At 49.2% G+C, this 257,667-nt stretch overlaps 84 protein-coding genes across 84 annotated transcripts; 47 read left to right on the top strand and 37 right to left on the bottom strand.

Annotated features, from left to right (window-relative positions):
• The first annotated feature begins 599 nt into the window (after window positions 1-599).
• DEU56DRAFT_979587 (uncharacterized protein) lies at window positions 600-2,452 on the top strand. Its single transcript, XM_041359752.1, has 5 exons — window positions 600-977; window positions 1,042-1,064; window positions 1,135-1,455; window positions 1,510-1,713; window positions 1,765-2,452. Exons 1-5 carry the CDS (start codon window positions 904-906, stop codon window positions 2,217-2,219), a joined length of 1,077 nt encoding a protein of 358 aa, XP_041210169.1. The 5' UTR covers window positions 600-903; the 3' UTR covers window positions 2,220-2,452.
• Window positions 2,453-2,522: 70 nt separating this feature from the next.
• On the top strand, window positions 2,523-5,505 carry DEU56DRAFT_794092 (amino acid transporter). Its single transcript, XM_041352787.1, has 18 exons — window positions 2,523-2,807; window positions 2,855-3,183; window positions 3,239-3,252; window positions 3,301-3,362; window positions 3,413-3,474; window positions 3,527-3,667; window positions 3,727-3,906; window positions 3,958-4,058; window positions 4,113-4,122; window positions 4,174-4,188; window positions 4,240-4,267; window positions 4,320-4,429; window positions 4,477-4,575; window positions 4,630-4,681; window positions 4,737-4,781; window positions 4,838-4,904; window positions 4,963-5,101; window positions 5,230-5,505. The coding sequence occupies exons 1-18, from the start codon at window positions 2,651-2,653 to the stop codon at window positions 5,251-5,253; spliced, it is 1,635 nt and encodes a 544-aa protein (XP_041210168.1). The 5' UTR covers window positions 2,523-2,650; the 3' UTR covers window positions 5,254-5,505.
• A 342-nt stretch (window positions 5,506-5,847) lies between these two features.
• DEU56DRAFT_261598 (CHAT domain-containing protein) lies at window positions 5,848-9,768 on the bottom strand. The gene is made up of 5 exons (XM_041345347.1): window positions 9,560-9,768; window positions 9,352-9,502; window positions 9,159-9,298; window positions 9,014-9,111; window positions 5,848-8,958 (listed from the first exon to the last, which is right to left on the bottom strand). The coding sequence occupies exons 1-5, from the start codon at window positions 9,636-9,638 to the stop codon at window positions 5,992-5,994; spliced, it is 3,435 nt and encodes a 1,144-aa protein (XP_041210167.1). The 5' UTR covers window positions 9,639-9,768; the 3' UTR covers window positions 5,848-5,991.
• Window positions 9,760-10,250, bottom strand: DEU56DRAFT_261593 (uncharacterized protein). The gene is made up of 2 exons (XM_041345346.1): window positions 10,015-10,250; window positions 9,760-9,942 (listed from the first exon to the last, which is right to left on the bottom strand). The coding sequence occupies exons 1-2, from the start codon at window positions 10,212-10,214 to the stop codon at window positions 9,900-9,902; spliced, it is 243 nt and encodes an 80-aa protein (XP_041210166.1). The 5' UTR covers window positions 10,215-10,250; the 3' UTR covers window positions 9,760-9,899.
• Window positions 10,251-15,165: 4,915 nt separating this feature from the next.
• Window positions 15,166-15,537, bottom strand: DEU56DRAFT_733874 (uncharacterized protein; the record flags this gene model as incomplete). The annotated part of the gene is made up of 1 exon (XM_041348355.1): window positions 15,166-15,537. The coding sequence occupies one exon, from the start codon at window positions 15,535-15,537 to the stop codon at window positions 15,166-15,168; it is 372 nt and encodes a 123-aa protein (XP_041210165.1).
• A 497-nt stretch (window positions 15,538-16,034) lies between these two features.
• On the bottom strand, window positions 16,035-16,817 carry DEU56DRAFT_733681 (uncharacterized protein; the record flags this gene model as incomplete). The annotated part of the gene is made up of 1 exon (XM_041348347.1): window positions 16,035-16,817. A coding segment is annotated over one exon (783 nt), but the record flags the coding sequence as incomplete, so codon positions are not given.
• A 2,538-nt stretch (window positions 16,818-19,355) lies between these two features.
• DEU56DRAFT_261556 (CHAT domain-containing protein) lies at window positions 19,356-22,945 on the bottom strand. Its single transcript, XM_041345345.1, has 3 exons — window positions 22,722-22,945; window positions 22,578-22,675; window positions 19,356-22,523 (listed from the first exon to the last, which is right to left on the bottom strand). The coding sequence occupies exons 1-3, from the start codon at window positions 22,798-22,800 to the stop codon at window positions 19,554-19,556; spliced, it is 3,147 nt and encodes a 1,048-aa protein (XP_041210163.1). The 5' UTR covers window positions 22,801-22,945; the 3' UTR covers window positions 19,356-19,553.
• A 4,053-nt stretch (window positions 22,946-26,998) lies between these two features.
• On the top strand, window positions 26,999-28,303 carry DEU56DRAFT_733651 (WD40 repeat-like protein; the record flags this gene model as incomplete). The annotated part of the gene is made up of 6 exons (XM_041348345.1): window positions 26,999-27,118; window positions 27,172-27,302; window positions 27,354-27,436; window positions 27,491-27,745; window positions 27,813-27,969; window positions 28,036-28,303. The coding sequence occupies 6 exons, from the start codon at window positions 26,999-27,001 to the stop codon at window positions 28,301-28,303; spliced, it is 1,014 nt and encodes a 337-aa protein (XP_041210162.1).
• A 973-nt stretch (window positions 28,304-29,276) lies between these two features.
• DEU56DRAFT_754739 (uncharacterized protein) lies at window positions 29,277-31,343 on the top strand (the record flags this gene model as incomplete). Its single annotated transcript, XM_041349846.1, has 11 exons — window positions 29,277-29,363; window positions 29,463-29,596; window positions 29,833-29,851; window positions 29,944-30,004; window positions 30,145-30,299; window positions 30,403-30,620; window positions 30,685-30,728; window positions 30,852-30,878; window positions 31,020-31,033; window positions 31,060-31,175; window positions 31,247-31,343. The coding sequence occupies 11 exons, from the start codon at window positions 29,277-29,279 to the stop codon at window positions 31,341-31,343; spliced, it is 972 nt and encodes a 323-aa protein (XP_041210161.1).
• A 2,955-nt stretch (window positions 31,344-34,298) lies between these two features.
• On the top strand, window positions 34,299-36,530 carry DEU56DRAFT_261385 (uncharacterized protein). The gene is made up of 3 exons (XM_041345344.1): window positions 34,299-34,726; window positions 34,807-35,765; window positions 35,820-36,530. The coding sequence occupies exons 1-3, from the start codon at window positions 34,690-34,692 to the stop codon at window positions 36,399-36,401; spliced, it is 1,578 nt and encodes a 525-aa protein (XP_041210160.1). The 5' UTR covers window positions 34,299-34,689; the 3' UTR covers window positions 36,402-36,530.
• A 643-nt stretch (window positions 36,531-37,173) lies between these two features.
• DEU56DRAFT_793991 (UPF0220-domain-containing protein) lies at window positions 37,174-38,145 on the top strand. The gene is made up of 3 exons (XM_041352786.1): window positions 37,174-37,427; window positions 37,487-37,762; window positions 37,821-38,145. The coding sequence occupies exons 1-3, from the start codon at window positions 37,308-37,310 to the stop codon at window positions 37,980-37,982; spliced, it is 558 nt and encodes a 185-aa protein (XP_041210159.1). The 5' UTR covers window positions 37,174-37,307; the 3' UTR covers window positions 37,983-38,145.
• Window positions 38,146-40,692: 2,547 nt separating this feature from the next.
• On the top strand, window positions 40,693-42,717 carry DEU56DRAFT_754735 (uncharacterized protein; the record flags this gene model as incomplete). The annotated part of the gene is made up of 9 exons (XM_041349845.1): window positions 40,693-40,810; window positions 40,852-41,029; window positions 41,084-41,213; window positions 41,300-41,693; window positions 41,773-41,898; window positions 41,939-42,217; window positions 42,245-42,357; window positions 42,443-42,445; window positions 42,499-42,717. The coding sequence occupies 9 exons, from the start codon at window positions 40,693-40,695 to the stop codon at window positions 42,715-42,717; spliced, it is 1,560 nt and encodes a 519-aa protein (XP_041210158.1).
• Window positions 42,718-42,873: 156 nt separating this feature from the next.
• On the top strand, window positions 42,874-44,708 carry DEU56DRAFT_733676 (uncharacterized protein; the record flags this gene model as incomplete). The annotated part of the gene is made up of 11 exons (XM_041348346.1): window positions 42,874-42,929; window positions 42,987-43,058; window positions 43,158-43,286; window positions 43,515-43,649; window positions 43,914-43,948; window positions 44,002-44,113; window positions 44,165-44,224; window positions 44,277-44,304; window positions 44,358-44,415; window positions 44,470-44,494; window positions 44,549-44,708. The coding sequence occupies 11 exons, from the start codon at window positions 42,874-42,876 to the stop codon at window positions 44,706-44,708; spliced, it is 870 nt and encodes a 289-aa protein (XP_041210157.1).
• Window positions 44,709-46,113: 1,405 nt separating this feature from the next.
• DEU56DRAFT_733919 (uncharacterized protein) lies at window positions 46,114-47,655 on the top strand (the record flags this gene model as incomplete). The annotated part of the gene is made up of 1 exon (XM_041348357.1): window positions 46,114-47,655. One exon carries the CDS (start codon window positions 46,114-46,116, stop codon window positions 47,653-47,655), a length of 1,542 nt encoding a protein of 513 aa, XP_041210156.1.
• A 957-nt stretch (window positions 47,656-48,612) lies between these two features.
• DEU56DRAFT_793959 (uncharacterized protein) lies at window positions 48,613-49,280 on the bottom strand (the record flags this gene model as incomplete). The annotated part of the gene is made up of 4 exons (XM_041352785.1): window positions 48,613-48,679; window positions 48,742-48,926; window positions 48,953-49,081; window positions 49,112-49,280. The coding sequence occupies 3 exons, from the start codon at window positions 49,278-49,280 to the stop codon at window positions 48,742-48,744; spliced, it is 483 nt and encodes a 160-aa protein (XP_041210155.1). The 3' UTR covers window positions 48,613-48,679.
• Window positions 49,281-50,717: 1,437 nt separating this feature from the next.
• DEU56DRAFT_870646 (CHAT domain-containing protein) lies at window positions 50,718-53,621 on the top strand (the record flags this gene model as incomplete). Its single annotated transcript, XM_041355647.1, has 3 exons — window positions 50,718-50,955; window positions 51,139-51,964; window positions 51,989-53,621. 3 exons carry the CDS (start codon window positions 50,718-50,720, stop codon window positions 53,619-53,621), a joined length of 2,697 nt encoding a protein of 898 aa, XP_041210154.1.
• Window positions 53,622-54,458: 837 nt separating this feature from the next.
• Window positions 54,459-55,198, top strand: DEU56DRAFT_261110 (uncharacterized protein). The gene is made up of 2 exons (XM_041345343.1): window positions 54,459-54,636; window positions 54,696-55,198. The coding sequence occupies exons 1-2, from the start codon at window positions 54,634-54,636 to the stop codon at window positions 55,110-55,112; spliced, it is 420 nt and encodes a 139-aa protein (XP_041210153.1). The 5' UTR covers window positions 54,459-54,633; the 3' UTR covers window positions 55,113-55,198.
• Window positions 55,199-55,704: 506 nt separating this feature from the next.
• Window positions 55,705-57,702, top strand: DEU56DRAFT_911095 (uncharacterized protein; the record flags this gene model as incomplete). Its single annotated transcript, XM_041357252.1, has 14 exons — window positions 55,705-55,858; window positions 55,927-55,954; window positions 56,013-56,287; window positions 56,340-56,412; window positions 56,473-56,562; window positions 56,620-56,768; window positions 56,825-56,849; window positions 56,902-56,970; window positions 57,032-57,114; window positions 57,162-57,244; window positions 57,301-57,316; window positions 57,380-57,406; window positions 57,460-57,611; window positions 57,661-57,702. The coding sequence occupies 14 exons, from the start codon at window positions 55,705-55,707 to the stop codon at window positions 57,700-57,702; spliced, it is 1,266 nt and encodes a 421-aa protein (XP_041210152.1).
• Window positions 57,703-58,434: 732 nt separating this feature from the next.
• Window positions 58,435-60,596, top strand: DEU56DRAFT_939794 (uncharacterized protein; the record flags this gene model as incomplete). Its single annotated transcript, XM_041358879.1, has 6 exons — window positions 58,435-58,474; window positions 58,533-58,584; window positions 59,407-59,546; window positions 59,594-59,691; window positions 59,748-60,096; window positions 60,152-60,596. 6 exons carry the CDS (start codon window positions 58,435-58,437, stop codon window positions 60,391-60,393), a joined length of 921 nt encoding a protein of 306 aa, XP_041210151.1. The 3' UTR covers window positions 60,394-60,596.
• Window positions 60,597-60,775: 179 nt separating this feature from the next.
• On the top strand, window positions 60,776-62,566 carry DEU56DRAFT_979574 (uncharacterized protein). The gene is made up of 3 exons (XM_041359751.1): window positions 60,776-61,094; window positions 61,156-61,293; window positions 61,355-62,566. The coding sequence occupies exons 2-3, from the start codon at window positions 61,257-61,259 to the stop codon at window positions 62,395-62,397; spliced, it is 1,080 nt and encodes a 359-aa protein (XP_041210150.1). The 5' UTR covers window positions 60,776-61,094; window positions 61,156-61,256; the 3' UTR covers window positions 62,398-62,566.
• Window positions 62,567-63,816: 1,250 nt separating this feature from the next.
• Window positions 63,817-65,782, bottom strand: DEU56DRAFT_754729 (uncharacterized protein; the record flags this gene model as incomplete). Its single annotated transcript, XM_041349844.1, has 9 exons — window positions 63,817-63,968; window positions 64,019-64,367; window positions 64,436-64,504; window positions 64,559-64,658; window positions 64,719-64,971; window positions 65,040-65,311; window positions 65,361-65,537; window positions 65,588-65,702; window positions 65,758-65,782. The coding sequence occupies 9 exons, from the start codon at window positions 65,780-65,782 to the stop codon at window positions 63,817-63,819; spliced, it is 1,512 nt and encodes a 503-aa protein (XP_041210149.1).
• Window positions 65,783-65,973: 191 nt separating this feature from the next.
• On the top strand, window positions 65,974-69,048 carry DEU56DRAFT_754728 (uncharacterized protein; the record flags this gene model as incomplete). The annotated part of the gene is made up of 9 exons (XM_041349843.1): window positions 65,974-66,052; window positions 66,270-66,321; window positions 66,374-66,657; window positions 66,718-66,786; window positions 66,843-67,153; window positions 67,214-67,543; window positions 67,599-67,983; window positions 68,036-68,852; window positions 68,913-69,048. The coding sequence occupies 9 exons, from the start codon at window positions 65,974-65,976 to the stop codon at window positions 69,046-69,048; spliced, it is 2,463 nt and encodes an 820-aa protein (XP_041210148.1).
• A 978-nt stretch (window positions 69,049-70,026) lies between these two features.
• On the bottom strand, window positions 70,027-71,510 carry DEU56DRAFT_939782 (NAD(P)-binding protein; the record flags this gene model as incomplete). Its single annotated transcript, XM_041358878.1, has 5 exons — window positions 71,042-71,510; window positions 70,542-70,992; window positions 70,478-70,485; window positions 70,364-70,420; window positions 70,027-70,286 (listed from the first exon to the last, which is right to left on the bottom strand). The coding sequence occupies exons 1-5, from the start codon at window positions 71,094-71,096 to the stop codon at window positions 70,027-70,029; spliced, it is 831 nt and encodes a 276-aa protein (XP_041210147.1). The 5' UTR covers window positions 71,097-71,510.
• Window positions 71,511-72,262: 752 nt separating this feature from the next.
• Window positions 72,263-74,130, top strand: DEU56DRAFT_261013 (uncharacterized protein). Its single transcript, XM_041345342.1, has 2 exons — window positions 72,263-72,634; window positions 72,692-74,130. The coding sequence occupies exons 1-2, from the start codon at window positions 72,460-72,462 to the stop codon at window positions 73,927-73,929; spliced, it is 1,413 nt and encodes a 470-aa protein (XP_041210146.1). The 5' UTR covers window positions 72,263-72,459; the 3' UTR covers window positions 73,930-74,130.
• A 1,154-nt stretch (window positions 74,131-75,284) lies between these two features.
• On the top strand, window positions 75,285-77,299 carry DEU56DRAFT_793881 (uncharacterized protein; the record flags this gene model as incomplete). Its single annotated transcript, XM_041352784.1, has 3 exons — window positions 75,285-75,450; window positions 75,518-76,127; window positions 76,182-77,299. Coding segments are annotated over exons 2-3 (1,554 nt in total), but the record flags the coding sequence as incomplete, so codon positions are not given.
• A 491-nt stretch (window positions 77,300-77,790) lies between these two features.
• Window positions 77,791-79,857, bottom strand: DEU56DRAFT_733756 (mate-domain-containing protein; the record flags this gene model as incomplete). The annotated part of the gene is made up of 13 exons (XM_041348349.1): window positions 77,791-78,025; window positions 78,078-78,103; window positions 78,153-78,259; window positions 78,307-78,362; window positions 78,415-78,510; window positions 78,558-78,656; window positions 78,772-79,009; window positions 79,065-79,136; window positions 79,193-79,212; window positions 79,269-79,408; window positions 79,454-79,479; window positions 79,529-79,746; window positions 79,805-79,857. 13 exons carry the CDS (start codon window positions 79,855-79,857, stop codon window positions 77,791-77,793), a joined length of 1,386 nt encoding a protein of 461 aa, XP_041210144.1.
• Window positions 79,858-81,709: 1,852 nt separating this feature from the next.
• On the top strand, window positions 81,710-82,353 carry DEU56DRAFT_699584 (uncharacterized protein; the record flags this gene model as incomplete). Its single annotated transcript, XM_041347295.1, has 2 exons — window positions 81,710-82,063; window positions 82,111-82,353. Coding segments are annotated over 2 exons (597 nt in total), but the record flags the coding sequence as incomplete, so codon positions are not given.
• A 2,180-nt stretch (window positions 82,354-84,533) lies between these two features.
• On the top strand, window positions 84,534-86,593 carry DEU56DRAFT_939772 (PLC-like phosphodiesterase; the record flags this gene model as incomplete). The annotated part of the gene is made up of 11 exons (XM_041358877.1): window positions 84,534-84,653; window positions 84,700-84,755; window positions 84,809-84,860; window positions 84,910-84,978; window positions 85,028-85,133; window positions 85,185-85,393; window positions 85,443-85,481; window positions 85,532-85,572; window positions 85,628-85,874; window positions 85,927-85,990; window positions 86,044-86,593. The coding sequence occupies 11 exons, from the start codon at window positions 84,534-84,536 to the stop codon at window positions 86,148-86,150; spliced, it is 1,110 nt and encodes a 369-aa protein (XP_041210142.1). The 3' UTR covers window positions 86,151-86,593.
• A 560-nt stretch (window positions 86,594-87,153) lies between these two features.
• DEU56DRAFT_793858 (uncharacterized protein) lies at window positions 87,154-89,521 on the top strand. Its single transcript, XM_041352783.1, has 2 exons — window positions 87,154-87,804; window positions 87,858-89,521. The coding sequence occupies exons 1-2, from the start codon at window positions 87,639-87,641 to the stop codon at window positions 89,159-89,161; spliced, it is 1,470 nt and encodes a 489-aa protein (XP_041210141.1). The 5' UTR covers window positions 87,154-87,638; the 3' UTR covers window positions 89,162-89,521.
• Window positions 89,487-91,989, bottom strand: DEU56DRAFT_939758 (cytochrome P450; the record flags this gene model as incomplete). Its single annotated transcript, XM_041358876.1, has 12 exons — window positions 89,487-90,009; window positions 90,069-90,098; window positions 90,149-90,271; window positions 90,324-90,370; window positions 90,429-90,454; window positions 90,510-90,596; window positions 90,652-90,754; window positions 90,809-90,934; window positions 90,984-91,233; window positions 91,292-91,417; window positions 91,480-91,616; window positions 91,666-91,989. 12 exons carry the CDS (start codon window positions 91,987-91,989, stop codon window positions 89,811-89,813), a joined length of 1,578 nt encoding a protein of 525 aa, XP_041210140.1. The 3' UTR covers window positions 89,487-89,810.
• A 762-nt stretch (window positions 91,990-92,751) lies between these two features.
• On the bottom strand, window positions 92,752-94,081 carry DEU56DRAFT_911083 (uncharacterized protein; the record flags this gene model as incomplete). Its single annotated transcript, XM_041357251.1, has 7 exons — window positions 92,752-92,991; window positions 93,053-93,237; window positions 93,286-93,426; window positions 93,481-93,556; window positions 93,620-93,781; window positions 93,834-93,952; window positions 94,012-94,081. 7 exons carry the CDS (start codon window positions 94,079-94,081, stop codon window positions 92,752-92,754), a joined length of 993 nt encoding a protein of 330 aa, XP_041210139.1.
• Window positions 94,082-95,189: 1,108 nt separating this feature from the next.
• On the top strand, window positions 95,190-96,597 carry DEU56DRAFT_939749 (Alpha/Beta hydrolase protein; the record flags this gene model as incomplete). Its single annotated transcript, XM_041358875.1, has 6 exons — window positions 95,190-95,323; window positions 95,384-95,697; window positions 95,750-95,908; window positions 95,958-96,164; window positions 96,222-96,277; window positions 96,329-96,597. 6 exons carry the CDS (start codon window positions 95,190-95,192, stop codon window positions 96,404-96,406), a joined length of 948 nt encoding a protein of 315 aa, XP_041210138.1. The 3' UTR covers window positions 96,407-96,597.
• An 839-nt stretch (window positions 96,598-97,436) lies between these two features.
• Window positions 97,437-100,019, bottom strand: DEU56DRAFT_979564 (cytochrome P450). Its single transcript, XM_041359750.1, has 13 exons — window positions 99,514-100,019; window positions 99,328-99,464; window positions 99,140-99,265; window positions 98,832-99,081; window positions 98,657-98,782; window positions 98,500-98,602; window positions 98,358-98,444; window positions 98,268-98,302; window positions 98,172-98,218; window positions 97,997-98,119; window positions 97,916-97,945; window positions 97,647-97,856; window positions 97,437-97,585 (listed from the first exon to the last, which is right to left on the bottom strand). The coding sequence occupies exons 1-12, from the start codon at window positions 99,955-99,957 to the stop codon at window positions 97,664-97,666; spliced, it is 1,701 nt and encodes a 566-aa protein (XP_041210137.1). The 5' UTR covers window positions 99,958-100,019; the 3' UTR covers window positions 97,437-97,585; window positions 97,647-97,663.
• Window positions 100,020-102,808: 2,789 nt separating this feature from the next.
• On the top strand, window positions 102,809-103,750 carry DEU56DRAFT_793816 (uncharacterized protein). The gene has a single exon (XM_041352782.1). The coding sequence runs from the start codon at window positions 102,859-102,861 to the stop codon at window positions 103,486-103,488; it is 630 nt and encodes a 209-aa protein (XP_041210136.1). The 5' UTR covers window positions 102,809-102,858; the 3' UTR covers window positions 103,489-103,750.
• Window positions 103,751-104,658: 908 nt separating this feature from the next.
• DEU56DRAFT_855053 (uncharacterized protein) lies at window positions 104,659-107,061 on the bottom strand. Its single transcript, XM_041355241.1, has 4 exons — window positions 106,691-107,061; window positions 106,293-106,637; window positions 105,631-106,235; window positions 104,659-105,577 (listed from the first exon to the last, which is right to left on the bottom strand). The coding sequence occupies exons 1-4, from the start codon at window positions 106,737-106,739 to the stop codon at window positions 105,062-105,064; spliced, it is 1,515 nt and encodes a 504-aa protein (XP_041210135.1). The 5' UTR covers window positions 106,740-107,061; the 3' UTR covers window positions 104,659-105,061.
• A 589-nt stretch (window positions 107,062-107,650) lies between these two features.
• Window positions 107,651-108,729, bottom strand: DEU56DRAFT_733692 (uncharacterized protein; the record flags this gene model as incomplete). The annotated part of the gene is made up of 4 exons (XM_041348348.1): window positions 107,651-108,139; window positions 108,197-108,317; window positions 108,372-108,534; window positions 108,579-108,729. The coding sequence occupies 4 exons, from the start codon at window positions 108,727-108,729 to the stop codon at window positions 107,651-107,653; spliced, it is 924 nt and encodes a 307-aa protein (XP_041210134.1).
• Window positions 108,730-109,352: 623 nt separating this feature from the next.
• DEU56DRAFT_911077 (uncharacterized protein) lies at window positions 109,353-110,823 on the top strand (the record flags this gene model as incomplete). Its single annotated transcript, XM_041357250.1, has 3 exons — window positions 109,353-109,528; window positions 109,601-109,904; window positions 109,975-110,823. The coding sequence occupies 3 exons, from the start codon at window positions 109,353-109,355 to the stop codon at window positions 110,821-110,823; spliced, it is 1,329 nt and encodes a 442-aa protein (XP_041210133.1).
• Window positions 110,824-112,413: 1,590 nt separating this feature from the next.
• Window positions 112,414-116,780, bottom strand: DEU56DRAFT_754714 (uncharacterized protein; the record flags this gene model as incomplete). Its single annotated transcript, XM_041349842.1, has 4 exons — window positions 112,414-112,425; window positions 112,488-113,167; window positions 115,046-116,704; window positions 116,762-116,780. 4 exons carry the CDS (start codon window positions 116,778-116,780, stop codon window positions 112,414-112,416), a joined length of 2,370 nt encoding a protein of 789 aa, XP_041210132.1.
• Window positions 116,781-117,612: 832 nt separating this feature from the next.
• Window positions 117,613-119,150, top strand: DEU56DRAFT_911075 (uncharacterized protein; the record flags this gene model as incomplete). Its single annotated transcript, XM_041357249.1, has 4 exons — window positions 117,613-117,866; window positions 118,048-118,207; window positions 118,281-118,783; window positions 118,892-119,150. The coding sequence occupies 4 exons, from the start codon at window positions 117,613-117,615 to the stop codon at window positions 119,148-119,150; spliced, it is 1,176 nt and encodes a 391-aa protein (XP_041210131.1).
• Window positions 119,151-121,311: 2,161 nt separating this feature from the next.
• On the top strand, window positions 121,312-124,475 carry DEU56DRAFT_793779 (uncharacterized protein). Its single transcript, XM_041352781.1, has 10 exons — window positions 121,312-122,141; window positions 122,191-122,526; window positions 122,579-122,926; window positions 122,976-123,000; window positions 123,051-123,104; window positions 123,156-123,194; window positions 123,248-123,267; window positions 123,318-123,404; window positions 123,463-123,540; window positions 123,599-124,475. The coding sequence occupies exons 1-10, from the start codon at window positions 121,356-121,358 to the stop codon at window positions 124,265-124,267; spliced, it is 2,442 nt and encodes an 813-aa protein (XP_041210130.1). The 5' UTR covers window positions 121,312-121,355; the 3' UTR covers window positions 124,268-124,475.
• A 625-nt stretch (window positions 124,476-125,100) lies between these two features.
• On the top strand, window positions 125,101-126,469 carry DEU56DRAFT_260295 (uncharacterized protein). Its single transcript, XM_041345341.1, has 2 exons — window positions 125,101-125,210; window positions 125,266-126,469. The coding sequence occupies exon 2, from the start codon at window positions 125,273-125,275 to the stop codon at window positions 126,386-126,388; it is 1,116 nt and encodes a 371-aa protein (XP_041210129.1). The 5' UTR covers window positions 125,101-125,210; window positions 125,266-125,272; the 3' UTR covers window positions 126,389-126,469.
• A 1,362-nt stretch (window positions 126,470-127,831) lies between these two features.
• DEU56DRAFT_260264 (uncharacterized protein) lies at window positions 127,832-129,408 on the top strand. Its single transcript, XM_041345340.1, has 2 exons — window positions 127,832-128,127; window positions 128,181-129,408. The coding sequence occupies exon 2, from the start codon at window positions 128,280-128,282 to the stop codon at window positions 129,333-129,335; it is 1,056 nt and encodes a 351-aa protein (XP_041210128.1). The 5' UTR covers window positions 127,832-128,127; window positions 128,181-128,279; the 3' UTR covers window positions 129,336-129,408.
• A 266-nt stretch (window positions 129,409-129,674) lies between these two features.
• On the bottom strand, window positions 129,675-130,447 carry DEU56DRAFT_733642 (uncharacterized protein; the record flags this gene model as incomplete). Its single annotated transcript, XM_041348344.1, has 2 exons — window positions 129,675-130,270; window positions 130,324-130,447. The coding sequence occupies 2 exons, from the start codon at window positions 130,445-130,447 to the stop codon at window positions 129,675-129,677; spliced, it is 720 nt and encodes a 239-aa protein (XP_041210127.1).
• Window positions 130,448-131,439: 992 nt separating this feature from the next.
• Window positions 131,440-133,557, bottom strand: DEU56DRAFT_884796 (uncharacterized protein; the record flags this gene model as incomplete). Its single annotated transcript, XM_041356172.1, has 14 exons — window positions 133,282-133,557; window positions 133,186-133,213; window positions 132,855-133,129; window positions 132,730-132,802; window positions 132,580-132,669; window positions 132,374-132,522; window positions 132,293-132,317; window positions 132,172-132,240; window positions 132,028-132,110; window positions 131,898-131,980; window positions 131,826-131,841; window positions 131,736-131,762; window positions 131,531-131,682; window positions 131,440-131,481 (listed from the first exon to the last, which is right to left on the bottom strand). The coding sequence occupies exons 1-14, from the start codon at window positions 133,433-133,435 to the stop codon at window positions 131,440-131,442; spliced, it is 1,266 nt and encodes a 421-aa protein (XP_041210126.1). The 5' UTR covers window positions 133,436-133,557.
• A 461-nt stretch (window positions 133,558-134,018) lies between these two features.
• DEU56DRAFT_733896 (uncharacterized protein) lies at window positions 134,019-135,309 on the bottom strand (the record flags this gene model as incomplete). Its single annotated transcript, XM_041348356.1, has 7 exons — window positions 134,019-134,210; window positions 134,274-134,458; window positions 134,514-134,654; window positions 134,707-134,782; window positions 134,848-135,009; window positions 135,062-135,180; window positions 135,240-135,309. The coding sequence occupies 7 exons, from the start codon at window positions 135,307-135,309 to the stop codon at window positions 134,019-134,021; spliced, it is 945 nt and encodes a 314-aa protein (XP_041210125.1).
• Window positions 135,310-136,392: 1,083 nt separating this feature from the next.
• Window positions 136,393-138,111, bottom strand: DEU56DRAFT_260171 (uncharacterized protein). Its single transcript, XM_041345339.1, has 7 exons — window positions 137,836-138,111; window positions 137,658-137,776; window positions 137,444-137,605; window positions 137,300-137,375; window positions 137,107-137,247; window positions 136,867-137,051; window positions 136,393-136,803 (listed from the first exon to the last, which is right to left on the bottom strand). Exons 1-7 carry the CDS (start codon window positions 137,903-137,905, stop codon window positions 136,564-136,566), a joined length of 993 nt encoding a protein of 330 aa, XP_041210124.1. The 5' UTR covers window positions 137,906-138,111; the 3' UTR covers window positions 136,393-136,563.
• A 1,051-nt stretch (window positions 138,112-139,162) lies between these two features.
• DEU56DRAFT_884792 (major facilitator superfamily domain-containing protein) lies at window positions 139,163-141,261 on the bottom strand. The gene is made up of 7 exons (XM_041356171.1): window positions 141,125-141,261; window positions 140,673-141,048; window positions 140,454-140,617; window positions 140,309-140,397; window positions 140,034-140,258; window positions 139,618-139,984; window positions 139,163-139,561 (listed from the first exon to the last, which is right to left on the bottom strand). Exons 2-7 carry the CDS (start codon window positions 140,919-140,921, stop codon window positions 139,402-139,404), a joined length of 1,254 nt encoding a protein of 417 aa, XP_041210123.1. The 5' UTR covers window positions 140,922-141,048; window positions 141,125-141,261; the 3' UTR covers window positions 139,163-139,401.
• A 1,696-nt stretch (window positions 141,262-142,957) lies between these two features.
• On the top strand, window positions 142,958-151,048 carry DEU56DRAFT_979550 (uncharacterized protein; the record flags this gene model as incomplete). The annotated part of the gene is made up of 22 exons (XM_041359749.1): window positions 142,958-142,993; window positions 143,053-143,186; window positions 143,242-143,488; window positions 143,539-143,702; window positions 143,807-143,890; window positions 143,942-144,026; window positions 144,076-144,241; window positions 144,274-144,376; window positions 144,430-144,983; window positions 145,031-146,235; window positions 146,290-146,454; window positions 146,503-146,614; window positions 146,665-146,800; window positions 146,855-147,057; window positions 147,109-148,490; window positions 148,541-148,938; window positions 148,987-149,126; window positions 149,177-149,961; window positions 150,011-150,044; window positions 150,094-150,237; window positions 150,290-150,546; window positions 150,598-151,048. 22 exons carry the CDS (start codon window positions 142,958-142,960, stop codon window positions 151,027-151,029), a joined length of 6,966 nt encoding a protein of 2,321 aa, XP_041210122.1. The 3' UTR covers window positions 151,030-151,048.
• A 575-nt stretch (window positions 151,049-151,623) lies between these two features.
• On the bottom strand, window positions 151,624-153,043 carry DEU56DRAFT_884787 (Alpha/Beta hydrolase protein; the record flags this gene model as incomplete). Its single annotated transcript, XM_041356170.1, has 6 exons — window positions 151,624-151,905; window positions 151,957-152,012; window positions 152,069-152,275; window positions 152,325-152,483; window positions 152,536-152,849; window positions 152,910-153,043. 6 exons carry the CDS (start codon window positions 153,041-153,043, stop codon window positions 151,840-151,842), a joined length of 936 nt encoding a protein of 311 aa, XP_041210121.1. The 3' UTR covers window positions 151,624-151,839.
• Window positions 153,044-153,941: 898 nt separating this feature from the next.
• On the top strand, window positions 153,942-156,459 carry DEU56DRAFT_971983 (uncharacterized protein; the record flags this gene model as incomplete). The annotated part of the gene is made up of 10 exons (XM_041359472.1): window positions 153,942-154,280; window positions 154,340-154,458; window positions 154,511-154,672; window positions 154,738-154,813; window positions 154,866-155,006; window positions 155,055-155,239; window positions 155,297-155,329; window positions 156,008-156,034; window positions 156,226-156,242; window positions 156,294-156,459. Exons 1-10 carry the CDS (start codon window positions 154,211-154,213, stop codon window positions 156,457-156,459), a joined length of 996 nt encoding a protein of 331 aa, XP_041210120.1. The 5' UTR covers window positions 153,942-154,210.
• A 2,116-nt stretch (window positions 156,460-158,575) lies between these two features.
• Window positions 158,576-160,210, top strand: DEU56DRAFT_979546 (uncharacterized protein). The gene is made up of 7 exons (XM_041359748.1): window positions 158,576-158,826; window positions 158,886-159,004; window positions 159,057-159,218; window positions 159,287-159,362; window positions 159,415-159,555; window positions 159,604-159,788; window positions 159,849-160,210. The coding sequence occupies exons 1-7, from the start codon at window positions 158,757-158,759 to the stop codon at window positions 160,065-160,067; spliced, it is 972 nt and encodes a 323-aa protein (XP_041210119.1). The 5' UTR covers window positions 158,576-158,756; the 3' UTR covers window positions 160,068-160,210.
• Window positions 160,211-160,860: 650 nt separating this feature from the next.
• Window positions 160,861-162,888, top strand: DEU56DRAFT_754701 (uncharacterized protein; the record flags this gene model as incomplete). Its single annotated transcript, XM_041349841.1, has 9 exons — window positions 160,861-161,029; window positions 161,083-161,172; window positions 161,290-161,389; window positions 161,436-161,595; window positions 161,743-161,778; window positions 161,833-161,923; window positions 162,015-162,061; window positions 162,279-162,569; window positions 162,751-162,888. 9 exons carry the CDS (start codon window positions 160,861-160,863, stop codon window positions 162,886-162,888), a joined length of 1,122 nt encoding a protein of 373 aa, XP_041210118.1.
• Window positions 162,889-163,021: 133 nt separating this feature from the next.
• Window positions 163,022-164,827, top strand: DEU56DRAFT_793714 (uncharacterized protein). The gene is made up of 7 exons (XM_041352780.1): window positions 163,022-163,394; window positions 163,454-163,572; window positions 163,625-163,786; window positions 163,855-163,930; window positions 163,983-164,123; window positions 164,172-164,356; window positions 164,418-164,827. Exons 1-7 carry the CDS (start codon window positions 163,325-163,327, stop codon window positions 164,655-164,657), a joined length of 993 nt encoding a protein of 330 aa, XP_041210117.1. The 5' UTR covers window positions 163,022-163,324; the 3' UTR covers window positions 164,658-164,827.
• Window positions 164,828-165,383: 556 nt separating this feature from the next.
• Window positions 165,384-167,776, top strand: DEU56DRAFT_855016 (uncharacterized protein). Its single transcript, XM_041355240.1, has 6 exons — window positions 165,384-165,517; window positions 165,567-166,596; window positions 166,650-166,788; window positions 166,839-167,190; window positions 167,237-167,380; window positions 167,434-167,776. Exons 2-6 carry the CDS (start codon window positions 165,814-165,816, stop codon window positions 167,564-167,566), a joined length of 1,551 nt encoding a protein of 516 aa, XP_041210116.1. The 5' UTR covers window positions 165,384-165,517; window positions 165,567-165,813; the 3' UTR covers window positions 167,567-167,776.
• A 224-nt stretch (window positions 167,777-168,000) lies between these two features.
• DEU56DRAFT_259973 (uncharacterized protein) lies at window positions 168,001-169,176 on the bottom strand. Its single transcript, XM_041345338.1, has 3 exons — window positions 168,973-169,176; window positions 168,723-168,918; window positions 168,001-168,673 (listed from the first exon to the last, which is right to left on the bottom strand). The coding sequence occupies exons 2-3, from the start codon at window positions 168,910-168,912 to the stop codon at window positions 168,084-168,086; spliced, it is 780 nt and encodes a 259-aa protein (XP_041210115.1). The 5' UTR covers window positions 168,913-168,918; window positions 168,973-169,176; the 3' UTR covers window positions 168,001-168,083.
• A 1,270-nt stretch (window positions 169,177-170,446) lies between these two features.
• DEU56DRAFT_701564 (uncharacterized protein) lies at window positions 170,447-170,716 on the bottom strand (the record flags this gene model as incomplete). Its single annotated transcript, XM_041347319.1, has 1 exon — window positions 170,447-170,716. A coding segment is annotated over one exon (270 nt), but the record flags the coding sequence as incomplete, so codon positions are not given.
• A 3,757-nt stretch (window positions 170,717-174,473) lies between these two features.
• On the bottom strand, window positions 174,474-175,121 carry DEU56DRAFT_715624 (uncharacterized protein; the record flags this gene model as incomplete). Its single annotated transcript, XM_041347585.1, has 1 exon — window positions 174,474-175,121. A coding segment is annotated over one exon (648 nt), but the record flags the coding sequence as incomplete, so codon positions are not given.
• Window positions 175,122-178,961: 3,840 nt separating this feature from the next.
• Window positions 178,962-179,882, bottom strand: DEU56DRAFT_733934 (uncharacterized protein; the record flags this gene model as incomplete). The annotated part of the gene is made up of 1 exon (XM_041348360.1): window positions 178,962-179,882. A coding segment is annotated over one exon (921 nt), but the record flags the coding sequence as incomplete, so codon positions are not given.
• A 1,927-nt stretch (window positions 179,883-181,809) lies between these two features.
• Window positions 181,810-182,286, bottom strand: DEU56DRAFT_720492 (uncharacterized protein; the record flags this gene model as incomplete). The annotated part of the gene is made up of 2 exons (XM_041347681.1): window positions 181,810-182,078; window positions 182,127-182,286. Coding segments are annotated over 2 exons (429 nt in total), but the record flags the coding sequence as incomplete, so codon positions are not given.
• Window positions 182,287-184,412: 2,126 nt separating this feature from the next.
• On the bottom strand, window positions 184,413-185,048 carry DEU56DRAFT_754696 (ribosomal S13/S15 N-terminal domain-containing protein; the record flags this gene model as incomplete). The annotated part of the gene is made up of 3 exons (XM_041349840.1): window positions 184,413-184,633; window positions 184,756-184,956; window positions 185,015-185,048. 3 exons carry the CDS (start codon window positions 185,046-185,048, stop codon window positions 184,413-184,415), a joined length of 456 nt encoding a protein of 151 aa, XP_041210110.1.
• Window positions 185,049-185,401: 353 nt separating this feature from the next.
• Window positions 185,402-186,387, top strand: DEU56DRAFT_911054 (ribosomal protein S6e-domain-containing protein; the record flags this gene model as incomplete). Its single annotated transcript, XM_041357248.1, has 6 exons — window positions 185,402-185,420; window positions 185,474-185,525; window positions 185,579-186,034; window positions 186,090-186,200; window positions 186,256-186,324; window positions 186,378-186,387. The coding sequence occupies 6 exons, from the start codon at window positions 185,402-185,404 to the stop codon at window positions 186,385-186,387; spliced, it is 717 nt and encodes a 238-aa protein (XP_041210109.1).
• A 908-nt stretch (window positions 186,388-187,295) lies between these two features.
• Window positions 187,296-188,985, bottom strand: DEU56DRAFT_259814 (NADP-dependent oxidoreductase domain-containing protein). The gene is made up of 9 exons (XM_041345337.1): window positions 188,875-188,985; window positions 188,662-188,820; window positions 188,388-188,602; window positions 188,244-188,334; window positions 187,944-188,179; window positions 187,705-187,891; window positions 187,475-187,642; window positions 187,385-187,424; window positions 187,296-187,336 (listed from the first exon to the last, which is right to left on the bottom strand). Exons 2-9 carry the CDS (start codon window positions 188,714-188,716, stop codon window positions 187,333-187,335), a joined length of 996 nt encoding a protein of 331 aa, XP_041210108.1. The 5' UTR covers window positions 188,717-188,820; window positions 188,875-188,985; the 3' UTR covers window positions 187,296-187,332.
• Window positions 188,986-192,208: 3,223 nt separating this feature from the next.
• On the top strand, window positions 192,209-192,634 carry DEU56DRAFT_733794 (uncharacterized protein; the record flags this gene model as incomplete). Its single annotated transcript, XM_041348350.1, has 2 exons — window positions 192,209-192,380; window positions 192,450-192,634. Coding segments are annotated over 2 exons (357 nt in total), but the record flags the coding sequence as incomplete, so codon positions are not given.
• Window positions 192,635-192,905: 271 nt separating this feature from the next.
• Window positions 192,906-194,814, bottom strand: DEU56DRAFT_259654 (uncharacterized protein). The gene is made up of 5 exons (XM_041345336.1): window positions 194,518-194,814; window positions 194,100-194,468; window positions 193,739-194,053; window positions 193,359-193,690; window positions 192,906-193,300 (listed from the first exon to the last, which is right to left on the bottom strand). Coding segments are annotated over exons 1-5 (1,272 nt in total). The 5' UTR covers window positions 194,773-194,814; the 3' UTR covers window positions 192,906-193,299.
• Window positions 194,815-197,060: 2,246 nt separating this feature from the next.
• On the top strand, window positions 197,061-200,495 carry DEU56DRAFT_939653 (uncharacterized protein; the record flags this gene model as incomplete). Its single annotated transcript, XM_041358874.1, has 10 exons — window positions 197,061-197,250; window positions 197,300-197,814; window positions 197,866-198,067; window positions 198,117-198,345; window positions 198,396-198,528; window positions 198,582-198,757; window positions 198,817-198,913; window positions 198,971-199,433; window positions 199,488-199,661; window positions 199,711-200,495. 10 exons carry the CDS (start codon window positions 197,061-197,063, stop codon window positions 200,370-200,372), a joined length of 2,841 nt encoding a protein of 946 aa, XP_041210105.1. The 3' UTR covers window positions 200,373-200,495.
• An 832-nt stretch (window positions 200,496-201,327) lies between these two features.
• DEU56DRAFT_259516 (isoprenoid synthase domain-containing protein) lies at window positions 201,328-202,997 on the top strand. Its single transcript, XM_041345335.1, has 4 exons — window positions 201,328-201,632; window positions 201,688-202,173; window positions 202,227-202,378; window positions 202,436-202,997. Exons 1-4 carry the CDS (start codon window positions 201,585-201,587, stop codon window positions 202,707-202,709), a joined length of 960 nt encoding a protein of 319 aa, XP_041210104.1. The 5' UTR covers window positions 201,328-201,584; the 3' UTR covers window positions 202,710-202,997.
• Window positions 202,912-203,576, bottom strand: DEU56DRAFT_793672 (uncharacterized protein). Its single transcript, XM_041352779.1, has one exon. The coding sequence runs from the start codon at window positions 203,517-203,519 to the stop codon at window positions 203,286-203,288; it is 234 nt and encodes a 77-aa protein (XP_041210103.1). The 5' UTR covers window positions 203,520-203,576; the 3' UTR covers window positions 202,912-203,285.
• A 430-nt stretch (window positions 203,577-204,006) lies between these two features.
• On the top strand, window positions 204,007-204,849 carry DEU56DRAFT_793671 (uncharacterized protein). The gene is made up of 3 exons (XM_041352778.1): window positions 204,007-204,056; window positions 204,291-204,396; window positions 204,478-204,849. Exons 2-3 carry the CDS (start codon window positions 204,360-204,362, stop codon window positions 204,660-204,662), a joined length of 222 nt encoding a protein of 73 aa, XP_041210102.1. The 5' UTR covers window positions 204,007-204,056; window positions 204,291-204,359; the 3' UTR covers window positions 204,663-204,849.
• Window positions 204,668-206,528, bottom strand: DEU56DRAFT_259434 (PIG-U-domain-containing protein). Its single transcript, XM_041345334.1, has 9 exons — window positions 206,345-206,528; window positions 206,228-206,292; window positions 206,007-206,176; window positions 205,858-205,958; window positions 205,543-205,804; window positions 205,392-205,491; window positions 205,296-205,339; window positions 205,110-205,234; window positions 204,668-205,050 (listed from the first exon to the last, which is right to left on the bottom strand). The coding sequence occupies exons 1-9, from the start codon at window positions 206,481-206,483 to the stop codon at window positions 204,779-204,781; spliced, it is 1,278 nt and encodes a 425-aa protein (XP_041210101.1). The 5' UTR covers window positions 206,484-206,528; the 3' UTR covers window positions 204,668-204,778.
• A 612-nt stretch (window positions 206,529-207,140) lies between these two features.
• Window positions 207,141-208,442, top strand: DEU56DRAFT_259413 (uncharacterized protein). The gene is made up of 4 exons (XM_041345333.1): window positions 207,141-207,274; window positions 207,328-207,414; window positions 207,475-207,534; window positions 207,591-208,442. The coding sequence occupies exons 1-4, from the start codon at window positions 207,220-207,222 to the stop codon at window positions 208,184-208,186; spliced, it is 798 nt and encodes a 265-aa protein (XP_041210100.1). The 5' UTR covers window positions 207,141-207,219; the 3' UTR covers window positions 208,187-208,442.
• Window positions 208,443-208,838: 396 nt separating this feature from the next.
• Window positions 208,839-209,705, top strand: DEU56DRAFT_870627 (uncharacterized protein; the record flags this gene model as incomplete). Its single annotated transcript, XM_041355646.1, has 1 exon — window positions 208,839-209,705. One exon carries the CDS (start codon window positions 208,839-208,841, stop codon window positions 209,703-209,705), a length of 867 nt encoding a protein of 288 aa, XP_041210099.1.
• DEU56DRAFT_793643 (uncharacterized protein) lies at window positions 209,696-216,464 on the bottom strand. Its single transcript, XM_041352777.1, has 15 exons — window positions 215,825-216,464; window positions 215,713-215,772; window positions 215,548-215,646; window positions 215,324-215,493; window positions 215,116-215,277; window positions 213,971-215,047; window positions 213,220-213,916; window positions 213,008-213,169; window positions 212,812-212,953; window positions 212,670-212,759; window positions 212,007-212,619; window positions 211,509-211,951; window positions 211,421-211,461; window positions 211,282-211,361; window positions 209,696-211,232 (listed from the first exon to the last, which is right to left on the bottom strand). Exons 1-15 carry the CDS (start codon window positions 216,018-216,020, stop codon window positions 209,859-209,861), a joined length of 5,406 nt encoding a protein of 1,801 aa, XP_041210098.1. The 5' UTR covers window positions 216,021-216,464; the 3' UTR covers window positions 209,696-209,858.
• A 1,690-nt stretch (window positions 216,465-218,154) lies between these two features.
• DEU56DRAFT_793636 (NADP-dependent oxidoreductase domain-containing protein) lies at window positions 218,155-220,008 on the top strand. Its single transcript, XM_041352776.1, has 8 exons — window positions 218,155-218,557; window positions 218,611-218,695; window positions 218,752-218,821; window positions 218,876-218,966; window positions 219,024-219,259; window positions 219,310-219,496; window positions 219,559-219,816; window positions 219,864-220,008. Exons 1-7 carry the CDS (start codon window positions 218,500-218,502, stop codon window positions 219,738-219,740), a joined length of 909 nt encoding a protein of 302 aa, XP_041210097.1. The 5' UTR covers window positions 218,155-218,499; the 3' UTR covers window positions 219,741-219,816; window positions 219,864-220,008.
• A 1,219-nt stretch (window positions 220,009-221,227) lies between these two features.
• On the top strand, window positions 221,228-222,802 carry DEU56DRAFT_793631 (DUF706-domain-containing protein). Its single transcript, XM_041352775.1, has 8 exons — window positions 221,228-221,334; window positions 221,389-221,473; window positions 221,532-221,657; window positions 221,714-221,838; window positions 221,895-222,047; window positions 222,108-222,269; window positions 222,323-222,402; window positions 222,457-222,802. The coding sequence occupies exons 2-8, from the start codon at window positions 221,404-221,406 to the stop codon at window positions 222,641-222,643; spliced, it is 903 nt and encodes a 300-aa protein (XP_041210096.1). The 5' UTR covers window positions 221,228-221,334; window positions 221,389-221,403; the 3' UTR covers window positions 222,644-222,802.
• Window positions 222,803-222,903: 101 nt separating this feature from the next.
• On the top strand, window positions 222,904-224,331 carry DEU56DRAFT_793630 (HAD-like domain-containing protein). The gene is made up of 7 exons (XM_041352774.1): window positions 222,904-223,133; window positions 223,199-223,233; window positions 223,293-223,374; window positions 223,424-223,524; window positions 223,585-223,663; window positions 223,714-223,845; window positions 223,896-224,331. The coding sequence occupies exons 1-7, from the start codon at window positions 223,063-223,065 to the stop codon at window positions 224,200-224,202; spliced, it is 807 nt and encodes a 268-aa protein (XP_041210095.1). The 5' UTR covers window positions 222,904-223,062; the 3' UTR covers window positions 224,203-224,331.
• A 2,580-nt stretch (window positions 224,332-226,911) lies between these two features.
• Window positions 226,912-228,793, top strand: DEU56DRAFT_259207 (acid protease). The gene is made up of 8 exons (XM_041345332.1): window positions 226,912-227,313; window positions 227,364-227,458; window positions 227,512-227,766; window positions 227,816-227,853; window positions 227,902-228,049; window positions 228,097-228,404; window positions 228,461-228,501; window positions 228,559-228,793. The coding sequence occupies exons 1-8, from the start codon at window positions 227,012-227,014 to the stop codon at window positions 228,587-228,589; spliced, it is 1,218 nt and encodes a 405-aa protein (XP_041210094.1). The 5' UTR covers window positions 226,912-227,011; the 3' UTR covers window positions 228,590-228,793.
• A 282-nt stretch (window positions 228,794-229,075) lies between these two features.
• DEU56DRAFT_911040 (GH3 auxin-responsive promoter) lies at window positions 229,076-231,139 on the bottom strand (the record flags this gene model as incomplete). Its single annotated transcript, XM_041357247.1, has 7 exons — window positions 229,076-229,332; window positions 229,387-229,556; window positions 229,615-229,760; window positions 229,811-229,996; window positions 230,064-230,195; window positions 230,248-230,489; window positions 230,545-231,139. The coding sequence occupies 7 exons, from the start codon at window positions 231,137-231,139 to the stop codon at window positions 229,076-229,078; spliced, it is 1,728 nt and encodes a 575-aa protein (XP_041210093.1).
• A 1,519-nt stretch (window positions 231,140-232,658) lies between these two features.
• DEU56DRAFT_939632 (thiamine diphosphate-binding protein) lies at window positions 232,659-236,399 on the top strand (the record flags this gene model as incomplete). The annotated part of the gene is made up of 17 exons (XM_041358873.1): window positions 232,659-232,818; window positions 232,881-233,408; window positions 233,455-233,616; window positions 233,666-233,847; window positions 233,900-233,972; window positions 234,030-234,078; window positions 234,178-234,287; window positions 234,340-234,530; window positions 234,589-234,825; window positions 234,884-235,056; window positions 235,110-235,204; window positions 235,258-235,286; window positions 235,332-235,388; window positions 235,451-235,511; window positions 235,562-235,666; window positions 235,739-235,875; window positions 235,926-236,399. 17 exons carry the CDS (start codon window positions 232,659-232,661, stop codon window positions 236,397-236,399), a joined length of 2,823 nt encoding a protein of 940 aa, XP_041210092.1.
• Window positions 236,400-239,099: 2,700 nt separating this feature from the next.
• DEU56DRAFT_733930 (uncharacterized protein) lies at window positions 239,100-239,684 on the bottom strand (the record flags this gene model as incomplete). The annotated part of the gene is made up of 1 exon (XM_041348359.1): window positions 239,100-239,684. A coding segment is annotated over one exon (585 nt), but the record flags the coding sequence as incomplete, so codon positions are not given.
• Window positions 239,685-239,807: 123 nt separating this feature from the next.
• DEU56DRAFT_692899 (uncharacterized protein) lies at window positions 239,808-240,338 on the bottom strand (the record flags this gene model as incomplete). Its single annotated transcript, XM_041347169.1, has 1 exon — window positions 239,808-240,338. A coding segment is annotated over one exon (531 nt), but the record flags the coding sequence as incomplete, so codon positions are not given.
• A 347-nt stretch (window positions 240,339-240,685) lies between these two features.
• Window positions 240,686-241,599, top strand: DEU56DRAFT_754678 (uncharacterized protein; the record flags this gene model as incomplete). Its single annotated transcript, XM_041349839.1, has 5 exons — window positions 240,686-240,840; window positions 240,900-240,995; window positions 241,220-241,301; window positions 241,342-241,451; window positions 241,521-241,599. The coding sequence occupies 5 exons, from the start codon at window positions 240,686-240,688 to the stop codon at window positions 241,597-241,599; spliced, it is 522 nt and encodes a 173-aa protein (XP_041210089.1).
• Window positions 241,600-243,459: 1,860 nt separating this feature from the next.
• Window positions 243,460-244,635, bottom strand: DEU56DRAFT_979525 (uncharacterized protein; the record flags this gene model as incomplete). Its single annotated transcript, XM_041359747.1, has 2 exons — window positions 243,460-243,725; window positions 243,787-244,635. The coding sequence occupies 2 exons, from the start codon at window positions 244,633-244,635 to the stop codon at window positions 243,714-243,716; spliced, it is 861 nt and encodes a 286-aa protein (XP_041210088.1). The 3' UTR covers window positions 243,460-243,713.
• A 3,050-nt stretch (window positions 244,636-247,685) lies between these two features.
• On the bottom strand, window positions 247,686-251,266 carry DEU56DRAFT_870620 (uncharacterized protein; the record flags this gene model as incomplete). Its single annotated transcript, XM_041355645.1, has 11 exons — window positions 247,686-248,020; window positions 248,068-248,720; window positions 248,770-248,908; window positions 248,956-249,132; window positions 249,179-249,573; window positions 249,622-249,770; window positions 249,821-249,986; window positions 250,043-250,236; window positions 250,287-250,634; window positions 250,707-250,913; window positions 250,967-251,266. 11 exons carry the CDS (start codon window positions 251,264-251,266, stop codon window positions 247,686-247,688), a joined length of 3,063 nt encoding a protein of 1,020 aa, XP_041210087.1.
• Window positions 251,267-251,389: 123 nt separating this feature from the next.
• Window positions 251,390-256,645, top strand: DEU56DRAFT_754675 (uncharacterized protein; the record flags this gene model as incomplete). The annotated part of the gene is made up of 21 exons (XM_041349838.1): window positions 251,390-251,459; window positions 251,587-251,819; window positions 251,869-251,957; window positions 252,163-252,257; window positions 252,335-252,475; window positions 252,517-252,544; window positions 252,643-252,921; window positions 253,012-253,134; window positions 253,176-253,210; window positions 253,509-253,557; window positions 253,617-253,673; window positions 253,736-253,837; window positions 253,889-253,939; window positions 253,988-254,059; window positions 254,112-254,364; window positions 254,727-255,418; window positions 255,463-255,692; window positions 255,742-255,923; window positions 255,964-256,197; window positions 256,260-256,291; window positions 256,333-256,645. The coding sequence occupies 21 exons, from the start codon at window positions 251,390-251,392 to the stop codon at window positions 256,643-256,645; spliced, it is 3,360 nt and encodes a 1,119-aa protein (XP_041210086.1).
• Between the last annotated feature and the right edge of the window lie 1,022 nt (window positions 256,646-257,667).

Below are 257,667 nucleotides of genomic sequence, written 5' to 3'. Positions count from 1 at the left end.
GTAATTTTATCATATATAACAAAATCCACCTATCACCGGTTTCCTTATTGTTACACTTATATCCTATATACCATACGCCCACACTCTCTTCGGCTTCATAGTTTTCGGCTGGCTATTTGTTGTTGTAGACTTAGTGTACTCCCAGCCTCAGTTTGTTTTTTCTTGGTCGTCGCTCGTCGATATCACACTTTTCGTTGTACTGTAGAGCATCAGATTCTGTAGACCTATACATGTCATGATATTGACCAATGACGATCGTTTCCAAGTTTTTCCCAAGATGCCCTTGGGTACTTTCTTGTTTTACTTCCGGCGCGTTTCAATGGTCTTGGATAATCATGATTACGGCAATTTCTAGGGCCGGTTGGACTGACAACGTCCTCGGCGGCACCGACGTCGATGATCACCATCATATCATCATCATCATCACTCGGCTGGAATGTTCCGCCCGTCCCCACACGCACGTCGCAGCACATCGCAGCATGATGGTAAGCCAGATCAAACGCTGCGGCACATCAGTTTGGACGCAAATTTATTCACACCTATGTCGTATCCACGCAGCGATCTCCAAGGAAGATAGTCTCCATGTCTCTATGAATATACATACCTTGTAGATAGCCATCAGCGTACATCCTTCTCGAGCTTGGCCCCGATGTCCAGGAGACGATGCGAAACGCGACCTGAATAACTTTCCCATCACCAACCTATGATCGGCACGTGCTCGATCATAGATTAGTGTCCCATATCGGGATTAATCTTGACGCCATTGAAATTCGATTTTTTATGTCCGATGATCTTGCGTCCGCGACATAGCGCAGGTGACCGCATATTTGCGTCATAGATTTTGGGAGACTTGGGGGATGCGAGTGAGGGGCTTTGGATGATTATTATCCTTTTGCTCTAACTATGACTACGAAAACGAACACAAACACGAATGGAGGCGGGGGTGGCGGTGGTGGGGGGTTTGGGGATAAGATCAAGTACGTTCCCTATCAGTATTCCATTATTCGAGTCGAGTCGAGCCGCATCTGAATCAACCCACAGGGGCGCCGCCCAAATCATCCATGGTGAGCAGACAGTTCATCCGTTCCAAGTCCATCGTGTTCCAATATAAACCGATTTGATTTATTTATTTAGGGCTAGGCGAAAATATTCGAGGCACAGCACTTGGTACGGCTGATCGTGCTACGAGTTCGGAGGCTGGTATACAGAAGGATGATGAGGTGGCTGCGAAGGGCCGTGCTGAGGTCGCGGAGGGCATGGCAAGGATGAGAGGTCATCCTGCTGGAACGGTGCCTTCTGACAAGGGAACGAGTGCGGGGACTGGCACCGGTACCGGCGCTGCCACGGCTGTTGGTGCTGGTGCTGGTGCTGGGGTGACAGGTCAGGGCCAACAGCAGGGAACGGGACATGAGAAACCAACCGCAGTTCGGGAGAAGAGCGGGCCTGAGACAACAGGTAAGTGGTTTCTAAATGTTAACCCCCGGATCGACGAATCATTTTTCAATCAAGGTTCGGGCGCTGCCCTGACTAGTCGTGGGGCTACTTCAGGCGTAGGGGAGCAAACGAGTGCTGGGTCCGGAACTGGAACTGTTACCGGTACCGGCGCCACTGCTGCCCCGGCTGCTGGTGCTGGAGCCATTGGCCAGGACACGCAAGGAACGGGATATGAGAAAACGGGCGCGGCTGGGCGCAAGAGCGGACCTGCGATGACAGGTTAGTTTGAAACTTACCCCCGGAGATCAACGACTCACTCTTTCAATCAAGGTTCGAGTGCTGCCCAGGCTGGTCATGAGGCTGCAGGTACAGGCGAGCAGAAGCAGCAAGACCCGAGCGCTGGAAGTCAACAAGAAGGGAAACGCGATGATCGGGATGTACAAGAGCGTTCACAGAGTTGTGATACCGGCCAGAGTCGTGCACAAACAGAGAATCGCCCTCAACAAACAGGTGAACGATCATCCCAGCAAAGGGTAGGTGAACAATACAAAGCAGGACAGATGGGTGTTCAGCGTGAAAATGGGCAACAGGACGAATGCGTAGCTCCCAGGGGAAAACCGTGCATTCGTTTCCAGGGTATTTCGATGGATGGAGGAGGTGAGCCTTCGGAACAACAAACGGCAGAAAAAGCGCATGAAGCAGGACAAATCCACCACGAAGGTGCCCAGCAGGAAGGTGGACAAGGACAGATCCGCTTCCAGGATTTCCAGGGCGCCGGTATCTGATCTTCGTAGGATTGATCAAAATCAATGCAAGGCAAATTAGCTTGGTTATGACTGGTTCTGACGATGATTATTAGGAGAGAATCGGGGAGGGTGTGGTCTAGGTACACACATCTGGAATGTAAAATAATTCTTATCAATAGGTTGTTCGTCAAATTTCGAGGAGCAACGGAACACTCATAATATAGGTTGTTCCGATTTTAAGCCTGGCCTTGGAGATGTAAATCAGATTCAATATTATGGTGTCTTGGCCATGGAGATCATAATCCATTTGGCTTTTGTAATAGAATGGTTTGCCTTTTGTAGCTCAGCTCGCCACGTAGCGTGGTGTTGACAACATTTGGGCAACTTCTAACGCCATTATCAAGCGCCCTTTATCTTCGGAGTCGAAGCGCTGCTGGCATGTGTTCATATCTCCCACTCCATCCACAGGAATGTCTTCTACCTGGTGGTCGCGGTTGAGCAAGCAGCAGGAAGAGGACCAGGATGACCGTGCTTCCGACTCACAGCTCAGCGAAAAGGATCACAAGATCCAGAAACAACCCAACGATGATGCTGACCTGAATCCCGGAGAACTGACCTTTGAAGAAGGTGCGACTGCTCGCCATTTTTCAACTTACTCGTCTGACTTTTTCCAGATACCGCTGGAGGCATGGGCCGTTACCTTGGTGTAACTTCTTGCACTCTCCTTATCGTTGGACGGATCATCGGCACTGGTATATTCTCCACACCGTCCTCCATCCTGTCCGGCGTGGGCTCAGTCGGCGCCTCCCTCATGCTCTGGGTCCTCGGTTTCTTGCTTAGCTTCTGCGGCCTCTTCATATGGCTCGAGTTCGGCACCATGTTCCCTCGCAGTGGTGGAGAGAAGGTATACCTTGAGGCCGTCTACAGAAAGCCCAAGTATCTCGCCACCGTAGTATTTGCTGCCAACGCTATATTCCTTGGTTTCACTGCTAGCGGTTGTATCGTGAGTCATGTCTCCTTTTGGTGATCATTCAGTGTCAACTGGTGTTTTCGTCTAGGTTTTTGCTAGCAAGTACGGTATCTCGGATCTTGATATAACGACTCAGCTGATATGATGTAGTATCTTGATTGCTGCTGGTCAACCCGTAGGTCGCTGGACGGAGCGTGGAATTGCACTTGGAGGTACGATCTCACATCTGGCTGGAATGTTGCGGTCGTTTCATGAAATTTAGTCATCTCCTTCGTAACTCTTCTACATGGACTGGCTCCCAAGACCGGCGTGCTAGTCATGAACGTATGCAAATATAAATTTTCCTCTGTTATCTTATTCAACATCTTCCTTTCAGTCGCTCTCGATCTTCAAGATCGTTATTCTGTTGTTCGTCGTGGTCTCAGGCTGGGTGGTTCTCTCGGGCAAAACACGCGTCGCGGATCCGCACTATAACTTCAGAAATGCGTTTGCAGGGAGTTCTCAGAGTAGCAATGACGTGCGTTCTGTGGGATTTACGGGTGTGCTACAGCTGATCATGATAATGGGTCTTGACAGTACGCTACTGCCACCTTCAAAGTCCTGAATGCATATGCGGGATGGTCCAACGTGAACTACGTCATGAACAACGTCCGTAACCCCGTGCGGACGCTCAAGATTGCAGGCCCGCTCGGTCTTGGTATTTGCGCGGTTCTGTACTTGCTTGCAAACGTCGCCTATTTCTCAGCTGCGACCAAGGTGAAATCTTCTTTTATATGCGCAACTAAGGAAATTAAATGGTGTTGAAAGACGGAGATCGAAAAATCTGGTGTCACTGTCGCTGCATTGTTTTTCGGGAATGTCTTTGGTTCTGTCGCGGAGCGTGCGCTTTCGGTTTTCATTGCTCTCAGGTGAGTTCGACGCACTGGGTTTGAGGGTTTCCTGACTAATTTTCTTCATGACAGTGCTCTTGGAGTAAGTCCTGTGTGTTTTATATCATGATCTTTGTTTGATAATGTCCCGTAGAATGTTATTACTGTGGTAAGTTGAGGGATGCTATCGAAACGTGTCGCTCAAGAACTTTTCATCTAGACTTTTGCTGCGTCGCGAGTAAACCAGGGTTCGTTATTCCAAGCATGATAATCTCCTCTGAACTCATGCTCCCACTGCAGAGCTCGCAAAGGAAGGAATACCCCTACCATTCGGAAACAAATTCTGGGCTTCAAACTGGCCCACAGGGAAGTCACCGCTCCCTGGGTTGATCATCCACTTGATACCCTCTGTAAGTGCCGATATAGAACCATGATATCAGTCTGAGATTGGTTAAAGGTCATTGTCATCATCGCGCCTCCCCCAAACATTGTTTACCCTTTCATTTTGGACGTCGAAGGATACCCACAGCAGATTATTAATTTCTTTATTGTCATCGTGGGTCTTTCAACTCTTTTTCTTGGATATCCTATTATCTCTTGATGCGTCCAGGGTTTGTTCTATCTCAGATGGAAAAAGCCAGATATTGTTCGGCCGTTCAAAGGTAAGCGTGCATGTTGCCTTTTCTCCATGGTACACTAATATGTATTATGATGCAGTATGGTGGCCTCTCGCCGTATTCTTCTTGGCTGCTGCCTCCTTCCGTAAGTTCCCAATTCTACAGCTCAAACACTCCCCTCCTAACCAAACCTCCACATAGTCCTCATCGCTCCCTTCCTGAAACCAGCCAACGGCGTCGGCGACACTCCACCACTACCATATTACCTGTACGCTTCTTCCACCATACGAATAACGCGTGTTGCTCATTCGTCGTTTGTTTTGTAGATACTGTCTCGTCGGGATCGGCGTCATGTTCGCAGGCGTGTTCTACTGGGCTGCATGGCGGATCATGCTCCCCAAGGTATTTGGGTATGAGCTTGTGCCGAGGAAGGAGAGGTTGGATGATGGGACTGTCGTCACTGTGGTGAGTGTCTGTTTTTCGTGTCGGCTGGTTTTCTGTGTCTGCCGTTGTTCTGTGTTTGCGGGTTTTCTGTGTTGACTGGTCTTCTGTGTCTGCTGGTCTCCGGGTTGCTGACGGATCTTATTTCCCAGTTTTCAAACAAGAAGATCCAGTGATTCGAGTGTTGATTGAAGTGCTAATAAGCTGGTCTTTGAAATATAAACTTAATGGCATGTTGTTGTAGTGGTCTTGTAATGCGTATCCATTAGTATTGACTTTAGAACGGGTCCTCGGTCATTCCGCCGTGTACTGTTCTTGTGACGTTCGTTCTGACCAGTCCCTTTGATGAATTTTGCCTCTCATGGCAACTTGAGTCGATGAACGCAATCTGCACCCCATCTACACAAGTTACGTCCCTAACTATCTCGAATCTATGTATCCGTCGTCTGGAATAAAGGGAGTCATTCCCTCGATGCGGTTTTGAATTCTGCACGCGCAACAACCACGGGATGCGATAAGGGCCTCGACAATGGCAGTCACAAGTCATGTGCATTAGTACTACTATTAGATCAGAGGAGACGTCCGTTCAAGAGAGGGGAGCCGAATGTGTGAGGATGAATGGATGAAGTACCAGGAGATGATGTCGCGAAAATATTCGAATGTACACGTTGAGCAATGAATTATTTTTCTGAAGACTCTAGATTAAACAAAACACTGCGAAAGCGAAACCAAGACAACAGTAGAGCACAAGAGCATGAACGTACAGACATAACAACAATAGCACGAGAGGATACGAGAACGAGATAACAGGAGCGTAAAAGTATGGCGGTTGTGACTATAAATGACAGGATGAAAAAGAGAATGCAATATAAAGCCCAGTGAAACCGTACCAGTCGAAAGCAATACAGCAGGAACTACACACCGATGTGAACGAAAACGATTCTCTGCTCGAGCGGCACCCTCGTCTTCAAAAAGTCTCTAGCACAGTTGACTGCATGCGCCGCCTTCGTGCAGTCCATGACACCATCCTCCATATCCTCGAACATGTTCTTGTAGAAAGCTTCCACAAAGTGTTTTGCGAGAGCGTCATTGACCCCCCACAGCGTGCCTACAACGCTCTTGAAACCGGAAAACTGGAGTCCAGCTGCGAGATGAATGGCTTCATCAGGCGTCTCCTCATCGCCGACGGCGGTATGACACGCCGACAAGAACGCAAATTCGGCTTGCGGAGAATTGTTCTCCATGATGTCGAGTAGCGTAAGGGGTGTGTCTCTCATGGCGAAACTTGAATTATAAGGCTGCTCAAGGTCTTGCTTCCCGTGACAAGCGAGGTGCACCCAGGTGTTATGTCGCAAAGCATCGAGTGCACCTGCTTGAGTAGCTTCATCTTTTGAAATATTGGTGAATCTGACGTTGGGAGGAATGAGTTCATGAACGAGCTCAAGCTCGATGTTGACAGCGGGGAGCACCTCGCCTTGCCCTGCGCCAGGTTCACCTTGTCCGATCGCTGCGAAGGTCTGAGTGACGCAAGTTTCCATCTTCTGTCGAGACCTGATCAAAGCCGAAAGCGTTGGCGTGTAAGAACAGATGAATAAATCCTCCAGGCATGCTTCTGGCCCTGAGCGGTCTGCCTTGGACCGAAAGGGGTTAGCTGCATGAAGAGGAATGGACGTGAAGGCTGCCGTCGGACAAAGCCATATTCGAGACCGACGCTGCAATTTCAGGTCATCCTGGAGGACATTTACGATGGGTAGCATGATCTCGTCCCATACTACTCGCAAGCGTCTTTGTAACTTCTCCCTCGGCTTCCTTGGGTGCATACGAGCCGTGTGCCGGATTGCTGTAGAAAAATCGTCCTTGAGCTGCTCCAGATCTGCGAGAGTGATGCGTGGGAAGGAAACGTGGCGGGGTTCCCCTGACGTCGGGACAATGATGGCACTGCATAAGTATTTGCTCGCGATGAGGATGATGACTGGGCCATGGCACGCTGCCACTTGCAACTCTGCATACGATGGCGGGAGCAGGAATCGCGAGAAAGCTTGAATACCACGGATTTGAGTTACCACAGCGTCCCACTGATTCGTCAGTTTCCTGTACTGGATTGCTGCGCGATCCGCTGCAGCTCGGTCTGTGCTGCCTGCGGAACCTTGAGCGTCGGAAAGACGCTGGCTGAGCTCTGAGAACTCGTGAGCTAGGTTGGGATTCGTGGACTCGATGTCTTCGAGTGGACTCCTCAGACGAGAGGCCAGCGACCATTGCTGGCCGCGGCCCTGCTCTACGAGTTCAACTGCTCGTTGCAGATCATTGGAACGAGCAGCACATGATGCCGCATCTACTGGCAGTGACTGTACACCGTAAAAAGCGGTCCCAGCCTCCCGCCGTGAGATAATCGACGATCGCGTCATCACATGGTTGTCGAAAAGCTCCAAGCATATTTGGTACGCTTCGAGGGCAGAGTCGTGTTGATGACTCTCAGCTTTATCAACCCAGTTCAAGGCAGTTATAATGCGTTCTGGAAATCCTTGAGTAGGATGTCCTGATGCCAGTCTGAAGTTCTCCACTGCGAGTGACAAATCGGCAGGGTTGTTGTGCACTCGGTAACGAGACAAATAGGCCTCCTGCAGCCACATATAGCTGAAGTATCTTCTTGGGTGCAATGAAGGCAATGCCAACAATGATTCTTCACAGAGATCAATCGCCTCCTTGACATCTTCATTCTTCCGAGTTCGCGTGAAACGAAAGCAGAGCGCCGAGCTCAAATTTTGAAGAGTTGCATGGCGCTCGGGATGATCATGCCCCTTTAGCCGAAGGGATTCACGATACAGATCAATGGCCTCGTTGAGATCCTCGACAGATTCCTCGCTGACAGGTGAATTTTCAAATCTGGTTTGAAGCGCGAGGGCAAGGTTGCTGAGCGTAGTGTAACGACTTGAATTCCCAGATGGGCGCAACGTCAATGCCTCGCGATAGAGGCTGATAGCTCGGGTGATGTCATCAATGTCATGTCGTTCGTTGAAACGGGTGAGGAGGGCGCCCCCGAGGTTGTCCAATGACAAATCACGAGATTGGTGTCCAACAGGGCACAGGCGCAGCGCTTCTTCGTACAAAGTGATGGCCTCATCTAGGTCATGAAATTTGCCCTGGTGATCAAAGCGGGACTTGAGTGAGAATGCCAAGTTATTCAGGTAGGCATCACGGCTGGAATGTTCCTCGGGGCACAGAGAAAAAGCTTCACGACCAAGTTGTATGCTCTCTTCTAGATCATTAATACTGCCATGCTGGTCAAAGCGTGCCTCAAGTGCCCGTGCAAGCTCGTCAAGGGCGCGGAGACGGTATCGATGGCCCGGAGGACAGAGTTCGAGCACGTTTCGTCGAAGGCGGATGCCTTCATTGGATGCATCAGTTGGAAGTTTGTTGCATTGCGGGATCATATAATCGGCTGCGCTGTCAAGGCCGATGCTACGAAGGTAGCTGCCCTCTGGACACATGGGCAGTAGCTTGCAGCACAGCTGTGCGGATTCGTGAATGTAGACGGCGATGCGCTCCCTGCTGTAGCATGAGTTTAATGCTCGAATGAGACTATGAAGAGATAATGCGCAATCGGGGTGGCCCTGCGGACGCAATGCAAGGGCTTCGCGGAAGAGGGAAGTGATGTTGGCGATGTCTTGGGGGTCCTGTCGAATATAACCTTGAAGGCGGGCCCATGCAAGGTTGGTGAGAGCCGCTGCGTGGTCAGGATGGCCGACCGGACACTGGTCCAGAGCCGACTGAAACTGCTTCACAGCATTGTTCAGGTGAGAGACCCTCTTGCGTGTCATGTATTGGGCGAATCGTACATGGCCTGCATCTGTGTCTCGCGCAATCTTACAGTCTACGAGGGACTACAGTCGGTGTTCTGTAAGCAAAAGCTAACAGGATAGAGTCAGCATCACTCACATCAAACGGTGTACCGTGCTGATTGTCGAAAGCATGTACAACAACGGCCTTTAGCGTGAGGGAAGGGCGGACACCACGAACAGGTGGGAAGGACAGTTCTGCGATGTATTAGTAGATGTGCATGAATAAGAAGCGAATCACTCACCAAAAGGCTCTTCTCCATGACCGAGCAGCTCATGCCATGATGTTTTAAGTTTTCCAATAAGTTCACCATTGCCTAGCATTCGATCAAGCTCATAGGACGCTCTGATCTCCATTGATAATGCAGGTGATGCCTGTGATGAACTATAACCGTGTATCAGTCTCGAATCGTGCCAGAAAGTCTTCGTGGACTTTACACAATCATAGTATCGCCCCACGTTACAGATTCGTCTGATGACGAAACTTCAATGGCTGATTTCCAGCGCCGAGTCGAGTCGACATTGATGAACACGTAAATACCAGCGGGAATGCGCTCGGAAGGGACTTTAAGATTTTTTCCGCTGATGACTGTCAACAAGGGCGAGGGTCATGCAACGACTAGCAGCATGATGTTGAATGACCTACTTTCAAGTTTGATACATTGGCTTGAATGGCCAGTAGGCGTGATGGTGCGATGAAACAAATGACGAACAATACGGCGCATTGGAGATTGAGTGGGGTATATAATGAGTGGTAGGACAAGACAGAGGGTAGGGATATGAGGACTGTGAATGGAGTTCAGCTGAAAGGGAGAGGAGAATAGGTTGAGCGCTCAGATTGCAGGTGTATTTCCACGGTGTCGAGGGCTCTTCGGCACAATAGACGCTGGGATGATCAGGCTAGAGTTAGCGGGAGAACCTACATCAGCAAAAGTGGCACGGCAAGGTTATGTGAGACTCGGAGTATCCTGTGAAGCTTCTGGCAGCTACTCATGCTGCTGCACTGAGTCGTACCACTCATTTAGCACGCTAGGAAAACAAGTAGAATGGAGTGTATTTGGTAATTATAATGACAAAGAGTTCGCTGAAAAGAACGCGCACCAATTGAATATCATAAAGTACTTCCGATTGAACTGACAGTGCCGAGGAGACGGTTCGCGAGAGCATGACAGGTATGAGATAGCTAAACTTTGCAGTGGACGATACAACAAATGAAAGAGTGACAGCGACCAGCTCGAACAAAAGTCAGAATATATGAGCAACTTGAGAGCTAGGAAGTCTTTACGATACATGGCTGCCATTGAACGAGGACGCAAACATGAATTCCCAAGTCAAAGCTGTTATCTATGCTTTTTGACCTTCGAGACTTAGTCAGACAGGGCAGTCCAATATAAATATTTTATGATTGACCACGACCAAAAAACATCAACACGCTAACGCAAAACTAGTAAAGTACACGATTGGGCAGAAAAGCTTAACGAGGCTTTTATAGACTGAAACGGGCCTTTTTTGATCTAAGGGAAAGTGTGAGCAGTGATGGGCGGGTGGGCCTGAGCTGCTCACGATGATCACCAAGGGCATGCGTCAATCATCAACGAAATCAAAGAAATCGCAAAACGCTAGTCAAAACTGCCAAAGTTGAGACGGGCATTAGAGTTCCTCGCAACGCGAGGTTTTTCAAAAACACATACGCTAAACGGTGTCACTCTCGGTCCAGGATAAGGTGTCTCCACGGTGTATCCTTGACAACCGCCTTGAACTGGTGGCGGATTTGGGGTACCCGCTGAGAGTAAAACTCTTAGGGTAAGGTAGGAGATGTCCCCATAACCATTGAAGGAGGGACAGACGAGAAATAGACCAGGGCAGCTGGATGGTTAGAGGGTGGGTGGGGAAGATGCAGTCGAGGTCGACTCCAAACTCAATGGTGGAGGACCCCCAACCGGCAATATGCGAAAGCTTCCCAGAAAAGGCAGGAGTGGCAGCAGTTGATTCACTGGCTAAAGAGTTAGGGTGACTGTCCCTGTGTACAACGATGGAGTCCCCCACTCCAAGAAAAGTGGGGTTCTCAACTCCCAAAAAGGAATCAAAAATCCAGGTATCAGGTGACGAGGGAGTAGTCGAGGAGGTGACGATAAGGGAACCAGCCAAATGTGTTACAGGGGAAGAAGGTGCTGGAAAGGAAGGAGGGGACTCAAGATCAACAGAAAAATGAGAGACAGACGGTGGGTCAACAGATAGTACGTGCATAATTGAAAGTAGGGGGATTGTAAGACGGCTACACAGTTTCATCGTTAAAAGAGATAATCGCCTCCCTAAGATACCCGAAACCACCACCAAGAAACCAGGGTAGATGCCTAAGTTTCCCGACTCCAGGCCCTAATACCCATCCCAACAACGTACATGCAAATCAAATTTGGTCTACGCTGATCGACTAGTCAACGCCTAGACCAGTGACAGGCAACATGTGGCACCCGAAGGGGATTCTGGGCGCAAAGAAAAACCCATTAGTAGGATAAGACGAAGAGTAAACCGGCAAGGGTGGAGGCCAAGCGAGTTCGTACTGTACCTCAAATTGACGACGACGTAGTTTGCCCGCTGGTGTCCAAGATGTGGGATAGGCATTAAGACGGCCACGTGAGCAGAGAAAGAGGGAGAGGAGGGTGGGTTAGTTGTTTTGGAGAATAAAGTGTGCAAGTTATGATCACTTGAACAATTGTCGAGTTACAGGCGCTTGCGCCAAGTTGGTGGTAGCGAAAAGAATGAAGGTGTCAAGTCTTACTCGGTTCTTGCATGGACCTCATTCTACGCACGTGCTCGTGCCTCGTACTTTACGTAGAAAATAATCTATGCTTTTTGACCTTCGAGACTTAGTCAGACAGGGCAGTCCAATATAAATATTTTATGATTGACCACGACCAAAAAACATCAACACGCTAACGCAAAACTAGTAAAGTACACGATTGGGCAGAAAAGCTTAACGAGGCTTTTATAGACTGAAACGGGCCTTTTTTGATCTAAGGGAAAGTGTGAGCAGTGATTCCCTAGAGTTAGGAGCTTAACGACGCAGCTAGCGCACGCTTGACCCCAACGGTAAGGAGAAAGGTACGAAACTCACAACTCAAGTCCGAGGAATCGCATAGCGCATAAACGGATCCAACACGGGTGAGTCTTGAAGGTATGGGGCCATTATCACAGCATGCTTTCGTAAGTATAGCGTGAAGGCGTCGCTGTTCCAACGACCTATTGCCTTTACGGTGTCGAAAGGTACGCCCCGTAGTAGGTATTCCATCGTTCCTCCGATACGGATACCGTGACCCTTAAATGGCCCGTTGTCTAACCCTGCCGTTGCTAACTCGAGACGATGTAGGAATACGGACCGCGTTAGCGGTCGAAGACCTGACGGATGTTGCCAACTGAAAAGCGCTGATGAGGAGGGTGGGTGGTTCACCCTGAGGTGAGTCATGAGGGCATCCAGCGGGTCGACGAGCCCAGATTGAGCAGCGCAATAAAGGTCTTCACCTGCTGGGGACGTCTTTGTCCACGGCAGGCGAAACACGGTGACCTGAAACCCATGACGATCTTGATCAAATTTGATATCAGCGACTTTGACGTGGACTGAGGCATCGAAGGCCTTCAGGGACCGAACGGTGAATTCGCCCAAGCGTGCGAGGGTGAAGAAAGCCGTCGTGAGACAGGCGAAGAAGGCGACATCAAGTGGCAAGGTGAGGTCGAGGGCAGAGCGAATTCTCAGCAGGATATCGATGGTGAATGGGCAACGTTTTGGTCGCTTAGATGTTGGAGGTGCGAGACGCACAGCGCCATCTAACGCAGACGACACCTGGGCTTGATCAATCACCCAAGGCATACCATGGAGAAGATGCCATGCGCGCACCCCGTAGACATAATTCTCGAGCGTTTTTCCAGAGTAAAGACCAGCGCAGGTTGCAATGAACGCGAGGAGAAGGACAGAGGAAATGGGGGCACGTTGTGCGTCGGCGATCCCACGATCGTCGCAGAAGACATGGAAAACTAACAGCCCGGAACCATATGTCTCACGAGTAGCCGTTGCATGCGCATGCGATATGACGACTAAAATGCGGTCAAGGTCTGCGTCGGAGACAGAAACCTCGAAACCGTTGTCGTCCAGACGGGAACGCGGAGTGGACGGGGTCCAGAGTCGTAAACGATCTCTGGCCAGACAGTGCGGACGCAAGGAGGAGGGAAGAGGGGCGAGACCCTGGCGGTATGGGCGCGGGTGTGAAGCTTGGGAAATAGGAGGGAAATCTGCGTGTGGTACTGCAAATCTAGACGGGTTAGTTACACCAACTGTCCCGGAAGTGGAGCAGTCGATCCTCGAAGTTCCAAGTCTCTGACCCGTCATCCACAGGGTCAGGACTGTCAGCCCTTCTGTCTGTGGGTTCGAGGTGGAAGAGTTGGCCATGATTGGGGTTGGCGACGTTGTCAACGAGGAAACGATGGAGGTCACCGGGGAGATCGATGGGGGGAAGGAGGAGACGATTGGGAGGGAAGAACCCGCGGGATGGACCGTCTGCAGGATTGCCCTGGCTTGAGACATAGGAGATGTGGAAGGTGGTTGGAAGGGGCTGGGCGTCGAGCAGAGCGTGGACCCGGCGAAAGACCATGTTGGTTGCCCAGTTACGGCTCCTGCCGTTCTTCCAACCCTCGACGATCCCGAGGTTGTCGCAATGGACTCTAAAGTGATAATAGGGCGAGTCGTGCTTGAGACGTAGGAGGTAGATAACGAGGAACTCGAAGCCGACGGCCTCGGCCCAACCAATGTCCTTGGCCCCGTCGAGGGTCTTCCATCCAGGCAGGAGAGTCCATGCCCGCCAATGCCCATCGATGACAACTGCGATTCCGACACCGGAGCTCGCATCGGAGAATGCGTGGGCGTCGATGATGGAGAAACGTTTGGGGATGAGACGAAGCAAGGGCTGGGAGAGACGCGCAGACCACCAAGCCAAGTCGTCGTGAAGATGTCTGACCGAATGGTGGGGCACGAAAGGACGACTACTACAGACGCCAAGCATGGCTTCAAGGGAGGTGAGGTGAGCGCGTCCCATTGGAAGGATGAGGCAAGTGTGGAGTAACTTGCCATAAAGCTTCTGGACCTCCGCGAGAACATGCGTTTCGGTCGACGACCACGCGACGATGGCAGCCAGGTACTTCTCGCGCTTTCCTTCCCCCAGTTCGACGGTGAGAGTGTCAATGTGCCAGAGCAACCCAATGTAAAGTACGGTGGGTGCAAATGAAGAGTCTTTGGAGAGTTCCCAGGGAATCCCGAGGACAACGGACGCGTCGTCAATGTCGCGAAAGTCGTAGGCAAAGCAGTCGTCCTCACGTGTGCGTGAGGACGCGAGGTGAAAGTCGTGGAGGGGAAAGCGACAATCCTCAGCGAAGACTTCGCAGGATCCATCAGGGAAGATGTCACCCTCCCACCATAAACGCCCGCCTGTCTGACGCTTGCCCGTGGCAGATAGTTGTTGGAAGAGTGAGAGACGATAAGCATTGTACTCGTCGATGTACTTACGCTCGACGCGGAAGAAGAGGTGGTCGTCAACCCATTTGACGATGGGACCCAGCCCCGCAGCACGAAGAAGATCTGCTCCTGCGTCAGCGACGTGACCGTAAGCACCTGCGGAAGGACCCATCCCAAACGAAGTACACGTGTCCGTGTAAAGGAGGTCATTGTCCAACCGAACGACAGTGGCAGGCCACTGAGATGGATGAAGGGGGATGGTACGATAAGCCTCGGCGACGTCGCGCGTGGCTGCTTGCGAGCCTGGGGGCAGGTGGCGAAGGATGGCACAGACAGTATCAAAGGTGCCCCAGGTGCATGGGAAGTCATCGGAGTCCACCAACGAGTTGACGGAGGGTTGAGGGTGACGGGGAGAGGGTAGGTGAGGGAACGAAAAGTTTTGGATAACGCGAAACTTCCCTGGTCGTCCGGATTTCGGGATGACGGACAGAGGAGAGGATTGAAAATGACCAAGGAGAGAGAGTAGATCTGTTTGGTGGAAAGGTCCAATATAGCGGCCGAGGTCCAGTTCGTGACGTAGGATGGAGTCGAATGCGTGATGGTAAGTACGAAGAGAATGGTGATTGGGGGGTGATTGGGAAGCAGACAGTACTGGTAAATGTAGATCGAAACCGAAACGAAATCCTGCCGGAATGTTGGAATATTGGTTGAGCAGCCCATACTTGCGAAGCTGGAATTCCCACACGTCGCTATTATAAGGGCAGACTGGGTGAGACCGCCTGTGTGCGAGGGCAATACTGAGCGCCGTGGGTGACAGAGAGGCATCCAGCGCACAGGTGTCGTTCGTCGTGGGAACGTGTAGAACACCCACGTCCTCGTTGCCAATCGAGGCAGAGTGGCTTGTCGTTGCTGCGGAGGAGCAGTTGACGATTGGTGCGTTTCGCGACGGTCTTGTGGGAATTGTCCCAGATGCGATCGACAGAACAGTCGACGAATGGGTGATTGTGACGCCCGAGGCAAACGGCGCACACAGCGGATGAGCGTTGACTGTGTGCGCCGTCGGAAAAACCCGACGAGGTTGCGGAGGACTTAGCTCCCAGAGAGGACCCTTTGCCACGTGACATGGGGGAGGCTGAACGCTTCCTGGTGAAGCCAGAGGGTTTTCTGTCAGAAGGGAATGAAGCGGAAGAACGGTTGTTGTGCCTGGAGCGGGTGAGGGAAGTATCGTCGAAAGCACCACGGGTGGATGTGTTGAGGGTGTGCTAAAGACCCACAATACGCATGACGCAAACGAGATGCGCGAACGCAAAGGCGAAGAGGCCCCACAAAACGTGGAAGGGAGGACGCAAGATGGGAACGCAAAACACGGGACACATGACGCAGTACGCAGTACGCAAGACGCAAGACGCAAAACGCAAAACGCAAAACGCAGAACGTAATGAGGAAAAGGTGAGCAAAGAAATTCGTAAGCGTTGGTATTACAGGAAGATTGCCAATGACGAACCTTGTTGTCATGAGCGGAATCGCGACGATCACGATCCTCATGGTAACTACGATCGAAATTCCGTGCGAGTTGCTTTTCGTCAAGAATGGAGATGTTCCAGGCACCGTCTGGGAGGGGGATGGCTTGATGCCAGGCCCTACGTTGTTCTTCTTGGTAAGTTAAGATGGCTCTCTGCTCGAAGACGTCGTCTGATGACCAATAGGGGTGTACCATCAAGGCACCAAAGAAGTTGGCCAACATCACTACACGTGAGTTGATCCAACCCCTTTCTTGGAGTGAAGCTATGAAACGTGGCACGGCTCTGGAAAAATCGAGTGGGGAAAGGAGATGATCAGCGATGACGCCCGCAGCCGGCCTAGAAGCGCTTGCGGAAGTCCAAGTGGTCGAACCATCCGCACCTGCGGTGGGTACCAGACTGTCATCGTCCAGGGTGCGATAGTCTAGGCGTGCGGCCGCTAACCCGCGATTCGTCCAGTAGTACAGTTCGACGAACTGGGCCTTGTCGAGCTTGCGAAGGGCAAAATCGGAAACGAGAACAGACTCAGCGGCATTGCGTTGAGGGCGAGGCCGGTCTGGAATGGGAATGTGATGGATGCGGTTCTTTTTCTTCTCTTCGGCAGCAACCGCTGCGTCTTCGATTTGCTGTGCAAGTAAACGTTGTGCGTCTTCCTCGAGGAGTAAACGCCGACGCTCCGCTGCAATGAGTTCGTCAGCTGCAAGTTGTTGATGCCATTGAAGCTTAAGGGCAGCATTGGTGGCTACCCAGAACGTTTGTAGAAGAGCTGCAGCCTGTGTGTTGTCAATAGCGGGACTCAAGAGGGGGGCTCGAACCGCGAGAAATTCCACAGAGGCAAAGTCTGGACATTGGTCCAAGTGAGGATCGGCATGTAGTCTATTCATGACGTAGACAACGGAGAAAAGATTTAGTTGTTTTGGAGAATAAAGTGTGCAAGTTATGATCACTTGAACAATTGTCGAGTTACAGGCGCTTGCGCCAAGTTGGTGGTAGCGAAAAGAATGAAGGTGTCAAGTCTTACTCGGTTCTTGCATGGACCTCATTCTACGCACGTGCTCGTGCCTCGTACTTTACGTAGAAAATAACATATATATGATAGTACCAGCCGGGTGAAGCAGTGATTAGTACGAGAGTCGCACGCCCAGACATCTCCATTGCGTAGCCGCTGAAGTCGCCCACAGCAACGTGCCAACAATCCAATGAAGGAAACTAATCAGTCCACCACTTCCGAGTCCTCTTCATGTGCCCGGCTTATACCAGACAACGCAACATCCTCAGAATGGAACTTGGAATGAAATTGCGCCATGTGAAGCACATCCTCAACGAGATCGAACGTCTAAAGCCACTGTTCAAGTTCATCGCTAGCACAAGAAGATTTGGCTGTACGAGAGTCATGGTTATTCTTGCACACCTTCCTTTTTGAATCCCATACCTTCTCCATCGTGATTCATCGATATTCATCACCCATAGGGCCACAACGACGAATGCTACTGATAAGCTCCGAGTCGGGAACTCTACTTGATCAAGTTGACATAGACCCAGGATACTGATTGCAGCGGCACTATAGGCTAAGTTTTTTTTTACACCTTACGCGGTCTGATCTCAAGTTAGCTTTGCTTGTTTTCTACTTGAACGATGGCATCTGTTCCACACTCTGAGCGCTTTCCGTAAGCAAATAGGTTTAGCCTTTGAATCGATACCTGAACGTTGAGCTCCAGTAACGTGTCGCATTATTTTACTTTCGAAACTGAATACCGGTTCGAGAAACATCCTACACCCGATTTCGCGTTGCATCTCTATCCCGGACGCCGCTACCACTCGATTTGCCCTTTTCCCAGAAGAACCTCCATTTGCACGTTCGACGCCGTTGGTCAGGACTTCTCCACGGCAACTGGAGCCCTCGCTTCAGCTACCACACACAATGTAGATGTGCACACGTTCCAGTGTGTGGTGGTCACATCGATTAGATCAACACCAAGGCCCACGGAGCCGCTGCAAACCAACTAATTTAGATCCTGCAGGGTTCACCCAATGTTCGTCAGTTGTCGTCCTCGCATTCAATTGCTTCATTTCGACACACCATCCTACATAGATCCTGCTAGGTCGCTTTCTCATCATGTTGTCCAGTTCAACTTGAAGTGGCTTGCAAGCTGGTCATTTCCATCATCGGATTGACATCGATCGTTGAACGAGTCTGCAGCGTTACAGGCGGTCTCAAAAACATCCGCTGGCAGTCGATGCACGAATCAACCTGCATATGCCGAGGTGGGAGAAGGCCGTACTTCAAGATGTGTTAAGTACTGGTGTCTCGCAGGTCAGTATTTCTTCCTATTCTATCAGGCTCTGTTATGAGCCCATTCAGTAGCTGATGCATGAATCGGGTTGGAAGTATACCTTGTCGAAGCTAGATCGATCTGCTACGCACATTCCTGCTTACTATCCCTACATCCATATGGTTTGCGCTACAAAGTCAGGTCCAACATCTGCACTACACCTGGACGTCACTGATTTATTTCCAGAATCAAGAGACCTGCATGTGGCGCGTATCACACAATCGAAGCTCCATCCGAAGTTGCCCATAAGATATGCCCTCTCGCTGGTACTATCAACAATGTAATAGACTTCCAAACACTCTGGGACGTTCTTCTAATTTGGTATGTACGCCGACTTAGGCACAACCGGATCAATTAGTAACTTCCCGTAGGATCTGAAATTCCAGGGTACCGACCTCCCCTTCTATTTGGTACAACAGCTCGTATAGAGATCGTCAACTTGCGGTAAATATCACTGACATCTTTTTCTTGGGATCTGGTGGAGCATCAACTAAACAATGTGTGCTGTTCACTGTGATCAGCGCATAACAATTCATCGGTGAGAGTTCTCGCAAATGGACAGCAGACCCCCACTCTCACTCCGTCAGCTTTTCAGCAGATAGACCCTCAGACAGCCCCGAATTCGGACTTGAGACTATGCATAGACTATGTACATCATGAATCGGACTTGCACTCAACGTCATGCTTCGTGTATGTATCTTACATTTCCACAATCAAATTTCTGAAATTCAGAATGAGATCGTGCTGCGGAAGGGGGTAAGTAATCTCGTCAGTGGCTCGGAACAGGAAGAGAAACATATATCACTGCATCTTGGTAAAACTGACGTCGAGCTGGGATCATGAGGATGGGTTATAAAGAGCATCATTAAAGCTGGATGAGAAGCGAATCAAATAAAATTTCTACGCGTTACTTGAGATCCTGGTGCTGTCGTCTGAGGGATGCGTGGTGCGACTTCTATCCTGGGGGGCGGATGAAACAATTCAAACGATATTTCTTGGTCCACTTCTGCAATGACAAGGACAGTTCCAAACCAGTCACGATGTGAGTTGCCATATGGCAAGAACGAGGATGAGTTATCCCAATCAGTCTGAGGCTACGCGGGCGAGATGGATAGAGTACATGAGAGGTTTGATGGAGATACTATAGGACAATGACACAAGATGATACGAGAACGAGACAACAGGATCGCAGAACTATCATGATCGTGACTATAAATGACAAGATGAACGAGAATGCAATACAAAAAAACCGTGAAACCGTACAATATGAAGCCAATACAGCAGAACCTACACACCGATATGAATGAAAACAATTCTCTGCTCGAGCGGCACTGTCTTCATCACGGCGCGCTTAGCATAATTGAGTGCCCGCGCCGCCTTCGTACAGTCCATAACACCCCCATCCTTCAAACCCTCAAACAAAGTGTTGTAGAAAGCTTCAACAACGTGTTTTGCGACAGCATCGTCGACCTCCCATAGCGTGCCAACGACGCTCTTGAACCCTGAAAATTGGATACCAGCTGCGAGATGGATGACTTCGTCAGGCGTCTCCTTATCGCCGGCAGCAGTATGACACGCTGACAAGAACGCGAACTCGGCGTGCGGAATGTCTTTCTCCATGATGTCAAGCAACGTGAGAGGTTTGTCTCTCATGACGAAATGAGAATTGTAAGGCTGGTCCTGGTCTTGCTTGCCATGACATGCAAGGTGCACCCACGAGTTCTGTTCCAAAGCTTTGAGTGCACCTGCTCGTGTGGCTGCTTCACCGGAAATAGTGGTACGGTTGACCGTCGCAGGGACGAGCTTCCGGACGAGCTCGAGCTCGCTGTCAACAGCCAGAAGTTCCTTGCCTTTCCCTGAACCAGGTTGACCCTGTCCGATCGCCACGAAGGACGGAGTCGCATGTGTCCTCATCATCTGTCTAGATCTGATCAGAGCCGAAAGTGTCGGCGTGTACGAACAAATGTAGAGATCTTCCAGGCATGGCTCCCTCCCAGAGCGATCTGCCTTCATTTTAAAGGGGTGAGCTGCGTGGAGAGGAATAGATGTGAAAGCTGCAGTTGGACATAGCCAGATACGAGACCGGCGCTTTAATTCGAGAACGTCCTCAAGTGCGTTGACAATAGGTAGCATGATATCGTCCCATACTGCCCGCAAGAGCACTATTAGGTCCGTCCTCGATTCTGTCATGCCCATCCGAGATGTTTGGGGTATCGCCCTGGCAAAGCGATCCTTGAGATCCTCTACATCTGCAAGAGTGATAGACGGCAAGGGAACGTGATGGGGCTCCCCTGACGTTGGGACAATGATGGCGCTGCATGAGTATTGACTTGCAATGAGGATGATGACTGGTCCATGACGTGCTGCCACTTGCAACTCTGCATATGATGGCGGGAGCAGGAATCGCGAGAAAGCTTGAATTTTACGGATTTGAGTGACCACAGCGTCCCACTGATTCTTCAGTTTCCTGTACTTTATTGCTGCACGATCAGCTACAGCTCGGTCTGTGCTGACTGCGAAACCCTGAGCGTCGGAAAGATTCTTGCTCAGCTCCGAGAACTTGTGAGCTAAGTGGGGATTTGTGGACTCGAGGTCTTCGAGTGGGCTCCTCAGGCGAGAGGCAAGCGACCATTGCTGGCCTCGGCCCTGCTCTACGAGTTCAACCGCTCGTCGCAGATCATTAGAACGAACGGCACATGATGCTGCATCTACTGGCAGTGACTGCGCATCGTCAAAAGCGGTCGCAGCTTCCCGCCTTGAGATAATCGACGATCGCGTCATCACGTGGTTGTCGAACAACTCCAAGCATATTTGGTATGCTTCGAGAGCAGAGTCGTGTTGATGACTCTCAGCTGCATCAACCCAGTTCAAGGCAGTTTGAATGCGATTTGGGAAGCCATGAGTAGGGTGTCCTGACGCCAGTCTGAAGTTCTCCACTGCAAGTGACAAATCGACAGGGTTATTGTGCACTCGGTAACGAGACAAATAGGCCTCCTTCAGCCGCATATAGCTGAAGTATCTAGCCGGGTGCAATGAAGGCAATGCCAACAATGATTCTTCACAGAGATCAATCGCCTCCTTGACATCTTCATTCTTCCGAGTTCGCATGAAACGAGAGCAGAGCGCCGAGCTCAAATTGTGAAGAGTTGCATGGCGCTCGGGATGATCATGCCCCGTTAGCCGAAGGGATTCACGATACAGATCAATGGCCTCGTTAAGATCCTCGGCAGATTTCTCGCTGGCATGTGATTTTTCAAATCTGGTGTTAAGCGCGAGGGCAAGGTTGTTGAGCGTGGTGTCACGATGTGGATTCCCAGATGGGCACAACGTCAATGCCTCGCGAAGGAGGCTGATAGCTCGGGTGATGTCATCAATGTCATCTCGTTTGTTGAAACGGGTGAGGAGGGCAAGCCCTAAGTTGTTCAATGAGAAATCACGATATTCGTGCCCAACAGGGCGAAGACGCAGTGCTTCTTCATACAAAGTGATGGCCTCATCAAGGTCACGAAATTTGCCTTGGTGATCAAAGCGGGAGTTGAGTGAGAATGCCAAGTTATTCAGGTAGGTATCACGGCTGGAATGTTCCTCGGGGCACAAAGAAAGAGCTTCACGACGAAGTTGTATGCTCTCTTCTAGATCATCAATACTGCCATGCTGGTCAAAGCGTGCCTCAACTGCCTGTGCAAGCTCGAGGAGGGAGCGGGGACGGTGTTGATGGCCCGGAGGACAGAGTTCGAGCACGTTTCGTCGAAGGTGGATGCCTTCATTAGATGCATCAATTGGAAGATTGTTGCATCCCGGGATGACATAATCGACCTCGCTGTCTACGCCAATGCTACGAAGGTAGGTGCCCTCTGGACAGAGGGGCAGTAGCTTGCAGCACAACTGCGCGGATTCGTGAATGTAGACGGCGGTGCGCTCCCTGCTGTAGCACCAGTTCAATGCTAGAATGAGACAATATAGAGATAATGTGTGATCGGGGTGGCCCTGCGGACGCAATGCAAGGGCGTCACGGAAGAGGGAAGTGATGTTGTCGATGTCTTGGGGGTCCTTTCTAATATAACCTCGAAGGCGGGCCCACGCAAGGTTGGTGAGAGCCGCTGCGTGGTCGGGATGGCCGACCGGACGCTGGTCCAGAACCAGCTGAAAATGCTCTACAGCATCGTTCAGGTGAGAGACCGTCCCGCTGGACATGTATTTGGCAAGTCGTGCGTGGCCCGCATCTGTCTCTCGAGAGATCTCGCAGTCTACGAGGGACTACAGATGAAGTTCTATCAGCAAAAGCTAACAGCAGAGACCAGTGTCACTCACAACAAACAGTGCGCCGTCCTGATTCTCGCAGGCATGTAGAACAGCAGTCTTTAACGTGAGGGAAGGGTGGACACCGCGAACAGGTGGGAAGGACAGTTCTACGATGTGTTAGTAGATGTGCATGAAAAGGAGCCAATCACTCACCAAAAGGCTGATCTCCATGATCAAGCAACTCGTCCCACGATGTTGCGAGTTTTCCGATGAGTTCGCCATTGCCTAGCATTCGATCGAGCTCATAGGACGCCCTGATCTCGATTGATAATGCAGGTGACGCCTGCGATGATCTATAAACCGGACGTCAGTTCTCGAATCAGGTCCGAAAGTTTTCTTGTATTTTACAGGGTCACAGCATAACCCCACGCTACAGATTTTTCGGATGATAAGACTTTGATGGCTGATTTCCAGCGTCTCCTCGAGTTGACATCGATGGATACGTAAACGCCAGAGGGAATGCGCTCGGAAGGGATTTCAAGATTTTTTACACTGATAACTGTAGATAAAGCGTGAGGATCACAAAACGGATATCAAGGCGATACAGAGTGACCCACCTTCAAGTCTGATAGACTGGCTTTCTAAGCTGCCGGACATGATGCAGTAAGACGATGAGGATTGAGGATGGGCTGAGTGGTGGGCAGAATGAGTGGTAGGACAAGACGGGGGTAGGGATATGGAGACTGTGGATGGAGTTCAGTTGGAAGGGAGAGGAGAAGAGGTTGAGGACTCAGACTACACGTGTATTTCCATGCTGTTGAGGGCCGCTCGGCACAATAGACGCTGGTATGATTAAACTAATAAGCGCTAAGATGAAAAGATGATCTACTAGGGTGGGCAATAGTAATGTCAAAGTCAGCGAAAGTGGCACGGCAAGGTTATGTGAGACTCGGTCCTGTGATGGCTTGACCGAGGCGTACAACTGATTTAGCACATTCAAGTAGAATTCGCGAGGTGATATTGCAAACCACTGAAAACAACGCGTACGGAATTCAAAGCTAAACAATTATATATCGTAGCGTCCCACTGAACTGACAGATGCCATGACAGGTATGAGATGGACGATAACAACGAGTACTCGGTGAACGCGTGACAGCAACCAGGTAAAAAGAAGCACAGCCACCCATTATCAACTAGTACTACTCCAGTAACCACGCCTTCGCCGAATTCGATGATTATTGCCCCGACATAGAACACGCGGAGAGCGGCAAAGCGATAGCAGGCTCTGCCAGAACCTCTCTCATCACAACTCCTATTAATATACTCTTCGATCTTGCCTCCCACTCGCCTGCACTTACTCGGTGTTCGTTCATTTCCTCATCCCGATTGTCCTTGTCCTACATACTCTTTCATGCCTCACGTTTCGCATATCCTTGCGCGCGCCATCCCCGCCGTTCTCTCGCCCTCGCCACCCTTGTGTAAGTATGCACGTCGCAATTAGATGTTGTACTGTACATTTTATACAGTGAATTACATATTTCGTTCCACCAAGTCCTCATTTTTAGCCTGCTTGTGCCAGGTGCAACAGGAACCTGAACGACCACAGATTGGCCACAACAGCGATGTTATTCCGTTCATTCGGCTTCTCAATCTGCTCTGAAGAAGCACCAGAATATCAACAGAATCCACCCCACTCCCCATACACAACCGCATCTCTGATGGAATTAACATTCATTGTCCGTCGTTGCGTGCTCTCACAAACCAGCGGGAACAAGAAGTGTGTCACGCAGTCAGCTCCTTAGCAAGTCGTTCGCCCGGACAATCCTGGATTTAGACTGGATGCTGGGTATAGAATAGAATACGAAGTACATTTAATATCACATTGTATCTCGAACTTCCGTAATGGATCAGGTGTTGGAATAAGATCATCGTGATCAAGGTCTTTAAGTGCTGGTTTTAGTAAATGCGAGTGATAGGAAAGGCTATAGACTCACTCATCTCGGCAATTTTGTTAGTGCTGTCCATATGCCTATGCGACTCAGATCAAGCTCTGGACCGTCTCTAGGTATCACTAATGCAGTCCCAAGGCTATAATAAAATGCTTCTCGAGAAGCAATCGGTACCCAGACTAGCAGCCGGCAATTGGGTCCTCCCATCCATCCAATGTCATGATTCAGGAGAAAGGGGGTCGGTCTGAGGTCAGCATGGGACCCTCCCCTCATCATTTCAGCGGCGTTCAACAGAGCATGGGTAGAGTTGGAAGAGAATCGAACGAGGTGATTGATGCTTGTAGTAGTGGTAGTGGTAGTCGAAATGGGATGCATGATGCGATGTTCGTTTGAGAATGCTGGTTCGGCACATTGTTGCAAGGGCAGTCACGACGCGAGACCCGTCCGGCAAAAACAAGACTGTGGAGTACATCAGTGTAGTACCCCCACAAGGGCTTGCCGACTGGCCGCCCCGCCGTTGCATCCCACAGCCGCAGTCTCATCCCACGCACTAGTCACGACTCACGATATGAGCTTCGTCTGGCAAGAACGAGACCAATGTAACGGGACCAGCGTGCCCCAACGGCTCATTAACTGGCTGACCCATTCCTGCATCCCACAGTATGACCGTCCCGCACCAGTCGCGATGCGAGTTCCATCCGGCAAGAAAGAGACCGAGTTAATCCAATCAGTGTGCCCACTCACGGGCTCACCGACTAGCTACCCCATTTCGCACAGTCACATCTGAAGAATCCGTCGCAATGCGAATGCCATCCGGCGAGAACGAGACCGAGATAACTGGACAGGCGTGACTAAGGAAGGGCCTAGCAACTAGCTGCCCCATTGCTGCATCCCACAGTCGCAGTGTTATCCCAAGAATCAGTCACGATGCGGATGTCATCCGGCGAGAACGAGACTGATGTTTCCGGATGAGTATGCCCCAGGAGCACGGTCTAAAGAGTTGGCCAGTTCATATGACGTCCATATGCGACACAAAGAGTATTCGGAAACGGTGCAGAAATTTTTCTCGATAGCGGAGAGTCAGCAGGCAGGGGTGGCAGTGCGGATACATACAGATATGGCGTGTTATGCAAAACCATGCCGCTGATGACTTAAATAAACCTCTGCACGTCCGTTACGATCAGCAATTTGAATCTGGAATCACCCTGTGGTTGTGCATAAGCACATGATCTGAAGAATAGTAACCACGCGCTCACCTTCATGGGCAATAAGCGGAAGGGCGGAAACCGCGCCGCTGACCGCATTGATAAGGCCGAGTAACTCTATCCATAAGAGCAGCCGCTCGTGGTCGAAACCCGATTTTACTTCCTTCGCGAGCTCTGCGTCGAAGGCCGTCGCTTGTACGTGCACAATCCCAAATCGAGAGGAATAATACAGGTGTGGGGAACGCACCTTTCAACTCGTTCTCGCAGCCCAGTATCTTGACTATTGGGGAGGTACGAAGATTTCAAATCATAGATATTGAAGCAAAGACCATGTTCCATCACGGGAAGTAACGTAAATGCGAGGACGCGTTGATTCTTCGAAACGTCGGCGAAAACTCTCCACTATGATTGGTCCGTCAAGAAATCGAGGAAGGATGCGTGAAGGAGTCGGATTAGATGGGCCAGTGGTTCCGTCATGTGTCCCACTGCTATCTCCAATTTGTAATGCTCGGCTTCGTCTGGAAATCCAGAGGGAGGGGCCGTGCTGAATACGCCGAACACCCGCAAACTCAGCTTCAATGTCAATGAGCGGGCGAGAAGTAGCGATGATCAGGAAGTTTTGTGGGAGTGCCGTGATTTGGGGAATATTCGAAAGTTTATCGGAGAAGGTCGCTTCGTGTTTCGACTCCACCACTCTCGTCCAGTGCATCGATCACGATCAGAACAGCTTCCCTAGTGGTTTGACAGGAAGCTTGTCCCATTGCTGGACGACGTCCGCCGTATTCTTCAGCGAACTCGCGTTCTGAACTGCATTAGCTAATGCTCGTCTCATTCCCGGATCACGGTTAACCAGGTCGCGCGCAATGTTAGAAAAAGCCTTTTCATGGCGACGGTCGGCGTCTCGATGGTAGTCGAAACAATAACATCAACTAAGTCTTCCCACATCATAGTGGGCGATGGCCAATTTGCCCTGCCTGCAGGACCAGCACACGGAGCATACGGGGAACATCGTCTCCAGTGCTGTTGACCCAGTCCGTGATCTGGGAGAGGATCCACTTGCGCGTCCCTGGCAGGCATTGCTTCCTGCGATCCAGTCCCGCGTCTGCTGGACAATTCATACCGCTGAGGTCCAGTAGTTTGTCGGAAGAGGTGTGAATAGTTGTGAAGTCAAAGCATGTCCGAGCCGCGAGGATGGCTCTACATCCTCACGTGACTACACCTATGAAGTGGCTGTGTCTCTGCGCGCATAACTTAGTTTCTTTGCAGTCTCAGCGTCTGCTCTACTAATCTCTGTACATGGCTGGTAAGTCCATATTTTTATTGCAAATATGTATGTATGCTACTGAGGTTATATGTAGACCAAGTGGAACTTTCATCACCTCCATTCGACAGCGTATCCCAGGTACGCTTCTCCCCGACAAACCCTGACCACCTCCTTGTATCTGCCTGGGACACCGTGAGTTTCCATCTAACCTTTTCGTCCTCCGAGATTCAACCAACTATTACCAGACTGTACGGTTCTATGATGTAGCCGCGAACGAACAAAAAGCCAAGTTTGACCATCGTGCAGCCGTCCTTTCCTGTCTGTTCGGCGACTCGACCCATGCTTACAGTGGATGCTTAGATACTGGAGTCCGGGAGTACGCATTCTCATTCTATTTTCTTGACAAGGATGCTGACTTTTCTGATAGGCTTGATCTTACGACAGAAAGGGTGACATCTTTGGGTCAACATTCCAACTCGGTCTCTGCGCTCTCCTATGCACGTGAAATCAGTATATCTCTCGATCAAATGTTTCTTTAAGTCTTTTCTAACTATTACCTGCCAGACACGCTCATCTCTGGCTCATGGGACCAATCTCTTCGTTTCTGGGATCCCCGCGCACCAAAAGCAGAAGTATCGAATCATACGCTCCCTGAACGCGTGTACCACATGGACATCGTGAACAACACACTCGTAGTCTCTATGGCCTCGCGTTTGTTCCATATATATGACGTACGAAGAATGTCCGAGCCCGCGCAGACGAGAGAGAGCAGTTTGAAATTCATGACGAGGAGTTTGGCGTGCATGGCTGATGGGCAGGGTGAGTTTACGTGCATTTGGAATTCCTTTCGTGTTTGTGGTGACATGCTTTATGTTTTAACTTATAGGTTATGCGATCGGCTCTGTGGAGGGCCGTATCGGCGTGGAATATTTTGATCCGAACCCAGAGATCCAGGATAAGAAATACGCGTTCAAGTGCCACAGACAAAATATCGAAGAGGTGGATCATGTCTGGCCTGTTAACGCACTTGCATTCCACCCAGTGTATGTCTCATCTCGTTCCTTGACTGTAGTTGATCAGTTCACCGATTTACTCATATATGCGATTAGACACAACACATTCGCATCTGCGGGCTCAGACGGCACCGTCTCCATCTGGGACCATAAGGTGAAAAAACGGCTTAGGCAGTACCCGAAATATGCGTCTGCGATCCCCAGTATCGCGTTCAACTGCGACGGCACGCGTCTAGCAGTGGGAGTGAGCTATACGTGGGATGAAGGGGACGAAGGTTTAAAGAAAGAGGGCGGTACAGTCAGAGCGGTGTGGGTGCGCAAGGTTGGCGATGAAGTCAAGGTGCGTGATTTGTTACTTGTTTGATTTATTTTTGTCTTCATACTGACTGATGAACCTTTTTCTTGTACAGCCTAGGGCGACTGGCTGATCTCGGGGAACATTACTGAACGCCGTGATGTATTACAATTTTGTCCTAATGAAATTTCCCCACAAAACCTCAGCCCGCCACCATTTTACCACAACGTGAACGTGAGTGCATATAACTGTCTGCCATATACGCGGCGCAGCGCAGAGGGCCATCGATCAAATGGATGCTCATTCATCTCACTCTCTTCGTGAATTCAAGGTCGCCAACAAGCCGAGCTTCACCAATGCTCTCTAGTTTGAGGAACCGTGAACTTGACTGCTTCTAGGCGCTCAGCTGTCACCTCCATCCATCGCGTTACTTGGGCCGAGAACATCTGATCAAGTTGTGGATTCCATTGCAGCTAGACCAACTTGCACACTGTAGATCCGTTGCATTTTAGAATGCATCGTACTGGCAAAATCCATAATTCTCCCTAGCAACCAAACACCGAGCGCCGCCATCTCTCTAGAAGATCATGGCAAACTTTCCAAGTGCCTCGGTTGAATTGGGCGCCAATCAGGTGCCTTTCCGTTCCCTGTTTCGAGTTATTGTGACCCGACATGGTGGTATCCATCAATTAAGGGTTGGACTCTACACAGTTATCAAAATCAAACCTTATTGATCCTTCCCTCAAGTGGTTCCACTGATCTAGATTTCTCCAATTCGTCGCACCCCTGGCAGAAGTATCATGCATTTATGGGAAGGACGCACAATGCGACTAACCGCTCATGAACAGTGACCAGATGTTTCAAGAATTCGATACCTGTAACGCAGTCAATCTAAAATCCAAACAGCAGTAGGGAGATTTACGTTGAGCCAACTATCCCATCCTCCTATGGATATGACAGAGTACGGCCAGCCTGATTCCTGAGACGCTGTCGGCTACCTGAATACAATTAAAAAACGTCGGGCGATTAATCCGCGGCAACCATGGCGTGTATATTTTTAATATTTATGTCATCTTCCACAGATGTCCCGGCCTGTCATGCACCGAAGCCAATAGTATTCGAGATGCAGGTGAGCGCATTTTGGCTGGCGAACGCAAGTGATAATCAGTAAGATCGTCGGTGCGAGCACACCTGCACACCAATTGAACTCACCTTGATCGCGCGCCAGGATGACGGCGAGTATACCACTGCAACTGCCAAATTCAACCAGTATGATACCACAACCGACACCCACAAAGTCACTCGGCACCGTGAACAAAAGCCCGGCAGATACATAGTCGCCGCGGTCATCGGTGACCGACAGTGAGAAGAGGCCGCCATCTTCGTAGCGTAAAGAAGGCGGCGATGTTACACGTGTATTCGTGACCGGCTATAACTCCGCCAAGCTAACTCGTTATGGTGCTCCCTTTGAATGTCTATTAATGGACGTTATATGAAAAATAATTTGACTGCTCTGTCGATGGTCCATCATCGTTGGGGCTCTCGATTCGAGATAGACTCGCTCCAGACCTTGAACGTGACTCGCTTTGGTACTGCAGAAAGCCAGGAGCATTGAAGGTTGGCTCCGTTGGGAGTCTCCAAATCGGACAGCAGTGAAGTTCGCCTCAATGTCATGTTCTGATATTCTGATGAGGGTTCGTCGTGGAAAGAATCCGTCGATCACGGTCGTCAAGCTCTGGATCAAGCACAGAGAGTCAAAACACGGGGCTCGTACGTTATAGATGCAGATGCGTCTGTTCGCATCCAAGTGACGTTAAGCTTCGCATCGAGAAGACCCGTCGGCCAAGGTCCAAACTGTCCATAGTAAATTTTCGACCAATGGGCAATCATTGCAATCATTCGGCCAATAGAAAATGGAGTGATTGATTTCAGAACAGTTCTGGTCTGGAGAAGCTTTGGACACCGTAATCATTGGCCAGCTCGGCGTCTCGGACGCTTGTTTGTGGTAATGAGACCAGTCTTGGGGAGAGTCAGGGATACAGGAACATTTTTCAGAAGGTCGCAGGTAGGAGCGAGAATGCAAGAAATGGGTTCATGAATGGTTCTAGCAGACGAAAAGCATTCGATCTCAGCGTTGCGCCGTCCATAACATGGTTGCCGTGGCTTAGTCATCGACCGTTCCGTTCACCTTTACTACGGACATCAATCCCGAATCGTTTCACACCGCTCAGCCAGACAGATCGGGCACTAATGAACCTTTGAAGCAGCCGCTTTTGCAAGTATTACAGCTGCGCGGACGTCTTCCATTGGTCGGTAATGTATTTGGGACAACATTACGGAGTCACGGATCGGATCACGTCGGCCATACATGCCCTTCTGGTCCAAGGTCATGATTCTACTGAGCCTGGCCGCCTTGTTAGGATGTGGCGCCATGATCTGTTAACGTTCAGTCCCCCTTGGTCTGTGTGGCAGAATTGTGAAATGCGTAACGCTAGTGAGTGTGTTCCAGCCGGTCACAGCGCAGACCTTCTGATTCATCACGTTCACATCCATTGTCCTCCGTCAGACAGGCCTGGTAACTTCTAGCTTGTCAAATTCAACCGCTTTCGATCCCTAGGGGCACGGTATGCCTTGCTATGTCCCGGTGAGTTATATCTGCGAAACACGGACACGTCATATCATATGCGCCCAATCGATCTTTGGGAGATCTGCCATTGTTCACTGCAATGGGCAGACCTATAATGAGTGCGACACACTGCCTGCTCCACCACGAATCGGTACTTAGTGATGGCTTCCCACGTAAGTCAGCGACTCGGTGATCGCAGCTCCTTACCGGCGGGATGAATGATCGAGGAGTTTGTGCCCTTGGACTGGCAACTTTCCGTGACACAGCAGCGAAAAAAATGATTGGGTACCTATCGCAATCCCTCTTTGGATGTGGGTATGTACTGGTTCATTGTCATATCCAAAGAAGGAGTAGGCTCACCCGGGCAATCAACCATCCATGGCCAGTCTCCGTGGAATAGCAAAACGGGAAGAAAAGAAGACCCATATTCGCTATCGAGTCACAATCCGCGCCCCCGAAAAAGAAGGCGGTAATCCTCATTAATATCTACTATCTGACTCCTCCGACGGCATTCATCGAACACTATGCTCAGGATTCGATGTTACCATTCATCAGTTACTGCTATCTCTCCTGACTATCGCCGCAGATCCATGGCCTTTCTAAGACCCCGCCTATTTCCAACTTCCAGCGTGGAGTCACTCATTGTACTGCGCTTCTCTCTCACTTGACTGGGAATGTGTCAAGCTTGGGCGACGCAAGGTGTGATGAACAGACAGTACACCATTGTTCGCTGGATATGACTCGTGGGTCTTGTGTTTATCGTGGCAAAGTTGTCCATTCAGGATTGATCTCACGAGTACTTTTGCAGCAGACTCATATTCGGCATTACCCGTCCTGGCAACATGATTAAATGTCTTCAAATGGCTCATTGACTCGAGCATTGTTCACGGTCATACGTCAATTGTTCACACAATTTATGGGCTTTTGACTCGACGTCCTCGATTGGTTCCTCTCGACTGTGCAAAATGTTGTTCAGGCCTTCTGACCTCAGGTACCACGAGGTACCCCCAACTACAAACCAGGTGTTGCCACGGTCAGCCGGGCAGACCCCATTGACCGTACTCAATTTGCCCCGATATCCCCGTCACCGGGCACGAGGCGGGCGAAGGCACGCATAGTCCCTTTATATCCGCTTACATGCCTGATCTACGCTGTGATTAACTTGCTTTGTTGGCACCAACCGTCAGATTGATCAATTGCGTGCGTCTTCGTCATTGTCCTCTTTTTTCGGCCTCGATTGAGAGCTGGCAACGAGAAGAAGGCACCTGGGGCTCAACTGAAGAACAGGAAAATGAATGTCGAGCCTGGGTGCTATTAGTATCATCTGATCAGACTTGCCTCATGGCTACCTCGTGTTGATATTTACGTCGGCTACGAGTATGGCGCGTATGGGCCTTCGCTGCTGCGTCGTGGATTAATAGGTAATTAGATATGTCACGGGCCTTTGGAGTCTGAATCCTATTGATATCGGGCAAAGGCCTCACTGGTAGCCCCCTTCGTCGCGGCTCGTCTCTTCGCTTCGCGCTTGACGCAATATCACCGCGATTCAGATTACTCGATAGCCGCTTTGTGCTTGAGTCATCCTGGCCCATCTCCGAATGAATTGGCTGAATAAACCCTGACAAACCCCATATTATTTAGTGTATTGTATGGAGAGCCTATCATCACTTATCGAAGGCATCAATGATCATCCCCGGGCTCACGGCGGTGTATGCTTTGTCCATTGTCCATTCGAAGATCAATTTGGGTTATGATTCAGAGACTTGAGATGACCTGTCTTGTTTGTCTGTCGAACACAAGACATTTGCTTCCGCGATCCGCGTCAGCCTCGCTGCGCCATGTCAAAGCAAGGGAGTGCGCATCATCGCAAATATTCGTATTTTTCCGGATTTCGTCCCGACATACAACCTGCAAGAACAAGATCATTCCCGGGCCGCCTTAACCGATATCCCGAAACACTGGCATATCCGGCTATGGGATGAGCCGCACTTTTGCCGACGGTGGTTCAGCGACCCTAGACGACCCTCCATGTCCGAGGACAGCTTACATGGACGAGGAGAGTGGATATGCTCCGGGGAGACATCAACGTCAATTCTACGTTCTCAAGTCGTGATCCGCGTTTAACGTCTCCGAGCTACATCAAGTGGGCGGTGTAATCCTAGGAACAAAACAGTACGTACGGCATTCTAAATCGATCATGGTATGACGCACTCGTCTCAGACTGTGGGGAAACTGGGATGCTCCGAGTTCTCCTGGCGCGTGGTTCGGGAGGATTCAGGTCCAACTTACAATTTGACACACAAAACGCGGGTTCTCACTGTGGCATGTTTTTATCCCACCGAGTGTTGAGGGATGACTGACTGACTGACAATGAGTGTAATTTATATCCGCGGTGAAGGGTCTGCGAAGAAGCATCGGTGCACACACGTGGTCGGCTCTAAGGGGCGAAAAGCGGAATTGGTCTTCGTTGGGCGGGATGGGTTCCCTCGCACATCCACCGAGCGACCTGCAAGTTGAAAATATTCCCAGAACGTTCTATACATTGTACCGAGTTTTTGGTGTAGTGGGCTACACGTGTTACAGCGAAGGGCACATGTACTGCCTTTCTGGAGGCCGTCCTAAATGTCGTAATCATGTTCCATCTAACACAGCGCGGGCTGAAGCGAGTACTGGAATACGTACAGCAAAGTGGGGTAAATGACAGCAAGATCCTTGCTATCCGGTGGTGACGTCTGAGCTGGAGTTAAAGCCCTTGCTGTGCAACTGCGTGACCCGCAGGGGAGCGGGACAAGGGCGCGGTATGTTTGATTGGCCGACAGGAAACGGAAATATGAAGAGGAAAGGAAAAATAGCTTTCGCTAGTCTAACTCCAACGCCACCGGATTCGATGCTACGACCGAGAAGTGGGATCGTAGTGGGACGACGAATGTATAGCCACCACGCAGGTCTCCGTAGAATCTAGCCAGACCTTCCTTTCCCTCGAAATATGAAGTCGAGTCAATCTTCATACTTGCCGAATTGAGGATGGTATAACAAGTTCACGGGTCTTGGATGCCTCAAATGGAATCTTTAACGTCGAGGAAGAGAGAAATCCGAGAATAGAACTTGAGCATGTGAAAACGTGAAGGGTCAGTATCGTAGGTTGGATATTCGTGTGGTCCGTGAATATGGATAGGGACGGGGACGGAACCGTCGGCGGAGGGTGACACATGATGCCGCGGGAAGACGGCAGGTTAGTTCTGCGTGGGTACAAGCGAGTCAGTACTGAGATAAGGGGAGGGAAAAGCGGGCTCAATAATCTGTGATTAGATAGCCAGATGTACATCTGGGGGGATATCGCCGGCCGAGGAAGACAGCGAATTCGGCGAAAAGACAATAAGAAATCTGTTTATGCGGTGTTTGGCTACGAAATGGATGTGATCCTACAAAGCATGGGTGTCTATTGCATAAGCGGAGGGATGCTTCCCTCTCATTGTTTCCTCCAAATCCGGAGTACCGCGAAATGAAAGTATCCCAATACGGTCAAAGCGTCAACCTCCAAACGGATGCAGGTTTTAAGTTCAACGGAACTTTTCGATGTTCGATTTGATCATGGTATATAACGGGCGGTCCGTATTGTTTTCGCTTTGTGTGCCCCACTCGCCCAATTGTTTGCTCGATAGCGCGCTTTGTGAGACAAAGAAAAACAGTTCAGTAACACGCCTAGCGAAACCTATTATTCAACCCAATCCTCATCCATCTCCTTTCTTCTTTCTCATTATTCCCCCTTCCTTCAGAACCGTTCACTCACCTTAGCAGCCATTGTTCCAGTCCTCGAGACAGAACAATCATGCCTGCGTTCCGCACACACGATACCCTTTCTCAATGTAAGCCCCTCTATTCAACAATTAGCTCACTGTCTCCCCAGATAACGATCCCAGTCACTCACCTCTATCTCCCCCAACAGCACTTGAAGTGATTACGGACGCCATCCAGCCCCCAACCTTGGCCATCATTTCTCCGACGCCGCGCGCCTTCACTTTCCCTATTGACCAAAACGAAACCTGTCCTTACTCGTCGCCTGTAAATTCGCCTTTTGAGCCAGATCTCCGGAAGCTCACGCTCACCCCTTCACGCCCCACACTCCTTCGCACTCTTTCCCCTGTATCTCCCTCATCATCCAGTTCATCAGGATCGACCTCGGTCTTTTCCTCGACATCATCATTTACTACCTTATCTTCTGGACCTGCATCGCCATCATCGCACAAACGCCGCAAGTCGTCGATATGCAGCGACATCGAGCGTAGACCAAGAAAGGGCGACGAAGACTATATCAAGCGCCCTGAAAATGCTTTCATCCTCTTTCGCAGGAAGTGCTGTGAAGAGCGCCAACAGGCTCAGGAGGAGGCGGTATCAGCAGCATACGCTGACGCCCCAACGAAGAAGCAGCGACAGGCAGATCTGTCAAAAACGATCAGTCAACAGTGGAAGGCGCTTTCTGCCGAGGAGCGTCTGTACTGGGAAGAGCTGGCCAAGGAAAAGAAGAAGGAGCATGAGCAGATGTACCCGAATTACGTCTATCGCCCTCAGCGATCGAAGGACAAGAAGGGGAAGAAGAGTAAGCGGGGCGAGTTTGAGCACGAGACAGACTGTGAGAGTAGCATCTCCTTTATGCTTCCATTGTCGCCTCCGACTGTGATGAAGCACGGCCGTTCTGCGTCCGCTCCTACTCCCCCACCTGCTCAGCAGAGGATTCAAGTTCCGACGGTTTACATGCCTTCGTGCCCCACATCGCCGTCGCTGTTGCCAATGATCAGCCGCCGCTCGTCGCATCCAGACCATGGAATGAATTCGTCAGCATCACAGTTCGATTTCTTGCCCCAACAGCAGTTTTCGCACCCTAACGCCTACATGGCAGGCCTTGATGTGAGTACCCGAATAACGTCCGACCTCGTGTTCAGGCTGATAATCGCACCCAAGGCCAATGGATTCTATCACGGGATGTTCGAGAACCCCTCTGCACCCCATCCACTGTCGATTTCCACCGATATGTCCATGCTCCACGCCAGCCAACAGATGGTTTCGCCAGCGTCGTCAATAGAGTCCGGGTCATCCGGCCCGCATACCGGCCCTTATACGCCCGTCAATTGCATGCCTGCCGCATTCTCGTTCCACGATGCGTCCCATGATCTTGACTGCATGAATGAAGCGGAAATAGATTCGCCAATGTCTGGATCGCCTTTGGATAACGTGCACTTCGGGTACTCCCAGTCGTATTCTTGGGAAGGACAGGGTGCGTGGGAGAGTCATGGCGACCTTCTTGCTGGAGACGAGTTCGACCTGAACGCTATCCCTCCAATTCAACTTGGTATGCCAGGATGCGGGGGAGAGTTGGCGTCCATGAGCCAGCACCAGTCGGCATTCGACATAGACTACGCCCCTGGCTCCTATGACGCATCGTCAATGGAGGCAAACCAATATCCGCTCGAAGCACAAGGGCACGAGACGTTCGAGCAGATGTTCAATTTTGAAAACATGCTCGTAGCACCTGCCGGATTCTGATCGCTCAACCGATGTATGCTGGCGTCATCGGCCTTGGGGACATTTTTATACGGACACCTTGTAAAACCACCTCTCCATCACATCCGCATCCACGTCCACACGCGGGCCACTTTTTCTTCCGTGTTTGATCTTGGTTTCTGTGGATACAATGTTGTTGAATTAGCTGTAGTCATACATACGTTTGTTTTTATGTGCATACAAACTCACATCCATTCTGCGCACAATACCCTTCGTGCGCTACCCACCATCCCTCACTTATGTCCACTCCTGACGATTTTACGTATTCCCCCCACCCTCCCCATTCATACCACACCCCTCGCACGTCACGAAGATACCCTGTTGTTGTAAATTTGGAGAGTATTATGCTTTTGTACCTACCGAGTTGCGCAGCAGAATGCAGTCTTTGGAGACCCCGCCACTGTGAACGTGTGCTGAAAGGGATTTGAATTTAAATACGATTGACGGAGCAAGTGCCTTTGATTGTGGTAGGAAGAAAGAGGGGACGGGTGATTCCCGTGAACGTTTTACTCTGGCTTTTTGGAAGAGGTACGATCATTGGAGGTGTCAACTACATGATATATACATGAGGTGTCCACGGAGACGGTTTCTGAGGAAACGTGTTAACCCTAACCCCAAGATTTGTGATTTAGAAAGTACACTTGGCTTGCGCAGTGCGCACACCCAAGGCCTTGTACTAATTCTGTAGGCTTCTGGATGTCGTACCCCAAATTACCTGCAGTTCCCTGAAGGATTAAACTTTCTTGAATGAGAGCCGACGTAATACGGTTTACTGGTCGCGCTCAAGTTACCTGACTGCGGGAACAAGCGAATTCCCACGGATCCGATAACCGCCTGTGACCAGCACAGCAAATGACTTTGTAACTTCAAGACTTGTCCCCACCACCCATGTCGCTTCCTCGCTCAGACTATGACCCTCGCAGGGTGTGTTTAAACCCGTTCCCAGATCTCAACTTGAACTTGGGAAAGCATCGCCGGACAATTGGTATTTACCTCGCAGGCGCCTTGGTCTGTGCGCTTCCTCTCAACCTACTTACCCTGATGCTAACTTGCATGCCCTTGCGCAGTTCGCACTTGCAAACTGGACTTTCCTCGACGCTGCTATATTGTCTGCACATGCTCACCCGCCTTATGAGGATCCCCAAATCCCGCCTCCCGTGCATGTGCAGTTCGTCGATTGGGTGCCAGGCATCTGCTCGCTCCTTGGCATGCTCATTATCAACTTGATCGACAAGGATAGGATTAGAGGGGATGATTATGGAGACTCTTCGGCTGTGTGGAGGGCGCGGCTTTTCCTGTTCATCGGGTTTGCTTTCATGGCTGGTGGATTAGCGGGGAGCGTGGTAAGCCTCAACCTTTGCTTGAAACCACTAAATATTCATATTCAATTGTTCCTTTTAGTCCCTCCTCGTGCTGAAATACATCATGAATGACTACCCCGAGCAGTTCACATACTACGGTTATGCGAACGTATCGCAGAACGTGGCTTTGATGCTGTCGGCAGTTGTGCTTTGGATTGCTCAGAGTGTGCAGACTGAATATGATTATAGCCTTACGCTTTAGGCTATGGCAGATACGACGACTTTTATTGATGTTGTTGAATTGTTTCAGTGTAGCTTTGAATATGTATGTTTTTTTTGCGATTTATTGGTGGGTATGATGGTGGGCGGCAACTCGGGAAACAACATTTAGACGGACGGCCGGCGGGGACGTTCGAGTGTCCGAGTCTTCGCTGTTAGACCCTTCAGACTTCAAGATGAGGGGAGTCGCGAAGTTCTCTGATAGAGCTGAGTACATGGCAGACGCGCAATGACAGATCAGATAGTCGACCACTGAGGCTGAACAACTGGGTAGAACCCAGAAAATAAGATTTCGCAAGGGTATCTCGATTACTGAGGCCTGAGGTCTTGTCGTCAAGGAATGAAATTCGAGTCTCCAACGTCGTACACACATTCAATACATCAGTTCCCAGTAAAAATTACCAGTAAAAATAACAACCTTCATGAATATCAAGTGAATTTTTCCTAGCTCTCAGAATGAAAAACACGCCTGAGTTAGTCCCTCCATAGCCCCTGAGGAAAGTAGCCAACAAAGCGTCCGAGCATATATGTACTGAGCGTTATACATCACGAACGGACTCTGACAGTATCTCGTGCAACTTGTGATCACTTGGTGAGAGGTATCGACTGATTGGCATAAACCAGTGAGAGCAGAATAACTTACCGGACGTTGATCTAGCATTAGATCTCCGTAGAAGCAAACAATCTCTGTGGGACTGACTAGCTTGATAGTTAATTGTTTAGCTGCTACGATAGAGGATTATTCACAAAGAGGAGCAGTGCTACCGCCCCGCCAGTGTGACCAGCCATTTACACTGGTCGTGTCCAGGTTGTCGATACCGATGATTTTGCAGGATTGGTCGTGCGCGAGGAAGGGCTCAAAACGCGACAGACACCTGGGCTCAGATACTCGCTGTCAGATCCATCGAACCTCTGCATATAATATTGACATGTTAAGCGTAGAGCTACTGAAGACAAAATCACTTACAGATTGCACGAGTCAAAGGTGAGTTCTTTTGGCGAGCCCTAAGCACTTGATAAGAACACCGTCGACATCATAGATAAAATTCTCACCCATTGAGCTACCTCGTCATTGCATAGAGTCAGTCGATATATGTGAAAGCGGAATAGCTGACCTGAAGTCGATCTACCGTCAGATCGCCGCACTAACCAATTGCAAATCATGATGCATAGTACCATTGGTCAGAACCACATTGACTGAGCCAACGCAGCGCACGTATGCTAAATGGATACTGTAGCCGATTACAGGACAACCAAGATGGCTAACTAGAGTGGTGACCAGCTGGGCGAGCGTTCGTTCGCGCCACAGACAAGTTGGTTGCCAGTCTAAACAGTCTGTTTGCACGCCACTCCTTTGCGACGGTCACCGAACGGGTGAGATTTTCCTGTAAGAATGTTTTCAGACACTCAGTGCGGAGCGCCAGACAAAAACAAGACCTTGTTCTTGCTGGATGCTCATTTAGCCACACATGTAAATGAAGAAATTTAGCAATAATATCGAGTCTCATAGAGCAGATACAAGAATGGTCAACAGTGGCGTTGTGGGCAAGGGTGGCGACTTCGAAATCTGGTTGGCAATCTGTATGTTGGGTGGTGATGAGCCTCAGGCTGTTTCGCGAAGCAGTACGCCACCCAACGGGTGGAAATTGGCTACAAGAATTTGTTCCTCATTCAGGCACTGCAGCGGAACGCCAAAAAAATCGTCCGCGGTTTTTCGTTCTAGACATGCCGATAACGAACAATAGTAATAATGTCAGGCTCGCGGCGTTATACAATAGATACAAGAATAGGCATTTGACTCACTTGGAGTTGCGATTATCCTCGGTAGCAGCGCTGTGGGCAAGAAAGTGGCGCCATCGAAGTCTGATGCGTAATGGTAGTCTCCCGTAGTCAGACCTTGGTAGAATGAAGGTCGTTCCTGAGTATTGCGCCCACTAGCCTTCGCCAGGGTCACGGAACGGGCTGGATCTGTTCCAATAATGCTACGGCGGACCGCCAAAAAAATCATGGGTGTTCATTTAATGATACCCGAGACGAACAACAGCAATCAATAGGATAGGCTCGTAGATCAAGATAGACAAATTGATTTGACTCACTGCAGTCGCGATTCTGCTAATTGAAGAAATCACAGTGGCGCTGTGGGCGAGGATGGCAGATTTGGAATCTGATGCCATCTTGTTAGTGATACAGATCTGCAAATTTGACCCCTCTGTCAGCGGTATTGCCAACACGCTAAAACAAAAGAACAAGGTTGCGATCATGCTCGTTGGAGGAATCACGGCGGCGCGGCGGTGGCCGACATCGAGACTTAATGCATGATCGGTAGTGATGCCCATTGCAGACTCGACTTCTTTCAGGCTAGCCCCAAATCTTAGATATTTTGGCGCCTAGAACAAAAAAAATACTTGAAGTGATAATCATGCATATAGGCGTGTGTGGGCGCCATCGAAAAAAGTTGAAAATTGTGGCAGTGACTCAATACGATGTGAACCTTCTGTAAACGTTAACCGTGACTCGTCCGGCTCTCTGTGAATCTTACCTGCATTCTACCATCAACCTTCGAAGTTCCAAGTGTCGATTGTGGCCTTGAATCATGTCAGAAAATAGCGTTGTTCTGACTCAAAAGCGAACCTCAACTTGAATCTGCGATTTCTTGCCTTCAACGAATTCACTTTGTTTTCCTTCTTGTCATCATGGTCAATAGTGCTGGCGCCACTGCGCCAACGACACCTCCTCGCAGCCTTCATTCTGAATCCGTGCTCAAGTCTAGGCCACTTGCAGTTGGCTTTGCCGCTGTCGGCGAACACATCAGTACTCTATGCGTCAATTATTGAACCTCGTCATGCACTCAGGGTCACTGACGATGTCCGACCATGGATCGCTTGGGATGCCGACAACTACAAAGAATCCGATGCAGCCGGAATGCTGCAGCAGCTCCTTTGTGGCTTCGAGGCTCTTCGAGGAGTGCCCCAGCAGAGAGAAGTCGAAATTACTTCAAGATTCCCTTGAAGCCGTGCTGGACAAGATTCTGTAAAGGCGCATACGCCCGAAATTACAGTATCATTAACTTGACTGCTTTGTCAGTGGCGGTTCACACGGTGTGAAAGGAGCGCTTGATGCCTTTGTCCAATACCAATTGCACCGTAGCCACAGTCTTGCGAGCATTTTTTGCGTGCGGCGGCCGGCCAATGCTGCACCCTTCGAATTGAGCGACGTGGATTTGTCCGGACTACCTGCTTCTCCGAGCGACAACGAGACCGACATCCTCTTTCGCCATAACGACAAGAACATCATCCAAAGGCACCTGGGCCTACCGTCAACGCCAAGCTTTACATCGTTCTCGTCTCTTGGAAAGCGGCGAAGGGGGTGGCGAAGGATGGCGGGTGTAATGGTAAGGGGAAGGGCCTGGGGAATGGTAGTAATGGTACCGACGAGCAAAAGACAGAGGCTAATTTTTACGTGAACCAAGTGCCGACCGAGCCCGACCGCAACTTCAAATGGATCAATGTTCTATCAACCGTGGAGTTCAAAAGCAAGGGCGGTACCCTAGCTCCTCCAGCATTGCACTACCAAGTGACGGAATGCACTCTCCCTAAGCCAGGGTTCAAGTATTTGAACCTTCGGAAGGCAACGAAGAAATCTGCTGAGCCAATGGCTTCGGCTGTTCGAAGCTCCAACAAGCCATTGAATGAACGTAAGTCACCCAGAGGGTTCACCGACTACTTCATTGCTGACTTTCGCGCGATTTAGCACAACCCATACTTGTGCCCGAGCGACAAATAACAAACGCGGCTCTGATGATGTACCCTCTAACAAGCGCCTCGAAATCGCCAACCGAAGCAAGACTGCCGATGAGAACTACATTGGCGAGGACTGCACTGACGAGAAGGAGCCGAAAAGTTCCGTCCTAACATCTAGAATGGATTGTATGTCGCGGAGATATTCGCAGCCAACAGCGTCAGAGCGAGGCCGAAATACTCGCGAAGGTGTACGACATTGCGGGAAAGGAATTGAAGGCGGGGCACGTCCCGAACATGGTCTGGTTCCACAAGTTTGAAGAGACCTTCACGGCGAAAATCAAGAGGGCGCTAGGAATTCAAGACCCTGACGCTGAAGGACGCAGCTGTGTATTGATTATCATCGTGCTCGGGAAGCTCATCCTGATCACGTCGCTGAGCGAGAACGAATTGCTTCACGCATGGTGGAAAGTGGTGGTCTGTAAGCAGTGATATTTGTATACGATAGTGGCGCGGCAATCAACAGTGTTTTACTGTCACTCTTCTGTCCAACCCTTTCGTTACAACCCCCTGATAATTTCTATCCTCGACTGTGATCCGCTATCGCGAGCAAATCAGACGGTAAGCTATGGACTTATCGCTGTTCTCGGATACTCAACTACACGCCGTGACTGAGCGCTTTTGACTCACTTCTGACCTAATGCAGTACGTACGTGAAACATTGCGACAAATCACGACGCAGTAGCTGAACCAGTCTCATAGCCTCGGATGGACAAGATTGTCGTTTCATTGCGGGAAACAACACAACGACCATCAGTTCTCCAAGAGCTTGGCCGACTCCGGGTACTAACTGGACTCGCGGTCATAGATATCATGATGCGGCCTTCTCGTCGGTTTCAGAATCACGCGGTGTTAGAGTTACGGGCTGTTACTTTCCTGTCAGGTTCTTCCATCACGAATTATGCCCATGCAGGAAATTGACAATCGAGGTATCAAGAATAGAGCATGGCGAGAATCTGTCCTGTTTGTGTATCACAGTATGAAACAACCACCTTGAGCTACTTATAAGCTCTATCGCGGGGTTGAGCATTCCAGGCATCTTTCGGTTCTCCTACTGCCCCACTCGTTATCTTTGCGATGACTATCGCTCTGGATTATGGAGCCATGCTCGTCGGTGGCTTGCTGGCCTTCAAGTGCGTGATAAACCTTGATGCAAAAATATGATATCTGTCTGACAGAACTCCTCACAGCTTGTCGGGTTGCGTTAGCATGCAATTCATCGTGTATTGCCGGACGTATTTTCGCGAGAGTTGGCTTTATAAGTCATTGGTACGGACCTTTGTCTTTCAAGTCTGCATTTTTCAATCATCTTTCACAGGTCATTGTGATATGGTATGTTCAAGTGTCCTGTTACATATAAGACGAATGTCGATGGGATTCAGACTGCTTGATTTGTCCCATTCCGCACTTGTGGCAGTTGCCCTCTGGGATTCCATCATCGCAACCTATGGTGATCTGGACAAACTCGACATAATCCCCTGGTACGTGTAGTGTCATTATTTACGATCAGTTGGGAAATTGATGTATATCAGGTGTATTGGTGTGAGCAATCGTACTTTGGACGTCTTAGACCTTCATTAACACAGCCTCATGTAGCCTGCGATTGAACTTACCGTGCGTCTCTACACGTATAGAGCTGCCCAATGCTCACCATTTTCGCTAGGGTATAATTACCTTCATTGTCCAAAGGTTAGTTATGTCATATGAGGAAGATATAGTTCTGACCCGACAGCTTCAGCTTCTTTGCGCACCGAATTTTCATATGTTTCGTACTTTTCTTTGTTCATTGGATTTCACGCACTGATGTCGGCGGGAAGTGCAAAAGAAGCTCGCTGTAGCAATTCCGATTGTAGGTTTCGTGTTTGAGAGTTTGCTACTTAGATGATGAGATTCCCGCTTTCAGGTTGTGCTCTCTTTTGTTCGTTTAGGTGGGTACACTTTGGCAGTGTAATAATGTGAACCTACTATGACCTCTCACTTCAGTTATGGCTAGCGGTAAGTTATTAAGAATTACACAAGTGGTTCTTCTAATCACGCACGTTGTGCCAGTCACAATGAGCGAGATGTGAGCAATCTTTCAAATATGGTTGATAGCCACTGAATCATGTTTGTCGTAGGCTTAGCTTACAATCATACCACACATTCTTTCAACGTGATTTCTCATCTATGATTGTGGGTAGCTTTGTAATACTAACATACCGATAGGATTTTCGTGGATCTTCACTTTGGGCCTTTTAATTTCAGCACTTGTGGATATCATGATCACAACTTTCATGTGCTACATCCTACGCAAAAATGACCAACATTTACAGAGTAAGTTGTTATATAGCCTTAATCACTGTACAGCTAAATTTTGTTCATCTTATAGCACTATCCGTATCATCGACGCCTTGACATTCTGGACAATTCAGAATGGCTCGATGACAAGGTATGTCATCTAAATGCAGACCATTAACTATATATTGATGCCACAGACTTAGTGCTGCGACCATCTCCACATTGCTTTGCGTGAGCATCCATATTAAATGTTCTGTCAAGTTTCGATCACTCAAATATCGCAGTGGAAAATCATGCCTCAGAACCGCATATTCCTAGGTCTTCACTTCGTTGTAGCAAAACGTAAGTCATTTAATATAATCGTAAACGTATCTCATCTGGATATTGTTGGAGCAGTATATGCAAACTCCCTTTTAGCTACGTGAGTCGCATGTCTGATATGATGTTCGGGGCTGCAGTTGAAACTGGTGCGTAGTCTCAATGCCAGAAAGCAAATATGGAATGGAAAGCAATACACTACTGCGACCGATCAACCTATGCCAATCGTCTTTCTGGAGAACTTTGAGCATGCACCTGAATCTCCGATCACGCAACAAGGATTCTCGGCGAGTAACATGGCCGCGACCCGTCGATGATACCTTGTATCTGACACAACTACAGATGCGGCTTGAAACTCACCAACTGGGAGCAGGGCGCCAACGGGGAAACTTGGTGCGTAGTTTTGCCATGCACTTTGAATGAAACTTTTTGACTGTCACAGGTCAAAGGAAATGTTGAGGTGGAGACCTACCGCGGCGCAAACGATGACTCGGTTTGATGGTCTGTTAATGACACTTTCAACTTTCAAGATCATTCACGACTCATCTTGGTATTTGGTATTGAACATGCTTGATCAGTTATCCCACGTTACCTTACATGTTACGCATACTCTTACCTCCTCCGTCAATATGTACTACCGATGGGGAAGGTGCAGCTTGAAGTCTTGCTCGCCGGTGTCACGTTCTTCCGTGACTTCTAGAACCACACTTCGAGTTCCTTGTACTCCCGGCATGACATTTGCCATCTAAGCGCACATTCATGATTGCGAGTCAAAGTACAAAGGCCTCGAAACAGCATTCAACTTGGGCATTCAAATATACTCACTATTTGCTCTTAGGCTCTACTAGTTCGCGCTGATGGCATCGCTCGCTATCTCGAGACGATCTTCCTCTTTACAAAAAATGATACCAGCACCACTCTGATGCCTGTCGTATGTGATAACCATTGCGCGTCTTGACCCTTACTCAATTACACATTTCAGACCATATTCGCGTTGCATACGACTCCCAGGCATGACCCCACCCATGCTAGTCATGCTGCTTTGTGGATATGGTTCCACTTATTCAACGTTGCGAACTAGATCCAGGATCCGGAGGGGGAACGCGAGAACAAGCCCTCTCTTACGAATCCTGCTGGCCGAATTTCTATGGACAGCGCAGTTGGTATGTGCTGGGTGATGAGACAATCTGCTTGCTGCTATTGCTGTAGTACGGCACTCGGGATATGTTGGCCAGCATCGGTTTCGCAGTGTTGACAATATGGTACAACGAGCTCCACGGTGACAAAATGGGATTGTCGAAGAACATTCTCACAGCCATCTTCTATGGGTGTCTGGTGGTCAGAGGAACTGTTACTGCCGGTAAATATATTCCGTTGCAGATAATCCATCATTTTGCTCACCAAGTGTACAGGTCCTCGCAACTCGTATCTGGTCATTTGGTTTGAGCCGTATCTGTAAGATAGATTCGCTCTCTACTACCGCATTTGTAATTTATGTTGTTTTTGAGGGGACTTGATACACTATAATCTTCACGATCAGCGGCGTGTCGGACTTACATAATCCTATAACTCGACTTAAAAAATTGTTCATGGGTAAGCTCAAATTTTATTCCCGCACACCGACTACCAACTTAAATTGATGCTTGAGAGCATCGTCCAAGTCTTTCTGGTGTACCTGTAGGCATGGGAACTAACGGGCTCTACGTGATCCGCTATCGGAACATGTATTTCGAATCACACCATGGCAATTCTGGTTATCCAGAATGGCTTGGCGTACGGGTACTTCAGTTAATACGACAGCCCAATGGCATCGCGATCTATCAACAGGAGTTTGGAGAGATACTGGACGGGTTGAAGAGCCCTTCGGATTGTCCATTATGGTTAGCAACCGGTGACAAATTCGGGGCCCCCTCCCGGGAGCGGCCGGAAAGCGCTTGGCTCTACTGTTATGAGATCGATCTTGATCGCAATATCTTCCACATAGACGGGTTTCCATTTTTCTCCTTGGAATGCCTTCCAGACGATGAAGTTTTTATCCAATCCGTCACCGGATGCCTTCCAGACGAGAATTATGACGAATCCATTTCCGCAGATCATTACGGTCACACAGCTTGCGCATTACAGTGCCCCCCCGAGCACAAGTACAAGAAGCCAGCACCACCGACCGTCGACAATTCTGAGCTCGCGACGTACCAGTCTTTGAGGTGCACTGGGTCTCAGGTGGCTTTGAGCGACCTGCTCGCCATCAGTGACATCCTATGTCAAAACGAGCATGTTCGGGTCTCATTGTTAGAGGTCATGGTCGGGCAGTGCATGCGTAAATCAGACGTCGGAAGAGAACTATACGAGATTGAGCTTGTCAATGACCACAAGCAACTCACGGACAAACAATGGTCGATTGCATTCTTCATGGCCAGCATTACGTTTGTTCCCCAGATGTTTGACGATATCCGGTGCGTTTACCACCCCGTGCCGAAAAGAAAGGAGTTCACATGGGTTCGCGAAGACACTGTTGTTTTCATCGCAACATATTTGAACGACGAGAGTTGCCTACAGGCCTCTGTGTCACGCCTGATCAACGCGATCTCGGAGCAGAAGGATAATCCTGGTTCTTACTTTGGAATCGCGTTTTCCGTCTACCATTGTGTAGTCGTCAAGGTCGTCAAAGACGCACACACGATGACATTCAGCCATACGGACGCCCTCCAATTTTTACCATCATTCTACGCAGAAACGCCTTCTACGCCGGGCATCACTGCTCTCGCCCGTCTTGGCCACCGCATTGAACACGCACTCTTCAAGCGTGTTATAGAGGTCACCGATCACATGCGGCGCTTGAGTTATCGAAAAACAGAGACATTGCCCGCTCAGGGAGCTGATGGTAGCCATGATGTACCACCCAACATCATCTATCCACCGCTTCCTCTTGAGCTTTGGCTAGAGATCGCCCGTTATCTCCCCCGCTTTGATCTCATCACCTTCGGATTGGTCTCAAAACTATGCCGAGAAGCAGCGTTGGTGCTACTCCGTTACCCCCATGTCTATGGCTATCGCCTGGTCGCTGTTCCAAAGATACCCCAGTATTTGCGGGAGAGACACCGCTCTCTGCATACTGCACGTTTTTCCGCTGTACGAGGCGACATTTTTTATGATGTGGATATTGGAATGGAGTGGAAAAATAGAACATCAAAGAGGATCATCACTCCCGTCGAAGTTGGTGATCCGCTTCACTGGCTTATTGTGCACTTTTCAATCTGCGGATGAAAAGCCTTTCGGATTGAAAGTTCTCTTGTTAGTTGTCACCTACTATTGTTACACAACGACAACGCGAGTGTATGTAGATGATTGTCCATAGACATAGATGATGATGTCTGGACAAAACAACAAGAACAGGAACGAGAATGCAAGCGCAGAAGTAGCAGACCAAGTACGCCCGCGCGATAACAAACCACTTTGCCTTGACGCGGCCGTTGTGAATATCGGTGAAAAGAGGATAGGACGTGCCGTAATCGTTGAATTCCACGAAGGCGTGCCAGTTACTGGAGCGAAGTCAGGTAATGGGTGGCTGTGCTTCTTTTTACCTGGTCACTGTCACACGTCGCTTTCACCAAGGGGCCTTAGGAAATTGCCGCATCTGTGCCGCACCCTGCTGCACCCTACTCAACAATGTCTTATATGCCTCTAAAATGCGTCTACGTCGTACGCAACTGTCTGAAATATGATTTAAGAATAAGTAATACTATATTCCAGGTGTTTGTGTAAGGCTAACAGTGGTACTACAGTGATATATGTACTTGATGGGTGCGGCAGTGATGCGGTAGGGTGCGGCAATTCTGTAATCGGGTGCGGCAATTCTGTAGTTGGGTGCGGCAGTGGCTGTGCACTACCGCACCACTGCACCGACACCAAACCACGCATCTTATCAACTCCACTTGCAGCACCGTTACCAGCAGCTGCGCGAAACTTGGTGAGACAACTCAACGACCCCTCACACAGGCTCGCGCCTGTCAGGTTTGGCGCCTCGATGCCTCCGCCTATCATTCAACACCTGTCTTTGCTGGTTGCATGCCTTGCCTGACTTCCCTGTCACACATCTCCTCGACCACGTTCTGCAGCAACCTGTGCAAACGGATACCGGGGCTTTAAGGTATGTATGTCATATCTGTGTGGCCTTTTGTCCTTGCAAACTGAGTCTCGTTCATTTCAGAGTACAAACTACTACTACGAGGCCCCAGCCTATGAAGCCTTGTGTATCTTCCTTGGTCGTGGCCGCGGTTTGGTTTTTTTGGTGCGTTTCTCTTTCTTAACTATGTCAGGCTCACTTCCCTCGCTAAAGTTCGGTCCACACTATTAGTCGAACCATGTCAGACTGATCCGCGATGAAAAGCGATGATGACGCACGTCTACTTCTCCTTCAAATTCTGGTGCGTATGAATCCCGGTCGCCATGATTCCAGTGCTCAGGGAGGCCCTCATAGGGATTCCATCGGTCTTGGTGTGCACCAGCGTCTTTTTCCCATTGTTCATTTCCTGCAGCTCCTGCAGCCAACGAGAGCTCGAACATCTGCTTCTCAGTATGCCAAGACACTCCAAGTCGATGTCTATATCCATCGAGGTCAGATCATAGCTGAGTTGGAGGTCAAGCCAGGCAGCCTGGAGCATCGTGTTTTCTTGCTCTTCGGGAGTAGGAACTGAGTTCACGTCAGGTCCTGACGAGCGACGTTCAATGAGGATATTTTGGGCTGGCTCCTGGAGTAAGTTTTTCTTGCGCTTCGAAACTACGATAGTGCAAGCATGTGCATATGTAGCACAGTTCAGCCGATTGATAATTCGTTTAGCTGCACCAGGGACATGTCTGCCGCACCCAGTACCGCATCCGTGCCGCAACATGCTCAAAATTGTTCTCTGAATTCAGACTCTCAAATGCATTAGTGTGAAGTGGATAATTAAGGAGTCGGACGAGAAACACTCCTAGTTCATTTATTTGGTGCACGAGGACAGTGCAGGCCGAAAATAAGTGTAGTACTTATGATTTGGTATGGGTGCGACAGTGGTGCGGTAGGGTGCGGCAAGTTGCGGCAGTGATGCGGCAATTTACCTGAGCCCTTCACCAAGTACTCGTTGTATCATCCGCTGCAAAGTGCTATCTCATACCTGTCATGCTGTCCGTTCAATCGCACTCTAATTGTTCGGCTTTTCCGTGCGCGTCGTTTTCAGCGCTTACCTCGCGAAATATTCTCGATTCTACTGTTTACCCCAGTGCGCTAAGTGAGTTGTGCGCCTCAGTCAAGCATCACAGGACCGAGTCTCACATAACCTTGTCGTGCCACTTTTGCTGACTTTGACAATATTACTACTGCCCACCCTAGTAGGCCATCTTTTCATCTTAGCACTAGTAGTCTAATCATATCAGCGTCTATTGTGCTGATTTCCGAACGGCCCTCGACAGCATGGAAATACACGTGCAGTTTGAGATTTGAGCCCTCAACCTCTTCTCCTCTTTCTTTCTGCTGAACTCCACCCACGTCCCCATATCCCTACCCTCCGTCTTCTCCTTCCACTCATTCCGTCCGTCACTTAGTTCATCCTCAATCCTCATCGTCTTACTGCATCGCACCATCATGTCCGGTACCTTAGAAAGCCAGTCTATCAGACTTGATGGTGGGTCACTCTGTATCAACTTCGTTTCTTTGTTGATCCTCACACTCTATCTTCAGTCATCAGCGCAAAAAATATCAAAGTTCCTTCCAACCGCATTCCCGCTGGCATTTACGTATCCATCGATGTCCACTCGAGGAGACGCTGGAAATCAGCCATCGGAGTCTTATCATCCGACAAATCTGTAGCATGGGGTGATGCTGTAACCCTGTAAAATCCATGGAAACTGTCGGATGTGGTTCGAGAACTGATCTTCGGTTTACAGGTCATCACAGGTGTCATCTGCATTATCAATCCAGATCAGGGTGTCCTATGAGCTCGATCGAATGCTAGGCAATGGCGAAGTCATCGGGAAACTCGAAACATCGGGGAATGAGTTGCTTGATCATGGAGATGAGCCTTTTGGTGAGTGATTCGCTCCTCATTCATGTACATCCACTAACATCCCGTAGAACTGTCCTTTCCACCTGTTTGTGGTGTTCGCCCTTCCCTCACGCTGAAGGTTGCTGTTGTACATGCTTTCGACAACCTGGACGGTGCACTGTTTGATGTGAGTGATCCAAGACTCTATCCTGTTAGCTTTTGCTCACGGAATACCAATTGTAGGTCCTCGTAGACTGCGAGATTGCTCGAGACACGGATGCGGGCCACGCACGATTCGCCATATACATGACACGCAAGGGGGTCTCTCACCTGAACAATGCTGTAAAACACTTTCAGTTGATTCTGGCCTGCTGTCCGGTCGGCCATCCTGACCACGCAGCAGCTCTCACCAACCTTGCGTGGGCCCGCCTTGAAGGTTATATTCGACAGCACCACCAACACATCAACAACGTTTCTTCCCTCTTCCGCGAAGCCCTTGCATTGCGTCCGCAGGGCCACCCCGATCACGCATTATCTCTCTATTGTCTCATTGTAGCGTTGACCTGGTGCTATGACAGGGAGGACACCACCGTCTGCATTCACGAATCGGCGCAGCTGTGCTGCAAGCTACTGCCCCTCTGTCCAGAGGGCACCTACCTTCGTAGCATTGGCGTAGACAGCGAGGTCGATTATGTGATCCTGCAATGCAACACACTTCCGATTGAAGCGTCTAATGAAGGCATCCACCTTCGACGAAACGTGCTCGAACTCTGTCCTCCGGGCCATCAATACCGTCCCGGCGCCCTCGACAACCTTGCACGTGCCGTTTGGGTACGCTTTGACCAGCATGGCAGCATTGATGATCTAGAAGAGAGCATACAACTTCGTCGTGAAGCTGTCTCTCTGTGCCCTGAGGAACATTCCAGCCGTGGTACTTACCTGAACAACTTGGCATTCTCACTCAAGTCCCGCTTTGATCACCAAGACAAATTTCATGACCTCGATGAGGCCATCACTTTGTACGAAGAAGCACTGCGCCTGTGCCCTGTTGGGCCCGAATCTCGTGATCTCTCATTGAGCAACCTAGGGGGCGCCCTTCTCATCCGTTTCAACAAACGCGGTGACATTGATGACATCACCCGAGCTATCAGCCTCCATCGCGAGGCATTGATGTTGCGCCCATCTGGGAATTCAAGTCGTTACACCACGCTCAACAACCTTGCCGTCACGCTTAAAACCAGATTTGAAAATTCACATGTCAGCGAGGAATCTGCCGAGGATCTTAACGAAGCCATTGATCTGTATCGTGAATCCCTTCGGCTACAGGGGCATGATCATCCCGACCTCCATAAAACTCTTTTCAATTTGAGCTCGGCGCTCTGCACTCGTTTCACGCGAACTCGGAGGAATGAAGATGTCAAGGAGGCGATTGATCTCTGTGAAGAATCATTGTTGGCATTGCCTTCATTGCACCCGTATAGATACTTCAGCTATATGCGGCTGCAGGAGGCCTATTTGTCTTGTTACCGAGTGCACAACAACCCTGTCGACTTGTCACTTGCAGTGGAGAACTTCAGACTGGCGTCAGGACACCCTACTTATGGCTTCCCACATCGCATTGTGACAGCCCGGAACTGGGTCACCGCAGCAGAGGAGCACAGTCATACATCTGCGCTGGAGGCCTACAACACATGTTTTGACCTTCTTGACAGTCATCTAGCAACACGATCATCGACAATTTCACGGCGCGAAGCTGCCGCTGCCTTCCGTAACACCAGATCGCTGCCTGTTGATGCAGCATCGTGTGCCATCTGCCTTGACAATTTACGACGCGCAATCGAACTCGTGGAGCGGGGTCGTGGCCAACAGTGGTCATTGACCTCTCGCCTGAGGAGTCCACTCGAAGACCTCGAGTCCACAAATCCAATCTTAGCTCACAAGTTCTCGGAGCTGAGCAAGCGTCTGTCTGACGCTCAAGGTTCCGCAGCAAGCACAGACCGAGCTGCAGCGGATCGTGCAGCTATCAAGTACAGGAAACTGACGAAGCAGTGGGACGCTGCGGTAGCTCAAATCCGTGATCTTCCAGCTTTCTCGCGATTCCTGCTCCCGCCATCGTATGCAGAATTGCAAGTGGCAGCGTGCCATGGCCCAGTCATCATCCTCATCGCGAGCGAATGCTCATGCAGTGCCATCATTGTCCCGACGTCAGGGGAACCCCGCCACGTTCCCTTCCCACGCATCACTCTCGCAGATCTGGAGCAGCTCAAGGACGATTTTGCTATGGCAATCCGGCACACGGTTTGTATGCACCCAAGGGAGCCGAGGGAGAAGTTGCGAAGACGCTTGCGAGTACTATGGGACGATATCATGCTGCCCATTGTAAATGTCCTCCAGGATGACCTGAAATTGCAGCGTCAGTCTCGAATATGGCTTTGTCCGACGGCAGCCTTCACGTCCATTCCTCTCCATGCAGCTAACCCCTTTCGGTCCAAGGCAGACCGCTCAGGGCCAGAGGAATGCCTGGAGGATATATTCGTTTGTTCTTACACGCCAACGCTTTCGGCTCTGATCAGGTCTCGACAGAAGATGGAGACTTGCGTCACTCAGACCTTCACAGCGATCGGACAAGGTGAACCTGGCGCAGGGCAAGGCGAGGTGCTCCCTGCTGTCAACAGCGAACTTAAGCTTGTCCAAAAACTCATTCCTCCCAACGTCAAGTTCACTAATCTTTCGAAAGACGACGCCACTCAAGCAAGTGCACTCGATGCTTTGCGACATAACACCTGGGTGCACCTCGCTTGTCACGGGAAGCAAGACCTTGAGCAGCCTTATAATTCAAGTTTCGCCATGAGAGACACACCCCTTACGCTACTCGACATCATGGAGAACAATTCTCCGCAAGCCGAATTCGCGTTCTTGTCGGCGTGTCATACCGCCGTCGGCGATGAGGAGACGCCTGACGAAGCCGTCCACCTCGCAGCTGGACTCCAGTTTTCTGGTTTCAAGAGCGTTGTAGGCACGCTGTGGGGGGTCAATGATGCTCTTGCAAAACACTTTGTGAAAGCTTTCTACGAGAAGATGTTCGAGGATTTGGAGGATGGTGTCATGGACTGCACGAAGGCGGCGCATGCAGTCAACTATGCTAGAGACTCCGTGAAGACGAAGGTGCCGCTCGAGCAGAGAATCGTCTTTGTTCACATCGGTGTGTAGTTCCTGCTGTATTGCTTGCGACTGGTACGCTTTCATGGGTTTTTTTCATTACGTTCTCTTTCGCCCTGTTGTTTATAGTCACGATCGTGATACTTTTACGCCCCTGTTATCTCGTTCGCGTATCCTCTCGTGTTATTGTCCCCTAGTATCTGGAATATCACCATCCACTCAAGATATCCCGTTATCGGGAAGACCGCGGATGATGTGTACGTATTGCGGACGTGGCTCCTGGCGAACGTACAGTTGTCGCTCTAAACATAAAGCATAAGAAGTGGAGATTACTTTACTGCGCTCGCTAATCGCGAAACAACCCTTCGATATTCGGTTTCAGTTAGTATGCCACTTGGTGATCGAATAGACGCGATTCAGACGCGACTGGATCACGTGACTAGTGATTTCTCTCAGCTTGATCACGATTTATCTAATCGATGCTCGAAACTTTAAGCACGAAGGCTAAAACCGTGGTGTTCTTCATCAGATTCACCCATTCCACCCCGGACCAGGTCGTATTTGCAAACAATCGACTCCACGAACACGGTGTACTACGGGTGAATTAAACTACCTACGAAGGGAACAAGATACTATCAACCCTCGAACTCGAGCCGACATAATGCAGTGGTACTCTCACATGAAGACGATGACGAACGCCAACCATCCTGGTATGCGCGGCTCATCCGAATTTTTCACTTAGATGTTTGGTATTATGGTGACTAGAACACCACTATGTCAAAACGGCGGCGTATACACATACTTTTTGTACGCTGGTCACAGTGTCCATGATGACATAATACAGCGAGATACCACGAAGATATTCATCAACACGCTCCACTATCAGGGCCGATTGATTCCATATAACGACATGCGCGAAACTCCAGGAACAGGCCACACACCTTCACGCCATCTGCTAGGCTGTAGATAGCTTTAGTAAATATTTATTTTCGCCATGGGGTTTCAGCAAGGATGCCGTTGGATCCCGCTTGTTTAATGGCAATGGCACTGGAAGGCATTGTATATGGTGAGCATCGAAATGTGTTTGTTCGTCCTATGGCCACCAACCTAGGGACACCTCTCCAGGCTTCTCGATTCTCATGTTCATGGAATGTGTTTGTTCGTCCTATGGCCACCAACCTAGGGACACCTCTCCAGGCTTCTCGATCCTCATGTTCATGGATACGCATCTGGATTTTGGCTTACAAAAAGCGCGCGCGGGATATCATGATCAACCGCCGATTGATTGTGGTGGCCATCCTGCTGTTGATATTGAGTACTGGGGTTAGCGCGTTTTGCTTCTTAGCATCTGTTGGTCTTCTGTATTGTCTTCTGCTAACCTTCTGCAAGCACATCGTCGCGAAGATAGTTCGTATTTATGATGGGCTAGTGATGTATCGCGACACATACCCAGGCGGGCCAGTGGCATTCTTCGCAGACCCTACCCAGACAACACTTGCGATCATGCACGCGTTTTTACGGCTTACAAACTCTACTGGCTGATGGGGTAATGGTGGGTTTTTTTTTCTGTTACACTGTATGGCAATCATTCTGGGTCATTATCCTACCAAGCCTGCTGTGGTGCAGCGTCGCAGGTTAGTTTGCAGTCATGTTCATGAAATTTTGCTCTCTGACGTTACATCGAAGTGAGTGGGTGTGATCTACAGCTATTTGCAAGCCACAAGCAACTCCTTGGACCTCTTTGCCAACGTGGGTGGCGGACCTTCTCAGTGGGTTACGGCATACTTCGCCTCGACTATGGCAACGAATTTGAGTTCAGGTAAGCACATTTCCGTGAGCGCAGCGTCGAGGCCCTGATTCCTGAATGTGTCCAGTCATCAGTGAACCGATGAGTACTAGGACTATTCGCATCATGTTGGCTGGCTTGTGTGTTACGGTATTCGGCAGCGACTCGGTAACGAGTTTCCCTGCAGGTATATATCATGGGCGGCGAGTCGGGTTCGCATCGTGTCGGCTGGCTTGCGTGGTACAGTATTCGGCAGCGACTCGGTAACGAGGTTTCCTGCAGGTATATCATGGGCGGCGAGTCGGATGCTGTCTTGCCTGCAAACTACTTTATCTTTCTACTTTCACCATGTCTGACATAGTTTGGCGACCAGAAGATGATCCAAATATCAGACCACCGATTCAGGAGGGCCAGGTATACAGGCCAGACATACTGAACGTAATCGAGACGACCCTTGATGGACTGAGCAGGGAGCTGAGGGCTTTAAGTCTCGATATTCATGGTAATCAACCGTTAGAGCGGTGCTTCTCTTTTCTCTCCACGCATCTTATACTGACGCATTTTCGACAGGCCATCCAGAGCTGAAGTTCGAAGAAAAGTGCGTTGGATCTCATCGTACGCATAGTTATGCGCAAACACTGAGAGCATTGTCACAGATATGCCCACGACGCATGCACCGCATTTATGGAAAAACATGGTTTCGCAGTGACTAAGCATTATCATCTTGAGACTGCGTGGGTGGCTACCTACACCCATGGACAAGGAGGGCGCGTTTTGGGTGTCATCGCTGAGATGGATGCGCTCCCTGGGATCGGACACGGTTGTGGACACAATCTTGTTGGGATATCCGGAGTAGCGGTAGCTCTTGCAGCCAAGGCTGCCATGGAGAGGCTGAACATCAATGGGAAAGTAGTTCTATTGGGTACACCTGGTGCGTCGGTGTCTGCATTTGTGATAGTCGGCCTCGAGATAACACGGGGCAGCCGGGGATGGTGGGGATAGCAAGCATATGCTGTATGAAAAGGGGGCTTGTGATGAGATGGATGTGTGCCTCATGTCAGTTCCTCTACCGGTGATCCAGATCAGATGACCAGCGTTACTCAACCTGCTTTGAAGGTCCCATCCCGCATCTGGCCCTCGCCACTCAATTAATTTGTCTAGCACCTTGACTCTCTCTCGCATCATGGTTGAGTATGAAGGCCACACGTGAGCGTCTTTCATACTTTTTATCGAGTTGCGGTTTCTCATTCTTTGCGTTTGAAGCGCTCACGCTGCGTTAAGCCCCTGGGAGGGACAAAATGCACTTGATGCAGCCGTCCTTGCATATATTAACGTTTCGCTTTTTCGCCAGCAACTTAAACCTACTCACCGCGTGCACGGCACCTTTGGAGGAAAGAATTGGGCTCCAAGCAGTGAGAATTTCACTCACTCCGTAGAAATACTTGGAAGATAATCTTTGAAAAACCAGTTATCCCGGACCACGCTACAATGGAGTAAGTCGATCTTAGGATTTTCCCGCTTCGATCCCTCTATTCACAAGTACAGGTGGCAGGTCCGTGCTCCCACACTATCAGAGACGGAAGATACCAGGAAGCGCCTCATTTCCTGCATCGAGTCAGTCTTTCACTGTCAACATGTTCGATTGATTAAGGGACATAATCTCTATTCATCACAGAGCAGCTGCACTCGCATCTGGATGCAAAGTTCAAATTACGGTCGGACGGACACGCAACGAAATCAGGCAAAACAAAGCACTTGGTATGAAATCACGGCGTGCAGCGGCTTGGTGCTGAATATCATACCAGGTGACGAGATTGCTGATGTCGTTCTGAAGCGCTACGGTGCTATGGATTCCGAATGGGGTATGAATAATGCTTCTTCTAATTTCGTGAGTATGTTGCCCATCCAGGAAGTGCGATAGAGCTGATGTTCCGGACCCACAAGGGGTACATTTCATACAGTGTGTCTAACCTCCATGACCGGGTGGTAGGCAACCTTTGCTAATGAAGTTCTTGTTCGTCAGTGATGCCTAGTCTTCGCCCTAATTTTGGTAAGTAGCGCAAGTTCCGAACCAACGAGCAAGACGCTAACGTTTTGCTCAAGCCATCCCGACCATTCCAAACGGCGGGAATCATACCCCAGGATTCACGGAAGCTGCACGTTCCGAAGTATCCCATGACGCCTGTTTGGTGGCATCGAAGGCACTCGCGGCTGTAGGCATGCGAGTGCTGACTGACAACGTGTTCTTCCAGAAAGTAGGTGTCATGCGTCCTTCAGGTGACTTTGTTTTGACTGCGTTTGCAGGTCAAAGACACATTTGAGGAAGATAAGAGACACAGAGTGTAACTACTATCCGTCCGTGGGCGCCTTGTAGGATTAGAGGGAAGGGTTTGCACACAGGTGTTCGGTGGCTGTGCACCTGTCACCCCTTTAGGCATACTAGAATCCATGCACTGCGCGCGCGTCCTTGTGACTTAATAGCTCTTTGCTCATATGTTCTTGACCAGCTAGTCGCTTTCACGCTTTCGCTCATTGTATCCGTCTGCTGCAACATTCAGCTATCTGAATCCAACCTGTCTTGCTCCCGCAAACCGTCTCCTCAGTCCAATCAGACCCTACTATGATATACAATTGTTCGGCTTTTCCGTACGTGTCGAAACTTTTCAGTGGTTTGCAATATTGCCTCACGAAATAAACCTGCTGTTAAACTGCCCCAGTGTGCTAAATGAGTTGTACGACTCAGTCCATGGGAGTAGCAAGCATCACAGGACGCACCGAGTTTCACGCGGCCACTTTCGCTGAAGGCTGACTGACTTTGTAATTGCCTGCTTCATTAGCGCAGGTTCTCCCGCTAACCCTCAATCGCTTAGTCTAATATGCCAGCATCTATTGTGCCGAACGGCCCTCGACAGCATGGCAATACACGTGCAGTCTGAGCCACTAACCTCTTCTCCTCTTCCTCTCAGCTGAACTCCATCCACAGTCCTTATACCCCTACCCTCCGTCTTGTCCTACCACTCATTCCGCCCATCACTCAGCCCATCATCGATCCTCATCGTCTTACTGCATCGCACCATCATGTCCGGTACCTTAGAAAGCCAATGTATCAGACTCGAAGGTGAGTCGCTCCTTATCGTTTTCGTATTTGTGTTGTGATCCTCACGCTCTATCTACAGTTATCAGCGCAAAAAATCTTGAAATTTCTTCCAACCGCATTCCCGCTAGCATGTACGTATCCATCGATGTCGACTCAAGAAGACGCTGGAAATCAGCCATCGGAGTCTTATCATCCGACAAATATATAGCGTGGGGTGATGCTACTAGATAGTCCCACGAGTCCGTGTGTCCCAAGAGTCCGCGCATTGACTCTAGCACACGCAATTCTGCACGGAATCCTTATGTATGTTGGATATAGGTTCTACCCAACATAATACATAGTGCTATGTTTTTTGTTTGAAGAAAATCGAAGTGGATCTCGTGCGATGGCCAACTTATTGGTGGTAAACGCTAGTTTTGTGCATAGAAAGCTCACTCTGAAGGTCAGATCATCACATAAAATTCTGGAATGCGGCATAATGATTATACACAATGAGAGAATACAAAAACAAATTTCTCCGGGGCCACATGCTTGTTAGCATCATTTGCAATAAAAGATATATACCTCAGACGTGACAATCTATCCAAAGCGTTACATCGAGCTGTGTAAATCAAAGCTCCGCAATGCCGAAATGACTGTGGAGTGTGAAAAGGCATTGCGGCAGACGTGTGACATAGTGTGACCAAGTGCGCGAACTCTAGGGAAAATGCACTTTTCTGCGCGGTAACTCTCCGCTGGACTCAACACGTCGAGTTTCGAAGAAAAAACTAGCAGATATTATACTTTCGATGTCAGGCTATCGAACCGTCAAATAATTAATTTTTTATGTTTGTGCGATGTGGAGTAATAGACGTTTTCCCAAAAATGCGCGGACTCTAGTGGACATCTAGTATAACACTGCACTATCCATGAAAATTTTCAGACGTAATCCGAGAACTGATCTTCGGTTAAAGATCATCGCATACGTCACCTGCATTAACAATCGAGATTAGGGTGTCCTATGAGCTGGATCGAATGCTAGGTAATGGCGAAGTTATCGGAAAACTCGAAACGTCGTGGGATGAGTTGCTTGATCATGGTGATGAGACTTTTGGTGAATGATTCGTTCCTTATCCATGCATATCTACTAACACATCGTAGAACTGTCCCTCCCACCTGTTCGTGGTGCCCACCCTTCCCTCACGGTAAAGGCCGTTGTTGTACATGCTTGCGAAAATCAAGACATTACATTGTTTGATGTGAGTGACGCCAGACTCTATCCTGTCAGCTCATGCTGACAGAGCACCTACTACAGTCCCTCGTAGACTGCGAGGTTGCTCGAGGGACAGATGCAGGCCACGCACGATTTGCCGAATACATGTCCAGCGGCACGGCCTCTTACCTGGACGATGCTGTAGAGCATTTTCAACTGGTTCTGGAGCGGTGTCCGGTCGGCCATCCTGACCACGCAGCCGCTCTCACCAACCTTGCGTGGGCGCGCCTTGAAGGTTATATTCGACAGGGCCCCCAAGACATCGACAACATCACTTCCCTCTTCCGCGAAGCCCTTGCATTGCGTCCGCATGGCCACCCCGATTTCGCATTATCTCTTCATCGTCTCATTCAAGCATCGAACCGGCGCTACAAGGAGGGAGCGCACTGCCGTCTACATTCACGAATCTGTGAGGCTGTGCTGCAAGCTACTACTCTTCTGTCCAGAGGGCACCTACCTTCGTAGCATCGGCCTAGGTAGCGAGGTCGATTATGTGATCCTACAATGCAACACACTTCCGATTGAAGCATCTAATGAAGGCATCCACCATCGACGAAACGTGCTCGAACACTGTCCGGCCATCACTTTGTATGAAGAAGCACTGCGTCTGCGCCCTGTTGGACACGAAAACGTCATTTTTCATTGGGCAACCTCGCGAGAGGACAGTCATATAACTCACTTCGACTGAAATTCTTGTTCGTACTTAGCGCACCGCACAAGGTTGATAATCAGGATGTTTAAGGTGAAATAGATCAAAGGTGTCTTAGGGTGGTGTCTACAATTGGATTTGGGAACTGAAATCCGCATATCGGTTTCAGACAGCACTGTGGCCCACCTAGCAACCCTGACGACCTCAGCATGTCCGAACTTGACATAAAATACTGCCGCGGAGTTCCAACTTAAAGTTACATAAATTTGCAATGCTGTTGCAATATTTGGTATGAGAACTTGGATCGCTGATTATCGATCCATGTGCTGATATCAGGTAACCTGTAAAGTTTCAGTGTACAGTTTCTTCCATTATTTTTGAGTGAAACCCATCATTTTTGAGTGAAACCCATCATTTTTGAGTGAAACCCGCCATTTTCACTGTGGCCGCTATATATGCCATAGGTGACCCAGGTATGGTCGAATAATTAAGAGTGCGCCCCAAAATTCCCTCACTCGTTGGCAAGCTGAACTACTAAACGGCCATTCTTGACAATGGTGCGTTAAAGCCCTTCCTTTGGTGACTGTCGTGTTCGGTCATGTGGGATCAACTAGTAGAGATCACCTCATGTCCTACGGCCGACTCCAGGCCGAGTCGCACTGACGTTGGCACTGCCGGAAGATGTCGTCGTCGTGTTACATCTACTGAGGGTATGTCTCATCTTACCCAAGTATAAAAAGGTCGGTCTCGCTGAGTCCTAACGTAATTTTCGCAACACTCGCTGAGTTTCTTGGCCTGCAGTGACTCCTCCTGATATTCGCTTTAAATTCTTATTTCACAATATTTTATCACACATTTCCCGCCACTTGTTCAACCGTGCTGAGCCTCAGCGCTCTACGATAATGTTAGATCAACCACAGAATATTGGCGTGGATGGACGTAAGTACCAAATTTGTCCTTGGAAGTTGGAATACCTTCTTGAGCATATGCTTTCCATTAGTCAACCAACGACTCAAACCACCTGGAGAGCCCGAGATCAATTATGACTGCACGTCATCTGAAAGTGACCATGTCCCCAGGATGCTTGCTAGCTCAACGGCATCGTTTTCTGAAACCGAGAACTTTGCAGTTGGATCGCCACAGCATGTTACGGAAGCTCACGTTGCCCGACAGGACTCGGAAGTGATCTCTTCCGCAACTACTATTTTTGGTTTGGCGACGCTCTATAGTGTTCAGGCTACCAGCACTTCATTTACTCTATTTACAACCTCTATTATTTCATCCCCCAACTCACTCTCATCATCTGCACACAGTACCTCTCAACTGTCACTGTCTGATAGCTACGGCCCCTCTGCGTCACCAAGCTCGTGCGATGAATGTTCACCGGCTTTTGGAGCCACCACCACATCGCTTCAGCTTGTCCTGCCCACAGTTTCATCTTCCAGTGGTGTTTTGGTTTCGACCCCATTTGCTCAACCAACAGCAATATCTGACACCAGCCCAAACTCTCCAAACGTGGCTGCCACCGCAGGAGGGGCTACCGGGGCAGTCGCGCTTCTTGCTCTGCTAGTTTTTATTGTGACACGGTATCGCAGGAAAAAAAAACTTCTCGTGACACCTTTCAACCTCCCCCCAACTGCAGAAACAGTGCATCTCGATTCAGAGCCGTGTGTGAATTCCGGGAATGTCCTTCCTCCGATGAGCATTGGCCCATCGTTCGTTCGACACCCTGACGCATGTTTTGTGGAGCTTTCTATGGACAGATGCCCATCCTTTGCTACAGATCCCGTATACTCTCACCTGCCGCCCAACGATGATGACGCCTCTGCATCCACCATTGCCCGGCATCGACGGACCAACGAGCTAGAAAAGCTGTATCCGTCTCGTGCCCTCCCTTCGTATCATCGTTGCCACTGCAGTGTAGCAAACCGGATTGGGCAGGCCGTTATGGAGGATTGTTCGCGAACAACGAGCGAAACGCTACCAGCGTATCGTTCAGCAAAATCCTTGAAGAATGGGGAAGCAGATCGTGATGATCATTGACATTATGTCCTTCGTATCTCTTATCCTCCGCAGTCCCATGGAATCATAGACAATTGCATTGATCGAAATCACCAGGACCACATACATGCAAGTATTACTATTTACCTTGTATATACCCACGGTCTATTTTACGTGTTCACTGGGCGGCCGAAGTAATTTGGTAACTTAGTACAAGTTGTAAAACTTTGTAGTTCCTCTTGCTATCATGTCGCTGCCGATACCCTCGAGGCACTTCAATTTGGCGGGTAAATCTGTTTCTGTTACGTGGTATGACATGTAATCAGGTTCTGTCTTTCACCTCATTTCTCTTAAACATGTTCTACGGGCGTTTTTGGTTCGACCGACGACGGTGGCGCACGGTTGTCTACCGACTTTTTACAGGCTGGCCTGGCACCTGGGTGACTCATTCAAGTTCAAATTATCTACCACACGTAGATGTTATGGGTCACGATTAACACACCTTCAAGTTTTGTCGGGATTCCGCATCTGGCCATCTGGAAGTGCAAACTTATGTCATGCGAGTGCTGTTTCCATCTTCTCCCAACCCCGAGTCCCCTGACGAATATCGAGGGATCAACCAACCTGGCACTGCGCAGAATTCTGAGGTCAGGGCATTGCTTGCGAAGCATGGCGCAACTATGTCATCCAACAGCTTCTACATCCCGGCTCCCCCCCCCCCCCCCCCCCCCCCCCCCCACCTCCTACCCTCCCGAAACTGGGTTTCAAGAGCTACAAGCTGTGTCATTATAGCGCGACTAATGTTTAACCAGAATTCAGATAACTTCGATTTCCCCCATATTGGGAGACACAATGTGATAGTGCGTTGTTCAGAATTGAAGAACTCTACAAAAATGTGGAACATTATGCACACCGGAGAGCTCGCACAATTGACATCAACATGGGTGTTTCCCGTGGTTTATCGCACATGCACATACACGTACACACGGGAAATATCATAACATGGATAATAATGTATCATTGTCATCAAGTAGCCTACTGATATCACATGCGAAGGCATCCACCTGATCAGCCTGTCGCCAGATTGATAAGTTCTATCGCTCCTCCATTCACGGATGTTGTGCATGCGTAGGTTACATGTATCATGTATTTTCTTTCTGCTTCACACCACAGCTGCATTGAGCACAGCATTTTTACTTGTTTACGTTCTTTTTCGTCGATCAGATCGAGAACTACACTTTTCTGCCACAAAAATGGTATTTTAGTATGGAAGACAGGACTGCCGCGCTCCGTTACATAGCGTGACCACACTCATATTAGGCAGGTGTGATGCAGGGACTCCGTGCACCTCTGGCAGCTTTGTTTCTTCTAATAAATATGTGAACAAGTGCGGCCAAGTGTCATTCAACTGGACAACAAAAACAGTAACCCAAAACGACAAACTCGTAGTACAGTAAGTAGTCACCAATCAAATGTTTCATCATTGTCCTCCTCATCAGAGAATCCTGCAATAACTAATGCCTCCTCCTCTATGATTGGAGCTGTAGGCAGTAAGTGTGCGCCTGGTTCGTCCAACTCAGCCAGTTCATCCAGCCGGTGATGATCAGATGCATCTAATGTGCGGTAATTTAGCACAAACTTTATTCAAACTGAGAAAACGTACCTAGACCTTGTCCGCCATGAATGCCACCCATATAGTAAGCACCATCAGTATCCTCATGAAAAAAAAGGTCGTTTTGGTTTTCGAGGAGAGGCAAAGGCTCTTCGTCTGGGTCAGTGCCCGCTGTAAGAGACCTGACAATGGCTGGCACCTGCACAGAGCGCTGCATCGAATCATACAAATCTAAGTAGATCGTCCACACGGACTGGCGAGTGATTGGAGGACGGCCTAGGTCTTCATAACAGCCTTGAATGAAGTTGTTGAGGGGTCGGGGAACCAAATCGAAGACCGGATGATCAGGGTTCACATAGAGACGGCGGACATAGTCTATATCATCTTGTTTGACCGTTACCTAGAATGATAAGCCGGTTAGGGTGACAACACGGACCATGGTTCAAGTAGTATTTGAATGAAGCGCACCTTAAAGTCCAAGGCCCCAAAATCTTCTGGAGACTCGTATATTAGATTGGGTACACCGTGTGGAAGCACCTAGATTGTAAGCGCTAAACAAATATAAATGACTACTATCAAACAATCAAATACCTTGTTACGATCTGGCCTCTTGAGGGTGTTATTAACGCGGTCCTGATACCTATCTAGCTCACACTGCAGCCACGGAATAAAAATCCAGCGGAAGATCATGCTAAATACACCGCTGTGAGCAAAGTCGAAATGGTGGAAAGCCAGGGCCGAAGTCACTTACACCTGAAGGGTGTTATCACTATCATACCAGCCGTTCTCCACTCCTTCATCCAAGAGTGTTTCGAAACCAGGAGTAAACCGGCGCCGTAACTGAGACCAAGTGATCTCCGGTTTAACATTCTTCTTGGTCCGCATCCAGAGGTGTTGTAATGTACCTTGCAGTGCCGGATCGTACATTTGACGAAGCATAGTGTGTGCATTGGCGATTCCGTAATTTTCAGTGCCAGGATCACTCTGAGTCACCAGCGGAATATCTGTCATACCCAGGCAAGGCAACTTGAATAAGTAACAGTGCAATAGATAGTTATTAAAATGAACGTACGGCCCAGTTTCTGGATGGTGTCAAGATAGTATGTGAGAATGAGCTGGGGGTTGCGGTTAGAATGCCAGACTCGGATCCACATGATACGACCCGAGAATGGCTCCACTCCAGTATGCAATGCAAGACCGAATCGAAGCCACTTATCATGTTGATCAACAGCAAATAGGTCATTGACGCCAGCGGCCCAGAACCGCCTCCGCTTGAGACGGCGGGCTTTTCGCTGATGTACGAGGTCTGCTTCATAGACAGCACAGTATGCTATCACTAAATTTCTATTTGGTAGCTAGTCAGATACAGATCAACGGCGAACAAATTAAGTACCTTGAAACACTCATTTCTTTCTCATGAAATAGCAAAATCACCATTTCCCGTGCACCGGCATTCGGGTATGCCTTGCGAAGCTCGATCATGGCTTCATGGATAGATTCGATGGTGTGGCTCTGCTGGCGGGTACGCAGGAGACCCATGTCATTGCGGATCTCTCTGAACTTCGTGTATCTACACACAAAGATCAGGAAAATAGTATCAATTAGTGGAAATTGACTCACCCTAGTCCATAACGAGATGTGTCGAAATGATCCTGCAAGTTTTCTACGATCTTCTTGTCTGTTTGACGCGCTTTCCAGTACCGAAGGATGTGAGGAGCAATGTCCTCAAGAGGTGCTGATATTACAAGTCATGTTAGCCTTGTAATCACAATACATAGAGAGGTGCATACGTGTTGGCTTGTTTTGGTTGGGCATAGTAGTTTGAATGACGGTCACCATGATAGCTGCACTTTAAAAGCCTCAATGGCAAGTGCTGACAGCAATAAGAGGAATATGCGCACTGAAAATACTAAGAGTCAGCAGAATAGGAACACCAAGATAAGAGTGGAGTCAGTGGAATAGGCGCACTGAACACCAACTTGAACACCAAGATAAGAGTTAGCTAAATGAACACCAGGTTGAATGCGACTGCACCGATAGAGTTGCAGCCCGAGGTTGAATGCGACAAATGGCTAGACTTGAAAGGTCAGTACAATCGAATAAAGTCCGCTATGATAAGTCCGGTGCGGAGACTTTCGGATACACTGCGGCAGATAACTTTAATATGTTGAATCTGTGTGCTGTTTCGACCACATGGTGAATCTGTGTGTCGTTTTGACCATGATCATGGTGACTCACATGTTGGGCACACTGATTCAACTCACTGAAGAATTTGCTGACTCTCGACTTAGATGCAACTCAGTACTGCGGGAAATCAATGACCCTCCACGTACTAGATGCAACTCTTCAGAGCGGTGAGTTTTTCCAGACAGTCTTTATATAAAGCCTGTCTCTGAAGTGTTGTAGGGCCACTGTTCCAACAATATTCCTTCAATTCCTTCAACTCATCACACAAGCACCTACCAGTGTCATGGAACTCGTCTCTCAGTTTACCGAAGATGCTATTGCCAAGGAGGACCGTGTCTGCGGTCAACCTGCTTGCCGTGGCACGATACTCAAAGGCGCTCCATGCTATTATGTTGCCACCATTGTGCCTGGCCAACCTGGTCGCTTTGTTTGTGAAGCATGTTACTTGCGATACTCACAGAAGCTTTCAACTTCGGTCCGACCCTCTTCAGTCCGCCCTTCTTGTAAGTACACTTGAAACCCCTATATAGCTTTTGATCAATGACGCTATTAATTATATCCAGCCGCACAATCACAGTTACTTCCAGATCCTCATATCATACGCCAGACCGTGAATGCGGCACAACGCAAGTGTAAGTCAAATTTCTCTATTACATATCAAACATGTCTGAATGGCGAAATTTAATAGCAACTATCAATCCACCCCGTGTTATACCCTTCTTGTCTCAGCCCTCCAGTAGCACTGCCCACATAGGCCGCATTTCAGGCCCAGATATTGCTGTGCCTCTATCATGGCAACAATCGCAGGCTAGTTCCAAGCCGAACATGGTATCCGGTGCCTCAGGATATTCTGTGCACCATGCTCAGTATGGTCTGGAGCGTGAACGATGGGCTAAACTGGCATATGCTCCACCCCCTGCAGAGACCATCACATTAGAGATATCAGCTGTATATGAGGGAAATTCACGGAAGAAAAGTGGGCGTGGCATCAACTTTGGGGTACATTTGTTTTTCTTTCTATCTCTTAAGGTTGCTGTGTTTCTGACGCTCATAAATCAGAATATCTGTGAAGGAAAGAAGGACATCGACGCTCGCTTGGATGCCCCTGGACTCATACAAATCGCTTTAGATACTATTCTACCGAAAATCCTTGCATTTGGAAGGGGATTTCATTGGCGCACTGAAGAATTCATTGTCCGGGATGCTACCTGGGTTGACCTATCTGGACATTTACCCGCCATTCCATACTTTTTAGCTCAGTGCTTAGCGCAATCTCGACGCGGACCAAAGACGACAACTTTCAAGACCAAGCAATTCTCACTAATGGTTGTTGTGCCTGCAGCGCAGTGGAGTGAGTATGAGGCATGGCTGGAAAAAACTGAAGAAGAGGTAAGATTCCGCTCATTCAATGTATTGTCAATCTGCTAACTCGTATATTTCTCAGAATACCTTGCGTGAACAGCTCCAGCGACACAGATCTATCAATACTGTTACTGAAGAACGAGGCCCTCAAACTTCCAGCACCAACTCAGAAGACCCATGGGCCGCACAACAAGAGGATGAAGACCCTTTTGGTCTTGACTTGGAAGGACTGGATGCCTTATCTACTATGGGACGTAATTCCGCTGTTACTGACAGCTCAGCACATAATCCGACACGTCCATCAGCAAAGCGGGCTCATGTTCGTGGAGGGAGCGACTCCACAAATAGTAATGTGTCACCTCCTCGCAAGAAGCCAGCACCGGGTGTATTCCACCTTCCTGACCGTAATGATTTGAAAGAGGCCTTGAAAAGTGGAGGTAGTGTAGATGCTGTGCGTGCACCTAAAGGTGAGTTTATCCTTTGTCTTGAGGCAGGCATTCTAATGAGTATTGACTTTAGTTTATGACTTCCGCAACGAGGACATTCAATTCCATCCAATCCCTGTGCGCCCACTAGCTGATATCTTGAAGACTCCTCAGTATCGTTCATTCCAACCCAACATCTCAAATTCATCTGTCGGACAACTCACTATCGATGTCCCCATTCGCAGCATGATCGGGATCGGTGCCTTTAAGACAGCTCATCCAGGGTGGCTCACGCTATCTCCCCTGTCCTCCAGTGGCCTTGGGTCGCGTGCTCAGCAGGATGTTGTCGTCAAGCGGCCATTTCACAGACCTCCCTCTCACACCACTGGATCCAGCATCCTCAAGATTTCACGTTATGCACTACCAGATGAGCATGAAAAACTCCTCAATGAATGTAACTTGTTGTACTGGGCAAAATCTCTCCTTGACTTCACTTACGAGTACATCAATCACTGTATCAATGCCGCACCGACTCCTCCATCTTTTCCAATACCCCATGTGCGTTTCGTGGAAGCGGGCATTGCTTTGGCATTTTCTCGCCACTCGTCAAACACTCAGGGCACCTCCGAACAAGCTCCCACAGCAGATGTTAAGGCAGGGATGTTTTCAGCCGTATATCTCCTTGAGGAGCGGGTGACGTCTGGTACTCCTAATAATCAGACATTCACGAAGTTCATCCACAACAAGGACTACGGACCTTCACTCGATGAGGATGAATACGGCTATGATCTAGCCGTCTTTCTCTCATTTACTCAGCACATCCAGTATGAAAAGACAGAGGGTCTGGCATTCATTTCTGATTATCAAGGCAGCACCGAGCTTCTGACTGATCCTCAGATTTTGACCCACCGGTGTGTGCATTTTCAGCTACTATGATTGGCAACCTTTGTTAACTGGTGTTGCTTCTCTAGCTCGGTCAATGAAGGAATTCAAGTTGATCTTTTTGGTGATGGGAACATCGCAAGTGTGGTGGACGACTTTAAGGCAAAGCACCTCTGTAACCACTACTGCAAGTGGCCAGGATTTGGATTGGAAGTATATGCTTAGGAGAGTTACTTATTTTGACGAGTTACCATGGACCTTGTAATTCTAGCGTCGGAAAGAACACTTGTAAATTACCTTGCTTGAATTTCCGGACGTTCACGTGACCCGTTCCAGAACGGATCTCCTTATATGGCGTCGCCGCGCGCCCGGCAACATGTTATGGTTTTGATTCGTATATTTTTAATTTCTATACAACTAGCGTCTACTGTGTAACTCCTTGAGTTTGACTAATGTTTGGGTCAAGCAAGGTTTCTGTCGATGCAGGCGGCAATTCTCGAGCAACTTATTTATTCAAGATCGAAGTATCGAAGTGTACGGAGTCCTATTGCTTTATATGGGATTGTGACATGACTAAGTGAGCGCGGCAGTCCTGTCTTCCATATTTTAGGGCTTCTTGATCCAAACCGTATGGAAAGCCTAACAGCCGCGCTCTGTTACACGCCGTGACACGTCCCATAAATAGTAGTCACAGGTCGTGGACTCCGTACACCTCCATTTAATGATACATATGATTCACGACCTCATGCCCTGGCAACGATACCTCACTGGTAAACTGGCATTCGAACCCAGGATTCCCGTCGCCCGAAGCTCTGCATAAGTGGTCCCCACCAACCGGATCCGACTGGGTGCCAGGGCTGTTGTTGTAGGAGGCGAAGATCCTGACATCAACAGTCAACCAGATGCACTCATAGTAAATATGTATAGTAAAGGTTCGCTCTTTTCCTCATACCACATCGAACCGCAGTTGAAGTGCTCCAGCCGATGCTTCTAAGCCACAATTGGTTCTACCTACAACAAATACAAGGAATTTAATAAAATCACCTCCGACCTCTCATGCCGGCTTACAAACGCTTTTACTTTTGATCACGACTTAGTACTTAATATGTAATGCCCAGCTTGGGAATGGTCTTCATAAATTTCAATGTCTCGCCCGCAGTTCGTTGCTCAAGCGCTCAAAGTCAGTCGTTCAGCACAACGTGATCACGCTCCGGAAACTATTTTCAAAGTCTTCATCTTATGAAGCACTAGACCCTCCTGCATACCCTTGTGCAGGTCCTCATCGTCCATCCTTGTCATCGACCAAATGCGCTTTGTCACAACCTCGACAGAATTCAGCAGATCAGTATTTATCAATGCATCAAACCCAGCACGAAACTTCGTCGTCACGGCTGTCAGTTCCGATGCATACAGTGCTGAAGGCTCGAGCATTTCACTTGATATAATGGGCGTGCGCGTCCAACCTGGGTGGACATTCATAAACTGTATAACCACTCAGTACTCAACGCTCTGCGGCTGCTATCACTGTCCAGTTACTCACCCGAATATTCCAAGCGGGAAGCTTCCTGTGCCAGGACTTCGGTGAACGAATCCAAGGCTAAATAGTGGTGAGTCAAAGTCACACACTGGCACTGTGCCATAGATGCAACGTTACCTGCTTTCCTACGAACACCAAATACTTCAGCTAACGCTTTATCAAACAGCACCAACATACTCACGTAGAGCTATAGAATCCGATCATTGGGGCCCCTGTGGTTGCTGCCGCGCTCGATACTTGCACGAGTATGCCCCCAGCGCCTTTCGGGTTCACTTCTCTAAAGAATCTCATCGCCTCGAAGCTTACCGTTACCGCGCCCCAGAAATTGACATCCATTAGCACCTTGGCACGGTCCACCATCGGTGTCCCCTCCAGCTCTTGATAGAACGCCTGCCCCGCATTGTTATACACGACATCGATGTGCCCAAAGGCGTCCTTGGCCTTCACGAAGGCAGATTTGACCTGCGCCTCGTTCGTCACGTCCATTGGAAGTACTAGGAGCTGGGTGTGCGGGTATTTGGCGACGAGGTCATCAAGGACGGAAGGCTTGCGCAGAATTGCGACCGCAATCTCGCCGTTATGCAGGACCTCTTCCACCATCGCCCTGCCGAACCCAGAGGAACAACCGGTAACTGGGAGCAGTTAGTGATCTGCACGCTGAGCAGTTGCGTGCCAACTCACTCAACCAAACTCGAGGGGTGGATTGTGCCATGACAATTCTGCGTGTGTTGCTCATGCGCCAATACCATGGTGCGAGTCGCGGGCGGGGAAGTTGATTCCTGGGATCATCACCGTGACCCAGGGCATATCAGCTGCGCCATCCATAAAAATGCGACCAGCAGGAATCGGACGGGATGGCTTGTTCTTGTGGTCCCCTCCGGATCCTGGATCTGGTTTGCAATGTTGAACTGCAATAAGTGAGACCATATCTACAAAGCGGTATACCAAGTGCGGGTGGGGTCATGCTTTGGAGTCGCGCATAACGCAAACGTGGAATGTGTAATTGAGAAAAGGGGAGAGACGCGACGCGTAATGATTATCACATACGACAGGTGGTTCTAATATCATTTTAAAATACGCGGATGAGCAGAATCACTAGGGGATCAGCAGGTGTGAGAGGTCCGAGAGATGTCAGCCCTTGCACGATGCGAGGGCAAGCCTTGCGTGAGTCTTGAGAGGCCGCTTGGAGCAGATTTCAAGAGGCCGACCTGAGGGCTGGCAGAGGCTGGGGACCTGGGATGGACAGAATTCTCTGCAGTTTCTAGTGCTCACACATACCTTCTGCTCTCTATTTCTGTTCTAGACCCTTGCGTTCGTTTCTTGAACGACGTGAATTCAAAGTTTTGATATGTAGTATTTGTAGCAGAAAACCGAACTGGCCGATTCACTTGATGACTCAAAGGTGTACGAAGTCCTCTTACCTCTTGTGGACGCGTGACGCTGACTAAAGGAGCGCGGCTGTCTGGCTTTCCATAAAACCGAGTAGTAACGCCTCATGATGCATGACCTAGTACGAACTTGGACGAACTGCATTGGATGCTCTGCCTCTAAAAAAATTCATCCAAATTTCGGAAGGCCGCTCAGCGGAATTTGACCTCAGAGGCGGTGGTCAGGCCTTTGGACCAGGAAGGTCGAACTTTATATTCCCAGCTTGAACAGGTACATTGAACAGTCGTGGACTTGGATCGCTGATCTGTCAAGTTGCAGTGTTTGGCCCGATCTTCCATGAGTTTTGAGAGAACACATCGTTTTCATGATGGCTGTTAAACCAGAACCCGCGCGTGGGCGAATGATCCAGATTTCCTCAGAACTAGTGCTCATTAATGCTGAACTACCATTCTTGGCAATAATGCGTAAAATTAGTGACTGTCGTCTCCGGCCACGTTATGGATCGCTCGTCGTCGTCGCCTTAGCTCATTGTTCCACGACCATCAGTGAACGTTCTCACTGTCGGAACGTGTCGTCGTCGTCGTCGTCGTCGTTGTGGTCACACTCACGGTGCGAAAGCTGTCCAATCTTGCCACAGCAGTACAAGAAGGTTGGCCTCGCTGGCATGGTTTTCCAACACCCCACTGGGTTTCTTGGCCAAAGGGAGAATAATGGCTCCCCCTCACACTCGCTTCAAACCCTCATTTCACAATCGTTTGTCACACCTTTTTCGCCATGTGTTCAACCGTGTTGAGCCTCAGCACTCTTCAATAGAGATTTCAATTTCTGTACACGAGGATGGTCCTGATTCGATCGATCGACCACAGAACATCAGCGTGGATGGGCGTAAGTACCAAATATATTTTCTTGGGATGTCTTCTTGAGTACATTTTTTTCCATTAGTCAACCGAGGCTTCAATTCGCCTGCCAAAGAGCCCAAGATCGACCGCATGGGCTGCACTTCATCTGGCAACAGTTTCTCCAACGAGCCGGCGTGTTCAACGATATCACCTTTTGAAGCTGGGAATTTTGCGGTTGGATCACAACGACATGTTAAGGAATCTCACGTTGCCCGACAGGCTGTGGCTTTCACCAACACTGTTATTTATGAGACAATAACCTATATGAGCTACGAAGCTCCCATCACTACCTCTACATCTCCTACCCCTACATCTTCTTCCCCTACATCTTCCTCTACTACGTCATCTGCCAACAGTAGCTCTCAATGCAATGTGGTCCTGGCGTTAGTTCTAGGCTGTCCCCTGCCCACGACGACCACTCCTCAGACGTCTCCTCAGCAGTCACCTCAGCAGTCACCTGCTACATCGAGCTCGTACACTGTATACCCATCATCATCATCATCATCATCATCATCATCTCCCAGTGACGAATCAACAAATGCCCCAACTTCTGACACACCCACAATAACAGCTACCACATCGCTTCAGACTGTCCTGGCATCTGCCACAGTTTCACCGAGCGAGACTGTTATGGTTTCGAGCCAGTTGGCTCAATCAACATCAGTTCCTAATATCAATTCAAACACTGAATCACCTCCACACACGGCTGCCATCGTAGGAGGGACTATCGGAGTGATCGTACTTCTAGGTCTCCTAATTTTTATTGCGATATTGTATCGCAGGAAAAGACGACAACACTCTGTGACACCTTTCATTCTCCCCTCGACTGCAGGAACAGCGCAGATTGAGTCGGCGGCCTGGCTCAAGTCCCAGGGCATGGACGATGACGTTCGTCCAAGCAACAGTGACCAACTGTCCATAGATCATTCTGACACATGCCTTGTGGAGTATCCTTGCAACAGATGCCCGTCCTTTGCTACAGATCACGTGTCATCTCACTTGCCCAACGAGGATGACATCTTTGCATCCACCCGGATTGCCCGGCGCCAACAGGCCAATGGACTAGAAAAACTATACCCATGTCCATCTCGCACCGTCACCTCAGATCACTATTGCCGTTCTAGTGTAGAAAACTGGGTTGAGCAAGTTGTCACGGAGGATGCTTCACGAGAACCGAGCGAAGTGTTGCCGGAGTATCGTTCAACGAAATCTCTGAGGAGGGAGAAGGGAAAACATAACATTCATTTTGTCCTGCCTAGCTCTTATCCTCCCCTCCCCTAATCACTAGTCGCCCGGATCATGGTGTACTTTTGACGCTTCACGCGCCACCTTCATATCATTCTAATGTATATGTAATGGTCGGTCGTATCGTTAACGAGGCTGCCGATCCCGTCGCTGCAAGGCGATCATGTCACGTCCGCTGAGGATCCGTACCCAAGCTCAGGGAGCACTCCCTCGCACTCCAACGGCGCTTATAGTAGTGCCCATCAAACCAAGTGGCAAAGAATTTGAGTCTGGATGCACGTCGCAGCGTGATAGCGCCCACACAGGAAACACTGGACCTCGAATAAGTAATCACAGACCAAGTTTGAGCGCTGCAACGTTGAACGTTGAATGTCTCACTGCCCACCTTAACCTTGGAAGGTGTTCCCACGGTGTGCGAGACCCTATTCTTAGACATGTACACTGTGCAGTACTATGTGCACCCTAGACCGGTTAATCATACCTGCCATCACATCACCCATTGGTCTGAGAGACCCCCTCCTCCCAGATGCGTTCCCATATTTTTCTGGGGCTGCGTGGCTCTCCATCATGAGGTTACATGTAGAGAGCCTCGTAGTGGAGGGTAAGCGCTCACCACAGCCTCCTGGTATATTCCCTGACGAGCCTTAACATGCACAAAAACTGCCAACCTCCACTGCAGACTCAGGCATTGGACCAGGAATCTAAGCTTGAAGTTTCAAGTTTCAACTTCAAAAAGTACATCAATTTTGAACGTTCGAGGACTTGGATCATTGATCTGTCAAGTAGCAGTGTCACGGTTTCCCCATGTATGTTCCAGACTTCCTTCACTTGTTGATATTGAACTACCATTTTTGACAAGGGTACATAAAATTATTATTATTGATTATCGTCTCCGGCCACGTTATGATCGCTGGCCGTTGTTGTCTTGACTCATTGTCCCATGACCGACTCGAAATCATCACTTTAGCACTACTGGAACGTGTCGTCGTCGTGGTCACACTCAAGGTCAGCAGTACAAGAAGGTCGGTCTCACTGACATGGTTTTCCAACTTTGCGCGTGAACGTCCAAACATCAAATCTTCTTCTTACCGATGTGCCTGATGGTCCAACAAATGCCAATAACGTACATAGTTATCAGAAGCGTGATTCTCCATCTTCCTCGATCTGGTTTGTGTTCTTGCTCTCCATAGCCAGCCTACTTATCCAAAACTGCAGGTCGTCGGCTTGAAGCCAGCGAAACTGCCGACACCGTGGCAGCACTTGTTCGTTTCACCCAAAGGAGTCCCGCGAACCTTGATTGACTGGCGCAGTCGGGACTTCCTTCACGAGGAACAGACCGTAACCGATGCCCTTGGCAGTACTTTGAAGATATTATATTCCCACGGTAGGTGAGACCTTATTCTTATGTACACTGTCACGGTGCAGCCTGAGTGGTGGCAGTACTAATGTGCGCCACAGACTGCCGCATCACCTCCTCCCGGATGCCTTCCCCCTAGGTTTACGGGGCGGCGTGGCTCTCCATCAAGAGGTTAGACTTAGAGAGCTTTGTAGTGGAGGGTGAGTGCGGCCCCGGACTCAGGCTTTGGACCAGGAATCTAAAGCTTGGAGTTTCAACCTCAAACAGGTACATCAATATTGAACATTCGAGATCCTGGATCACTGATCTGTCAAATTGCGGTGTTTGGCCCCATCGTCCATAACTTCCGAGAGAACACATCATTCTCATGATGGCTGTTGGACCAGATCCCGCGCGTGGGCGAATATTCGAGAATCCGTTCCAGTCTTCCTTCACTTGTTGATGCTGAGCTACCGTTCTCAACAATGGTGCGTAAAATACTATCGTCTCCGGCCACATTATGATCGCTGGTGGTCGTCGTCCTCGCTCATTGTCCCACGACCGACTATCAATCACTGTCACGGCACTGCCGAAATGCGTTGTCGTCGTGGTCACACTTACGGTGCAAAAGCTGTCCAATCTTATCACAGCAGTACAAGAAGATTGGTCTCACTGGCATGGTTTTCCAACATCCCACTGGGTTTCTTGGACAACGGGAGAATCATGGCTCCCCCTCACACTCGCTTCAAACCCTCATTTCACAATCATTTGTCACACCTTTCCCGCCACGTGTTCAACCGTGATGAGTCTCAGCACTCTTCGATAAAGACTGTAATTCCTAAACACGAGGATGATCCTGATTCGTTGGATCTACCACGGAATATCAGCGTAGATGGGCGTAAGTACCAAATGTCTTCTTGAGATGTCTTCTTGAGTGTATGTTTTCCATTAGCCAATCAAGGTCTCAAGCCACCTGAAGAGCCCGAGATCGACCGCATATGCACTTTATCTGAAAACCATCTTTCCGAGGAGCCCGCTTGTTTAGCGATATCATCTTTTGAAGCTGGGAATTTTGCAGTTGGATTGCCGCGACAGGTTAAGGAGGTTCACGTTGCCCGACAGACTGTGATATTTTCCACAAGCTTTGTTATTTATGGGACAATAGACTCTATAACCTCCAATTCTGACACCACTACATTATCTACCTCTCCATCTTCTACCTCTCCATCTTATACCCCTACTACGTCATCTACCAGTTTTCGATTGTCCACGACGACCCCTCTTCAGTCGTCTCCCCAGCAGCTCTCTGCTACTCCAAGCTCGTACACAGTATACACAATATTATCATCTCCTGGTGATAACCCGATAGTCGCCCCAACTTCTGGCACACCCACAACAACCGTGACAACCACATCGCTTCAGCCTGATCTGGCATCTCCCACAATTTCATCGAACGGGACTGTTATAGTTTCGAGCCCATTGGCTCAACCAACATCAGTGCCTGCCACTAATTCAGACCCTCGATCACCACACACGCCTGCCATCGTAGGAGGAGTTATCGGAGCGATTGCGCTTCTTGTCCTCCTATTTTTTATTGTGGTATGGTATCGCAGGAAAAGACAACAGTCCGTAACACCTTTCACCCTCCCGTCAACTGTAGCAACATCGCAGATTAACCCAGCGGCCTGGATCAAGTTCCAGAGCATGGGCGATGCCACTCGTCCAAGCAGCGGGGTCCCACTGTCTCCTCAATATTCCGACGCATGCCTCGTGGAGCATCCTGGAAACAGATGCCCGTCCTTCGTCACAGATCCCGTATCATGCCACTTGCCCAACGATGATGACGTCTTTGCATCCATCCGGATTACCCAGCACCAACAGGCCAACGTACGAGAAAAACTATACCCATATCCATCTCGCGCCCGCACATCAGGTCACTATTGCCGTTCCAGTATACAAAACTGGATCGAGCAAGTTGTTATGGAGGAAGATGGTTCGCTAGAACCGAGTGAAGCGTTACCGGAGTATCGTTCGACAAAATCCCTGAGGAGTGGGGAAGTAGATAATAATGATTATGTCCTTCCTAGCTCTTATCCTCCCCTCCCCTAATCATTGGTCGCCAGGACTATGGACAATGCGGTGGACTTCTGACGCTGTACATACCAAGCCCTGCACATCACTGAACGTGTATATATATGTGTAGCACAAATATGTAATGGTTGTATTGTTGGTGAAGCCGCCGATAGGCTATCACCGCAGGGTGATCATATTACGTCGTTGCTTACCATCAGGTCAAAAATCCGTGTTTGAGGGAGTGCCGAATACGGCTGAGCACCGCCAGGCCTTCCTCGCACTCCATTGCCGCTTCTAGGACTGTGCATGAAGCCGACTGGCAAGGAGTTCGAGTCTGGATGCACCTGGATGCACTTGGCGCCCAGGAAACACAACTTTGTCACACGACCGTTCAGTAAGCATAAGCGCTGAGCGCGCGAACGTCCGAACATCAGGCATTCTTAAAAGCCAACAAAATACCGATGGGATGCCAATAACATACATAGTTATCAGAAGCGTGATTCTTCATCTTCCTCGACCCGGTGTGTGTTCTTGCTCTCTATAGCCAGCCTATCCAAAACTTTCTCCACCTCTTTCTGCCAGTCAGCTGTGATACCCAGATAGGTGCCCCAGACCGAGCAATAAACGAGGGCAAGTGTGAGTCCCACCCACAGACCTACAAGTCCCATGTCCCTCTTAAAAGCCAACCAAATTCCAAACGGGATGCCGATGACGTAGTAAGCACTGTACATATGGTGTCATCGAGGGAATTGTGGTTGGCGTGAGCAAACCTTACCTGAGATTGAGAAGTGCGCCTATGGACTACAAGGACATGAAATCAAAGAGTGCGACAAAACAATCTAGCACTTACTTGTTTACCTCGCGCTCGCAAAATACCACCGGCAACAGCGTTGGTCCCATCGAACACTTGGAATACAGCAACAATTGGCAGAATGGATGCCACCAGAGTCACGACCTCTGAGACAAACTGAGTATCGGAAAGCATACGACACGGATTGTCCTACCGGGGTCACTATTGAAGATGTATGCCCATGATTTCCTGAACGACATAAACAGAGTGCTGAAAAGTCTGTATGTCAGCACTGCTTGACTGACATGAACGCAATCTGTACCTCCACACTACCGCAATGACAACTGCAAGAACAACTGCAGTGTTTGCGGAGACACCTGCGTGCCTCGCTCGTTTTTCGCCTAGAAGATTCCCGATGCTATATAAAATTCAGTTGATGGATTGTTTAGCTTGGATGTATCATACCGCACAGACGTTGCTACGGCCAAGGCAAAAGGAGCTTGGTATGTCCAAGATGATGAGATGAGCAGAACTGATTGGGCAGCTAGGGTGGCAGGCCCGAGCCTATGAACGAATATTAGCAAGGTTGGTTACTTATGTGATTGGTAACATACAAACTGGCGGCCACTGTGAAAACGCAATTCAGCGTGCTGATATCCATAGGTTGCGAACTATATACGCACAGCCAATGAGCTCCCATGACCACCATTCAGATGCGGTCTGGCCAACGCCAGCGAGTCCCAGTTGTACCAAAAGGCCTAAACCGGTGAAGCTCCGCCTTGAGATAGGATGCCAGGCAGTCTTCTCGACATAAAAAATGCCATAGATTACTGATAATATCGAAATAAGGTTGAAGGAAATAGCAGTGGCAATTGGTGCTCCGATGAAACCGATCCTGATGGGTTCAGGGCCCCACACTAGTGACAACTTGTGAGCTTCGAATTAAGAATAACGCAAATTGAGATTAATGACCAAGAACGTAGTTTAAAAGGGCATTGATGGGCGATACTGCTAGGATGATCCTAGTTGGCACAACGAAGAGTCCTTGACGAAGCCACCATTTATCAGTATGAATCCCTTCCAGTAATGTCATTCGTTACCTTGTGATTGAAAATAGCGCCTTCCAATTCGTCAGAACGTCAGCGATGAATATGCCAATGATGGGAACTGTCGCACCGCGAAATACAGTTGAAAGTATATGCTGGGAGCCCCAAAGATGCCCATTTTAAGTACACGCCAGCTAGATGCGCAACTTTAGGATCCTGCCTAAGCAGGAGTAAAATTGATTCAGCATTGAACCAAATCATAAGAATTGGCTGGAATGACGTCAATAAGAGAATTGCAGAGAAGGTGACACATACTATAATGGTTGCAGTTGTCACAACAACTACAAAACAGGTGAGACATAGGAGCACACAGAAAAAGGCCTTACTTACACAGGCGTTGGCTCCATAAACCAACCATTTTCGGCTGACTAGATGTCCATGCCGCAGGGAGAAGTGTGTCGAGAGCAGATGAAAAACCTTGCATGATTGAGTAGCCTGACACACTAGCAGTCATGGAACCTAATGTTGCAGCAGCAAGTGCTATCGTGGAGACATGCCCGATAGACACTACAGAAGCCACAATTAAGCTATACTCCAACAAATGAGTGCTGCATGATCAGTAGAAGATTAGTAGAAGTTACGTGGGAGGTTGTGATCTGGACGAACATAAAAACGGGGAAACTGTATTTGATCAAAATAACAAATTCCTCCCGGAACATCTCCCAGGCGTTAGGACCGTCCACTTCGTTTGACAGGTCCACAATCTCTCCTACGCCAGGAGTTGGCGTAGAGAGGAGAGGAGTATTCTCCACTGGCATAATGATCATCACCGTTGGAGTTGGGGAGATGAAGGAAAACACTGCTTGTTGGCCGGCCTAAATCTGGTAAGGGTCCGGATACAACGCGTCAATACAACGTCAATATGTACAACCTTGATGAAAATGCGAGAGTCCGGCCCTGTTCCACTGACAAATTGCAGTAATTATATCAAGGAAAAGAAAGTGATAAAGACATGACTGTAAATTTTATAGTTGCAATAGCGTAGTGCAACCATCAAACAGATTGTCGTCGGTCTACTGACTCCAAAAACCAAGTGAAGGGTCGAACACTGGGAGCGCTTCTGCCGACGCAATCGGGAGTACCAATAGTCTAGGCGGCATCAGAAAATCTGCCAAATCTGGCACAGTGACGCCCAATAATCATTAACCAGACTCCGTCGGATTCTTCCGGTCCCTATGGCCAAGGCAAAAACTGCCCGACTGAGACGGTATCCGAAGGTTCGAACTCCTGGAAGATAGCCTCAAATGTTACCAAGCGAAATGGATATCAGGTTGATCATCATCTTTGTTTCTCGCAGTACCACTAGTGGTACCATTCAATATTTACATAAGTACTAGCACAGGCTTTTTCGTCGAATTGTGACGTGCTCTGTGCAAGAGGTGTGCGAAATAAGAATTCCGGATATGTAGCGTACCATTATATAAGCTTTTAAACCTTAATATACAGCCACCTGAAGTTACCCACAGACTGATCTGAGTTCCTCGATAGCGGCGTAAGAAGTTAATAGAATCGTTCGCCGAAGACTGGAAGGGGGGGGTTTTAACTACTGTAGAACACATCTAGATAGTCCTTTAAATAAAATATGGGCGTGGAAGCACGCTGCCCACCAAACGAGTGTTTTTTTGATGTCATGTGCAAAAACATGTGACTTTGATATTAAGTCGCGTCCGATATCAATGATGTGTGTCTTATTACAACTCTTATGACCTCTCTGCTCCGTCGGCCCATCACCAACTTTCATTTGCAAATACACGCTTGTATTCATTATGTATTCTAACACTCATCCATCGCATGCAGGCCGGTTCCCATTAGTTTATGACACTTCAGCACCCAGCATCAATAACGACTCATATGAAACTTCGCAACACGGATCAGATCGCACGTCTCAAAGTTCTATTTCTAATTCATCCGGACATTCTCGCAGTCCTACTCTAGATTTCCAGGTACAACTACAGCCTGAAGACTCAGAAGGCTATAATTCAGCATCTTATACCTCGCCCGATACACTATCCGATCGCTGGGAGTCTGATCAGTGTGATTCCCAAGAGTCGGAACCCCCGCATATACCATCAATCGACCTACCCGCTGACTTCGACATCAACACAGCGCTCAAATTAAATACAGCCGAGGCGCTGTATGATGTATACAGGGCAGGTGGCCTCGAGGCTGACGGCACCGGTCCGAGATGGACCCTTCGTTGTCCTGACTGCAAGCAATTGTGCCAGACAAGCATACCCTCAGGCCTTATACTCTGGAACGAAGGCCAATTCAGTTCCTTGGCCAGCCATCGAGGCAGTAAGCGATGTGTGCAGGCTGCAACCAAACGACGGAACGAACAGTCTCGTACTGATGACGTTCGATCGTTATCGCGTTCTCATACCCTTATCACCGCATTCTTGCCTTCCCAGTCCCTCGTTTCATCCGATCACAGGTACATCTTTGATTTCATTTCGGCTCTGATCCATTTACATCATACTTACTGCTACTCGATCGTTTTTAAGCTGTCCTTCTCCCTCCCCTCCCTCCGACAACTGTCCTGGAATCGCGGTTGTCTGGCCGGACGACCTACGACCTTTCCTAATGCTTTTCCCCTGGGGTCGGTATCACAGCGGACCAGACGCTTTACCTTATACCATCGACATCACGCAGCCGAGCGCTCCGCGTGCTCGTTCAAAGTATTGCACCCATACACGTTTCCAGGGCTCAGCATGCGACGAGTGTACTGACGTGCACAGACACATTCTGCACCTTTCCGAAATCGCCCGGGATCCCAAACACCACACAAATTACAAGTATCTCGGCCTTGGGCACTTGCAAGATATCGCGAAGACGTATGCCGAACAAATCAAGATGTTAAAATTGCAGGTATGTGTACATAGCTTCTAACAAGTATTTAAACTGACGGTGAATAGGAACTCAATCATTCTCGCAGGTATTTGCGCTCCCTCACCCAACTGGACGACTACAGTCGCCTCCTCATGGCGATATCTGAAAAAGATATACCACGCATCCACCAAATCATCGACGTCGCTCTTCGTCATGGTTCTAGCGTGCGGGAGATCGTAAACAAGCTCGAGGACGCGCTTGAGGGTGCATACTCCCCTCGAGGTTACGATGCTAATGACCTCGACATAGCAACCCTCATTTTCAGGCTTGGCGGGCGCCAGCTGCTGTTCGCGATGAATCAAATACTCGGCGTCCCATCTCTCCGTACCCTCCGCTCCAAATCGACCTTCACCTCAATTGTGCCAACCATCGGTCCTATACGAGACGAGCAGTTTGACCAGAATATTCGGAATGTCGTCCTTACCACACGCGCGCACACGTCACTCGATTCATTGCGGGGTGTCAGTCTGATGATTGACGAAATTGCCCTGGAGGAGATGGCAGTTCACTTTAGTAAGTATAACAAGGTGGGGGGACTTTGCTGGAAGCATTCCCATACCGTCGAACCTGTCCTCCGCACGTACGAGTCCGCCGTGCACATTGCACAAAAGATTCACGCCGGCGAACTTCACCTCGGGAAGGAACTTACAGTGATCGGTGCCTCTTGCTTTGGCGAAGACGAGATCTATCCCATTCTAGCAGCACCTACATGCAAGAATGAAGATGCTTCCGACATGGAACGTATACTCGCTCGTGCCATTGGTAGCTGGAAAAATGCTTCTATTCGTTCGTACGTAGTCTACAACATGCGTTCTAAGCTACAGTAGTTCCCATTGTCGTGTACTCGCACTGTTCCCTTGCAATCAACCGTCGTTTTTGCCTTGTCCTTGACCTTTGCCCGGATCAAAGTGATCGAAAATACTTACCATATATGGTTATATTGGCGTTACTGTCACTGTGACAGGGGGGTGGGGGGGGCCTGGGAAGTTGCGACAGGTGTATGTCGTATATTGCAAATTCACACACCTCTTGGCTCTGTGAGTCACACATGTTTTAACGTTTTTGAGTTCGGAGTCCTTCCATTTTCGGCGCAAATTATATCATGATTTCCTCCAACTCCTGCTACATCATGGTACCGAGTCGTTCTAATGTCCACGTCATTACTCTGTCTCAGTCAGGCTCATGCTGAAGAAAAGAAGATATCATTTATCAAGCACGAATGAATCGACGCCGAATGCTTCCAAGCCGCTCGCCAAGCCATGCACTGGGACCAATTGACAATTGTGCCCTGAACGGTGTACCAGAACGTTTGGCTCGAAACTAGCTATCTTTAGCTACTTCCAGGCCGGAGCCAACACGGAGCCAACACGGACCTTGGATGTGTTTCGCATCAGCCCAGACTCTATTTCATCAACATTGGTTGACATACGATTTATTTTTTCCTGCTACTCTGTAGTGGGTATAATACTGCAAATTTTGAACCTTTTGCGGGTAAATCCATCGATCTCATCCGGGCTGTATCTTTTCTTGGTGAAGGTCACAGCTGCACGGACTGTGCTGTGTTCTGTGGGCCTGTGGCTGTAAAATTACCTGCTAATAGTGGCTGATTCAAGACAAATCAGTGTTCCTTTCACGATCACATCGAACCGGTTCGCCCCACTCCCTTTATAATGGAAATGTAACTGACCAACCATAATTTTCAGGCGAGTGCAAGGAACAGATACGGTGCGACCCTGAATTGCTTGAAATCTAGTGCATCCACTTCATGCAGAGTCTCGAGCAAGGCATATCTCGACTGTCAAAAGACCCAGTACGCCTGCGTTTGTGGTATTCCAAAAGCTCATGTTTGTTGCAGAAGACTTGTGAAGCGTGAGGAATCTTGGACTAGTCAGCCTAGAAGGAGATTCCCCCAAACCAGCGAGCGCTTCATCCTGAATTCCACCGAGGTATAACACTGTCGTACATTTGAATAAACAACATGTTGACATACTACTTCTATTAGCGCCCAAGGTTATCTCCTATCCGAAAGCCTTTCCTATTATCAGAATCCACTACGGCATCAAACACTGACTTTGAATTATGATTATCATTCGCCACGTATGTTCCGCCTTACACCTAATCAGTTTCCGACTGGAATCGTTTTGTGGCTGCATTGATGCCACGGTCGTCTGCTTGCATTCGATGGCAGGTTACTACGAGTTGCAGAATGACGAGTATTTCTCCAGCGACAAAACTGCAAGAGCAGCAGGGAACAGTAGGAATTCATTTGTTGCCTTACCAGGAAGTGAACGTGTGGACTGCCATTGTGCCCGGCGCGGCTGGAAGTGCCGACTATTTGAATTGCTGGCGGGGTTCTTCGGAATGCCGTGGCAAGCAATCCGAGAGATATCATACACGAGTGATAGGCTTGACCGAGGTCGGAAAATAGACCCAACTGCCTCCCTTCATTATGTGCACACTACTTGTCTACGCTCTCATAATAACCACACAGATTGCTTTGGTTTATGCATCACCATCTCAGGGTCTATTCCGGTCTGTGTTGAACAATCATGGGTACTATGACGTACAGGTGCGCAGTGCACTCAAGATCGTGGCTTGTACTGACCGCAAATCAGGCTCATCGCGGAGGAAGAGGAGATGTTGTAGAAAATACTTTACCGAGTTTTGCATGGTATAGTGGATGAGGTCGATGCTTGCTTCACGCTAAGCGAATTCGCGCCACAGGGGCCTTATTCACGGCGCCACCACGCTCGAACTAGATAATGGCATCACTCAGGCAAGCGCTCGTTTCTCAGGGTCATGTGTTCTTCTGAAGAGGCTTACAGGATGGTGAAGTTGTTGTATGGCACGACGAGAGCATCGCAGCAGAAAAGTGCTCTGACACAGCGCCAGTGGTGAGTTGCATCGTAGCTGATTTTTGATGGTTGATTGACCGGAACATAGGTCCCAGATGATCCCGCATATCCTTATGTTGGAAAGTTTATAACCAATCTTACGTTGGCTCAGATAAAGACCCTCGATTGTGGATCAAAGCGCCAAAAGAAATATCGTACGTGCTTCCCTCTTACAATGCGGTCGCTGATGGAAGAAATTTACGTAGCCCACCAACTTGTATATCCTGGAGCGCGGATACCCACTCTACGGGAAGTCTTCAACTTCGTGGCATGCGCAGATCCTTCGCACCAGATCCTTTGGAATATCGAGTCAAAAATCAATCCTCAATACCCAAATCAAACTTCTAGCGTAGATGATTTTGTCCAGAGGCAACACGAGATTTTTGTATCTAGCCCATACTACCAATCGATCACGGTGAGTGTGGCTCTGTTGCTAATGCGTAGTATTCCAACTGCCTTGCCAGTATCAAAGTTTTGACTGGCGAACTCTAGTTGCCATGAAGGTTCGTGTCTCATGTTCGCTCACACTTTTTAATGTAATCGTCACCGGAAGAATCTGGACGATAAAATTGCGATTTCTGCCCTTATCGATGAGTGAGTATTTTTGAATTAAAGCATTGTACGCAGCACGCTCACTGTCACCATTTAGCGAGACCGCTTCTACGCCGGGTAACTCGACTTCCATGTGGTTGGCTGGCCTACGCCTCGACTCGTTTCCCGGTCCATCACTGTCAAAACAGATGGCACAAGCTGCTCACGCCATTAAATCGGATATCTTATCTTTTACTGGATCATTCCTCATGCCCTTTTCATCCCACGAGGCATCCTCTCAGTTCACAAGTCCTGAAATAATTAGCGAAGCTCACATGCTTGGCATGAAGGTTGTGCCATGGACTGTGAGCACTTGCCTATTTGTTCACAATAGGCAGCGCTTATACACTATCACAGGTAAATCGCTTGGACCGGGTTGAAGAGCTCGTCAAGGATGGTGCGGATGGTATTATTACAGATTGTAAGTTTGACGTCACGATAACTAATATTGATCGCTCACGGAAATAATATTAGACCCAAACATTGTTAGGCGGTGGGCTAAAGAACAAGGACTTCGTGTGGCACCTAAATATCCTCAGAAACGCGTCTTCTCCTGCTTATCCCAGCATATGCATCACTAGAGGCTGTCCAGCGACACCTAGATTCTAGGTATCCTTGATGGCAGTCCAGAGCACCGTACCATCGATCATTCTCCAAGTTCAACACTTGTCGCAGTCACTTTGTATCTCATTTGACACACCCTCTTCTGTCAACCACTGTCCTATCTCACCCCTACTTCTACTGGCATATTTTGTTCTCTATCGATAGACCCATATTTTCCTACATGTTCTCGTACGTGATTGCTCAAGACTTAGAATACTTAAACACAGGCGATGGTCATAGAGGAGTAGCGTTTTTGCTATGGACCCAGATTTACTGGCTTTTATTCCGGGCCTGTGCGTTGTTTTGAAGGACGATCTATTGTGCCGCCGACTTCGAGCCTTATCCGCTAAGTCGGTCGTCACATCATTTTTGACGAACGGAAGTCTACGCTTTGTATCTATACCATCTCTACAGCTTGCCGACTTGGGGACCGACAGTTAAGCCCACCGACTATGTATAACCTTCGTTCTCAACGCTCTGCTCGAACGCCGATCCTTTGAGTCTCAACATGGAAGGTGTTGTTTCCTGCCGAGACGCAGATGGCAACGTGAGACTTTACCCAGGGGCCAGGCAAGTACCAACATATTTATCGCCTCACTTGAAGTTGACATCAAAGTTCTGAATTTCTTGTTGAGCTAACTTGCCAGTGGAGTCTGGACCGGTGTTATAGACCCATCACACGTACATCAAATATATATATAGTCAGTAACGTAGCTATCATCTACTATATGGGACGGAGGGGAAGGGTGGGAGGGCATGCACATGGCTGGCGACGTATACGAGGAGTAGAAATATTAATGGTATCGGACTGGGGAACACTGTTTAGGATGGGTTCACGGGGCAGCAGGAGGACCGTGGGACTCGGTGGAATGGCGTGGAGGGTGAGGCTGTGGGAAAAAAAGAACATTAAGTCTTTGATGCTTGCGGTGCCGGTTGGTTCCGGCAGATGACAATATTGATCTCCACATGGCATTGGTAGGACAACTCGAACGCGTACAGGTATGTTGCATTTTTGAACATAGTAATGATAGTATATTTTTGACTCTTGAGAACTTAGATCGCTACTACCTGATGCATCTGTCGACGTTGCAGTGTTAGGCGCCCCCATCACTCACGGGAGCACACTATAATGGGTGTTGGCCAGGGTTCCGAACCCTGGCCAAATGATTAACTAGTAACCACTGAACTTCAGTCGGTCGTAGATGCTGAACTACAATGCTTGAGTTAATGGTGCGTGCAATCACTAGTGCTGACTACTTCACCGACTGTCGTCTCCGGTCACGCATGCGTCAATGTTACTCATTATGTCTCACGGCTGATCAACGATCACTTTGGCACTGCTGAAACGTTTGGTCGTCACTCGGGGTGTGAAACAAAGTTCGTCTTACTCATGCGGTACAAAACAGGTCGATCTCGCTGACATGGTTCTCCCAACCCCCCACTGGATTTCTTAGCCAAAGGGAGAAATGTCTCCCCCACACACTCGCTTTAATGTTTTGTTTCGCAACTATCTATCACACCATTTACGACATTCGTTTAACCGCGATGAGGCTCAGAAATCCTCGTTAGAGACTGTACTCGAGGATGGTCCTGACTCGTTAGATCAACTACCAAATACCGGCGTAGATGGGCGTAGGCATCGATTTTCTCTTGAGCTATCTTCTGTGGTCTGATAGCCAATTAAGGTCTCCAGCTGTTTAGCGAGCCCGAGGTCAGCTGCGTAGACTGCGCTTTGTCTGACAGTGATCATTTCTCGAATGAGCAGGCTAGTCCAACGCCAGCCACATTTGAACACAGAGTATTGGAGCCCACCAAAGCTTGGGACTTTGCGGTCGGAGCACCGCGACTTTTGGCGAAAGCTCATATTTTCCAACGTCAATTGGAAACACCAACAGCCCAGCCTGTAGCTACCTATTCTCCTCCCGATCATCCCACAGGTTCCGCATGTCCTGATCCCATTTCCCCGACATCTTCCGAAATTTCATCCACACCGGTCGAATTGATTACCACTACAGCTGCTACTTCTAAGTCATCTACCTACAATACCCCCCAGCCGTCAAATGTATGCGGCACCTCAGCAAGTTATACTTCTAGCTGCTCAGCTGTTTGTGGTAGACACCCTCATGGTAGTACCCCATCCCGGTTGCCAAGCTCATACGCTGACTGTCCAACATTGTCAACGGCGAGTGGGATCCCTCCAACCAGTACTGCGTCTATCTTCACCGAGGAGCGCGTGTCTCTTTTCAGTACAGTCTACTCTCTCCAAACGCTCACGGCGACTACTACATTGCTTCCACCTCTCTCATCCACAGTCACATCAACCAGCACTGTTATGACATCGATCCCGTTGCCTCAACCAACATCAGCGCCTAGCACCAATTCAAACCCTCAATTACCTCCAACCATAGGTGCCATCATAGGAGGAACTGTAGGAGCGGTCGTGCTTCTAGCCCTCCTGGCTTTTATTGTGCTGCGCCGTCGCAGGACACGACAACTTTCTGTTACACCTTTCAACCTCATTTCAACTACAGGGCCAACGCAGGTTGAGTCACGGGCGTGGCTCAAGTTACAGAACGCCAGCGGTGTCGTCCGTCCAAGCAGCAGCAGCTCATCATTCATTCAATATTCCGACGCATGTCTCGCAGAGTATTCTGATAACAGGTCCCTATCATACGCCACAGATCATAGATCATCTCACTTAGCCGATGATGATGTATCTGCGTCCGGCGTTGCCAGACGCTATCGGGCCCACGAGCTAGAGAAGTTGTATCCATATCCTTCTCACGTCCACACCTCAGATCAATATCATCATCGCAGTGTAGAAAGCTGGATAGATCACATGGTTACGGATGGTTGTTGGCGAGAGCCGAGTGAAGAGCTGCCGGCTTATCCTCTTTCGGTGAAATCTTTAAGGAGCATGGAGGCTGATCATGATGATCATTATGTCCTTCCCAGTTCTTATCCTCCCCTCCCACAGACGATACATTGATAACCAAGGTCATGGACGATGTAAAGTACTATGTATCGTTATTGACGTTTGACCAGTGGTACCTACCCGCCACGGACCATTGTCTGTGTGGCACGTATATGACACTGTCTAAGGGCTGCGTCGTTCGGATGATGAGACGGCCGCATGAGGAGGCTGGATTTACTTGGTTTCACTTGAAACGGATGGAGGTTGGCGAGCCGAGACGTCGACACCTGATTTTTGAAGGCTAATGCATACTCAATACGGCAGGTCTCGACTCTCCTGGAAGGGGGGGGACTGCCATTGAAGAAGACCTGCCCTTTATCCAGCTACCTTTAGGTAGTGTTTTTGTAGGTGGAAGTCCTCCAACACGTGACGACCAATTTGTATGGACTCATCGGGAGTTATTTTGAAGTGCGGGAAGTACTAGCGCAAAATTCAAACACGATACACCAAAGGCGAAGATATTGGGAATGAGGTCACCTCCAGGACAGGCAGAGAGTTTACATGTGAGACTGTCACACACGGATGGTCCTCGTTTACTAGTCTGCAACAGTCAAGCATGTTGGTAGCTGCTTCGACCTACAGCAGTGGCGGGCAGGAGAGGGTGGCGGGAGGGGCGATGGCGATGAGCGCATCATGATTATGATTGTCGACAAACTTGAGTTTCTTATGCAACCTCGGGAAAATTCTGCATCATGCGCCTGAGCTCGGTCTCCGGAACCCTCGTCTCAAACTCAATAGCGCACTGGTGCAGCTTAACATCTCCCGTCGCTCCCCTCATGAACACCATGTCATCCAGCGGCTTTGTAGGATCCAGGGTCAGGTGGAAAGCCCAAAGAATAAGGAGCGAGTTGATGAACACCGATCTGTAGCAGTCGAGATAAGCCCGGAAGATCATGTGAGTGGAAGGATACCTTTGCTTTACCTTGTCGCAAGATGTTGAGCAGGGCATACGCTGGAATAACGGTCATGAAAGGAAGAACATCCAGAAGAATGATTGTTTACCGACGACCAAACCCGAAGACAAAGAATTTGAGGTCGTCCCTGATGCGACCTTGATCATTAATCCAACGCTGAGGCTTGAACGAGTGAGGCTCGGGGAAGACGTCTGGGTCCCGAGAAATGGACCTGAAGCCGTGACATTAAGGCCCTCGTACCTCTCTTGAAGGTCGATACCTACCAATGATCGCCGAATACCGTAGTTCCAGCAGGAATACAATGGTTTCCCTAATGCCAGGTTATCATTTGCGTAATAAGTCGTTCAAAACGTACTTGCCCAAATCACCTCCTGAGTCGTTCGGTGAGCCAACCCTGCCGTTTGCACATTGTGAACTTGAGGTACAAAACCAATAATGAGGATACCCACCGCTGGGAACTAGCGGTCTCCATCTCAAAGCCTCAAAGATGAAAGCGTGAAGACGAGGAAGGGATTCATCGTCAGCGAAAGTCGGTACTGTATAGTGGAAACATCCTTGAAATCGAGAAACTCGCAATATGAATCAAGCTACCTCGGTTCCTTCCTACAACAGCATTAATTTCGGCCTGGACTTTAGCCTGTTCCTCGGGGAAACATGCGGCTGCCATTAAAACCGTGCATATTGCCAGAGTAGTCTGACACCTAGTTTTAATTACACATCTTCCGAAACCAAACACAAGACACGTCACCGTTTCGGATCCAGCTGTAAAAAAGGTGCCGGCAAGAGAAGCGATCTCCATCTCTGTCAAGCCAAGGAGTTTGACATTTTCTAGCGCATATTTTGCGAACGAAGGGCCGACGTCCACATTACTCCTCTGCGGAACGATTCAGGCGTCATGTGAATGTTGACGGGGTGAGGCTTACTATTTGCTGTTTCACGTGGTTCAGTTGATCGGTGTAGAGCTGGTTGTGCCTCTTGAACTCCCGTGTCAATTCTTGGCCATACCGAGGAAGGTATTGGAGCCATGGGATCGTGTCCACCAGGTAAGTGCCAGGGCGGCGAACTGTACGAAGTATTCGGAGGTGCTTGCGGGCTTGTATGACTTCGGGATCAGTGGCAGATGTGGACGTTGCCTTCCCATACGCAATTTTCATAATCGTCGTCGCAGCATACCTTCAAATAACATGTCAGTAATATACTATGATAACCCGAATCTGGGGACAGTGCTTACGTCCCAGCGTGGTTCTGGAAATTGACTGGATCTTCAAGAATGTCAATGACCATGTTCTTTGCGTGTGACATCTGCAGGGGCTCATATTCCACAGCTGCCTTAGGTTGTAGATGCGTATGAAGCGCTCTATATCGCATTGCAAAACGAGATTGAGGCTATTCGTGCAGTATCGCGGGAAATGAACGAACCTACGCATCTGACGCCATCTACTCCCAGCGGGTGTAAAGGTAATGGACAATCCGCCACTAAGGATTTCTCCAGCAGCAATGAGGCGAGGACGATCAGCTACAGACCCGCCCTGCTTCTCCATTATATCTACCGCGGCCTACAATATCGTGAACCTGGACATGGCAATTCGGCTTCGAGAGACTCACATTGTGACGGCCGATAATAACGATTTTCTCAATTCCTGAGCGAATGGTGATCAGAGGACCGTACTCGTCGATCCATTTCTCTACAGTAAGAAATGGGCTGATGAGCGATGGGACATAATCAGCATTACCGAACAACGAGTGAAACGTGCAACTGTACTTGTGAGGAGGCAGGAAATGTCCCCGAAGTCTCGAAGTGGGAGGGGAAGGCGGAAGAGGAAGCCCACTATCTGATTTCCAAAGATAATAAGCACACAGTCCTAATACGAATACCCCAAAACAAGCCATAGCGCCGAGGACGAGCTGCGCGTTGTCAGAAATGTGCATTTCAGACAGCTGTAGCATAATTGATACGGGAGGACGACAGGAGGGAACTGGGCGAATCCAAGCTATGAATGGCTTTTTAAGTACCGCCAATCGCACACTCACACCTGGCCCGGAAGTCATTGAAATTTCAAATTTTAGCAGATGCTGACCGCTGAATTTGAAGAACATGGGAGAATGCTGACGGCCAAATCCCATTACACTAGAGATTGGTCAGACGATCCACGGTGATCGTGCCGTATTTTGAGGGGCAAGCACAAACCTTGAGGCTGACAACGCCGAACGGTCCTTGAAGTCAGTGAACGGGAGATGGTAGCCGTGGGAACTACAGATCTAGTAGGATACAAAACATGATTCATTCTATAGATCTCAGCGCTCATTTCCGACTTCTGCGCCCATCTCTCGAGTCGTCGTACGTTGCATTTCACCTATCCTGTCGCTCGTAATATCTTCCATTATCCGCATTTTCATCACCTTTAATATGATTTTCTTCAATTTACATGGATCTATGCTCTGCACATCGTACTTTGCCACCGGACAATGTGATGCCGTTTGCTCCACTATTACCGCTTTTTTTGTTGGTCAATGCCTGGTAAGTGAGTTTCAGAGGTATCTCGATTTTCTCCTCATGTCTTTCATGTCACCTTGATGGTTCCTCAAACCCGATCAAACTCGGAAAAATAAGAATAAATTCAAAATCCTAACTAAACATACTAGACTCGAGGTTTTACTGATGTCTGGGGAATAACTGGCGTTCAGGTTTGGTTATGCTTGCAAGGACCCATTTCTAGACTCATCCGTCGATGTCGATGGCTGGTCTTCATTCCCTATTCCGTATGATGGGGTATCATCACTGCGCGTATATTCGGATACATGAACCTGCATAGGATACTGCTGCAAAGTGCTTAGTTTCGTCTCATTGGTCGCGGTATATGTGCAATTCTCTCTGTTGATTGCGATGCGAATAAGGACCATGTAGAAGGCAATGGATATGATCGGCGTGATCTAGTTGTTAAAAAATAATCAGCCTTTCTTTTCGGATACCAGGTCTTTGGGGTGGAATCACCATTTCCAGCGCGGGTTCCTCTCCATTGTTCGAGAGCAGGTAACATATTAGTGCGATGAAGAGAACCACAGTGTACAAAACAGCGGCATCCAGAAGCACGCGCACTATTGGCATCAAATTGCCCTTCGTAGCGCGAGTTACAGAGATTTTCTTTTCAATCATCCAGATGCGATATGCGAGTAATCCTGAACACATTCAGGGCCTCGACATCGCCCTCACGGAAACGTGCTTACCTGAACTCAATCCATTCGTTGCCATAGTCGAGGCAAAGAATGCCGCAACCCACTGAGTAGGTTGGCCAACCACGTTGGCGTAGAAGTTTCCGGAGGTACTTGTGACTTCCAGATAGGTGTAGACCACACAAATACCAGTAGCTTTGATGTGCAACGTCAGAGAGCATGACTTCGTGAGCATGACTGCAATCTAACCTGCGGCACTGCACCACAACAGGCTTGGTAGGATTATAATCCAGCCTGATCGCCACACAACATAACAGCGATAGATCTTGTGCCAAAAAAACTTCCTTGAGTAAAGGTTTGAACCTGGCAGATAAGAACATGAACCCACCACTACCCCATCAGCCAGTAGAGTTTGTAGGAGGTAAAACGCATGCAGGACAGCAAAAATGTTCTGGCTAGGGTCTGCGAAGTATGCCACCGGCCCGCCTGGGTATGTGTCGCGATACTTCACTAGCCCATTTTCCATACGAATGATGTTCGCGACGATGTGCTTGCAGAACGTTAGCAGATGACAACAGATGTACGAAGCAAGAAGCGCTAACCCCGGTACTCAGTATCAACAGCAGGATGGCCACCACGGCCATTCGGCGATTTATGTCCTGCATGCGTTGTTCGTATGTTAAAGAATAGATGGTACCCATAAACATGAGGACTGAGAAGCCTGGAGAGGTGTCCCTAGGTTGGTTGGCATATGACGAACAAACACATTTCGATGCTCACCGTATAGAATGCCTTCCAGCGCCATTGCAAGTAAACAAGCGGCATCCAACGGCATCCCTGTTGAAACCATGGCGAAAATAATGAGTGATGCTGTCTACAGCCTAGCAGGTGTGCGAAGGTGTGGGCATCTTCCTGGAGTCTTGTGTATGTCGTTATATCCTCTCTGGTAGTGGAAAGCGCCGTATATCATATGTCATCACGGAGCCCCACTGTGGGCACATCATGATGGTGAGAACGACTTCCTTCCACTAATAGAACTGCTGCGCGATGCCACAGGACATATGGACATTATGATCTGCATCGCTGTGATTTCTCTGACTTGAAGGAGCAGAATCGTGATGTTGGTTTTGAAACGGCAATTGTTACATCTTGATCAATTCATTGTTGTTCGTCTTGGGCGCGTATGAATAAATCAACATTGTGGCGGTCCGCCACAGCGTTGTTGGAGCGTTCTAACCTGTTCCGTGACCCTCGCGTGGTGGCTGCGGCCCTATGATCTGCTTTACTAGCCCCTCCTTCCCCATGTTGATAGCACCCTACCTTGGGGAACGGTGGACTGCAGCAGGTGCGACTCGGATAGGGCTGGTGAGCTCCGCATAAACGAGTGCTCACCTCGTTCCCTGCTAGCGTAGAAACACGTATTAAATTTCGCTTGTCCGAGTCTATCGTAATCTTAAAAGATTGGGTCATCACAAGCAAATACAAATCTCCCTAATGATCTCTCTCCATCTTTGAAATTCCAGAGTCCAGACTATGATATCTCATTGTATCATGTGCCATCCATCAATGAATGCATACAATGCAGGTCTTTTTGTCGCGCTCAACGCTCATTACGCGGCTCCAAATCAAAGAACCCTACTTTTAACTTCTTCCTCCCACAGCCGGTGATCTACAACTCCAATGATCTGGGGCCTAACCGTGTACGGTCACCTCACCGGCAATTATCCTGTAACCCGCGTCTACGCAGAGCTTGATGGGGGTGTTCAATCATGAAAACGCGTGTCCCCGGCTCTGGTGTCCAAGATGCAATGATAGGCTGTGCTGCCTTGATTCTTGAACCTTATTATCACAAACATACTTCGGTTATTGACGTGATGAGGGTTTCGTCCCCACACCCACATAGGCCCACTATTCATACATATATATCATGATGATACGGCGAAGGAACGTTACACATCATGGTCTCTGCAGAATCATTTACAAGGAGAACGGTCGAGGTGCCCAGCCTTGTTCGCGTGCGAGTTAGGCTTGATGTTTGGTACTACCGACCTGCAGGGAATGGTCCGCACCCTGTGGTTATCGGGGGTCCTGGGTATGCTTCAAAACAAAACATCATTCTGACTAGTCAAAACTGACGTTTTCATTTCTACAGCCTCACAGCGACCAAAGATGCAGGCCTTGCAGCATTCGGGGAGCGTTGGGCTCGAGATGCAGGATGGGCCTCGCTTATCTTTGATTATCGTGGTTTCGGCCATTCTGAGGGAGAACCGCGTAACGTTGTTGATTTTGAATCACAGTTACAAGATTATCAAAGCGTTATATCCTGGGCTCGCTCTCGTCCACAAGACTTTCTTGCGGATAGAATTGTCGTGATGGGATCTGCAGCGAGTGGACTTCAAGTGGCAGAATTAGTGGTTAACGACGGCGCACTAGCGGGCGGTATGGCGCATTGCCCCATCCTGGATGGTATTATCATTTTTGTACTGCCAATGCCTCCATTGAACCGCATAAATTCCAGCGAAAGCAACCCTAACAAGCACCTCCCCGAACCTCAGGCTCTTGTTTTGGGCGGGCGTTGATTACGCCAGAAAAGGACTCGGCCTCAGTCCGATTTTTGTTCGTGCTATCGGAAATCCAGGAGAGTTCGCACTCTTGAACTCTCCATCAAGCTTACCAGGTATTCAATTCCTGGTCACAATGTCAATTAGCTAATCTCTGGAACATAGGGTTCACCTCGATGTTTGCGCAAGGCTCCACCCCTTTCTCTGGTGCTCCGAACCTCATTGCACCCCGCTTTGTAATCGATGCACTCGGAGTTCGTCCTGGATTGCGCCTGAAAGATGCCCGCTGTCCAATGTTGATTGTCATGGCCGAAGAAGACGATCTGATTCCGGCCTCGATAACGCGTAAGATGGTGGACGACGCTGACGGGCGTGAGTGATTTATGTTTATCATCACCCGAGGGTATTTTAGTAATGCCAAATTTCCAGGTGCACAGCTAGTTGTCGTCCCTTGTGGTCATTTTGAGATCATGAAGGGAGGAAAGGTATGTGGTCTGGTATATAGCCTCTGCAAATGTTTCTGAAGCTGGGATAAGGGCTTCGAGGCGAACATTACTGCTCAAGTGAAGTTCTTGCAGGGACTAATTCACCCTCACGTAGCATCTGATTCTTGACCCTTGCTTTGGATTTATGGGTCGCGAACGGGGTGTACCGGTAGAAGTGATGCTGGCCGTTTGATCCTGTTCAGTCATCGTTGTTATTTACAAGCAATCCTCTGGCCTTCGGCTGTTGCGATGAGGTGTAGTACGATGCCTGATTTGCGTGAACTACGTACTTTTTTGTTCTTTTTTTTTGTCAGAAATACAGCTCGAATGTCACGAAAAGTCGTTGCGTGCTTGCCGGAAGGTTGATTACAACAGAATCGCCGAGATCTATAAAACTTACGGGCCGGGATCAAACTATTCAAGGATGTGAAGAACTTGACGATTGAAAAGTCGGGTCAATCTAACCATGATCCTGACGAGGCAGGACATGCCAAGGCCTAGGTATACGCCGGAGCGGAAATGGGGGTCTATGGGTGGGGTGCGGGGGGATGTGCACGTGGATGATGGGGGTGGGGAGGTGAGATCTTGTGTAGATGTGAGTTGTGAGGAGGGAGGGACGCGGAAGGTGTGGTGGAGGATAAATTTTATACCAGCTAGTGGGTGAGCAATAGTGTATGCTGTGTCGACTGTCTCGGTTCATTTACCGAGTTAGCGGTATATGGAGATGATGGTAAACATGTTGAGTCTGTGTGTGTGCAGTCATACTTAGGTATCAGTGAGGGAGAAACTGGATAAACACCAACCAACTTGAGTCGCCCAAAGACTGATCCCAAGAAGACTCTGTTGCAACTTGCAGCATTGGCCAGTGCCTCCAAATCGCGTATACCACCCAAAACACATCGTCTGCCATCCAACGCACCTTTCCAGCGGGAAAGATCTCTGCATAAACGAGTTTGGGATGCAAGCGCTCCACGGCACCATACCCATAATACATTCTGCGCCGCTAGTGCTGAGGCCTGAGGGAGGGACCACAACTTGAACAACTGAATACGAGCCTGAACTCCGGCCACTGCGCCAGGACCCCCGGCACTAGCCTTCCCTCTCCTCCCATTATTATCTCGTTGAATCGGAATGGTGAATCAATCCATGTATCCAGTATGTGTGTTGGTGCCATGGTATTGATACATCGATGAAGGAGCTAAGCAAGTTACATTTCGTACTCAGCCGATCACAATCATTCGTCCATTCATACAAGTCTAGAACCCAAAATACCAACGCGGCACATGCGTTGAACTAACTGTGGTTTGACTGTTCAATGTTAACCATAAGCCAGGCGATACATTGACATTGATCAAGGAACAGTACCCACACGTTAACTTGGATTTCTCATGCAACCTCGGGAAAATTTTGCATCATGCGCCTGAGCTCGGTCTCCGGAACCCTCGTCTCAAACTCAATAGCGCACCGGTGCGGCTTTCCCATCTCCCCCCTCATGAACATCATGTCATCCAGCGGCTTCGTAGGATCCAGAGCCAGGTGGAAAGCCCAAAGAATAAGAAGCGAGTTTATGAACACCGATCTGTAGCAGTCAAAATGAACTCGGAAAATCATGTCTGTGTGAGAATATCTTTGATTTACCTTTCCGCAAGATGTTGAGCAGGGCATACGCTGGAATCACTGTCAGTGAAAGGAAGAACATCTAGAAGAATGATTGTTTACCGACGACCAAACCCGAAGACAAAGAATTTGAGGTCGTCCCTGATGCGACCTTGATCGTTAATCCAACGCTGAGGCATGAATGAGTGAGGCTCGGGGAAGACGTCTGGGTCCCGAGAAATGGACCTGAAGCCGTGACATTCAGGCCCTCGTACTTCTCTTGAAGGTCTATAATTACCAATGATCGCCGAATACCGTAGTCCCAGCAGGAACACAATAGCTTCCCTAATTCCAGGTTATCATTCACGCAATAAGTAGTTCAAACCGTACTTGCCCAAATCACCTCCTGAGTCGTTCGGTGAGCCAATCCTGCCGTGTGCACGTTGTGAACTTCAGGTACAAAACCCATAATGAGGATACCCACCGCCGGGAATCAGCGGCCTCCATCTCAAAGCCTCAGAGATGAAAGCGTGAAGACGAGGAAGAGATTTATCGTCAGCAAAGGTCGGTACTGTATAGTGGAAACATCCTTGAAATCGAGAAACACGCAATATGAATCAAGCTACCTCGGTTCCTTCCTACAACGACATCAATCTCGGCCTGGACTTTAGCCTGTTCCTCGGGGAAACATGCGGCTGCCATCAGCACCGTGCATATTGCCAGAGCAGTCTGATACCCGGTTTCAATTACACGTCTTATGAAATATAACACAAGACACGTCACCGTATCAGATCCAGCTGTAAAAAAGGTGCCGGCAAGAGAAGCAATCTCCATCTCTGTCAAGCCAAGGAATTTGACATTTTCTAGCGCATATTTTGCGAACGAAGGGCCAGCATCCACATTACTCCCCTGCGGAACGATTCAGGTGTCGTGTGAAGATTGACAGGGTAATACATACTATTTGCTGTTTCACACGGTTCAGTTGATCGGTGTAGAGCTGATTTTGCCTCTTGAACTCCCGTTTCAATTCTTGGCCATACCAAGGAAGGTATCGGAGCCATGGGATCGTGTCCACCAGATAAGTGCCAGGGCGACGCGCTATACGAAATATTCGGAGGTGTCTACGCGCTTGGATGACTTCGGGGTCAGTGGCAGATGTGGGCGTAGCCTTCCCATACGCAATTTTCATAATCGTCGTCGCAGCATACCTTCAAATAACATGTCAGTAATATACTATGATAACTCAAATCTAGGGACAGTGCTTACGTTCCAGCGTGGTTCTGGAAATTGACTGGATTTTCAAGAATGTCGAGGACCGTGTTCTTTGCGTGTGACGTCTGTAGGGGCTCGTATTCCACAGCTGCCTTAGGCTGGAGATGCGTATGAAGCGCTCTATATCGCATTGCAAAAGGAGATTGAGGCCATTCGTGCAGTATCACGGGAAACGAACTAACCTACGCATCTGACGCAATCTACTCCCAACGTGTGCAAAGGTAATTGACAGTCCGCCATCGAGGATTTCTCCAGCAGCAATGAGGCGAGGACGATCAGCCACAGACCCGCCCTGCTTCTCCATGATATCTACCGCGGCCTACGATATCGTGAACTCGGACATGGCAACTTGGCTTCGAGAGACTCACATTGTGACGGCCGATAATAACGATTTTCTCAGTTCCTGAGCGAATGGTGATCAGAGGACCGTACTCGTCGATCCATTTCTCTACAGTAAGAAATGGGCTGATGAGCGATGGGACATAATCAGCATTACCGAACAACGAGTGAAACGTGCAACTGTACTTGTGAGGAGGCAGGAAATGCCCCCGAAGTCTCGAAGTGGGAGGGGAAGGCGGAAGAGGAAGTCCACTATCTGATTTCCGAAGGTAATAAGCACTCATTCCTAATACGAATACCCCAAAACAAGCCCCAGCGCCGAGGATGAGCTGCGCGTTGTCAATAATGTGCATTTCAGACAGTTGTGGCATAACTGATACGGGAGGACGACAGGAGGGAACTGGGCGAATCCAAGCTATGAATGGCTTTTTTATGTAAGTACCGCCAATCACACACCTGGTCAGAGAAGTCATTGAAATTTCACATTTTAGCAGATGTGACCACTGGAGAACATGGGAGAATGCCGACGGCCAAACCTATTGAATTAGGATTTGGTAAGGAGTTCCACGATGATCGCACCGTATCTTGAGGCACGAGAGGGAAATCACGAACCTTGCTGATAACGCCGGACAGTCATTTCTGTAGATGCAGATGAGTCGCAGATGCCCACAGACATTATTGGGGCATGCGACGGCCTGGGCGACCTTCAAATGTGACGCTGTTGGCTTTGTAGGAAAACCTGGGTACAAGCGAGAGTAGGTTCCTCGGTCTCGGATAGATGACTATATTGTTGCTCTACCTAGACTCGGATACCTAGATACAAGTGAGTTGTCCTACTGTAAGTTAGTTTGAGTACTGCCAGTGTAGCTAGGGATGGATGGACGTACCCTCAGTCTAGGATAGACGACTGAGGGAAGGCGATTGAATGAGTGTGTAACTTATCATGATGTACTAAGGGAGCATATCGGGAATGTCCGGGATATTATATGTTGGAAATGAGAACGACGATGTGACGAAGTTGATGACTATGTATCCAACATGCTTCTGCAGGGAGCAGTCCATTCATTGTGTGGCGGAGAGAGATAGTATCTGTTACAACGAGCATCCATTTGGCTTCATAAACGGGATGCCCAGGAGGAACGACGAGAGATGGTACTCACTACAACCGATAACAATTGCTCGTTTACTCAACGATACCGTATAAACAGGCTATTTAAAAACGTGAGCTACGAGGAACGAGCTCCACGAGCACTTGGGCTACGGTGCTAACAACAACATCATCCCATAGCTCGCGCAAGACACCAATTATTCGACTTGATGATCGGGATATCGGCATGCCAGTGAGGGACTGTAATCTGGAGGACAACTCGGAGTCCTCGGTATGTGTAATGTCAAGCGAGACATGGAAAGGATCCTGGACCCTCAGGACAATGAAGGAGCCACAGCTGTACTGGGTTGCGTTGATGATGATGACTGGACCATCATCTTGCCGCCTTGTGGATGTTTGAGAACAACGGATGCAGGAGGAAACGGGAAAGTCGGGCAGTATACGGATCCGGGAGACAATATCATGCCATTGGATGGTCAGTTGCCGAACTCTGTGTGGACTGCTCTTCAGTAGATGCATCTACTATTTTGCGAATTTGAAAGTTGAGTTGCCCAAACTCTTCCGCCAAGGCTTTGTCGGTGTCACCGAAAGTTTGTCCAGTGGTGTGCGGAAGCGAGCCAACTGCGTCCAAAATACTACACAACCTTGCTCAACCAGTTCCACAACAGTCGCGAGAAAGCATTCACCACGAGCGATGGAGTGATCTTGCTGACCACGTCGAAATAGTTTGAAGAAGAGAACAAATCGGCAACGAATTGATCCAGGAACGTCAATGTGGTCTGATGTGCGACCAATGCAGAGTCATACTTCACCTGCTCGGCACAAGCAGCCCAAACTTTTGCAGCATGAAGTTAGGGAATTCCGAAGCCAATACAAGGAATGGGTATACATATACTGATAGGTCATCTTGGCGAAGACCGAGTAGACCGAGAGCGTCCCCGCCTCAGATCATTATCACAGAGTAGAAAGCGGGGCTGAGTATATGGTTATTGGGTTCACGGATGGGTGTCCGCAAAAATCGGGTGAAGAGCCCTTTTTTGGGGTTTGACCGACTGTCGGTTGTATCACGTAGCTGACACGAAACTGACACGCGTTTTATGGCATTGCCTTAGGGACGCGTCTTTCGGATGATGAGGCCGCCGCATGAAGCTGATCTGGTTTAAAATGAAGTCGAGGAGTTCAAGGAATGTCATCCGAATCCCGACACGCTATCGGCTCTTGAATAGGGGGGTCATATGTGCCAAGTTAACCCCCCTCGTAAAAATATCTTTGATCTGATCAACGTTTGATCTGTGAGTCTTATAACGTAGTACTTCTCTCCTTCAGTAGTACTCATCGAAAGCACCGATGGCCTGACACTTCTACAAGATGAAAAACTGTCTTCCTCATATATGGGCCTGCCTACGGGACACCACAAGAGGTTGTGTATGCGGTTTACTTCAAGGAGGCAAACTTTCAGAAAATGGCTGGCCTCCAAGCGATCTGCACCACAGGTAACTCGCAATCATAATATCGGTGGTATTGGTCGCTGACTCGAGCTGTACTTTGAAATACGATTTATTTGTTAATCCCGACTTCCTCGAGGCATTGGATCGCTGATCTGCCGTCAAACTGCACTGCTTACTACCCCCATCATTCAATTGAAACGCGTAGTACAGCTTACAACCCCAGCCAAACTTACGATTGGCCACTACTTCACTCATATACGCTGGACTACAATTTTCGATGACGGTGATTTATGGATCTTTAGTGACCGACGTCGGCATGTGCATTAATCACCATAGGAGCTGTCTCTTGACCGACCAAAGATCACATTGCCACTGCCAATAATTTTTGTTGTCGTGTATCAGAGTGCGATAGCTGTTTGAGCTGAACAATGCATAAACGGTCGGTCTCGTTGACCTTGTTCTTCCAACCCCGTTAGATTTCTAGGCCAACGGGGTTCCTCACTCTCTTAAAATCTTTTACTTCACAACCTCCTATCATACTATTCCCGCCATTCGTGACACTATACCGAGGCTTAGCACTCCTCGATCAAAACCGTTTCCCTCGTACTGAGGGTGCTTTTTGCGTGTCACATCAACCACAGAATCCCGCCGCGGACATGGATGGACATTACACCTCAGCGGAATCCCAGACGCTCGCGACAACCACCTCACCATCAACTCCCTACTCGCTCATACCTGCGACAAGCACCGTAACTATCATATACACGGTTACATTGATACACACCAATATAGTTCCGGGCCCCACCCGGTTGGTATCAATGGGTGACACGGAGCCAACCCGTGAATCCCATCTAACCGCGGCTGCCATCATAGGAGGGACCGTCGTAGCAGCCATGCTTCTCGCCCTCCTACTAAATTTCGTCGTAGTGCGGTTCTATCGCAGAAAACAGAAACTTGCTATAACCCCTTTCAACCTCCCTTCAACTGCGGAACCAACACGGGTTGAACCACCACAGGTATGGATCGAGCTCCAGAGCACCAGCAACTTTGGCATTGGCGTTTGTCTGGCTTCGAGCAGCAGACGCTCGTCCACCGTTCAACTTGAACATCCCGATCCATGTCTCGTGCAGGATGGATCCCCGTGCGTCCCGTCCGGTGTCCGCGTCGATCCCATCCCATCACCACTACTTCCGCTGCCTAATGATACTAATGACAATAAAAACGACGCATCTACGTCCACCGCTGCAAGACGCCAACGATCCCACGAGCTCTCAAAGCTATATCCATCTCCATCTCCATCTCCATCTCGGATCCGAGCTCAGCATCATCGCCATATTGGACTCGGACTCAGTGTAGATAGCTGGGTAGAGCTTGAAGTCATGGGTGCAGGTGATCATCATGATGATTGTTCCCGAGAACCGAGTGAAGAGCTACCGGCTTATACTTAGTTGGTTGGAATATGTAAGGAGCAGAGATCCAGACCACGATGTCCATTCCTAGTTCTGTTTCTTCTCTCTCATAGACCCTTTCATAGACACTCTCATGGACGATGCATTGGTAATCGTGATCAGGATCACGGACGATGATGGTAATACACAGTGTTAATCTGTATCTTGTATTTTGTATCTTTCTCGAGGTCACGGTCGGACTATGTACTAGCAGCACCCCTCCCCTTGTAGTTGTAGTAAATTCATATGTCCGCTAACCCCTTTCCCCCTTGCAGTAAATTCGTATGTCTGAACCACTCCCCCCCCAAAAAAAAAAGAAAGAAAGAAAAGAATCAGAAAGAAAAGCACCACAAAATCCGAAACCCACCAACATATATATATATATATATATGCGCGCAGCGCGGATATGTAATTATATCATGATCGCAACGCCTTAGGCCTTAGTTATAGCGCTCACCATTCACAGGATCATGACCCAGGATGCTGAATTTTAGCGTGAACTTCATGCGACGACACAAACCGTCGAGTCGCTGTGCAGTGCAACCCGGAGCTCCGAGTCAACTAGTTCACCTTCACCTTTTTTTTTAAAAAAAATCTGCTCTTTTTTTAACAAATGCGGTACTTGTTGACTAGTTAACTGTATCGAGCCAGAATGAGCTAGTGCTGGTGCTGGTGCCCAACGACAGGAATGGGTGGGTATACTACTAGTATGTATGTGGAAGAAATTCACATCATGTATTTTGTACCCCCTCCCCTTGCCCTCCCCCAAAAAGAACGAGGGGGGGGGGGGGGGGGTAGGAAATCCACCTTGCAACATCAATACGTGCGACGCGTGCAGCACGGACACACATATAACCCAAACTACATAATCCAAGCATATGCACATGGCCACATCGCCTCCATCGTACACTCCACGTATACAAGATGCAACAACGCACCGCACCTCAAATTTCAAACGCCTCAGATATCGGACCATGGACGATCACACGCAAAGTACCTATCATTATCCTTCGGTATTGACAAAGATCCAAGTTCCATGTTCGGCGGTTGTATTCTGCGTTCCGTTGTTCCGTGTTGAAGATCTCCGACGGAAAGCTAAGTCAATTTGAAACGTTAAGCACTGCAGTGCAGTTTTGACGCCGACGCCGACATTTTCCTGTCCTTCACGAAGAGGGGGAGCAAGGGTATAATATTCAAGGAAACTATATGGATACAACTGGGTGGGGTGGGAGGATCCATAAATCACAATCACAATCCGAGACAACAAAGCAGGGTGATAAAAATACAAAGTCAAGCATGCTCGAGCAAGGATATATAAAGACAGATAAAAGGAAAGGAAAAAGGAAAAGGGAAAGAGGGAAAAGGGACATCAGATCATATCTACGTCGACCAATCAATAAAAGAAAAAATAGCTATACATACAGACATTGATGGATCGTGTAGGTTGGAAACGAGAAACCACGATGGGAATGGCGATGGAGATGGCGATGAAAGAAATCGATATGGACAGAGATAGATGGGATGGGTATGCACATGGATAAATGATGGATATGCGGCGAACCGAGACGATCAATCAGTACGGATTATATCCGAAACCCATCGACATCGACGACATGATGGAACCCTCATGGTTCTCATACGGTGGGAACAACCCATCGATGTCACTCGATGTTGGGTAGCCGGAGAGATCTTCACCGGAACCGTCCATGCCCAAGCCCAAGCCCAAGCCCAATTGCAAGCCGTCCAAGCCCAATTCCTTGGTAGGAAGCCCGAACTGCTGGGACATATCAGGCCACAGCTCAAACGGCGCGCCCGCGCCCGCATGCTGCGGCTGCGGCGCAACGACCACACCAGGCAGAGACATATCAGAATGCGCAGGCGAACCCGTATACGGAGACGAGGATGAAGACTGCGAGTTATTGTACTCCGTCGACGCCGACGCCGGCACCGGCATCCAAGCTGGGGGATCGTTCAGGTCAAAATTCATAGCGTTGATGTCTATCGAGAGATCGTGAAGTGGGTCTAGAGGGGCAATGCCAAAGTCTTGTGATGCGTGTGGGGGATATGTGGAGATCATCTGGTTGAAGCTCTGGAATTACAAAGTGGTCAGCCGCGGAAATGGAAGTATGAAACACTACGTACGAATGCGAAATCAGGCTGCGTGGTTTGGCTGCTAAAGGTCGAGTTGAAGAATGAGGGCTCGAATAGGCTTGTGTCGGCTTCTGGGAGAGGAGAGTCGTCGCGCTGGAGGGAAGTGGGTGGAGCGAGACCCCATGAGCTGGAAATAGTAGGCTGGGCACTCGAGGCTCTGCGCTGACCAAGAATATAGCGAGCAGAGCGAGAAATATTCCCAACAGGCGACCCAGGACGCGATCCCGCGAAGAAAGGCAACGTCGGGATCGTAATCCCCGCAGCACCGAACCGCGAATCCGGAAGCGGGACAGAAGAAGGCCGCCTCAAAAGATACGCAGGGGTCGGGACATGCACCTTGCCCGCGTCGAGCTTGCGAATAGCAGCAGCGAGCTCATCGCCCTTCATCCCTTCGAGGAGAAGTTGAGCAACCTCTTCACAGCGCCGCTCGTCTTCGGGCGTAGGCGTTGCTTTTTCTTTTTTCTTCTCCTTGTTCTTGTTGTGGACCGGGCGGAAGCGGTATTCAGGGTAGCGCGCCTTGTGCTCGGCTTTGGCGTGCTTGGCCTTGATCTCCCATACGCGCTTTTCCTCGAGGGGAAGGGCTCTCCAGCAATTACCTAGGTACGTACGAGATAAGGGATTATGTGATTATATTACGGTAAACATAAACATACCGATGATCTTGGAGAGTGAACCGTGGTTAGTCTCGATGGAGCCAGGAACGTGCTTCTGACGGACGAAGTCGGCACGGAACAGCATGAACGCGTTCGGGGGGCGTGGGATGTAACCTAGCGACCGGCGCTTGCCAGGAGGTACACGTCTCCTTGTGGTTGTTGGGGGCAGCTCTGAGGGGGGGAAGAGCTGGGTTGTTGGGGATGAAGGTTCGGGAGTTGGTGATGCAAAGGACTCGTCAGTCTCTGTGAAGGTGACTGGTGTGACATTAGGTGCGAATGTAACTGATCGTGGTGAGGGAGTCGTGTTTATTCCGTATATGCCTGCTTTGATGGGGTGGAGAGCCGCTGTGGGGGGTGAAGGTGAGGATGATAAGATGAAAAGAGTGGGTAGGACGTACTAATGGCCAAGGATGAGCGTCGACGATGTGAGAGGCGGACTGGAGGCATGTCTAGTATGGATACAGTAGGGTTTTGCGGTAGATGCCTAAAGAAGGAGAACAAAAAGAGGAGGGGGAACGAAGAGCGCTATTGTGATTTTTTGATTCCTTATAGGTTGGAAGTGTGATACTTGGGACCTGGATCTAGTGTGGGTGCAGAATTAATTTTAAGCACAGGACTAAGAACACCGCCTCTCTTTAGCGGATGATAATCATGAAATTGCACTGGGAGCGTCTGTTCCAGGTGTGTACCACGGTACTCCGGGTGTTCAAGGTCCTTATCATCAAGCAAAGAAGCATACCTTGATTTATCCACTCCCTTGTATCAAAACCGGTGGATAGCTTGTCACTTCCTTTTTAGGTAATTCTACTTTGCTTCCGAGTCGGTCACGAATCAAAACGTGGTCCCCCCACTCCTCAACCCATCATGTCCTGGAACTAGCCCATCACACTCTAACGTGAACGCCTGAAACTATGCGCGCAGATATGATGCACCCAGAACTGTTGACGCTACTCTGAATCGCCGTTCTGCCGTGCCTCGAGGCCACACACTTACCGAACCTTCCCATCGGCCACTGATCGGGCACAAGCTAAACACTCCCACGAACACTTGCGTTCCGCCCAGCCGACTTCTTGTTCTTTTTGGGGTCAGAGCGGGAAATTTTCCCTGCCTTGTCACTCAGCGACTTTACCCTCATTTCACGCGGAGTATATATATACAAAGTTTAGTAGAAACATTTAATCAGTGCAAGTAGTATACAGTGAAACAGATGCACGATGGACATAAGTTATCAATAAACAATGGGGAATGAAACAGAATCGTATGAACGGGGCTATCCAGCCAGAACTTAGTAAAGATGATCGTAGAAACCCGTAAATTATAAGAAAGAAGTACCACGATTCTAAACCCATTCGGAGGAATCAAACATAATGCGCCAAGAACCAGGCCAGCCAGACGAGCGCCGCAAATCCCAGACATGGCGGAGACAGCGAGCTCGCACCGTCAATCAACGGAGCAGCCTGTCCAATCGTATAATTCAAGCAGTTCAAAAGAGTCATGTCGACCCCTGAGCTTGGCAACGGCGTGTCCGTAGTGTTCGGGTTAATATTGCTGCTGAACGTAGCCGAGTTATTGTAGCCGTCCAAAGTGAGCACGACGCTTGAAGAGCGGTAGTACTGTATCGCTTGTTCTGGCTGAGGGCCTCCTGGAGCGGATGAATTGTATGGTGATGAGGAATTTGAACTCGAGGACGATAGATTCGACGAGCAGTTGGTGTGGATAGAACTGATCAAGGAGCTGATCGTGCTGTTGTCGGATAGTAGGTGGAAAGTAGAGCCTGTGCTGTTTGAGACGAAGTTTGCCTGTGCCATCGGTCCACCTGTCCTACTGCTATTGGAAGAATCGCCGTACTGTAGAACGAAGAGGGACGTCAGTCGACTTCTGGTGCGAGGATATGAAAATGTTACTTCAGGATCATGGTAGTACGGGTTGGTACTCGCTCCCCAAACAACCGGCCAGTACCAAAACGGAAAGCCTCGGCCTGCAACACCATAGCTAGAGTACCCAGGGTATCCACTTCCATACGCTCTAAACGACAGCTGAGTCAAGTACTCGAACAATTCACGAGAACAGTCAACGAACCTTGTGCCGTACATCTCCCCTCTAGTAGCGCCTCCAGCTGTGCGGCCGGCAAAAAGCTGTCCGGTGGGGATAGTTATAGATTTTCCACCTCCAGATCCGTACGCCGTTGCGGTGCTCTTGCCGCTAGCGGAGCTTCCCGTGATGGGTACCTTTGAGGTCTTGCCTGAAAAGTTCAATCAGATTTGATGGCGCGATTGGAGATTGAACTGTTAGACTCACCGCCGCTGCTGCTGCTCGAGCTCCCTGAGCTGCCGCCTGTGCCTCCTTTTGCACCGCTCCCGCCGCCTTTACCACCACCGCCACCGCCTTTTCGACGGCCAAGGTCTTGATATCGACTCGTGATAAGAGGAATGCGCATTTAACTTTCGTTTGAATGGAAGGGAGATGAAGTGCGGGGTGGGATGGAGTGAAAGATTAGGTGTTGAGGGGCGCTTTTTATGTCGTTCTACTTCTACAGGTCTACAGGGCTTTGGCAATGTCAATCGTTCTTTAGAACGATGTGGCAGTTGGCATTGACCGTGGCGGGTCGATCGTGCACCGCTTTTGGTCGCTTACTACCACTGGCAATGACCAAACCTCGATATGCTATACCAGTCTGAACTACGATCTATTGCATGAAGTGCATGAATTTTGACAGCTGTATTTCATTTCCTGTGCGACGAGTCATTGGAATAGCTATTAGCCAGAGACAGAGACCAACTTGAAGCCAAGCTGCCAGTACTTGCCAATGTGCCATGGGCCATGCATACGGCCAACATTGGACATGTACAATCTTACTCAGTAAATGCATGACTGATGACACCGAGCATATCAGCTCCGACACACCACACTCCTCCTATCTTACGCTCAGCTGTCCCTCGTCCAAACAAAAAACTCTCCTCTCCTCCTCGCGAGCACAGCAAGTCACATGCCAACTGTCACGCGCCACTGTCACGTTCGCGTCGTTGTCTTCTTGTCTTATTCTTATTCTTCCACGACGCGATGGCAGCAGCGCTCGAAAACCAAAGCCTAGCAACCCTATGCTCAGGACCAACAACACTCGCCAAAGCCAAATCAATCCTCATCCTCGCCAAAGCCAAAACAGGCCCTGGCACCGGCTATCTCGTCGCCCACCCAAACGCGCTTCCAGGCATTTGCGCATACCTCGCGTCAGAAGAGTGCGTCCCGTCCCATCCTTTTCCGATCCCGATAATAACCTTTTTTGTTGATACTGATAATGATAACCACAGACTAAACAATAACGAAGTATCACAAAAAGCAGCCGTCGCGAGTGCTTGTATCAGCCAACGCGACTTTTCGAGGTCTTTGGACGTCGTGCGGCAGGCGCTCGGTCCCAGCAAAAGTCAGCACCAGACGCGGGGTCTGAACTACAGATCGCTCATTGGCACGTGGCGCGTGGCCCCAGCCAACGAAGCCCTGGAATGGATGCGCGAAGCAGAAAGCAGTGTCCCTAAGATCGATCTCCTCCGTACGCGCCATCGCGCTAGTACAGTGACATGTGCAATATTTTACTGGATCTGCCAAATCATGGAGGTCTGCACCGTTATACAATCCATCCTTTTAAGATCCTCTTCCTCACGCGTTTGTTTGCTTCTTCTTCTAGATCCAGGGCGTACACGAAAAACCACTTTGTCAAGCCCATAGCGTCCCGGTGACTGCGTTCAAGTCTGTCATGAAAGCCCTCGACAAGGACTGGGATTCCGATGCGCTCGTTGACCGTGTCAAATCTCACCTACAAGCAATCGCTTCTTCAGGTCCATCTTCGAATCCCCGCACTCGCACTCGCCCTTCCGCCTCGCCACAAAAATCACCCTCCAAATCCGCCATGAAAGCCAAAGCCCTACCGCAGGATATCACCCCATCAAAACCCCTCGCGCTCAAGCGTGCCGTAGCCTTCTCCCACAGCACCATCGACGATAGCTTATTACCTGAGACCCCAACTAAAAGACGTCGGGTCGAGTCGCCTTCTAAATCTGGGGCACGCCCCAAACGCATAACGACGCCGCAGGAAACAGGATCCACAACTGCGTTTGAACTGGCTATGAGGGGAGATTCCAGTTCTACCCCGCGCCGCGAACACCCAAAGTCGGCGTTTGGCATTTCTATAACTGGATCTGGCGGCTCGCATTCCACATTACCTTTTGCTGGCCCTTCTACCCCACGGCGCACGCGACCGCACACGTCTACTTCTAGACTAGGTGGAGAGCCTACTTCAATGCCTACTCCAACGGCAGTGTCAATGGAAGTCGACGAACAGCAAGCAGAGATAGAGATAGAGAAAGAGACGGAGCCTGCCCAGCCTCCTGTGCGCAACCGTTTCCGACCAGTGTTCCTGGACCAACAACAGTGGTGCAGTCGGGATCCGAGACTTGCGAAGATCTGGGATGCTGCTGTTGAGCATAGGGTGCAGATGATGGGGCTCTATGTGCATCCGTTTGAGCGGTGGAGGTGAGGTGAGGTACGTCGTACCCCGCAACGTTGGGACCGCGTGAGGCGCGTATGCACGAGCCGAGTTGGGGTGATGATAGGTCCTCATTATCATATCTTATCGTCGCTGTTCTGAATCATACATAACCAGTGTTGCTGTACCCCACTGCGACCGACTCAGGGATCCGTGGGCAAATATTGTTTTGGTGTTGTGGCATTGATTGTGCTGTGTAGGTGGCAGTAGCATCCATCGTGATACGTGATTCGCGATGAGATGCTGGGATCAGTGGTGTGATAATGCGTCCTCGGCGATTATATCACGGCCGATCATTTGACGTCCACGTTGGCGGATCTTATTGATCAGATATCTCTCGTTGCACCCACAGGATGTAGGTAGGGTGAGATCTAGAGCTCAAATTGGCGCTGGCCCAGGCTGGGCTGGGCGGGGGCTGCCCTCGTCCAAGTGATGTATCGCTGGCGCGCATGGTTTGATGCCTTGCCTGGGCACATGCTGAATATGTGTTTTATCATATACAGTCCTTAGAATGCGAGGTACAGCGCTTGAAGCTTGAAAATAGCTCGCTCTCTGCTACATGCAACATTTACGAGTTATAGAAACATGGTTTACGTGAGTATATGCACATTTTTACACGCCGCTGGTACTTATGACGGACGACAGTTCTGACGCAGTGACGACGAAGAAAATTCGGCCAGCTGTAACGAAAAACACAAGGTACAGTGTCCAATTGTGTCATCTGGTACCTTGCTAGTTGATGTAATTGCCCTAGAACTACGAAAGCAAGGCAGCGGCACTCGTAAGTACTGTATTTGCCATGACAAGCATGCACTAATGATCTGTTTAGGTCAAGGATGGACTGGGAACGCAGCCAGCACGATGAACAAGTTCATTGATGGAATGATACATGAGCACATTCGGTGTACGAGCAGGGCACGGGTCGGACAGGCGTGGGGGGTGTTATTATTGTTTTTGTAATGTTTTGGCATTCATGAATACCATTGATTTCGCTCGATGTGCGGATATGCAAGTGGTCAATTTGGAGCTGCAATTATATACTGAAATCAACGCGACGCAAATGCACTCGATTCTGCAATATCTCGCTCGATGCGAGTCGCTCAAAAAATCATATAAGTCACATCCGTCTCCCCAAATCGACGCAAATTTTGTCGTGATATTTCCGTCGTTTGCCGTCGATACGGGTAGGACCATTTCTCACTGGGAGATCTCACGTGCGGCAACAGCAAACAGTGGGCTACTCTGAGCTCCCTTAGTACATTAGTAGGCAGAGTATCAGCGTGCGCGATATCTAATAGTCTTTTCAGGTGTCGGCATCCGTCTTGCATGATATCATATGCACAGGATAGTGTGCAATCGATCTGCTAGTGACCCTGTTTACCTAGCCCATCGTAGGCCGCCGTGTACACTGCATACTGCCAGCGTTCCTCTCCCACCACAAATACACCTACACTTCCTTCGCTCGTCCGGGAACTGGAAGAACAAAATATGTGTGAAGTAACGACCACGTGCGCCAACGAAATCCTTGATATCCTATAAGATATTAAATGTTGAATTAACGAGGTACGTTCGAGCTAGATTTCAGTTGTATTCCTGAATGCGTAGGTCAGATTTCCGACTCGTCAAATCGTCAATGAATAACCAAATGCACGTACCCCTGCAAGTTTCTCTCCTTCATATAAAACAGCGAGGCAAGCTTGCAGACCCTTTGAACACCAATGCATTTCGAGCCAACACAGGAGATTGTGATTCCAGAAGAAATCAAATATATGACCAAGCTTGGCGTCCCAAGGACGTGGAACTCGCGCGAGATGGATGGCCCAGTTGTGGCATGCATATTTAAGAGCATGAGAAGCTGATTGACTTCGTTCTCCTACTTCGTTGGCAAAATTTACGAAGGTCTTCATAGCACGGATGATCTCCATGTCCGGAAGATGATCTTGCGGTGAAGCGAACGTGGAATTATTAGGGTGCCTTAGCGCGAGGAACACTGGAAACGTCAAGAAATCCGGTAAACTCTTTAAATGCTGGATCACCTGGAGGGCTGGGAGGCAAGGAAAATCTGGGACAATCGGGTACTGGCTGACTGCTTCCAGTGTACTCCAGAATTCGACAATTGTTATCCAGACACCCATGAACGGCCATGCTTCACCATGCGGTGTCTGCAGCCAGTCTCTTCCGCTCTCTGTCTGCAACCAGTCTTCGCCACCCTGGGTCCGTAGCCAGTCTCTTCCGCTCTCTGTCTGCAACCAGTCTTCGCCACCCTGGGTCCGCAGCCAGTCTCTCCCGACCAGGGTCTGCAGCCAGTCACGCCCGGCCTGGATCTTCAGCCAGTCTTGCCCAATGTCGCAATCCAGCCAGCGATGGGCGGCCTGTGACTTCAGCCAATCTTGCCCGGACTGGGTCCGCAGCCAGTCTTGCCCAATGTCGCAATCCAGCCAGCGATGGGCGTCCCGTGACTTCAGCCAGTCTTGCCCGGCCTGGGTCCGCAGCCAGTCCCGCCCATCCTGGGTATTCAGCCAACAATAGGCGATCCATGACTTCAGCCAGTCTTGTGCGTCCTGAGACTGCAGCCAGTCTCGTGCGGCCTGGGTCCGCAGCCAGTCTTGTGCGTCCTGAGACTGCAGCCAGTCTCGTGCGGCCTGGGTCCGCAGCCAGTCTCGTGCGGCCTGGGTCTGCAGCCAGTCTCGTGCGGCCTGGGTCTGCAGCCAGCCTCGTGCGTCCTGGGTCTGCAGCCAGTCTCGCGCGGCCTGGGTATCCAATGAGGGTCGGGTAGCACTTGGCTTTAGCCAGTCTGGCATCCAGCCTTGCGTCCGCACCCAGTCTTGCCCGCCCTCTGTCTGCACCGACTCTTTCCCGCCAAACCCCTGTAACCAGTCATGCCCGCCCTCGGTCTCTAGCCAGTCTCGCCCACCCCTGGTCTCCAGCAAGTCTCCATCAACGCCCTCCAGCCATTCTGAAAATTTTCCCCTGTTCATCAGCCAATATTTCCCGCCCTCAGTCTCCAGCCAGTCGTTCCCGTCCTCGGTCTGCAGCCAGTCCTTCCCGCCCTCGGTCTGCAGCCATTTTGACCCGCCGTCGGTCCCCAGCCAATCTCGCCCGCCCCTGGTCCACAGCCAGTCATTCCCGACCCTGCTCTCCAGCCATTTTGACCCGCCCTCAGTCTCCAGCCAACCATCCCCGCCCTCGGTCTCCAGCCAATATTTCCCGCCCTCAGTCTCCAGCCAGTCGTTCCCGTCCTCGGTCTGCAGCCAGTCTTTCCCGCCCTCGGTCTGCAGCCAATTTGACCCGCCGTTGGTCCCCAGCCAATCTCGCCCGCCCCTGGTCCACAGCCAGTCATTCCCGACCCTGCTCTCCAGCCATTTTGACCCGCCCTCATTCTCCAGCCAACCATTCCCACCCTCGGTCTCCAGCCAGTCGTTCCCGCCCTCGGTCTGCAGCCAGTCTTTCCCACCCTCGGTCTGCAGCCATTCTGACCCGCCGTCGGTCCCCAGCCAATCTCGCCCGCCCCTGGTCCACAGCCAGTCTTTCCCGACCCTGCTCTCCAGCCATTTTGACCCGCCCTCAGTCTCTAGCCAACCTTTCCCACCCTCGGGCAGCAGCCAGTCGTGCTGTCCACGCAGCCAGCATCGCCCGAGACCTGTCTGTAGCCAGTCTTGGATGCTCTGGGTCTCGAACCAAGCTCGCCCGCCCGGGGTCTGGAGCCACATTCCTTCCTCCTCGTCCTTGGCCTCAATCGGCATGAACTCTCCGTCGCTACACTCGATTAACATCCAGTCTCCCCTACTCTGTGTCTGCAGCCAGTCTCCCCCGCTCTGTGTCTGCAGCCAGTCTCCTCCCTCGCTCGTGCTCAGCAGCCAGTATTCTTTTGCCTTTTCAGTCTGCAGCCATGTTTTCCCCGCCTGGGTCTGCAGCCATTCTCGCCCGGCTTGTGTCGCTAGCCACCCGCTAGAGGACAGCCATGATATGTCGGCGGTCTGCAGCCAGCTTTGCCCGGCCTCGGTTTGCAACCAATTCCTCCCGGCCTCAGTATCCACCCAAGGCATCAGATCACCAGTGTCACTCTCAATAAACTCTTTCGCATCCTCGGTCTGCAGCCAGATTTGCCCAGCCTGGGTCCGCAACCAGTTTTGGCCGCCAGCGCTATGCAGCCAAAACCCACAACTCTTGAGCCAACCTTTCCCATTCTCGGTCTCCAGCCAACCATGCCCACCCTCTGTCCACAACCAGTTTTCCTCGTTCTCGTCCAGGTTATCTGCCCCGGCCTCGTTCTCCAACCAGGCACGCCCGTCCTTTGTCTCTAGCCAGGCACGCCCATCCTCTGTCTCCAGCCAGACACGCCCGTCCCGGGTCGCTAGCCAGCGCTGTAGCACCGGAGAGCGATCTCCCCAAACCCATAGCAGACCTGAAAGAACTTGCAGGGGCTCCAGCGGCTGAACGATGAACTTTAATGACTCTCTTAAATTCTGGGGTTCCTCAGACGGTATATCTTCACTATGTCTCTTCAATTCTACGAGCCTATCCAAGAGGGCCGTGCTTGCTGGTATCTCGTCTATCATCAAGCGTAGCGAGGAATAAGCGAGGATGGAGTGGGGCGCGATAGATTGTAAGTTAGGAAGGCTGCAATTCGAGGGGTTGGAAACATAATCACGGACGGACGAGTGATAGATATTCACGGGAAGACTGCTGTCGGTAGGAATATCCATGATGGACCGTAGCTGCACAAGCGTTGTCTCGACATCGTTTCCCTCACCAGGACCAAGAAGTTTCGATATTTGTGACGCCGGAAGAGGGTCTGCAAGGGTGGCCACAACGGACAAGTGCATGTATGCCCGATTAGGGTCAGCGCATGTTGAGAGGATGCGGTCGTACAATCTGTATACCTCTGTGCCGGGTAGCAGGTGGCTCGTCAAGTCAAGCATGATCTGAAGCCGACCTCGGGGATCATTGTATCCATCGTCGATAAACTTCATCATCGTAGACGCCACGATGAAACGTCTGCCTGCTCGGGTCGCTAATTTCACCAATTGATCCCGCGTTGGTTGTGGGAAATCGCGATGATGATCTCGCAGGTTTGCGAAGGAATGGTTGAAGAAAACATAGATATCATTATCCACGTCTGCGCCGTCTAAGGAGATGATGTCAGGGACACCGTCCCCAGAAGTTTTCACTGGTATCTCGCACACCAGCGGGTGCACCTCTTCATCCTCCATGGCTCTACGGACATGCATTTCCGAGCGACTAGTGAGCAGAATGTGAAGCTTTGGCAGATCAGGTTCACGAAGAGCTTGGCCCAGCAGTGAGATGAGCTCAACGAGCTCCGCTTCGGAGGTGCATTCATCAAGGGCATCAATGACGAACGACAACGGCGGACAATTCTGTTGTCTTTGGTGAAGCTTCCGGAGAGGTCGGAGAAACAACGCCTCCATCTGGTCGCGAACAGAACTGTTGGATTCTAGAACGGCGGGATTTTCAATGATAGCTTTGGATACGTCACTCCGGACGGAGGAGAAATTCCTAGCAAGCTGATAGGCGAGAGTCGCGAATAAATATCCAGTCGTGCGGCGGTTCGTGTTCGTGCGCGAGAAAAAGAATGTTCCTGCCAGCCGTTTTTCAACAGTCGTCACCTCTGATGCTTTCAGACCTCTCATCCTTTCAGCTACGGTGAACGCAACAGCAGACTTTCCTACGCCCGCGGTGCCATGCAGCCAAACGAGTTGGCTTTTCTCTGGGTTGTCTAAAAACCCGTAGATGTGCTTGAGAAGGGTCGTTCGGGTATCTTTCAGACATTTCGGATGGGGCAGACGTTCACGGGAGTCGTATACAGCACCATGCACAGCGACCTGGGATAGCTTCTCCCAAGCTTTTTCGGCTGATGATGCATGAGGTGAGTACGATAACAAGGATAAGACTTTATGGAGATACTGACGTAGATCCGAGTAACTCATTTGTCAAGGTTGATCATCAAACGTGAACAAGTCAAAACTGCAGATTGGATCCTTTGCCGACGGTCGACAGAAGGCTTTGGGATATGTACTAAGTCGAATGGATGGGTGTTTCAATCAAGTTGTAATCACGGTTTAGGGTTATGGCAAGGTCGTTGGATGGTGTGGAAAGCAGATAGGGCAAGGGTATGTTGCAGAACACGAGGCTACACGAGGCTGAGCGCTGGTTTGTGGTCTCACGCCAACCAAGTACACAGGATTGGCTCACCGAATTAGGTTTGGACAGGCGGTACTCACACATGGGCCTTCGTCAGGTTCATGTCTCGCTCGCTTCCCAGAACCTCGTGCGTTCAAGCCTCCTGGATTCATCGTTCAAATTCTGTCTTCCGGTTCTTGCCATGAGTTCGGCCACGTTCATAGTACCAGCTGATTGTGACGATACACGGCTAGAGATGTTGGGCCCAGCGTTACGATTTACAGTTACTGACATTTTCCAAGTACATTATAAGTAGTACTTCGACTCCGAGTTGGTCACTGTTCTCATTGGCTTACGCAATCCTTCCTGAATCCTGCCCAATTGAAATTCGGAAGCAGTTCCGAGTCTTTGAACAACGCTGCCTTCACTCCTAACCTTACAATATTAATGAGCATCGCAGAATTCTTCATACTCGAACTGGCCTTTCAACTGGCGCCATTTGACGATACACGGCTAGAGGTGTTGGGCCCACCGTACTATATTTTCTAAGTACATAAGACTCCTCTTATGTTACGCTCAGTCCCTCATCCAAATAAAAAACTTCCTCTCCCCTAAAGCGAGCACAGCAGCTGCAGTCACATGCCAGCTTATCACGCCCCACTGTCACATTTGCGTCTTGTCTTATTCTTATTCTTCCACCTCGCAATCGACGCGATGGCAGCAGCGCTCGAAAACCAAAGCCTAGCAAGCCTATGCTCAGGACCAACATTCGCCAAAGCCAAATCTAAATCAATCCTCATCCTCGCCAAAGCCAAAACAGGCCCTGGCACCGGCTATCTCGTCGCCCACCGAAACACGCTTCCAGGCATCTGCGCATACCTCGCGTCAGAAGAGTGCGTCCTTTCCCGATTCCGATTATGATTCCGATAATAACCTTTGTTTGTTAATAATGATAATGACAACCATAGACTAAACTATAACGAAATATCACAGAAAGCAGCCGTCGCGAGTGCCTGTATCAGCCAACGCGACTTCACAAAATCTTTGAACACCGTGCGGGGGTCTGAACTACAGATCGCTCATTGGCACGTGGCGCGTGGCGCCAGCCAACGAAGCCTTGGAATGGATGCGCGAAGCAGAGAGCAGTGTCCCTAAGATCGACCTCCTCCGTACGCGCCATCGCGCTAGTACAGTGACATGTGCGATATTCTACTGGATATGCCAAATCATGGAGGTCTGCACAGTTATACGATACGTCCTTTTAAGATCCTCTTGCTCATGCGTTTGTTTGTTTCTTCTTCTTCTAGATCCAGGGAGTACACGAAAACCCACTTTGTCAGGCCCATAGCGTCCCCGTGACTGCGTTCAAGTCTGTCATGAAAGCCCTCGACAAGGATTGGGATTCCGATGCGCTCGTTGACCGTGTCAAATCTCAACTACAAGCAATCGCTTCTTCAGGTCCATATTCGAATCCCCGCACTCGCACTCGCCCTTCCGTCTCGCCACAAAAATCACCATCCAAATCCGCCATGAAAACCAAAGCCATACCACAGGATATCACTCCATCAAAACCCCTCGCGCTCAAGCGTGCTGTAGCCTTCTCCCACAGTACCATCGACGATAGCTTATTACCCGAGACCCCAACTAAAAGACGTCGGGTTGAGTCGCCTTCTAAATCTGGGGCGAGCGTTTCGCGCCCCAGACACATAACGGCGGCACAGGAAACAGGATCCACAGCTGCGTTTGAACAGGCTATGAGGGGAGATTCCGGTTCCGGTTCTGGTTCTACCCCGCGCCGTGAACACCCAAAGTCAGCGTTTGGCGTTTCTATAACATGATCTGGCGGCTCGCATTCCACATTACCTTTTGCTGGCCCTTCTACCCCGCGGCGCACGCGAACGCACACGTCTGTTTCTAGACTAGGTGGAGAGCCCACTCCAATGCCTACTCCAACGGCAATGGAAGTCGACGAACAGCAAGCAGAGACAGAGATAGAGATAGAGACAGAGCCTGCCCAGCCTCCTGTGCGCAACCGTTTCCGGCCAGTGTTCCTGGACCAAAAACAGTGGTGCAGTCGGGATCCGAGGCTCGGTAAGATCTGGGATGCTGCTGTTGAGCATCGGGTGCAGATGATGGGGCTTTATGTGCATCCGTTTGAGCGGTGGATGGTGAGGTGAGGTGTGTCGTACCCCGAGACGTCGGGACCTCGTGAGTCGTGTTGGGACCTCGTGAGGCTTGTCGGCACAAGCCAAGTTGGGGTGATGATAGGTTCTCGTATCATATCTTATCTTATCATCGCCGTTCTGAATCATACATGACTAATATTGATTGATTGTCCTGTGTAGGTGGCAGTAGCATGCTTGGGGCCATCTTGATTCGCGATGAGATGCTGATGATAATGCGTTCTCGGCGATTATATCACGGCCGATTATTTGACGTCCACGTTGGCGGAGCCTATTGATCAGATATCTCTCGTTGCACTCACAGGATGTAGGTACGGAAATGCAGAGCTTAAATTGGCGCTGGCCCAGGCTGGGCTGGGCTGGGCTGGGCGGGGGCTTCCGTCATCCAAGTGATGTATCGCTGGCGCGCATGATTTGATGACTTGCCTGGGCACATGCTGAGTGTTCATACATAGCTTGCTGGGTAATCTCCCTCAATTGGAATTGCGACTGATGCCCGAGACTAGTAAGTACAGTACTGTTGCTAATATGTCAATGCATGTCACTTATCAGACAGGTTGTTTACACTTGCGTCGATGATCATGCCGTGCAGCTCATTCAGGATGTCCCGAGCATGGATTTCCTTGGGTTTGCACTTCAGCACAGACAGTAGTGGATGACACTGGTATGAGGCATGTCGTCTAAATGGCGTTCAGCAATACTAAGACTGAGAGCTTGAAGTAGACGAACGAACGAGCGTGTGCCCCAAAGTCCGTTATGCAGGCGATGTTATCGCTGGCACGCATGATTTGGTGCCTTGCCTGGGCACATACTGAGTGTTCAGACATAGCTTGCGGGGTGATCTCCCTCAATTGGAATTGTGACAGATACCCGAGACTAGTAAGTGCTGTTGCTAATATGTCAATGCATGTCACTTATCAGACAGGTTGTTTATACTTAAACTTCAGCACAGACAGTAGTAAATGATATTGGTACCAGGCATGTCGTCGTCTAAATGGTGCCCAATAACACTAAGACTGAGAACTTGAAGCTTCGAGTCTCTGAAGCAGACGAATGAACAAGCGTATACTTCAAAGTTGCTAGATCGAGGGGAGACGGTCGGGGCTTTATGCATGTGCGGTTTATTCTGCACGATAGTTGCGTGTCATGTGTGGGGTGCGCGGCGAGGATCGGCAAGCGGGTACATCGTCTCTGGGATATGGTATGTTTGGTGTGTAGAAAGGAAGAGTGGTTGGAGCGGCGGCACTGGTACATAGAAAGGAAGGGTTTTAGTAGTTGGAGCAGCGGCACTGGTACATAGAAAGGAAGGGTTTTAGTAGTTGGAGCAGCGGCACTGGTACATAGAAAGGAAGGGGTTTAGTAGTTGGAGCAGCGGCACTGGTACTTGTAGCTTGCACGAGGAGGAGGTAGTGGCTGCATTAATTACTGAGGAGCAAATGTTATGTAACGACTCGAGGGATCGTTGAATTTGGGAAAACATCATGATGCATCATGCACAGTTTCTTCGTGTGGCACAGACGAGTCCACAGGATTGATTGTGGTACTCCGAGTGTGTGGTGCAGGACCCTGTGGAGATGAGCGAAACCAGATATAGTCGATGATTTAATTGATAGTGTTCTTGATATGGGAGTTTGTCCTCGCGAAGTGGCGCCGTGGCAGCGAATGCACACCGAACTGGAAGCGCTGAGTTAGGCACATCACGCCCGAAGACTTGCGGTGGCGGAGAAGGTGGCTAGGAGACAGCTACTAGGAGTGGCGGCTTGGCCACTCGCGCCGCTTTGGACCCTCGGATGCCGCTTGATGTCGCTTGAGCCCTGGCTACGGTGATCTTCCCTGCAATGCTTTGACGCTGTTAGCAATGGTACGCGGTGGTCAAGTTGAATCTACCAGCTTGCGATTGAGATTCATTGAATCAACCGTCCCTTTGTTTTTGGCGGGCATGACACAATTCTACTCCAGATGTGATGCAACATCACACCACAACCGCTGTTGATCATCATAGTACTGGTGGTAGCGGGCAGCAGGTAAGGTAACGGGAAGGAGTTACGGCTTAGTCATCATTGTCTGAGTTTCCACGTGTGGAAAATTAATTTCCTTTTGTGAGTTGTGAATTTGTGGACGCGGTATTTTTACGCTCAGAACATAAATGCAAAACCTGACCAGCTTGCTGATGCACTCCTGGCCCGTTGTCCGACCGCTATGGAGGTCATCGACATCCCTTCTTCCCCTGAACTACCTCCTACAGTATCCAGAGTAACCCGTCATCATAGTCGTCAGCCTGGGTTGCAGAAGAGAAGACCGCTACCGCCAGCACCGAGCCGATGGACAGAAGAAATCATCGAGATAACTGACTCTGAGAGTGAACCTGAGCCTGTGCTTGCGTCCAAGGGAAAGAGGCGCTCAGTAGAAACACATGCAGTACCAGGTCCTTCGAACTTGCCAATCATCAGCACACCTCTTAGTGGTTTGCTTGCTGGTGCAGCTACCGGATCATCTCAGAACGCTCCTAGCAAGGACGGAATCCCTTCTGCGCCGCTATTTTATTCAGACGATGAGGACACGGAGCTAAAACCGATGCCGATGTTGGTACAACAGCTAGATATCCCTCCGGAACCAGTGCTGCCACCCGCGCCACTTCCTCAACTCACTCTCACTCCTGAACCTCCGGCGGAGCCTACAGATCCAACTGACGCGCTTATTGCTCGCATCATGGAAATTGTCCCAGACGTAGAACCCGCACATGTTCTCGGGCTCGTGCAGCAATTCACCCACGACCCTATCAATGCCGGACAGAACGTCATAGAGCTTGTCCTCCACTCTCTCTTCGAGATCCCAAATTACCCTAAAGTTGATAGGAAAGGAAAGCGGAAAAGGACCGAAGATGACGAGGAAGGTACCGCCCACGGACAACCTGTTCCTAAGATTGATTATTGCGCGAAGGACAGAGAATTTAAAGGGGGCATACATTATTTCGAACTGGCCTTGGTATGTGATTTTTGTCTTTGTACGATATATGGTTCTGATCCCTCAATAGGAACAACTAATGATCGATTTTCCATACGCCCCGAAGCCGTATCTCCGGGGGCGGCTACTAGAACATCGGTTTTATGCTCCAACTCATTTGCTTTTGGCTGGGATGCGGGATCCCCTACCTTACGTCCAGAAATCTATTCCCTCAAGAGTTAGCGGAAAGGGTAGAGAGAGGCACGATCCCGAATTCGAGGCAGAACGTCGATGGCTTTTGGAGCGACAAAATGCAACTGTGTCGACTGATGGACAGCCGCTTCCTGATCAAGTAAATGACGATGACGCATGTGAAGAGTGTGAAGATGGTATTGAATGCGGTTGTTGTTTTTCTTCGTACCCATTTGTTTGTTGCTTTCCTCGCTCACTTCACAAGCATCTTCTGACATCGTGCTTAGGATAAGATGGTACAGTGTCCAGAAGCGCATCTATTCTGCAAAAGTTGCATGTCTTCCTACGCATCCAACCTTTTGGGCGAGCACAATCCTAATATCGTTTGCATGGATCAATCCGGCTGCAAGCTTCTCTTTCCGCAGTCTGAGCTGGAACGTTTCCTTACACCGAAGCTTCTTGAGCTCTATCATCGCGTGAGGCAGCGCAAGGATATCGAGGCAGCCGGCCTCGAGAACTTGGAGGAATGTCCGTTCTGCGAGTACAAGTGCGTCATCGAAAACGATATGGAGAAGCTCTTTCGGTGTGAGAATGTGGACTGCGGTGCGGTGAGTTGTCGAGAGTGTAAGAAACCTGTGCGTATCCAACTCTTTCTGGAGGGTCCAATTCTAATCGTTTGAGTAGGACCATTTACCGAAGAGTTGCAAGGGTAAGCTCGATTCTGTTCCCATTGACCGTTTCGCTCATAATTCTCTCTAGAAGTAGAATCGGACAAACACCTTGATGTACAGCACGTTGTCGAGGAAGCGATGAGTGTGTTCGCATGTTAATTATTAACGGCCTGTTTTTGACGATATTTTCCAGCTCGGGCACTGATGCGAAATTGTCCGAAGTGCCAGAAAGGTTCGTCCTCGCGAACAATTCTAATCAGCAGCTCTAACCGTAGATTTACACAGCATTTATTAAAGAACACGGAGTAAACCTTTTCCCTTTGCGAAGAGACTATATGCTAACTGCGTACCTCAGTGTAACAAGATGACTTGTCCGAATTGTCACACTGTCTCTTGCTATATATGCCGGAAGGTCATTCATGGATATGAACATTTTGGAAATGTAAGTCATGGTAGTGTAACTTTCTCGTCCATGAAACTCAACAATACCAAATCATCAGCCACCTACTTATGGCGCACAAGTGGACAAGACCAAGTGTCAACTTTGGGATCCTGTAGAACAGCGGCATGCGACTGAGGTATCAAGCTCAGCTGATTCACATAAGTCGATTTGTTAACGGCACCATATCTATCCAGGTCCAAGAAGCAGCTAAAAAGGCGATAGAAGAGCTCAAACGCGATCACCCTGATGTTGATGAGAGTAACATCAAGATAGATATACCGGTTGCCGGCCCGGCTCAGCCCATGCCTCTGCACATAAACCCTGCGTGGGGCTTGCCAGCCTTACCGGCACGTGGTCTGGTACCGAATCCGCATGGTCTGGTACCGAATCCTCATGGTCTGGTACCGAACCCACACGGCCTGGTACCGAATCCATACGGCCTGGTACCGAATCCACACGGTCTAGTACAGAATGCGCATGCGGTACCAGCTTATGCATTAGCCCATGCGGACTATGCGGGGAACATGATGCAATTCCATGCCCAGCAGGCTCACCAACGGCTCCAGCAACGGATCCAACAGCGGATGTTACAGCCCCAAGCTCACCAACCACCGCTCGCGGAACGCGCCCGAGTTCAACTCATGGAACGCGCCCAGGCTCAGGCTCAAGCACTGCTCCGAGCACGAATGGTGCAGGCTCAACACGATGATGCTGAGTTGAGGCGCCAGGTAGAACTTAGGGAGGCGGCACGTTTGATGGCTGAAGCCGAGAGGGCCAGACACATGCATGTGATGTACATGCCTCACCCACTCCCCCCGGCACCGCAACCCGTCGCCGCGCCCAGAAGGGCTCGGAGGCGCTAAGGAAAGAGATAAATTGAATTCTTGTACATTCTGAGCTCCGCTGCATGTCATGATAATGGTGCTGCTACCATACGTTATAGTCGTATATACCGATAAATTCCTACGTACGTTTTACCAGTGTTCTGCTACTTACGTATACTTGCAATTGGCTGTACTATTACATTGTGTTCAAAATCATATTCCTGCATTTATATGTGCAGAGGCTGCGTTTTCTTCGACCGGAGCGGAGCGAGAAAAGTTTCTCACGAAGAGGGCTCTGGAAAGAGACCACAAGGGCGCACGTCTCTCTGGGTGTCTCATCTTGCGCAACTGGACTAGTGACTTATTGTAGTCAAGGCGCAACGACGTGAGGTAAGTCTATTACTGAAGAACAGTGGCAGACGCACATCGCGGCAAACCTTCTCTCGGAAACAGATCTGTTTCATGATGAAGGGCCCTCGTCATCCGTGTCAGTGTGGACTTATGGTTTGAAACACTCCGAACTTTCTGACATCCGGATTCCGCTCATAAGTATTAGCCCTTGTTAACCTGATTTTCCATGTGGAAAGGGATTTCGCAGGACAGTAGTTCACCCACGAAGTATCTAACAGCTCGCGAGGTGACTACTGTGTCAAGATGCTTCAGGTGTAGATGGCATCATTCATCATTTTCTCAGCACCTAAAATACATCATAGCAGCTGTTGGTGACTACAGCCCTGGCCAACTAAACGATTAGTAGGCCCAGAACTTTCATTGCTCATTGTTGTTGAACTACATTTCTTGACAATGGTGTTGAAGCACTTGATTTAGCAGAGACGTCTCCGACCAAGTCAAGATCACGATTAATCGATACCATCAAAGCTCATGCATCATGTTCCACATAACTCGTAAGATGACTTTGTCGAAACGTTTGGTCGTCCTCGTTACACCTGGGGTGCGAAAGCTCACTCATTGGTACAAGAAGGTCGGTCCTATTGACGTAGTTCTCCCAACCCCCACTGTATTTTTTTTGGCAAAAGGATTGGAATGTCGCTGTCTCTCCTTGAAGAATCTCTCCCGCTGTCCCTCTCACCGCCGGAGTTCCTATCTCTCTCGTCGCTGTCGTTATTGCCGTCCCTTTCGTCAGAGTCATCGACGCCATCCAATTTGCCGACGCCTTCCCTACGGTCACAGTCATTACTCCCGCTAACGTCGTCCCATTCGTCAACATCGTCGCAATCGTCAACATCGTCGCAATCGTCAACATCGTCCCAATCGTCAACATCGTCCCATTCGTCAACATCGTCCGTATTCGAACCAGATCTCCTGGCGTCAGAGTACTCCCTCCTAACGGTCCCCCAAACGTCCAGTTTTTCAATGTCGTCGTCCCTCTCGTCAACTTCCCTCCAAGCCGTGTCACCCTTTCCGTCAGAGCCACTCCCATCAATCACGAGTATCACATCAATCAACCCTGTTCTTTTCACTACATTTAATCCCGCGACGACAACCATATCGCCCCAAACCACCAGTACGGCGGTTTTCAGCCCAACATCAGTGTCGAGCACCGGTTCTCCCCAACTACCTTCAACCATTGCTGCCATTGTAGGAGGGATCGTGGGAGCAGTCACACTTCTGGCTTTCTTAATATTTATTGTTGTGCGGTGTCGCGGGAAACAAACACTGTCTGTGACACCCTTCAACCTTCCCTCAACTGCAGAACCAACGCGGGTTGAGTCACAGGCGGTGCTTATGTCCCAGAGTACCGGCGGTGCCGTTCGTCCAAGCAGCAGAGGCCCACCGACCGTCCAATATTCAGACGCATACCTCGAAGAGTATTCTTGGAATCTACACCCGCCAGACACCTCCCGTGTCGATTGTACAACATCTCATTTGCCTGACGATCCTGACGCCTCTCCGTCCACGATTGCCAGGCTCCAACGGGTTTGCGAGCTAGAAAAGTTGTATCCAAGAGCATATCCGTCTCGCGCCCGTACGACAGATCATTGTTGTCATCACAGTGGAGAAAACTGGGTTGACCAGATTGTTACGGAGGATTATTCGCGAGGACCGAGTGAAGAGTTACCGGCTTATCCTCGTTCGGCGAAATCTTTGAAGAGCAGGGAAGCAGACCGTGATCATCGTTATGGTTATACTAGCTCTTAATCGTAGAGCCATAGATAATAGTACCACTGGTAACCACTACCACGGATGATGTTGAGTATCATGTATCTTTCTTAAGTTGGCAAGCTCGCTAGCAAATCACTGACGTATGTATGCTTGTCTTCATGATCAGGCTTCGTCGTTTGGATGATGAGGCTGCCGCATCACTACAAGACGATTATATCAAAGTTGTAAATTGTAAATACCCCTGCCTGAAGATATATCGACTCCGTTGACAAGCCACGCCATCGATTTCAATGACATTGCAGTGTTCATGACATTGAGAGATCTACTAACGAGACCGTGTGACCCACAGTGAGGGATGCATCGATTGAGTGCATGGACTTGTGTCTCTAATTCAACTAGGTTTAGCTCACCATCCTTATACCGAAGACAGACCCAGACGAACGAGGGCTAAGCCTTGTACCGGCACGATGCTGGCGGCCAGCATCGTACATCGTAACTATACAAGGCTTAGCCCATGCAGACTATACAGGAAATATGTTAAATGACAATGTCATGCACATCAGGGTCAGGAACTGCTCCGGGAACGGATATTAGAGGCCGAGGCTCACCAGTGAATAGCGCTCGTGGAACACGCCAAACCTCAGCGCTCAGGCTCAAGCACTACTCTGGAGTGAATGGTGCAATCTCAATGCGATGCTGAGTTGAGGCGTCAAGCGGAATTCACTCGGAGGCGGCACGTTTGATAGCTGACGGCGAGAGGGCCAGACATAATATGGTTATGTACATGGCTCACCGACTTCTGCCTGCACCACAACCTATCGCTGCGCCCAAAACGCTTAGGAAAGAGATAACACATTTCTGCATTGTATCGGTCAAGACTCTGGAACTGAACTGTGATTTATTATTTTGCAACATGATAGCAAATTTTCCCACACTACTTACTCAGTTACTGCTTGTCGACTTGGACCGACATGTTCGAGATCAGATTATGCCGATAGGGCTCGCATCCATCTCTGGCAAGAGGGCGCACGTCTCTCTGGTTCTCGAGCTTATCTCACGCAACTGGACCAGTGACTTGTTTTGACCAAGGCGCCTGGCAACGACATGAAGTAAGTTTATATCTATTACTGAGGAATGGCAGACGCACGTCGCAGCAAACCTACTTCTCTCGGAAACAGATCTTTTTCATAATGAAGGGACTTCGTAATCCGTGCCAGCGTGGACTCGTGGACCATTGCGCGTGGTAAGCTGTTTGAAACACTCCGAATGGACTTTCTTGCATCCGAATTCCGCTCATAAGTATTTTACATGTAGAAAGGGGTCTTGAACAACATTCGAATTCAATGGATACGTTCTCGTGGACATCTGCGAAGTATCTAACGGCCTCGGAGTACTGTGTTAAGATGCTTCAGGTATGGATAGCATCATTCATGATTTTCTAAGCGCCCAAAACACATCCGAGTCAAAGCAGCTGTTAGTGACTACAGCCCCAGCCAAATGAATGATTGGTACGCCCTGACCTTTTTTGAACCATTGTTGCGGAACTACATTCTTGACAACGGTGTTAAAGCACTCAATGTACTCATCAGTGGCTGACGTCTCCGACCACGTCAAGATCACAATCAATCAGTACCATCCGAGCTATCAATCAGTACCATACGAGCTCACGCATCATGTCCCACACAACTTGCAAGATCACCTTTGCACTGTTGAAACATTTGGTCGTCGTCGAGGCTACACCTGGGGTGCGAAATCTCACCCATTGGTACAAAAAGGTCAGTCCCATTGACATGGTTCTCCCAACCCCCACTGGATTTCTTTGGTAAAGGGAGAGGGATGACATTGTCTCTACCTGCAGAGTCTCTCCAGCTGTCCCTCTCTCTACTGGAGTGACCCATCCCTGTCGTCAACATCGTCCCATTTGTCAATGCCATCCGTATTCGAACCAGATCTCCTGGCATCAGAGTACTCCCTCGTAAGGGTCCACCAAATGTCCAGTTTTTCAATGTTGTCGTTCCTCTCCTCAACTTCCCTCCAAGGCGTGTCACCTATTCAGCCAACTTCCCTCCAAGGCGTGTCATCTATTCAGTTAGAGACACTCCCAACGCTCAGTTTTTCAATGTCGTCGTTCCTCTCGTCAACTTCCCTCCAAGCCGTGTCATCTATTCAGTTAGAGACACTCCCAACGCTCAGTTTTCCAACGTCGTTGTCCCTCTCGTCAACTTCCTTCCAAACCGTGTCACCCTTTTCGTCAGAGCCACTCCCATCAATCACGAGTATCGCAACAATTAACCCTGTTCTTTTCACTACATTTAATTCTGCGACGACAACCATATCGCTCAAAACCACCAGTACGGCGGTTTTGAGCCCAACATCAGTGTCAAGCACCGGTTCTCCCCAACTACCTTTAACCATAGCTACCACTATAGGAGGGATCATGGGAGCAGTTACACTTCTGGCTTTCTTAATATTCATTGCGGTACGGTGTCGCAGAAAACAAATACTGTCTGTGACACCTTTCAACTATCTCTCGACTGCAGGACCAGCGCGGGTTGGGTCACAGGCGTGGCTCAAGTCCCAGAGCACTCCCGGTGCTGTTCGTCCAAGCAGCAGAGGTCCGTCGACCGTTCAATATTCCGACAAAAACATCGAAGAGTATTCTTGGAACCTACCCTTGTCGGATATATCCCGTGTCGATCAATCGTCATCTGATTTGCACGACGATTGCGACGCCTCTGCATCCACGATTGCCAGGCTCCAACGGGCTCGCGAGTTAGAAAAGCTGTATCCAATAGCACATCCATCTCGCGTCCGCACGACAGATCATTATTTTCATCACGGTGGAGAAAACTGGATTGACCAGATGGTTATGGAGGATTATTCGCGAGGACCAAGTGAAGAGTTACCAGCCTATCCCCGTTCAGCGAAATCGTTGAAGAGCAGGGAAGCGGATCATAATAGCTTTCCTAGCTCTTATCCATAGATTCATGGACAATATTACATCGGTAACTAGTACTACGGATAATGTTGAACGTTATGTATATTTTTCGAGTTGGACCGGCAGCAAACCCACTGACGTATGTAGCTGCCACATCACTACAACGATTATACCAAGATTGTATAGGATACCCTGTGCTTGAAGGTGTATCGACTCTGTTGACACACCATCAATTCAATGTTATTGTTATTGGAATCTTCATGACATTGAGATATCTACAAGATCATGTGTACGGGCCATCTATGGATGCGGTTCCATGGAAGGTTCATCAAATCTCCAGAGAACGCATTCACATGACAAAATGACCTCATGATACAAGACTATTTATGACACCTCAACGGGATGAAGTATGCGTGGAGCAACACACTTCATGTTCACCAGAAGCAGCTTCTCGAATGCAGATTTATCGTCTGGCACGCTGGCCCTGGAGGAATAATAGAGTGTGTGAAGGCATTTTACCGCGAGCTTCCAGTTAGTTGATTTGTGCGACGACGAAGGACGGATTTTAAGGTCGAGGTCGTCCTCTTTCCGAAACATCCGAATGAAGCCGGACTTAAGGTCGTAGCATTCTTCAGCATCCACTGTCAGCCACTCGTCGAGTAGTCTGCCCTCCTTCACGCGCAAGAGCTTGCCGTCCCTATAGCGAAGACAGACCCAGACGAGGACCCATACGAACGATTCAGCATCGTGCTGGTACAAGTGTGAGACATTGCCTTCAATTGCAGCTACCTCGAGCAGATCAATTGCCACGAATGGTACTGCTTTTATGTGCTCATTGCCGGTAGGCCTATTTCGTTGAGTCGATGATAGGTCGTGGTCATTGAGTACCCCAATCCATCGACCATCAGACCTGTGCACCCTGAGATTTCCAGGATTGACGTCGCGGTGATGGATATCGTGCTTCCAGAGGGTATAATGACCTGTAGTCACGTTAGGGACAATAAAGAGTGTCAGCAATCATAATGCCACATACAGACCACGGCTTGCCACCATGCGCTGAGGAATTCGTCCCCGTTCAGCTTCGTGAGTGGGAATGGCTTTCCGGAGACAATTATTTCCAAAATGCGGCTGTCGCGTTCAATTCCAAACGTCCTCATTATTTTCGCCGTGGATTTCTCTTCAATCTTGTGGCACCAGACCATCACCGGGACGTGAGCCCCCACCTGTGGCTGGCTTTCCGCCACCTTACACCACACCTCCCCCACTATACCAGGCCCCCGAATGTGACTTGACGAAGTACGCACAATTTGACAGTGACGTGGTCTTCCAAGTGAGTTGGGTGAAGCAGAAACCATGTGTGAGTTGGAATGTGTGTGACACAGGTTTGGTCGCAATTGTCAGAAAGAAACAACTGCTTCCTCCTTGATAGTCTGGCTGGGGGAGAGCGAGTCGGTGTGGGGAGATTTTATACTGTTATTTTAGCCTGAACGCTTGGCATATTATAGACGAGTTCAGTTGGGATGTTTTATTCAACACCCTTGGCACCATTTTAAAGAGGTTCCCACGGTCTGTTAGAATGGGTTTCGTTGTAGGACAAAACCCATCCTGGCTCTCCTGCGAGGTCCTCGCCATTCCCTGAGAGGTCTCTGCAACCCTCTCGTACATCTATGCAGAGGTATACTGTTTCATGAGCGGTGTTCACCTCCAGCTCTCCCTCCCGCAGAGGCTCGATCACAGTCAACGAGCCTCAAATCTTCAATGATAGTAGTTATATGTTTGTTGTAGTTAATATACATGTTATGTCTACGGCAATCTTGCTGCTCGATCTCTGTTCGCACCCTCAGTGTTTCGGCTATCCATCCTTCACCTCTTCAGCTACTCGTCGAGTGACTCCTCACCCAGGAGGACAAATAGCAGGGCATGTGAGCCACCTCGCCCGAATGAGCACCTATCGACGATTTTTACTAACTTGGTGTAGGTTGATACTCACGGAAGATACGTCAGAACCCGATATCAGTCCCAGAACGTCCGGTTTCAGACTGGGATGTTAGCTGAAGACAGAAGAGAACGGACTCAATGTAACTATATTTGACATACACAAACTCTTCCCTCTAATCCTAGTGACAAGGCGCCCACGGACAGATAGTAGTTACACTCTGTGTCTCTTATCTTCCTCAAACGTGTCTTTGACCTACAGACGCAGTCAAAATAAAGTCACCTAAAGGATGCATGACACCTACTTGCTGGAAGAACACGTCGTCAGTCAGTACTCGCATGCCTACAGCCGCGAGTGCCTTCGATGCCACCAAACAGGCGTCATGGGACACTTCGGAACGTGCAGCTTCCGTGAATCCTGAGGAATGATTCCCGCCGTTTGGAGTGGTCGGGATGGCTTGAGCAAAACATTAGTATCTTGCTCGTTGGTTCGGAACTTGCGCTACTTACCAAAATTAGGGCGAAGACTAGGCATCACTGACGAACAAGAACTTCATTAGCAAAGATTGCCTACCACCCGGTCATGAAGGTTAGACACACTGTATGAAATGTACCCCTTGTGGGTCCGGAACATCAGCTCTATCGCACTTCCTGGACAGACAACATACTCACGAAATTAGAAGAAGCATTCTTCATACCCCATTCGGAATCGATAGCACCATAGCGCTTCAGAACGACATCAGCAAGCTCGTCACCTGGTATGATATTCAGCACCAAGCTGCTGCACGCCGTGATTTCATACCGAGTGCTTTGTTTTGCCTGATTTCGTTGCGTATCGGTCCGATCGTAAGTTGAACTTTGCATCCAGATGCGAGTGCAGCTGCTCTGTGACGAATAGAGATGATGTCGCTTAATCAATTGGACATGTTGACAGTGAATGACTGACTCGATGCAGGAAATGACGCGCTTCCTGGTATCTTCCGTCTCTGATGTTGTGGGAGCACGGACCAACCACCTGTACTTGTGAATAGAGGGATCGAAGCGGGAAAATCCTAAGATCGACTTACTGCATTGTAGCGTTGTCCGGGACGACTGGTTTTTCAAAGATTATCTTCCAAGTATTTCTACAGAGTGAGTGAAATTCTCACTGTTTGGAGCCCAATCCTTTCCTCCCAAGATGCCGAGCACGCGATGAGTAGGTTTAATTTGCTGGCGAAGAAGCGAAACATTGTTATATGCAAGGACGGCTGCATCAAGTGCATTTAGTCCCTCCCAGGGGCTTAACGCAGCGTGAGCGCTTCAAACGCAAAGAATGAGAAACCGCAACTCGATAAAAAGTATGAAAGACGCTCACGCATGGCCTTGATACTCCACCGTGATGCGAGAGAGAGTCAAGGTGCTAGACAAATTAATTGAGTGGCGAGGGCCAGATGCGGGATGGGACCTTCAAAGCAGGTTGAGTAACGCTGGTCATCTGATCTGGATCACCGGTAGAGGAACTGACATGAGGCACACATCCATCTCATCATAAGCCCCCTTTTCATACAGCATACGCTTGCTATCCCCATCATCCCCGGCTGCCCCGTGTTATCCCGAAGCCGACTATCACAAATGCAGACACGGACGCACCAGGTGTACCCAATAGAACTACTTTTCCATTGATGTTCAGCCTCTCCATAGCAGCCTTGGCTGCAAGAGCTACCGCTATTCCGGATATCCCAACAAGATTGTGTCCACAACCGTGTCCGATCCCAGGGAGCGCATCCATCTCAGCGTTGACACCCAAAACGCGCCCTCCTTGTCCATGGGTGTAGGTAGCCACCCACGCAGTCTCAAGATGATAATTCTTAGTCACTGCGAAACCACGTTTTTCCATAAATGCAGTGCATGCGTCGTGGGCATATCTGTGACAATGCTGAGTGTTTGCGCATAGCTATGCGTACGATGAGATCCAACGCACTTTTCTTCGAACTTCAGCTCTGGATGGCCTGTCGAAAATGCGTCAGTATAAGATGCGTGGAGAGAAAAGAGAAGCACCGCTCTAACGGTTGATTACCATGAATATCGAGACTTAAAGCCCTCAGCTCCCTGCTCAGTCCATCAAGGGTCGTCCCGATTACGTTCAGTATGTCTGGCCTGTATACCTGGCCCTCCTGAATCGGTGGTCTGATATTTGGATCATCTTCTGGTCGCCAAACTATGTCAGACATGGTGAGAGTAGAAAAATAAAGTAGTTTGCAGGCAAGGGAGCACCCGACTCGCCGCCCATGATATACCTGCAGGGAAACTCGTTACCGAGTCGCTGCCGAATACCATACCACGCAAGCCAGCCGACACGATGCGAACCGGACTCGCCGCCCATGATATATACCTGCTGGGAAACTCGTTACCAAGTCGCTACCGAATACCGTTTCACGCAAGCCAGCCAACACGATGCGAATCGTCCTAGTACTCATCTGTTCACTTGCCAGTACTGCAAGTGAACGGATGAGTACTACTAGATCAGAATTTAAAACCGTTGTTAGAGCATCGTTGGACGATCCCTGTTTGGCGTAGCTTTGGGCCGGGACGAGCTGGATTAAGTAAGCCAAAAATGCGAACGGGGAACTGACTGGATCAACGGTGAGATACAACAACGTTAACTGGGTTTGTGTGTGAATGCATGTTACGTAAATTAGAAGTCCAAACAGATCTCTGGGGAAAAGCCTGGACCTGACATATTATAGTGGCGTTCAGGTTTGGTTATGATCGCAAGGACCCATTTCCAGACTCCTCCGTCAATTATCGATGCGGCTAGTCTTCATTACCTATTCCGTATGCTGGGGTACCGTCGTTGCTAATATATTTGGATATACGAACCTGCATAGGATACTGCGGCGAAATGCTTAGTCTCGTCTCATTGGTCGAGGTATGAGTGCGATTTTGTCTTTTGACTGCGATACGAATAAGGATCATGTAGAAGGCAATCGATATCATTGGCGTGATCTAGTTGTTCAAAGAGAAAATCAGCTTTTCGTTTCGGATACCAGGTGTTTGGGGCGAAATCACCATGTCCACCGGGGGTTCCATTCCATTGTTTGAGAGCAGGTAACATATGAGTGCAATGAGAAGAGCTGCAGTGTACAAAACGGCGGCATCCAGAAGCACCCGCACTATTGGCATCATAGTGCCCTTCGTAGCGCGAGCTGCAGAGACGTTCCTTTCAATCATCCAGATGCGATATGCAAGTAATCCTGGACACGTTCAGGAATCAGGGCCTCGACGCCGCGCTCACGGAAACGTGCTTACCTGAACTCAATCCATTCGTTGCCATAGTCGAGGCGAAGTAAGCCGTAACCCACTGTATAGGTCCGCCGGCTGCATTGGCAAAGAAGTCCAAAGAGTTACTTGTGGCTTGCAAATAGCTGTAGATCACACCAGCACCACTCACTTCGATGCAACGTTAGAGAGTAAAACTTCGTGAATATGACTGTAAACTAACCTGCGACGCTGCACCATAGCAGGCTTGGTAGGATAATGATCCAGACTGATCGCCACACAACATAACAGCGATAGATCTTTCACGAGAAAACTTCCATAAGCCAAGAAGGTGTGAAGCTGGCAGATAAAAATATGAACCCACCATTACCCCATCAGCCAATAGAGTTTGTAGGACGTAAAACACGTGCATGATCGCAAGTGTTATCTGGGTAGGGTCTGCGAAGAATGCCACTGGCCCGCCTGGGTACGTGTCGCGATACTTCACTAGCCCGTCATAAATACGAACGATGTTCGCGACAATGTGCTTGAAGAAGGTTAGCAGAAGACAACAGATGTGAGAAGCAAGAAGCGCTAACCCCAGTACTCAGTATCAACAGCAAGATGGCCACTACGATCATTGGGCGGTTGATATCTTGCGTGCGCTTTTTGTAAGCCAAAGTCCAGATGGTTCCCATGAACATGAGGATCGAGAAGCCTAGAGAGGTGTCCCTAGATTGGTAGACATCGGACGCACAAACACTTTTCGATGCTCACCATATACAATGCCTTCTAGTGCCACTGCCAGCAAACAAGCGGCATCCATCGGCATCCCTACTGAAACCATGGCGAAAATAATGGTCAAGGCTGTCTACAGCCTAGTAGATGTGGGAAGGTGTGGGTGTCTTCCTGGAGTTTTGTGTATGTCGTTATATGGAATCCATCCCCCCTGACAGTGGTGATATCTCACTGGGACAGGGCTATGAAGGTGGGCACAATTGACCTCCTTCTACTAATAGACCTGCTGCGCAATGCTACAACATGATGGGCATCATGATATGCATCACTAACATGATTTTGAAATTGCTGCACTTGGTCACAGGCCACAGAGCTGCGTCGTTTGAGCGTTATAGCGCGCAAGTACTTACTAAGCGAAAGAATGCAGCTTCAAGATCTTTTCTTGTACTAGTACCCACCACCACAAATCTTTGATTTGAGAATTCGAGCATCGTCGCCCTATATTTCACCAATCAGAAATGAGGCGCAATCAACGAAATGACTAACTGCTCGAATTCTGGGCCCCTGGCCGGAGTTCCTGGGAAGGATACTTCAGCGTTTGGGGCCAATTTCGGTCAGGGTATGCGTGAGAGTGATTTGGCTAACGCAGTAGCATCACACATGACTCGGGCGCGTCCCAGACCCACTTCCGAGTATGATGCTGCGATTCCCTCGCGAAACGAAGCACATACATCCACTCTGGACGCGTATACAGTGGCTCGGAATAAGGATCGCGCTGACAGATGCGACGACCCCAACCACATAGAAGAGGTATCGGACGACGAGTCTCTCGCAACGACTCGCTCACAATCACCGGAACCTCGTACTCCCGCACCACTGGTGTAATTCGCCAGGATACTCAAAGACGTCAACGAGTTGACGCCTTCTTCGCGCACCGCGATGCAAGGGTATATCATCAGTGCAACCTTTCTTCCCACACCTTCCGCGCCCAAGTCGTTATTCAACAATCTCAGGCGATAGATTTAATTCATAGGCGGGTGCGTCTGTCTCACTTTATTGATGGCATCCCTGGCAGTCTTGACTCTCAAGGGAGTTGAATACCTGTGAGGTGGCAGCCACGCAGGGAGCATTCTTGAAAGATTCAGATTCAGATTTACTCAGCTTAAAGTCTGAAAACCCGATACCGCTATTGGGATATCTACGAGATTGTGATGCCAAGTTTTGTCGAAGAGACTTCGATCCCTTTCCAGCAACTGGGGAATAGAACTACAATTAAATGGTGAGATACAACAACGTCAACTGAGTTTGTGTGAATATTAGAAGTCCAAAGCATGGACCTGACATAAATGGCGTTCAGGTTGGGTTATGATCGCAAGGATCCATTTCCAGACTCCTCCTTCGATGTCGATGGTTGGTCTTCATTCCCTATTCCGCATGCTGGGTTACCGTCGTTGCTCGTATGTTTGGATATATGGACCTGCATAGGATACTGCTGCAAACTGCTTAGTCTCGTCCCATTGGTCGAGGTATGAGTGCGATTTTGATTTTTGATAGCGATGCGAATAAGAATCATATAGAATGCAATTGATATGATCGGCGTGATCTAGTTGTTCAAAAAGAAAATCAGCTTTTCGTTTCGGATACCATGTGTTTGGGGCGGAATCACCATGTCCACCGCGGGTTCCATTCCATTGTTCGAGAGCAGGTAACATATTAGTGCGATGAGAAGAACTACAGTGTACAAAACAGCGGCATCCAGAAGCACCCGCACTATTGGCATCATAGTGCCCTTCGTAGCGCGAGCTGCAGAGACCTTGCTTTCAATCATCCAGATGCGATATGCGAGTAATCCTGGACACGTTCAGGAATGAGGGCCTCGACACTACGCTCCCGGAAACGTACTTACCTGAACTCAATCCATTCGTTGCCATAGTCGAGGCGAAGTAAGCCGTAACCCACTGAGAAGGTCCGCCACCCACGTTGGCAAAGAAGTCCAAGGAGTTACTTGCGGCTTGTAAATAACTGTAGATCACACCAACACCGCTCACTTTGATGCAACGTCAGAGAGCAAAAAATCATGAAAATGACTGCAAACTAACCTGCGACGCTGCACCATAGCAGGCTTGGTAGGATAATGACCCAGAATGATTGCCATACCACGTAACAGCGATAGATCTTTCACGAGAAAACTTTCATAAGATGGCAAGAAGGTTTGAAACAGGCGGTTAAAAAAATGAACCCACCATTACCCCATCAGCGAGTAGAGTTTGTAAGACGTAAAACACGTGCATGATCGCAAGTGTTATTTGGGTAGGGTCTGCGAAGAATGCCACTGGCCCGCCTGGGTACGTGTCGCGATACTTCACTAGCCCATCATAAATACGAGCGATATTCGCGACGATGTGCTTGCAGAAGGTTAGCAGAAGACACCAGATGTAAGAAGCAAGAAGCGCTAACCCCAGTACTCAGTATCAACAGCAGGATAGCCACCACGATCATTCGGCGGTTGATATCTTGCGCGCGCTTTTCGTAAGCCAAGATCCATATGGTACCCATGAACATGAGGATCGAGAAGCCTGGAGAGGTGTCCCTAGGTTGGTGGCCATAGGACGAACAAACACATTTCGATGCTCACCATATACAATGCCTTCCAGTGCCATTGCCATTAAACAAGCGGCATCCAACGGCATCCCTGCTGAAACCATGACGCAAATATTTACTAAAGCTATCCACAGCCTAGCAGATGTGTTGAAGGTGTGTGGCCTGTTCCTGGAGTATTGCGCATGTCGTTATATGGAATCCATCGTCCCTGATAGTGGAGCGTGTTGATGGATATCCTCGTGGTATCTCGCTGTTTCATTATTAACTTTCATATTTCATCATGGACACTGTGGGCGCATCACGAAGGTGAGAACAACTGACTTCCTTCTACTAATAGAATTGCTGCGCGCTACAGGACATATGGACCACATCACTAATATGATTTTGAAATCGTTGCACTGGGTCACAAGCTACAGCGCCGCTGTGATTTCTCTAGCTTGAACGAGCAGATTCGCCATCTCAGTGAGTCAAATGACAATTGTTGAATGTTGATCGAATCATTGTTCAGGGGGTGCGTATGGATAATCCAACATCCATGAAATTTTGTGGCGGTCCACCACAGCGTTGTTGGGAGGTTCTAACCTGTTCCGTAACCCTCGCCAAGTGGCTGCGGCCCCCTATGATCCGCTTTATTGGCCCCTCCTTCCTCATGTTGATAGCACCCTACCTTGGGGGACGGTGGACTGCAGCAAGTGCGACTCGGATAGGGTTGGTGAGCTCCGCATAAATCACATTCTTTCAACTGAGTACTCACCTCTTTTTTCGTTAACCTAGAAACCCGTATTCGCTTGGCCGAGTCGATCGTAATCTTAAAAAGATAGGGACATCACCAGCTAATACATATCTCCCTATCTCCCTATCTCCCTCCATCTTTGAAATTCCAGAGTCCAGACTATCTAGCCACCACAAACTTTCATCAATGATAGCCAGTGCCGGAGACTTTGGTAACGCTGATGGGCCGCGGCAGTCTGGTTTAAGATGTCTAACATGCGGTCACTGATATGGTATATGCACAGCATCAGTTGGGTGAGTGAGCCACTGGAGTGCCAAGTTGCCGACCAGGATCTTCACAGGATTACTTGATTTTTATCTCCACAAACTCAAAGTGATGGGCGTCGGCAGGGCTGCAAAATCAACACAGGACTCAGGTGTGATTGAAGTCAGACCACGCTTTACAAGCACACAAGCACGACTACGAATTGTGTCGTTAAGGTACGCAACAGACTTTGTTCCTATCTCAGGGCCCCCACCGGCAAGCCGTCATTTGCACACATGACCCCTCATCCTCATCTGAGTCGACCACCCTTGCTCCTACGGCAGACGGGCAATTTTCTGGAGTGAAAGGCCGAAAGACTCGGACTGAGACTTTCTCGACCAGGAGATAGGGTGGCTTTTCGATAGAGTATAAGCGGTCAACAATCGGTGTCTATTCAAAGGCTGTCTATAAACATCAACTTTTGACCGTGCCGGTACCCTACGTCGATTCGCGGCTTGTCTTTCCTGACTATTGTGAGTAGTATGACATCTAACATATGTAAGGACGAAACGTTTGTACGTATATAGAACTGATCTAGAATAGAATGTCTATTACTATTGATACCTACACTCTTGCCAGTAAACTGCTGTTTATTCTTAACTTGACGGCCAGGGTAACGAGAGAGCCGAGAAGTAGGGATACTCCGGTGAAAACCATCATCCCCGTATAACTTCCATTATCCCGGGTTAGAATCGCACCCGCAATTGGTTCGCCGACAAGGGCGCTGATGTCCTCAAAGTTATCAATAGAGTACAATCAGATTCGAAAAACGAGACGCACGCGAAAGAAACCAAGCTATATGCCATTCCCATCCGGACTCCAATCTTCTCCATTTTTGATATCTGCGCGATGCAAGACGTTTGCAACGCGAACCAACTTCCAGAGAAAAATCCGTAGAAGACAGAATATGCCATAATCGTTCCAATGTTGTGTGCGTGGTACCATAGTGCGAGAGTAAAGATCCCCATCAGCGCTGTGGACGGGATCAACGTGTTGTATCTCCCAATCTGATCAGCCACAATCGACGGCACGATACGTCCGAACACGCTTCCTGCGTTCATTACCGACAAGACCCCAAATGCCAGGGACTGAGAGGCGTGGTAACCTTCGGCATACTGTACAATATAGTACATCGGCACGAAGATACCTGGTGGATGTATGAAAGAGATTCGGCATTCAACAAGATGATAGCTTACCCAAGCAGGTAATGGCGCTTCCTAGCACAAAAATTGCATAATTAGCATCCTTTAGAGATGCCACGTCGACCCATGGACCAGGTTTACGTTTGGGAAACCGACTGGACACAGTTACCGTGGCTATAGCGCCACATGCGAGACAAACGAATGCAGAGATGCGCACTGCCCAGCCGAATCCCACGTTATTGAAGAGTTGCTGCAACATGATGGGAAACACGACGCCACCTGGAAGTTATTGTCAGCAGCGACAGTGACAACCAAGAAAAAATTCATACCGACACTGCTGCCGGCTACAGCGACACCAAGAGCAGTGGCTCGGTACTTCATGAAGTGTGTGGCGGTCGCACTCATTGACGGAAAGAATCTAAACAAGGACACGTTAGTTGGGCAGGTTCCGTGGACTCTGATTTAGAATCTCACAAAAGTCCGAATCCAATACCAAATACGACCCCTTGGGCGAGAATGAACTCGTAGTACTTTGTAGCCAGGGATGTCATCATGAGAGAAAACGTTAAGATGATGGTTCCCGAAGCAAGGAGCAATGTTGGCCCATGTGCGTCGAAGAGCCTGCCAATAACACCTCCCTTGAAAGTATTAAATGCATTAAATTCAAGGACGAATGATGAATGGGCAACTCACTGAAATGAAGAAAACCCAAAGCTGAACTGAGCCAATCCACGAAATATCGGACGCGGTATAGTTTACGAGCTGGTTTTGCGAATACCATAGCTGAAAGCTTCCAAACGCCATCGATTGACCGAACGCGGCGAACAAGGCAAAAAATGCACCGAATACAGTCAAATACCCTTTGAGGCCCCCTTCAACGAAGGTTGGGGGAGGCCCTGGAGGGGCAAGAGATTTTTCTGTGTCAACAGATGGAGAAGACATGGTTCAGTGAGTCGGAGTCTCTTTTGGCGTGTAAATGAGGGTATTAAAATCGGTGCAGCACCGAGGACTGAGTACTGAGTACGGAACAGCAAGTGTGCTGCGTAACTTGAACACGCCCATATTAATACTAGCCAAAGTAATATTAGAGTGACAATCAGAAATCGGGAATCAAGATGCACGTTACGAAAACGTTGAAGACCCACCAACATGAAACGCAAAGATGTCATACGGCCATTTCGTGAGTTACCGGCCGTGGCGCTAGGACTCCTCGAAGACCCCCCAGCCTGTGACATCGGAGATTCCTGGACCCGATTGGGGTACTACATAGGTTATAACTGATATATAGTTAATTAAGGTGTATAACCGGGCGGCCTCCTCATGTTTGTATTTATTATTCCCTCTCGCCACGAAGTCCTTGCCATCTTTTCTCCTCCTATTCTGGAACGCGGCTGCTTCCTCGTCTTCAAATCTGATCTCCAATTTTACTCTCACCTTGTTTCACTTGTTATATCTGTCTATCAATCTGATGATGATGGTGTGTCAGTCGTGTCCACCTGTCTTTTGCGCCGCGGCAGGCATTTCGAGCATCATGGAGTATCACGAGCGCGATTCACGGCTGCTCAACAGTTTCCCATTGGACTCGGAGTTTTCCTATCAGTATCTGCTCCCACTATATGCCATGTCATTGATCGTTTTCCGAAGTTGATGCGGGACAAGTTAATGGAGATATGCTGTCGTCTTCACTCCATTCGAATTCGCGTCGCTGTCTCTGACTCTCGCGACTATGTGCGGGATTTGCCGAGGCTCAAAGGAGAGGTACTTGTATTGTCTGTGCTCACAATGTCCTTGCGTCAGGTTTGTGTTTGGTCGAGGTCGCAAAACCTTATCTATCTATCTCCCGGACTGAATATCTCCCAGAACACACACTCCCTCACTCGTGCGATTTCGAGTCGGTCGATCAAATGATTATTGTTTGAAGCGCAGGCTAAGCTAAAAAAAAATAAGCTAGGACCCGAAGACTAGGCCGGCGGCGAATACAATGTACCCTTATGTTGCCGGCACGGATATCGGAATGCACGCCGAGTCGGCGTCAGGACTCGGTCTGTAACACTAGTGTTCTCAGATGATTCTGGGTTGATCATAGGTGGGTCCTAGATAAGCCATATATCGCCGTAGATTGCCGTATCACACAGGATCACCCAATCATTTTACTCCAATTGGACCTCCCTGTGCAGGGTTGAATTGTAGGCTTGCGGCAGCCCTTTGATGATCATCACTGAGCGCTGAGCTGTGGCCCTATAATAGATATCTCCCTAAGCCCGTGATTGTGTTCCTGCGTCTGAATTCAGGTGTGTTGGCCCAATATTTGTTTATATGACATAATACACGGTGTTTGAAATATATTATAATCTGTGTTCTGTGGCTATTCTTATCTCAAACTTGTGATGCGCGCCAAGTGGAACAGAGGTGTGAACTCAACGAAAATCTTTCCACCCTAGGCCTTCTCCTTTCTATTATCAAGTTGTTCACGGTTCACAAGCACACAGGCACGACTATGACTTGTGATGGCAGCACCTGGTTAGCACTTCGCAACCTCGCTGCCGACAGTTGGGCCCAACACCGCCACTGTTAATGCTATGGTGCTCCGCGTCCTCACAGAACCCCAAACTACGTCAGCGTTCAATACGTTATCATAGCGCGCACGCGGTAACATAATATGATCATCAAGGTGTTTCTAGGCAAAAGTCCTTGCTGCTAGTACCAGCTCGGGGGCCGTAATGATAACGCTACTAGCAGCCTGGCACTGGTCCAAGTAGCGGTGTGACCGTGTCCATTAATACGGAATTTGATCAGAGTCGATCAGATCTGTCAGACCTGTGTCCTTAGCTTGTGGTTTCTCAACTCTAAACATACAATGGCAATAATCAGATATTCATATTCATCTGGTAAATCCTGTGAACTTTCATGGTGAGCGTACATTTAAAAGGCCACTCTATCCTTGCTAAAAAATCACCTTCATACGAAGAAACAGTATCATGGTTTTTGCACAAGAACACTACCCTGTCGCACTGGTAAGCATGTGGCCAACCAATTTGGTGCCGCCTAACATGTTTTATTCATCGACTGGCAGGTCGGCATCTCCGCAGAGCTCCCAAGCGGTCCTCATGGGACAAGCAACCTTGACTATGCGTCGTTCTTCGACTTCCTCGTGAACGAGCACCAAGCTTACGAGAAAATCCCGAGCGATAGATTCAACATAGACGCGTACGTCTGTCTCACTTTAAACGTGACACCCTTCAATTATTGACGGGGTCCCCAGTCTCAAGGGAGTCAATATCGGTGAAGTGTCTGCCGCACAAGGCGCATTCTTAAAAGATTTAGATTTATTCGATCATATCGAGTTCGGAATCAGCAGCAAGGACGCTAAGAATATGACAATTGGAACGCGAAAGCTCATCGAGTTGGCGTTCCTGGCCTTGTTGGACTCTGGAATCGATTATAGAGGTAAAAATATTGGCGCTTACATGGCAAGCGTCGCCCATGACGCTTGGATGATTGCCGGCGAGGTTGGTGACACTTATTTTACGTCTCGCTGGGCTAACCCCTATCATCTCAGGATGAAACCGAAGCTCGTGGTTCATTGGCGTATTCCCCTTCAATGGTTGCTAACCGTGTATCATACCACCTGGACCTACGCGGACCTTCCATCCCCACAGATACTGCTTGCAGCTCCAGTCTTTCGGCCTTCCATCTCGCCATTCAGGCAATACGTAATGGAGAGTGCGAAGCGGCGCTTGTGGGTGGCTGTCAGTTGAATCACAGGCAAGATTTACTTTTAGCTACATCTCTTAAAATTGAACGTTGACCATGTCGTGATTTTCTAGGTTTGTGGATTGGCTGGCATACAGTCAAGGTGGAATTCTTGCACCAGACGGTGTATGCAAACCTTTCGACGCTTCTGCTAATGGGTGAGGCGACTTTTGAATCTATCCGACTCATTGACTGAGAATCATTTCCAGATTTTCTCGGGGAGAGGGTGCTGTTGTTATGGTCCTCAAACCGCTTGAAAAGGCTCTCCTTGATAATGACCACATCTATGCTACTGTACGCTATCTCCTGATCGTATGTATATTATCGTTCTCACTTTCCACAGGTTCTGGGCACTGGTATCAATTCCTCCGGTTCACTGGCTCCTGCAAACTCCCCTGTAGCCTATGCTCAAAGGGATGCAATGCTCAGAGCCTTCAAACAAGCTGGCCGTCAGCCAAATGAAGTCGATTTCGTCGAGCTTCATGCCACAGGCAAGTTCCTGGCACTCAGTCGTTATTTCTGCTAAACGTATTCACTCTAGGGACTGCAATCGGCGATCCAACGGAAGCCAACTGGGTTGGAGAGAACTTCATGAAGAACGATAACAAGGAGCTCCTTATAGGTAGCGTGAAAGGAAACATAGGGTATGTTGTCCGAATCACCTTGATCAACTTGGTCTCATTCTCCTTCCACCTAGTCACCTTGAGATCACGGCGTTCCTTGCGTCACTGTGTAAGGTTTGTTCCATGTTTGAATCAGGAATCATCCCCCCCAATGTCAATCTCTCCAACCCCAATCCGGCCATTCGTTGGGATGACTTCCATCTTCGCGTCGCCTCATCGCCAACCTCATTGCCCTGTCAATCCACTACTGGACGCTCGCTGATCTCGTTGGCGAGCTCTGGAATCGGCGGTGCCAATGGTCACTGTGTTGTTGAGGGTCCTCCTACAACCAATCCTGTGGTGCCGTTTTGGCGGTCGGATGCCATTCATGCTCCTCACCTTTTGATAGCGGGTGGCCTTTCTCCGCGTTCAACAGCAGCCGTGGGCGAAACTATACGAGCCATAGATGGTGACAAATTATCTTCTGCAGCAGCGACATACGGACGTCGATCCAGGTCTATGCCCTGGCATTCATATGCGGTTACTTCATCAAATGCTCCCCCTCGTTTTAGTGAGCCTGTTCTCGCTCCCCGCACTCCTGCCCCACTCGTATTTGTATTTTCGGGACAAGGTCCCCAGCACTTCGAAAGTAAGACCTCTCAAGCATTTCATAACTTGATGCTGATTTTCCATCAGTGGGTAGAGAATTTTTCAGCTCCTGCGCTGTCTTCCAGAAGAGCATACTTGAAATGGACGAAATACACAAGCTTTCAACTGGGTTTTCGCTCATCGCACACACTGGTCTTTTCACTCAAGAATCTCGCTCTGCAAAAGCACTTGGCGATGTCTGGCCTATTGCAATAACTCTTCCTGCTCTAACCATGCTCCAAATCGCAACTTTCGACTCTCTCGTGAGTATTGGGGTGAAGCCTACTGCGATTGTGGGCCACTCTGCAGGAGAGACTGCATTGTTATACGCATCGGGAGCAGGTTCCAAAGCCATGGCCGTGGAGCTTGCAATTGCGCGCGGACGGGCTATGACGCCTGTCGAAGGCGCAATGGCGGCAGTCGCATGCTCTCCTGAACATGCCCAGGACATCATATCTCAGATACGCACCGAACAAGCCAAGGCCGATGTGGATGTTGCGTGCTATAATACTCCTGACGCCGTCACTCTATCGGGATCATCTGCTGATGTCGACCTCGCAGTTAAACGCGCGAAAGCCGCAGGATTTTTGGCCAAGCGATTAAATACTACCATTCCTGTGCATTCCAGCCTGATGGACGCCTGTCGTGACGAGTTTATGCAGTTGGTAACAGACATCTTCGATCGCTATCCTTCACAGCCGCCTCAAATCCCGACGTATTCCACTGAATGCGGTATGCTGAAAGTTGACCGATTCAGTGCAGAATATTATTGGTCTGGTACACGTGGCCCAGTGCAATTCACGGGAGCAATCCAGCGTATGATTCGCGATATCGGTGTTCCGAGCTTTGTAGAAATAGGACCCCACCCAGCTCTCGCTAGTTATCTTGTAGCCCTCGGCGGCGAGACAGCGACTGTTGTCTGTCCCTTGCGCAGGCCCAGGCCCAATCAAGGAGAAGTAGTTTCTTTCCTTGATGCTTTGGGCAAGCTGGCGGTCGCTGGACATTGCTGTATCGACTTCAATGTGCTCAATGGATGCACCGCAGCAGATGTCGCAAAACTACCCGCCTACCCCTTTTCGCGCAAGAAGGTCCTCTTGTACCCGATTTCTTCTGGCATCAAGAGAATTCGCCAGCCTCGTAATGGCCCGTTGAACTACTCTCAGCTTCGTATCAACTCCATGACACACCCTTACCTGGCTCAACATGTGATTCAAGGCGAGCCCATCATGCCTGCTGCAGGATACCTTGAAATGGTAAGCACCTAATTGAGAAATCTGAGAGTGATTAACATATCCTGTATTTTACAGGCATTGGAATTTGGCGCAAGACAATTGTGGGATGTCAGCTTCTCATTCATGCTAGCTTTATCTGGAGATCAACCGGTGCCAGTTGAGGTTTCCACTGAAGGACCTCGTTGGTCAGTGCGCTCTGCTCTAGTGAATCCATTGCAATCGTCTGGTGCACCACCCCAAGTACGTGAAACTGTTTCGTTCTTCGTTCTATGACTCACCGACGGCTAGTACGATCGTTTGCATGCTGAGGGCTACCTATCTCTTGATGCTCAAATTCCAGCCTTACCAGCTGTGGACATTCAGGCGATAAAGGAACGCTGCACGCAAGTTGGCATTGAAGGTCCGTCATGAATCGCTGCTCTGGCTATGTTACTCACCGCACTATCACAGGCTTTTATGATGGGCTCTACCACTTCGCTCAATATGGGCCAGATTACCGAAGGATATTGGACTGCTACCGGGGTACTAGCGGGGGGCGTGACGAAGCTTTAGTGCAGATCCGTGGTGATGTCGGGGACCTTCCAGGGTATGATAATTCATTGTTTTTTTTGATGAGATTCTTATACGACTGAAATGATAGACTGGAGAAGTTCAAGCTCCACCCCGTCATCTTCGACTCCGCAATTCATATTCTGGTCCATCCGATTTTCACCCATCTTTCAGACGAAACATTGTACTATCTTCCTTCTCGCCTGCAAAATCTGACGGTTCATGAAGCGCTTTTGACTTCCCCGTTCCCGCGGTCTATTTATGCTCATGCTGTCTTCCGCCAGTGGACACCTCGTGAGTTTCCTTATTATTTACCAGTTTTATCAGTGACTCATGCCAATGAAGAATCTTTGACATATGATGTCACCCTCCTGGATGAAGCCGGAAATCGTCTCTGCACCATGCAATCATTCGAAGTTGCCCTCCACGGAGAGTCCTCTCTATACGGGCCGACTTCTCGCTTCGACTTGGTGCATGAGCCCACCTCACTTGACCTGTCTTCGTGTCGTAACCCGACCGAGGACCAAACCAGAGATGGCTCAATGGATGCTAGCACATCATCACCTCCGCTCAACATCATCGCTTACGAGCATGGAAAAGAGACAGAACTTCAGTCGATATTTTCTGCACTGGACGCCACCACTCCGTGCGACATCTATATTACAGCACTCGCTGGTCCGGACGGAGACGGGGCTACCGGATTCGCGCGATCCTTACGGAAGGAACATCTCTTGTGGACAATTTGGGCTGTGGTGTTCGACTTGGAGTGGGACGATGAAAGCATAAGACGGGCAGTTGAAGTTATGTCCAAGACGCCCCAGACGGAGACCGAGCTTACGGTGGACGCATCCGGATTGGTCCATGTCCCAAGAATAACACCTTGCGAGGGCCCGAAGAAGATTTCTCCTTTCAACTTCCAAGAACCATGGCGGCTCGAGAAGTCTGCAGTTGTTCAATGCTCGTCTCCTCCTTCGGACTCTAATTCGGCTGTCGTGCATGTGCGAAATGTTAGCCGATCGGATGATCAGATATGGTCTTTCGTTGGCTCCTTGGGCAGCTCACACAAAAGTGTCACGGGGATATCCACTTCCCCTGTTGGAAACACCATCGTATCGCCACTGGATAGCATGGTGGATGTCCCAGTGGCCATGGATGTTGACGCACCGATGGGACCCCCTGTCCTCGCCACTGCTATAGCAGTCCTTGCTGTTGGTTCTGTGTATTTTGAGAACCCTGGAAGGTTCCGTGGAGAGATTCTCGTGACGCATGCAGATACTCAGACTAGCATGCTGATTGCTCAACTCTACGTTCTCCAAGGCTTCCGCGTCACTACTCTAAAGCAACATGCAACGGACTCCGAAATTAGCCACCTCCCCAACGGCCATTTCAGTATAATCGTCTCTGAGTACAAAGACACGGCAACACTTCACCTCTTATCACGCCTCTTGACGGCTAACGGGAAGACGTTTGCATGGAAGCATCCTACAAAAGGCTTGCAGTCGCTGCTCGCCTGCGACCCGTGGTTAATTGGCCATGCTATTCGTCTTGGATCAAGTGTAGTTGGCAACGCACTCAGGATTCCTATGTGCAACATAAGCGAGCTCGTAACTGTCATGCCTGGCGATCCTGTCCATGTGAAGAAACACCTCTTCAGCGACAAGAAGGCATATCTACTGGTGGGAGGTCTCGGCAGTCTCGGACTTCAGATTGCCCAGTGGATGTACAAGGTCAGTATTATGTCCCTTTCCACCTTGATCATGCTAATTCGGCCAATCAGAATGGGGCTCGGGAAATCGTTCTGACCTCGCGGACTGGGCGCGCTGGAATTCAGCGCAGGGGAGATACTGCGTCTCTGCGCATCATCACATATCTCGAGAGCGTACCTGATTTGAATTTGCGCATTGAGGCGATCGATGCCCTCTGCGAGCCTGACATGAAATCGTTGGTGCAACAACTCCAGAACCCGCTCGGGGGATGCATGCTACTCTCCGTGGTTTTGGCGGATGGTCTCTTTTCTGGGCTATCCGCTGAGAAATTCAATGCGCCATTCCATCCCAAGATTGGAGCCTTCGAGGTGTTATGCAACACAACCGATACAAACAAGCTGGATTTCTTGATTTCATTCTCCTCAGTGTCGGCACTATTTGGGAATGCAGGTCAAACTAACTATGCTGCGTACGTCTTTTGAGCTATGTGCGGTAACTGACTGCTCACGTTCCTCAGAGCAAACACTATATTGGATGGCAGAATGCGCACCATGCCAAACGCATTCTCTATTGTAACTCCTGCAGTCACAGACTCGTTCGTCGCATTGGGTGCAACAAAGCTTAGACACTTGACGGATTGGGGAATGTCATCTCAAAGTAAGTTGCCCTCTGACCAGACTGTGGAACTTGACATCATATTCCATTAGGGGTCCTCCAATTCATCGAGGAAGGCATTCAAAAGCTTGCTGATGGTCCTTTCTGGTTTTATATTCCGGATTTCGACTGGGAAGCTGTCTGTGCCAACCTGGGGAACGCTCCCATGTATGACCACTTATTGCCCGAGCGGACGATTGCGGAAGACGGAGCGTCAACCGCAAAAGACAGTGTTTCGATAAGCGACATATTGTGTGCCACCCTGGACATTGCGCACGAAGATTTGGATCCAGACGTTCCTTTAACGGTTTACGGTCTGGATTCATTATCTGCTGCAAGGCTATCCTTTGCCTTGAACCGCTTCTTCTCCATCAGCCAAACCCAGCTCCTTGCGAACGTGACCCTTCGGAGTCTAGAAGCGCGATTGGAGGACCAGCAGCTGTCCGCCGTCACTGAAGCGGAGCAGAGGAGCGCATCTGCGCTTCACAAGGTATCTGAGATGAGGTCCTTGGTCGCAAAGTACACGTCTGGATTCAAAAGCCCCAAGACGCTGTTGCCTTCCTCTCTCAACTCACGAGACTGTGTTGTTCTCGTAACTGGTACCACAGGAGTCGTGGGTGCAAACCTTCTGGAATGCTTACTCCGTGTACCACAAATCACTCGCATAATTCTCCTCAATCGTACGAAGCCCGGAACTCCGACTATGATGGAACGTCACCAAGAGATTTTCAAGGCACAGTCCCTCGACCCGACAGGACTGGACACAGACAAGGTCGTGTATTTGGAAGGCACTCTGGACAAAGATCACTTTGGGCTGTCGACTGACACATTCAACGAAGTGAGCATTGGTTTTTTTGTACAAATTAGCGATGTTCATCTTGTTTTAGATGGCTCGAAACGTCACCCACATTGTTCACGTTGGTGAGGAAAATTCATACGTTATGTTACATTCATACTGACAAGCCTGTAGCTTGGCCAGTGGACTTTGCGATTCCCCTCGCTGCATTTGAGCACGCTATTCACGGTCTGCGGAACTTGGTGGACTTCGCCATTTCCTCGCCCTGGCAAGTTCCGCCTCAATTGCTTTTCACAAGCACAGTCGGCGTATTAAGTGGTAAAGCACTTTGAATGATTTGAAATACACTAAATCACTGACGTTTTGGCAGGCCTCACATCGTCGAGCCCTGTGGAGGAGGCTCTTGTACATGACCCCAGTATATCTGTTGGTGCGGGGTATATCGAAAGCAAATGGGTTGCAGAGCAGGTTTTGGCAGCGGCTGCTGATGCCACGCGCCTGAAGCCAACAATTATTCGCCTGGGGCAACTAACCGGAGGGCGCAAGGGGTACTGGAAAGTAACGGAATGGATACCATCCATGATCGGATCAGGCCTCTCTCTTGGCGTTTTGCCTAACCGTGTTAATGTGAGTTTTCTTGATTATCACCCGACTATCACTGACCGGTGACTTGTGTAGACTGTAAATTGGCTTCCAGTTGATGTGGCGGCGGCATCGTTGGTTGAGATGTTTGATTCACCCCCTGGCGTGTATCACTTCACACATCCAAGTCCTGTTTCATGGACTATTCCGATGCAGGAAGCTGCTCGCATCATGAATGTTCCATTGGTCCCCTATGCTCAATGGCTCGCTTCTTTGGAGAAACAGGCGTCATCACAAACGTCAAAAACTTTGCAAAACCCTGCGCTGAGGTTACTTGACTTCTTCAGGTACACCACTCGGAGAAAGAACACTACGAACACCGAGAATTTCTTAGAGCCAGAGCTCTCGTGCGCTAAAGCATTGCAAGAATCTTCGACACTACGATCAATGGTCTCGAGCCCACTGGGAGCTCAGGATGTAGCTAAATGGATGGGATACTGGCGCAGCGTTGGCTTTATTACTGTCTGATTCGAAATTATCACCCTCCCGTACTTAGGTAGTTAAGTCTACGGTCCCCATGCTAGTATGTAGCAGTATACGACTGCCGACAAATATAGTTGCGCACAATCGAGGAATCGCGGTGTATCTACGACCTTTTATCGCTCGCTGCTCGAGATGCGATTGAAAATCTCACGGCGGACTTGACGAGTGCCTTTTCAGCAAGGGGTTGTAAAAGGTTGTAAACTGGCACGAAGTTGCTTGCTCGCTCGTCGGTGCCCAACACATCCGAAAAAAATCATCCCTTTAAGTTGCCATGGAGGGTCTTTGTGAGATCGAGTGCAACACAAGGTCCGTGACCGCAACCCACAAGCTCCTCGATTCGCCGACCGAATCACTCTGATCAGTCTGACTACGTCAAAAAAAATCTCACCATCTCAAATTGACGCATAGTCAGACTAGTTACCAGTCTATTATGAGGCCTGGTTAGATCAACCCGTCTTTTCAATCGCCAAGTTCTTCACATCCTTGAATAGATTTGATCCCGGCCCGTCAGTTTTATAGATCTCGAGCAGTGATTCTGTAATGCAATTAACCTTCCGGCCAGCATGAAACGTCATTTCGTGACATTCGAGTTATATTTCCGACAAGCAACGAACAAAATAGTACTTAATTTACGCAAAATAGGTATTGTACTACAACCCATCGTAACGGTCAAAGGCCATCGGATTGCTTTTAAATAACAACGATGATTGAACAGGATTAAATAGCCAGCATCACTTCTACCGTCCTGTTCGCGACCCACAAATTCAAGGTCAAGAATCAGATGCTACGTGAAGGTTAATTAGCCCCCGCAAGAAGTCCCTGCAAGAACTTCACTTGAGCTGTAATGTTCGCCTCGAAGCCCTTATCCCAGCTTCAGAAACATTTGCAGAGGCTATATATCAGATCACATACCTTTCCTCCCTTCATGATCTCAAAATGACCACAAGGGACAACAACAAGTTGTACACCTGGAATTTGGCATTACCAAAATACCCTCGGGTGATGATAAACATAAATCACTCACGTCCGTCAGCGTCGTCCACCATCTTACGCGTTATCGAGGCCGGAATCAGATCGTCTTCTTCGGCCATGACAATCAACATTGGACAACGGGCATCTTTCAGGCGCAATCCAGGACGAACTCCGAGTGCATCGATTACAAAACGGGGTGCAATGAGGTTCGGAGCACCAGAGAAAGGGGTGGAGCCTTGCGCAAACATTGAGGTAAACCCTATGTTCCAGAGATTAGCTATTTGACATTGTGCCCAGGAATTGAATACCTGGTAAGCTTGAAGGGGAGCTCAAGAGTGCGAACTCTCCTGGATTTCCGACAGCACGAACAAAAATCGGACTGAGGCCGAGTCCTTTTCTGGCGCAATCAACGCCCGCCCAAAACAAGAGCCTGAGGTTCGTGGAGGTGCTTGTTAGGGTTGCTTTTGCTGGAATTTATGCGGTTCAATGGAGGCATTGGTAGTACAAAAATGATAATACCATCCAAAATGGGGCAATGCGCCATACCGCCCGCTAGTGCGCCGTCGTTAACCACTAATTCTGCCACCTGAAGTCCACTCGCTGCAGATCCCATCACGACAATTCTATCCGCAAGAAAGTCTTGTGGACGAGAGCGAGCCCAGGACATAACGCTTTGATAATCTTGTAATTGTGATTCGAAATCAACAACGTTGCGCGGTTCTCCTTCAGAATCGCCGAAACCACGATAATCAAAGATAAGGGAGGCCCATCCTGCATCTCGAGCCCAACGCTCCCCGAATGCTGCAAGGCCTGCATCTTTGGTCGCTGTGAGGCTGTATAAATGAAAACGTCAGTTTTGACGAGTCAGAATGATGTTTTGTTTTGAAGCATACCCAGGACCCGCGATAACTACAGGGTGCGGACCATTCCCTGCAGGTCGGTAGTACCAAACATCAAGCCTGACTTGTATGCGAACAAGGCTGGGCACCTTGACCGTTCTCCTTGTAAATGATTCTAGAGAGACCATGATTAGTAACGTTCCTTCGTCATATCATCATGATATATATGTATCAATAGTGGGCCGATGTGGGTGTGGGGACGGAACCCTCATCACGTCAATTTTGCCGAAGTATGTTTAGAATAATACGGTTCAAGAATCAAGGCAGCACGGCCCACCATTGCATCTTGGACACCGGAGCCAGGGGCCCGCGCTTACATGTCAAAGTTTGATTAAACCGTTCGAGTGCACCGCAAAGATATTTAGAGTATCGAGCGCTCGAAAGAGAAGACGGAGGCCGTCATTGAACTGTACACACGTCGTGGCGCAGCCCCAGTCATGTCAGCGTCGGTGTCATGATTGAACACCCCCATCAAGCTCTGCGTAGACGCGGGTTACAGAAGCATTGCCACACCGTACACGGTTGAGCCCCAGATCACTGGACGTTATTCCTGCCTAGTCGGCGTACTAGATCACTGGCTGTGGGAGGAAGAAGTAAAAATCTCGCATGATATGGCTCGTAGGGTTATTTGGAGCCGCGTGATGAGCGCTGAGCGCGTCAAGAAGACCTGCGGGGTAACATTCTCGCGTTCGTTTCCATAGAATGTCGGCCCATACTTGTAAAGAACAGGCAACCCTAGACATACGATGGATGGCGCGTGAACCTGTGAGCTGAAACTTCGGAACACTCATCATTAATCTCGGACACGAGTGCTTGGAACAGACAAAGTCTAAGATAGTGGAAGAAAATAAGAGAGAGAGAGAGAACTTCTATATTTATATACCGCAACAAACAAAGTAAACTGTTAAGACGCGGTGCCCTGTTAGGGCTGTATATTGTAACAGTGTAAGGGGTGGAAGTAAATAAGACATACTGTAGTAACACGACTCGTGAGAACTCATGGAACGGGCAAAAAGTTTTAGAACTCTCCCATCATCAATGTGCAGCTACAACACCAAGTCTATTAGTGCTAATTCAGTAGAAGGAAGTCAGCCGTGCCTACCTTCATCGCCCTGTCCGTGATGCATTCATTGATGGATGGCACATGATACAGTGAGATATCACCAAGAGGTCAACACGCTCCACTCTCAGGGAGGATGAATTCTATTATAACTAACATACACAAAACTCCAGGAAGATGCCCACACCTTCGCCCACCTGCTAGGCTGTAGACAGCTTCAGTCATTATTTTCGCCATGGTTTCAACAGGGATGCCGTTGGACGCCGCTTGTTTACTTGCAATGGCGTTGGAAGGCATTGTATACGGTGAGCATCGAAATGTGTTTATTCGTCATATGCCCACCAACCCAGGGACACCTCTCCAGGCTTCTCAATCCTCATGTTCGTGGGTACCATCTGGTCTTTGACCTACAAGCAGCGCACGCAGGACATCGATCGCCCAATGCTCGCGGTGGCCATCCTGCTGTTGATACTGAGTACCGGGGTTAGCGCTTCTTGCTTCGTACATCTGTTGTCATCTGCTAACTTTCTGCAAGCACATGGTCGCGAACATCATTCGTATGGAAGATGGGCTAGTGAAGTATCGCGACACATACCCAGGCGGGCCAGTGGCATACTTCGCAGACCCTGCCCAGAAAATGCTTGCGATCATGCATGTGTTTTACGTCTTACAAACTCTACTGGCCGATGGGGTAGTGGTGGGTTCATATTCTTATCTGCTGGCTTCGAACCTTCTTGGTTTATGGAAGTTTTCTCGCAAAAGATCTATCGCTGTTATGTTGTGTGGCGATCAGTCTGGATCATTATCCTACCAAGCATGCTGTGGTGCAGCGTCGCAGGTAAGTTTGCAGTCATGTTCACGAAGTTGTGCTCTCTGACGTTGGATCGAAGTGACTGGTGCTGGTGTGATTTACAGCTATTTGCAAGCCACAGGTAACTCCATGGACTTCTACGCCAACTTGCTTGGCGGACCTACACAATGGGTTACGGCATACTTCGCCTCGACTATGGCAACGAATGGATTGAGTTCAGGTAAGCACGTTTCCGTGAGCGCGGCGTAGAGGCCCTGAACGTGTCCAGGATTACTCGCATATCGCATCTGGATGATTGAAAGGAATGTCTCTGGAGCTCGGGCTACGAAGGGCACTTTGATGCCAATAGTGCGCGTGCTCGTAGATGCCGCTGTTTTGTACACTGTAATTCTCGTCATCTCACTAATATGTTTCCTGCTCTCGAACAATGGAATGGCATCCGCAGTGGACATGGTGATTCCGCCCCAAACTCCTGATATCCGAAAGAAAAACTGAATTTTTAACAATTAGATCACGTCGATTATATCGATTGCCTTCTACATGGTCCTTATTCGCATCGCAATCAACAGACAAAATCACACACCCTCGACCAATGAGACGGAACGAAGCAATTTCCGGCGGTATCCTATGCAGGTCCATATATCCAAATATACGTGCAATGACAGTACCTCGGCGTACGGAATAAGGAATGAAGAGCAGCCATCAACATTGAAGGCAGAGTCTAGAAATGGGTCCTTTCAATCATAACTAAACCTGAACGCTATTTATTCCCTAGAGATCTGTTTGGACCTCTAATTTATCATGTATTCATGCACAGACTCAGTTCACGTTGTTTCATCTCCCACGTCGTTCTTTTTGCGTTTACGTTTGAAGGCTTGGAAGGCTGTGAGAGCGCCGGAGCGGGATCTGAACAGGCACGCGAATGACGCATACGCTTCACCCGCCTCCTCCACCAACACCAAAACAGGCGCGTCTTCATCCTGTCCGGCGCAGGCCGTCTCGCCCTCGCCCGTCCGCAACCTCCAGAAGCCTTCGCCTACTGCGCACGCGCTGCACAAGCTCAGCCGCAGACAGGATTTTGCACCATATTTCGTGGTGGAAGAGTGCGGCTTGCCTGTTTTGGGCTTTGGAGGTGGGTTTCTTTCTGTGTGTGTTTCGCTGTTTCCAGGGTTTGGTGTTTGGTTTCTGGTGGACGTTCTTTGGTGGACATTCTATGGGGAGGGAGGGGTGCAGGGTGATATAGGTCGGGTGTGGATCTGTGTATACGCACGATACTGATGTTGGTGTTCTGCAGAGTCGCGGAAAGTAGAGGGATTAACAGCTCGTTCCAGTGCTGGTGGTGTAACACGACATTGCCCAGACGTAAACCTATCCCCCGGAACATCAAATGAATACCGGGATAAAGTTCGAAATCAGATTTATACATATCGCACAGCAAGTCTATTAGTAGAAGTCAGTCGCTCCTACATTCATCGCCCTGTCTGTGATTGATGGCATCATGGTACAGCGATATCACCAAGAGATTCATCAACACACACCATATCAGCCTGAGTGATGATGGATTCTATATAACGACGTACACAAAACTTCAGGAAGACTCGGATGCCCACGCCTTCGCACATCTGCTAGGCTTTAGACAGCTTAAGTCATTATTTTCGCCATGGGTTCAGTAGAAATGCCATTGGATGCCGCTTGTTTACTGGCAGTGATACTGGAAGGCATTGCATACGGTGAGCATTGAAAATGTGTTTGTTCGTCCTATGGTCAACGAGCTAGGAGCACATCTCCAGGCTTCTCAATCCTCATGTTCATGGGTACCATCTGGTCTTTGACATACAAGCAGCGCATGCAGGACATCAATCGTCCAATGCTCGCGGTGGCCATCCTGCTATTGATACTGAGTACTGGGGTTAGCGCTTCTTGTTTCTTATATCTGGTGCCGTCAACTAACTTTCTGCAAGCACATCGTCGCGAACATCGTTCGTATGGAAGATGGGCTAGTGAAGTATCGCGACACATACCCAGGCGGGCCAGTGGCATACTTGGCAGACCCTACCCAGAAATCGCTTGCAATTATGCATGCGTTTTACCTCTTGCAAACTCTACTGGCTGATGGGGTAGTGGTGGGTTCATATTTATATCTGCCAGGTTCAAACCTGCTTGGCTTATGTTTCGTAAAAGATTTATCGCTGTTATGTTGTGTGGCAATCAGTCTGGATCATTATCCTACCAAGCCTGCTGTGGTGCAGCGTCGCAGGTTAGTTTGCAGTCATGCTCACGAAGTCGTGCTCTCTGACGTTGGATCAAAGTGACTGGTTCTGGTGTGGTCTACAGCTATTTGCAAGTCGCAAATTACTCCGGAGACTTCTTCTCCAACGTACTTGGCGGGCCTGCAAAGTGGGTTACGGCGTTCTTCGCCTCGACTATGGCAACAAATGGATTGAGTTCAGGTAAGCACGTTTCCGTGAGTGCGATGTCGAGACCCTGAATGTGTCCAGGATTACTCGCATATCGCATCTGGATGGTTGAACGGAATGTTTCTACAGCTCGCGGAGCAAATGGCAATAGTATGATGCCAATAGTGCGCGTGCTTGTGGACGCCGCTATTTTGTATACTGTGGTCCTTGTCATCACACTAATACTTTTCGTGCTCTCGAACAATGGAGAGCAACCTGTGCTGGACATGGTGATTCCGCCCCAAACTCCTCGTATCCGAAAAGACGAGCTGATTTTAAACAACTAGATCTCGTCGATCATATCGATTGCCTTCTACATGGTCCTTATACGCATTGCAATCAACAGACAAAATTGCACTCCCTCGACCAATGAGACGGAACTAAGCACTTTCCAGCAGAATCCTATGCAGGTCGATATATCCAAATATACGCGCAATAACGGTACCCCAGCATACGGAATAGGGAATGAAGACCAATCATCGACATTGAAGGAGAAGTCTAGAAATGTGCCCTCCCAATCATAACCAAACCTCAACGCTATTTATTCCCTAGAGATATGTTTGGACCTCTAATTTATCATGTATTCATGCACAGACTCACTTCGCATTGTTGTATCTCACCGTTTAATTGTAGTTATACTCCCCGGTTGCTGGAAAGCGACTGAAGTCTCTCCGACAAAACTTGTCCGACATCACAATCTCGTAGATATCCCATGAGCAGTATCGGGTTTTCAGACTTTGAGGTGAGTCAATCTGAATGTTTCAAGAATGTGGTCTATGCGGAGGCAGCGGAGCTCACCAACCCTATTGCACCTGCTGCAGTCCACTATCTCTCAAGGTAGGATGCTATCAACATGAGGAGAGAGGGGCTAGTAAAGCGTATCATAAGGCCGCAGCCACTTCGCAAGGGTCACGGAACATGTTAGAATGTTCCAACAACGCTGTGGCGGACTGCCACAAAATTTCATGGATATTGGTTTATCTATATACGCTCAAGACGAACAACACCAACGATTCGATCAAGATACAACAATTGTCATTTGACTTACTGAGATCGCGATTCTGCTCGTTTTAGTTAGAGAAACCACCTCTCAGAAGCGAGGACCCTGGATCTGGCGTGGGCGCAGATTCAATTTCAAACACAAGGCCAACAGCGCCGCCTCTCAGCGCCTGTTCCGAGTGCGTACCACAGTGCCAAGTGTAGCGACTTCGAAAGCTGATGCCATCACGTTAGTGGTGCAGATCAAGATGTCCATCCTATAGCTGCATTGCACAGCAGGTCTATTAGTAGAAGGAAGTCAGACGTTTCTACCTTCATCGCCCTTTTCGTGATGACATCATGATGCGCCCACAGTGTTCATGACTCGGATAACATATGAGACAGCGAGATACCACGAAGATATCAATCAGCACACTCCGATATCAGGGAGGATGGATTTTATATAACAACATACACAAGACTCCAGGAAGATGCCCACACCTTCGCAAATCTGCTAGGCTGTAGATAGCTTCGCCATGGTTTCAGTAGGGATGTCGTTGGACGCCGCTTGTTTACTGGCAATGGCACTGGAAGGCATTTTCTATGGTGAGCATCGAAATGTGTTTGTTCGTCCTATGTTCACCAACCTAGGGACACCCCTCCAGGCTTCTCAATCCTCATGTTCGTGGGTACCATCTGGACTTTGACCTACAAACAGCGCGCGCAGGACATCAACCGCCCAATGATCGTGGTGGCCATCCTGCTGTTGATATTTAGTACCGCGGTTAGCGCTTCTTGCTTCTTACATCTGTTATCATCTGCTAAGTTTCTGGAAGCATATCATCGTGAACATCATTCATGTTGAACATGGGCTAGTGACGTATCGCGACACGTACCCAGGTGGGCCAGTGGCATTCTTCGCAGACCCTGCCCAGAAAACGCTTGCGATGCTGCATGTGTTTTACTTCTTACAAACTCTACTGGCTGATGGGGTAGTGGTGGGTTCATGTTTTTATCCGCCAGCTTCAAACCTGCTTGGCTTATAGATGTTTTTTTTTCGTAAAAGATCTATCGCTGTTATGTTGTGTGGCAATCAGTTTGGATCATCATCCTACCAAGCCTTCTGTGGTGCAGCGTCGTAGGTTAGTTTGCAGTCATGCTCACGAAGTCGTGCTCTCTGACGTCGCATCGAAGTGACTGGTATTTGTGTGATCTACAGCTATTTGCAAGTCACAAGCAGCTCCATGGACTTCTTCGCCAACTTGCTTGGCGGGCCTGCACACTGGGTCACGGCATACTTCGCCTCGACTATGGCAACGAATGGATTGAGTTCAGGTAAGCACGTTTCCGTGAGCGCGATGACGAGGCTCTGAACGTGTCCAGGATTACTCGCATATCGCATCTGGATGATTGAACGGAATGTCTCTGCAACTCGCGCTACGAAGGGCACTATGATGCCAATAGTGCGCGTGCTTCTGGATGCCGCTGTTTTGTACACTGTGGTTCTCGTCATCGCACTAATATGTTTCCTGTGCTCGAACACTGGAGAGCAAGCCGCGGTGGACATGGTGATTCCGCCCCAAACATCTGGTATCCCAAAAGAAAAGCTGATTTTTTTGAACAACTAGATCACGCCGATCATATCGATTGCCTTCTACATGGTCCTTATTCGCATCGCAATCAACAGACAAAATCGCACTTATACCTCGACCAATGAGACGGAACAAAGTGCTTTGGAGCAGTGTCCTATGCAGGTCCACATATCCACATATGCGCACGATGACAGTACACCAGCGTACGGAATAGGAAATGAGGACCGGTCATCAACATTGAAAGCGGAGCCTTGAAATGGGTCCTTGCAATCATATTCAAACCCGAACGCCATGTATTTCAGGCTTTTCGTCAGAGATCTGTTTGCGCTTCTAATTTCACATGTATTTATACACGGGCTCGTTCACGTTGTTCTATCTCACCGTTTAATTATAGTTCTATTCCTCGGTTTCTGGAAAGTGACTGAAATTTCTCCGACATCTAATGGTGCACTTGTCAAGTGGCACGTGGATTGGGGTCCTCAGTGGCTACGACTTATCATCAATTCAATGTGATAGGCCTAGCGGCGACGAGCGCACAGGAACCGTGCCATTCATGGAAACTGACATGCGAGGAAGACGCCATCGAAGACAAAGTGCCACACTTGGACCGACGCCATACTGGTTCGTTCGTCTGGGTCCTCGTCTGGGTTTTTCTGAGGTGTAAGGATGGCAAGTTGCGATTATGCTCGATAGAAGGATCAAAGCAGCGCTGGGGGTAAGAGTGGCGACATCGAAGTCTAGTGCATAATGATAATGGTAGTGCCGCGGAGCCTAGACAGGCCGCCGCGCCCCTAGCCTTCGCAAGGGTGACGGAACGGGTTGGAATGTTCCAACAACGATACGGATGGACGGCTAAAAATTTCACGGGCGTTCATTTAGCCATTAGTACATACCCAAGACCCACAACGGCATTAATGCGGATGCTCGTAGCCTCCTAGACCAGGAAGAATTGACAATTTTGACTCACTGAAGTCGGGATTCTGCTCGTTAGAGAGATCACAGTGGCGCTGTAGGCAAGGGTAGCAGCTTCGACATCTGATGGGCCATCATGTTAGCGATGCAGATCATACCTGCAAATTTGATTCCTCTGTCAGTGGTATCAGACGCTAAACAAAAGAACAAGGTTGCGATTATGTTCGTTGGAGAAACCACGGCGGCGCCACGGTGGCGACGTCAAGACTTGATGCTGTTTCACTTTATTGGACCCAGTACATTCAGTGGGTCGAGACTCGACAGCGACATTTATCATTACGCGAAGCAGTGTGCCTAGCCACGCTCGGCGAGCATGCAGAAGGGAAGAAGCTGGAGCGTGACCAAGGGCTGAGGCACAAAAAACGCGGGGAAGAGTATTCTTGTCGAGGTAAGTTCTTCGGTTTCATTTCCTTGCTTCACACCGCCCACCACCACCCATTCCTATCACCAAACCCATCCCCATCCGAGCCCAGAACCCAACGCCAACAAAACACGGAAATCATAGAGCTTGCCTACGTATTCCACGCGATCTTCCATGCGCCTAGGGAGGTTATTCCGAGGGAGATGATTCCTGCTGTTGGTGGTGCCTTGAGAAATTGGGATTGGTGCTTTCGTCGGAAAAGAGTGAATGATTTCTTTCGTCTGGGACAGTGGGAAGGCGAGTGGGGTTGAAAAAGCAAAGGACAAGAAGCTGGAGTCAAGGAGTGGGTATTGGGATGGTGTCTATGTTGCACGATTCCATCGGACGCCTTCCACACATCTTCACACGATGCAGGCCCGCCAAAATAATCGGGACTGCTTTACCGGCCGTGTATCATAAACGATTCAGTCCCAGCTGCGTATGGCAATGATTACAGCCTGATGACTTAACGCGGGCGCCTTCGACTTCGGGGGGCTGAAGTGGAAGGGAAAATGACACACTCATATGAAGAACTACAAAGGCTGAACGATGAGGCAGAAAATCACAGGGAAGAGTATTCCCGTCGCCGCCGAGGTGTGTTAATTTTTGGTGTTCTTATTATTTCAGACGACGCTGACACTTTCCCAGCATTGCCCAGCTAGCATCCGTGTACGGTCACTACTCACGTCTCGTCAAGTCCAGGCATTGAATTCATCGCATGTTAGCAGAGAAACAAAAGGTCTGTACCAAAACACAAATCCGCAATGAACCCGCATTCGTTTAATGGTTGCGAGAACATCGGTAGGCTTCGTGCCCGCATGGGTCAACAGCTCGTTCCAGTGCTAGTGATGTAACCTTGCCTGACCGTGCCTTGAATGTGAGTTTTCTTGATTGCCATCCGACTATCACCGACCAGTGACTTTTGTAGAATGTAAATTGGCTTCCAGTTGGTGTGGAGACGGCATCGATGGTGGAGAAATTTGATACACCCCCTGGCGTGTATCACTTCACACATACAAGTCCTGTTTCATAGACTATTCGCATCATGATGTTCCATTGGTCCCCCCTATACTTAATTACTCGCTTCTTTGCAGAAACAAGCGTCATCACAAATGTCAAAATTTTTGCAAAACAATCCTGCGCTGAGGTTACTTGACTTCTTCAGGTATACCACTCGGAGAAGGAATCTTACTACGAACACCGAGGATCTCTTAGAGCCGGAGCTCTCGTGCGCTGAGGTAATCTCCAACACTGCGCTCAATGGTCTCAAGCCCACTGCTGGAGCTCGGGATGTAGCTAAATGGATGGGACAGACCGCGTGTATCGTAGCGAACGTGTCCGAGTCAGAACACCAGACGGTGAACATGAGTCAAGAGCTCACCCCAGTGAGCTTGAGAACTACGAGTAACGTAGTCAAGGTTGGCTCCTTATTAATGTCTTGAACGGATATTAATGTCATGTAGTCACCAATCCGAGGAACCATATTATATGGTTACAGTAACATTGCCATACGGGGAGGTCCCAGATCATTGGACGTTATTCCTGCCTAGTACATATGTGTGCTAGATCACTATAGAGCTGTGTGAGGAAGACGTAAAAATCTCGTATGATATGGCGCGCCGCGTGATGAGCGCTGTGTATCCAACACCATGCTGTGGCTTCGCGCGTCAAGAGGACGTGCGGAGTAGATTCAGATATCGTTAATTTCCATAGAATGGCGGTGCATACTTGCAAAGAACCACTGCAGGCCCTCTATCCTCGAGAACACACAACATAGTGGAAGTAAATAAGACATGTAGCAACAAGTCAACCGTAACTCGTGGGAACTCATAGAGCAAGCAACTTGAACTCTCTCATCATCGGCATGCAATTTGAAACCCGCTCCACTCAACACCCCACCAGCGTAATGACCACCCTGCAGCTGCAAGGCGTAGCAGATTAATTTAGTAAAAGGAAGTCAGTCGTTCCTATCTTCATCGCCCTTGTCCGTGATGCATTGAGCGATGGCACATGGTCCAGTGAGATATTACCAAAGAGATCAACACGCCTCGCGGATGGATTCTATATAACGACATACACCAAACTCCAGGAAGATACCCACACATTCGCACTGTAGACAGCCTTGACCATTATTTTCACCATGGTTTCAGTAGGGATGCCGTTGGATGCCGCTTGTTTGCTGGCAGTCGCACTGGAAGGCATTGTATACGGTGAGCATCGAAATGTGTTTGTTCGTCATATGTCCACCAAGCTAGGAACACCTCTCCAGGCTTCTCAGTCCTCATGTTTATGGGTACCATCTGGTCTTTGACCTACAAACAGCGCGTGCGGGGTATCAATCGCCCGATGCTCGCGGTGGCCATCCTGCTGTTGGTATTTAGTACCGCGGTTAGCGCTTCTTGTTTCTTACATCTGTTATCATCTGCTAACTTTCTGCCAGCACATCATCGCAAACATCATTCGTGCTGAAGATGGGCTAGTCAAATATGGCGTCACATTCCCAGGTGGACCAGCGGCATGGTTCGCAGACCCTAGCCAGAAAACGCTTGCGGTCCTGCATGCGTTTTATGTCTTACAAACTTTACTGGCTGATGGGGTAGTGGTGGGTTCATGTTGTTATCTGCCAGCTTCAAACCTTCTTGGCTCATAGAAGTTTTTTTTTCGTCAAAGATCTATCGCTGTTATGTTGTGTGGCGATCACTCTGGATCATTATCCTACCAAGCCTGCTATGGTGCAGTGTCGCAGGTTAGTTTGCAGTCATGCTCACGAAGTCGTGCTCTCTGACGTTGCATCGAAGTGACTGGTTCTTGTGTGATCTACAGCTATTTACAAGTCTCAAGTACCTCTGGAGACTTCTTCGCCGCCGTGCTTGGCGGACCTACTCATTGGGTCACGGCATTCTTCGCCTCGACGATGGCAACGAATGGATTGAGTTCAGGTAAGTACGTTTCCGTGAGCGCGATGACGAGGCTCTGAACGTGTCCAGGATTACTCGCATATCGCATCTGGATGATTGAACGGAATGTTTCTGCAACTCGCACTACGAAGGGCAATATAATGCCAATAGTGCGCGTGCTTTTGGATGCCGCTGTTTTGTACACTGTGGTTCTCTTCATCGCACTGATATGTTTCCTGCTCTCGAACAATGGAGAGGAACCCGCAGTAGACTTGGTGATTCCGCCCCAAACACCTGTTATCCGAAAAGCAAAGCTAATGTTTTCTGAATAACTAGATCACGCCAATCATATCGATTACCTTCTACATGGTCCTTATTCGCATCGCAATCAACAGAGATAATCGCACACATACCTCGACCAATGAGACGAAACTAAGCACTTTGCAGCAGTATCCTATGCAGGTTCACATTTCCAAATATACGAGCGATGACGGTACCCAGGCATACGGGGTAGGGAATGAAGACCAGCCATCGACATTGAAGGAGGGGTTTAGAAATAGCTCCCCGCAACCGTGACCAAATATATGAACATCATGTATTTCAGGCTTTTCCCCAGAGATATGTTTGGACTTATAATTTGTATTCACACGGGTCATTCACGTTGTTCTATCTCACTGTTTAATTATAGTTCTATTCCCCAGTTTCTGGAAAGTGACTGAAGTCTCTCCGACAAAACTTGTCATTACAATTTCGCAGATATCCCATCAGCGTTATCAAGTTTTCAGACCTGAAGGTGAGTAAATCTGAATCTTTCAAGAATGCGCCCTGTGTGGTTGCCACCTCACAGGTATTCAATCCCCTTAAGAGTCTAGACTGGCGATACCGTCAATCATTGCAAAAAGGTGTCATGTTTTGAGTGCGTCCATCGTAATGTTAAATCTATGGCCTGATATTTTTTCGTGGGCTTAGTGGTCGTTCACGAGGAATTCAAAGAAATGGATGAATTAAACATGTTAGGCGGCACCGACTTGGTCGGCCAGTGCGGCAGGGTAGTGCTCTTGTGAAGAAGCTATGATATTTCCTTAGGTGAAGGAAATAGCAAGGAGAGAGCGACCTTTTGAACAAACTCATAATTGATAAGCCCCGCCGCTCAAGCTGCTCGACATGCATAGCGGCATTTACCGCGTCCCATTGGCGGTGCATTGCATGATAGATGATGCATATGAAACACCAGGCTATGCCCACTACCAAACTAAGCGAAGTTTGTCCATTTCAAGGACCGGAAGAATCCGAAGGAGGTTCGAGAAGACTACTTGGCACCATGGCTATGTAGCATTACATATAGATCGATTCAATGGTACTAGTCGGCGTTTGGTCCTTCGAAGAATCGCGCACATGATATGATAATAGGATGGGCGCCGAGTTGAGAACCCCAAGTAGGTCCAATCCATGATGCATGATGGCAACAGCTGATCTGAGTCACAGCACGCACTCTGATCTCACAGCATTTTCGAATCGGATAACATTCACATGATTGAAAACCGGTGCGTGAGAGGAAAAGGGTTTGGGGCTCATCACCGCACAACAATGATATCGATTAGTATGGTGAGTCCGTTGATCACAGCATACTAGGAAGTTCGTTTCATTGGGCGAGCCCTTTTATAGACAGTATATAATTGTAGCAGCCTCAGCTTCAGCTTCGATCGCTGACGCAACCCTACTATCGACTCAGATGGCTAATATCCTTGCTCGTTACGATTTAGAACAGTTCAAATGGAAGCCTTTCAAAGGTGAAGGCGCCCGAAATGGATGCGCTCGCCCTCTTGGAGGCGTTGAGCATGTCCAGGATATCATGAACCGCCATCTCAAGGGTGACCAAACGTTGTTCTTCGGAGTCATTGTTGACCTGCACAAGCCCGTGAGCATCACCAAGCTCGGTTCTTCCGCTCAAGAATGCTGGTGCTGGCTCCGGTTCCAAATTCCTACCGTTGCGTCATCCATAAATGGATCTGATCATGAGCTGCCCACGTTAACCTATACAACCGCAAGTCCGCAAGAGATTAGCCGGTGGGCGGAGCGCACTCTCATTGTCCATTCACCCTCACATATCGACCTTGAACAATTGCGGGCCAACGAGGGTCCAAAGAAGATCCCTTCGTCTGACGGAGATCATACATGGTTGCACCTTGTCCCTGGCGAAATTGCCAACGACAGAGTCTCCAAATTTGGTCTGCTGTTCCACACCCATCACTCACCGTTTGATGGCGCGGGCTTAAAGATCGTCACAAATCGCTATCTCACACAATTGGCGAATGTGCTCTCTGACTCCTACAGCGCGCCCGAAGTTCTTGAATGGGGAAATGAGCTGGGAAATCTCCCTCCGGCAGCCTACAACATCCTAAACTCCAACGAACCCCTTCCTATTTCACCAGACTCGCCGGAGGAACCTTCCTTTGACAACGAGTACTACAAGTCCTTTGGAACTGTTCTCGCTGGCTTCGGCGCCGCGGCGAAGGTGCCATTCATTTTCTCTTTCGATTTGTTCCTGGCTTATTCCTGAACATGAAGGACACATACGGATTTAGAGATCGCCCAAAAGACACAGAGTGGCCGACGACGCGTCGCGCCGAAGTCCTCTTCACGAAGGAAGAATCAGAAAGAATTCAAAGTGCCTCGAAGGTCTCTGGGTTCACACTTACACACCTTGGTATGTAGCTGCTTCCCCTCCATCGGCATATCGGATTGAGAATCTACCAGCCCATGCTGCGTTAGCAATGGTCGTCATAGCTGATAATCCACCCACTTCGGCGTCTTCTTCCCACTACTTGAACAACGTGTCTATGGCGAATTTCCGAGGACGGTTGGATCCAATCAACTCGCTGCATCCAGGCTATATCCTTGGTGTTTTAATGGCCAGGATTCCGGTGTCAGCATTCTTGGCCCCAGACGGAAGTGTCTTCCCATTAGATAAGGACCTACTTCTACAGGTGGCAGCTATAGCCAAGGAACAGTATCGAGCCCACACAGAATTGCCCGCTGCGTTGAGTTGCATGCCGCAGGTTGGTGAAGTATTCGCCTCGGCCTATGTGCCAGCTGCATCTGCAAACATGTACGTGCGGTGTACGAATCATTTATGTTTGTTCATGTCATAGCAGGCTGCCATCCAACCAGTGTTACTCATTTTCCAGTGACGGCAAAGGAGAAAACTACATGAATCACACTTTTGCGGATGACAATGGGAAACCCCTCCTTTCGATTGCCAAGTTCTTTACATCTTTGAATAGATTTGATCCCGGCCCGTGAGTTTTATAAATCTCAATGGTTTTGTAAGATAATTAACTAGAACACTTAGATTCTTTCGTCTCTCCTCTTGGGGGGGCGTGATCGATCTGGGTGCTGATTACAATTCTAATATTGTGACGACGGAGGATATGATGAATTACTTGAATCTATGGAAGAGCTTTTTACTTCTGGTCCTTGACTAACACTTGTAACTGAATATTAACGATATCCTGCCTTCATTGCCATGTTATATCATTAGGAACTAGATGAGCAATATGACTTGAAAACGGCCCCCAGGGATGAAGGAATTGCAATGAGTATCAAATGTCCCACTAGAATTATTAAGAGAGTGGGCACTTAAGCATTCTGCGCCGATGTGACTCAGTGAGAAAATTTACATGACAGAGGTAAAGATATGGTACCAGTGAGGATTTATGATGCAGACACCTTGAATGTTAGGTATCTATCTTCAAATTTAGTCTAGAACGTGGAAGTGCAAATGTATCAACCGCCCGATATACGACAATATCAGCTTCGATGTTATTCGAGTTTTGATGACACTGGGAGATCCATGCGTGTGCGAGATCATGTGTGCGGACCATCTAGGGATGCATTGATTGAGTGCATGGACATGCGTCTATGATCTAAGTGACAATTTGAATGCGATCTCCAAAGGACGTATTGACATGGCAAATAACACTGGAACAAGACGGCTTGTAATTATAACACGTCGACAGAACCAGGAAGTAAGTTTGGAGCGACAGACTCCATGTTCGCCTGGAGCCATTCCTCGAATGTAGTTTTTTCGTCTGTATCCGGGGGGGAATGATAGAGTGTATGAAGGCATTTTCTCGCAAGCTTCCAGCTAGTAGATTTGTGCGATAACGAGGGTTCGACCTTGGGGTCAAGTTTCTCACTCCGGAACTGTCGCTGAAAGTCAGACTTTATCTGCCTGCATCTAATTACGTCCACTTTGAGCCAGTCGTCGAGCAATCTGCCCTCCCTCAGATGCAGGAGCTTGCCGCCACTATAGCGAAGACAGATCCAGACGAGGACCCAGATGAACGATTCAGCATCGTGCCGGTACAAGTGTGAGACATTGCCATCGATGGCGTCTTTCTCGAGCAGGTCAAGTGCCATGAATGGTACGGTTCCTGTGCGTTCGTTGCCGGTAGGCCCCTCGTGTAGAGTCGATGATAAGTCGTAGTCATTGAGGACCCCAATCCATTTGCCATTTAACTTGTACACCATGAGATTATTTGGACTGACGTCACGGTGATGGACATCGTTCTTCCAGAGGGCATAATGACCTGTCAGCGCAGTGAGAGATCATAAAGAACACAATAAAATCATACTTACAGAGTACTGCTTGCCACCATGCGCTGAGGAACTCGTCCCCGCTCAACATCGTAATTGGGAATGGCTTTTTGGACACAGTGTATATGCGGCTGCCTTGTTCAATTCCTGGCACTCTGATTTTCTTCGTAGATTTCTCTTCAACCTTGTGGCACCAGACCATCGCTGGGCCGTGAGGCTGGCTTTCTGCCATCTTTTACTACATCTCTTCTATTATATCAGGCTCTTGAACATGACTCGATGAAATACGCACAACTTGACAGTTACGTGGTCTTCCAAGTGAGTGGTTTGAAGCAGAACCACGTCTGTTAGTAGGATGCGTGTCACTTGAAGCACGAGCTGGGGATAGCCAATTGGTCGTCGGAGTTATCAACAGGGACGACTGCTTCCTTCTTGATGAATGTGTGGCTAGCGAAAACTAGTAGGTGGCCGACGTGCACAACTCTTGGTGTAGCCGCTGCGGGACGTTATGATTTTCTCAGATGAGCGTTAGCATGGAGTAACACGCCGACCACGATGACATGTCATTGTCATCGTAGATCATCGATGATCGTCCCAAGAAGCTCTACGTACCATATGGGCTAGATGGTCATATTCGTGTGGTATCTGACAAAGTAGCAAAAGCTAAAGAGTAAACTCTACAAGATTGTGCTACTTCGCATTCTGCATGACATCGAGATATCTACAAGATTATGCGTGCAGGTCGTCTAGGGATGCAGTAACAACAACATCAACAGGATGGTCAAGTATAATGCCTGGAGCGACGGACTGTACGTGCTCCAGGAGCCATATCCGGAATATAAATTCGTCGTCTTTTTTTTTTTTTTTTTTTTTTTTTTTTTTTTCCAAATTTATGTCCTGTTGGGGTAGTCTACCCTATGTAGGACATTACTAACTAGGGGGGAAGGGGAACACCTGTGTTCCCCACCGCGTCTCAGATTAATGTGAATGCCCCGATGTTTTAACATCGGTCCTCCGTTCCTGCCGGCAGTTTTAGACGCCCTAATCAATTACTCCACGGGGCCTTGTGAGTGTCTGTGCGTGAGTGTAATTTGTGTCGCTGGCGTGAGTCTTGTAGATGTGACATGTACTCGGATCGCCGGAGCGTTCGTGTACGAAGGGAGTTATGGATAGCGGTAGTGAGGGTAGAAGATGTGTCGGGATGAATGATCGTCCAGCGCATGATGTGAACTTCCTGCGAATGATCCTTCAATGTCTCTTTGCCTCCTTCTGCCGACTGAAATCCTTTTGTACCGGAGGTTAGGTCCGGGTTCCTTTCGACGGCGAGTGTTGATAAATATATAAATATAATATATTGCGAGTGTCATTGATGGGGCATGTGAGTCTGTGCGTTGGATCTATCTGTGCATTGATCATTATATTTCTTATTGAGATGAGGGAGGGACGTCACCAAATGAGGATTTCAACCTTCCTGTGCTGTTCACGAACTTGATGAGCGGACTGGTAGCTTTGGCGTTACTTAGCAGGTACGGGATAGATGCGGCGTTTCGTTTCAGTGTGTTCGCGAGTAAGAAGTGTTCACGGGCGTATTGCGGGCAATCGAGCAGAAAGTGCTTGACCGTCTCCTTAATCCCTGCGCAGTGAGGACAGTTTGCTGAGGGACTTCTCCCTATACAGTGGAGGTGAAGGTTGAGGGATATATGGTTCGTGCGGAGCCATAGGATAAGGCCAATGTGGCGTTTTGGCAAGTGTTTGACTAGGGAGATGAACGAACCAGACAAGGTACGTGGGTCGATACGTGATGCGTGTTCAAAACGGGGTGATTGGCTCCACGAGCGGGCCCAGCGCTCAACGGATTCCTGCCTCTGAGCTTGTTTTAGAGCAGAGATACTGCTAGGCATTATCCCCTTGCGCAAGTAGGGGGGTAGACGCTCTCGTGGACTGTTTTCTGCGCTGCTCCTTGCGGCTTTTTTCGCTTCTTCGTCCACTGCTTCATTCCCTGCTACCCCATCATGTCCTGAAATCCATCTGACGGCGACCCCAAATCTCCTGTCTCCTCTGTTGGCTCTCTTCAGTTTAGCTATTGATCTGCGAAAGTGGTCGATCAGGTAGTGACTGGGCTTAGTGGTGAAGAGGTCACCAGCTTTGATCGTCGCTTGATTATCCACATAGATCGATACTGGGAATACAATATCTTCCTCCTCCACTAGTAACTGCGCTGCCAATGTCAAACCTACCGCCTCCGCCTCGTAAACGGTGTGCTCGTCCAGAGAGCCTAAGTGGAATCTAAGGATATGAGGTGAGGGTCTTCCCGTGCGAAAGAGTGCCGCTGCTGCCCCCGCGTTGCCTTCCAGTCCTGATCCGTCGCAGTAGATTTTGATGTCGTCTTGATTCTCATTGTGGTCCCGTACAGCGTCTTCTTGTGAGTTGGCGATCGAAGTGGAGTACGGTGCTGAGGTGTTAGGGGGGCGACGGCTATGGGTGATGGTCTCGACGGTGTCGACGTCGAGTGCTGAGGCACGATAGAGGTGGTGGAGGGACGAACGATGTCGTTGAACGAATCTTTTGGCTGCGCGTCGTACTGGGTGATGTAGCGGGTGTGATGGGGGGTGAGCAGCTAGTCTGATTGCCGCTTGGTAGCATAAGTTCTGCATGCGGTGTTCGATGGGTAATAGTTTCGCGTGAACTTCTAGAGTGTCAGTGGCTGTTGAACGCATAGCACCTGTAATACTCAGCGCGGCTATTCTTTGAACCCGTCCTATACGTCTCGCTACTCCAATGGATCCTTTCTGCTTCGTGTCTGAGTTGCCGATGAATAGCGGCTTGAACCATAAGTCGACTGCATACAGCATTTTAGGTACTGCGACTGCCAGATAGATTTGTCGCATCAGTGATAGAGGAATACCGGTGGACGTGGAGGAAAGGCGACGTAGCTGGAACACGTAAGTGGTACCTTTCGCGATAGCGTAAGCGATGTGAGGCTGCCATCTGAGCGCTTGATCCAGAATAACTCCTAGAAATTTGTGAGTGGTTGTTGGTGTTATCGTGGTGCCGCGTGTGATGAGCGGTGGGCGTTCTTTGGTAGAGTTCATGGAAAAATCCACGAGCGCGAATTTTGACGTCTCGAACTTCGAGTTATGGTCTAGGGCCCATTCATACCCGCCGCCAGTTCTCTCTAGCATGTTCTTAAGGGTGGCGTGTGTTTCGTGGAAGGACTTTCCGATAGCTAGGAATGCTGTGTCGTCGACGAATGCGAGGGTGCGCTCCTTCTTCTCGTGTCCTATGGCGATGTCTACTAAGTCTGAGTCGTATATGATGTATAAGATCATGGAGAGCGGGTCTCCTTGTCCGATGCCGTTGGTTATGGGAATCCAGTCCGATAGATGGCCATCGAACTTCAATTGAGTACGTCTTCCTGTCAAGAGACGTTCTGTGAAACCGATTAGCGAGTCAGGGAGTTTACGGCTACGCATATTATGAATTAAACGGTCAGTAACTGCATTTGGAAAGGCCCCTTCTATGTCTAAAAAGAGAGCGGACACAACGTTACCTTGGCGCCATGCGTCTTTCACGGTGGCCTCGAGAAGATGGAGTGAGTCTGTTGTTGAACGACCTGGGCGTCCCCCAAAGTGGGTGTTGGGTAGGAGGTTGTAGTGTTCCAAGACGAATGTCAGCTGATCGGCCACTACCGCTGTCAATAGTTTACAGGTAGTATTGAGAAGTGCGATCGGTCGATAGGCTTTAGTCACTGAGTAGTCCGGTTTCCCGGGCTTACGTAATACCACGGTCGTGAAGTCCCTCCATGGGGCGTAGTAGGTCTTGAGGGTGTAAACTGCTCTAAAAAGGGGGAGTAGATAGGGTATTAGCAAGGAGGCGCAGCGGATGAAGATAATGTTGCAAAGGCCGTCTGGGCCTGGGGCCTTATAGGGCCCCAATTTTGAAATACTTCTCTTGATTTGATCGGCTGTGATTGGCGCTGGTGTGGGGACGGCTTCTGGGTAAATCGGGTCCGGTGGCACGGATGAGATGGGTGGGGGCGGGGGGAAGAAAGTGTGCGCTAGTGCAGCGCTCTTCTCTTCGTTGGTCTCTGCCGTCCCTCCTCCGGGTTTGTTCAGTGTTGGGATGCGGGACATGCCACCATCCCCCGAGGCGGCCGTTAGATAGTTGCTAGCCACCCATATCTCATTTCCCTTAATGTCCTCCAGCCACTCCACCCAGTGATCTTTCTTGGTCTTCTTGATGAGCTCGGAATATTGGTTGCGTTTGATGCGATGGTCGTTGTGGCTAGGGTGGAGAGGAGTATCTCTATAGCGGTATGATAAGTGACTTAACTTTGCGACTTTGCGTCTCATCTTCGTTAAGTCGTGATTCCACCATCGTTTGGCGTGGGGGTTGGGTTTTGATGTGGGTACGAGCCGTTTGACTAAGTCTTGAATGGTGGATGTTAGATCGAAGGCGGCCTTCTGAAAATCTGCGTCAGATACTAGTGGTTGAGGAGCGGGAATCTTAGCCAGGTCAATTTCAAGCTGCTCGTTGAATTTCTCCCAGTCGACTTCTCGATAGTTATGCTTTATTTCCTTAGTGGCTTGGGGAACGGCGAGTTCAAGGATACTTAAGATTGGAACATGGTCAGTGGCCGGTCCTCTCAGCGCTGGGTTGGTTAGACAGCTGACGAAGGATTCTTCTGTGTGATCCGTACAGAAGACATTGTCTGGGCGTGACCATTTCTTGGTGGTGGATAGTTGCAGTGTAGGTAGTCCCTTCGGTAGCATCATGATCATATTGTGGTCGGCTAATAAGTCGAGGAGGGGTTGCGCTGCATCTAAATAACGGTTAGTAAAGAGGTGCGTGTTGTGGTCCTCGTCCCACAGAGGATGATGACGATTGAAATCTCCAAGCCAGACGACGTGGTCTTCAGCCGAGGGTCTTAAACGCGTGGCCTCGCGGTCTAGAAAGGATGCTAGTTCTTCTTGCGTCTTCGTGTGAATGCAGTCGTTGTAGACGTTAATGATGGTGCATCGCCCGAATGGCCCACAGAATTGTATAACTACGACATCTGGTGAGGGGAAGGGCACTTGTTGCCATGAATTCGTGTTGAATGATTTGGAGACTAGTGTGACCGCGCATGATTTGAGATCGGGGGAGGAATAACGAGTGGAAGGATATATAGCATGGAAATAAGGCGAGGAGATGGTGTTTTTCATGGAGTTAATGTGCGGTTCTTGAAGCGCTATTACATCCCAATCGCGGGCGATGGGGCCGTTAAGTAAGGAATGCTGTGCGATGAGTGACGTATTAAGGTTTTGTTGCCAAATACGTAGCCTGGTCGTCTGTTCGTTATGTTGTTCAAACATTATTGGGGGTATGGATCCGTGGGGTCGAGGAGCTTGAGGGGGAATTGATGTTGGAGGGTATGGGAGTATTGGTGATTGGAGTTGCTGGGCCTTGGGTGAGGGGCGGAGTAGGTGTTGATGGTGATGATGGCGTGATCTGAGCGGCGTTAGTAACTTTGGTGGCTGTTGATTCGTGGTCTCCCCATCCGGTTGATGACGGTATAGAGTTTGGGCCTGTAGGAGAGAAAGCCCTAGGGCTATGGTGTCTGGGGTGGAAAGGCGCTCCTCTGGGGCGGTAGGACGTGCCTCTGGGAGGTCCTTGGGTTTCTCTGCTATGGTGCTGTGTCCCGAACGCTAAGTTTGTTTGACGTAGAGTGTGCTTAGGCGGATTGAGTGATGGTTGTGGTGTTGGTTTGCGGTATGGGGCTGGTTTTGGTGGCATGGAAACTTGAGTCCAGTCGTCTTTTGTTGGAAAGAAGGGCATAGAGTTTTCTGGATGTTTTGCGTCGATGCCTGCGCATCGGTTTTCGAATTCCGGGCAATTTCTATTCCAACTGGCATGGTCGTTTGCATCACAACTGACGCAGTAGAAGGTTTTGTATGCGTGACATTCGCTTGTGCGGTGGGTGTTGCCGCATGTCCCGCACGTGTCGCGGGGTGCATGGCAATCTCTAGCTATATGGCCCCATAGCTGGCATTTGACGCACCGCACTGGTTCTTTCTTGTCCTTGCGAGGATGGAGTTTTTCTTTATTGATGTATATGCCGTCCCGTAGTGCGACGTTGGCTGCGTTTGAGTCTGTATAATGGAGGATGGCGTGAGCTACTCTTTGGTTGGGCGCTCGTCTTATCCTTGGTTTGATCCATTGCGCTGATTCTATAACTCCTTTACTGAGATCGTTTTCTTCTTCTACAAGGCGTATCCATTCTGGGTCTTCTATTTCGGAGGAGGTTTGCAAGAATGGTACGATGATGGAGAATCTTCGTTCCTTAATTGTTGCCGGGATGTTGAGTGCCTCGATGATTTTGATTCGATTTTCTGGGAGGTGAATCCAATTTGCTGCTGTTGATGAGGTTAGTTCTACAATGATGCCTCCGTTTCGTAGTCTGATTTGGAAACCCGCAGGGCGGGAAACACTCAAGCGAGACGAACAGGAGTAAATCAGACAAAAGAATCTATTGGAGATGATGAGGGTTTGGGTAAGGAGAGATAAGATCTAAGTAAGTGTGAGTTCGAACTATGAGTATGCGTTGTATACATAAGTATCAACAGGGACAAATAAGGATTGTTGTAAGTGACAAGCTTACACTCTCCCGGGTCATCTTGAAACGTCGTCTGTGGTCTGGAGGAAGTGTGTAAGTGCTTCGCAATCCTCGACTTCGCGACCAGGTAGCCATAGGTCGGATTCGGGTCCATAACCTTTCCATCTGACGAGGTATTGCCAACCTTTTCCTCGCGCTCTTCTATCCAAAATCTCTTCTATTTCCCACTCTTCAGATCCTTCGGTGGTAACGATTGGGCCAGGTTTCGGGAGCTCGCGTCCTGGGAAGAGAGTGGGGTCATTAGGGACGAATGCGCGGAGCTCTGATGAGTGGAACGTGGGGTGTATGTTGCAATGAGCCGGCAAGTCAAGGGTATATGTGGACGTGCGAGGGTTTGTGGCTGTGATGGTGTAGGGGCCGTCGTACCGGGGCATGAACTTGGCGACGCGTTTATCGCCTTTTTGTATGTAGTCGCGTCGACGATGGCGCGTAGATAGATAGACTTGATCGTTGACTTCGAAGTTTGGATCGGCTGTGCGATGTGTGTTGGCAGATGCGGCCTGATTCAGTTTGGACGATGTCAAGGCGTCGTGAGCTTCAGAGACGTCGTCGTTGAGGCGTTTGAGTACTTTGAGGACGGCTTGTAGACTGTCATTTTCATTGTTAGGGATCTGTGGGACAGGGTCAGCTAGGGGCGGGAGTAAGCGAGGCGAGCGACCAAGATGAAGGTGAAAGTTTGTGAAGCCGGTGGAAGCATTAGTAGAGTTCATAATGTTAAAGCGGACGTGTGGAAGGGCTTTGGCCCAACCACGTTGTTTGCGATCTACATAGAATCGCAGGCACTGGTTCAGCGTCTTGTTTGTTCGTTCAGAGGATCCGTCGGACTGTGGGTGATACGAGGTGGACATGTTGAGCTTGACGCCGGTGAGATGGTGGAGAGATTTCCAGAACTGGCTCAAGAATAGTTTATCTCGATCTGAAATGATGGTCAGTGGTAATCCATTCTCACAATACCAATTGTTAAAGAATAAGCTGGCGAGTTCTTGCGCATTCATGTCCATGCGACAGGGAACGAGGCGGATGTCAGCGCCCAAACGATCTGTCATGGACATTATGCAATCGTAACCATCGTCGAGAGGCAGTGGCCCGACAAAATCGATGGCGACTGAGTCGCCGCGTGCGTCTGGCGATGGTAGGGGGTGGAGTGGACCTTGTGGTTTCGTTGTTGGACTCTTGATGCGGGCGCAATCGACACATGAGGGTACGTAGCTCTGTTCGAGGTCACGGCGCATGTTGGGCCAGTAGAATGAGGAGCGTAGTGTCGAGTAGCATTTGTCCGTGCCGAAGTGTCCCATGGAGTCGTGTGCTAGACGGAACAGGGATTCTCGAATGGATCCAGAGCGGGGAATGATTAGTCTATCCCCTAGGAAGAGTAGATCGTTTGTGAGTTTGAGGTTGGGGAAGGATTCCAGTTGTGCAAAAAGTTTGCTGCACCAAGGGTCGGATTTGTAGCCGTCTTGAATTTCGCGTAGTAGAGACGGGTTTGAGGAGACGTTCAGAACGAGGGCGATGGGTGTAATTGAGGGTTTTGTTGGTAGTGAGGTGACAAGTCCCGTGAGAGATATATCGTCTGCAGGGAGACGTGAGAGCGCATCCGCAACAGTGTTATCGTCACCTTTGAGGTATTGGATTTTGAAGTCGTATTGCGAGAGGAATTCTTGCCAACGTGCCTGGCGTCTAGAAAGGTCACGTTGGGTTTGGAAACTCTCTAGAGTACGATGATCAGTAAGGACGATGAATGGGGTACCTAGCAGTTCAATGCGCCACTTCTTGAGTGCGCGGATAATAGCTAGAAGTTCCTTTTCATGGACTGGATAGTTTAGTTGGGCGTCCTTCAGTTGCATGGAGTCGTAGGCGACTGGTCGCGATGTCTCGTACGTAGGTCCATAGGTGAGTACGGCACCAGTTCTCCAGTCGCTTGCGTCTGTTGTTACCCAGATCTTGTTGTCGCCTAGGTCGTCGTGATCAATCGTGGTGAGGCAGTCCCTCCCAATGACAAGATTTTTGATGCAGGAGAAAGCGTTTTGGTGGGAAGGGGTCCAGCCGGGCCAGTCGACTTCTGAGGTCTTTGTTGTAAGAGGGGTTAGCATGCGTGTGTGGTCTGCAAGGTTTGGTAAAAATTGATCCAGGTATCGTACAATACCCAGAAAGGCCCTAACGTCGTGCGTGTTCTTTGGTTGAGGCCAATTCAGGATACGATCTACCTTTGAAACATCGGCTTCTACACCCCTTGCAGAAATGTGGTGTCCTAAAAAGTCCAGCTCGTCGCAGAAGAGGGAAGTCTTCTTGGGGCTGCAGAAGAGAGCCGCTTTGCGTAGTGCTGTAAGCACGAGTTCGACGTTCTTGATGTGTTCTGACAGGGACTGGGACCAGATGATGATATCATCGAGATAGACATGACATATTGAGCCGATGAGCGGACGTAGTGCCATGAACATTCGTCTCTGGTGAGTAGCGGGCGCGTTGCGTCCGCCTTGAGGCATAACCGTCCATTCGTAGAGTCCGAAAGGCGTCGATACAGCAGTGTACTTGACGTCGTCTGGATGGACTCGCGTTTGGAAGAAAGAGTTAGTCATGTCTATTTTACCAAAAATCTTTCCTTTTGCGCAGTCGCGAAGGATCTCATCGATCCTGGGGAGTGGATGGTTATCTGGTATGGTGTTGTCGTTCAGTGCACGATAGTCGTTCACCCAGCGAGGGAGCGCTGTGGGGTCTTTCTTGGGGATAAGGAAGGCGGGTGAGACAAAAGGGCTGTCTGAATGACGTAAGCGACCGTTAGCGATATGGTCGTCCAGCAATGTCTTCCAGACTTCGCGATACTTTCGTGGAGTGGAATAAGAACGAGTTTGAATGATCTTGTTGGGATCTTTCAGTCTGATCCTGTGGAGAATGTCAGAAGGCAGATCGTCTATGTGAGGCAAATCAACAGGGAAACGATCAGACCACCGCGCTCGCATCTCAGTATCCAGTTTAGCGAGGTGTTCCTTGTTGGTGTTAATGAGCGCAAGGTCTTCGATCCTTTGACGGATGAGAGTTATGATGTCTGGAGGGGTGTGAGTGGGGCTTGGGTCAACGGGTGGGATGTTGATTTGTGATGCGGGAGGATTAGTGGTGGTGCGCTCCAACAAGACTTTCTTCTGTCGTTTGGGGACATCATTTATGAAAGGTGTTACAGGTGGCAAAATAGGTAGGAACACGGGAGGGTTCATAAGATCGAAACCGCAGGACTTGTCGATACAGGTTCGAAGAGCGTGATCTAAAAGGAGAGAGTTGTGGGATAAGAACGGTCCTCCGAGGAGGAGTGGGACGGTTAAGTCCGGAGCTAAGATAGCTCGTACAGTGCGTGATCTCCAGTCCGAGTTTAAAGAAAAGGGCGAAAGATGTACGTATTGAGAAAAAACAGAAGAAGAAGGGAGAGAATCAAATGCAGAGCCAGCCTCTATTTCCTTAGGAAGTTGGCGGATACGCAGACCGAGTCTTTTCACGATCTCGGGTCTAATGAGAACTAAATGGGAGCCATGGTCAATTAGCGCGTTCACGCGTTCAGGTACGGGAGCATCAGGACCGTCAAGGAGACAATTCCAAAAGAAATGGGGAGTCTCAAAAGGTGCGACGTACAGGTTACTTTCATCAGAATCGGAGTCACCCTCGAGGACAGAGGATGGCATGACGGCGGCGACAGGCATGACGACGGCAGTCGGTTTCTTTGGCTTTGTTACCTTTGCTGCGTCCGATTCTGTGAGAGTTTTGTAAGAAGTAGCGTCTGGAGCTCCGTTCGGACAATCAGGAGCGCGATGATCCACGCCGAATTTGCGGCATTTGAAACAGCCGTTATTGAGGCGAAGGAGTTCGCGTTCTTGGGATGTCAAGGGCGGAAGCAATGGACCAGAGGGATGGGGGCGGGAGTTTGGTTTGTTGGTGACGTTGGAGACGTTTGTGAGGGGGGTGAATCGTTTATTTGTTTTATATAATTCTTCAGCCATCTTCCTGTGAAGTGCCATGTCCTCCAAGCGTTTATCGTCCAAGTGTTTGACTTCCTCGATCCAGCTTTTCATGGAGAGGTCGTCTGCAAGCTTGGCGCGAAGGACGGAAGGAGTGAGGTCGTCAGCCATATTGGCTTCTAGTTGGTTTCGCAGTTGGATATCGCTGAGATGTGCGGTGGAACCGTACAGTAGAGAATTTTGGTTCTGGAGGTCGAGGGCCCATTCGAAGAACGAGCGAGTTCCCTGTTGGGATCCCAAGACCTTCTTTCGAAGTTTTACTTCCCAGTTCGATTCTAACCAGTTCTTCTTGAGGGCTTTCATGTAATCCTCGAAGCTACCGGCGTTGAGGGTATCGCGTTGAGATAGGTACCAAGCGTGGAGTCGTGTATCTTGCATGCCGAAGGAGATCATCTTAACTTGGTTGGTAGCTTGGATGTCCTTGTGCAGGAAGTACGTCTGACAAGCGTTATCCCAGTCTCTCGCTACTTCTGGGGTCAATTCGCCCGGCGTGAGACGAGGAGGCTTGTTTGGGGCGGATTGATCAACCGTAGCGAATTTTGGCATTTTGGATATGAGGGGACGAGTATATGCGCGTCGGGGTGATGGCGAGTCAGATTCAGAAGAAGAGGAATGGGGATTGTTATGTTCGGGCGTGTTAGGAACCGAACTTAGAGGAGTGAGGGATGGTAGGTGTGTTCGACGGGTTGTCGCACGAGTCACTGGGCGGTTAGCCGTAGTCGACGAGCGCGTGTTCAGGGGTATGGGTATGCTAGGTTTCCTACGAGAGGAGGACAGGTTGACAGGATTAGAAAACGCCGGCGGGAGGCCCGGCGAGGTGGAAGTTCGGAATTTTGGAAGGGGGGGAAATGTTTCTGGAGTAGTAGATGAATTTGTCGAGATTTAAAAAAAAGTGGAAACCCGCAGGGCGGGAAACACTCAAGCGAGACGAACAGGAGTAAATCAGACAAAAGAATCTATTGGAGATGATGAGGGTTTGGGTAAGGAGAGATAAGATCTAAGTAAGCGTGAGTTCGAACTATGAGTATGCGTCGTATACATAAGTATCAACAGGGACAAATAAGGATTGTTGTAAGTGACAAGCTTACATGATTGTAGCTTTGACTTGAATGGGGGGGGAATCGTCTGTTTGCACCACTGAGAATGCCGTCTTCATTTTGGTCGCTATTTCTGCTGGACTAGTGTCGGGGGCGAATAGAGTTTTCCCTGGTGCAGGGTCGAATAAAATTTGGCGTTCTCTGGTTGCTGCGCGGGTAAGCGCTGCCGAGATTGGGGCCGAAGGATTTGATTGTTGTTGTACGGCGGCGCTGTAAGATTTCGTTTGACCAGAATGTGTAAGGCTTGGATGGGTGGGGGTCGCATTCGTGGTCGTCATGTTGTTGATGCTGTTCTGAGTGGCATCGAGGGAGGGGGTTAGTTTATCCATGGCGTTTTTAACCTCTGAAATACTATTGAGCACTGCATCTGCTGCATGTTCAGCGCGTGTTGCTGCTTCTTCCGCCGCATTGGGGGTGTCCTGAGAACCCATCAGAGTTAATTTCATTTGAGCTAATTCTTCTGCTTTCGTCTTGATCAGTTCCGAGGCTGTTAAGACGGCTGCCACCTGGGGGGCAATTGCTGCGATGACATGGGCTGTGAGACTGTTGGTTAGGGATTCTGAGAAGTGTTGTGACTGGGTAGGGGTATCCGCTGGCGCATTGAGAGAGTCGTCTTCTAGGAGTAAAAATATGGCTCTTAGGCCCTCGTTGACTATGCGGGGGATTCCCGGGTATTGCGTTATGTGTAATATCGTCAGTAAGAGACTTGCAGGGGAGAGTGGCTCGCCTGCGGGTCTGAATGATGATTTCTCTAAGAAGGTTTTACCGCTTTTCACGTCCATAACATTGAATTCCTGTTGCATGATGTCCTCTTTTGTGAGCAATAAAGAGACTGTTGCGGGTAGAGGAACGAGTTTTGGTCATAGAGCTAATGGGCGTAGGCGTAGGGGCGCGAGGGTTCAGAGCGCCTGTACCTCGTCCTTTTCCTGTTGCCATTGTCAGGACAATTATTGAAGGAGCTTTTGTTCACTGCTTCAGGGGGTGTAGATATTTGAATAGGCTGTTTTGACGTCGTAGACGCCGTTGTGCGCTGTTAGGCGCAGTACTAAGAACCGTGATTTCCGGGGTCCTAGTTGGGGTGCCACTTGGTACTAAGCCAAGAAGCGATTAGATTCGTCGTCTGGAACACTACTAGGCGGGTCATGATGATAGATAGTGTGAAGGCAAAGTACCGCCAGTTTCCAATTAGATGCATGCGACGACGTAGCTTTTATACCGTACTGGCCGCAGGTGCTCTCGACATCCTTCATGACCCCAAACATCCCCAAAAAACTAGATTTTTCCCTCTCGCATCCAGCGGCATCCACTTTAAGCCAGTCGTCGAGTTTTCTGCCCTTTCTCGAGGGCAAGAGCTTGCCACCCTTATACCGAAGACAGACCCAGACGAGGACCCAGATGAACGATTCAGCGTTATGCTGGTACAAGTGTGTGACTCGAGCATTTGGCCGGAGCAGGTTAATTGCCATGAATGGCACCGTTCCTGTGCGCTCGTTGCCGCGAGGCCCATGATCGCGTAAAATTGATGACAAGTCGTAGTCATTGAGGACCGCAACCCATTTGCCATTCAACCAGTACACCATGAGATTATTCGGACTGACGTCGCGGTGATAGCTATAGATACCGTGCTTCCAGAGGGTAAAATGACCTGTAGGTGCAGTTATGGACAATAAAGAGCACAATAAAACACACTCACAGACAACGGCTTGCCACCATGCAGTGAGGAACTTTTTCCTGCTCAGCGACGTGATTGGACGAAACTTCCTGAACACAATGATACACAAGACGCGACTCCCCTGTTGACCGGGAGGGTCTTCAATCCCTAGCACCTTCCTGGTTTTCGCCGTGGACGTCTCGTCAAACGTGGGGCGCTGTTCGAAGCCACAAAGCAGCTCAACCCTGCGTGCGTGCACGACGAAGTTCAATACCGGTGGCTGACAAAAGAAGGATCAACGTACTTCACGCCTACAGTACTGATGTGTTCGCTGACAATGGCAGCGCCAACTGCAAGTGGAGTAGACTTGAGTGCGAACTCAGCATTGACGCCATGACTCGGAGGAGGCGTCTTTGGTGCAGTGGCGCCAGTAGCACTATTGACCATGATGAAAAGAAAGTGATTTTTTTGAAGGCATGAAAATGCAGGTTGAGGTTCGCTTTTAACAGCTTTCAACCCAGAACAACTCTATTAACGTTCTGGCATTCAAGGCCACAATCGATAACTGGAACCCCGAGAATGCAGATAAGAGCCACAGAGAACCACAATTCACGATTCACAGAAGGTTCACACCGTGGTCATCATTTTTTTTCCGAAGGCGCCCACAAACGCCCACATGCATCATGATTCTCAAGATTTGGGGCTAGAGAAGGCGAGTTTGCCATCACTACCGATCGTGCGTCAAGTCTCGACGTGGTAATAGTATATCCAGCGGGCATAATTGCAACCGTGTTCTGTTGTTCAGCGTTCAATACCACTGACACGGGAGTCACATTTGCAGATCGTCTCTATCACTAACATGATGGTACCCTTGCCCATAACGCCACTGTGATTTCTCTAACGGGCAGAATCAGGACTTCAGTAAATCAAATATCAATTCTTGTATCTTGATCCGACGAGGCCATCCGAATTATTGCTGTCCTTCGTCTTGGGCATGGTTGGCTAAATCAACACCCATGAAAATTTTTGGTGGTCCGCCGCAGCGTTGTTGGAACATTCCAACCCGTTCTGTGACCCTTGCGAAGGCTAGTGGGCCCAATAGCTTGTCTGGACTCCACAGCATTGCCATCAGACTTCGATGTCGCCACTGGTAGTGCTGCTATGATTTCTCCATCAAGCATAATCGCAACTTCAAGTGAGTCGGAAATGATCATTCTTATATCTATTGTATAACACCACGGGCCTCACATTATTGCTGTTGTTCGTCATTGACGTGCATGAGTAGCGAGAACAACCATGGCCGATTGTTTGGCGTTCCGCTGTAGTGCCTGAACGAGGAACAAATTCTTGTAACAAAATCCTACTTGTTCTTGCGAAGGAATGGCGTGCTGCTTCGCGAAACGGCCTGTTCAGCCTCCGCACCAGATTCTGATGTCGTTACCCTTTCCGCCACTCGCTTTCTCCGACGAACATAATCGTATTGTGACTCGACCTATTCATAAGCAACAGACATTCACCCCAATTATGGCTGTTCTTCTTCTTTGACATGCATGGCTAAATGAATATCCAAGCAAGAATAGGGTCATGATTTTTTGGCAGTCCGCAGGGTCTGAAACTCATCATTGCAGGAAAATTCCTTTCGTTCGGAGACCATAATCATTATCATCATTCATCAGACTTCGATGTCGCCGCCCACGCCGCCACTGTGGTTTCTCCAACAAGCATAATCGCGCGAACCTGAGTGGGTCAATTGCGTTTGCGTATAATGCGATATTATCCTCACAAATATTCACCGGTGCAGCTTGGGAGTTGTATTTGATATGAAAGTGAAGTGCAAATTCGTCGGGGATGATCGATGATGGGCCAATTTGAATTTGATCCTACATCTGTGGAACGTTTATAATACGACTGCTTGTCCGTGAGGGGAGTCAGGTACATTATTGCGTTCTCCTATCGTGTTTTAGATGTAAGTGAGAGTGTACACGCATACCATGTTTTCTGTAGTGCCGTCGACGATCATATTGAAGGTGGCTGAGGCCCGAGGTTGGCCCGAGGACTCTCAGCAGCGAGGATTAGGACGAGCCCCGGCCGTATTATCAGACAATATTATTCATGTAATGTTGCAGGTCACACGGATTATGAAAAATAGCTAGCCAGCAATCAGAACGACTTTAACTTTGAGATTAAAATCTCCATCACGAGCCCGGAGATTTTGCGCATAGTTCTGCATAAGCCTAAGTTTTTTCGCATGATATCAGTCTAGGGACTGTACGCTAGTATACGGATATGATCTGCCCCAACAGCTACCCGGCCGAGCCCAACCACCGCTCACGCAATCAAAGTGGAAGCAGTAGCAGAGTCATACTTGAATGTAGGAGGGATCTGCTGCTTTGTCTTGTAGTAGCGAGCAAGACGGTGAATACGAGACTCGATCAAGATAAGACGGAACTTGGAGTCCTTGTCTTTGCGGTTGACTTCAAGGTGCTTGCGCACGGCCACCGCCTTTTTGACGAGGTGCCAAAGGTCCTCTGGGATGGACGGTGCCAATCCTATCCCCAAACAAAAGGCATGTACAAAAACAAAATGCAGTAGCAGAAGTGCACGGCAACGAGGCAGATAGCAGTTCAATGCGTAAGTGTTTGACGGAGTGGCTTGTTAATGAAGCACGCACCGTGAGATTTGAGGATACGGAGGATCTTGTTACCGGTGACGAAGCGCACTTGGGGGATACCATGCGAGTCACGGAGGGTAACACCGATCTGAGAGGGAGTGAGACCCTTGCGAGCCAATTTCATGATGTGCTCGACGACTTCATCGGGCGTAGTTTTGAGCCACGAAGGAGGGGCGCGCTTGTAAGGAAGGGCAGAGGACGCTGATGAAGATAATCAGGTTAGGTCCCGTGTATCAAATGAGGCTGTTTCGCCACGCACAAATGCCCTTGCCGGGAGCGTGCATACGACCCATGATGAATCTGAACCATCTTGTCAGCTGTGAACATATAACTTTGCGGAACGCTCACAGTTTTTGTTGGTGAGGTTGTCTTGAGGAATGTCGTTGGACGCGTTCGACGAAAGGTGATGTGACGCGTGACAAGTTGATGTGTGGCTTAGCAACTGTACAGTAGCAAACCTTATTTTCCACCTCAGCCACAAGCCGGAATGTGCCATTGTTGAACACAAGGCGCAGGCTAACCGCAAGATCAAGACTCCTCCTCGTCGCTGCAGCCCACGGTGACAAGGCCTTTTCTCGTTTTGTAAGGTGAGCTCGCAACGTCGATATCGATTCCAAGCTCTTATTGACCATTCTATGCGGGCAGTATGAAGATCAATATTGCCAGTGCGTTCAATGTCCACTATATTCAATACAATCTAAACTCACCTTCGATCCAGACCCCGCCACTGGGGCTCAAAAGACCGTTAACATCGAAGAGGAGAGGAGATTGTACGATTGGCGTTACTCTTCCTTTGAAAACTGACCAAACTACTTCAAACTAGCCGTATTTTCTTCGACAAGAAGATCTCGCAAGAGGTTGAGGCAGACATCCTTGGAGACGAATGGAAGGGTTACATTTTCCGTATCACCGGTGGTAACGACAAGCAGGGTTTCCCTATGATGCAGGGCGTCCTACTCCCCAACCGTGTCAGACTTCTCTTGACCGACAACCACACCTGCTACCGTGCCAGCCGCTCAGGCGAGAGGAAGCGTAAATCCGTCCGTGGTTGCATTGTCGGCCCTGACATTGCTGTCCTCTCTGTCGTCATCGTTAAACAGGGCGACAACGATATCCCTGGGCTCACCGACACCGTTCTGCCCAAGCGACTTGGTCCTAAAAGGGCAACGAAGATCAGAAGGTTCTTCAACTTGTCGAAGGAGGATGATGTCAGGAAGTACGTTGTGAGGCGTGAGGTGAAGAGCTCGAAGAAGGAGAACGCCAAACCTTACACCAAGGCGTTAGTATACCGTCACCTTGCTTTTTTTTTGCGCTTATGTTTCATCTCTGTCCAGACCCAAAATCCAAAGACTGGTCACTCCTATCCGTCTCCAACGCCGTCGTCACCTCCGTTCTCTCAACCGTCGCCGGATTGACCGCCAGAAGGAGCAGAAGGCAGAATACGAGTAAGTGATGACAGTCTGCATGAAAGCCGTTCCGCCGTATTAACCAGACGCTTAGTGCCCTTATGCAAAAGCGTGTCGCTGAGAAGAAGGCCAAGGTCGCAGCCATCAAAGCCTCGCACCACAAGTATGTCTTGGAAGATTATCCTGCAAGATCCTGAGCTCATGTCATTCATTTAGGACTGCCTAAAATAATCCCCGCACATCGTTTCACACTTCATCCCATGCTATAAGCTTCTTATGGTACCTCATGTCACGCCATGCTTTGACGCTATACTATCTGCATTAAAGCCAATCGCTGATATGCCATTATCAAGTGAATATTGACGTGCTCCAAGGTTTGGGTTACTCTTGAAGCCCTCTGCTTCCTGCGATGTACCGCTGAGCTTCCCAATGTGTGTTTGATTGTTGTGCCATTTCGATTTACAGACTAGGTTGCCTTACTCGATCGACTCTTGCCAATAAGACGCCATGGGTCTAATTTCTCATTTGACGGACGCTCGCCCTGCTTGCTTGCCCTAAGTCGCGTGACAAGGACCTTGACTTGTGTTTTGAAGCAAACACGGACGGAGTCAAAGTAACGGATCGATTATGTAGCTCTGGATCGCGATTCCGGGGTTGCAGATTGCTTACCATTGTCAGGTTCCACGAGAAAGTTCACCGGTCCTGCATCACGTCTACTATCACTTACTTTTCTGCGCTGCTGTCGCTATGAGAAGTGAAATCTGATCTCTGCAGGGCTCTTTCTGTTTGTCATGGAAAGAGTTCCATTCATTAATGCATGACCACGTGCGGCGTTGTATTGTATATCCGCTAAGTATTACCTTTGCGCAGGCAAACCTAGTTCACGCCAGTAAGCTCAAACAGGTTCAGATCTACTGGTGATGCTCAGCTTTGCTCAAAAATAAGGAAAAATTCAGTACTCAAGTACCATGTGCAGCGCGAGTCATGTCGTCAGTCACCTGCCGGGGGCAAATCCTGACTTCTGAGTTGTGTTACCTCATTGTCCCTCGCGTCCCCCCAGTGCGTCGGCCAGTAGAGTCTGTAACAATTATCCTATGAAGTACATAAAACTCTACTTGCGCGAACAGCTCTTATGTCTGCTATCTCAGATGCTACAATTTTGCCCTACAATTTAACTATAAGTGTCAATTCTATTCACCAACAAATCCGAGCCCGTCGCTTACTTGGTTGGAGCGGGCCAGTTGTCAAAACCGAGATCAATACCTGGATGGTACATGTCAGTAACATCATTTACTGCAATTACCAATGCTCACCCCAATGAGGTGAGAAGAAACGCTTCTGCTTGCCACTCGCAGCAATACCGTCAAGGACATTTAAGTCATCTGGCGTCAGAACCTTATATGCTTCTAGCGCACCGGTCAAGTTGGACTCGATACGGGATGGCGTCATTGATTTTGGAAGAACAATCACATCCTTTGTCACTGCATTCAGACCCATCAACTACCATTTTCTTGTATAGGATGAACGGCAAGCGTGAACGCACGCAGGTAACCCAGAAGTACATCGGATGTGCTCTTGAGACCACGCTTCTTCGCAATCTCAGTGGCAGTCTCGTCGGTCAGCAGTGGAGCGTTGGTCGAACCAAGGGGCGAGTATGCTTGTGGAACGATTTTCTTCGATTTCAAGTAATCGAGAAGCTTCAACTGCGGATTGTACAGGTGGAGCTCGAGCTATAAATTTCCACTGGTCAGTTTCGAATGGGTGTCGTTCCGTCGAACATGCCTGATTGACGACCGGAATGATCTCAGCTGTGGGCAAAATCTTCTCGAGAATCATCTGGGAGAAGTTTGACACGCCGATTGCCTTGACTTTACCCTTCTTTACCATAGCCTCCATAGCTTTCCAGGTGTCTCTGATGTCCCAGGATTCATCAATGTCAATGGCTCCGTTCGCGCGCATCGGCTTGATAGGGTGATTCCCGTTCGGGTTCAGAGCAACCGGCCAGTGGATGAGGTAAACTGATAATCGAGACAGTTCGTGTCAGTCAAACCAACCTTGTACTTAGATAAATGCAGGTCCTACGGTCAACATATGTCGTTCCTAGGTTTGCAAGCGTCTGGTCGAGGCATTCCTCGACACGTCTATGGTATGTACCCCAAACCTTGCTGGTGAGCTACCAAATACAGAATGAAATGGGGTGAGCGATACATGTTATGTTATACGTACAAACACCTCCTCCCGCGGAACACCCGATGCACGCAGACCCTCGCCGACTTCCTTTTCGTTGCCATATAACCTTCCGTGTGATGCGCTCGTCAAAATCATTTCACAATCAACCAACGCTTCGTACCAAGCACAATCAATGTGTCTATAGCCCGCTTTCAGCGCATGTTCGACGGCGCGGACGCCTTCGCTGGCATTGGGTTTCGGTTGCCATGTTCCTGGGCCAGTACTAGTAAGTCCCGCATCTAATCTTCAACCAACATGTTTGGGAGCTCACCGAACCCGACAGCAGGTATGGTCTGCCCATTGTTAAGGGCAATGAGATGAGACATGGGTAGCTAGAGACGTTGAAGCTAACACCATGGTACAAGTTATCTTCTGAATGATCGTGAGATTTCGTGCCAGCGACTGAGGGTCCTGGGAACTTCAGACGCAGCTGCCGACACAAATCATTCAGAAAAAAAATACAACGGTCCTCCATCACACTCACCGCATTGGCGATTACTGGAACAATACGTTGAAGCATGAACTTTCGAACAACGGGCGCGATGCTCCCTCTGCCGCAACACCTGGACCATACCGAATCGCTTGAACACCCAAGTTGCTACCTGGAACCTCAGGGAACGAATAATACTATGATCATTCGATCACGACCATTGGCCGCATATCTCCTTGGGCACTATAGATAAGGATCAATATCCACCCTTCCGCCAAACCAAGTAAGTAGGTGCACAACCCAGATAACGGGTTGAAGTTCACCAAGAGAATCACTGATTACCTAGAATGTACGAATTCTCTCCGAATCGGCCCGATAGCTGGGACTGTCTGCGTCCTACGACACGAGAAAGTGATACTTAATCCCAGCTTTGCGAGGCAGGCTGAGAAGTTGTGCTCGAGAGTAATGTCCGCGCCAGAATGCACGTACGAGGTCGTAAAGAGGCCCACATTTGCTATAACCCAAAACTTTCCAGTCTACACCCAAAACACTGCGCGGTCTCTACGAATCACGAGTCACCACTCCTCCTGCTCCTGCTCCCCATATTCCTCTCCCATTCATCCTCCCACTACCTCGAGCGACGAGTTTCCATCATCCATTTTCATCTTTGGCAGGCACCGGCTAACGGACCTCTTCTGAAGGATTTTCTTAGGTACCTATGGCGTAAAGGGTTTAGAGAATCGATCCTTTATGGGCCCCCGAGGCTCCGTATGCCTGCTGCATCCTATTGTCACTACAACCATCTCTGTTTCCTGGGATAGGGTCAGGTTGTTTCTATTGGCCCTTGATTTCGTCCATACTAATACGTGGAGCGGTGAGTGATGAGTAAGGGACGTGCCTGACTAAATAACTTTGCTTCCCTCCCTAGGATCTCTAGGGTTCACGTGAGTACTAGGGCCTGTCACCCTAACTCGAGATCTTGGTTTTGACTCAGCCGAGCAGCCTTCAAGGCGCCCGCTATTTTTTGAGCACCATTGTATGAATAACAGTGACACCGGCTATTAGTTACACTGGCATGTGGAACAACTCAGAGAAGTCTGAACCTCTGAGCCCTTCTCCTGTCAGGGCAATCGGGAATTCGAATTTGCCCGCAGGGTCCGTCGGACTCCGTCCGGCTCATTCAAGTGCCATGTCACCATTATTTTGTATGTGGAGGGATACTATAGTTATAATACACTGCATCAACAAGACCGCGCGAATAGCTCAGTTATAGCCTGCACAGACTTGGCCCGGTCGATGCCCTTGTGAGTCGTGACTGTGAACTTGTAATAGGAATCTTGATAGTACAACCCATCTAGGGCTGAGTCCATTCAGGCGAGCACAGAAATGCAGCACCTTGGGCTCTTGAAGCGCACATATCACTGGAGCATCACTTGCTCGGTAGCTGGGAAGGCGTGATCGAGGTTTTGACAAGTCCCGGGCTTCAGGGTCAAAGTCAAAGAGCTGTCGCAGGAGTGCACATGTCGAGGACGCGAGTATGGATAGCGTAGTAGCAAAGACATGTGTCGGGGGAGTTCAGAAGCGAGCGCATGGTCGTCACGGCCCAAGGTAGTGTTCGATAGACGATGAGAAAACTGGCAGTACAAGGACAAGTGATACTTTCTCGAAAGTTCAGGTGCAGCTGTGCGGATGCTGCAGAAGCTATGATTCAAGTCAAGCCAGGACATCGCTAATGTCATCGACGTGTTCGAGATAACGACAAGCCGTAAAACGAGCTCGAGCTCATTGGATGGCGCGAGATGTTGCAACGTTGAGAACTAAGTTGTGCACAGAAGGACTCGGACAGAGCCGGCCTCTGTTCTCCGCGGATATGTCAGTCACGTGCTTGTTATCGCAGCAGTGTTTGACAGCGAACGACTGTCCAGACGTCCATTCATGACTGTGACAGTCCATATCAAAACTTTGATTCATCAAACGGGTTCAAAACCTCCAGAAGTTCAAGGGTACTTGGCTGAATAATTAAGGCAAGTTAAGACCAAAATAACGGCAGGTACAATGTTGGTCACTTCGCCTGGTCAAGTACAAGACAGGTTTTTTGTTCAGGTCTATGTTGTCGGTACTGACATGGGTTTTGTCTAATTTTCACTCAAATATTTACACAGGCAAATCTCTGCTATCTGATCGTTAAAATGGTATGTTTGCCGTGATGTTTTGTAAGTCATGCTAAATTCGTCCTCTCTAGCTATCCACCGTGACATTGGGGGGGCCGCATGCTGTCTATGCTGTCATGGCTAAATGTGCTAGCCTCAGGTACTACCACCTTCCAAAATGAGCGAATCATGTTGTTCGAAGCAACCATTCATCCATCCCGGTGGCAATAAGGTCTATAAATCTACCTACTGCCAAACATATACAGTAACATACTGACAATGATTCACTTCTTCGCTAATTACAACATATATAATACCCCCTCACCACAATGCCTCGGGCGTCCTAAGTCTCCATACATCATCACCTTCTCCCCCATGTTTTATACAACTCGCCCCCCCTGGGAGTGCCAGTATGTTACCCCTAATCCAATCTCGCCTCCAGCTTTGCACAATGCTCGCTACGACGGGTGGCCCCGCCCCCCAATACAACTTCCCCATGTTACCGATGCCCCCTCGCGTCATCCCTATGAGGTTACCGCTGCCCGTACCCGTAGTTGCAACTCTAGTTCCATTCAGGCTCTCTATGCTCACTTGTTACTAGAACTTCATCCCTACGTAAATCACCCCAGCACAAAGGCCGCCAATGCGGGGTCGCAAGGTGGTTTCCTTTTTCTAGGAATATACTTTTCACAACTAAATATGTTTTGTCAGCATCAGCTAATATGAGGGGTCCTGTTGACTCTCAACATCGCAACGTCAACAATTCATGGACATGGAGCGGTGTGTTCTCTGTCACCTCACCGTTGGGTCAGCTCATTGTACGATCTGACTTGGCTGATGAAGGTGACACTCGCGCTCAATCTCACCGTGGCGCTTCTGAGATGCGTGTCACAACTCGGCATGATGCAGAGAATGCATGGCTCATGTGTACGCGTCCGCCTTCATTTCCTAACCTCCAAGACGTTCAATTGTATATTTTTCAAGATGGCCGTTCCGCACGCCAAACAACGACATTAAACGTTAACGACACCAAGAAGGGTGCGGCTCAGACGCAACTTGTCATTTTGGATTAATCCTTATGCCTCCCACCAGCCTCCCTTCATCCGTTTCTCGCGCCACAATCCGTGCCATGAATATACGACTTACGCCACGCGCTTACCTCTCTCCGTTTTCCGTCATCATCTCCATTTACAAGCTGCGGGTGCGAGTTCCTCCGCGTCCCACTTACGCCAGAAAGGCCCATGCACATACGGCTCATCAGCCCGGAATTTCCCTGGACGTTTAACATCGGGCCCAGTGCCAAAGAAGAGGGTGTGACATGTTTTGACGTTCTCGCTGCGCTGCACGTTGCATTACAGTGCCCGCTCACGGACACAGAGTGGGGCACCGCTAGTGACGATAAACGTGCGAGTCTTATCAAAGCACGCGATCGGCGCCTTTGTATTGGACCTGCATTCCTCGGGAGCTCGAATTATGCAGCACGCACTAGCCTTGCACCTGGTGCCAATGTGCCACAAGAGCCGCTGCTGCTCCGTGTCGACTGGCTTGGATCCCGCGTAGCATTTCTGGGACTTGTCAAGGATGACGCGTTTGCGAGGAGTAGGCTCATTCCGGGCGGTGGGCAGCCGCCTGAGACGTGGGTAGTGAAGTTCCGGAGATTATGACACCGAAGGTCCAGAGAATATGTACAAATATCTTATTACTAGTTATTGATTATCAGAGTCGTTCTCGGTGGTGGAAGTGGCGTAAGCTTTGGGCATTGTGCTGTCTAGATAGCTCGGGACATCAGCAAAATCCCGGATGTCTTCACACGCCTTTTTTGGCTTTTTCAACGGTCTCAAGTGAAAAAAAGAGCGAGGGCACCACAAGACGCGCCAAGGCCACGCGTCTTCTTGTAGCGGCTTAATCACACTTGAATCCACTTATTACGCACGATGTAAGGCACAAAAACTCGACACAAGTCCATTGCAAGTCACTGTAAAATGTGTGATAAAACCACCAAAAAGGGTGCGAAAGGGAACATAAGCGGAAAATGGGTGATAGGGACAGAATCGTGAACAACATTAAAGGGGATCTAAGAAGCATTAGGAGACAATCAAGAGCAGCTGAAAGAGTGACAAAGGCGTGGAAATATGATAAAAGACCAGTGAAGAAGAGCAAACCGAGTGACGAAGGCATGGAAACACGATAAAACACGTTAAAAGACGAGTGAGGAAGAGCAAAACGAATGAGCGGTTCCAAACGGTGAAAATTGCAAGCGCAAAGCACAAAATAATATATCCAAATGTCCTAACGAGGAGACATCGACCAGAGGCGTGAGGCTCGCATATCTGCAGGTAGTAGTGCAAACATTATTAAAACCCGGGGATTGTGAGAGCTGCAACTTACCAAATGTCTGCGCGATCGTCATCCTCGTCGGACATGTCATTGCCAGTGTATTTCTCGAAACCAGGCTTTTTCAGAACCTTCCACGCCATCGAGACGGTGAGCTCTGTTGCCGCCGTGCCCTTCTTTTTCGCCCCGCATACAAATGCAGCAGTCTTGGAGCTCCATTTAGCAACTGAGAATGCGTGTTCGGAAGTCGTCTCCTTTCCAGTAGCTCTGTTGAAGGTCTTGGGTGTCTTGAGGCGAGCTTTCCGCACATTGATCGGCAGCCCCAAGTTCTCCTCGCTGTCAAGAGTGACAGTGCTATCAGAGAGAAGAGTGAAAGCACGTTCGAGCTGCGGGCATAAAATTAGTAAGCAACAATCAACACAAGATTGACTGACCGAGACCGCACACAAGCCCAGGGCCCCAATGAAACCATTTTTAACCAAGCTGTCAGTGCGGAGAACAGGAACGTCAGCGTGTCCCAAGATTTTAGCGAGATGCGCAGTAGCAAGAAGCTCTTGGACAAATGGAGAATGGAAAGTCTCATCCTTGTCAATCTTTTCAGGGTTAGGGTATAAAAATGCATATTTGTGGAGGAGGAGAGTCGAAAGTTCCCTTGGCGCTGAATCTTGATTGGCGACACAGAAATTAACCGCGAGGGCAAGTGCTGTAGACCCGAAGTTGCTGCGCCATTCGCCAATACGTTGTGTGACCTACAATATATTAGTAGCTTCTCCCAAATAAAACGACAACACTGACAACACCAAAAACGGACCCTGATATGGTAAGATTGTAGCAAATATCCCCGTAGACGACCTTGAAAATTTCTTTGCATGCATCAAGCAGCTTAATGTCAGCAATAGTCCAGAGTTCCTCTTGTGCGCCAAGCCACAGCAAGATCGTCGGTATGAATACTCGAGCCCATTTTCCGTCTTCATGACAGCCTGGTGGGAGGTCCGTGTTCAAATAAGACGAACGCGCCTTCAACAACGGCTCCACCCAGGTGCCAGGTGGCACAGTAGATGCCCCTTCGGATTTGATATTCCCTTCGAGTTTGATGTTCTTCTCGTGTTTTGCCTTCTTCGATGGAGGAGCTGGAGCCTCGCGAGCAGTGGTGGTCACAGAAGTCTGATACTGAAGTCAGTGGTAGCAAAATGAAATGAAGTGAGGGATATACCGAGGCTGTAGTGCGTGCAGCCTTACCGTTCAAACCTGGCTCTGGCTTGATATATGTGTCCAATTCATCGTCCGGGCCGTCGACCTCCATAATGTCGTCATCCGTTAGAAACTCTGAAATCTCACTGTCGGAGAACTCCAAGACCTCATCCAGCTGCTTCCTCTTTGTGCCAGATACAACTCGAGGTTGTGTGGAAGGTGGTGGCATCAAGTGACGGCCATTCTTCAGGCCAGGTTGAGTACTGGGTGGTGGCATCAAGTTGCGATCCCTCTTCAGACCAGGTTGAGTGCTCGGTGGTGGTACGAGGTCAAGATCTGCACCAGACAAGATACTGACGGTAGACTAGATCCAAGCTTAAGTCAGTAGCGCAAACTTGAAAATCATAATGAAAATACACTCACCGCCGGCCGTTTACCCTGACTCTTTGTCATTGACGCCGCCGCCTCCCGTTCATAGGACTCATCCAAATCTTCATCTCCAAATGCTCCAACAAGGCATTCAGGATCATCCGCTTTGCTGGTAGGAGGGGGAGGTGCATGACTATAGGAACTGACTGAGGTCCTCTTCGACAGCTCAGATTTTGAAAAAATAGAAGGCGGTGGTTGAGTGGCGGTTGTAAGTGACTCATGCTGGGAACTTGCACCAGATTTCTGGGGCCCGACTTGCGACCTCCAGTTTAGGATACGACCACCTAGAGTTGGACCTAGACCAGGTTCTGTTCTGGACACCCAGAAATTCAGAAAATATAGCGTAGATTCAGTAAGCATCAACATGATAGTGCAAGGAAAACACGCACCGTAAGGAGTTGCCTTTCTCGTTGTTTGCACATGCATCGTTATCGATCAGGTTGTTATCGTCTGCATCAATATTTTCCCGAACGTTTGAGATAGCCACCTTCAGAGAGCGTTTCTTGGACTTCCGCTTCATACTATCTGGGGCCTCAAGATCATCGCCATCCAGCAATGCGTCTTCCTCAAAAATCTGATCCTTCAAGCTCGACACCCCACCAGGACCTGATGCGCCTGTATCCTGAGCATAACGATGACCTGCCATGGAAAAAGGTTCAGCTGATTGATCAGTAGCTGCCCTGCGACCCTTTGGTACCGGTCGCGGTTTAACTGCCTTGGGCTTTTTAGCCTGGGCTTGGGCCTGGGTACTTTCCATCTGGACTTGCAGTTCTGCCAGCCTGGTGAGCCCTGCTAGGGCGTCTGCTTCCTTTTCTGCCTCGGCCGCTTTCAAGCGGGCATCATCTGCCTGTTTTTGTGCTTTCGTGCGTCGTTTCGGTTGTGCGTCTAGAACGATCTGACCCGGATGGACGGTAGCATTTTGAGCACGTGTGCGAGGAGGAGGCATGTCAAGCTGTGACCCGGCAAAAATGAGGATAGGAAGCACTGATTGAGCAGTGTGGGTGAGCGGTAGAGAGGAAGACGACCACACGAATTGAATGCAACTTGAAATTTGTAAGTGGCTGACTTTTAGCACCCTTTTGTAACCCTTGGCGCTAAGCGCTTATTCAAACCTTGAATCTTAGTCCTCAAACCTCTCTCAGCGCGGTTTCAATCGGCCAGCGTGTTCGCCTCTCTCCCAACGCCAGCAATCCGCTACGGAGATCCTCTTCCCAACGCCAAGAATCCACTACGGAAATCCTCCTGCCCAACCCCCAGAATCCACTACGGAAATCCTCCCGCTGAACGCCCAAGAATCCACTACGGAGGACCTCCCCTCAACACTAAGAATCTACTACGGAAATCCTCCCGCCCAATTCTGGCAACTATCAGTTCAAGACACTACGATTAAAGTAGGTTTCGATATGAATCACACTTGTAACAGCTTTTCTCACAATGGGTGCAGGAATACTTCATCAAAGCTTACGGTCAGAAACTTAGTCAAACACCAAGAATCTACTGCAGAAATCCTCCCTCCCAACGCCAGGAATTCACTACATAGATCCTCCCTCCCAACGCCAGGAATTCACTACGGAAACCCTCCCTCCCAGCGCCAGGAATTCGCTACGGAAATCCTCCCTCCCAACGCCAGGAATTCACTACGTAAATCCTCCCTACCAACGCCAGGAATTCACTACAGAGATCCTCCCTCCCAACGCCAGGAATTCACTACATAGATCCTCCCTCCCAACGCCAGGAATTCACTACGGAAATCCTCTCAACGCCAGGAATTCACTACGGCAATCCTACCAACGCCAGGAATTCACTACATAGATCCTCCCTCCCAACGCCAGGAATTCACTACGGAAATCCTCCTCCAACGCCAGGAATTCACTACGGCAATCCTACCAACGCCAGGAATTCACTACGGCAACCCTTCCACTCAACGGCCAAGAATCCACTCGACATGCCCAATATCATCCCTCGCACTCAGATTCACCGCAGGGATTTCAGCGCCTTGCAACTTCCATGTGGACATGCAGGATGCAACCGGTTTTTCAAGACGGGCGGTGGGCGCACGAAACACATACTATCTGCCCATCCCATGATATCTTCCCCGCCGCCAGAGCATCAAGAAATGGACATTGAATGTCCCAGATGAAGAACTCGAAGGCCCTGACAATGGTCCAGGATATTCCCCCCCCGCCCGATGATGAAGGGGGTGTTTTTGGGCACGGCCATGATCACGGCGCTGATGCATTGAGGTCTTCCCCCCCACCTGATGTTGATACAGAGTTTTTTGGCCGTGGGAACCATTTCTTTCGGAATTATCATACTCAACTCAATGGTTTGCTGTCACGTTCCTCAATAAATTCAGTTTCTGACATCGCTTTCAGGCCGTCCATGTGATGAACATGGTCATTTTCTCGAGGACGACGCGCCGCCACCACCTTGTGAACCTCAATCTCCCAACGACTGGACCCCATTCCGTAACCGCACTGAATTCGAAACTGCGGATTTATTCTACGTCCAGAACCCAACACCTGCCCGTAAAATTGATGCGCACCTTGCATTATGGGCATCAACACTACTCAAACATGGTGATGTGCCACCCTTTGCAGACCATCGAGATCTCTACGAAACGATCGACTCAATACCATTGGGAGAGGTGAAGTGGGAAAGTTTCGCGTGCTCGTATTCAGGCGAGAAGCCTGAGGGTGATTACCCGCCCTGGATGGATAGCACCTTTGATGTGTGGTATCGAGATCCACGTCAAGTGGTTCACAACATGCTTGCAAACCCCGAATTCGCACATGAGATGGACTTTCGGCCGTATCGAGAGTATTCGACTGAAGGAGAGGAGCGCCAGTATAGAGATTTTATGTCTGCTAACTGGGCGTGGGATCAAGCGGTATGTACATGTCAGTTGCGAAGACTCCGGGGAACTAATGTGATGTACTAGGATGAAATTTCTAAGGATCCAGATACGATTGGCGCAACCTTTGTTCCCATCATCCTCGGAAGCGACAAAACAACCGTTTCTGTTGGTACGGGTAACAACGAGTATTACCCGCTCTATCTGTCCATCGGGAACGTCCACAACAACGTCCGGCGTGCACACCGGAACGCAGTCTCCGTCATCGGCTTTCTTGCAATGCCAAAGAGTGAGTGACATAACTTCCTGTCCTATACAACTTGCTGACAATACAATAGCTACGAAGGAGCATGCGAAACACGCAAGCTTTCGCAAATTCCGCCGTCAACTATTCCATTCTTCGCTTTCGAAGATTCTCGAACGACTTCGGCCTGGAATGAAAGTACCCGAGGTTGCGAAGTTTGGCGATGGGCATTTCCGTCGCGTGGTCTACGGGCTCGGGCCATATATTGCTGACTACGAAGAACAGGTTCTGCTGGCGTGTATGGTGCGTTTCTGGTGTGCACGGTAATTGATTGTTTTTCGACTCTAGACGTTCCTGACTCACGACGCTCAAGATGCATGGCACCGAGTGACGATCTTGATGCAGCTGGCGCACACGCTCGATGTCAAGGGTACATAGAAGAACTTGTTCAGGTGGGGACATATTTGGAGCTGTGGGACGAGTTCGGGGTTGTGGCGGATCTCGTTGTATGTTTTCATATCTATATACTTAATTGTTCTCACTACAATTTTACCTGCAGCCGTTCACAAACGATTTTCCCCGCGCCGATATTTGCCAATTGATTGCACCAGACCTCTTACATCAGATCATCAAAGGGACGTTCAAAGACCACCTCGTGGAGTGGGTTCATAAATATTTGCTACATATGCATGGAACACGCGAGGCACAACGAATATTGGACGATATTGATCATAGGTAAGTGTCCTGCCTTCGTGTGCCAACTCTAAGGACTCATTCTGGCTTTATCGTACTAGAATCGCCGCTGTTGCTTCCTTCGCTGGCCTCCGTCGTTTTCCGCAAGGACGTGGCTTCAAACAGTGGACCGGCGATGATTCAAAAGCGCTTATGAAGGTAAGTGTCCCGTTATGTTTAACAATTCCCTTGCTTAACGAGGTCTTTACACACCAGGTTTATATAGCAGCCATCGAGGGACATGTCCCCGTGGACATCGTGCGCACTTTCCGTGCATTTCTTGAATTTTGTTACATCGTACGACGGAATACCATTACGGAGCGCACGCTAGAGCAAGTTCGAGACGCCGTTTCCAGCTTCCATAAGTATCGTGACATTTTTCTGACGAGTGGCACCATACCCACATTCTCGCTACCACGACAACACGCCATCGCTCATTACGTGGAACTCATCCAGCTCTTTGGCGCTCCAAATGGACTCTGCTCATCTATTACAGAGAATAAGCATATCAAGGCTGTTAAAGGTCCATGGCGACGATCAAACAAATTCAACGCGCTCGGTCAAATGCTCGTCACCAATCAACGACTCGATAAACTGGCTGCCGCACGAGTCGATTTTACCAGCCGTGGGATGTTGAATGGGACTTGCCTTTCAGCAGCCCTCGAAGCCCTTCAAGTTTGTAAGTTCGGATCATATCTTCAGCTGCTTGAAAGCTAATGTTGATTCCTGCAAGTGCAACAAGATGAACCGAGGGACCCCACACTTCCTGCCACCGAAGATGCAGTTGACGACGCTCACGACGGAAACCTCGGCGTGTCTGTTCCCGAAGATGGCATTGACGGAGTAGACCATGGCCCGACAATTCTGCAAGCACACACACGATTGGCGCAAACAATTCGCAAGTATAGTATTTCGTTGTCTTTGAATCCAGACGTCTGATTTGATTTCGCACACAGAGACAAAACGTGCACGCAATGTATTGGCTCTCGCTGAAGAGCTGAATATTCCCCGTCTGCCTGAGATGATCCGCCGCTTTCTCTTCCAGCAGACACGCCCAGATGACCCGCGAGATGCATCCGAAATTCCCGTTGCGGGATGCCCTCGATACGAGGGCAAAATATCAGTTTTCAACTCTGCATGCTCACGGTTCTATGCCCCGAGCGACTTAAGTGGGATCGGTGGCATGCGGATTGAGCATATTCGTGCTTGCCCCATGTGGCGGAACGAGGCCCCTCGTTATGACTGCGTTTTCGTTAACGTTGGGTCAGAAGACGTGGGCATCCGAGGACTTGAAGTCGCGAGGATTCGTGCCTTCTTCTCGTTCAATTACGGAGGAACGACATACCCGTGCGCCGTTTTGCGCTGGTTCGATATCATTGGAGACTCGCCCGACGAAGATACGGGCATGTGGATGGTGCGTCCAGCCTGCGGTGCTAACAATGCAGCTATCTACAATATCATACACGTGGATACAATCTACCGTGCAGCTCACCTTATTCCTGTCTACGGCAGACGTTTTCTTCACCGCGATATTACCCTACACAATTCATACGACAAATTTCGGACTTTCTACGTGAATAAATATGCTGATCATCACTCTTTTGAGCTCGCATCATAGTCATTTTCATCAGTTTTACACATTGTATCCAATTAACTACGTTTTCAAGCCTTGATTGTTTTTTTTCCTCTTGTGTGACTTGAACGGCTTGAACCAAGTAAGTCTTTGGCCGCCTTGTCACACCTTTGTGCACATTTGCAAAGTTGCGTGAAAACTCAAGCGTAAAAAAGCCGCTGGAAGTCGAAAAAGGGATCCTGGGTTTTGCTGATGGACCTATCGGTTACGTCTATTCGTGACGCTACGTCTGTGACAAGTGACACATAGGCTCGTGATGCCCCGTGACCTGATGTGACTGATCACACAGGTCGCTGTGACTTATTAATGTGGTGTTTTTGTAGCCCTCGCAAGCTCGACACTCTCATCCCTTGCCGAACCTTTGGTTTGATACCTTCGTTAGAAACCCACGAATTATCCCTGCAATGAAATTACCTTACTCTATCTACCATATCCTCCATAGTATGAGAAACACACCGCAAATTGACCCAGGTATGAGCGAGAATGACGTGCTCGCTGTTGCGCACAGCGAGCACGAAGGGCGTCAGGAACGGACGTCGCTACCCGGCGGCATCTTTACGTTACCACACACTACTGGGCAAAAATACTGCGCATATATATCGAACAATTATTGAGTCAAGCCCCGACGGCTCACTAGCTATATCCGGTACAACTTAGAGGTGCGGAGGGCCCGAGAGGGCCCGGTCTATCACTACTTATTATTACAGCACTTACGTTGGAGTCACAGATGGTTTCAGAAATCTGTGGAGGAATACGCAGTAGCGACCGATTGACAGGTACCATGCACTACCTCCCAGATGCAGCTCGGCTGTTCGGCTAACTCAGGATTTGGATGTGGTATTTTTCTGTTAATCCTTGGGGGAAGTCAACCATTAATTGGTAGATATTGGTGCCAAGTCTCGTAGCGTCATGGATAAGCGACCGATCTTAGTATTTGACCCAGGCCTATGAAAGTCATTTACCTTACCCTCCTATTATCTTTTCAATCAACTAAATCATTTCCAGGATTCACTCATTTCCCTTTCTTTCCCTTACCAACCTGTGGTTGTCGCGTCCCTCTGAGTCTTAGCTTCTCGCAGACGTAGCGACGAATTAGGAACGAAGTTACACACAAGTGCTGAGGGTATAGGTGTTAGTACACATACACGGCCTTGATTCCATATCCTACCGAAATCCCGTGCTGGTCAGCCATTTGCGATGTCAATCACAGAAGCAAGCCTTTCCACATCTGCCGCCGACTGTGACGTACGTCCATTCATTTTGACATCCTTCTACCTTCCCATTTCAATCCCGAACATAGGTCTTAGCTGGCATCCGTCATGCTATTGCCGATTTTCTTCAGCATTGCGGCTTGCAATATACGCCCACCACGATCGATGAAGAGCTGTACAACAAATGCTGCCAGGATGCCATAAATCGTGGTTTTCCGATGTCGGATGAGGATTATTCTCTCCGACCGTACATGGTCATTGGTGTGACCATGTCGTCCATTGCTTATGGCCACCTCACCAATCCTGCCACCAGGATGTGGCTCTGCCACTTCACAGCTGCTGGCATCTGTGTAGATGATACTATGAAGAGGCAACAAGACATGGAGAATTTGTACCGTTTCAACGAACGATTTGCAACCTGCCAGCCACAGGGCGATGCAGTCCTGAATACGTGGGATGAGATATTGCGGGAGACCCCTCGTCATTTCTCCCCATTGGTGTCTGGTTTTATTACCACATCCACGCTCGACTTCATCTCCGGGCTCCTGCTTGAATATGAGACACAGGGTATGAAGGTATGTTGCTGTATGGAATGATGGGTGCTTGAATGACCTCTTCACGTCTGTAGATCTCGAGAGATGCTCCAATGTACCCCGAGTATACTAGGCTCCTATCCGGCTTGGCGCATGGGTTTGCCTATTTTGTTTTCCCTCCGACGGTCCCACTTCTGGATTACGTTCAATGTATACCAGACTTGATGTTTTTCTTAAACCACGCTAAGTAAATGCGATAACGATTTCTTCTATCCTTCTAGACTTTCTAATTTGTTCCATTCAGTGATATACTGTCATACTACAAGGAGGAAATAGAAGGGGACAGCACAAACTATGTGTCGCTCTTAGCAGCCTCCCGCGGTCTCACGAAACACGAGGCACTGTGTCGACTTATTGAGAAAACCGTGCTAGCGCACCATAATATCGTCAAATGCCTGAAACCGCATCCTGAGGCCTATGAGGCCTACGCCAGTGTTTGCCATGGATATATCAAGTTCCATACCGCCTTGAAAAGGTATATGGTAAAGGAGATTATGGCGGAGAAGTCCTTGCTGTAATTTTGCGTTGATCTATGTCGATGGATTTGTTACGATTAGAATTTATTTTCCATATATACTAAAGTTATTCCATTAGTAAAATACCCATATTGTCGTAGCTGCTATCCACCATGACATTGGAGGGCCGCATGCTGTCTATGCTGTCATGTCAAATGTGCTGGCCTCAGGTACCACCACCTTCATAAATGAGCGAATAATGTTATCTAGGCAACCGTTCATCCATCCCGGTGGCAATATGACTCGCACGTTTATCGTCACTAGCGGTGCCCCATTCTGTGTCCGTGAGTGGGCACTGTAATGCAGCGTGCAGTGCAGCGAGAACGTCAAAACATGTCACACCTTCTTCTCCGGCACTGGGGCCGATGTTAAACGCCCAGGGAAATTACGGGCTGATGAGTCATATGTGCATAGGCCTTTCTAGCGTAGCTGTGACGCTGAGAGACTCGCACCAGCAGCTCGTAAACGGAAATGATGATGGAAAACTGAGAGTAGGTAAGTGCATAACGCAAGTCGTATATCAATGGCACGGATGGTGGCGCGAGAAACGGATGAGGGGGCTGGGAGGAGGCATAATAATTAATTCAAAATAAGAAGTTGCGTCTGAACCGTACCCTTTTGGGTGCCGTTAACACCTAATGCCATTGTTTGGCGTACACATGAGCCATGCATTCTCTGCACCATGCCGAGTTGTGGTAAGCATCTCAGAAGCGCCCTGGTGAGATTGAGCGCGAGCGCCACATTTATCAGCCAAGTCAGATCGTAGAATGACCTGTCCCAACGGCGACAGAGAATCCACCGCTCCATGTCCATGGATTGGGGATGTTTTGGCGTTGAGAATCATCAGAACCCGTTATATCAGTGGATGCTAACAAGAACAGATTAAGCTTGAAAGTAGAACATTAAAAAAGGAAATCACCTTGCACCCCCGTGCAAGTTGCAACTACCGGTATGGGCAGTGGTAACCTCATAGGGGTGACGCAAGGGGGCATCGATAACATGGGGAAGTTCTATGGGGGGGCGGGGCCATCCTTCGTAGCGATCATTGTGCAAAGATGGAGGCGAGATTGGATTAGGGGTAACATACTGGCACTGCCAGGGGGGACGAGCTGTATCAAACATGGGGAGAAGTGTTGACGTCCGAACGATCCGACACGAGGAAAACCGAAGGATCCGAGATAGAAAAGGAGGGCCGAGCCCAAGCCAAAATGAGCGCAGACGAGCGACGTGTTGATGTCGGCTCGTGCGCTGCAATATGTTAGAGAATGATACGTGAAATTTTCGTTACTATACTACTCACCTTAAAACCAGCAGCCCTAGCGTAGTTACATCTCAGTTCTTGACGAGAAACTGAGATGTAAGTTAGCGTTCGTCCTCGCGTTCGAACTATCGTACTGACGAGATCGTAGCGTACCTTTTGTTATAGGTAGAGAGATCGTTAATAGAGTTCTTGACGAGAAACTGAGATGTAAGTTAGCGTTCGTCCTCGCGTTCGAACTATCGTACTGACGAGATCGTAGCGTACCTTTTGTTATAGGTAGAGAGATCGTTAATAGAGTTCTTGACGAGAAACTGAGATCGTACCTTTTGTTATAGAGCGTGCCCGCTCCCTACGACATCTCACTATTCTCCAGAAGAAGGTGATGATGATGTATGGAGACTTGGGATGCTAGATGCATTGCGGCCAGTTCTTATATACGTTGTAATTAGCGAAGAAGGAAGTGAATCATTGTTAGTATGTTACTGTATGTTTGCAGCACGCACTACTAGCCTTGCACCTGGCGCCAATGTACCGCATCGCTGCAGCAAGAGCCGCTGCTACTCCGTGTCGACCGGCTTGGATCCCGTGTTACATTTCTGGGGCTTGTCAAGGATGATGCATTTGCGAGGAGTAGACTCATTCCGGGCGGTGGGCAGCCACCTGAGACGTGGGTGGTGACATTTCAGAGATTATGACTCCGAAGGTCCAAAGAAAATTTACAAATACCTTATTACTAGTTATATCTCGTCCATTCAAATTATGCACGCAAAACGGTAATGATGCACACCAGCCTCGAATAATTGCTCACTCCTCACTGTTGTACCACCTCCCACCACACCTCTTTCACCTTGTTACCATCTACCTTCTCCTCAGCCCCCACTTTAGCATCCCCCACAGCAATCCTCATCCCCGCCCAACACGCATCTACAAGCCCCGCGCCACCCGCCATCCCCATAACAAGACTCGCAGCATAGTAAAAATTCGCGTTCCCACGGCCCTCGCTTACCCAGAGTACATGTTGAAGCGGAAGGAGAAGCGCGGCGTGCAAGTGGAGGAGTGTAGTGATGATGGGGTATCGGAGGTCTGTGTGAGAGAGTATGGGGTGAGCGGTAGGGCGAGTGTAGTAGGGAAAGGTGACTTACAGCCGTGTACTTCAGGGAAGAGAGATATCATGCTTAAGAACAAACCTGGGTCTGCGAGAGTGAGGTATGCTTTGAACGTCCCCAAGACGCCTATGAGGAGGAATGCGGCGTAGAGGGGGTCGTGTCTACAAGTGGGTGTATCAGAGCCCACCTGAATAAGCACGTATAATACCCAGATTCTCTTACTGGAATTTTATGCAAATCGGTAATATATATATGACAAGGTGAACCTGACTATGTAGTTAGATGGCAAATGTTCGCGCGAGGAGGACGAGAACGCACAGAGAAGACCATGAGGAAGAATGGTCTGAAGTGATCGAACATCTCAGTGAAGAAGTACCACCAAAGACCGGGGTTAGGCGTAAGGTCTGGCAGTGTGAGGCTGGGATGGTGTGTTTATGGACCATCTGCCAGACATTGGAAGTCGACTTACCTCGCGCCCCATGATGCACTGACCCAATTCCAGCCTCCGCCCGCCATGGTACATGCTGCGCCTACAAGGACGAGCCAGTATAGTGTGAACTCACCAAAGAGGAACGGTATACGCTTCAGGCTGCCATGGAACGGGCGAGGCGAAGCAAGGTGAGATGTGGGAGAGGTGACGAGAACCATAAGAATTGGTAGAAGGAGAAGGATAGAGGAGGGGGCGAGATGAACTGCGAATGCGATAGCGAGGAGAGCGGAAGATGGTTTACCTGGAATTGAGGAATGCGTGTGAGCCAACTTGGATGGAGGCGTTGAGATGTACCTTCAGATGCGAACATGAGAGCAAGGAGGGTGAACGTATTTTCGAATGTGGATGTTGATAACGCAAGCGATGGAAAGAGAAGGTAGGGATTCAGCAAGTAGCTGTGCGGTGTGTTAGGTGCGTACTTGAAGTATGATGATGGAACGCACACGCTTACGACGAGGTTCTCTGCATTGAACCTCGTGCCCTTGTGAGGCAAAAAACCCTGGCGTGCACGCCATATGCGGAGAAGCGCCCATGCTCCCACTGCATCAGATACAGCCCATACTATTGGGAATGGAGGTACGATGGTTGAAAATAAGGAGAGTAGGAGAGGTGACTATGAGACAACTGGTCAGCCCATGACATGTGGCCCACTGGAGTGACGTACATGGTGAAAAGCTCCTCCCATGTATGGGTCGATATTATTGTCGAGGAGCCAAAGACCTTCGTTCACTGCCACGGATTAGCGGTGCAATCACTTGGTTAGCAGTACGTTGGCACATACAGCGAAGGTAGGAGGTCAGTGGAGAGCTGAGTTGGTGGTCATGTTTGAGGAGATGTTGACCTGGAAGTGGTAGAACGGCGAGCAGAAGGCGAAGACATACCAAGACTGGAAACGCTGGCGGTGTGTTTGTCACGGTCATCTTGAACTTCAAGAATTTTGCCGCCGTGATGACTATATAAAGAAGGTATGTCATTTAAGCGATCCTTCAGTGGCAGTGGCAGTGCTTTGCCTGGCAATGATAGGACCCACATTCGCTGGGTTTTGCAGGCAGGTCTTTTATTGCTAGAAGTGATGATCAGTCACGTCTTCTACAGCATGGAGGGCCAACTTGATCCAACCCTGTGGTTCGATTGGACGTTGCGCCCAATATTTGCGCCCACAAATAAAATATGGATAGCGCTTTGCCATCCTATTATCCGATGGTATATAATCCCCTCATCATAGCGATGCCTTCTCGAGCATCCCAAGTCATCTTACATCAACACCACCTCCCCCATGTGTTATTTCACTCGTCCATCGTGGAATACCCCTGATCCCAACTCCTCGCCTCCAGCTTTGCACAATGCTCGATACGACGGGTGGCCCAGTCCTCTAATACAGCTTCCACGCGTCTCTTCGCCTTCATTCAAGAAGCCTGCTGAACGGCACGTTGCATTTGCAATCGATGCCTCCTCTAACCGTCGCCCCCGTGACGGTAATGCCACTCATGCCCGTAAGGAGCTATCTTGTCCTGCTTGTGGCTCTCTGTCTCAGCCGTTATTAGAACATCGCCCTATTGATCCCAAATGTGACGCTCACCCACGTGCAACTTCTGGGGTGCAAGGTATTTACCCTTTCCTTTGTTCTACGTCAAGCTCATTGGTTGTGTAGATATTATGTGTCCCGTTGAGTTCCGATGCCGCGACGTTTCTAATCCATGCATGTTCAACGGCAAGTTCCTATTATCAAATATGGTTATCATACAATTTGACTCTATGATAAAGGTGGCACTCGCCAGAATCCATCTCTCCAAGGCGCTTTTGAGATGCGCACCGCAGTTCGACATGACAAAGAGAACGCAGCGATCAAACGTAAGCACCCCCGTTCGTTTAGTTACAACTGCCAAGATGTTCAATTGCCCACTTTCCTAGATGATCCTGCACCACGAACAAAGAATTCAATCCCACTGATCAACAAGGACACAGAAATCGGTATGGCTCAGACGCACACTTGTAATCCTGGTTGATCCTGATGGGCCTCCCCCTAGCATACCTTCTTGCGGCGGCACCATGCGTGCCACTGGTATACGATCTGCGATACCCACCCACCTCTCTCCAATTTTCACCATCATCTCCGTACGCAGGACGAGGATACGAGCTCCTTCAGATACCACTCACGCCAGCACGGTCCAAACAAATACGGCTGATCAGTCAAGACTTCCCCTGGGCATTCGACATCGAATCCGGTGCCGGGAAACAGGGCATAATGTGTCTTGAAGTCCTCAGAGCGTTACACGCTGCATTACAGCACCCACTCTCAGATACGGAGTGGGGCGCCGCTGTGGAGGATAAACACGCAAGTCTCATCAGAGCGCGCGATCGTCGGCTAACTATGGATCCTGCTTCGCGCGGGAGCTTGAATTCGAAGGCATCCCCTACTGCCAAGCCTAGAGTGAGATTCGCAGTTGATGCGGATATGAAGCTTGAGCGACGAGAGCCGGTGATACTCCGTGTGGACTGGCTTGGGACCCGTGTTGCGTTTGGGGGGCTCGTCAAGGATGAAGCGTTTGCGAGGAGGAGACTCATTCCGGGTGCGAGGGAGCCACCTGAGACGTGGGTTGTGAAGTTCCAAAGATTAGTGTAATATGTAATCATGTTCGGACGAAACGCACAGACCTTATATGTATTGGTTGTTTATCGAGATTTTGGGACATACGTTGGCATTCGCGTCACAGGGGCTATTGCTCTTTAAAGGGCAAGTACATTTTTTGGGCCAAGGCTAGACTCGTAATCTTCTCAAGTACCACTTAGAACAGATCTACTCCCTCACTCACTCCAGCACACCAACGAACTGTGACCCCGCCGCAGAGATATATAACCCATACCTATTCCTGCCTTCCGGGACAGCCACACATCAGCCTATAACCCCCGGCCGACTGAACATGGCGTGCTGTTGGGTCACTGTCAACGTGACCACATATATATGTCCGCTGCCGCAGTTGTAGGAGGTTCGTTGCGGACTAGAGCGATTCGGGATGTGATGCCCAGAGATACCAATGTACCAGACAAACCTATGTGTGTGGCTCAGCACTACGATTTTGAATCCCTGGAATATTTTTTCTTCAGCCATTGAACCTTTGATGGTGCTGACTCAGCTGCGGAATGCTGGCAAGAGACCCCTATATAGCTGATTTATCGCCACCATCATGAGCGGATCAACCAAGTTCGAGTCATCTTTCCCCAATACAGGGCAGCATGACGAAGATGTTAGTAAACGCCTTCAAGAAATAGCAGAGATGACTCTGGCCGCCATTGAAGACGGGACGGTTACTGTCAACGACGTCTCACACAACATCACTCCCAGAGTCAACTTCATGACGGAAAACACTCGTTATTACGGTCCAGACTCCCAGCTATCCGCCTGGTCAACTGCTAGACCACTCACTAGCTCTGATCCCTGCTCCGCTCATGGATGCGAAATCTCTATCCTGAAGATGACGACTCTCCAAGGCGCGCAGCTGCTACATGATATTCTATCAAAGTCGAGTTCAGGGAGCGGGATTGTACCGGGTATACTGAATTTTGGAGATGCGACTTCTCCAGGAGGAGGATTCTTGATCGGTCTCCCAACCCAAGAAGAAACCATTGCTCGTTCATCTACACTTTACCCCTCTCTCATGACAGACACTGCTCAGCAGTTCTACAATCTGCATCGCCACGATGAGAAAGGCGGATTCTTTCACCATGCATTTGTATACACCCCTGCATCCGTGGTGATGCGAAATGACGCAGGAGATTGGGTGTCGCCGTATGACGTTGATGTACTCACGAGTGCAGCAGTGAATGCTGGTACAGTCCGCAGACAGATCGGCAACAGCGTTGCACATGACGAGGTTGAGAATCAGATAGAAGCGACGATGCGGGAGAGGATGGCGCGTATTCTCTTCTTATTCGAGCAGCAAGGGAGTAAAAATATCGTTCTGGGAAGCTTTGGAACGGGAGTGTTCAGAAATAATGTCGAGGTGGTAGCGAGGCTATGGAGTCAGTTGTTGGTCGGAGATGCTGCTCGATTCAACGCCTCCTTTGATCGAGTGGTATTCGGTATCATTGGAGAGAAGACCTTCATGACATTCAAGGATGTATTTAATCAAACAGAACGGTAGCGGGTTCATCGATTTCGGTAATTGTAGCATACGTGTACATGTATTTCAAAGAATGCCGGGGTAGAGTTGATGTATGGCGACAAGGGTCGAACAATGAGGAATGAGAAATGGAGAAATGTTCTCGCCAAACATCACGTAAGAGATCGTACACATTTAGGCCCACATAGCCTTGTACTTTTCATGGAACTCTTCGAGCGCACCGTTGACCACTTCGAAAACTCTCCAGTCCGCATCCGACACACCGCGCGGTCTCTGCGAATCACTAGTTGCTTCCAATTTCCCCCGCTCCTGCTTCTCAGATGCTTCCTCTTCCTCATCCCCCCACCGGACTGTGTCAAGTGATCCATATCCGCTGTCCACCTCCTCACTGAGGTCTGCATTCTGAGGTGTTGCATCTTCGGACCTCTTCTGAAAGAGTTGCTCAAGTACCCCACGCACAGTCATTAGCGTGAGGTCAAAGTCCTGCAACAAAAACCAAACTTCGCCCCGTCTGATTGCATTCGCGGAGGCAAGAGCCGCTACCTGTCCGTGAATGTAGAAGTCTAGGAGGTAAGCATTCAGCGCGTATTTGTTGTCTTCTTCGTTAGTCTTCCCGGTGATGCCTCTGAACGATGGGATGGTGTGTTCGTTCAGGTTCAGTCCACGTCGAGCCGTTTGAGCGAGGTCGTGAACACTGTCGAAATGATCGTCATGGCCCGAGTTAGCCACAAAGAGCGACCGTGCGACAACACGGATCGCAGTATGATGAAGGTGGTCGCGAATGAGCGACGGTGCATCTTCCGCAGTACCCGATATATCCCTTTTGCTAAGTGGCAGGATATGATCGGGCTCAAGGTCCTTGTGGTGCTGAGTCCCGTAAGTAAGGGCATATCCGGTGAAGATCTGGAGGATTTCGCGCTCTTGCTCTATCAGCACGTCACGAGCTGGCTTAGCCAGTGGTGGTAGTACGACCATTGATGGCGACTTCTTGACCACATTCATGATGTACTCCTCTTTCATACAAGCAGAAGGCAGGTACCGCCGTCCGAAGAGGTGGGACATCAGCTGGATGAACTCGCGTTTCGCAAGCCTCAGGCTAGGTTGCGCACAAATTTTATGGATCACGCCGCTCCGAAGCAGAGCAACTAGAGCCAAGTTGCTGGGCTCTGTGTAATACAAATGTGCCGCTATTCCGAAAAGGTTGAGCGGCTTCCCTTGCTCGTCGAGCAGACGAGCACGACGCAAGTAGTCGATAGAGAAACGCAGATGGTGCAAAAGCTGGTATCTGCCTTCCTCAGAACCAAAACTGATTTGTGGTAGGCGGAAGAGCCGTTGCACAGCGGCGACTGCGATCGTGGAGTAATCAGAACCCTCCAGCAGATTGAATAGGCGCACGACGAGAGTCGATGTAATAGGGAAACTGGCAGAAAGGGAGGGCAGCTTGGAAAGCACCAGTCTCTGCACTCTGCTCATGGGAAGAGCATAGAAGACCACTTTTCCGAGCAGGTCGTATCCTCGCCGTCCAGCGCGTCCCGCACATTGTCGATACTAGGGTCATTGATTAGTGACGATTTGAATGAAACTATGTAAAACGAACCATGAGTGCAGTGAGGAAGGGTGAGTCACCACAGAAAATTGAAGTTTTGGTCGGGGCGTTGATACCCAATGCAAGAGTGCCTGCAAACGCAGTCGAAGGTTAGTGGCCCTATAAAAACAAAAAACAACGAAATACTTACCCGTTGCGAAAATCACGCGCACGAAGCCACGGCGAAAGAGACTTGATCTACTATCAGACAGTGGTCCTACATTGTAAAAGAAGCTTACCTCTCAACCAGAGAGCGATACCCTTTGTTCATACCGGCATGATGAACAGCGATACCACGTCTCAGACAATTTATTGCCCATTCAGGTGGAGAGGGTTTCCGCCTCGCAAGATCAGCGATATCTTCGTCAAGTTCCAATGCCGTATACGAAGTACTTTGACCAGCGAACGAGAAGTTTGGCAGGGGATCATCAGGTCTAAAGGATGCCTGCCATTCACTCGTGACAGCGCGCTTATCCTCTTCATCGGCCTTGTGCTTCGATGCTCGTGTAGTTATGCGTTCCCGCTCTTTTGCGCCTTGAAGGTATGCGTCATATTGTGCCATTTTGCGTTTCCACTCAGGACTATTTTCGCGCCATTTGTCTTCCTGACTCTGGAGCACGTTGTCCAAAATTTGGGCCATCTGTTCACAATCGCTTCGATCGAATGAAAAGAAGATACCAGGCTAAATGAACAAGGATTACATGAATATAGAGAAGGAAGATACGTCAAGTACTCACGAGGTCCCCTTGTGCGTGAAGATCGGCGACCAGATGAATGAGATTGCAGCCAGATATAACACGATCAGGTTGAGAGTTCAACACTTCGTCTGGGACACGAGATAAAACGTCATCTTGGAGTTGAGTAATGACGCGCGACAACGGTGTCCCGGAGTCTCGCGAATTGAAAGAGGACAGCAACGGAGCGAGGCGCTGTTTCAGAGCCTCTTCGTACCGTATTATGTCCTTCTGCTGAAGCAGTTTACTAGAGGGAAAAAAGACCGGGGGATCGAGGGCAGTGAGAATAGAAGGCTCGAGTGCTGCGCATGTATTAAGAGCACGATACAAATTCAATGCATCCACTGCTTCCAGTGCCAGATCAGAGGGGAGAGAATGTGCGCTGAATGAAAGAATGGACAGTGGATGCAGAAATCGCATCCTTTCGGTAGACTTGTGCGTCGAAAGGCTTTGGAAGGCATCTCTTGGCTCCTCGTGGATGTTATAATAGAACTTCCTCAAGTGGGAATACCGATGCGGGTAATGCACGAACTTGTGCTGGAAACCGCCTGCTTTTTGAACGCTTTCGAGCCATTCATTGAACCTTTCTGGTGCTCCGACCGTTGCAGATAGACCTCTATTCATGCGGGAATCAGCACATGATCAGTCAAATGCAAAGTGGCGTACATGATAGGACAAGGGGACAGGAGCAATATCTGTTCCCAGACAGCTCCGCCCTCCTGCTGGCCAATCGTGTGAATTTCGTCAAGAATGACACTACAGTAGAACGTAAGAGGAAAATACACATATATGAAACTGACGTTCGTACTATTTGAGTCGGGGGGTCCACATCTTAGCGAGTGGAGGAGATAAAAGCATGATCGCCAGGATCTCGGGGACAGTGACAAGGATTTGGCAGTTCTGCGGATCATGGACTCGGAAGTCACGGGAGTGGATTGCCCAGCAGCTACCTGGAATTGAATCAGTGGCGATCCCTCGTTGAATATGAGCCCACGAGTACTCACGACCGTTGAGGTCCTTGCTAAACCTGGCATAAATCTCGGCTGCAACCTGAGCAACAAGGGCTTTTGTCGGTGCAATGTAAACCAGTATCCCATCGTCAGATCCTCGGAGAATCTTCTCCATAGCATAATACGAGATGAAGGTCTTTCCTGCACTGGTAGGAGCTGCAACTAAATGAGTGGTTGTTCTACCTCCGAAACAAAGCATCACTAACCCACGACGAGAAGAGACATGTTTTGGTCGATAGCATCAAGCACCTCGCGTTGCCACGCATCTGGCTTGAATAGCACTCTTGCATCAGCCTGACTATCCATGCTTCTATCCATGAATTCCCCGAACAACCGTAGTTGCCATACAATAGGGTGCTCCTGCACTCGCATGAATTCATTGGCTGGTGTTTTGGTTTTGGACTTGATCAGCTTGACGAAGCGAAAGCTTAGCGCCCTGTCGTCAGTTGAACCCGAGACGACGAGACTATCAATATAGTCGCTGAAGCCGAGGGAAATCAACACGCTCGTAATTGCGTTAGCAATCTCTTTTGTGCTAAAGCCAATCTCCCACACTTCCTTGACGAGACGCATTAGTGACAAGGAATATTTGTCGCGGCTCGCCGAGGAGTCTGGATTAGCGGAATAGATCCACTCTCGGAGAAGACGATGCATACGATACAGCCGAAGTTCTACGCCCACTGATGGCTCCCTGGTTCGCGGATTGCGGGCAAGAACTTGCAGGTATTTTTCGAGACCAATACCATCCAGGCTTTCCATCTCTTGGATACGGGACGCGATCCATGCTGCAGACTCAGACATCTGTTTGGATTCCTTCTTGGCGATATTCTGTTCACGGATAGCATCGGCTTTTGACAGTTTGCCGGTACTTTTGCCCGACGAACGAGCATGTACAACTTTTGGCTGGAGGTCTATGATGAGCGATAGAAGTGAGAATTACCACACCTGAGTACTGACCTTCGCGATGCGCTGATTCATAAGGGAGGCCACGGTCGGTATCTTCAGCTGTTCGAGGACAGCCCCTGATGCGCCAGTCAAGGTGCTGGCTTGGTCATGCAAGTTCTTCATGAAACGCTGGTCTGACCGAAGCTTCCGACTACGCTGCCATTCAGTCATCGGAGTCGCAGTATCTCCTCCAAGATGCTTGGGCAGAATAGCCATCTTATGGTTGTGCCAATGCTGCGTGTCCGAGAAGAGGGTATCCTCTCTGGATGTTTTAATTTGAGGAGAACGAGCGGATGGGAGGTCGTCAGCGGACTCGTCACTAGTGCTGCTATCGTCCCACTCGTCAGACTCTTCTCCGATGGAAGCAACACGTTCTACGGGATTTGGGCGTGTGACGCCCTCCGCGGCGACGTGGACGACAGAAAGCTCCTCGTCAAACACTCGGTTGGTGAAGGGGAGAAGCTTGAGGGGAACTGGCATCTTATACAAGTCATCAGGAAGGAAAAAGACGCTCAAACGCGAAAAGTCGAGGTGCGGGAGCTTCAACTCAGAAAAGATATCTTCCGCATCTTTGGCCACAGTCGGCCCGAGAATCTCTGTCAACGATTGAGCTTGATGCTCGGAAAGATAGCGCAAGACAGAAAGGAATACACGGATATCAATGTCGATGGATGTATCGGTTGTCACAATGACTGCTTCTGTCGCCCGAAAAATGCGGGGTAGGAAGGATTTCGTCAACAAAGTGAAAAGGCCAGGTTTCATAGGCACCAGGCGCCGTGCTCGATCCTGGATGGATGCATTCTTGAGAAGAAGGACGTGAATGATGAAAACAGCAAGTAGCGACGGCTGAGTGTCGTCCTTGAATGCTAAAAGATATGATATTCCAATATCCTTCAAGATCGTGCGGTGGTCTATGAAAGACAAGGATGTTGATGCTCCGCCAAGGACGCAGCTGCGGACTTGATTGAACGGCCCCTGTTCTTGACTAGCAAGAACGTCCTTGGCAGTGACGCCCGCGGATAAAACAGCATCGGGGAAATATCCTCGATGGCCCAAGCGAAGCTTTGATTCAAAAACGAAAGATAAGATCTATAGCAGAATCGATGCTCGTGTTAGATTCTAGAAAGTAGGAGGGTAAGGGAAAAGCGGGGTATGACCTTGGTGTCCTTGAAATCAGCACCCTGGAGCGGCACCATTGCCAAGCCACTAGCCAGCAAATCGAAGATAAACAATCGTTGAGTGAGTATTTGATGGACGGCGAATTGTCCACCGATTCCTTCCTTCAGTGTACCGCCATCGTTGACCATCAAAAACATTGGCTAAAGGGGAGTGAGAAGAGATTATCGTGCTTTGTGGGACTTCTACCTTCGCTTGAACACGATAATCAACCCAATTTTTGTCGGAGAGACTTGCGAAGGAGAGGGTTTTAACCGAGTTCAGCGACTGGAGGTGCTTATATAAGACTCTTCTGGCCAGGGCTCGAGATGCGACAGTAAACTCCGACTCGCCCGCCTGTAGTACTAGGTGTCGGTTGGCTGATACCGTATTAATAAGATAGACACTATAGTGAGATAGAGAAGTAGGCTCACCATCGAAGAAAACGATATCAAAGTTAGCAGAGCGTTTTCGGAATTCGTTCAAAATGCGTTCTAGCAAATAGATCGCATGAACGATTTGAAATGATGGGTCTTCAACAGCACCATCATCCAAGTCGTATCAGAGAAAACCATCCATATTCGACAACGATGACGCACCGTCATCCTTCGCCAATGCAAGCAGATGATCGTCAAGTACAACTTGGAGTAAAGAATGTCCTAGGATGAGGATGAGTATCAAGGTTAGACGGCTAGTAAGCTAAGCGAGTACCATCGATGACAAAGGGTTCTGCACCAGCGTAATCCCCGATCAAATCCATCCAGCGCGCGCCCCTACTTGCAGGCGCATACCACAACGAATCAATCCGGTCTAACGCTTCTATAACAGTGCATGATCGGGCATTGATTGATGATTCGGACTCCTCGATGGTTCGCTCGATATCAACTTCAAACTCCTCAAAATCCATGTTGCGGACGATGGTGTGAATGGGATCTGAGTTGTGTGCAGTCTTTTGGTGGTCCGCCTAGGGGAGATTAGATGGCTTCTGGAGATAGCCAGGATAATCGCCTCGAGGCACTACCACACAGGAGATTTGCAGGAGATCGATGGCACAAGGCAGACTGGGCGACGCTTACTCGCCTAATCAAGAAGGCTTTCAGAAGCCTGACTGGCGCTTATTCGGGTGACGGGTCGTTGAGCGCCGAGTTTCAACTTGAAGGTTCGATGTGATCAGGAAGTGATGGACATCGATGGAACCCCACGTTCGTATTCAACGGGCCCCCAATATCGCGCCAGTGCGCATGATTCAGAAGGCTCGGGTTTAGCGATCCTTGCTGCAGAGTCGTCTGAGTCTGTCTTCGCTATAAGGATGATGAGCTCTTAGCAAGGGCAGACAAGTACTCAACGAGTGGCTGAAAGTGGTTGTTTGGTCCTGCTGTTTGCTGTGCAGTGAATAACACCCGGGCGAATGGACAAATTCAAATTCAAGCACGTGCTTGGAGTTTCGTGCGAAACTGTCACTGTGTCAACCTCGTCAACGTTTTAATGGTTGACCTGAACTTTGTCACGCTCAACGATACCAACGACAACGACTGCTGAAATACTCAAGGTGCACGTGCATGGGTGGCATTGCGAGTCCCAGGCACCACAGGGCCACGTCCCGAACATAGTCTGGTTCCACAAGTTAAAAGAGACGTCCACGAAAATCATGAAGTCGCTAGGGATTCACGACGCCAACACTGAACGAGACAATCGCGTCTTATATATCATCGTGTTCAGGAAGCTTCTCCCGATAACGTTGTTGAGCGGGGACGAGCTTTTCAGCGCTTGGTGGCAAGCCGTGGTCTGTAATTGTGATTTTTCTTGTGCTCTTTATTGCCTCCAACTGCGCCGACACTACACTAGCAGGTCATTATACTCTCTGGAAGGGCGATGTCCATTACTATTACGTCAGTCCTAGCAATCTGATGGTGTACTGGTCAAATTGTTGATAGATCGGCGTCCTCAATGACTACCATTTATCATCGATCCAATGCGACGAGCCTACTAGCGACAACGAGCGCACAGGGACAGTCACCATCATTTCACCCCGGCCAGCATGCCAGAAGACAAATCTGTATTCGAGAGGTGGCTCCTGACGATTATGAAGTCTGTCCCTCCAGACATTATACTTCGCCATCCTGTTGACGGAACAAACCCCTGGATGACTAGTCAAATGTGAATGCTGACTCCGATGCAGGGAGACAAATGTAGCTATATACGAAGGATGACGACACCAAACCTTCGGGTGTCACTTGCCTTCACACTATCTATCATGTTCCCAAGGCCTATATGCAAGATGATGAGTCTGTTATTACAGACGTGGCACCTGGCGAACGTGCAGTCGTCGCTCCCAATATAACACATCGCTATGCTGTCAATTTGTGGCAGTCTCATAGAGATCGCAGTGAGTTTGTAAAATACTTGGTCGGATTAAAGACCCATCAATAATCACGACGTCCATGCTCAATCGACGTATCCCTAAACACTATCCCTTGTCAAAAACAGTAGCAATCTTGTAGAGGTTACTCTTTCGCATTAGAGATTATGTCAGTTTACTACTTTGTCGGATAGGTTTACACTAGGCTCGGGACCAGCCGCACATGAGATCGATGATGGCACAAGGCAGACCAGTGGGTGGCGCTTGCTCGCCTAATACAGAAGGTTGACTGAATTCTCGATTGAGTTTAGTATACTTATCGATGCGCAGGGGTAATATCTGCGCATGCACGTGCCAGCAACTTTGTATACTTACACGTCGATCGGATCCGTCAATAACGAATGGGTCGTTAGGTGACATACGTACGTACTAGGGCCACGTAGGGGAATGAAACAAACACCCAAGCCCGAAGCACGAAGACCACAAGAATGAGCCGGGAAAATATCGACGATTAGTGGCACTGTTACATGGACCATCCCGGGATCATATTTCAATATTCATGTGATATCGTGGAGAAGGGCCAGGAATCTGAGCTTGGCCGCTCTTGACGGCAACGTCACTGATCATGTATGAGAATCTACTTGGAACGACGAAATAGGTATCACATACAATAGGCGCCCAGAAATGAATGACCAGACTCACAGACGTGCCCGTCGAGCCATAATGCCGTTTGTTCGGACTAACCACGGCTTGGCCGTTTCATGAAGGGTCTGGACAGGATCAATCATACGTTGTCTGGTCGCACCGGCCGGACCGCACCAGTCCGCACGAGGCGGACATTCACGGCAGCCGGGACTGACATTGTTTATCTCTGCGCACCGCGTGAGCAGAAAAGGTTTGTGGCTAGAGGATGATCGATGAGGCAGGGATCATCTGATTCCAACGAAATCTCACGAATGTAAACTTTAGTCCAGCCACAGGGAGATATCATCGTGTCGGCTTAACCGCAAACCGTCTCTAGTCCACTATGACATCTCATCTCACAACCCTTAATAACGGCCAAACCATCCCTGCTATCGGGCTTGGTGAGCGTCCGAACTTAGTTCAGGGTTGATGGCTTACTGACAAGCTTGGACAGGAACATGGCAATCGAAAACCAATGAAGTCGCTCGTGCTGTCGAACATGCGCTCAAGGCAGGCTATAGACACATTGACTGTGCTTGGTAGGAAAGCGTTGGTTGATTGTGAAATAACTCTGATTTGAGCGCATCAACTAAAGGGCATATGGGAACGAAAAGGAAGTCGGCGAGGGCCTGCGTGCATCGGGCGTTCCGCGGGAGGAAGTATTTGTGCGTATAACATATCTCACGTATCGGTTACCCTGTTCACCTGGTTATTGATAGATCACCAGCAAGCTTTGGGGCACATACCATAGACGTGTTGAGGAATGCCTCGACCAGACACTCGCGAACCTGGGAACGACATATCTTGACCGTGGGACTTGCATTTCTCTAGACTTGTTTGACTGGTGCTAACTGTTTTGATTATCAGTTTACCTTGTTCACTGGCCTGTCGCGATGAACCCAAATGGGAATCACCCTGTCATGCCGATGCGCGCGAACGGTAACCGTGACATCGATGAATCTTGGGACCTTGTAGACACCTGGAAGGGCATGGAAGCCATGGTAAAGAAGGGTAAAGTCAAGACAATCGGCGGGTCAAACTTCTCCCAGAAGGTACTCGAGAGGATTTTGCCCACAGCTGAGATCATCCCGGCTGTTAATCAGGTATGTTCGACGTAATGTCACCATTCGAAACTGACCATTGAGACATGCAGCTCGAAATCCATCTGTACAACCCGCAGCTGGAACTTCTCGATTACTTGAAATCGAAAAACATCGTTCCACAAGCATACTCGCCCCTTGGTTCGACCAACTCTCCACTATTGACTGACGAGTCTGCCACAGAGATTGCAAAGAAACGTGGTCTCAAGAGCACGTCTGATGTCCTTCTCGGTTACTTGCGTACGTTCATGCTTGTCGTTCGTCCTGTGCAAGAGAATGGTGATTGACATGTCTGATGGCAGTGGCGAAGGACATTATTGTCCTTCCCAAATCAGTGACGCCATCCCGCATCGAATCCAACTTGAGCGGTACGCTAAAGGCGTACAACGTGCTGACGCCAGAGGACATCAAAATCCTTGACGGCGTAGCTGCGGGTGGCAAACAGAAGCGTTTCATCATGCCCCCTTGGGGTGAGTGTTGGTAATGGCCGAACGTGATGGTATTGAAATTTGTTGTCCAGGTATTGACCTAGGCTTCGATAATTGGACTGCTTCAACCAAGTAAGCGATAGGCTCGGTCATGCATCGATATAACTGATTGATAATAGGTGAATTGGAGAGCACGATTGTAACATTTGAGGCAGACACGAAAGTTGTCTGTAGATGTAGAACTGCATGTACTTCATAGGATACGTTTTCCACAGAATTGACTGGCCGACGTGGTAAATGATGGGGCGAGGCGCATAATGCGACAGTGAGATGAAATGACCCAAGAGTTAGGAAGCGCCTCCATTCGCACGAGTCTGAGGGTACAAACCGGCGGACGAGACAGTTGGTCTGGTGCACATATCGGATGCGGTAGAATTGTCGGATTGGAGCAAGGATCTAGCGGCGGCTATAGTAAACAAGTGCCCTACCACAAGACGGTGCTCCTTGAAGGTGTGGCCAGTCGTCTGCGGGATAGAGATATGACAGCTCATCGCTGGTCAGGACAATAAGTGATACATTATTGTGATCGAACATGTGCCAGCACCGAGAGAACGATCATGATGGTCAAGTGTGGCCTGAAGGAGGGTGTTCAGCTCGCAAACTTGTCTCATCATCCATACTAGGATTTATCTTGTAGGTCCGGTCGCATCCATCGAATGACCATAAATATAATTTGAATGTCGAAGTCCGTGAGGCAACGGTTGGCCTGACGAGAAGATCCACACGTTCAAGTTGAAACAGATTTCAAGACTGAAGCAAACAGGCTGGGAGTGGAAAATTTCCTCTATTCGCCCCTCCCAGCAACGTAGTAGAATCTCAAAGGATACCTAAGTAGATACCATGAGCAAAAGCTGGGAAAGCTAAGGGTGAACTAGTGAAGTAATACCGGGAGCTGTTTCATAATACGTGGCTAATCACGGCGGCAACTTGCCTTTCTGCCATAAGCGCATCTATCCGATTTTCACTGCTTGGAAGTTAGTGCAACGCCATTCAGGTTGGGCCTAGAAGTTGTGTGAGCCTGAGTAAGGGCTGCACCAAGAGAAAAATTATTCACCTGTCGGTGGCTTTGTATTCTTGTGATTATTTTTGCGATTACTCGGGATTGTTACGCCAGCGGGAAGTGGCTAGTGAGATTGAATCACGGAAGCGAACGAGAGTTAGACTAAGATCCTGTGCAAACCTTGACGCGGCGAGTCAGGACTTCGAACGTGACATATTGTCTATAAGTATGCCGAAACGGCACATTGTCGTTGTTAACGTTGAGCACGACGAGGTCGTCACAGTACTTTTTGCCTGCAGACAACCGTCCGCTACGGCAGTGTGTATCCTAGGCGGGGGCAGATCACTCTTCCGCGAGTCAAGACAACATCGGAGCCACGCAAGAGCCACGTGGGCGGCGTGGGCTTCGTCAGGCGCGAAATTTAAAAGGGTCCGCGGCACCAATTTGCAAAGGGACCCACATACTAATAAGGAAGTTGATAATGTTTGAAATTACCGTCATCAATGTCGCAGGAGACGACGGTGAATAGGTGCAGGGGCAGTTCTGTTGGTGCTCGCGATGATCGCATTCGTATATAAGGCAGCCTGTTTGTCTGTAATCCCCAACTACCCTCCCGCTCCTCCCCAAAACTCCTCATTTCATAGATATCACACAGAGACATGCCTGCTATTGTCATCAGCGCACACGGCGGGCACGAACTCGAGGCTCTTTCTGACGCAGTTGATGACGGTGCGTATTTATCACGCCATTCCGCCGCTTCGTGACGTGACTTACCGTCTATCTGCAGTAAATGTTCTGAAGGCCAAAGTCTGGGACTCTCAGTCCGAGTTTGATTCTACCAAAGACAAGGAGACATTCCGACAGTACGAGACTGCCTGCGATCGCGTCAAGAATTTTTACAAGGAGCAACATGGTTAGTGCCTACATCCCATCTACCAATTCACGACAATTTATTGACCCGCCACGTAGAAAAACAGACCGTAGCTTTCAACATCAAAGCTCGCATGGAATTCAAGAGCCGGAAACGCGTTCGTATGGGTATCTGGCAAGCTATGGAAATGCTCAATACACTTGTGGATGACTCGGATCCAGACGTTAGTGATTCATTGGCTTGTGGTTTTCCTTTGCTAATCGTGGAGTATATATTTAGACTGAGCTTTCGCAAATTGAGCATTTGCTCCAGACTGCCGAGGCCATCAGACGCGACGGCAAGCCCGAATGGATGCAGGTTACCGGTTTGATCCACGACCTTGGTAAGCTGCTCCACGTATTTGGCAGCAAAGGCCAATGGGACGTTGTCGGTGTAGGTTTCTTCATCTGGTACTTGTGACGATGCACAGACTGATACGCTTAATTACGCAAGGATACCTTCGTCGTCGGCTGTGCTTTCTCCGATAAAAACATATACCCCGGTACTTTCACCGGCAACCCAGACTTCCACGACGCCGTTTATTCTACGCACTATGGAATTTATGAACCTAATTGCGGCCTTGATAATGTCATGGTGTCTTGGGGTCATGACGAGGCACGTATCTGTATATATATCATATTCCTTTATGCTTATCAAACTTCTCATAGTATCTCTACAATGTCGTGAAGGATCAGAGCTCGCTTCCTGCAGAAGGCCTTGCCATGATCAGGTATCACAGCTTTTATCCGTAAGTTTCTCCCATTCTTTACACGTCTATCGAATTTTTACAATGTCCATTCAGATGGCACCGTGAAGGAGCTTACACGCACCTCATGAACGAGAAGGATCATGTAGCACTTGAGGCCGTCCGCGCCTTCAACCCATATGATCTATACTCGAAGAGTGACGAGCCCTGCGATGCTGAAAAACTTCGTCCATACTACGAGGACCTCATTTCTAAATTCTTCCCTTCTGAGATTGACTGGTAGATGCGCGCAATAGCGTGTACGGCTTTATTCTAAGGTTAGCATGGCATAGACATAGCCTGCGAATACCGTTGCAGCATAATTTTGTATTCCCTTCAAAATCTGTGTCCTTAGTTCTTCTATTCACTTTATTGCAGCAGTATTTTACTCCCCTATTGACGCATTTATTAGCATTAATAGATATAATTAATGCAAGAATTGTCACAGAACTGCATCGATGGCAAGTGCTTGCTTTGAGAGATAAGATAAGATTTAGCGCTCGCCTAGTATTAACCAACGTGCAACCTTGACCCTGCGCCACCACCGTGAACTGAAACATTGTTTCGATATCTCACGGAGCCCCCACTATCTTTGATTCATTCCTTCTATCTCGATAGACGATATATATCTCAACATATACGACCCGCCGTACTTCTTCTACAATGTCGCAGGAGTCCCCTCTCAGTGAACCAGTCGTCTACCACGGCAAGAAATTTGTCGTGCTCAGCGATTGGTGCGTACATGATAGATCTAGATCTAAGCGGCGATGTGCTAATGCGCTTCGCTGTGCTCAAACAGGGATGGCACGATCACCACACAGGACTCCAATGATTGTTTGTCACGTCGAGAACTTTACTATGTGCCTTGCTCTGACCGAAGTACTACGACTTAGTTGTGACGGACACCTTTGGTATGGGACGCTCAGATCGCGTTGTGCTCAATCAGCGTATACGTAATGGCGAAGATAACTTCCGGTACGAGGCATTGCATGCACAAAGTTGCAGAATTGAGTTTTTCATGCAGGGATGCCTTCCGGAAGATGATCATAAGCGTCGTTGAGAATGGCAAGGTGGATGGCAAGGTGACGCACACATTCGAGTTCTGTAAAAATGCTGTCGCGAACAGTAAGTTTTGTCCATTCACGATGGGCGTTTGTTGTCCGGAGCTAACGTCCGGGCTGTCAGACATCAAAGTCGATGATACTTTCAAGGCTTTCTACGAATTTTGCGAAACGAATGATATACCCGTGGTAATTGTGTCCAGGTACGAAAAACTTGTAGTTTCACCGTCCTGTGAATTCATACCCTCTGCAGTGGTATGGAACCTATCATCCGTGCAGTCCTGAACAAGCACCTCGCTAGCCTTGATGGCATTCAAATTATATCAAACGAGGTGAAAACGTACGATGATGGGAGCTGGGACATTCAATATCGTCATCCCGAGAGGTGAAATTACTCATCGCTGTTTCGCGTTTGACTGAGAGCGGATAAATTAGCGGCTTCGGACATGACAAGTCGAAGGCGATTGCGCCCTACAGGGATATGCAGCCCGCCCCGATCGTATTCTTCTTTGGTGATGGCGTCTCAGATCTATCCGCAGCGCGGGGGGCGACTTGTCTGTTCGTCAAGCACAAGCCGAATGGAGAGAACGAATTGATGGAGTACTGCATCATCAACAAGATCAAGCACAGGTTATTCCAGAGTTTCGAGGAGGCGCAAGAGTTGATGAAGCTCATTATATTCGCGGAGACGGAGGAAAAACGACAGAGCATCATCGCACGGGAGTGGCCTGAAGTGGCTTGAGAGGTTACCTCGCGCTTCTCGCCCCCAGTGATGGCATTTGGAGGGAAATGAAGTAGATTTAGACGCTTCAAGATTGCGCCTACTCTCCCGTAGTCAGACCTTGAAACAAGGAAGACAGTCGTTCCTTCTTTTTCAAGGATTGCGCATCCAATCAAATGGACCCAAGCATTATTCTTAGAGCGTCAGTGGTGCCTTCGCCGGTGGAGAGCGTAGCCGCAAGGCCATTCGATGCTCCGCACTGATCTGGATGACCAGCTGGGCGCAAATACAGCGCTTTCCTGTTGAGCACAAACCTCGTCATATGCAAACCAATTTTTCAACAAACCCAAAGACCCATCAACTTTTCAGGCGTACCCTAATTACGACAGGTGTTGGGCTAGAACCAAATTAGCTCGTTTCAGACGATGACGATATGTCTGGGATGGATCGCAATCTCAGCATGACTGAACGTTATGTGCACAGGTATATACGTGCATGACAGTGGGTTGCAATCATAGAAAGGAAAAGGGAATGGCAGGGGGTGAAAGGTCAATGGAAGCTATGAACAAGGTTTGAGTGATGAAGGACAATAGAAGTCATTAAATTATAAAAAATGGCTAACCTGCAATTGATTCTTCGAGGCGCGGGTGGGAAGAAAAGAGTAAGATGAATCGTCGCAAAGAAATTTGAGTATTTCATCTGCGTGTTGAATCATTCTTCCTCCAATGTCAGCTGATGGAACTCCAAAATCGTCATTTCCATAATTTTCCGTGGAGACTAGAACAACGCTGGACAAGCTTCCACCGGCTGAAGTATTTGCAGCGTCTGGATTTTTCTCGTAGAAAGTAGTCTCCCATGCAGCGATTGCTATCAAATTAGGTGTGACGTTTAAAATAAAAGTAATGATGGTTGCAGGATGGCGAATCCTTCAGCTGCTGAAGTGCGCCATACTGGACAGCAGATTGTGTGAAAAGCGTTGGATAGATGGGAAATTGAAGTTGGTAGGGCCTGTGCGGTACCGGTATCCGTTCCATGAGTGGCGGAAATAATAACACTTCTGGAGTGATGGAGAGGGTCTTAAAAAAGAATCTAATAGCCCCAGTTTTTCACTCTATACTTGCAATATCTGCAACGCGCAGAACACATGATGCTACAGGAACTTTTGTATATCCACGGATATGGGTGTCGAAGGTAATTCGAGGGAAGGCAAATTAGACGAGGGCGGTATGGCTGCCCCGGAAACTTCTCCAGTGTCCTCCGATAGTACTTACTATTAGATAAAAACAGCGTTGCAACGCCAACTGGAAGATGTTCCACTGAAGCTCTGCTGCGGTAGATGCAGACAACGATATTGACGGTCCTTTGCTGGTCGCTGCGGAGAGTAGGTTTGCATTTTTCCTGGATGGTTGTACGTGTCGTCCTCCATACTATCATTCCGGGTAATCTGCAACTACCATGTAATATGCAAAATGTTCAAAACACCTCAACGCGCTGCTCGACTCACTTCAAAAAAATTCAGGCATATGTATACTACTTATATATGATGTACTGTCCAAGTAGAATGAAAATTTCTTGAGTGTTGCAGCTGCGAGAGATGAAATAGTGGTAATTTGTAACCATGCAAGAACATAAATCATCCAGATCCCATAGATCCTACAAATATATTCATAAAGTTATACCTGGAGCATAACAATCACCTCGTCAGGATTCCAGAACACAATTTCGATAAAGGTCATCCTGTTGTTTAAAGATGCTATTGAGGAAGAATTGACGACATGTATAAAAACGTGACAGCGAATAGGGGAGACTCCGAGAAGAGTGTAAGGAATTCAATCTCCTCTATGGCACACGCCGCACAGCCAACAGATCGAGAGCTGCGGAGAGTCAAAGTTGACCGTGCTGGTGCTGTGCCGAGGTGTGACACGACGTGACCATATTTTGCAGATTAGCAGTCAGACCCTGAATTTTCTCGGCTTTCATCCGACACCACACCACAACATCCTAAAAATGAGCAAAAATAAGAGTCACATAGAGGTAGTACGAATCTATAACACTCTAAATTCGTGGAGGATAATATGAAGTGGTTGAGGAGCTACAAAAGATTTGCTGAAAAAGTTGCAGATTACCCGGAATGATAGTAATCACACTGACTGGCAGACCTCGGAAGCAATTGTTAGTCTATGTTTATTGCCCAGGCGGCCTAAGTAAGTATGGTTTTATTTTGGCTTTGTTTGGTAAGCCCATCTCATCTATAAATAGTGCGCGTTTGTTGTCCAAAGCGCCCATCACCGCCTAGTCAGGCTGAGCGGGCATTTAGTCTTCACCTGCTGTCGCACGGGAGGACAGCGATCCAGAAATATCGAGGGGAGCTTAATTGCGGGTTACTCATACGTCTTCCACCTTCTCTTCATTCCTGGTCCTGATTCATAGGTTTTGGTTCATGTGCTATCAACTTCGAGCCATATGACATTTATTCCTTGCTCAGGAGACGAGTGTGCTTGATCGGTGGTAATATCACTGGCCTGATGCGTACGCTACAGAGCTGAGCAATCTTGATACTCATGGGTCGCTGATCGCATGCTTGCTCTGTTCAAATGTCGGCGCTTCAGCCGTCAAACGTAAAAATATCGGAAAATGTCCCATGTTATTATTGGTTCCATGTATGTCTTCCAGTTTATTTAAATCAGTTCATATGGAGGCTCTTAACCTCCATGTGCTCCCTTAGGCGAGTCCTGTCAGCACTGGGTGGTTATCGGCTGCCTCAACCCATATAAGCCTCCTTGTTTCATTCATGGTGAATTAGCACCAGGCCTGCGTCCTTTTTTTCAGCATGAAGTCGTTCTCAGCCCTGCTTTCCGTGGTTCTCCTCGCCACCGCGACATCTGCGTCGGCGTCGAGCTTCTTTAGGATGCCACTGACGAAGCTTGCGTCCCCCAGTTCGTACTTTGCAGGTCTGCCTGATGCTGATCGTGCACGTGCCGCATTCCTCAAGAGCTTTGCTTCTGGCGGTCCTGCAACTGTCCCTGCATCTAACCTCGCATATGTCCAGTACACTACTAGTGTTGGCGTTGGCAGCCCTCCGACGTACTACAACTTAGTTGTCGACACTGGTAGTTCCAACACTTTTGTTGGGTAAGACCTGATTAGTTATTCCCTTGGGCTAAATCTCATTTTATTCGAAGAACTGGAACAAAGTATGTGCAAACCTCGACGAGTATCTTCACTGGCGAGGACGTCAACGTCACTTACGGCACTGGTTACTTTTCTGGCTTGGAGTGTAAGTCTTCTGGCTGCTTAAGAATGATATCCGTCTGAAAATTTTACCTTCAGATCTCGACCAGGTGACACTCGCTCCAGGTTTTGTCATCACGAACCAGTCCATCGGCGATGCTCTTTCATATGCCGACTTTGAGGGTGTCGATGGCATCGTCGGGGTGGGCCCCGTCATTCTGACTGAGGGTACACTCTCGCCCAGTACCAACGAACTAATTCCCACCGTTATGAACAACGCTGTCTCGCAGGGTTTGATCACAGAGCAAATATTGGGTGTCTCTTTCGCACCTGCAACGAGTTACAATGACACGAGTAAGAGAGGTTGTATGGTATAATTGACGGTAATCTAATTTGTGCGCAGATGGGGCCCTCACTTATGGAGGCATCGATTCGTCGTTGGTGAGCCTAATAAGTATGTCCCAAACTTTGGTGTTGAATTTTATCTAGTACACTGGTGAAATCACTTACACGCCGGTTACTGCAACTTACCCCGCTGGTTACTACTGGGGCATCAACGTCACTGATGCAACGTACGGCTCTGCGACGACTGTCATCCCAACGTCAACCGCTGGAATCGTTGATACCGGCACTACCCGTAGGATTTTATTACCCCATCTACATGCCTTTCTGACACATTTATAGTGGTCCTCCTCGCTGATGACTTCTTCGAGTCCTACTTGCGTGCCATCCCCGGTGCCAAGATCGACGCAAGCACCGGCCTCATGACTGTCCCTACAACTTCCGTCTCGGAGATCCAACCATTGAACTTCACGGTCGATGGCACCGTCTTCAGCTTGGACGCTGCAGCGCAACTCATTCCGATTGACCAGAACACCGCATGGGGCTTGTCAGCACACAAGCAGTACGGCATTGTCTCATACTTGGGGACTAACAGCGGCGAGGGACTAGACTTCATCATCGGGCAGAAGTTCATGGAGAAATACTACGCTGTGAGTTGTCAAATTGCGAGGTGACTATGCAGTACGGGGTATTGATTGGCTTGCAGGTTTTCGACACGGATAGTAACCGCGTTGGATTTGCTTATACGTGAGTCTTTCCCCTCGTATCCAGTTATCTATTCCGGCTGAGAAGTTTTTGTGAAAGCGAACACACGTTCACCACGTATACTCCTTGATATGGGTGCCTTCTTTAAGGGGACGAGTGGCAGTAATACCTCCTTCACACATACTTCGCGTTTCTTTTGCTCTGATGGCGTTACCGCATGCGCCGTTTAATTCACGGTGCTACTCCCAGGGCTGCATTGTAACCTTGAGGACGCACTCATACGGTGCTTATCGGTGCTATGCGTGACTGAGAGATATACCCAGACGTTTTGAGGGCGACGGTTGCATGCCATTGGGACATGAGAGAAAAATTGAAACCCGCCCGCAGTTCCTTGATGCGAGCGACGCTGTAATGTAGTTAAATGCAAGCTCGAGGGTGAGGAAATTGTGATGCAGGCCAAATAACCGTATACCAGCCAAGTTCGATTCGGAAAATTTTCAGAGGATATATCTGCTAATATCTGCAGTCCAAATGAATATGTATAAAATTAGGTTACATAAATACTCAATATGCTTCGAAAAGCCCGATTTCTAGAACCAGACTTTTGTATGGTATCTTACAGCTCCATTATAACTTTTTCCAGGAACCATTCCTTAAGGGCTGGGTCGGATATGACAACGGGAATCTTCAGCTGACCCATCGAGACGTTCGTCTTCTCGCATTTCTGCCTGCGATATTCCGTGAATGTGCCTTTCTCCACGAGACGGATGGTTGGCTGTCTTGATCTGCCTTGGAAGAAAGTAAAGCGATACTCAGCGTTTGCCCGCATGAGATGGTCAAAAGCGTGCTGTGTCGCCACCCTCGTGTCCTGTACTATGAATATCCATCAGCTCAGGCGCACAGAGGAGCTCCAAAGCAAGCACTAACCTATTTCCCCTCCAATTTCTACCAAGTACCCATAAGCAATAGTCGCCTCTCGGTCGTCGCTCACAATAGTGAAATCTGTGATCTGGCCGATGTATCGAGCGGCAGAGACGATCGCGTTCGTTAATTGCGACTCTGAACACGTCGTTCCAAATGTCTGCGCAAGTGCGCCACTTCCCAGGCAAGCGTATCAGCTCCTGGGCATTAAAAATCGATGGTACCGCAACTCACTCTCGCCTGTGAAGGTAATTGATAATAGGTAATCCGTCCTCTGGCGCAAAGCCTTTAACGGTGATGACATCACCGAGGCTGTATCTCCACAAGCCATTGCGGGTCGTCAAGATGGGCTCGTATTGTCCTCCAGCTACAACTTCGTGCTATGATAGGGATGAGTAGGCAAAGGCGAGATGCGGTCAATGGTTCTTACAGCAGACAATATATGCTCCAAAGGCTCGCTGGATTGCACGTCCAGAAACTCGATGACCCCATCCACAAAAACTATCTTGAAGTCCGTACTAGGGTTGCCTTTCTGGTATGGTATCGCGATGCCAGCCTCTGAGCCGCCATAACCAGCACCCTGGGTGCGGACAGAAGGTCCAAGGATATACGCAATCTGTGTATTGTGAACTGTCAGTTGGGTAGTAAACATTCCACGCTTGACGTGCCTTTTCAACGGATACAGCACCAGGACCTCCAGTGATCCCAACAAACTTGTTCAAATTAGGCCACACACGGACTGCCCAGCCGTGGATGACAGGAGGCCCAATTTCGCGAAGTTCGGCCGCACGAGTAGGGTTCGGTTTGAAAAGTTTCTAAGAGAAATCGTGAGCTGAATGAACTATAACAATCAAACAGAAAATTGACCTCTAAAGCCTCTCGCACGTGGTCTATCTGTTCAATGTCCGGGATGATCCCTTTCTCGATGCAGTCGACAAGTATATCCCACTCATCCTCCACGTACTGCAAAAAACTGAGGAATGTATTGCCGAAGGTGAAGGCGGCGGTTGTCACCCCACGGTCTGCCAATGCAAATAGCGCATTCAGAACAAAGAAAGACCGATAGCTCTTAACCAAAGAAACCGCGTATGGAGCCGTTTTTCCGGGAACTGAAAGTTAACTAGAGATGAGCATGGACAGGCGAAAGTAGAAGGATAGACTTACCCCACATATCGAGTCTATCCATATCGTGCTCGATGTCCCAGTTCATTTGCATTCGCAGAGCACCGATGGTCACAGAGCAGACCGGCAACGGCTTCTGACCGTCCTCGCAATCTAATTTCAGGTTTTGCCAAAAATCCAAGGAAGTTAGTGATAAGGTGCTACCCTCTGAACGGGAAAAATGTAAAGGGTTATTCGCAAGGCGCTGGGCATGCCGATATATTGGGAATGTCTTCGCTGTGTTGCCGGATGTCATGCTGGACATGGCTATGAAGTAGGGCAGTCCTGGGGCGAACATGTTCTTCACGTCAGCCTCCTTGCAAGGGGTCGCAAAAAACTTTGCTGTGAATGGCTGGTAGTGTTTGTAGTTTGTGAGGGTAACGAATTCTCGGAAGCTGCGTAGGAATTCTATATCATCCTTCGAGTCGCTCTGCGCGACAGCCTCGCGGAATTTTGCCAACTCGGGAGCATCATGTGCAAACTGAGACGCAGAATTCGGCCGTATAATCTCGAGTAAGGTTTGATCTATGTAATCCTTCAGCTGCTGAGAGAGTTCGGAGGATAACGAGTCCAAGATATCTGTCTCAGGATTAGACATTATTGTGATATGATGTGAAGTTGGAATGCGATTTTATGTAGCGGGATGTCAGGGCGTGGTGCTGGCATCCATTACGATCAGCCGGTGTGGCGGTCATGATTGCTAGTCTCTAATAGCTGACCTAATACACACACATGCATGACGGAGCTACCTCTGGTGCTGTTGGCAGAATGCTGCCATGCCTACCCCAGGGACCACAGATCGGCAGAATTTACAGAGTCTGAGACATTGGGAGTACTCACATGCTTCAAGTTGCGAGAGGAACCGTTTGACAGGTGTTGACGGCTACCTTCCAAAACTAATTCAGGTGTTCAGCTAAGGCACGAGGATTAACAGAAATTTAAGACTGTGGAACCCTGTGAAACCTTGAAAGCTCGCCCTGCAAAGTTGAACGTGAATATCACCACATGTCGGAAATTTGGAGGGGAACTGCCAGGAAGTTGGAAAGTCCTGTTCCTTCCATCCGTTCTGTTCGTCCGTCCCATCCGTCCAGTGTCCTTAGTGTTCGCAGACTGCAGTGTTCCTAGTAATGTTCGCAGTAGAGTCCGGTTTGAAACGTCATTAACATTTTGTCCTTGACACTTGTTGCCAACTTGCCACCCATGACCACAGCAAGCACGTTGGAAACACGACGACACTACTGCCATACGGATTTATTCCAACAGCCTGCATTATCCGCATGAGGCCATAATAACACTGAAACAAAGGACCGCTTACAATTGCTTGCCAACGGTCCACTAGCACACTTTGTCGCACATTGAGCACGATACTTCTTACTGGCCCAGCCTGACTCTCTGAGGGCATCATGATGGACGGCAGTATTGAATAAGCTTGACATTTTCGAGAATCGGGTTTCCAAAAAAGTCTGATAATCTCGGGGCATCCCGAATTTGGGACAAACGGGGCGATCCGATCATCACTTTTCGAAAAGTATACTCGTGAAATTTGCGAAAAACTCGTTGCAATCAGGTATATAATATTATTGAAACAAATTTACAAGGTACCTTGCTTTTTACCGTTGCAACGACAGCCTTAGAACCTATGGAAATTTCAAGGACAACTCTATGATCCATTTTACAAGGCACTGAAAGCCAAATTAGTAATATATTGGAGTCAGACTTAGGTTTATATTTACCAATCATTGGCTATCACTGGTGAGCCGGAAAAGCCGAGCCGCATTTGAGTTGAGCTGACTAAACGGGATCTATGTCACATACCGTTGGTACGGGCCTCCGTGCAGCAGAGACCACCTGCAACAGCTCCTACGATCTCTATATCTCGACTGAAACTGGTTCTGTTAAAAAGTTGGAAGATCCGAATGTTTGAATGGCCATAGAGACTAGTGTCTCGTGAGTCGGAGTCGTGAGCCATTCGCAACACTCCGGAGTCCGGAACATAAAAGATGCCATACGTGCCAATCATGTTCCATCCGAAGCGAGCTCACTAGGACTCTCTTCCCCGCATTTACCGCCTTTGCTAAGACTTGACAAGGTCTTTAACGGCATCGGTAAATAGCCCTATGAACCCCATCTTCAACAGTGCGGCGGGTCGCGTTCATCTACCGAATGCTCTTGCCCGTGTCACGCAACGCTCCAGCGGCCGCGTGCTCATAGTGCGCAGGAAGTATCATGACGAATCATTCGGCTTCCGAAAAGCACGCCAGTTTACAATCCCAGATTGTGCGTGTACTGTCTGAGCTGTGGTCTGACACTGCGCATACTCACGCGAATCCTTGATTCAGATACCTCTGAGCAGCTTGCTAACCGCACAACCAATGCTCCCCTGCTGCGGTATGCTGACTCTCTGCGCACGCACGGTCACAGAGCCGCGTCTATCGACCCTCTTGACCTCCTCCGTCGCGAGCGCGTTGCCGCTCTCGACCCCGTGCGCTATGGCCTCGACGACCCCGGTCGTACATTTGACGTAGACGGTATCCTCTGGACCGGCGAGGGCAAACAGGAATGGTCCCTTGACAACATCACCTCTTTCCTCAACTCCGTCTACGTCGGCCGTATCGCATATGAATATATGGACCTCCCGAGCAAGACGGAGAGGCTGTGGTTCGCAAAGCTATTGGAGTCTCAGAGTGCTTTGGAGCCCCATATCGTGAATGCGGATAGACGAAAGAACATACACACTCTGCTCGCCAAGTCGGAGGTGTTAGACAATTTCTTACAGGTCAAGTTTCCGAATCTGAAGAGATATGGACTTGAAGGAGGGGAATCCATGATTCCCGCATTGGACGCGTTATTCGAGGCTGCGTCCAAAGGTACGTTTTGATTTGGCCGAGAAGGGCATTGCTAACGCGCGCGTAGCCGGCATAACTCAGCTCATCCTTGCTATGCCTCACAGGGGACGCCTTAATCTGCTTACAGGGCTCCTAGATTACGACCCTACCTCCCTGTTTCACAAAATCAAGGGCGGATCCGAAGTGGACGAATCCTTGGGTGTTTCCGGGGACGTCCTCAGTCATCTTGGTGCGCATCCTACATTCAGCATCTGCGGAAGTTCTGACTAGGCCTCAAGTTGCATCTCCGACGTTGCAGTACGGTGAAGCTGATGGCATCAAAGTCTCGTTGCTACCAAATCCATCCCATTTGGAGGCCGTGAGCCCTGTTGCACTTGGAAAAGCCAGAGCGAAGCAATACAGCTTGCTTAAAACCTTATCTAACGGCAAGAATAACCAAGACTGTATGCTTGGCGATAAGGTAGTGCAGCGAGGTATCTCTTGTAGATCGAAGTACTCACTTGGGCCGTTAGGTTATGTGCGTCCAATTGCATGGCGATGCCAGCTTCACAGGACAAGGGGTGGTAATGGAAACCCTTGGATTGAGTTTGTAGCCAAAATACAGATCTCCCGAGTTGTAAAAGTTCAATGTAATATTTGCAGGCGGTCTTCCACACTTCACAAGCGGAGGAAGTGTCCACATTGTCGTCAAGTATGTCTTTCGACTCTCTTTAATTACTCCTCTAATTTACTCACAGTAACAAGTCAATTGATACATACTTCCCCGATTTGAGGCTAACCTTCGTTTTAGCATCGGATACACCACTCCCGCCTCCTCCGCCCGCTCTTCCGTTTACTGCAGCGACGTGGCTAAGATGATAAATTGTCCAGTTCTGCACGTCAACGGAGACTACCCCGAAGGTTCGTCTCTACCTCAATCATTACTCGCAACCTACCATCTGAGTATACACAGACGTAGTTCGCGCTGTCGACATCGCCTTCAAGTATCGCAACCACTTCCGCAAGGACATCGTCATCGATCTCATCGTTTATCGCCGCTGGGGACACAACGAGCTTGATGAACCAGCATTCACACAGCCGCTCATGTACGAAAAGATTCGTTCAAGGAGTTCTGTCCCGAGGTTGTACGAGGATAAGCTCATTGTATGCCTGTTTCTGTTTTATGCTTACTGAAGGGGCTGCTGATGGCTTTATGTTCCAGTCGGATGGCGTGATCTCGCCTGAAATTGCACGAGCTGTCCGAGACAACTACAAAGCCTCGCTGAATGCCGCGCTGACGGATGTAGCGTCGTATGTCCCTCCTCCCTTAAGCTTCGAAGGCTCGTGGAAAGGCATGGTTTGGCCAGCATCTCCCGAAGCACGTCAAGAAGTGACAGGCGTGAGTAGTGCTGTGCTCAGGGACGTTGGCAAAGCTAGCGTACATGTTCCTGAGGGGTTTGTAAGTGTTGTATATTCCCTGTTTGAAACAGGAATGACACAGGCCGCGGATAATACAGCAAATCCATCCGCGGTTGAACAGGCATGTGAAAAACCGCCTTGGGAGCATCGAGAGTGGTGGGGGAATCGACTGGGCAAGTGCAGAGGCGATGGCGTTCGGCTCGCTTATGCTTGAGGGGTGTGATGTGCGTATTGCGGGGCAGGATGTAGGGAGGGGAACGTTTAGTCATCGGTGCGTGCTGTCGGTCCTGCGTTAGTATACAAGGGGGACTGACACAGTTGTAGCCACGCGATGTTGGTGGACCAGAAGACGGAGGGCGTGATTGTTCCGTTGAACCACGCGCTTACGGAGGCGAAGGGCAAGCTGGAGCTGGCAAATAGTGGGTATTTATCTTTCTTCTCGTCGTGGATGTCGTTTAATTATTTTTGGAAGGCTCTCTCAGCGAGATGGCCGTACTTGGCGTAAGACAATTTTACTTCTCTTGTCTCAGTCTAACATTGTTGTAGTTTGAATACGGCGCATCTTGGGAACGACCTGATTTATTGCCCATCTGGGAGGCACAGGCACGTCGTGATTTCGTTGCAACTGTCGCACTCTGAGCTAAAGAATGTTATTTATGTTTCAGTTTGGCGACTTCTTCAACGGCGCACAAGTTATTATCGACACGTTTATTGCGAGTTCAGAGAGTATGTCTGTATATATGCGTGTTTTCTGTCAATGGCTTATCCTTACTCAGCTAAATGGCTGAAGCAGAGCGGGATCGTCCTGCTCCTCCCTCACGGTCTAGACGGTGCTGGCCCTGAGCATTCTAGTTCCCGTATAGAGCGGATGTTGCAGGCAAGTCTATTATTCGTTTTTGAATGACTGTCTCGTAATATTTTCTAGCTCACCAACGACCCCTACACCGCTCAAGAGAAACCGAATGTAAACATGCACGTAGTGTTCCCGACCACACCTGCGCAATACTTCCATCTTTTACGCCGCCAGATCAAGCGGAACTACAGGAAACCGCTCATCGTCGCTGCTCCAAAGGGGCTTCTTCGACTTGCTGTACGTGCCGTCCCAATTCCCTTCCTGCATTACTAACACCAAAAACGCAGGCTGCATCGTCGAAGCTGACTGACATGGCCCCAGGAACTGCGTTCCAGCCCGTTCTCCACGACCCAGCAACCCTCGCAGACACCAAAGCCGTCAAGCGCGTCGTGCTGCTCAGTGGCAAGATCTACTACGACCTTGCCAAAGAGCGCGCCACACGCGACATTGAATCACGCGTTGCCCTCGTGCGCATCGAGGAACTTGCACCGTTCCCGTTTGCTGCGCTCAGTGAAGCGCTTGCACCGTATGCCGAGGCCAACGGGCGCTTGGAGGTGTTGTGGGTCCAGGAGGAGCCTAGGAATCAGGGCGCGTGGGGGCATGTGCGGGAGCGTGTTGAGGAGGTGTTGAAGGGGTTGGGCATGGAGGGTGGTGTGGCGTATAGGGGGAGGAGGGAGGACGCGGTGCCTGCGCCGGGGACTGGGAAGGTGTATGGGATACAGCAGAGGGCTGTTGTTGAGAGTGTTTTTGAGGGACTGTGAATGGTCTGTTTTTTTCGGGTTGTAGCACATGACGCATTAGTCCTTCGAGTCACTAAGTTATTCAGTACTAGTGCTCTTATTCGTCCGACCAATTCCACGTAAGTACATAGCTTTAAGCTCTTAGGTGCATTCATGATGCCTCCGTCACAGACACTAATGAATCCGATGACGCCACGGTATACTAGATGGTTCGTGCGTTTTTGGGCAATGAGACATTGACCGATGACTCACCGATATATCAGTTCTGTGGTGAGGAGGGAGACATCGATGTCAACATCAGAGACGATGTAGTGCCCTCAGCCTTTACATTTTCAATCTAATACATTTGTTTGTATATATCACCAGTATGCAAAATCAACACGTCTCTTGCGATAACAAGACAGCTGATATCCTATGAAATATCAAGAGGTACATTCGAGCGTATTCCTGAATGCGTAGGTCAGGTTCCCACTCGTCATATCATCGAGGCATAACAAAATACACGTACCCATGCAAAAGTTTCTCGCCTTCATGCAAAACAGCGAGGCAGACCTGCAGACCCTTTGAACACCACTGCATTTCGAGCCAATACAGGAGATTGTGATTCCAGAAGAAATCAAATATATGACCGAGCTCGGCGTCCCATGGACGTGGAACTCGCGCGAGATGGATGGCCCAATTGTGGCATGCGTACTTGAGAGCGTCGGAAGCTGATTGACTTCGTTCTTGTCCTTTGTTTGCGACATTTACGAAGGCCCTCATAGCATGGATGATCTCCACGTCCGGCAAATGATCTTGTGGTGAAGCAAACGTAGAATTGCTGTTGTGCCTTAACGCGAGGAACACCGGAAACATCAAGAAATCCGGCAAACTCTTGAAATGCTGGATCACCTGGAAGGCTGGGAGGCAAGGCAAATCTGGGACAATCGGGTACTTGCTGACTGCTTCCAATGCACTCCAAAATTCGACAATTGTCACCCAGACACCCATGAACGGCCATGCTTTACTATGCGGTGTCTGCACCCAGTCTCTTCCGCTCTCTGTCTGCAACCAGTCTTCGCCATTATCAGTCTGCAGCCAGTCTCGCCCACCCTGGGTCTGCAGCCAATCTCTTCCGCTTTGTGTCTGCAGCCAGTCTCTTCCGCTCTCTGTCTGCAACCAGTCTTCGCCATTATCGGTCCGCAGCCAGTCTCGCCCACCCTTGGTCTGCAGCCAATCTCTTCCGCTTTGTGTCTGCAGCCAGTCTCTTCCACTCTCTGTCCCCAACCAGTATCCGCGATTCAATATGAATTCGTCATTACTATTGTCGGTCCACAGCCAGTATCGCCCACCCCGGGTCTGCAGCCAATCTCTTCCGCTTTGTGTCTGCAGCCAATCTCTTCCGCTTTGTGTCTGCAGCCAGACTCTTCCGCTATCCCGGTGCAGTAGCCAGTCTCGCCCATCCTCGGATTGCAGCCAATCTCTTCCGCTTTGTGTCTGCCGCCAATCACTTCCGCATTGTGTCTCCAGCCAATTACTTCCGCCCATTGTCTGCAGCCACTCTCGCCCGATCTGAGTCTGTAGCCAGTCTCGCCCGGCTTGGGTGTGCAGACAATCTTGCTCGGTCCAGGTCTGCAGCCGGTCTTGCCCGGCCTGGGTCTGCAGCCAATTTCGCCCACCATTGGTCCACGGCCAGTCATTCTCAACCCTGTTGTCCAGCCAGCCTGTCCCGCCCTCAGACAGCGGCCAATCTAAATCGTGCTGTGCCCGCAGCCAGCATCGCCCACGACTTGTCTGCAGCCAGTCTTGTATGCTCTGTGTCTGGAGCCAGGCTCGCCCGCCCGGGGTCTGGAGCCACTTTCCTTCTTCCAAGCTCCTATCCACGATCGGCGCCCATTTTCCCTTGCTATACTCGATCAGCATCCAGTCTCCCCCGCTCTGTGTCTGCAGCCAGTCTCCCCCGCTCTGTGTCTGAAGCCAGTCTCCTCCCTCGCGTGTGCTCAGCAGCCAGTCTTGTCTCGCGTCTTTAGTCTGCAGCCATCTTTTCCCAGCCGGGGTCTGCAACCAGTCTCGCCCGGCCTGTGTCGCTAGCCACCCGCCATGGGGCAGCCAGCATGTCGTGTCTGTAGTCTGCAGCCAGCTTTGCCCGGCCTCGGTCTTCAACCAGTTCCTCCCGGCCTCAGTCTCCACCAAAGGCATTTTTTCGTCGTAAGCGTCATCATCAATGCACTCTTTCGCATCCTCAGTCTGCAGCCAGCTTTGCCCAGCCTGGGTCTGCAACCAGTTTTGGCCGCCAGCGCTGTGCAGCCAAGATCTACAACTCTTGAGCCAAAATTTCCCATTCTCGGTCTCCAGCCAACCACGCCCACCCTCTGTCAGCAGCCACTCCCCATTCTGGTCATCGACCTCGGTCATCAGCCACTGAAACCCGCCATCTGTCTCCAGCCAGGCATGCCCGTCTGGGGTCTCTAGCCAGCATCGCAAAACTGGAGTGTCATCTCCCCGAAACCATAGCAGACTTGAAAGAACTTGCAGCGGCTCCAGCGGCTGAACGACGAATGTCAAGTACTCCTTTAACTCCTTGGGGTCGTCAGATCGTATAACTTCACTATACTTCTTCAATTCAACAAGCCCATCCAAGAGGGCCGTGCTTGCTGGGATCTCGTCTATCATCAACCGTAACGAGGAATAAGCGAGGAGAAAGTGGGGTGTGATATATTGTAGGCCAGGAAGGCTGCAATTCGAAGGGTTGGAAACATAATCCCGAACCGACGAGTGATAGATATTTACGGGGAGACCGCTGTCGGTAGGGATTTCCATGATGGACCGTAGCTGCACCAGAGTGGTCTCGACATCGTGGCCCTGACCAGGGCCAAGAAGTTTCGATATTTGTGACACAGGAAGAGGGTCTACAAGGGTGGCAACAATGGACAAGTGCATGTATGCCCGATTAGGGTCAGCGCATGTTGAGAGGATGCGGTCGTATAATTTGTATACCTCTGTGCCGGGTAGCAGGTGGCTGGTCAGGTCAAGCATGATCTGAAGCCGACCTCGGGGATCATTGTGTCCATCGTCGATGAATTTCATCATCGTAGACGCCACGATGAAACGTCTGCCCGCTCGGGTCGCTAATTGCACTAGTTGATCCCGCGTTGGCTGCGGGAAATCGGGACGACGACGTCGCAGGTTTGTGAAGGAGTGATTCAAGAAAACACAGATATCGTTATCGACGTCTGCGCCGTCTAAGGAGATGATGTCAGAGACACCATCCCCAGAAGTTTTCACTGGTATCTCGCACACCAGCGGGTGCACCTCTTCATCCTCCATTGCTTCACGGACATGTGCTTCCGAGCGACTAGTGAGCAGAATGTGAAGCTTGGGTAGATCATGTTCACGAAGAGCTTGGCCAAGGAGTGAAATGAGTTTAGCGATCTCCGCTTCTATGATGCATTCATCAAGGGCATCAATGACGAACGACAAAGGTGGACAATTCTTCTGTCTTTGGTGAAGATTCCGGAGAGGTCGGAGAAACAACGCCTCCATCTGGTCGCGAAGGGAACTATTGGGCTCTAGAACGGCGGGATTTTCAATGATAGCTTTGCATACGTCACTCTTGACGCAGGAGAAATTCCTGGCAAGCTGATAGGCGAGAGTCGCGAATAAATATCCAGTCGTGCGGCGGTTCGTGTTCGTACGCGAGAAAAAGAACGTTCCTGCCAGCCGTTTTTCAACAGTTGTCACCTCTGATGCTTTCAGACCTCTCATCCTTTCAGCTACGGTGAATGCGACAGCAGACTTTCCTACGCCCGCCGTGCCATGCAGCCAAACGAGCTGGCTCTTCTCTGGGTTGTCTAAAAACCCGTAGATGTGCTTGAGAAGGTTCGTTCGGGTATCTTTTAGACATTTCGGATGGGGCAGACGTTCGCCAGAGTCGTATACAGCGCCATGTACAGCAACCTGGGACAGCTTCTCCCAAGCTCTGCCGGCTGATGACACATGAGGTCAGGACGAGAACAAGGATAAGACTTTATGAAGATACCGACGTTGATCTGAGTTACTCATTGGCCAAGGTTGATCATCAAACGTATCCAAGTCTAAACTGTAGGTTGGATCTTTTGCCAATGGTCGACAGAAGGCTTTAGGATAACAAGCGTATGACTGCGATAACTCAACTATCAAGCTGTGGAGTGGTGGTGAATTGTAAGGTTTAAGAGTTGAATGGATAGAGGTTTAAATAAAGATCCAATCCCAGTTTTAGCGTTATGGAAAGCTCGTTGAATCGTGTGGGAAGCAAGTAGGGTAAGGAGGCGCTCGTGTGGTCGCAGATCATGAGGCTGAGTTGTGGCACGGACCAGGGTACGTACTACACAGGATTGGCTCGTAACCTCGGTGACCAAATTAGATTTGAACAATTCTGGCGCATCAGACTTGCAATGGAGCAGAGAAAATATATCATTGTGCCACCTAGTTGGATCTACGGTAAGTAAGCATCGTGCGTCAAAATACTGTGCAGAGCGGCGGTACTTACAAATACTTTGACAGGTCGTTCAAGCCTCCCGAGGGCGTTGTCTTCCATTCATCGTACTACGGGCTGATTGCGACAATGGACCGCTGGAGGCGCTGGGCCCTCCGATACTTGTAATTATATGGCTATAATAGACATTTTCTAAGTAGTTAGTTGGTAAAGGTGAGTTCATTGCCAAGCTTACTCGATCCTGCCTGCCCATTGACATTCGGAATCCTACTAGTTCTTTGAATAACTCTGCATGCAACCAATGCGTTTGATCGCTTTTGCCGCTTCGATGTTTGAGTGATGAGGAACCGAGGTAGCTTGATTCATGTTGCATTTTATCAATTTTAAGGAAGCTTTGCCATGGCGTTGCCAAGGGTATTAATGAGGGCGACGATTTGGAGATTGCTGCAACATTCAAGGGCAAGATCGAGGTTTGTTTTCATTATTTTCTTGCTGATTGTGTCGACACAGAACGAGCAATGGCAGAGGAGAAGATATGTCGAATATGGGTCCAGGAGTGGCCGCACGACATGGGAGTTGAAACGTTTCAAGAACGTTGATAATCATCGTTGGTCCTGTCTGTGAGCACGCAACCTATTCATCAGCGCAGGATGTTAATGCTCTTCATAAGATGAACGGAATATACGCAGGCCCTTCAACGAGAACCCGCCAACAGAGGTCGCTTATGTTTACCTCAACAACGATCCGGTATCCGCTCTCTTAGATTAGTAACCACTTCCTTCAAGTTTCCGGTTGAAGTTGTTCAACCTCCTGCCAGCTGGCTGAACCAAATTTGTTTTCGACTAATTGTATCATAATCTCAGGGTTTACGTAGTATGAGTCCATGCGACATGGTGCCCCCGGTGACACTGTATCCCCGGACCTCGTTTCTACCCAACATCGTGAAGCAGCGAGTCAATCTCTCTGGCTTACTTACATCCGAATATACTCTTGAGGATCGTGCACATGACGTTCTCGCAAATATTGACTCGTTGGAGGCACAAATGCAGCGTGACGTCAGACATTTCGTTGGCTTTTCACACAATTCCGGCCGGTTCATACCTTATCCTACATAATCTCATTAGAGTACTGAAAGGGGCCCGTGCGATAACAAGACAGCTATAAAGTATCAAGTGGTGGATTAACAAATCTGAGAGAGGCATTCCTGAATGGGCAGGCCAGATTCCGACTCATCAAATCATAAAATACACATACCCATACCAACAACTCGCCTTCAGATAAAACAGCGAGGCAGACCCGCAGACTTCCTTCTTGTCCTTTGCTCGCGCGCGCGAGAAGTATTCTTAGTGTCTGTGTTTGCACCGGGTCGAGAAATCGGGAGAGACGGGGATCAGACTAGGAGGCGGATTGTTGGGGAGAGCATGTAGTTGAGCATCGAGCATCAGAGCATGGATACATAGCGGAGCCCGAGTTTGTAGAAAAGCTGAAGGGACGTGTTTTGTGGAGCGTCGTCTGTGGATGAGTCCTCCTCGGATGATGGACTGCTGGGTGAGTAGTAGGGAGGGCACTCCAAACCCATAACGAAACTACCTGACCAGCAGCGCTCACTCCTCGATCTGTCCTCCCACATTTCTTTCATCCATAGCCATCCAGGCCACCAGTTTCATCGACGAGCCTTGCCCTTCACAAAGGCTTTGAACAATACATCCCAGGAAAAGGCGTTGGGCCGTTTTGATACACCAGCCCACTGTACTCTGAACTTGATCGTGATCTCGCTCTTTGGGTGAAATGAAAGATATAACTGGTTTTTTAGATGTTGGGGAGTGATTTGACTACGCGCGATCAGGCTCAGCTGTTCATATGTTGGTCAGGATGACCCGACGATATGTTTTGGAGGAAAAAAAGAGTATGTAAGTCAGCTACTTAGTAAGCCCGTCCGGTCCGGGTGGCTGTTTCGAGTTTTTCGGTTTGAAGTTGTTCAATGACGCAATTATTTGAACAACGTCTTCACTCGAGATTCACTTTAGCGCTTCAGTACTTCAGTGTTCGAGTGATCATAGTACTTTTGTGGGCAAAGTATCAGCGTGCGTGATATCTAATAGTCTTTTCAGGTTTTGGTGTCCGTCTTGCTTGATATCATATACACTAGTGTGCAATCGATCTGCTAGTAATCCTGTTTGCCTAGTCCATCGTAGGCCGCCGTATGATACACTGCATACTGCCCGGTGTTCCTCTCCTTGACCCCGCTCGATCAGCTTCCCTGCTCCCTTGGTTTGTCGGCAACTTCAAGTTGAAATCGATGAAACATTACTCAGTGTTCTCCTCGGCCCCCCTGGCGACATTTGGTTCCTAGTGTTCTCGCGTTGTACAAGTGCTCATTCGTGGATGCCTCAACCGCACTGCTACTGCATGGCACATTTGATAGTCATCGTCGCATCCCCAGTAATTTCTGTGGCATCTGCGACATCTGCATCTACAGCAGCAAAGTTCATTCACGTCTTGTACTATTGATATACCGAGCAGGCATCACAGCGTTTCACACCAGTAACCAGCCTCATGTCGACTTTTCGTCCTCGTATCGTACTATACTACATCTTTTCATTGCAGACACATCAAGTATAAATGAACGTTTGACATTTCAATCTAATACATGTACTTATACAATACTATAGCACCGTTATACACAGAACCAACACGTCTCCGCTACAAATACACCTACACAAAATACACCTACACTTCCTTCGCTCGTCCGGGGACTGGACAAAATATCATTACTGCCATAAATGCTAAATGTAAAGCAAGGATCACGTGCGATAACAAGACTGCTGAAATATCAAGTGTTTGATTAACGAGTCTGGGAGGGGTACGTTCGAGGCTAGATTTCAGCTGTATTCCTGAATGCGCACGTCAGGTTCCGACCGGTCAAATCATCGAGAAATAACAAAATACACGTACCCCTGCAAGTTTCTCGCCTTCGTGTAAAACAGCGAGGCAGGCCCGCAGACCCTTTGAACACCATTGCATTTCAAGCCAATACAGGAGATGGTCATACCAGAAGGAATGGAATACATGCCCGAGCATGGCGTCCCATGGACGTGGAGCTCGCGCGAGATGGATGGCCCAATTGTGGCATGCGTACTTGAGAGCGTCAGAAGTTGATTGACCTCGTTCTCGTCCTTTGTTTGCGACATTTACGAAGGCCTTCATGGCACGGATGATCTCCACGTCCGGAAGGTGATCTTGCGGTGAAGCAAATGTAGAAACATTGTGGTGCCTTAATGCGAGGAACGCCGGAAACATCAAGAAATCCGGCAAACTCTTGAAATGCTGGATCACCTGGAAGGCTGGGAGGCAAGGCAGATCTGGATCAATCGGGTACTGGCTGACTGCTTCCAATGCACTCCAGAATTCGACAATTGTCACCCAGACACCCATGAACGGCCATGCTTCAGCATGTGGTGTCTGCAGCCAGTCTCTTCCGCTCTCTGTCTGCAACCAGTCTTCGCCATTATAGGTTTGCAGCCAGTCTCGCCCACCCTGGGTCTGCAGCCAATCTCTTCCGTTTTGTGTCTGGAGCCAGTCATGCCCGGCTTGGGTCTGGAGCCAGCCCATCCCACGGTAGCCCTGCAACCAGTCTCGCCCATGCTGACTCTGCACCCAATCTCTCCCGCTCTGCGTCTGCAACCAATCTCTTCCGCTCTCTGTCTGCAACCAGGATTCAACACCCTTGGTCTCCAGCCAGTCTCGTACACCCTTGGTCTCCAGCCAATCTCTGCCGCTTTGTGTCCACAGCCAGTCTCGCATATCCTGGGTATCCGGCCAGCGACACCTCGGGCAGCACTTCTCGGGACTATTAAAGGTCTTTCAGACCTCATTGTTATGTTAGGGTTATATGGGTCTGAGAGACCTGGCCTCACAGAGGATCTAAATATAGCACACACCTAAATGGTATTGCTTCCTCCTGGATGCTCGTGCAGCGCCTCCCTCGAGCCTCGCAGCCCTCTCCTGACCCTCTGGATATTCTGCACATCCTCTACAATTCCTCGCCGACCTCGCCAGCATCCCCGTCCTATGCATACTTAGTTTGGTAACTCACTGCGACGATTTGTACTGTTGTTCGTTTTGTTATCCTTGCCTTCGTTCTGCCTCACGCAGCTCGTGTCTTCACTTAGGATCGGCACACCTGGTCCGTGTATGTCTGTCAAGTTTTCTTTCCCTACTCACTGATGTCCCCATCACTCCAGTCTTGTGCCGCCAGTTCGAGTCGCGAGTCTTTGTACTCGAACATGCATTGCTCATCTGATATCCTGCTCACGATGTTAGCTTCTACCTTCCAACGCTACCCACCTTTGACATGGCTGATGGAAGTGTCATCCGGGGACTTCGTTGAGGGCAAGTATATGATATTAGAGGGTTCAGGTATTCCATTGCATTTTTATCATTTTCCTCCACTTGAACATGTAGATCTTGTCATGCCGCACCCTCTGACACCACCAATCAGCCACCTGTGCCCTTCCGGCCCTCCAGAACCTCCATATCACTATATCTCATCCTCCAACATGCGACACACGAGGTCTCAGTGCGTTATCTCTTGCCAGACAAGAGTTGAGACGGCAAACAATCTCAATATGTATGTCATCTCATTTTTATCCTTCTGCTCTACTGAACATGTAGATCTTGTCATTCCACACCCTCCTGCACCACTACTACTGCACCACATGCGCCCTTTCACTCCACTCACCCTGCCACACCCTCCGGCCTACCTACCCCAAATGTGCCCTCCCAATCCACTCTAACACCTCTTGTCACCCAACCGCGCTCTCCCAGCCCTCCGGCACCTGCGCTGTACCCCGACCACACCCTCCAGCATTCATCCAGCACCCGACCACACCCACCTCTAACTCGATATCCTCCCGTTATCTCCTACTGCATGCCCTCCTCATCAACCTTTTCCCGACACTATCCGCTACAATGGGTTACAACGCAACGCGGGAGGCGCTGGCTTTACGCCCCATCGGCCATACAGAACGGTTCGGGTCATTAAACAACCTTGTGTGTTAACCCTCCACCCGTTTCCAGCCCCGAGGCAATGGCCAAAATTTGGATGAGGCCATCGTGCTTTATGGGGAAGTACTGACCTTATGGCCCGTCGGTCACATAAAGTGGTCCATATCATTAAACAACCTTGCGAATAGACATTTCGAGCACCGAGGCAATGACCAAGACTTGGATGAGGCCATCACGCTTCACAGGGAAGCGCTGGTCCATACAAGCTGTTCGTCATGGTCAGTAAATCAATGACAGTTTCCTTCGCGACCAGCGTATGTATTCATTAAGGTGCAAAGTTCGATCTAATCGTGCACCTAGCAGGTCCATTCCAGCACAACTCTCGCATCCTCCCAGCCCTCCCAACATCCAACCACGCCAAATTAGTGATGTGCATGGCCTGCTTCCACCGTCGTTCGAACATCCCACTCCGTTCATCGATGTTCTGTAAAGCTCAAAGCTGAACTTTGTCCTGCTGACGTCGGCCGTGTCTGTTCGCATCTGGGCTTAAGTTGTACCTGCTCCCGCTTGTTTCCCTCTGACTTATTCACACACATGCTCACGAACAGATGATATTATGCCAGAAGGTGACAGTTTTGAGTCGTCGTGTATGGTCATATATCTGTGCGGTACTCTGTTGTACTCATGTACTTAGAATTTAGAAATAAGTAACTTTGACATTGATCTATACCTGCACCAATCCCAAGCCGAAATATTACTGTATGCGAACAGTCTCTACTACAGTTGTTGTACGCGACAGAAAGCCGGACAGCGAAGAAATTGACGTTGCGAGCATAAGATGAGTTTCGGTCCTACCGTACTAGTGTGACCAACCAACCTTCTTAGTAGAATCATGTAAAGTAGCATCAGTAAACTAGTATTTTCTTCACAGAAAACACGAGAATTGTGTTTTTCTCACAGCCAGCTACAGACTCCACAGTGCCGCCAGAGTCACAGCAACAAACAACCACAAAGTATATAGTGTCTCCAGTCACTCACAGTTCCACAGAACGTTGCCTTATATTAATATTCCTTAGTAGTAAGTAGTACCACGGGCGCGCTATCATAATGTACAACACTTTGTAGTTTTCGATGCAAAGACATGATGATTTTGAACTTAGTAGATTCACACCGCCGGATCTAAAAATAACAAGAATTGCATATCACATATGTACGCCGGGGTATTCATAACAGCATAGTAGTACGAAACATGAATCAATACAAGGAGAAACTCTACGAAGTACTGAGCGCTCGAATCAATCAAGCTGGGCAGTGAGGCACCGGCCCCCTGTGGTGTCTACTGTAATCACTGAATTTCCTGCAGGCTTCTCAGAACGTCATTGCATCATGTCATAGTATAACGAGCTTACCGGCTTGCAAACGACTCCTACAACTTGAAGTTCGAGTTGAAGAACTCGGAGGAATAGTATGACTCCATCCGTGGTTCTTGAAGACAACTCTCATGCACCCCAGTCCAATGTCCGTATCATCCAGCCGCTTCTCTGCCACCAGTAGCCGTGGTATTGATATATTACTCACTGGTAGTGTAGTGTAAATGTGATACAATAGTTGCTCACTGCCATAGCTCCCAGTGATATATGAATCTATTACACCTGCAGCTCCCTCTAGTTCCCTGCTCCAAGCGCTATTAGCTGATTCATCTGAGATCTATGGTATGTGACTTGAGATCCATCATAGATGGTCTCGTTTTTGGCATTCTGCAATCTGTGATCTCCGCCCTTACCATTCTCCAGCGTTGCTTCTTTCCCCACGTTAATATTAAGAACAATCACGCGATATATGTATATTTATAACTGCAAGGGAGCGTCAATAGTAGGTGTATCTACCTCTCCGCTCTCTGGAATCAGGACACCACCAGAGACAAGGGTAGGCACATCACTCCACAGCCTTTGAAACTTGGCTATCAGCAGCACACGCAGTGCAGACTGGCGACACGCGTACGCTGACAGTCCCTCTTGTGCAGGTGCTGAGTTGAGCGTTCGGAGAGTTATGCGCTCCTTCCACCAGGACCCTTGCCATCTCAAAAACACCAGCACTCGTCTCATCTCTTCTAGCAATAACTCCACCTCCTCCGACCACCGGTGTGCGCGGGCACGAGCCTTGCACCATTCCAAGCGGACACCTATCAAAATGTCAGATAAATGTGAGTAAAACATACCATACACTTACAATCCTGTATGCGTTCATTTTCTGTACAGCTGTTATCAGCACGGGAGTCTAACCAAATCCAGGAGATGGTTCCTCTCCCTTGCTGCTCCATGTCACACATAGGCTTAACATCGGAGTCAAGAAGTGGGCGCATGGTGAGCTCCCAACCGCACTTCTCCAGACAGTGGCCAAGAGACAGCAGGGCACTGCGCGCACGTCTGTACTTCAATACACTGGCGTGCTTCCTCGATTCCACGGCATCAATGATTTTCTTGGCGCGAGTGGAACCCGCTTGACCACGGACATTTTTATCCTTGTACTTGTACATGTGGGATCGAAGCCGGAGGTGGGAACGAACTTCGTTCAGGGCATCGAGGGCCTGCGCGTAGCGTAGCTCCCACTCGTGGCCAGCGAGCGTCAGGTCTACGGGGGTGCCAGCTGGAAGTTGCGAAGGGAGCCACAGGTTGAAGTCTTCAGGTTTGAGTTCCTGTGGCCTCCCACTAGCCTCTGATGATCGATGCCGGAGTTGACAGACAACCAGCATGTATAGCTCCTGGATGCGGGCCCAGGCATCAAGCCGTCGTTGGAGGGAGGCGATTTGAGTTTGTGTTATGGCCTTCTGATTGTCGGTGTCGTGGAGGGACACATTGGCAAGACTGGATCTTAAGCGTGCCCTGTAGAACTGTCAGTATGGCGTAGTGTAACAATGAATACAAAACTTACTGTTGATCCTCGAGATCCATGCCCGATGTAATCAATCCGCTTGGAGAGACATCGGTGTGAAGTGAGACATTGATTCCAGCTTGAAGGTCTTGAGCTTCAAGCTCAGTCAGTTGTAGTCGTACGGATGCCTGTGTAACCGCTACCATTTATTAGAACAACCACTGCAAAAACACCAGGATCACTTACGGTTAAACCGGCTTTCAAAGGGGTTTGGAGAGGAGTTATCCTCCTCCCAGGATTCCACCTCTGCCTTCCACTGCGCGATAAGAGCCGGCTGAATAGTCTTCTCCAGTTCCGAGAGGGCTTCGGAGTGCTCCTTCGTCCACTTTACAGCTTCAATCATCTTCTTATGCAATGTCCGCCCTAAGTCTATGTCAGAATTTGAGACTGAAAGAAAGAAACCGCTCACCTAATGCTGTAATTTTTTTCCAGTTCCAATCACCGAAGTGATCGTCAAGAGTGTCCCGGCGTGCTCCCGGTCCCATTTCCTTGGTACTTGATGCCACTCGGTTTATATTGGACCAGCCCCGTTCAGGGGCTTCGCCGTCTGTTCGGCCCACGTACCTCGACCAGTTGAAAGAGAAATTGGTGCGACACTTATCGATGTGGGCCTGGATGTGGAACTTCGGCACAAAAAAACGTATGAGGGAAGATTCGCGGGGGGGAGAAAGTCGTTCCGGCATCGTTTCCATTCGAGTCCAGAGTCTCTTGTGCCACTGGCAGGCGATGTCGTAGGATATGTTGATCATGGACATCGCGAGGATGAAGAGCGCAGAACACATGATATAGTCCATATTAATGTACCTGAGTAACATCAGCCTTAAAACATTCCAAATGCAATATAATACATACCGTTCACCCTTCTGCAGGTCTCCAACTCCGTTTGGGAGCTTCATATCATGCCTTGCGCAGTCGATCGTCCCAACTCCTGTTGCAGCAAGCCCACGGGAGGACTTGGTATCCGCCATGTTAACTGCATTGTGGCTTACACACGTGCTTCGCTACAGAAAAAGTCTAAGTTGAGAATTATCATTGAAAACATGTTACTTACCTCTTGCTTGTCGGAAGCACGATCTGCAAGGTAAGATTTGTATGAGTCTTCGTGCACAAAATACGCCCATCCAGCATTAAGGCTAGGGTCAGCAGTGTCAGAAGACACCGCCTTGCGCTTCAATCTAAAGTTCGCATCGATTGCAACAAACAGCGCATATTTCCATCTGCTCAGATAATGTGTGAGCTCAGCAAAATCAGGGAAAGACAACCAACATCTTACCTGGTAAATAGAGGCTCCTTCTCCCAGTCTAGTGGAAGATTCTTCCCGGGCTGTGGGCATGCGGGGCAGAGAACAGCTAACTCTCCTTCGGCAGTAGCATTGACACCAGCGGGGTCGTGTCCCCTTCCTCCGCGGGAAAGTTGCTTGAGGTTACGCCATTGGCGTACCATCCGCATGAAAGCGGAATAACGATCCTAGAATATATCATCATCAGACAGTTGCAGGAATAAATTAAAATACTCACCCTGATCGCTACTAACCCTGAATTGTCGGTGCGCCTTGCGAGCGACTGGTAGAACTCGTAAGCAGATACCTTGCTTTCAAAGGATAGAATATGAAAATGCTGCAGAACCGTAAAGGTTGCTGCAGTTCGAGGCTCTGAGACTGTGGCTGGATACCACCGCATACGTAACAATTGTTTATACCGAATCTGAGCCGAAGCGCAGCCACAAAAGTCCAGGGCGATTTCATGAATACCATCGAGCGCGATGACCACAAAATCATCACCGGCAGCAGGAGAAGGTTTGTAGCACCTTTCTCCTGGGTTATGGCCTAGTTGTACCCGAACCCCGAGCTGTTTGAGTGTGATACGCTGAAAAAAGTCCCATTCCATATCTGACAAGGATCAGTCATACGTTGATGCCAAAATAAGTATGAAACACACCTCAATCCTATGCAAAGGATGAAGAACGTGGTTTTGAAGTGTACATTCACGGCAGAATATTTGAATGCCATGGCAGTCACAGCATCGGAATTGAGGCGATACTGCACCACATGAGCAAGTGACACCTTCAGTCCCGCGTCCATTGAGGCGCAGCATTTCGTCCAGGAAGATTTGACGTTGTCCAATCCAGGCGAGCAAAGGTCTGTCCTTAAGTCCAATAAGTTAGCATGCCCAAACGAATATCAAATGAGAACACCCACTGCCGCAGTCTCTTTGCGCTTCTCCGTGGAACAAATATCAACAATATCGTCTGTAAGTGTTTCGTCCTCAAATTGACAGTCGCTGGGATGCTCAACGCGGTCATCTATCCAAAATATGTTGTCGTTTGATGAATTTTCAGGGGGAATTCCAGCAACATAGTGTGTTTGCAGCCGTGTGCTCCCTTCAGCGGTAATCTCTGCTGCACGAAGTCGTAAAAGATGAGGTTCGGGGTTGATAGAGACGGGGACAAAAACCTCCCGTTCGAGTGCAGGCCTCTTGGGGGGGTGACCACGGGGCATTGTGCACTGTGGTTAATCTGTCAGCTCAGTCGGGTAGTCAGAGGATCCTCCATTTGTAATTGGAGGATCCCGCCAGTATATAATAATGGACAAATTTGTCCCTCCTCACCCACCTCGTGAATCATGGTAACACCATTGAATGATAATGCAATCCCACCGGCAACCGTTGAATACTTGTTGCGCCCCCGTCGAAGTGAGCCCATTGATAGTGATATCTTGCCACATACCTGACATTCAAAAACAGACCACAATCCGCCCCCAGCACATGTGTCTTCGGAAATTCGTTCATACATAATGCGATATAATCGAACCCCAACCAGAGGGGCCGATTTTCACGCCTGTGCAGAAGGACTGGTTGAAAGATCATATACCACAGTATATGCAGTGGCCTCCTACCTCAGATGAGACGATCACATTCGTACAGACCATGCTTATTGATTTCGACCACATGTGGCCTCTTCACCAGAAGTTGTGGCCCGGGTCGAATGTTCACATTTTGCTAACCGACAGCATGCATGCCAAATTAACGGCAGAGATGCTGATTCTTCGAGGGGTAAGTCAGCTGTGCACGTAATATGCAACTATGACTGACCTTGATGCAGAATATCAAGGGCCACATGCTGTGGACAACGCGACGTAATCTGCGTCGCGAGAAGAATCGAACGGGAATTGAGCCGCGGAAATGGTTCTGGTACTGGGGTGTCGGGCAAGCTTAGAAGATTGGTGGATAGTACTAGAGAATCCACTTACCTGCTAGACCATACATGAGAGCTTGAGCGCGATCGATCAGTGATTGATGATCCCCGATTCCGATGTTGATGGAAGCTTGTGATGGATTTGCCAAGATTAGTCAGCTGGTGCCACATGGATTATTACTAATATCTGGCACTTTGCAGTGATCCGCCATTTCCCAAATCCAAGGAAGTCATCCCATCCTCCATTTCTTGGACGTCCGACCCCGCCGGCCTATGGAGTATAAATTCAGAACGTGGTGAGTGATACATTATCTTATCTATTCAAGGTACTCACTTAACTCACTCCCATGACTCAGAAACTGCCTTCCTCCAGTCGGACAGATACCATGGTATCTGTCCCGACTGGACGGTCTCATCAATCTTCTCCAGTGTCTTTCCCTCGACGATCAAAAGACACTATCTCAGGCCTTAGACATTGGCACGGACATGGGCACCGATGGTGATACATCCAATGGTGAATCCGTTGATTCTTTTATATTTTCATTACTCATGTAGCTTCGGCAATGTTACAGATAACATCACCGTCAGAATGGGCCTGGGCCCTGCCGCTGGCAGCACCGAAATGGCATTGGCATGCTCTTCCCGCTGTCTCTGATGACCCCCCTGCTACAACATTGACAGTCCCAGGGAAGCTGCACCAGTTGCTTCTCCTGGCGCAGCTGCTGCCCATAGTGCTGGCACCACTCCTACTTCTGCCCCCGCAACTGCACATGCTGCTGCTCCCACTGTGGTTGTTCCTGCAGGGCATGTCACTGTCTATGTCGATTACGAGGAAAACGACTCCTCTGATGACGAAGATGCGGCTGCTGCAGCTGCTGCACTTGCGAATGATTCCACATTGATTCATTACCGCGATACCTACTTCAATGTCCCAGTTGATGCCACCCCCCGCTCTATTATGTGACTCGAGGTCGCTACATCGGCTCTTTTCAGGTGGTGAGCTGGATTTTCCGAATTTCTCATGTCTAGTAGCTCATTTCTTCGTTGTAGGGATGCAACCGGTCCCAAAGTGCTCGGTGTCTCTCGAGCCATCTACCACAAGGTGGATTCCATCGAGCAAGGGATAAACATCGTGAAGGGTGCAATTGATCGCGGTGATGCTTCGCAGGCCTTGTAGCACATGATTATTTAGTGAATTTTGTGTATGTCCATAGCTTGTCGCAAAATGAACGGTTTTTCTTGAATGTCGGTGTGCTTCATCTGATCAAAACATATTGCAAACAAGTATTACATTAATGAGAGCATACAAGCGCCATGCCTATCAAGAACATTAAACTTAAGATATAAACCCTACACTGTAGGCATGATATCGTAGAGTTCAATTTTGAAGGATGGTAAGAGAATGGTAGGATAAATTCGCATAAAATCCAAATTAATCTCCTACGTGAAGCCATTCAAAACTCCTACGCATATATTGAGTGCCTCAACTGGCTTACTTTCAACCCACTTTATGCACATGGCACGACCACGTCTACACAACACTACAGAAGAAAAGGCAGAAGCTGCACGCACTTATAAACGAGCTTACTATGCACGGTACTTCACTCACTTTATTGTTATTTCTCTTAATGATGGTGGACCCACTGATACTACAGTCACCGCGATAAGCTATGTGCGCAAAAAAAGGAGATATACAAGGGGAAGGAAGATAGGTAAGATACATACCAGCCACTTGAATATCTGAACATCTGACTCGAGGTCACCTAAGTTCTAGGCTGTGTGATAGGCCTGTCACTGTAGGAAGGCCACGCTCACACCATACAGCTGAGGAGAAAATTGAAGCTGCACGCCGATCCCGGAAAGCCTATTATGCTCGGTATGTCATTGAAATATCAATGTCTCAAACCATTGAACATTCTATACCTAGTAACCGTGAGGAGATCCGTATCAAATATCAAAACAAATCAAATTCAAAGGCGTACGTTTCTCGCACAACTATAATATTGTCACTTACCTGATCGCCCAGCTTGGACAATACCAGTAGCCTCAAACCGGCGCGCTCAGTACGAGATGCACACAACAAACGCAAAAACAAATGGTATGTTATTTCATTTCGCAGTAGTTCATAAGGCTAAATGATCTCGATCAAGGGCAAGGCAATGCGATGACATCGATGCCAGCCTGCAGGTCCTTATTGGGTCATCGTCAAGCACAGCATTGGTTGAGGGCCTTTGTGAGCTCTTCATAGCAAACCCGGATAAGCCAGATTCGTTGGACGTCCTGCGGTCTGCTCACAATGGGTTGGAAGACCTCCTTATGCGTGCGCAAACTGTAGAAAACGATGTTCTTGAGGAATGTGGGACAGGGCAGGACCTCAGTCGGGCACATAGTTCTGTGTCTCATGTGCGCAGGGTTCTGGCTGACTTAGAAGACGTGTTTAGTCATGCCATGTTAGGTGTAGACTCCTTAGTTGAAGCGCATGAACAGCATAGACTACATCATCAACTTACCCAACACAATGTTATTCCTTAGTAGCCCAAAATACAACTAGGTAGTATAGAACTTGATTCAACACCTTTTGAAATCAGAGCGCTCGGTGACAATCGGAAAATTCCGAGCTTGGAAAACTGTATTGGCATTACGCATTAACCTTGGCATCAAACAGTGACAACGCGTACGGAACCAAAAAAAAAGGTATGTTATGACGAAATGGATTTAATTAATTATAGTCATATGTGATGGCATGCTAAATGTAACACGAATAGATGGCGCCGCGTACATGGCTGACGCAGGAGGAACTGGCCTTCATCGCAACTTTTGAGGATGATTACCTCGAATGCCAAAAGAAGGGGAACTATACCACTTTTTGGCAACCCTTCTTCGAACAATGGGAGGAACGATGGCCCGCGAGGGCTTCCTTGTTTCCAGGTATTCCTATGGATCAAGTTCTCACCGCGGCTCAATTAGAGGAGAACGAAAAATTCAAAGCCGCACTTCAGAAGGTCTATTTCTTATTTTTCATGCATGGTATTGGGGACTTACATTGCATCCAGCGCCTGACGGTCAAATTCCGTAATGATTATGGTAATTCAAAGCCTGGCCGCAAAGCGGCTGCAGCGGGCAATTCGGCTGTCCACAAACTTCTCAGCAATATCGTTAAGGGACCCACAGCTGGTCGGAAACGTCCTCTCAAGGAAAGCGAAGTCTACGCTAAAAAGTATTATACTACTCGAGTCCAGGCCAGCGTTAAAGATGAGCTAAAAGCCATCAAAGAACAACCTGACGTCCCCGATCCCAAGAAGACGAACCTTCGGGTGATCCGAAAGCATGTTGACCGCTGCTGGGAGAATGAGTCCGTTGAGGTGAAAGAGGAAATCTCTCAACTTACGAGAGAGATGAGGGAAGCAGCGCGCGAGGCGGCGAAGGGGAGGAAATCATCTGAGGTGACCAATGATCTGTAAGTGTTATCTTCATGCCTGTTCCTTTGCTGATTGAAGACAGAATTATACCGAGACTTACAGAAATTCTCTCAACTTTCTTCGGAGAGCTTCATGAGGCCACAGGATGGACATTCAGCGTCCTCCTCGGTGGCCCTGACCCATCAAATGGGGGTGCGATTGATGTCAGCAGCTTACATGTAGGGTCAACGAAACTCGGTAATCGATTTAACCACGCGTTTTCTAACGATAATGTTATGCTGCCCTACTACGAGTTTGTGTCTCATGTTTTCCGTATGTATCCAACTATTTTTTTTTCAAACATTTCACTGATAATATATAGCTGAAGCTGGGACTTCAAATAAAACACCCGCTCCAGACGATATGCTTACAAACGATGATCCTCCAATGCCTATGCCTGTAGCGCCTGATACATTACATGGTTCAAACCCCACATCCCAAGAGGCAGACTTGGCACCTATCTTGGCACCTATCTTCCCTCCCACGCACTTAGCGCAAGAAGAGGTAGTTCCTGCGCCACCTGACCTGAGAGCACTTCTACGAGAATTTCTTCCAACACCTGCCCCCCGCTCCTCAAGACAATGAGATCAACCAAGAGCTGGATAGGCCCATCATCCCCATGCCAGAGGGCTATGTACCCTTCTGTCCACCACCGCTAGCGCCACTCACTTTGGACCCTATGTCTTCCCCCACCGCATTTCTTAATCTGGATTCAAATCTCGAGAGTTTTGACGATGCCCTCAAATCCATGCAGTTCCAGAACACCACCACGGGATTGGTCTGTTCTCCTCCCCACCTTCGTTATCAGTTCGACAATTTCATTAGATTCTCGTCGCCTAGCACCACGTCGGTCATCACACCCTCGCACCACAGTGGTTGACATGCCTACCATCACCCATTCACCTGTGGTCAGGTCTTCCACCACACCCACCATCACACCCTCTCCAGCTGCACCCACAACTACCATACCCATCACCACATCCTCAGTAGCTGCACCCACGACTCCTGTGACACTGGGAACAAGGCCTTCGCAGCTTATTTCTGGGGTGGGACTTGATGCTCAAAACCCCAGCAACGTTGTAGATGAACGTCCGGCAAAGCGCCAGAAACGGGCTCAATGCACACGTGCAGGAGAGACAGATCCGCTACAGGCTGTCTCCTCCAGCCGAGGGAAACAACAAAGATTCCAGTCCACTCGAGCTGCTGCCGCCAATGCGATTGGTTAATTATTAGTTGAACACATCTATAAATAATGTACTTGAAATTTCATTCATTGTCTTGAGCTTAACAGTATCATGGTGGCGCGAGCACCAGTCTCTGACTCACATCAAAAGAAATTTTGATAGAACAGCCCTCCGGGCACTTACATAAACAAGGCAAATTCTGATCTGCGCATGAGACAAGTGTCACTGAGTGTAAATGGCGACCGAGGATTGAAAATATGTAAATAATCATTTAGAGAGGTCTCATACGACATGGCCAGTAGGCTCAGACAGACACTAAACTAAGAGTACAGAAAGGTCCTCCTCTAAACCGGACTTGATCAGCGTGTTTGGCATAGAGCGGCTTAGGTTTGCAGTCTCAGCTCAGACTGCAAACCTCACCGGTTGGACAAAGTAAAAATGCTGTGTGGGCGTTGAGTTAGTTTGATATATTCACTGAAAATTGAAATGTACGCAATGGTACAGTAGTGAGCCTGCAATTCACTGTGCGACAGGTGCAGAGGCATTTGGAAGGTTGAGAGGGCGGTGGATGGCGCAATAGCCTAGGCTGGTGTGAGTGAGGAGTGGAGGCCGTGGTGGCTTGGCGACATTACTGGAGGGTGCAGTACTAGAAGATGCAAAACGGCAGGGTCCAGGCTGTCAGAGTCCTGCCAGTAAGTAACACTGAAAAGCAAATAATACCTGGTCAGAACACTCGAAAGTCATATATTTACTCACCGAACAGAAAGAGCCAAGAGTCCGAATGAAGATATTGATCTGAGAGCTGGACGGTAGAGCAGGTAAAAATTGGAAGATTCATTGAGTGTCGACTGCACCGTGTTTTGGGTACGATTGTAATGCAAGGGAACTCTCCAAGCCACCCGCAAACTGCCGAAGAACTGTACATTAAGTCAGCTGACACAGAAAGAACAAGGAATAACCAACCACTGAAAATATCAGTACAGCAGGCACAACATAAAAATGAGATTTCAATGCGATAAGCATTTTTTTGAAGCAATTTAGTAGGTTGGGCTTTGGCTCGTTTG

Source organism: Suillus clintonianus, assembly GCF_016758775.1.
Source record: "Suillus clintonianus strain FC179 chromosome Unknown DEU56scaffold_23, whole genome shotgun sequence".
Classification (NCBI taxonomy): Eukaryota; Fungi; Basidiomycota; class Agaricomycetes; order Boletales; family Suillaceae; genus Suillus; species Suillus clintonianus.
This window is presented reverse-complemented; position numbering and strand designations above follow the sequence as displayed.

Coding starts and splice junctions, on each gene's coding strand:
- DEU56DRAFT_793643 (XM_041352777.1), bottom strand. CDS start 216,020: ATGGATTTTGAGGAGTTTGAAGTTGATATCGAGCGAACCATCGAGGAG. Junction 211,952..212,006: donor TTCACGCACAAGGGGACCTC/GTGAGTACTTGA, acceptor TTGTTCATTTAG/CCTGGTATCTTCTTTTCATT. Junction 211,362..211,420: donor GCGCGTGATTTTCGCAACGG/GTAAGTATTTCG, acceptor CTGCGTTTGCAG/GCACTCTTGCATTGGGTATC.
- DEU56DRAFT_259973 (XM_041345338.1), bottom strand. CDS start 168,912: ATGGCAGAAAGCCAGCCTCACGGCCCAGCGATGGTCTGGTGCCACAAG. Junction 168,674..168,722: donor ATGGTGGCAAGCAGTACTCT/GTAAGTATGATT, acceptor CTGCGCTGACAG/GTCATTATGCCCTCTGGAAG.
- DEU56DRAFT_793630 (XM_041352774.1), top strand. CDS start 223,063: ATGTCGCAGGAGTCCCCTCTCAGTGAACCAGTCGTCTACCACGGCAAG. Junction 223,134..223,198: donor TTTGTCGTGCTCAGCGATTG/GTGCGTACATGA, acceptor GTGCTCAAACAG/GGATGGCACGATCACCACAC. Junction 223,525..223,584: donor TAAAAATGCTGTCGCGAACA/GTAAGTTTTGTC, acceptor CCGGGCTGTCAG/ACATCAAAGTCGATGATACT.
- DEU56DRAFT_793631 (XM_041352775.1), top strand. CDS start 221,404: ATGCCTGCTATTGTCATCAGCGCACACGGCGGGCACGAACTCGAGGCT. Junction 222,048..222,107: donor GCCAATGGGACGTTGTCGGT/GTAGGTTTCTTC, acceptor TAATTACGCAAG/GATACCTTCGTCGTCGGCTG. Junction 222,403..222,456: donor AGGTATCACAGCTTTTATCC/GTAAGTTTCTCC, acceptor ATGTCCATTCAG/ATGGCACCGTGAAGGAGCTT.
- DEU56DRAFT_260295 (XM_041345341.1), top strand. CDS start 125,273: ATGTCGCTGTCTCTCCTTGAAGAATCTCTCCCGCTGTCCCTCTCACCG.
- DEU56DRAFT_261598 (XM_041345347.1), bottom strand. CDS start 9,638: ATGCGCCGTATTGTTCGTCATTTGTTTCATCGCACCATCACGCCTACT. Junction 9,299..9,351: donor TGGGGCGATACTATGATTGT/GTAAAGTCCACG, acceptor ACACGGTTATAG/TTCATCACAGGCATCACCTG. Junction 9,112..9,158: donor TCATGGAGAAGAGCCTTTTG/GTGAGTGATTCG, acceptor AATACATCGCAG/AACTGTCCTTCCCACCTGTT.
- DEU56DRAFT_855016 (XM_041355240.1), top strand. CDS start 165,814: ATGGCTAATATCCTTGCTCGTTACGATTTAGAACAGTTCAAATGGAAG. Junction 167,191..167,236: donor CCAGCTGCATCTGCAAACAT/GTACGTGCGGTG, acceptor ATGTCATAGCAG/GCTGCCATCCAACCAGTGTT. Junction 167,381..167,433: donor AATAGATTTGATCCCGGCCC/GTGAGTTTTATA, acceptor TAGAACACTTAG/ATTCTTTCGTCTCTCCTCTT.
- DEU56DRAFT_793779 (XM_041352781.1), top strand. CDS start 121,356: ATGGAGGTCATCGACATCCCTTCTTCCCCTGAACTACCTCCTACAGTA. Junction 122,527..122,578: donor GTTTTTCTTCGTACCCATTT/GTTTGTTGCTTT, acceptor CATCGTGCTTAG/GATAAGATGGTACAGTGTCC. Junction 123,105..123,155: donor CGTTGTCGAGGAAGCGATGA/GTGTGTTCGCAT, acceptor GATATTTTCCAG/CTCGGGCACTGATGCGAAAT.
- DEU56DRAFT_259814 (XM_041345337.1), bottom strand. CDS start 188,716: ATGTCTCATCTCATTGCCCTTAACAATGGGCAGACCATACCTGCTGTC. Junction 187,892..187,943: donor TCATTCCGGTCGTCAATCAG/GCATGTTCGACG, acceptor GGAAATTTATAG/CTCGAGCTCCACCTGTACAA. Junction 187,425..187,474: donor TTTCTTCTCACCTCATTGGG/GTGAGCATTGGT, acceptor TGTACCATCCAG/GTATTGATCTCGGTTTTGAC.
- DEU56DRAFT_979546 (XM_041359748.1), top strand. CDS start 158,757: ATGGTTTCAGTAGGGATGTCGTTGGACGCCGCTTGTTTACTGGCAATG. Junction 159,005..159,056: donor TGTTGATATTTAGTACCGCG/GTTAGCGCTTCT, acceptor AGTTTCTGGAAG/CATATCATCGTGAACATCAT. Junction 159,789..159,848: donor AGCAAGCCGCGGTGGACATG/GTGATTCCGCCC, acceptor TTGAACAACTAG/ATCACGCCGATCATATCGAT.
- DEU56DRAFT_794092 (XM_041352787.1), top strand. CDS start 2,651: ATGTCTTCTACCTGGTGGTCGCGGTTGAGCAAGCAGCAGGAAGAGGAC. Junction 3,668..3,726: donor GTTCTCAGAGTAGCAATGAC/GTGCGTTCTGTG, acceptor GGGTCTTGACAG/TACGCTACTGCCACCTTCAA. Junction 3,907..3,957: donor ATTTCTCAGCTGCGACCAAG/GTGAAATCTTCT, acceptor TGGTGTTGAAAG/ACGGAGATCGAAAAATCTGG.
- DEU56DRAFT_259207 (XM_041345332.1), top strand. CDS start 227,012: ATGAAGTCGTTCTCAGCCCTGCTTTCCGTGGTTCTCCTCGCCACCGCG. Junction 227,459..227,511: donor TTACTTTTCTGGCTTGGAGT/GTAAGTCTTCTG, acceptor TTTTACCTTCAG/ATCTCGACCAGGTGACACTC. Junction 228,050..228,096: donor CGTTGATACCGGCACTACCC/GTAGGATTTTAT, acceptor ACACATTTATAG/TGGTCCTCCTCGCTGATGAC.
- DEU56DRAFT_793672 (XM_041352779.1), bottom strand. CDS start 203,519: ATGGACATGGAGCGGTGGATTCTCTGTCGCCGTTGGGACAGGTCATTC.
- DEU56DRAFT_793816 (XM_041352782.1), top strand. CDS start 102,859: ATGGGTGACACGGAGCCAACCCGTGAATCCCATCTAACCGCGGCTGCC.
- DEU56DRAFT_260171 (XM_041345339.1), bottom strand. CDS start 137,905: ATGGTTTCAGCAGGGATGCCGTTGGATGCCGCTTGTTTAATGGCAATG. Junction 137,606..137,657: donor TGTTGATACTGAGTACTGGG/GTTAGCGCTTCT, acceptor ACCTTCTGCAAG/CACATCGTCGCGAATATCGC. Junction 136,804..136,866: donor TGGAACCCGCGGTGGACATG/GTGATTCCGCCC, acceptor TTGAACAACTAG/ATCACGCCGATCATATCAAT.
- DEU56DRAFT_793858 (XM_041352783.1), top strand. CDS start 87,639: ATGTCTCCCCCACACACTCGCTTTAATGTTTTGTTTCGCAACTATCTA. Junction 87,805..87,857: donor AAATACCGGCGTAGATGGGC/GTAGGCATCGAT, acceptor TAGCCAATTAAG/GTCTCCAGCTGTTTAGCGAG.
- DEU56DRAFT_261385 (XM_041345344.1), top strand. CDS start 34,690: ATGCCTGCGTTCCGCACACACGATACCCTTTCTCAAT. Junction 34,727..34,806: donor ACACGATACCCTTTCTCAAT/GTAAGCCCCTCT, acceptor CTCCCCCAACAG/CACTTGAAGTGATTACGGAC. Junction 35,766..35,819: donor CCTACATGGCAGGCCTTGAT/GTGAGTACCCGA, acceptor ATCGCACCCAAG/GCCAATGGATTCTATCACGG.
- DEU56DRAFT_259434 (XM_041345334.1), bottom strand. CDS start 206,483: ATGACCGTGACAAACACACCGCCAGCGTTTCCAGTCTTGGTATGTCTT. Junction 205,805..205,857: donor TCTCATGTTCGCATCTGAAG/GTACATCTCAAC, acceptor CCTCAATTCCAG/GTAAACCATCTTCCGCTCTC. Junction 205,340..205,391: donor TCTTCCTCATGGTCTTCTCT/GTGCGTTCTCGT, acceptor CTACATAGTCAG/GTTCACCTTGTCATATATAT.
- DEU56DRAFT_979564 (XM_041359750.1), bottom strand. CDS start 99,957: ATGACTTCTCTGACCAGGTGTGTGATTGGCGGTACTTACATAAAAAAG. Junction 99,082..99,139: donor TTCCAGAACCACGCTGGAAC/GTAAGCACTGTC, acceptor TGTTATTTGAAG/GTATGCTGCGACGACGATTA. Junction 97,946..97,996: donor GTCTTCGGGTTTGGTCGTCG/GTAAACAATCAT, acceptor CAGTGATTCCAG/CGTATGCCCTGCTCAACATC.
- DEU56DRAFT_259413 (XM_041345333.1), top strand. CDS start 207,220: ATGTGTCCCGTTGAGTTCCGATGCCGCGACGTTTCTAATCCATGCATG. Junction 207,275..207,327: donor TAATCCATGCATGTTCAACG/GCAAGTTCCTAT, acceptor TCTATGATAAAG/GTGGCACTCGCCAGAATCCA. Junction 207,415..207,474: donor AGAGAACGCAGCGATCAAAC/GTAAGCACCCCC, acceptor CCACTTTCCTAG/ATGATCCTGCACCACGAACA.
- DEU56DRAFT_261593 (XM_041345346.1), bottom strand. CDS start 10,214: ATGGCAGCCATGTATCGTAAAGACTTCCTAGCTCTCAAGTTGCTCATA. Junction 9,943..10,014: donor TACTTTATGATATTCAATTG/GTGCGCGTTCTT, acceptor TTGTTTTCCTAG/CGTGCTAAATGAGTGGTACG.
- DEU56DRAFT_979574 (XM_041359751.1), top strand. CDS start 61,257: ATGTTAGATCAACCACAGAATATTGGCGTGGATGGAC. Junction 61,294..61,354: donor GAATATTGGCGTGGATGGAC/GTAAGTACCAAA, acceptor GCTTTCCATTAG/TCAACCAACGACTCAAACCA.
- DEU56DRAFT_260264 (XM_041345340.1), top strand. CDS start 128,280: ATGCCATCCGTATTCGAACCAGATCTCCTGGCATCAGAGTACTCCCTC.
- DEU56DRAFT_259654 (XM_041345336.1), bottom strand. CDS start 194,772: ATGCCACCACCCAGTACTCAACCTGGCCTGAAGAATGGCCGTCACTTG. Junction 194,054..194,099: donor CAGGGTCCGTTTTTGGTGTT/GTCAGTGTTGTC, acceptor AATATATTGTAG/GTCACACAACGTATTGGCGA. Junction 193,691..193,738: donor TGGGCTTGTGTGCGGTCTCG/GTCAGTCAATCT, acceptor TTATGCCCGCAG/CTCGAACGTGCTTTCACTCT.
- DEU56DRAFT_793714 (XM_041352780.1), top strand. CDS start 163,325: ATGGTTTCAGTAGGGATGCCGTTGGATGCCGCTTGTTTGCTGGCAGTC. Junction 163,787..163,854: donor TACTGGCTGATGGGGTAGTG/GTGGGTTCATGT, acceptor TTTTCGTCAAAG/ATCTATCGCTGTTATGTTGT. Junction 164,124..164,171: donor AACGAATGGATTGAGTTCAG/GTAAGTACGTTT, acceptor GAACGTGTCCAG/GATTACTCGCATATCGCATC.
- DEU56DRAFT_261556 (XM_041345345.1), bottom strand. CDS start 22,800: ATGCTAGGCAATGGCGAACTCATCGGAAAACTCGCAACATCGTGGGAC. Junction 22,676..22,721: donor TCATGGAGATCAGCCTTTTG/GTGAGTGATTGG, acceptor AACACATCGTAG/AACTGTCCTTCCCACCTGTT. Junction 22,524..22,577: donor AGGACGGCGCACTGTTTGTT/GTGAGTGACACT, acceptor CTTCATCTGTAG/TCCCTCGTAGACTGCGAGAT.
- DEU56DRAFT_793671 (XM_041352778.1), top strand. CDS start 204,360: ATGGAGACTTGGGATGCTAGATGCATTGCGGCCAGTT. Junction 204,397..204,477: donor TAGATGCATTGCGGCCAGTT/CTTATATACGTT, acceptor CGCACTACTAGC/CTTGCACCTGGCGCCAATGT.
- DEU56DRAFT_793636 (XM_041352776.1), top strand. CDS start 218,500: ATGACATCTCATCTCACAACCCTTAATAACGGCCAAACCATCCCTGCT. Junction 218,696..218,751: donor AGACACATTGACTGTGCTTG/GTAGGAAAGCGT, acceptor CATCAACTAAAG/GGCATATGGGAACGAAAAGG. Junction 219,497..219,558: donor TGTCCTTCTCGGTTACTTGC/GTACGTTCATGC, acceptor GTCTGATGGCAG/TGGCGAAGGACATTATTGTC.
- DEU56DRAFT_855053 (XM_041355241.1), bottom strand. CDS start 106,739: ATGCCTCCAGTCCGCCTCTCACATCGTCGACGCTCATCCTTGGCCATT. Junction 106,638..106,690: donor ACGCTCATCCTTGGCCATTA/GTACGTCCTACC, acceptor CACCCCCCACAG/CGGCTCTCCACCCCATCAAA. Junction 106,236..106,292: donor TTCACTCTCCAAGATCATCG/GTATGTTTATGT, acceptor GTACGTACCTAG/GTAATTGCTGGAGAGCCCTT.
- DEU56DRAFT_979587 (XM_041359752.1), top strand. CDS start 904: ATGACTACGAAAACGAACACAAACACGAATGGAGGCGGGGGTGGCGGT. Junction 978..1,041: donor GGGTTTGGGGATAAGATCAA/GTACGTTCCCTA, acceptor ATCAACCCACAG/GGGCGCCGCCCAAATCATCC. Junction 1,714..1,764: donor GAGCGGACCTGCGATGACAG/GTTAGTTTGAAA, acceptor CTTTCAATCAAG/GTTCGAGTGCTGCCCAGGCT.
- DEU56DRAFT_884792 (XM_041356171.1), bottom strand. CDS start 140,921: ATGTCTTCTCCATCTGTTGACACAGAAAAATCTCTTGCCCCTCCAGGG. Junction 140,618..140,672: donor TTTGGGTTTTCTTCATTTCA/GTGAGTTGCCCA, acceptor AATACTTTCAAG/GGAGGTGTTATTGGCAGGCT. Junction 139,985..140,033: donor AAGCGCCATTACCTGCTTGG/GTAAGCTATCAT, acceptor TACATCCACCAG/GTATCTTCGTGCCGATGTAC.
- DEU56DRAFT_793991 (XM_041352786.1), top strand. CDS start 37,308: ATGTCGCTTCCTCGCTCAGACTATGACCCTCGCAGGGTGTGTTTAAAC. Junction 37,428..37,486: donor TTTACCTCGCAGGCGCCTTG/GTCTGTGCGCTT, acceptor GCCCTTGCGCAG/TTCGCACTTGCAAACTGGAC. Junction 37,763..37,820: donor GTGGATTAGCGGGGAGCGTG/GTAAGCCTCAAC, acceptor TGTTCCTTTTAG/TCCCTCCTCGTGCTGAAATA.
- DEU56DRAFT_259516 (XM_041345335.1), top strand. CDS start 201,585: ATGTCAATCACAGAAGCAAGCCTTTCCACATCTGCCGCCGACTGTGAC. Junction 202,174..202,226: donor ATGAGACACAGGGTATGAAG/GTATGTTGCTGT, acceptor TCACGTCTGTAG/ATCTCGAGAGATGCTCCAAT. Junction 202,379..202,435: donor TTTTTCTTAAACCACGCTAA/GTAAATGCGATA, acceptor TGTTCCATTCAG/TGATATACTGTCATACTACA.
- DEU56DRAFT_261013 (XM_041345342.1), top strand. CDS start 72,460: ATGGCTCCCCCTCACACTCGCTTCAAACCCTCATTTCACAATCGTTTG. Junction 72,635..72,691: donor GAACATCAGCGTGGATGGGC/GTAAGTACCAAA, acceptor TTTTTCCATTAG/TCAACCGAGGCTTCAATTCG.